This window comes from Musca autumnalis, unplaced genomic scaffold (genome assembly GCF_047663935.1).
Source record: "Musca autumnalis isolate F117 unplaced genomic scaffold, ASM4766393v1 scaffold_2, whole genome shotgun sequence".
Taxonomy (NCBI): Eukaryota; Metazoa; Arthropoda; class Insecta; order Diptera; family Muscidae; genus Musca; species Musca autumnalis.
Genome location: NW_027411755.1, coordinates 192,047,844 through 192,336,201, shown reverse-complemented (window position 1 = coordinate 192,336,201; position 288,358 = coordinate 192,047,844).

The window sequence follows — 288,358 nt, the reverse complement described above, 5'->3', positions numbered from 1 at the left end:
GATAGACATGGAAACCTGAAATTTGGAATTAAGATTATTGATGGAGTGAAGGATTGAGGTAGTTTTGGAAATTCTTACATATGGGTACGAAAAGTAGTAAACGGTAGTAAATTTGGTACAAATTGGATTTGGGTGAACGGATAGAGCTGGAATCCTGAAATTTAGAATTTAATTAAATTTGGAGTGTAGGATTGAGTTAGTCTTGAAAATTCGTACTTATGGGTACGGAAAGTACTAAATGGTACTAAGTTTGGTACATTTTGGATTTGGGTGAACAGATAGAGCTCGAATTCTGAAATTTATAATTAAGATTACTTATGGAGTGTAGAATTGAGGTAGTTTTGGAAATTCGTACTTATGGGTACGGAAAGTACTAATGGTACTAAATTTGGTACAATTTAGATTTGGGTGGACGGATAGAGGGGGAACCCTGAAATATCGAGTTAAGGTTACTGTTGGAGTGTGGGATTGAGGAAGTTTTGAAAATTCGTACTGATGGGTACGAAAAGTAATAAATGGTACTAAATTTGGTACAATTTAGATTTGGGTGGACGGATAGAGGGGGAATCCTGAAATTCGCAATTACTTTTGGAGATAGTTATTGAAATTCGTATTTTCATACGAAAAGTATTAATGGTATTATGAATAGAGCCTGAGTTCCGATATTTGGTATTATAGCCGCTGTTGGTGCGTAGGGTTGAGATATGGATGTGGATATACGTACAATAAGTGTACGAAAACAAGTAAAAAAGTATCAGTCGGCTTTGCCGACAGAGATATACCCTCAGCCTGTGTATATTGAAACAATTTTTTTTCCCAAAAACGCATGTATTTAGGGAGTTTTAAAAATTTTGGGCGTTTGAACTGACAAAAATGTTGATTAGGATTTAATATCAAAAGTTTTGCGGAGGAGATACTAAAAAGAATGGATCTCCAGCCACTACATATGGTACCATAGGGTTTTTTTTAGAACTTCAGGGATGTTTGCTCAAGAAGTATGAACTTGCCCCTGAAACAACTTTTACCATCGCAATTGAGGTAGCAATGCAAGTTGCTTCAACAAAAATCAAAGCGATTCGAAAGCAGGTCTTAAAGTGAACATGTATCCGAAATTTTGAGTGGGAGGTACCGGATGGAGTGGACAAATATAGTCCATATTTGAACCTGATCTATATCTGGTACATATATTAGGATGTGTAAAGTATGGACCAATACGGCCACTCTCTTCAAGAGTTATCGTACGCACAAATTTTCCGAACATTTTTGAACTTTTGTGAGGGAGGTACCTGATGGAGTGGACCAATATGGCTTATCTTCAAACTTAAACTATGTTTGGACAAAATATTACTAAGGCCATATTTTGGACCGAATCGGCAGATCCGTTCGAGAGTTATCTTGGGCTCCAACCACCACACACGGTGTCATAGGGGTTTTTTTTGCAACTTTCAGGCTATTTTCTCGGGAAGTGTGGACTTGCCCCTGATGAAACTTGTACCGTCGTATGGAGGGCAGTGAATACATGTTGCTAAAACAATAATCAAAGCGATTCGAGAGATGGCCCTAAACTGAACATTTCCGAAATTTTGTGTGGGAGGTACCCGAAGGTGTGGACCTATTGAGACCATATTGGAACCTCATATTACTCTGGTAGAAAGTTTACGCTATACAAAGTATGGACCATATCGGTCACTCCCTTCAAGAGTTATCGTGCGCACAAACCTTCCGAACATTTTCGAACTTTTGTGGGGGAAGTACCGGAAGGAGTGGACCGATGTAGGTCATCTTCGAACTTAAACTAAGTTTGGGCAAAATATTACGAAAGCCAAAATTTGAACCGAATCGATTCATCCGTTCGAGAGTTATCGTGCGCTCCAGCCAGCAGGACAGACAGACAGACAGACGGACGGACATGGCTAGATCGACTCAAAATTGTCTGAAACACATTTCGTCCAAACATACTTGGGGTCTAAAACCATGATTTCGATGAGGCACATTTTCATCGTATCAAAGTGTATATGAGGAAAAGTCAAAATTTTTTAGTTTCCATGAAGCCAAGGTTTGCACTATTATAATACGCGAACTATTGTAGTTTGCCAGTAACTATGACTATTGCTGGATTAATTTAGATGTTTTTGTACAAAGCTCAAAAATTTAGCAAAAAAATTTAATTTACGTGGTAGTTACGACCGCGTAAAGGAGAAACCATAGGTAAAAACACGTTGAATCTAAACAGGTTTTTTACATTGCTATTCGATTTCTGATTAAACCATTCAAATGACGGACATCTGTCCAAAGTAAAAGTTGGAGAATATAAAATGAAGATTACACTTCTAATGTATCACTTTCCAAAATTTCCACTGCATCCACCTTTTATGGATGCTGACATTTTGAAGCCGGATTTCAGGTGTTTTTTGTATTTTTTATGTAACTGGGACGCGCATTCGGATATTTCGAAAAACCAATTATAGGACTAAAGAACTCGCGATTTCGCATAATCTGATATGTATATTAAGTATGTAGCCCACACAGAAGCAGAGTAATCTACTGCCAAAGGCCAAAATTTAGTGCGATATTTTTTCTAAAAAACCTATTTTTTGGGTACAGTATTTACAATATCGTTTTGAGTGTGCTGGTACCCCGCGATATTTTAGTTTTTCGACGATCCGGGTCATATGAATCACAGATCGTAAAAATCCATCTACTAGAACGGCGGAAATGGCTACTGCAAAAATTGAAAAATTTGCAAAAAATGTTTTTCAAAATATCGCTGACTAATTCGCGTTTTATGTGGATCGTTTCCATTTCAATGAAGAAAGTGAATCATCACTCGCGTTTGTGCGAAAACAGCGGTTTGAAAAATTTAGTGGCATGGGAGCTGTATCCGATTTATCCAAAAAATACTGAGTGATGCTACATTCACGGTTCTTGATGGATTTTATTGAAATATGTTTAGATCGATGTATTTTTTCACGGTTGATAGTGAAATCGGATGCGCATAAAAAGTGTATGCACTTTGTGCAAAATATAAGCGTAATACAGTTTGTTGCACACTAAACTGCAGACGATGCTACATCTTAGCGGCCAAAGTAAATCCTGGGAAATGTGTACAAATTAAAAGAGAAGAATTCGCTGTATTGGTAAACCGCATGCGCATCAAGTGATTTTGAGGATTTCGCGATTTACACGCATTTCAAAATGAACATTACCCGATACAATTTTATTTCAAGATTATACCCCATTGAAAGGAACCCAACATTTATTTGAAATATATCCATATCTTCCGCTAGATGTTAGCGTGTTTTCGAGAAGTGATTAGAATAAAAAATGTGATTTATTGCGTGGAATTTAACTAAAATAGAAGAAAAACTCCGACCTATTTATCTTACATTTTGTTCAATTAACTCACAAAATAAATTTTAATAAATAACACTGTGCAGCAGCATTTTTTGGGGGTGGAAAATTTCTTTTGAATATGAAAGCACTTGATGAGTATACTAAGAACCCAAAAGGAAAATTTCGCCATAGGTCAAGTTTCTGAGATATCGCGCGATGAAGTTTTTGATTTTTTCCCTATAATACTTGGTAAAATAGCTCCATATCTCTATTTGGCGTTGTTATAGCTTCATTTTGAGGTGACATGTCTTCAGTCAAATCGATTGGCGAATCTTTTTGTAGAACATTTCATTCTTCTAACTCAATGCCTTTCATGTCCTTTTCGTCCTTTATTTCTTGAACCGTAGTGAAAGTACCACAAGATGAGATTTTTCAGCATCCAAATATTCTACAAAAATGTTGTTCAGAAGATTTTAGCTACGGTTCTCTTTGACAGCTAATCGATTCTGTCACATTTTCATTGTCCTTTTTGACATTTAATCGGTTTTGGTTCAGAAATAAACTATGTTTTGTTTTTCTGTATATTCGGCATTGGTTATTTATTGGTATGTAGACATAACAGTTGGTTATTGCTTATGTAGACATCTGGGGTGCTTCTGAAATATTTACCACAAATAGCTCTTGTAATGGTGAACACGTTAATAACAAATTTTCTTGGAGGATAGATCCGGTTATCTCAATTTTTGATCCGGATATTCCGACATTAAAACGGATTTTTGAACCGGTTTTAAGTAACCGATTAAACTTATATGAATACCGTTAAAAAGCTCATAGAGTTGTCAATAAAATTAAATTAATTCGTTTCTGAAAACTTTGTTAGTTGCAGTTCTAGAACAAAAAAACCGATTTCTTAAACCGTTTTTAAGGAAAAATATCAGTACGCGCAAATATGGAGATCAAAGGCTGGGCGGCGAACAATTCTTTTTGGCGATGAAAGTCGATGAAGATAATAATACGAACGCGGAAGGACAGTTACGCCGTAGGTCAAACTTCTGAGTTATACCGAAATGAATTCCTTGACAAACTATACATACTTACATGACAAAAAAACAAGCGAAATTTGATCGCGTCATAACTCAGAAGTTTGACCTACGGCGTAACTGTCCTTCCGCGTTCGTATTATTATCTTCATCGACTTTCATCGCCAAAAAGAATTGTTCGCCGCCCAGCCTTTGATCTCCATATTTGCGCGTACTGATATTTTTCCTTAAAAACGGTTTAAGAAATCGGTTTTTTTGTTCTAGAACTGCAACTAACAAAGTTTTCAGAAACGAATTAATTTAATTTTATTGACAACTCTATAAGCTTTTTAACGGTATTCATATAAGTTTAATCGGTTACTTAAAACCGGTTCAAAAATCCGTTTTAATGTCGGAATATCCGGATCAAAAATTGAGATAACCGGATCTATCCTCCAAGAAAATTTGTTATTAACGTGTTCACCATTACAAGAGCTATTTGTGGTAAATATTTCAGAAGCACCCCAGATGTCTACATAAGCAATAACCAACTGTTATGTCTACATACCAATAAATAACCAATGCCGAATATACAGAAAAACAAAACATAGTTTATTTCTGAACCAAAACCGATTAAATGTCAAAAAGGACAATGAAAATGTGACAGAATCGATTAGCTGTCAAAGAGAACCGTAGCTAAAATCTTCTGAACAACATTTTTGTAGAATATTTGGATGCTGAAAAATCTCATCTTGTGGTACTTTCACTACGGTTCAAGAAATAAAGGACGAAAAGGACATGAAAGGCATTGAGTTAGAAGAATGAAATGTTCTACAAAAAGATTCGCCAATCGATTTGACTGAAGACATGTCACCTCAAAATGAAGCTATAACAACGCCAAATAGAGATATGGAGCTATTTTACCAAGTATTATAGGGAAAAAATCAAAAACTTCATCGCGCGATATCTCAGAAACTTGACCTATGGCGAAATTTTCCTTTTGGGTTCTTAGTATACTCATCAAGTGCTTTCATATTCAAAAGAAATTTTCCACCCCCCAGACTTTGAGTTCCATTTTGTGTCACAGTGTAATTTCTCTTACAAAAATTTTATAAATTTCCTCAATATATTTTTTGTTTTTTTGATATAATATGCAAACCGCTAAACGGATTTGTATAGTTTTGGTTTCATTTGAATCTTCGCGATGTTTAGATTACGTACATATTTTTTATATATTTTTCAGATGCATAAACAGCTTGAATTTTATTAGAACAAGTTGTAAACTACCAATTGTTTTGAATGCTTTCCTAATTTCCGCGAAAATTTACAACTTTTTCACTAAACTTATGGGACCTCAGTAACCATATAGTATGTAGGGAGCCCCTAATTAAGAGAGTTTCCCAATATAATGATTAGAGTCTTTTAAAGATTTTTTTCTTTTTATCAGAATTGAAACCGCCATAACTTTTGCGCGCAACAACCAAAATTAGTATCTCGAACAGATTTAAGAATGGGATTTTTTTTCCCAATGTATGTACCAAAAATCATTCATGTAGCTTAAAAAAAAATTTTTAATTTTTTTTTTATGGAAAACTAAAAAATTTTGTCTTTTCTTCATATACCCTCCTTAGCCTAAAGGCTGAGGGTATAATAAAGTTTGTATGTTTTGCTGTTTTATCAGCTATCTAATAAAAAATAGAAAAAAAATTTGCACAGTGGGCATGGATGCGATTTTCGCGATTTTAAATGTAAAATCATTTTGTAAAAATTATTGACCCCTTCGATTTTCTTACAATTTTTTTGTATTAAACTACGATCAATTCAGTGTGAAATATTTGTTATTTGACAAAAAAAAAAATGAAATAAAAAATAACAAATTAAATTTTTTAACATTTAGTTTGTTGTTTTATTTAGAAATTTATTTTAAACCTCTTAAAAACTTCGTCATTTTTAGCTGTTATTGTACCAGACGGACAATCTATATATAAAAGAGCTTAGTGAGTGAGTGACTGACATATCATCGCCCAGACGAAACCGCTAAATTTGGTACCAGTTGTATATTTTGAGCGAATATATATACAATCTTCATATTTGGTATGGGAATCAAGGTTGGGAAGTGGTGTTGATATAAGGAAATGATTTTGGAAGTTCGAACTTATGTGTACGAGTAGTACTAAATGGTACTAAATTTGGTACAATTTGGATTTGGGCGAACGGATAGAGCCGAAAACCTGAAATTTGGAATTTAGATTACCATTGAAGTGTACGATTGAGATATGGGGGTAGTTTTGGAAATTCGTACTTATGTGTACGAAAAGTACTAAATGGTACCAAATTTGGTACAATTTGGATTTAGATAGACATGGAAACCTGAAATTTGGAATTAAGATTATTGATGGAGTGAAGGATTGAGGTAGTTTTGCAAATTCTTACTTATGGGTACGAAAAGTAGTAAACGGTAGTAAATTTGGTACAAATTGGATTTGGGTGAACGGATAGAGCTGGAATCCTGAAATTTAGAATTTATTTAAATTTGGACTGTAGTCTTGGAAATTCGTACTTATGGGTACGGAAAGTACTAAATGGTACTAAGTTTGGTACATTTTGGATTTAGGTGAAAGGATAGAGCTGGAATTCTGAAATTTATAATTAAGATTACTTATGGAGTGTAGAATTGAGGTAGTTTTGGAAATTCGTACTTATGGGTACGGAAAGTACTAATGGTACTAAATTTGGTACAATTTATATTTGGTTGAACGAATAGAGCTGGAACAATGAAATTTCGAGTTAAAGTTACTGTTGGAGTGTGGGATTGAGGAAGTTTTGAAAATTCGTACTGATTGGTACGAAAAGTAATAAATGGTACTAAATTTGGTACAATTTAGATTTGGGTGGACGGATAGAGGGGGAATCCTGAAATTCGCAATTACTTTTGGAGATAGTTATTGAAATTCGTATTTTCATACGAAAAGTATTAATGGTATTATGAATAGAGGCTGAGTTCCGATATTTGGTATTATAGCCGCTGTTGGTGTGTAGGGTTGAGATATGGATGTGGTTGTGTATATACGTACAATAAGTGTACGAAAATTACTAAATGGCACAGAGATGAGAGGGAGTTTTGGAAATTCGTACTAATGTATACGAAAAATACTAAATCGCGGTTGGTATATAGTTTTGGATAAAAGGAAGTAATTTTTGAAACTTTTAAAAACTATAAGTACTAAATTTGGTACCAGTTTGGTGTTGCATGATGGGATATAGGTGGAATTTCGAATTGTTGTATGAGGGATTGTGTTGGTGTTTAGATACGGATTTTTTTGAAATGCATACAAATTCTAAAATTAGGCTGAGGGCTGGATGATTTATTGAGAAATACGAAATGTACTAAATGGTATTAAATTTGACGTTGTGTGTAGCAATGAAGATGGAATTATACCATTAGTGCGTGGAAAGTACAAAATTGCCTTAAATTTGGTATTGAGCTAAGGAATAGAAGTGAAATTTTGATATATTATTGATTTGTCAGGTTCATTGTTAGAGGTGGTCGTACAATAAGTGTACTAGAAGTATTAACTAATACTAAATATTGAATCACTGGTATTGGGTGAATCAATAAATGAAATTTGTTATGAGGATAACTGTTGAGATTGGATCAGAATGTTTATTTAAATGTATGAAAGGTTTCTACACGTAATACTATTGACATTGCGTGAACAAGTAGAGCTAAAACTGTAATGTACTGAATAATGTACTTTTGTTTTTAGGTTAATACAAATTCGGTTTCTAAATAATGCACTGAAATCAAAAAGTCAAACGTACCTTTTCAACAAAATTGTTTTTATCTTTGTTGTCTATTCTAAACGTAATAGTAAGTTCATTTGAAAAGGTAGATAAATGCGACTAATGTTTTACAAGATGGTTTTTACATCCTGAGAAAAAAGGCCTAAAATAAAATGTCTCAAAAATTAACTGTTATATAAAATAAAATTTTCAAAATACCCATACCGTTCTAATAAAAATGGACTGGAATTTAAAATGTACCCCGCTACTGAAGTGTAGAGTTTTTTTTTTTTTAATTCGAACAAAACGTGTACGAGCAGTACTTAAAAAAATTAAATATCAATTCAAATAGGTATTAGTACATCAAAATTTTCAGTGTTCTCGATATTAAATATTGTTTATTTGTATATTATTCCTTTTCCGCTTGCGAAGTAGCGGGCATTTTGCGGGCATTGATAACACTGTGCGACAACAAAAAAATGACGAGAAAAATCGAGTAGATTATGAAAGTAGAGCTAAAAATATGAGACACGTGTATCGGCGTTTTAAAAGTTCACGTCGGAAAGTAACCAAAATAGGCGGGGCAAGTTCCGCCCATTTTTAATTTTTTCGAAATATTCGAGTTAAAATATCTTTGAATCCTTGCATTTCAGGTATATAGTGTCTTTGGCAACTTTACGGAGGAGTATATGGGCAATATTTTTGATAAAAATTTTAACCCTCATGCGGTTCATCAATGGGGTCTTTTTTGTCCTTTTTTTCAAAAATCGTTCTAAAACTCCTTAAAAATGTGATTGAATCTAATCCAAATATTCTAAAAAATTGTTCGCCATAAAATTTTACTATAGGTCTCAGACTACACCAAATCTGTAACTCTTGTCCAATCGCCAGGAATCTCGAAAAATGAAAAACACGTTTTAGGGTTAAAGTCGGACTTCATCTGAGTTTATTCAAAGTTATCCCACAAAACATAAGTTTAGAGAGATGATGTCAAAGACAAAACTATTCTTCGTCAAATTTCACTATGGGTCACCAAAGGAATAAAATGCCTATTTACAGTTTGTAGGATGAAAATATCAGTATAAATTTTGCTGAAAAAACATGAAAATATTTCCCAATTTTTATACCCTACACCACTATGTGGGGAGGGTATTATAAGTTGGTTTTGGCCAAAAAGTTTGTAACGCATCGAAATAATGGTCGTAGACCCATACTTATATATACCAAAATGAATGTCTCGACGAGCTGAGTCGATCTGGCTATGTGTGTCCGTCCGTCAGTCCGTTCGTCCGTCCGTCTGTCCGTCTGTCCGTCTGTCCATCTAAACCTTGTAATCACGCTACAGGTCGCAATTTTGATCGGATCGTCACCAAATTTTTGGTGTTGATGAGGGTCCCGGAGGGGAAGAAGCCTATTGATTTTGGTGATGGTCGGATAATATTTAGGGGTCGGAAAGGGCAAAAAACTTAGGTGGATAAAAAGACAACGTTTTTTTCCAAAGCGAATATCTCAGCTTCTATATGGGGTATACTAAAAGGAAAACCTGACTATGAAAGTAGAAAATATCACCTTTCTAATGATGTAAAGTTGGTGCTCGTAGATGATCAAACAACGACAATAGTAGCAAATAAAACCCCAATTTTAATTTTTGCGATTTTAATTATATTGACGAATATCACAGCTTTGGTTGCAAATTTTCCAAAAGCAAAGCCTGACTATGAAAGTAGAAAATCCCGTCTTTACAATGATGCAAACTAGGTCGGCGTAGGTAACCAAATAACGGAGATATCGCAATAGTCGGTAATACATCCCATTTTTCTATTTTTTTGAAAATCACGCTGCAGGTCGCAATTTTGATCGGATCGTCACGAAAATTTGAGGGTTAATGGGGGTCTCACAGATGAAGAAGCCTATTGATTTTGGTGATGGTCCGATAATATTTAGGGGTGGGAAAGGGTAAACACTTATTTGGAGAAAAGTCAACATTTTATTTCAAAGCCAATATCTCTGTTTCTTTAAGAGGTATATTAAAAGCAAAACCTGGCCAGGAAAGTAGAAAAAATCACCTTTACAACGATGTAAAGTAGGTTGTCGTAGGTGGTCAAATAGCAGAGATATGGCAATAGTCGATAATGCATCCCATTTTCCGATTTTTTTGTAATCACGCTACAGGTCGCAATTTTGATCGGATCGTCACGAAATTTTGGGGGTTAATTGGAATTCCCAAAGGGAAAGAAGCCTATAGATTTTGATGATGGTCGGATAATATTCAGGGGTCGGAATGGGCAAACACTTATTTAGAGAAAGGTCAACGTTTTATTTCAAAGCCAATATCTCTGTTTCTTTAAGAGGTATATAAAAAGCAAAACCTGGCAAGGAAAGTAGAAAATATCACCTTTCCAGCGATGTAAATTAGGTTGTCGTAGGTGGTCAAATAGCAGAGATATGACAATAGTCGATAATGCATCCCATTTTCCGATTATTTTGTAATCACGCCACAGGTTGCAAGTTTGATCGGATCGTCACGAAATTTTAGGGGTTAATTGGAATTCCCAAAGGGAAAGAAGCCTATAGATTTTGATGATGGTCGGATAATATTCAGGGGTCGGAATGGGCAAACACTTATTTAGAGAAAGGTCAACGTTTTATTTCAAAGCCAATATCTCTGTTTCTTTAAGAGGTATATAAAAAGCAAAACCTGGCAAGGAAAGTAGAAAATATCACCTTTCCAGCGATGTAAATTAGGTTGTCGTAGGTGGTCAAATAGCAGAGATATGACAATAGTCGATAATGCATCCCATTTTCCGATTATTTTGTAATCACGCCACAGGTTGCAAGTTTGATCGGATCGTCACGAAATTTTAGGGGTTAATGGGGGTCTCACAGAGGAAGAAGCCTACTGATTTTAATGATGGTCGGATAATATTTAGGGGTCGGAATGGGCAAAAACTCATTTGGAGACAAATTCAAAGTTTTATTCTTTGTGAATATATTGGCTTTTAGTAGGGGTATTCCAACGGCATAACCTGTCACTTGAAGAAGAAAATATTACCTTTACATTGGCGTAAAGCAGGTTGGCGAAGGTGGTCAAACAAGGGAGATACCACAACAGTCGGTAATTCATCCAATTCTTCCATTTTTTGCAATCAAGCTACAGGTCGTAATTTTGATCGGATGGTCACGAAAGTTTGATGCCAGAGAGAAGGAGGCATATTATTTTTGGTGGTAGTCGGATTATATTCCCTAAAAGAAATGTTTACCAGTGAAAACCTTATGCACAGGGGTAGTGGTGTAGGGTATCACATGGTCGGCCCCGTCCCGGCTATAGCCTTTGCTCACTTGTTTTGATGAAAGTTTGTCCTTCTTTTTTCGAGTTGGTACATGGAAGTAATATGAAACTTGGTTATAGGTGAAAAGTGTCAAAGGATGAAAAATTCTACCCAAAATTTCACTATGAGTTTCATAATAAACCATATATCTATTTATAATATTTCCTTAAAAAATTTGATTACAAATTATATGTATTAATTTTGGGCTGTTAATTTTACATAATTCCATACCGGACCAAAATCTAGCAAAATCATTTACTTTTTGGGAAAGAAATGTTCCAAATGAAATTTCATTATGGGTCTCTGAATAAAAGAAATCTGTAACCATAGCATATAACATTCTTAGCAGCACTTGTTTTTAATATATATGTTTTAGGGCCATATTTCCCAATTTTCATACAGATTGTCGTTGTGATTGGATACTATAAATATCATATTGATGGTTTTTCGTTTTGAATTCATACAGAAGATGTTGTGCGTTCCACATTTTCTGTGCTTTTGAAATATTTGTTGTGCATATAAATATAAAAAACCCACATTGGACCTGCCCAAATTGCATAAATATATAGTCATTCGTAACTGAGTTCGTTATGGCCATTCATGATACAGCTATTCCAACTCGAAAAAAGAAGGACAAATTTTTCATCAAAAAAATTGGGAAATATTTTCATGTTTTTTCAGCAAAATTGATACTGATATTTTCATCCTATAAAATGTAAATAGGCATTTAATTTCTTTGGTGAACCATAGTGAAAGTGTTTTGTGGGACAATTTTGAATAAACTCAGATGAAGTCCGACTTTAACCCTAAAATGTGTTTTTCATTTTTAGAGATTCCTGGCGATTAGACAAGAGTTACAGATTTGGTGAATTCTGAGACCTATAGTAAAATTTTATGGCGAACAATTTTGTAGAATATTTGGATTAGATTCAATCACATTTTTAAGGAGTTTTTGAAAGATTTTTGAAAAAAGGACAAAAAAGACCCCATTGATGAACCGCATGAGGGTTAAAATTTTTAACAAAAATATTGCCCATATACTCCTCCATAAAGTTGCCAAAGACACTATATACCTGAAATGCAAAGATTCAAAGATATCTTAACTCGAATATTTCGAAAAAATTAAAAATGGGCGGAACTTGCCCCGCCTATTTTGGTTACTTTCCGACGTAAATTTTAAAAACGCCGATACACGTGTCTCATATTTTTAGCTCTACTTTCATAATCTACTCGATTTTCCTTGTCATTTTTTGTTGGCGCACAGTGTTATTTATGGACGCAACCAGCTGCAGAAATTTTGAGTCTGGATACAGAGGAACCAGAACCTGATAACTGAAATAATACATGAACGAACATATAAGCGTTGCTACAACAACAAATGACAAATTTAAGCCATTTCAAAACCTTCAAAATACCGTAAATTCGGAGGTAATCTTCTGCGGGGGCTATATGAAAACGTGGACCTATACTGATAATTATCTTCTGGAATGTTTTATACGTCTGTCGAAGACTAAATAACAAATTTAAGTCATTTCGGTGGAATATGGACGTCACAACCTTCAGAATTATAAAGGTCGGGAGATACCGTTCTTTGGGGGCTATATCGAAACCTGGACCTATAGCTACAAATTTCAGGTTGAATGTTTTATACCCCCAACGAAGACTAAATACCAAATTTCAGCAATTTCGGTCGGTTACTGTGGCCGCAACCTTCAAAATACCGAAAATCGGAGGATACCGTTCAATGAGGGCTATATGAAGGAATGGACCTGTATGAGAGGTGTATACGAAATAAATAAATACCAAATTTCAGCCATTTTGGTGGAATATTGAAGCCACAACCTTCAAAATACCGAAAATATGGGTTACCACTTTATGGGGGCTTTATGCAGACGTGGATCTATACCGACAAATTTTAGGTGGAAAGTTTTGAAACCCCAATGTAGACCAAATGTTAAATTTCAGCTATTTCGGTTTGATATTTAGGCCACAAATTACCGAAAATCGGGAGGTACCCTTCTATGGGAGCTTTATGGAAACGTGCACCGATGTAGCCAATTTTCAATACCCAACATCCTATACTAATTTATAAAGCTCTATCTTAAATATTCGGAGCTGTATCTCCGTTGTCCCGTATGGGATGTTTGTGGAACAATTATATCTATATTTCATCATATAAACGGAGGGGCGGACTTGCTTATATAGACTCTGAGTTTAATGCTGATCAAAAATATATGTTTTTTAAAACGTCTTTGACTAATATTTTGATGTGTTACAAATGGAATGACACAATTTAATTATACCCTGCAAATTATGACGGAGGGTATAAAATTGCCCAACAGTGAAAATCTGCTAATGTGCATTTACTTATGTATATAGCTAAATTAGAAGCATAACACATACTACATACAATATAGTACATACAAAACATTATATTGCCTTATCCACAATTCAGTCTCCTTCCCATTCTACTAATTTGTGCGTTACTAAATTTCATCTTTGTTCTACAAACAGTCTACAATCAATCTTGAAAAGCTCTTCAAACGAAAAATTGATCCACAAATCACACAGACAAACAAATAAATTTCAAGTACACTTGAAGGAAAACTTCCACTCCACTTGTCCACCAGAGCAGATACGCCAAGTCATTGCAAATCATTCGAAATCATTGACTGGTTTTTGTGGCAGTCCATTACACAGGCACAAACAACAAATGATTGGATTTTAGTTTCAAAATAAAGTGTAGGGTGAAGTATGGGAATAGAGTAACGGGAAATGATGGAAAGGGACGAGACTTAATAAATGCCGAATTTAATGTATTAAAATTTTTTTGTGTGTCATATAAAGAATGTGCAAATAGCTATAAATTTTTGCAGGAACCTCTCACACCCTTCCCATTCTTTAATGCATCACGAATTCGATTCGATTTGTTGAACAGAATTCATGGAAAATAACTAAACATTTTCATAAGATTTACATGCCTCATTAGTACCAAGTCTGCCTGAATTTCCATTCAATAAACATTGAAGCAGACTTTTGCACAGGATTTGGTGTTACATAAAAATTAATATTTAATAATATTTGACTTTGCCTTACACACACAAAATCAGGGTCTTCTCCCCTCCCCACTTTCACGTCTGAACATTTGCTTAATGTATTTTGTACGCCTCGATAATGATGTCGTTAATAATTTAGACTTACTAAATGTATCACACCTTTCAATGTCCCTAAGCCATTAAAGAAATATGTCTCGTCTCGTATGCAACAGGCAATACCAAATGGTCGTTCAAGCAGCACATTCACACACACACACACACACACATCATATGTATGTGTGATTGGAAACACTTCGGCAATACAAAATCACCAAATTATAGCGATGAACCGACATGGCTTAAAGCGTACAACAATCAATGGTCATAATTAACATTCGGCTATCTTGAATGAAAATAGCCTTGGCACATGACAGGGTAGTGCAGCATGTGTCGAATGTTTACAGTTATTGCATGGTCCATTTGCTGTAGAAGAAATTGTAATAATTGTTATGAGGTTTAAATGTGTAGAAGATTAGAGTATGTAAAAAGCAAATAATTTATATCATACAAAAATATGAGTAGAGCTTTTTGTAATGATCTAAGGATAATAGTTGGCCTACTACAGAATGTTTGTACTATAAGCCGAACTTCCTCTCTGTTTGTTGCTTTGCTATTTGGAATACGTTGTCTTTCCATGTCTTTTTCCACTTGCTTGCTCCATCGAAGTCTTGGCCTGTCAGCTTTGCGTTTATCGTCAGTTGGCCCGTATTTATACAACTTTTTTAGCGGGTTCATCATCGCTCATTCTTATGACATGACCTAGCCAACGCAATCGTTGTATCTCGGTACGTTTAACTATATTGATGTCGTTGTACAGCAGATACTGTTCGTGGTTCATGGGACTTCGATATTCATCGTCAACGCAGATTGGTCCGTAGATCTTTCGAAGAATTTTTCTCTCAAACATACCAAGCACTGCCTTATCTGCTTGCGCAAGTACCCAGGCTTCGGAACCATACATTAGCACCTGTAGTATCGACCTTCTTAAAGGTATCTGTTATTTCTTTTACTGACTGGCCCACGATATTTATATCGTCAGCATAAGCAAGTAACATTGGTGTAAATCGTTCCATTTCATTTAACAGCTGCATCTCGTATAGCTTTTTCCAGCAGTATGTCGAATAAGTCACACGAAAGGCTGTCTCTTTGTCTGAAGCCTCTTTTGGTACTATACTCTTCGGAGAGGTTGTTTTCTAGTTTAACTGAGGACTGTGTATCAGTTAATGTCATTTTCCGAAGCCGAATGAGCTTTGCGGGTATACCAAATTCAGACATAGCTTGAACGTAGAGGGCTGTCGTAAGCTGCTTTATAATCGACAAAAAAGTGGTAGGTGTCAATCTGCAACTCTAGGGTGTTCTCCAGGATTTGCCGCAGGGTAAATATCTGGTCAGTTTGGATTTGCCAGGTCTAAGGCCGCATTGTTATGGCCCATTTATTTCGTTGACCATAGGCTTTAGTCGTTCCCACAATATCCCTGGCACTGTCTTGTAGGCAACCGGGAGAAGACTTATTCCCCATAGGATGCTCAGGTTATAATCGTCGGGCGTTTTTTTTTTTTTTTTGTTTGATAGGAACACGCCACCCTTGGTCATACCATGGTTTCCTTGGTGAAGGTCTCTGGTATCCAAGTATGGATTTTGTGTGGACAATACCTTGCCAGTGCACTATAGATAATTTGGACAGATTTTTAGGCAAAATGTCAATTTTTGCATTTTAATAACGCAAGTTTTCTGTGCAGATTGTTTTCAGATGTGCAATTTGTTTTCAAAAATATTTAAAACTCGCGAAATAATTCGAAGTTAAAATCAAGATTTGGAAGACAAAATAAAAATGTTAAAAAACATTAAAACTCAGAGCAGAATTTAAACGCAATGTGTAAGAGTTTGGTAATAATCAAATACATAGATATGATATTCAGTGGAATGGTGGCGGTGTGTATTTTATGTTTTAAGAAATAATTTTCTTCAAAATGTTTGTTACCGTCATATAGGATACAACCTAGGAATTATTTTTTTTTTACAAAATTATAGTTTTTTATTATAGACTTTTACAATATTGTCCTACTTTTTCTGAAATTCTGCCAACGGGAATATCTTCAGCAAAGGGTTCTGAGTCAACTACATAATTACCAAGACGCGATTTTTTGCGGTTTTTGAGTAATATCACTTTTTTGAAGGTGCCCTCCTTGCAGAAAAAATATTTGTTTTTAATTTTTTGTTTTGTGAAGGAAATATTAAACATCTTATTATACTCGTATGGCCTAGCCAACCCAATCGCTGCATCTCGATACGTTATATTGATGTCGTTGTATAGCAGATACAGCTAGTGGCTCATACGACGTCGATATTCACCGTCAACGCAGATTGGCCCGTAGATCTTTCGAAGAATTTTTCTCTCAAACACACCAAGCACTGCCTTATCTGCTTGCGCAATTACCCAGGCTTCGGAACCATACATTAGCAGGGGTAGTATGTATTGTAAAGCGTTATATTACCCTACACCACACTGTGGTAAGGGGTACTATGTCTTTGTGCATTTGTATGTAACATACAAAAGGATACGAAATAGACCCATAGTTCCTTTTGGGGATATACATATAATCACTTTTTGAGTCGATTTATGCATGTCCGTCCGTCTGTCCATGTATTTTTGTTCGCAACGTACAGGTCGCATTTTATGTCCGATTCAGCTGAACATTAGGGACTACAATTTTTTTAGCCATAGGAAGAACACTATCGCTTTTGGTGAAAATCGGTTCAGATTTGGATATAGCTCCCATATATATTTTCGCCCGATTTCACGTATTTGCTGCACCAAAAACGCTATATACGTCTAATTTTGCTGAAATTTTTAATGTGTGACTAAATTCGGTCCACAAATAAGTGTGCCGAATTATATCGAAATCGGTTCAGATTTGGATATAGCCCCCATATATATTTTCGGCCGATTTCACGTATTTTCTGTACCACACACGCTATATATGTCCGATTTCGATGAAATTTGGAATGTGTGACTGAATTCGGTCTAGAAATAAATGTGCCAAATTATATCGAAATTGGTTAAGATCTGGATATAGCTCCGATTTATATTTTACATATACACAGTCGGCCCCGCCCGACTTTGATCCGTTCCTTACGGGTTTTTGTTTTTTGAAGAGTTGTGGCTTTGTTTTTGAAGTGCTTAGTTAAGCCAAAGTAGCATCTGTTGGGCAATACAATTCTTCTTTTTATTTCACAACTGCATTGCGATTCTGTAACTAATTTTTTGCCCCTGCTGCCTTATTATTCTTCAGCCGATTTATTGCTGTCCCTACCTCATCTTGGCTGGGCGGTATACATTCAATACCATCTTCTGGGATTGGGACTGTGGTATCTTCGTCGTCTTCGCTGCTATTGGATACCAACAGATTTGAAAAATGTTCTTTCCATATCCTGAGCACACTATCTGTATAGGTTACCAAATTATCTTTCTGGTCTCTACAGGATGATGTGCCTGTACCAAAGCCCTCTGTTTGATGTTTTACTCTTTGGTATAATTTTCGGACTCCATTCTGGCTCCTGTACATCTCGATTTGTTCACACTCTCGCTTAACCATTTCTCTCTTTTTCCGACGGAAAAGACGTTTCTCCTCTCGATCTCTTTCCCTCTTTTCTCAGTGCGCCCTCGTGCGCTACGCGTTGCTACTGATTACCCTATATCGCGCATTTTTCTCGGTAGCAGCACGACACTCCTGTAGTGCGATTCTCTAACTCATCTTTTGAGTTACCGACAAATGTCGGTAAAATTAAAGTTCTTATAATTTCGGTAATTAACGATATTATTCGGTAAATTAGCGACCAATAAAAAGTAGTCGAAAAGTTCAACCGATATCAACAGTGTTGTCAACTTTTATTTGAACTTGTCATTCATAACTTTGCGTTTTAATGTTACCGATTTTTGTCGGTAACTCAAAAATTGAGTTAAAGAATCGCACTACTGGTCATACCATGGATTCCTTTTTGGAGGTCTCTGTTATCCAAGTATGGATTTTTCGGTTGTTTGCATGGAGTGGCCAATACTTTGTCGTTGTGCTTATCGGAACAAGGAGTAATTTGATTAAGTAATTGGGCCAGTTGAGCGAAATATGCTGTTGTTATATATTGTGATAGCAGCTTACCGATGTCTAACTTTAGTGTTGTGTCTATTCGTATTTTTATTTGCTACGTTTAACGTACCTTTGCTGCAACAAGGTGGTGGTCCAAGTCAATGTTTGCTCCTCGGAACAATCGTACATACAACACGCTCCATGAATATCTTCCATCTATTACAACGTGATCAATATGATTTCAGGTTCTTTGATCAGGAAAGAGGCATGTGCCCTTATAAATATCGAGATGCTTAAATCTGGTACTGCTAACTACTATGTTGTTGCCGCTTAAAAGTCTCATACCATTGTCAGATATTTCACTGTGGAGACTGAATTTCCCGACAGTTTGGCCAAGGATATTCTCTTTTTCAATTTTAGCGTTAAAATCGCCTAGAATAATTTTAATGCCACGAGCAAGGTAACGATCATAAGTTTCTTTTGATCTCCAACCAAACTCATGCTTTGTGTCATGGCAGCTATAATACAGTGCGACACCTTTTGTTGTTGGTGTGACGCCTTCCCCAATTCATCGTATTTCCTGTGTGACAGTAATGTCGGCCTTTTACTTTTCAAGTAAATCTGCCAGTGCGTAAACTGCACCTTCTCTACGAGGGCAGTTCGGAAACTTCTTAGCCTAGCACAAAAAGCGCGGTATAAACAGAAAAAAGTTAAGTGTTTTGGAAACTTCCATCTCTGTTATGAACACATGTTAAATTTTGTTTCGATCTGGCAACTCCTTCATATAGAAACAGGTGTTCAAAAAAGACGCATCCGCAATTTTTTTTACAATGGAACAATTAGAAATGCGTGCTGTCATTAAATATTTCAATAAAAAAGGTTTATAGGGACAAGAAATTCATAATGATATGGTGAATGTGTTAGGTGAAAGTACTCCTTCATATGCAACAGTAAAAAATTGGATTGCTGAATTTAAACGTGGTCGTACAAGCATAGAAGATGAACCACGTAGTGGACGTCCAAAAACAGCAACAACAACAGAAATTGTAGCCAAAGTGCATGATATGGTATTAAATGATCGACGAATAAAAGTGCGTGAAATTGCTAATATCATGGGCATCTCAAATGATCGAGTCCATTTAATTTTGCATGAAGAACTACAGATGAAAAAGCATTCTGCAAGATGGGTGCCGCATTTGTTAACAGTCGATCAAAAACGCATAAGAATGAACATTTCTCAAGCTTGTTTGGATCGTTTAAGCGAAATACTCCAGAGACAAAAGAACAATCCAAACAATAGACTGAAGCTGGAGGAAGTGCCCCAAAGAAGGCAAAAACAATTCAATCGGCAGGTAAGGTTATGGCAACGGTTTTTTGGGACTTCAAAGGTATTTTATTGATTGACTATCTGCAAAAGGGTAAAACAATAAATTCTACTATAGTACTATTGCAATCTTTTGGATCAATTAAATGTAAACATTGGAGAAAAACGTGTTGGCTTACAACACAAAAAAAAAAAAATAATTTTTCATCAAGACAACGCACCAGCGCACAAGAGTGTTTTAACAATGGCTAAAATCAACGAATTAAAGTACGAGTTGCTTGACCACCCACCTTATTCTCCTGATTTAGCTCCCAGTGGCTTTTACTTGTTCCCAAATCTAAAAAAATCGATGTTGGCAAGCGTTTTATCTCAAATGAAGATGCAATTACAGTTGTAAACCACTATTTTGAAGACCTTGAGGAAAACTATTTTAATCAAGGGTTAGAATTGCTAGAAAAGCGTTGGACTAAGTGTATTGAAGTTTCAGGAGATTATATTGAAAAATAAAAATATTTTTGAAAAACTAACTATTCTCTTTCATTGATAGGCTAAGAAGTTTCCGAACCGCCCTCGTATAAAGAGTACAAACATTCCAGGTGCAAATTCGAAGAGCATAGCCTTTTAAACGTTTGCGGAGGTCAACTTTAGAGGGTTAGTTTTTCTTTTTTTTTTCGTTTTTTCATAGTAGGCTGCTTTTTCTAGGGGAGGGTTACTAACCCGACACCCAAACCCAACTATTTATCGTTCTTATGGGTGAACGCGTGGCACATGTTACTCACTACCTTTAACGGGTGTTAAAGGCAGTTCCGCATGTAACACCACGGGGAGTTAAGTGTCAACTTTATATGAGAGAGGGGCCAAGATAAATCGCGGGTTATGTCATGTTAAAGCAGGTCAGTACCATTTTTTGTTATCTTTCATCCCCTACGTTATCCCCTACGTCATCCTGAACCACATTATGTATTATTAAAATTGTATCTACTGTGTTTTTCAAATTAGTCACGCTTAATCCCATAGTCGTTGTTTTAATATTTTATTAAAGCATATTAAATTTATTAGTGGTAAAAATTGGCGATGTTTATCAAGAGGTAAGGCAGGGAAGACTGTAGGTATCGCCACAGATTTTCATCAGTTCCCTTGTTTCTTGTTTTTCAACAAGAAACTTTTTATACCCAAGTGTCAATTGCTCGCTTAAATAGATACTTATCCAAAGAAACACTCTGATCGAGAATTTCTTTGGCACGACCTAAACTCGAACAACTGCACTTGAAAAGAAAACCAAATCTTTCCTACTGCTATGCGTTTGTTGAGTCTCAACGAAAAACTACCAATAAACCAAACTTTCGACGGTACCCGGTCTCACAACCAGGAGGGTTTTCGTTTTTTATTTGGGTTGATGACTTCTATTTGGTTTTTCAAAATAGTCAGTCGTTGTATAATATTCGTTGTTGTTTTAATATTTTTTAATTCCTAATTGTATCTACTTGCAAGGGTTGCAATTAAAATTGAAGATTTAAATCACAATTCTTCAAACTCAAATGAGCAATTCAGTGCTCATCTCATCCATCAGAACCGGGCCATCTGACCTACCTGTAGACGTTTTGGGAAACTTCAAATTGTGACAGCTCCTTGCTCCTTATCAGGCGCAGAAGTTGAATCATTTATCTCCAAGACAAAACCATCGGACGCTCATGGTCCCAATGGCATGTCTATGGTTATGCTAAAGCATTTCTGCCCAATAGCATGTACTTTTATTTGTGTCGGTCAACCTTCTAGCGCACTTAACCTCATACTACCGTCCAATCCCGCTTTTATCACCTGAAGCCACGGTATTGAAAGTGATAATTTTGACAACTATAACCGAGCACTTATGACTAGCTGACCACAAGCAAGAGTTTGGCACTGAAGTGGGTCGTATTTTGGTAGTCATTCTTTTCGCGCCTACCAGTCATTTCAGTTAGTCACCGTATAATTTAGAGCTGATGGACCTTTATATCAGGAAACATGGGTTATCCACGAAAAATATAATATCGCTGTAAACAGGACCACAAGGAGTTCCTTCTGTAAAATGTTCCAAAGGATCCGTTGAACTTTTGCGAGGTGTACCGCTAGAAGTGGTCTGATATAGTCCATTTTCGAAATCAAACTAAGTTTGGACCAACTATTACGAGACATGAGGTAGCAATTTTTTGTATATTTTACTCACAAACATCACGTTTTGTCCGTTGGGACAATCACCCACTCTGGTAGAAATATTACGATGTGCAAAATATGGAAGAAATCGGTTACTGCCTTCGAGATTTTTCGTGCGCACTATTTAACTGAAAAGTTTTGAACTTTTGTGGATACCTGAAGGAGTGGACAGAAAAAGGCCTTCTTCGAACTTAAACTAACCTTGGACAAAATATAATGAAAGACAAATTTTGGACCAAATCGGGTAATCCGTTCAAGAGTTATCGTGCGCTCCAGCCACTACACATTGTGTAAAGGGGGTTTTTACAGCTTTCGGACCATTTCTCAGGAAGTATGGGCTTGCACCGTCATAATGTGGGCAGCGAATACAAGTTCTTGCAACAAAAATCAAAGCGATTCGAGAGCAGGTCATAAACTGAACTTTTCCGAAATTTTGTGTGGGTGTAAGGAGTGCATCGATAAAGTCCACATTGGAATCTCATATATGTCTATTAGAAATTTCAGTAAAGTATGGGCCAAATCAGTTACACCCTTAAAGAATTATCGTACGCACAAATTTTCCAAGCATATTTTTTAACTTTTGTGGGGGAGATATCTGAAGGAGTGGCCCATCTTCGAACTTAAACTAAGTTTGGACCGAACAGGTATTGCTAAATCGACTCAAAATTGTCTGAAACGAATTTCTTCCAAACATACTGTGGGTCTAAAACCATTATTTCGATGAGGCACATCTTGCCCGTATGAAAGTGTATATACTCTAGTTAGCATAAATGCTGAGGGTATACAAACCATGGCACATAGATATGCTTTGACGTCAGCCTGTGTGAACTGAAACACTTTTATTCCAAAAAACGAATGTATTTACGGGGTTTTCAGCATTTTGGGCTTCAAAATATGGATTTGTATTAAAGTTCAAAAGTGTTGAAGAAAAGGTACCGATGGAAATGAGTCTTATTTTGGAAGTCGTTCTTCTCGATAGATATCTCGTTTTGACCATTATATGAGCAAATATGGGCTACCCTTCAATGGATCCTTGAACAGACTCTTTAAAGCATTTAAACAAAAAAAAGTTGAACATTTGTGTGGGAGGTACTCTAACGAGTGCACGTTGTTCCATGCGGTTCCCTAAAGTTCTATTCGACTAAATTTAAAATTTCACTCAAATTTAGTACCTGAGGAAAAATAAAATAGCTCACTTCGTGTAAGCGCTACGGTAATTTGTTAACACAGTTTTGAAGGTAACTATCCTATTTGCCTAACAAACAAATTATGAACACAACATACGTTATAGTTTTCGTGAAACAGCTATTTCTTCTTCCAGAAATTTGAAAAAATTTCGTATTTTCCAGAACTTTGAAAAATTTGTCGTCTTTAGGAGTACGCCACGCCCATTTTTTATGTTTACTATTGAATCTTATATAGAAATTAACAATCGGTGACAACAAAAAATTGGGATTTTGGCCAGGAAAATCGATTTCTGAACAATTGCCGTAAGCTGGAAATTTTAACAACTTCAACTGTTCATAATATATGCTACCAGTGGAATTGATCAAATTTTGCTTTTGTGGTAATAAATAATGACTTTGGTTGATATCAACAATTAGACCCCGAAACCCTCATTGTTACTCCAGATCACATAAAAATAATAACGAAGGTTAGCCGAACTGTTCGAAATTATATTTTGAAGAATTAATTATACTTCTTCAATTGATTATCCAAAAATTGTAACGTAATTAAGACAAAATTAAGGATGTTGTTGGTGGACTACGTCAAGAACTAAAACTCAAGGGAAGTACATGCCTTTACGTTAAGCCTCCACAATAAATATAATTACCAACAATATGCCCAAAAGAATTAGGTAGGCAAAGACCAATGTACCCAACATTTTCAATTGGTAATTTCGTTTTACCAACCATCCATGCACGAGCTTTCTGGAATACTTTAAATATTCCTAAATATGAGCAGGGCAATAGACCGACGACCGTTTATGCTTCCCTGCCACATTGCTTTTTGTGTTTTTTGTAACATTTTGTTAATTTCTCCTTCAGCTTTCACTCCCTCGAACAAATTCTTTGCGGTAAATAATTTAACGTTAAGTGTTTTTGGTATTTTCAATGATGGCGGCGGCATTGGTCGCTTACTGTAGTCAGGGCTACTAAAATGAAGATAAACTGGGTAATTAGCATGACCCATTGGATTGTACGTTAAAATAATTATGTTAATATTTATTTTAGCAAGGGGCGGTCGTTCGTGTTAAGAAGCAGAATCTTCTTTTTTCGTTGGTATTTGATTTCTGCTTTAATACCAATGCGGTCGAAGGAGGTGAAATAACAGTCGTAAGTAAACACATAAAATCATAATTTATTTCAGTGATTCTCGAAGATAAATGAAAGCAAATACAATTTATTGATATTTACCTCGGGAAGGTACAATAATGTTTAATTAATATTGGAGCAAGAAATGAAATTTGATTACATTGAACAACCCGAATGGTAGGTAATTACATTCGTAATTTGAGGGCAGAGAGTTAGCCGTAAAAATGTGTGTTTATTTAGTTAATTATTCTAGGAAGTCGATTTTCATACGGAATTAATGTGTTTTACGAGGCGTGGGTTTTAGTGGTGGATGAGAAGTTAATAGTTCATATAAAAGAACATACATATGTATGTATGTAAACTACCCAGCAATATTTTAAAGAAGGGGCTCCATGCGATGACTTCCCAGCAAAATGTTGAATGCCAACGATGACATTCAATCATGGGTGCAAGTGATCCGGCATGTCAACTTTTTATATGAGCGTGGACCCCAAAACAATGCTATTTATTTTTGGATCCAAAGCATGTCATTTACACCAATGCTTTGACATGTAATTTTCACCAATTCTATGGCATGCCATTTCCACCAATGCTTTGACATGTCACTTTCACCAACCCTTTGCAATGATATTATCATAACGACAAGAATTTTAACAACGTTGGTTGTAATTTCGAGTCTCCGACAACATCAAGCCTATTATAGGTAATAAATCTTATATATTTAGAAAAAAAAATGTGTATAAATAAAAACACAAAATTCATCTCTATTGGATCGATGGCATGCTGATGAAAAAATCGGATCTGCCACGACATTCCTTTGCTTGGGTTCAAATGCTGATGAAAAGATCGGATCTTTCACGACTTCCTTTGCATGCAAAACAACTCGTGGTGGGGGGTAAAAAAAATCGACCCGGCCGAATTTAACGCCATTCTTACTTGTTGTTTGTGTACTCGGTTCCATCAGTTCATCATTTGTGATGCGTACAATTACATTGTTAAATAGCGATTTTGGATTTACCGAAAACCATTAAACCCAATAGCAATTACTACTACATCTAATCAAAGTTATCGAACACATCCATTAATGCGTTAATCGATTTTCCTCCAATTTAGGCTGGCATAGCAATGCTAATATTGTGGGTAACATAGTTGCTGTATTTACGTTTGTACATACTCGTAGATACTTTGAACACTTGAGTATGGGTATTTTGAACACATATGTATGTACAATGTACAGTCGAAATTCTCTATAACGTAGCAGTTGGGGACCTACGAATTACTTCGTTATAGAGTAAATTCGTTATAGAGAAATCTAGCTAAAATAGGTATACGATACATAAGTGAAAAAGAAACAAACGTGTGTGTATGAATATACCGAAATTGAAGTATTATTTAAAAGGGAAATAAAAAAATGTTTTTAATTCTGCCACTTATCTTTATCAACAAGGTCTTCATAGTGACCAATGGAAGATCAAATATGATCAGGGTGATTGTCTAAAGACACAATAAAAGGGATAATCCATAGTTAAAATGTCGCAATCAATCATTAACATCGTCTTCAATATTATTATCTACCTATTGAGACTATATTTCTGTCATATACATAAATATTATTTTCTAAAATATCATCAGTTCCTATAGTCCTATAGTTTCCTTAGGATGTCTAATATTCGAGTAACTAAGTCATTGAAAAATTTATCGCATTTTGAAATCATTTTGGAACTTCTTTCTTTTTTAATTTTAAAATTTTTTCCAAGTAGCCGTCATTCGTCTGGGTATTTGAGGTTTTTCCCTATGGACAGTTGCAAATCTCGGGCACGGAATGAAAATCGACAATTTTCTCTAAGTAATCAGCATTTAACAAGGGAATTTTCGGAACTTTACAGAAGAAAATTGTTGAAATCACTACAAACAAGTACAAAAGTATCAATGTAATACTTTTTTTCCCAAAAAAACTTATATATTTAGGGTAGTTTTCAAAATTTTGGACAAAAGTATGGATAGGATTAAAGATAAAAAATTTGCGGGGATATCGATAGATAGGGCTTTTTATCACACTAGCCTGCGAAAAACATAATATAGCTATATTCGGTAATATATGTGTGTCAGTGAATGCCAGTTGCTACAACAAAAATCAAAGCGATTCGTGAACAGGTCCTAAGCTGAACTTTTCCGAAAATTTGTGTGGGAGGTACCCGAAAGAATAGACCGATTGAGTCCATATTGGAACCTCATCTAAGTCTGGAAGAAATTTCACGATGTGCAAAGTATGGCCCAAATCGGTTACTTCCTTCAAGAGTTATCGTTCGCACAAATTGTCCGAACATTTCCGAACTTTTGTGGGGGAGGTACCGGAAGGAGTTAACCGATATAACTCATCTTCGAACGTAAACTAAGTTTGGATAAAATATTGCGAAAGCCAAATTTTGGACCAAATCGGTTTATCCGTTCGAGAGTTATCGTGCGCACCAGCCAGCCAGACCGACAGACGGAAGGACATTGCTAAATTGAATCCAAATTGTCTGAAACACATTTCTTTCACTTGGGGTCTAAAACCATTATTTCGATGAGGCACATTTTGCCCGTACGAAAGTGCATATATCACCAATATTTTTGAAAATTTAACATAGCTGAAGCCAAGGTTTACCCTTTTAGAATACGCGACTTGTGATTCTATATTATACAAATTAAATATTTTTAGATAAAATGAAATGTTTTTGGACGTGGCAAAAAATATTGGCCTTAAAAGATAATTTGGGTGGAAGCTGTGGCTATATTTATGTTAAAAAATGGGTAAAAATGGGTTGAAGCCACCATGTCTTTTTTTGTTTTCTCTCGATTTGTGAGTAAACCACACTTCTCTCGATTTTCATGGCAAAGTAAAAGTAGAAGCAAACTAAATAAGGATTATCTCACTAATGTATTACTTTTCAAAATTTGAACTGCTTCTACCATTAAATGATGCTGACATTTTGAAGCCAGATTTACAGTGTTTTTTGAAATTTTCTTCTAATTTTGATTTTTCAAAATAGTCTGGCTTAATCCCTTTTGTTGTTTTAATATTTAAAACAACAAGTTTATTAGTGGAGAAGGTTTGGCATTGTTCGCCAAGGGGTAAGGCAAGGAAGACTAGTTTCGATCCACGCCACTGGATCTCATCAGTTCCCTTTGTTTCTTATTTGTGGATATTCTCCACCGAAGTTATTTTTCAATAACTTCTTCAACAAGAAACTTTTTATACCCAAACATCAATCGTCAGCTCGAAGTATAAACGTTAACAAAGAAAAGCATTCAATGTTTCGTAAACACTTTCGTCGGAGTTGTGTTAGGTTACCAAAGAAAAACTTCTCATTGAATGCTTTTCTTTGTTAACGTTTATACTTCGAGCTGACGATTGATGTTTGGGTATAAAAAGTTTCTTGTTGAAGAAGTTATTGAAAAATAACTTCGGTGGAGAATATCCACAAATAAGAAACAAAGGGAACTGATGAGATCCAGTGGCGTGGATCGAAACTAGTCTTCCTTGCCTTACCCCTTGGCGAACAATGCCAAACCTTCTCCACTAATAAACTTGTTGTTTTAAATATTAAAACAACAAAAGGGATTAAGCCAGACTATTTTGAAAAATCAAAATTGTAACAGCTATCCCAATTAAATAAACGCCACCAATGTTCTATTTTCTTCTAATTTCATTCCGCAAACAGGTTTTTCAAAAATATATATATATATATGATATAGGATAGTAGTACTTGCGATTCTGAGTTATTTGATACGACTTATGTGAATGTAGTCTGCACAGCTTCATAGAAATCTACATCCAAATGCGGAAATTTTGTGCGAACATTTTTGTAAAAAACATATTTTTCGGGCCTAATTTTTACAATTGTCATTCGATTTCCTCGTACTTGATTGTACATTTTAGTTTTTTACGTTCCGGATCTAATAAATCATTTCCCGTAAAAATCCATCTACTAAAACGCGAGTTACAAGAAAGTCCAAAGTAGAAAAATCACCTAAAATTGCTTTTGGAAATATCGCGTATTTATTTCTGCGGTTCGTTTCCACTGCACTAAAACAACTAATACAGCATCTTCGTTTTAGCGGAAACAGAGATTTGAAAACTTCACTGATAAGGGAGCTACATTCATTTTATCCCAAAAAATAGTGCGTGATGCTACATCCACGGTTCTTTATTGATCGCCTTGAAATATGTAGATATATATCGATGTAGATTTTCATGGTGGACATTGAAATCGGATGCGGACAAAAATTGTATTCACTTTGCGCAAATTAGCGATATTTTATAGGTATTTTAATGCTAAGATGCAGCTGATGCTACATCTTAGCCACCAAATTAAATTTCGAAAACTATATTCAAATTAAAAGACACGGTTTTGCTATACATGAAAATCACATGCGGACAAACTGATTTTGATAATTACGCGATTTACAAGTATTTTAAACTGCATATAAATAAAAATGGGTTATTTGACCTCTATTTCCATTTCAGAAGTTTTGACATATATCCCCATCACCCCAATTAGCTTCCCTAATGGGAAAGCTTTAATATGAATGTCAATAATGCAAAATGCGTCTATTTTGTTGGGAGATTTAAGCAAAATGAAGGAAGCATTCCTATAAATTTTTACAATATTTTCTACTACATAATGCATGTGAAAAAATATTTTTTTAAACAAAAAAATATTTTTTTGACCGAAATTTGCGCTTATCCAAACTATAAGACCAATCTGTATGATTGTAGTCTCATTTGATTTGCCGTGAAGTTTGGATTCAAAAAAATTTTTTATGTAATTTTATGACCACTAAATGGGCCTTAATTTTGAAGAATGTACACTTATATTCAATTTTATGTACATTCCGCGAATTCTGTGTAACATTTTGCAGGTATTATGCAATCTACTCGCTGAAGTCACTTCGAGAGAACTTTTTTGTAACAATTGTGCTCATTAAAATAATTAGCTTTTTTATAATATTTTCTTTCTTAGAAAGCGAAATAAAAGCGCCATAACTTTTGTCCGCAACAGCCAAAAATTGGCTCGCCACCAAATTCGTACTGGGAATTTTTTTCTTAACCTACATATCAAAAATCGTTGATGTAGCGCGAAAAAAATTTATCCTTTTTTTTTGAAATGGAATATGAAATAATTGACAATATTCGTGATATACTCGTTAGCATAAATGCTGAGGGTATAAAAACAATATATGTGGTAAGTTTTTGAAATTTGAGAACGGTAGCTTAAGGAGAGATAGGCCTGAACTGCAATAAAGAGTGCGTTAAGGTAAGGTCACATTAGGCAAATATTTGCTCCAGCGACTGGCAGTGTGTGCTTACTGAGAGCAAATGAGCATCAATTTCAATGCATTGTTTACACCCCCTTGGCCTCAGTAAGCGCACACTGCCGTTCTAAATTTTTAAATCGTTACAAGGAAGTACGTTTTGGAGAAGTACGACTGTATGTACATTGCACATATGTATGTGAATACAGAACCACTATTAGCGTATTGTTGAATGATATCATTAGTGCTGCCTATGTGTGTCTTATCAATACACGTATGTATATTACCCCGTTTGTATACCCTCCACCATATTATGCAGGGTATAAATTAAATAAATTTGTCATTCCATTTGTAACACCTCGAAATATTCGTCGGAGATCCTATAAAGTATATATATTCTTGGTCAGCATCAAATTCTAAAACGATTTAACCATTTTCGTATGTACGTCCGTCCGTCTGTTGAAATCAAGATACTGCTCGCAATTTTTAAGATAAAGCTTCATGATTTGCTACAGAGTTTCTATTACTCCTGAGATAGTAGGTATTGAAAATGGACTTTATTGGTTCACGCCTACATTCAGCCCCCATTGAACGGTACCTTCCCATTTTTATTTTTAATTTTTATTAATTTTATTTTTAAGGTTGTGGTCTCAATATCCCACCGAAATGGCTGAAAATTCGTTTTAGTTTTCGTTTGGGGTATAAAACTCTGTACCTGAAATTTGTGGGTATAGGTCCACGCCTTCACATGCCTCCACGGTACCTCCCGATTTTCGGTATTTTAAAGATTGTGGTCTCAATATCTCACCGAAATTGCTGAAATTTGGGGATTAGTCTTCGTTGGCGGTATTCAATTTTCCACCTAATACACTGTGCAACAAGGTTTCTGTGCGGTGGAAAATTCCTTTTGGAGATGAAAGCCCTTGATGAGTATATTAAGAACCCAAAAGGAAATTTTCCCCATAGGTCAAGTTTCTGAGATATCGCGCGATGAATTTTTTGAATTTTCGCCTATTGTGCTTGAGAAAATAGCTTTATATCTCTGTTTGCCGTTATTGTAGCTTCGTTTTGAGATTACATTTCTTCAGTCAAATCGAATGGCGAATCTTTTTGTGGAACATTTCATTCTTCTAACTCAATTCCTTTCATGTCCTTTTCGTCCTTTCTTTCTTGAACCGTAGTAAAAGTACCATAAGATGAGATTTTACAGCACCCAAATATTCCACAAAAATGTTGCTCAGAGAATTTTAGGTACGGTTCTCATTGACAACTAATCGATATTGTCACGTTTTCATTGTCTTTTTTGACATTTACCCTGTTTTTGTTCACAAAAAACCTATGTTTTGTTTTCTGTATATTCGTTATTTGTTATGTATTGGTAGGTAGACATAACCATTGGTTATCGCTTATATTGACATCTGGGATGTATCTGAAATATTTACCATATATAGCTCCCGATATGCTGAACACGTTAATGACAAATTTTCTTGGAAAATAGATCCGGTTATCTAATATTTTGAACCGGATATAGCGATATAAAACCCGGATTTTGTACCGATTTTAAGTAACCGATTAAGCTTATATGTATACCATTAGAAAGCTAATAAAATTGCCAATCAGGGAAAATAAATTTTTTGACAGCATCTTACCTGAGTTCGGTGCTAAAACAAAAAACCCGTATTCTTGAACAGTTTTTAAGGAAAAATATCACTGCGCGTAAATATGGAGATAAAAGCTTGGTGGGTGAAATATTATTTTTGCCGATGAAAGTCGATGAAGTTAATATTATGAACCTGGAAGGACAGTTATGCCATAGGTCAAACTTCTGAGTTATGGCGTGATGCATACATTCTTGATGAACTTTAAGAGAACGACAATAAACCCGTAACATAAATTTAATTTCGCTATAACTCAGAAGCTTGACCTATGGCATAACTGTCCTTCCAGGTTCATAATATTAACTTCATCGACTTTCATCGGCAAAAATAATATTTCACCCACCAAGCTTTTATCTCCATATTTACGCGCAGTGATATTTTTCCTTAAAAACTGTTCAAGAATACGGGTTTTTTGTTTTAGCACCGAACTCAGGTAAGATGCTGTCAAAAAATTTATTTTCCCTGATTGGCAATTTTATTAGCTTTCTAATGGTATACATATAAGCTTAATCGGTTACTTAAAATCGGTACAAAATCCGGGTTTTATATCGCTATATCCGGTTCAAAATATTAGATAACCGGATCTATTTTCCAAGAAAATTTGTCATTAACGTGTTCAGCATATCGGGAGCTATATATGGTAAATATTTCAGATACATCCCAGATGTCAATATAAGCGATAACCAATGGTTATGTCTACCTACCAATACATAACAAATAACGAATATACAGAAAACAAAACATAAGTTTTTTGTGAACAAAAACAGGGTAAATGTCAAAAAAGACAATGAAAACGTGACAATATCGATTAGTTGTCAATGAGAACCGTACCTAAAATTCTCTGAGCAATATTTTTGTGGAATATTTGGATGCTGTAAAATCTCATCTTATGGTACTTTTACTACGGTTCAAGAAAGAAAGGACGAAAACGACATGAAAGGAATTGAGTTAGAAGAATGAAATGTTCCACAAAAAGATTCGCCATTCGATTTGACTGAAGAAATGTAATCCTAAAACGAAGGTACAATAACGGCAAACAGAGATATAAAGCTATTTTCTCAAGCATCATAGGCGAAAATTCAAAAAATGCATCGCGCGATATCTCAGAAACTTGACCTATGGGGAAAATTTCCATTTGGGTTCTTAATATACTCACCAAGGGCTTTCATCTCCAAAAGGAATTTTCCACCGCACAGACCTTGAGTTCCAATTTGTGGCACAGTGATATTTGTCGGTACAGGCCCACGCCTTCATATAGCCCCACTTCATATGAACCCTATAGAAAGATACCTCCAGATTTTCGGTATTTTGATGGTTGTGGCCTCAATATCCCACCAAAATGGCTGACATTTGTTTGGTCTTCGTCGGGGGTCGTAAACTTTAAACCAAAACATATTCCAGAAGAGAATTATCAGTATAGATCCACGTCTTAGTCCTCTTAGTCCTTAGCCCTCTTTTTATCAAAAAACATTCCCTCAGAAATTTTTCAGTATAGGTCCACGTTTTGATGTATCCCCTATAGGTTGCAACCACATTTTCTTACCGAAATTGCTAGAATTTGGTATTTTATCTTCTTTGGGTCTAACCAAACTTTCCCCCGGAAGCTTATTAGTATAGATCCACGTTTACATATAGCCCAAATATAACGGTATATCCCGATTTTAGGTATTTTAATATAGCTGCCAGTAATGAGATATTGCGTATTCAAAGAAATGGGTAGAAATCCTCCACGCCGAAAATGATCAATATAGGTTAATATTTTGGTATGCACGCAGGTACCTCCTGATTTTAGATATTTTCAGTTTGTGCAAGCATCGTCGAAGTGGACTGACTGTAACATGGTGTTTCCGATTCTGAATTGTTGTTTTAAAAAAAGTGATATACTCTAGTTAGCATATTCCACTTCTCATAGGAACAAGTCTTGAGGTGGCGCAGAATTTAGTACTTTCATAAACGAAAGAAAACTAATTGTTATATTTTACTTCAATACAAATCATGGTGGATTTTATTAAAAATGTCGCCGTTCTTACTTGTTTATTTACATATATATGAGGAACAATTGGTATATTCAAAATTAAAATATGACTCAAAATCTTAAATATACAGGTGTAGAAAATAATGCCAAAATTTACAACAGTAATAAAATATTATTGAACAGCCGAATGATGAAAATAACAAAAGTAACTTTCAAATCAAAGTGAAGTTAACGATAACAGTTCTGCTCTATTTCTTTACGTTCCAATGGACTTTTTCTAAAAAATTGTTGTGTTAAAAACTGAACGAAATTGTTTACCTATTTTGACAAAATATAAAACTTGAGACACATAAACATTACGACACACACACACACCTGAGCTAGAACTTCCTCAACGTAAACGTAATACATTGTTCATACTTATTTTAACAATTTGCTATAAAGGTATGCTGCAGCACATAAAAAGGCTAAGAAAGTTTAGAAGTTCTTTTTGTCGTGCTATTACTCAAAACACACGGATATAGGGAGAGACATCCATCTGGTTTGCCTTTTTATCAAAATTCTGGAAAAATAACAGTCAACGGTCATGAAATTAATCTGCAATAAATGAATAAAGATTGTTTTTGGCATTAATGGTGATATCCACTGAAGATATTTTCCTCGATATCTTAGAAAAAATAGTTTTCTTTAATCAAATCGAAATATAAATGTATTCAGTTAATGATGGCATTTGGAAAAGAAAATATTCTGTCAAAAACCGAGAGATTTTCCAGAAATTTATAAGTATTTAATAGATTACCTTAAAGAAATGTAGTCGATACTTATTTTCGAAATTCAAATTTAAAGTATAAAATATATTGGGGTTTCTGAGTGAAATCGGACAATTTTGCAAAAATTGGTTTTTGATTTCCTCTATTTTTTGCAGTGTTGATGCTGCTCCTAAGCAAAACTTTTCAGTATATTCAGTCAGATATCGTGCCTTGGATTAGTCGAACTCTGTAAAAACTATGTGCAAAGAAATACTAAAAAAATTCGTTAATATTGGTCCAATCTGAAAAAATCGTTTTTCCGCCATAATATGGAGGATATGATTAGATTTGTCATTCCGTTTGTAACACATCGAAATATTCATCGGAGGCCCTATAAAGTAAGTATATTCTTGATCAGGGTAAAATTCTAAGTCGATAAAACCATGTCCGTCTGTCCGTTCGTCGGTTGAAATCAAGATACAGCTCGCCATTTTTAAGATAGAGCTTTGTAATTTGGTATAGAAGTTTCTATTACTCCTAGGATATTTGGTATTGCAAACGGTCCACGTTTTGATATAGCCCCCATTGAACTGTACCACGCGATTTTCGGTATTTTTAATGTTTTAGCTTCATTATTAAACCGAAATGACTGAAATGTAGGATTTAGTCTTTGTTGGAGGTATAAAGTTTTTCCCCAGAATTTTGTCGATATAGGTTCACGCCTTCATACAGTTCCCATAGAACTGTTCTTCCCGATTTTCGGTATTTTGAAGTTTTTGGCTTCAATATTACATCGAAATTGTTGAAATTTAGTATTTAGTCTTCATTTGGGGTATACAACTTTCCATATAGCCCCCATAGAACGGTATCTCCCGATTTGCTGTATTTGGAAGGTTGTGGTATCAATATTCCTTTGATTTTCGATATTTTGAAGTTTTTGGCATCAGTAATCCACCGAAAATCTTGAAATTTGGTGTTTAGTCTTCATTTGGGGTTTATATCTTTCCATATGAAATTTGTCGGTATAAGTCAACGCCTTCATATAGCCCCCATAGAATAGTACCTCCCGATTTGCGGTATTTTGAAAGTTGTGGCCTCAATATTCCTCCGTAATGGCTGAAATTTGGTACTTAGTCTTCGTTGGTGGTGTAAAACATTTCCCTAGAATTTTGTTGGTATAGATCGACGACTTCACATAGCGCCCATAAAACGGTACCTCGGGATTTCCGGTATTTTGAAGTTTGTGGCATCAATATTCCACCGAAATTGTTGAAATTTGGTACTTGATCTTCATTTGGGGTATAAAACTTTCCGTATTAAATTTGTCGGTATAGGTTCACGCCTTCATATAGCCCCCATAGAACTATAATCCCGATTCTCGGTATTTTGAAGGTTGTGGCCTCAATATTCCTCCGAAATGGCTGAAATTTGGTATTTAGTCTTCGTTGGGAGTATAAAACTTTATATAGGAAATCTGTCTGTATAGGTCCGTGCCTGCATATACCCCCCATAAACGGTATCTCCATTAGGCCGGGGCGATTTGTATGGAAGGAAAAAAGTGATAGTGTGCGCCTGGAGTTTCCGATTCTTGGGATTGTACTTAGCAAAAAAGTCTACTAGACCATATGTCTACGGTGAAAATCGAGCCCCCGGATTTTGACTTGAAAAATTTTTCAAAGATATTTTGGCCAAACCATATCTCAGAAGCTTGACCTATCCTGAAAATTTCCTTTTGCGTTCTTAGTACACTCACCAAGTGCTTTCATCTCGAAAAAAAATTGTCCACCCACTGACTTTGAGTCAAATTTTGTAGCACAGTGTAATTTATCGATATTTTTCGAAAAATGTGCACATTCTCGGGGCCATAGCTGCCTGAAGAAGCATTCCAATGCTTTTGCTATGTACTAGAGAGTTCTTAATTATTGTCTTGGCTACAATTATTGTCTTTGTGTTGGATCGAAAATCTCAGTGGTTGGGTATATAAAACTTTCTTCCAGAAAATTTTCGGTACTGGTTCACGCCTTAGTATAGTCCCAATTTACGGTGATTTGAAGGTTGTGACCACAATAATCCAACGAAATGGCTGAAATTTTGTATTTAGTCTTCATTGTGATTATTCAACTTCCCCTCTAAATTTGTCGGTAAAGGTCCACACTTTCATATAGCCATAGAACGGTACATCCAATGTTCGATATTTTGAAGGTTGTTGGCTCAATTTTCCAACGAAATGGCTGATATTTGGTATTTAGTCTTATTTGGGGGTACAAAACTTTCCACCTGAAATTTTTAGGTATTGGTTTGTGACCACAACCCTCAAAATACCGAAAATCAGCCACCGAAATGGCTGAAATTTGGAGGTAAAAACCTTTATGATTGAAATTCGTCGGTATAGGTCCACGTTTCGACATAGCCCCCATAGAACGGTGCCTTCCGATTTTCGTAATTCTGAGGGTGTGGCGTCAATATCCCACAGAAATGACTGAAGTTTATTATTATACTCTACACCACTATTTGGTAAGGGGTATTATGTGTTAGTGCATTTGTATGTAACATATAAAAGGAAGTGAGATAGACCTATAGTTCCTTCTAGGGATATACATAGAATCACTTTCTGAGTCGATTTATGCATGTCCGTCCGTCCGTCCGTCCGTTCGCAACATACAGGTCGCATTTGTTGACCGATTTCGCTGAAAATTGGGGAAAACCATTTTTTTTTAGCCGTCGGAAGATCAAGTTCGAACATGGGATATATCGGTCCACGTTTTGGTATAGCCCCCATATAACGGTACACCCCGATTTACCGTATTTTGACGTTTTCAGCTACATTTGCAGACCGATTTGGCTATAATTTGACATTTAGGGTTCTTAAGTGTCAATTAACATATCTAACAAAACTTGTGGACATAGATCCACGTTTTGGTATAGCCCCCATATAACGGTACCCCCCGACTTGCGGTATTTTGATGTTTTTAGCTACATTTTCAGACCGATATAGCTATAATTTGACATTTAGGGTTCTTAAGTGTCAATAAACTTATATAACAAAAGTTGTGGACATAGGTCCACGATTTGATATAGCCCCCATATAACGGTACCCTCCGATTTGCGGTATTTTGACGTTTTTAGCTACATTTTCAGTCCGATGTAGCTATAATTGGACATTTAGGGTTCTTAAATGTCAATAAACTTATATAACAAAAGTTGTGGACATAGGTCCACGTTTCGGTATAGCCCCCATATAACGGTACCCCCGATTTGCGGTGTTTTGACGTTTGTAGCTACATTTTCAGACCGATGTAGCTATAATTTGACATTTAAAGTTCTTAAATGTCAATAAACTTATATGACAAAACTTGTGGACATAGGTCCACGTTTTGGTATAGCCCCCATATAACGGTTCATTTAAGTTCATATTTTCGTATAGCCCAGATACCTCCGAACTAGCTGTTAATGACATTTGAAGTTCTCACGTTATGTACCGATTTTCGATATTTTGAAGATTCTAGCTAAATTTTTAACCAAATTAGGAGTTATTTGACATTAAAGGCTCCCATCAAAAACTGTCAACATAGGCCCATGTTTTATTATAATCCCTATATAACAGTACCTCCCAATTTCTAGCCCACCAAAAATTGTCAACATACATAGTTAGATATAGGCACCATAAAAAGGGCCTCCCGAATGAAGCATAAATGTACATAAACATTATCTGACATTTTAACGTACCCACTTAAAGTTGGGGACAGGAATGAAAAGTAATTATTCCATTTTAGTTCAGAATATTTTATGGTGCAGGGTATGAAAAGTTCGGCCCCGCCGAACTTAATGCTTTTTTACTTGTTTAGCCTTCCATTGGGTTACAAAATATTCCAGAAGAGAATTATCAGTATAGGCCCACGCCTTACTGTATCCCACAAAAAGCGTACCTCTTGATTTTCGGTATTTAGAAGGTTTTACCCACATTATCTTCTAGTCTCCTAAAAACTTTCCGTCAGAAATTTGTCGGTATAGATCGAAGTTTTTATATACCCCCCATAGAAATTTGGAATGTGTGACGGAATTAAGTCTAGTAATAAGTGTAGGGTATCATATATTCGGCCCCTCCCGAATTTGATCTTTTCTTTACTGGTTTATTTTTGACCAATGGCTGCAACCACTGTGCAGTGGTCACAAAAGTGTCTTCCCCAACAGCTGTCAACATAGGTTCATGCTTTGTTATTGTCCCAAATATCACAGTTCATCCCGAGTGTACGTATTCACAACAATTTTCTATGTTTTTGTATGGCTACATTTTGTGTTATCTATATGTTTGGGCATCATTTGATGTCCTCTGGCATATATTGTTCTCAGAGGTTAAAAACTTCTCCATTAAAATAGTGGACACGGGCGCACTTTGTAATATAGCCCTCATGTAACGGTACCGCCCAACTGAATATATTTTCATGTTTGTAGTTTACCGAATTACGTATTTAGCGCTAGTTGTGCTCAAACAACTTCTCCACCTAAAAATTTGATACATTCGTAACAGAAAGATAATGCAGGGAGGGTATACAAATTTCGGCATACAGTTGCCATGTTTCAGAACCTGCAAAAATGTGCTATTTTTATACTCTCAGCCTTTAGGCTGGGTATATACACGTTGATACAACCAAAAATGTGCCTCATCGAAATAACGGTTTTAAACCCCAAGTATATTTGGACAAAATTAGTTTTAAATATTTTGGAGTCGATTTAGCCATGTCCGTCCGTCTGTCTGGCTGGTGCGCACGATAACTCTCGAACGGATCAACCGATTCAAACCAAATTTTGGGTATCGTAATATTATGTCCAAACTTAGTTTAAGTTCGAATATGGGCAATATCGTTCCACTCCTTCGGGTACTTCCCCCTCAAAAGTTCAACATTTTTCTGTAAAATAATGTGACAGATAACTCTTGAAGGGAGCAATTGATTTGGTCCAAACTTTGCCCATCGTATTATTCCTTCTTTGCAGATATATATCCGACTCGAACATGGACAATATAGGTCCACCCGTCCGGGTACCTCCCCCACAAAATTCGGAACAAATGATGTTTAAGAGCACCTCTCGGATTGTGTTGTATTTTTTTCAGTAGGTTCCCTTCACGATGGTGAAATTTTTTCTTGCCCAACTCCAAACTTCTTTAGATATTAGCCTAAAATCTCCATGAAACCCTGACGGCACCAACCAAAATGGAAAATCCGCATGATATTTCTCGCAGGGAGTTTTTGATTGGTACAGACTTTGCACATCGTTTATTTCATCCAGTCATGTATCCGGTTAGAATAATGACTATATCGTTCCCCTCCTTCGGGTACCTCCCACACAAAGTTCGAAAAAATTAAGTTTAAGAGCTCCTCTCGCACCCTTTTGATTCTTCTTTCAGTAGTTTGTACAAGCGGCCCCATTTATAACGGCACATTTTTTTCAGGAGTAAGTCAATACTTCCTGAGATAATGGCCCATATGTCTATTGCGCAAGGTAACTTTAAAAGTTTTTCAAAATTTTTTTCCAAATTGTCTTTTTTGTCAATGGATGAGGGTATATCTTCGTCAGCACAGCTGACTGATTCTTTCTTACTTGGTTTCCTTTATAAATTTGACAAAAATTTCAAAAATAGCAGATTCCTGATTCGTGCAGGTTTGTTCATCTGATGTTGATAACTACTACATTTTTCCGCTTCAAAGTCCGTCATTCCAAAATGACTGGCATTACGATTTGTCTTTAAAACAGTCGAGAAAAAAAAATCAATGACACGGTCAGCTGAGCGGTAATATTTCTCTCAAGGCACAATTTTACGAGTGCCTTGAGAAATGTTACCTTTGGTCTGTTCTGATGGAACTGATTTTGGTGACATTTATTTTTATCCAAATTAACGTCGGTCTTCCGACAACTGGAAAGAATCTGAAGGCTACTCAATGCCCACACTCAAACGCATTCCTAGGTTAATGACATCTTTGATACTTTTTATACCCTCAGATTTAATGCTAATGGGCAAAATGTTCCGCGTCGAAATAATGGCTTTAGAATCCAAGTATGTTTGGACGAAATCCTTTTCAGACAATTTTGAGTCGATTTAGACTTGTCCGTGCGTCTGTCTGTCAACCGATACGCTCCAAAATTTGGCGTTCGTAACATTTTTTTTTAACCTTACTTTATGTTCGAAGTTGGGTTATATCGGTCCACTCCTTCGGGTACCTCCTCCACAAAAGTTCGGAAAATGTGTTCGTACGATAACTCTTGAAGGGAGTAACCGAGTTAATCCATACTTTGCACATCGTGAAATTTCTACCAGACTTAGATGAGGTTATAATACGGATTCGATGGGTCAACTCCTTTGGGTACCTCCCACACAAAATTGAGGATATGTTCACCATAAGTTTAGCTTAGGACCTGCTCTCGAGTCGCTTTGATTTTTGTTGTAACAACTTGGATTCACTGTCCCCCATCTCGGTGCTCTTGAATCAAATTTAAATGGAAGGTGCTTACACTTGGGAAGTTTTTGCGGATAGATGAGAAAAATAAAAAAACAAAAAAAAAATCGCCGGAGCGCTTTTTAAATAAATCGCGATTCAAGTTGACATTTTTAGGGGTTGTTTAGATTTTCACGATTTTGCTTAGAAACTTAAAGTCATTTAAAAATGAGACTGAAAAAAATATTGTTGCTATGAAAATTCTCTACAAGATTGGCCTTCAGTGTATTTTCGTAGGTTTTACCATTTTTGATATATTGAAGTTCAAATTGGGACAATGCACTGACTGTATCAACCCCTTATAAAACAATGTCATGAAGGGTGCGCCTTAACTAACTTTTAATGAAAACCGCTTACACAGGGGAAGTTTTTGTGAATTCTGAAACAGCAATGTTCATAGATGAGAAAAATCCAAAAACAAGAAAAAATCGCTGTAGGGATTTTTAAATAAATCGCTGTCCAAATTCACATTTTTTTAGGGTTTCACGATTTTGCTTGGAGACCGCAAGTCCAATCGAAATGGAGCTAAAGAAAATGTTGTAGCTGTGAAAATTCTCAACAGGATTGACGTTTATGACTTGTTCTCAGGCTGTACCATTTTTGAGATAAAGAAGCTCAGTTTACATTTTGAGGGTTTTTTTGTTAGGGTTTCGCGATTTTGCTTTAATACGGCAAGTCTTATCGGCATGGGACCTGAGAAAATCTTATAGCTGTGAAAATTCTCTACAAGACTGGCTTATGTAATTTTTCTTAGGTTGTACCATTTTTGTAGATATATAAGTTTAAGTTGGGAAATTGAATTGTTTTATAAGGAGACGATACAGAATTGGATTGAATTTGAATTGTACCAATTTCAACTTCTATATCTCAAAAGTTGTAAAACCTACGAAAATATCATTAAGGCCAATCTTGTAGAGAATTTTGATAGCTACAACATGTTCTTTATTCCCATTTTGATATGACTTGCGGTTTCCAAGCAAAATCGCAAAAACCTAAACAACCCCTAAAAATTTCAACATGAATCGCGATTTACATATTTAAAAAGCGCTCCGGCGATTTTTTTTTTTTGTTTTTTGATTTTTCTCATCTATGAACATTGTAGTTTCAGAATCCGCAAAAACTTCCCAGGTGTAAGCAGCTTCCATTTAAATTTGATTCAAAGCACCGTGCCATACGACGGTAAAAGTTTTATCAGGGGCAAGTCCGTACTTCTTGAGAATGTAGTCGAAATAATGGTTTTAGATCCCAAATATGTTTGGACGAAATCCTTTTCAGACAATTTGGAGTTGATTTAGCCGTGTCCGTCCGTCTGTCTGGTTGGCTGGAGCGCAAGATAACTCTCGAACGGATCTGCGGGTTCGGTCCAAAATTTGGCCTTCGTAATATTTTGTCCAAATTTATTTTAACTGCTAAAATGGCAAATATCGGTCCTCCCCTTAGGATACCTCCCCCACAAAAGCTCAACATTAGTGTCTAAGTGCAGTTTAGGGTCTGTTCGAAGATCCTTTGGAAATGTATACCGATGCCGTTCGTTGTGGTCCTGCTTACAGCGATATTATGTTTTCCGTGGACAAGTCCATGCTTCCTGGCATACTGGTCCTAAAGTTATACAATGAACCACTGAAATGACTAGTGGGCGTGATACATATTCAAAAGATATGACTCCCAAAGAAAGATCCACTTCCATAATGGATTATGGTGGTCCATTGCTTTAAGTACTTCCTTCTCAACACTTTTGAACTTTAATCCTGGTCCACATTTTTGTCGGCAAGTTCAAATGCCAAAAAGGGCTACGAAATTCAGAAAAGACCCTAAATACATTCGATCTGTCCGTAGATGAAAGTTTCAATTCACATAGACTGAGGATATAACTCTCGGCAAAGCCGACTGATACTTTTTTACTTTTTATATGTTGTTTTAACGCCTTACAAGTTCCGTAGCATTTCCAGCAAAATTTAATGTTTGAGATAGCTTTATAACTAACCATCTCATTACAAAATTCCATTTCACCCACCAAATGCCGTTTAGAACTTCGGAAAATGGCTACGAAGAAAAAAAACACACAGCTACTCAGCAAAGTAAATTGGCTTGAATTGAAAAAGAGTTAAGTTGAGATGAGTTGTGTGTACTTCTTTTTCTTTTTTTTCGTCCATGCTTGCCGTCTCTTTGTTAAGTTGGTTCTCCCAATGAACTTTTTACTTCTTTCCCTTTTTATGTTGTTGATCATATTTGTCGAAAAGTTTGCTAAAATTAAATAAAAGTTCAAATTTATGATGATGTGTGTGTGTGTGTTTTCTTTTTTTTTCAATTTTTAATCGGAGAAGTTTAGAATATGAATATGATTGGGTTTGTGTGTGTGTATGTGTGAGTGTTCGTTTGTGTTTGTCTATCTGTGCTTAGCAATCAAGCAGGGATGAATATTAAATGTGCAACAAAATAACAAATTGCCTGCTTAAGGGCAGTTAAACTTTTCACCGTTTGCCTGTTCAGAAGTCTTCTCTTTTCAAAGGAAAGCACAATTTCGGAAGTTGCCAATATTTGTTATTTGGTAGAGAAAACAAAATTGCAAAAAGTTTCTTTTTTTTTTTTTGATCTGAAGATTGTAATTGTTTGAATATTGAAATTAGATATTTGTGTGTGTGGGTGATATGTATATTTTTTTGTTAGACATACATACATATTTATTATACATTAGCTTTGGGCGACTTTATTCTACACTGAAGTTTAGAATGTTTTATGCAATACTCAAATGATTGAAATTGTTTTCCAGGGAAATATAAATAATGTTGTCCGCATTTAGATGAATGGTTTTATGCAAATCTCTACACTTTCAGTGATGGAGTTCCAATGAAATGTGTCCTCCGACTCAATGTAATATTTTGGTGCGGTATTTCTCAACTTCTCAAGTTGTATTTTAATTTTGAATAGTGCACTTCGCCATTGCGGGTACCAAGCTCGGTTGAGAAAGAAGTAGGGTTTAGGATATGGATTGGTTATCCTACCACAATACAAAAATAAAGGAAAAGAAAAACGACAAACGCAAACATTTTAAGTACCATTACCTGCGAATCTGCATATGGAATGTAGGAACTCTAAATTCAGGGTGTTGTGTTTGCGCACTGGCTAAAGTACTTTATCAATACATGCCCGTTATTTGTGTCGGCTAACCCTTTAAAAAATAGTAATATTTTTAATTTTAATTGCGAGTGTGTTCTATAAAGTAAACTAAACTTAACGGACGTTTTGTGACGGCAGAGAACCTCATGGACCTATGCATATCTGAACTTGACTTGCCTGTGGAAAAAGACACTCAGGTGCAAATTAATATCGTTCTAGCTCAATTAATGCGGAAGCTAGAGTGAGTGATGATTATTTCAATGCGTTACAAACTAAAAAACAAACTTAATATACCCCATACTATGGTATAAAAATAATTTGCGTAAATGGGTCCTAAAATAAGATTGGGCCAAAAATCTCAATATTCAACAGATCGCCGAAAGTTTTCCTGTTGCTGTTTATCCTTCACAGTGATCAGTCATATTTCTTGAAGTCTGTACACAATTATTGCGATCTTTTGTCGAATGTCAAATCGTAAAGGGCAACACTATGCAACACGAAAATTATTAACCATATTCTGATAGCGCAGCATGACAGAAGACCTAAATAGAGAAGACACGTACCTCGCCGTTTTTTCCTATCTCATTTCGAGGTTATATGCCTCCAAAGTTTTATTTCATTGATGGCAAAAGGGATCATTTTGTTAGGATAATATCTTTCAAACCATTAACAAATTTGATTTACTCTCAGAGACAAGGTTGTAGCTCTTGTCTTAAAGAACAAAAATTGTGAACAAATAAAATCCATCAAACTTCATATGCAAGGTCAAAATCGCTAAGGACAAATTTATTTAAAAATTTTTTCTCTGGTTGTGGTCTTCAGATATAAAACCAAACAAAATTGAAGCAAACAATTCGGTGGCTGATTTTCCACACAAACCTTCAAAATACCGAAAATCGAGATGTACCGTTCTATATGGCGTGGCAATATGAAGGCGTGGACCTATACCTAAAAATTGCATGTGGAACGTTTTGAACCCCCAACGGAGACTAACTACCGAATTTCCGCCATTTCGTTGGAATATTGAGGCCACAATTTTCAAAATATCGAAAATGGGGTTGAATAGTTCTATGGGGCTACATGAAGGCGTGGACCTATACCGACAAATTTAGAGGGAAAATTTAATAACCCAACAAAGACTAAACACCAAATTTCAGCCATTTCGATGGATTATTGTGGTCACAACCAAAATACCAAAAATCGGGAGGTACTGTTCTATAGGGGCTAATTAAGGCGTGAACGGGTACCAAAAATTTTCTGGTTGTAATTTTTAATACCCCCAACGAAGACTAGATACCAAATTTCAGCCATTTCGGAGGGATGTTGAGGCCACAACCCGAAAATCTGGAGGTATTGTTCTATGGAGGCTATATATGGGCGTGGACCTATACCTAAACATTTCATATGGAAAGTTGTATACCCCAACGAGGACTATATACTATAATTCAACAATTTCGGTGGAATATTGATGCCACAATCTTCAAAATACCGGAAATCCGGAGTTACCGTTCTATGGGGGCTATATGCATGGACCTATACTGACAAAGTTTCAGATGGAAAGTTTTATTCTCCCAAAGAAGAGTAAATATTAAATTTCAACAATTTCGGTCGGATATTGATGGAGGCTATATGAAGGCGTAGACCTATACCGACAAATTTCATATGGAAAGTGTTATACCCCCATATTATGATGGAGGGTATAAAAATGATCAATCTGGTGGTACCTTTACATTAGGGCTATATCAAAGTGTGGATCTATGTTGACAAAGTTTTGTGACTGCAGGGAGCCTCAAATGGCAAATTATTGTTAGTTCGGTACGGTTGTAGTTAAAAAGCTCTAAATAATAAAAATACGGAGTAACCGTTATAAGGGGGCTATACCAAAATATGGACCAATGTAAAAAATTTTTGGTGGGGGAGATTTGTCACCACTGAGAACACAAATGTCAAATATCTGGTAGTTTGTTCAAAATGTAGATACAATTCTCAAAATATCGAAAACCGGGAGGTACCGTTATATGGGGTTTATACCAAAACATCGATCTATGTTGACGATTTATAGTGAATAAGCTTCGTGACCACAGAAAAACTCTGATATCATATTGCAGATAGTTCGGTTAAAAATTTTAGCTATAATCCTCGAAATACCGAAAATCGGAATGTACCGTTTTATGAGGGCTATATCAAAACATAGGCCGTTGCTGACGATTTTTGGTGGAGACCACAGACATCGTGAAACTATGTTGATGGTTTTAGTGAAGAAGTTTTGTGATCACTGAGAACCTAAAATGTGAAATTACAAATAGTTCGGTTAAAAATTTAAGCTAAAATCCTCGAAATAACGCAAATCGGGATGTACCATTCTAAGGTGGCTATATCAAATCATGGACCTATGCAGACGATTTTTTGGGTGAAGTTTCGTTACCACAGAGAAATTCAAATATGAAATAACAGATAATTCGGTTAAAGATTTTAGCTAAAACCCTCAAAAGACCGAAAATCGGGAGGTACCTTTATATGGAGGCTATACCAAAACATGGACCTATGTTTGTAATTGTTTGTGGAAAAGTGTTGTGACCACTAAGAACCTCAAATGTTAAATTAACCAAACTAGCTCTAAAATGTTTTGCTAAAATCTTAATTTACCGAAAATCGGTAGGTACCGTTATATGGAGGCTATATCAAAATGTGGACCTTTTGTAACGTGACAATACTATGACGTACATACATAGTACAACAACACAATGCCGGCTACCAGCGGATACACTGCAAACATACTGAACAGCAGCAGCTACTACATTACATCTATCTACCTGTTGGATTATAACGGAGAATTCAATTCCATTGCAATTTCGCTGTAACCATTATGACGCGCACTGCGAATAATTCTCATTCACTCTGTACTCCAGGCCACTAAAGTATTCCAGAATTGCTTGAGAATGGCGAGCTTACTATTGCAGGGGGTTTACTACACGGGTTGGAACAAAGGACTGTTTTAAATCCGCCAACTTACATTTCGGTGCTAAAGCGTTGGGAATACTTTTTGAGGGCTACCCATTAAGTTGTGGTGGCTAATACATACACAGGGCTTTCGAGTCAGCTGTTCCACAGGGCCTTCGTGCCAGCTGTTCCACAGGGCATTCGTGCCAGCTGTTCCACAGGACCTTCGGGTCAGCTGTTCCACAGGACATTCGTGCCAGCTGTTCCACAGGGCCTTCGGGTCAGCTGTTCCACTGGGCTTTCGGGTCAGCAGTTCCACAGGGCCTTCGGGTCAACTGTTCCGTAGTTAGAAACCAGTAGCCCATGGTAGAAATTAGACTAACTAGACGAATACCCGAAGCCGTCGTGTCCGCGGGCATCAGCAACCGAACCCATCGCGTAACCGAGCATCTGCAGCCGAACACCGAATTCAGCGTCTTCCCGATCATCTATAGCCGAACACCGAATTCATCGTCTTCCCGATCATCTGTAGCCGAACACCGAATTCATCGTCTTCCCGATCATCTGCAGCCGAACACCGAACACATCGTCAGCCCGATCATCTGTAGCCGAACACCGCATTCATCGTCTTTCCGATCATCTGCAGCCGTACACCGAATTCATCGTCTTCCCGATCATCTGCAGCCGAACACCGAATTCATTATCTTTCCGATCATCTGTAGCCGTACACCGAATTCATCGTCTTCCCGATCATCTGTAGCCGAACACAGAATTCATCGTCTTCCCTATCATCTACAGCCGAACACCAAATACATCGTCATCCCGATCAGCTACCGCCGAACACCGAATACAAACAACACCGTTTCCCTCGTAGAAGAAGCCGGTAAATCAACACGAGCTCCTCAGCTGCCAAATCAGTCTGCATAATCCTACGCCAACTATTAATCTAAATACATACCCATTGAATAAATTCTTATCGCATTTAAACACAAGTAGATTGTAAATTAGTATTTATTCAATAAATCCCCGATTTAGCACCCAGGAAAGGGAGAATACTAGTCTTCTCATTTCGTAAGGTTTAGTGGGTCCTTATGGAGACCCTGGACGCGACTGAGCTTACCACAGCCGACGAGAAAACCACGTTACACTTTCTTGAAATTTTTTTGTGGAAAAGTTTTGTAACTTCAATGAACCTCAAATGACAAAGACCCTCAAAATATCAAATGTCGGGAGGTACCGAAACATTGATGTATGTTGATAATTTTTTGTGGGGAAGATTTTTCACCACTGGGATCCTCAAATTAAATAACAGTTAGTTGTATTGCAGATACTTCCGTCAAAAAAGGAAGCTAATACCGAAAATCGGGAGGTACCCTTATATGGGGTCTACACCAAAACATGGGTCTATATTATAAATTTTTGGTGGAGATGCTTATGACCTCTGGTAACCTCAAACGTAAAATAACAAGTAGTTCTGTCAAAAAATGTATCTAAAATGTAGCTAAAATCCTCCAAATACCGAAATTGGGAGGTATTTTTATAGGGGGCTATACCGAAACATAGACCTATGTAGACAATTTTTGGTCGATCTTGATCTGCCTATAGAAAAAAAACAATCGGGTGCAAAATTATAGCGATCTACCTAAGTTATTGCGGATTACAACGGACAGATATGGCAATATCGACGCAGAATGTTATCCTCATATATTTTATATGGCCACAAATGTTTATTTCAATACGTTAGAAACAGTAAAACACCCTTAATTAATCTTCCATACTATGGTGGAGAATAAAAAAAAATGGAAAGGAAAATATCTTTGGATGAACTATCGTTAAAGTAATCCTCGATAGTGTAATATCCGATAACAAAATGAGGATGATTGTCTTAGTGGCGGCAAGGATTTTAGCAGCATTAGACATCCCGACATCCTGACATACCGGAAACCTTATTGATAATGTTGTAATAGAAGGAAGTCAGGCGTCGTATATTTTGAAAGTGCCATAATTTCGAGTGGAACTAACGCAATTGTTGAGCACTCTTCGTACCGATATTATTTTAGTAAAATATTGTAAAAGGATTGCCCATTCCATGCAAACAGCCGGAAGAACAGTGGTTGGATACGAAAAACCTCCACCATAAAATACACAATCTGCTACTGCTACTGAAGAGGAAGAATGCGACAGGAAATAAATCGAAATGGAAAAGCGCGAGTGTGAAGAAATGGAGATGCACAGGAGTCAAAATGTAACCTGAAAATTCTACCAACGAATTTCATCAGACTAACAGGTTTAGTACATTCTCGTGTAGAGACGATCATGGGAACCTGGTAACAGATACAGAACGCGTACGTAAGATATGGAAAAACATTGTTCCAAGCTATTGGTAGCAGGCATGCCGTTCCATGGGGGCTATATCAAAACGTAGATGTATACCTAAAACTTTCTGGCGGAAAGTTGTTAGACTCAAAGAAGACCAAATACAAAATTTCCAATATTTTGGTAAAACCTTCAAAATACCGAATATTATCTCTTCTGGAATATTTTATAACCTCATGGAAGTCTAAATAACAAATGTCAGCCTTTCGGTGGGATATTGACGTCACAACCTTCAGAATTACGAAAATCGGTAGGTACCGTTCTATGGGGGCTACATCGAAACGTTTACTTTTACTGACGAATTTCAGTCAGAAGGGCTTATACCTTATACAAAGAATAGATACCAAATGTCAGTCATTTCGATGTGATAATGAGGCTAAATTCTTAAAAATACCAAAGGTCAGGTAGTACCGTTCTATGGGGGCTATTTGATGGTATGGACAAATTTCATATGGAACGTTTAATACCCAAATGAAGATAAATACCAAATTTCAGCCATTTCGGTGGAATATTGAGGGCACAACCTTCAAAATACCGAAAATCGGGTGGTACCGTTCTATAGGGGCTATACTAAGGCGTGGACATATACCGACAAATTTCATATGGAACGTTTAGTACCCCAAATGAAGACCAAATACCAAATTTCTGGCATTTCGGAGTAATATTGAGGACACGACCTTCAAAATACCGGAAATAAGTAGGTACCGTTCTATGGGGGCTTACTAAGACGTTGACCTATACCGACAAGTTTCTGGTGGAAAGTTTTGCACCCCTAACGAAGACTAAATACCACACAAATAACTAAAATTCCGAAAATACCGACAATCAGGAGGTAGGCCTCATATAACGGGCCTATACCAAAACTGGGACTTATATTAACAATTTTTGTGAAGAAGTTCAAAAAATACCGGAAATATAGAGGTACACGTTTTATTTTCACATACAAATCAAAGAACTCAAGTTTATTTGAAAATGCAAACCCAAGTGCTGACTCCCTATCGTCACTCAATATTTCGTGAATCAGCCAATCAGGTTAGATTGGGCGTATTCACGTATTTTCGAAGTACCATAGTTTGTTTAGCTATCGTTAACTTATCCCAATTGATATTGTTAAGAACGAAAACGACAATAAAATAAATAAGAATCTAATGCTCAAGAAATGAAAAAATATTGATGTCCGGATTACCGAGTCTACAATGTAAAAAATTCTAGAGTCCGGATTACCGCGTTGTCCGGATTAACGAGTGTCCGGATTATCGATACTATACTGTACCGTTCTAAGACGTGGACCTATACCGACACGTTTTGGGGGGAAAGTTTTGTACCTCTAACGAAAACTAAATATAAAAAAATATATAGCTAAAATTCCAAAAATACCGAAAATCGGGAGGTACCGTTATATGGGGGTTCCATACCAAAACAGGGACTTATATTAACAATTTGCGTGAGCATTCGAAATCTCAAATGTCAAATTCCAGGTAGTTCGGACAACAAATGAAAGTAAAATTTTCAAAATACCAAACAACGGAAGGTACCGTTATATGGGGTCTATTATAACATTGACCTATGTTGACTATTTGCTGTAGACGAAGTTTGTGACAACTTACTTAGCTGGCCCATAACAGAACTTTTGTTCCATAAGCCGAACTAAGAACAGATCTCCAACTCTCTCTGTTTAGTGCTTCGCTTTATGGAATGCCGCGCCTTGTCATCTCTTCATCCAATTGTTTGCGCCATCTATTCTTTGGCCTGCCAATTCTGCGTGCACCACCATGCGCCCCGAATTTATACGCATTTTAAGCGGGTTCATCATCGCTCATTCTAATGATATGGCCTAGCCAACGCAATCGTTGCATCTCGATACTTTTATCTATACTGATGTCGTTGTATAACAGATACAGCTCGTGGTTCATACGACGTCGATATTCACCTTCAACGCAGATTCTTTGAAAGATCTATGGATCTTTCAAAGAATTTTTCTCTCAAACACACCAAGCACTGCCTTGTCTGCATGCGCAAGTACCCAGGCTTCTGAACCATACATCAGCACGGGTAGTAGCAGTGTTTTATAAAGCGTTGTTCTTGTTTAACGAGATGTGGCTTTATTCCTAAACCGCTTACACAGCCCGAAGTAGCATCTGTTGGCCAACACTATTCTTCTTCGTATTTCACAACTGATGTTATTAGTTGTGTTTTCGTCGGTGCCGAGGTAGTCCTTTACTACCTCAAAATTATAGGAACCAACGTCAACAGTTAGTTGGCCCTGTCTCTATGGACGCATTGCGCGACGACACCATTAACTTTGTCTTCTCGCCGTTTACCGCCAGACCCACTTTAGCAGATTCCCTTTCGACTTTTTCAAAGGATGTCAATGTCATCGGCATAAGCAAGTAACATATGGCTGTTTGTATATATTGTGCCACTTCTTTTCACCTTCGTATCTCGTATAACCTTTTCCAGCAGAATGGTGAAAAGATCACACTGCTTTGTAATCAACGAAAAGGTGGTAGGTGTCGATCTGCATCTCTTGGGTCTTCTCTAGGATTTGCCGCAGGGCAAATATCTGGTCAATGGTGGATTTGCCAGGTCTAAAGCCACATTGATATGGCCCAATTATTTCATTCACCATAGGCTTTAGTCGTTCGCACATTATCCCTGACACTATCTTGTAGGCAATAGGGAGTAGACGTATGCACCTATAGTTAGATCATACAGTCTTATCTCCTTTCTTGTGGACAGGGCACAGGATGCCCAGGTTCCAATCTTCGGGTGCTCGTTCTTCCTGCCATATGGTGTTAACTAGCTGATGAGTACACCTGATCAGCGTGTCGCCTCCGGTTTTGAATAGCTCGGCTGGTAAGCCATCGGCTCCTGCTGCCTTATTATTCTTCAGCCGACTTATTGCTGTCTTTACCTCATCTTGGCTGGGCGGCATATATTCAGTATCATCTTCTGGGATTGGATCTCTGGTATCTTCGCCGTTTTCGCTAATATCGGATACCAACAGTTTGGAGAAATGTTCTTTCCATATCCTGAGCACACTATCTGTATCCGTTACCAAATTACCTTGCTGGTCTCTACAGGAGGATGTGCCTGTACCAAAGCCATCAGTTTGATGCTTGACTATTTGGTAGAATTTTCGGACTTCATTCTGGCTCCTGTACATCTCGTGTTTCCATTTCTCTCTTTTTCCTGCGGAAAAGACGTGTCCCCTGTCTTCTTTTCTTCCGATACCTCTCTCGTGCGCTACGCGTTGCTACTGATTGTAGAGTAGCCCTATATGCCACATTTTTCTCTTCGGTAGCAGCACGACACTCTGGTCATACCATGGATTCCTTGGTGCAGGTCTCTGGTATCCAAGCATGGCTTTTGCGGCTGTTTGCATGGAGTGGGCAATATTTTGCCATTCACTGAAAGAAAAAGCTTCATAATATAAACGAAATCTTACGTTCCATCAATGAAATTTGTCATTGATTTTGAGCCAACGTAGAGCTTCATTGAATAAACGAAAAAAGTTTCATTGAAGTAAAATTAACGAATTTGTCCATTAATGCAATGAAACTTCTTCATTGATGCAATAAAATCTCGTCATTAATGCAATGAAACTTCTTCATTGATGCAATAAAACATCTTCATTAAAGCAATGAAACTTCTTCATTGATGCAATGAAACCTCTTCATCAATGCAATGAAACCTCTTCATTAATGCAATGAAACCTCTTCATTAATGCAATGAAACCTCTTCATTAATACAATGAAACCTCTTCATTAATACAATAAACCTTTTTCATTAATGCAATGAAATACTTTCATTAATATAATGAAATGCTTTCATTAATACATGAACCTTTTTCATTAATGCAATGAAGTACTTTCATTAATACAATGAACCTTTTTCATTAATGCAATGAAGTACTTTCATTAATATAATGAAACATTTTCATTAATACAATGTAATACTTTAATTAATGCAATTAAATATGTTCATTAGTGTAATGAAATACTTTCATTAATGCAATAAAGCCTTACGTTTGTTCAAAATCAATGATACATTTCATTGATGTAACGTTAGATTTCATTTATGTTATGAAGTGATTTCATACTCACGTAATACATAAAAATTAAGTCAACTTTAAATATGTTTAATTCATTTTATTGCAATTAGTTTTGACCATGTATACAATACGTCATTTTTAATTCCTTAGGTATTAACTAAATACATTGATGATACCATTGGTCGTTGTCATCTGTAAGCAAAATTGAAAGAATAAACAATTTGTTACTAAATAACAAGTTTTCTACACAATAACTTACCTTCATATTTTGCCGCTCAGTTATACCCTGTGTGCAAGAGTTTTAGTTTAATATTTCTATTTTCTTTTCACATTAAAGACTTCATACCTACTTTCAGCGAAGTTTATGATCCAATTGGGCGTAGCACCAGTAATTAAAATTGAAAATTAAAAAAATATTTGTAATTTTTTTGTCTTTTGTCGCTGGACACCAAACTTTTGGAATTTTCTCCGTCATTCCACTCTTTTTTAGATTTTCTATTGCTACATCTATTACAAAGAAAAACACAAATAAATAAAAATTCACTTAACTAAACAAATGAATACATAAAACTTAACAGAAATAGTTTACCCAATATTTGCATACTTAATTTTCTTAGTTAAAAACACGAATCGTAAAATGTTTATTCATCCGCACTTGGCGGCGTTATAAAGTCAACTAAAACAATGTTGTTGAAAATTTGCAGATCAACTTAAGCAATCGCTTATTGTTTTGACAGAGAGAAAGAAGGGTTGCTTTGTCTAATATTGTTTTCTGCACACATGCACATTCACACCACATAGCTAGAATTTTTCCATAACAACAAAGAAATAAATAAAAGCAAAACAACTGAGAATAACATTCAAAGAGAATAAGTCTTGACACACGAGTAGAAAAATAAGACAAACCTGTTTTAATGCGCATGAATATGTATGTATATCAAAGCCAATCGCTGATAGTAAAGAATTCTTGAACATTCACGCTCCTAGTGATGCTTCTGCAAATATTAATGCATAAATATGTATGTATGTATGATGTATGTGATTCTATACACACATATGTATGTACGTGGCAGATTTCAAAATGTGTTTGTGGAAAATTTGTGATTGTGGAAAATTTAAAATATTTGTTTAATAAAGAAAAAATAATTATAAGAAAAATAATAGTATATGGGTGATAATATATATAGATAGATAAGATTTAATTATAACAGACCTTTTTTCATTCCGCAAAATAGTATTGGGGACTTCAGAAATGTTTCGTTTCTTTAATGAAACTGTTTCATTTAATTAATGAAACTGTTCCATTTATTCCGTGAAGCTGTTTCATTTATTCAATGAAACTGTATCGTTTATTTAATGAAACTATATCATTAATTTTTGGAGCCAACCAAAAACATCAAATATATCAAATTTTCCACCAATTTCTTAAAAGATGTTTGCGTACTAGTTTTTTAAAGCACATACTATTTAGCTTAGTTTCAATACTCACATATTTTTCTAAATTTAAAGAAATAAAAATGAAATTCGTTTCATTTATTCAATGAAACCAAAAATCATTAAATTTTAGTTAACGTAAATTTTCATAGCATGAACGAAACATTTCATTGTATTAATGTAACATTTCATAGCATCAATGAAAAATAATCAATGAAACCCGTTCATTGATACAACGAAGTATTTTTCTTTCAGTGTTGTGCTCATATGTTATCGGGAAGACGAGCGCTTTCATTAAGCAATTGGGCTAATTGAGTGGAATATGCTGTGGCTATCTGTTGTGTTTGCAGCTTACAGATGTCCATCTTCCGCGTTGTATCTGTTCGTGCTTTATTTGCAACGTTTAGACGTATACGTACCTTTGCTGCAACAATGTAGTGGTCCGAATCTATGTTTGCTCCTCGGAACGATCGTACATCCAACACGCTCGATGAATGTCTTCCATCTATCACAACGTGATCAATTTGATTACTTGTTCTTTGATCTGGAAACAGCCATGTTCCCTTATGAATATCGAGATGCTTAAATCTGGTACTGCTAACTATCATGTTTTTTGCAGCTGCAAAGTCTATCAGCCTCATACCCAGGGTTTCGGAGTCGAGGTATTTTTGGCTCGACTCCGACTCCAGACGAATTTTTTTTACGACTCCGGCTCCGACTCCGACTCCGGGTCGACTCCGAGAGTAAAATCGTATACCACTAAAAATGAATCAAATTTGCACAAATTGCTAACTTTTTCCTACATTTTGGCCTATATTGGCTAATGTGTTACAGTCTGTTTCTGTATGTCGAAACGAAAATGTATGCGAATGAAATACTACCTAACTTCTGTGGGTTTTCAAGTTTGTTTTTGTTTTTAAGCAAAACCAAAAGTAGTAATATTTCAAAAACTAAAGTTTGGGTGTGTTTAATTCGCACACATTTTCGTTTCGACATACAGAAACAGGCCCTTAGTTTTTCCTTACATATTCATTAGAAAGGACATTTGTTCGAATACATTCGAACATATCAATATTGTTTCTGTAGAATCTTACATTGAAAAATAGCAAAGTTAGAACGTTGTTGTCGGTTTTCCACTTTTGCACGAGTATATTCTGGACGGAATTCTTCCGCGTGAAAAACAATTATAGGCAATTCATGACCAAGTTTCAAACTGGATGTAAGCCAACATTTTAGTGTGATTAGCCTCAAAAGGAGACCCCTAGTTGTAAAGCTCAGTAACAGAAATTTTTCCTAATTTTTTCCGAGAAAACTACGTAACTTTTTGGCAGTTTTGTTTTCTGCATCTGAAAGAGAAAAATATTACGAAGTTTTGAGGCCGTGTACGAAACCCTGTTTTTATTAAAGCATTGTGGGGTGCCAACTTTAGCTCGAAAACTAATAAACCAATTGTCATATTTTTTGTGGCCGATTTAGAGAAAAACACAGTTTATGCTGCAACCAAAAGAATATAAATGGTTCCAATCCAACGCTCACACTAAGGCAATATTGTTCCGATCGACTTAAAAATTTGACTACCTATTCTATGATATTATACATTCTACTTTTTTCTGTAATTGATACACATTTTGAACATTGGTGTAGGCAGATGCCAGCACGTAGGGAAAGTTTTCGGGAACTGAAAAATTAGCACACGATGAGATTTCGTACATGAATATATTCTACACAAATGTTGCTAGGAATATTTTATGTAGGGTCGATCTTTCTCAAGAAAACTATGATTATATATTTCATTGAATTTCGTATGTGATTGTGTAGAAAACTCGGATACACATGAACTATATCTGTTCCCGGCGGACAGATCCGGTTATTTTAATGTCTACATCTGAAGCCCTCATCGAGTATATAGAAAGAAAGGTTCCTCACTGAAAACATGTCATCTAAAAATGATGAAACAATGTCTCCAAACTGAGATATAAAGCCATTTTCTCAATGTAGGATGGGGTCAATGAAAAAATTCATTATGTCATAACTCAGAAATTTAAGCTATGGGAAAAGGAATTTTTCCACCCCTAGATCTTGAATTCCATTTTGTGCCACAGGGCATTCAGTAAGATTTCCCATAGAGACCACACTGTCTTTAATAGAAGACAAAGATGACTTCCCATAAAAAGCTGGAAGACCTTTGTGAGAAGAGCAGTAAGACTTCTGACGAAAGAGGTTACAGGTCCAATCTTAATTCGATTGTCATAGAGCATTACTTGTGTTTGCAAAAATGTAAAGAATAAATTGGATCAAAAAATAGGGATGGATAGACTACACTTCAGAGGATAGCAAATATCCTGTAAATCGTTCCTTAACTTGGTATAATATACCGTGTGCATATATGTTTTTTATACATTTCTTTTAAAATAAAAATAATTTTTAAAAAAATGTTCTTGTTCCAAATTTTATGTTACACTTCTATAATGTGGAAAAAATTTTGCCCGGAGTCGGAGTCGAGTTATTTTTTCCGACTCAGACTCCGACTTCAGCAAAATTGCTCGACTCCGACTCGTAGACTCCCACTCCGACTCCGAAACCCTGCTCATACCATTGTCAGATGTTTCACTGTGGAGACTCAAATTCCCGACTGTTGGGCCAAAGATATTCTCCTTTCCAATTTTGGCATTTAAATCGCCTAGTATAATTTTAATGTCATGGGCAGGGCAACGATCATAAGTTTTTTCTAAGCGCTGGTAAAATATATCTTTGGTCTGTTCGGCCATGTCCTTAGTGGGAGCAAGAGCGCAAATAAAGCTGATGTTGAAGAATTTTGCTTTTAATCGAATTGCAGCGAGTCTATCATTCACTGGAGTGAAGCTGGAGACCAATTGTTTTACCGTCAGACCAACTACAAATCCGCAACTGAACTCATGCTTTGTGTCATGGCAGCTATAAAGTCGGGAGGTGCTGTTATGTGGATCGAACTTGATCTGACTATGGAAAAAAGACACTCAGATATAAAAATATATCGTTCTAGCTATATTATTGTTCACGCTACAGTGGTATATCGATTCAGAATTTACCCTGATCAAGGATATATGTATGTATAAACTTTATAGGATGGAAAATTTTTACTTTGATGCCATAGTGGAATGTACAAAAATTATTGCGGATTATCTCATTGTAATTCAATGATTCCGAATAAATGTACTGCCGTAATAATTTAAATTTATTAAGTTTAAACTTGTGTATGTTTCAAAACTTTCCTAAATATTATTTTCAGCAAATGTTCATTAGTATCTAAGTTATTTTGTTAAATTCTTGTGAGTTTGTATTTTTATAAAATAACCAATTTCTTTGAACATTAGTCAAACGTTTGCATTAATGTCCTTCGATTTTGTCCCTCATAATATTTCATCTTCGAACAACTGCTTTGCCTAATGAATCACTCCCCATCTGGTGGTTTCTGTAAGGTCAGTTGCCCAGTTTTTCCTTCATTTGGGATATGCATATCATATAATCGTACATAAATTTCCATTTAGTTTCGAAACAGCAATCAATAATTGACAGACTTGCATTTGTACCCCCAAAACAGCCATGACATATTATTTATATGTCAGAGAACAAAATAAAGAAAGAAGGAATAAAAAAAAAAAATAAATTTAATAACTTTAACGAATATCATCACACATGTGAACAACAACACACATAAATTTCCCTTAAAAGTTGTACAAAACTTTCTTGCTTATGTATTTTTTTAAACAAGATTTCCAAACATAAGGAGTATAAAAACCATATTTTTATTAAAAAAAATAAATTGGCTCGAGGTAGGAATGAAAAAGAAAAATTACTATAATTTTTACTTTTACGAATGCATGCGTCTGACAGAAGAAAAACCAACATGAATACCAAGCAGCAGTCGTCAACCAGCCAGCAGTCAAATATTCAGCACCCAATGAAGATATAAAGCCAACAAATGACAATAAATAAGATAAATCGTACTTTATTAAGATTTATTATAATAAATCACCCTACAAACGAAATTGTTAGCAGAGGGAAGAGAAATGTTAACAGTCAACATACATACATATGTGACCATGTATAAAACACGCATTGGTTCAAAAATGTTAGTACATTGACGAAGGTTTGAATGTACATGGACCAAGATATGAGTAAAAAATTCGCAACTTGGCATCAAATATCCGGTCTGTTACTCGTTATATATTCCATTGAAACTAAGTTTCAAAATCTTGCATCCTGATATTGTTTTTAAATGTAGGTTTAGTGTCATTCGAATAACTTAATTGAGTTATTCTCCAATTTTAAGATTCTTGCCCATAGATGATTTTCGCATGGTGTAAATATTTATTTTATGTTGGCGTTGACTGTATTGAATATTGGTTTGCCTTGGTTTTATGTCGTAAGCAAATTTTCAAATTTATGGATTTTGGTGTGCATTTTTAAGAAAGTTCAAAAAAGAAAATTTACTCTGTCATTTGGTTTGATATGACATTTTCATATGTGGACATTTGTGCACCAAGGTCTTTATTACAAGTATTGATGGTGTTGTTGGTTGTTATTGCAAAATAAAATTTATGATCCTGAAATTCTATTCACATAATAGAACAATCAAGAAAGGCGTAAAGTTCGACCGGACCGAAATTTTTATACCCTCCACCACGAACCGTACAGAAGTAAATAGAAATAATTAGTTTTCTTCCCTTTGTTAAAGTACTAAGCTATATATTGATTATTTTCTGTATGAGAGATTCCAAAGTACCAATTTACATTCAATTCAGAAGTAAAATGTAGCAAAACCCTTTAAAAGAGCTCACATGGAACGTCATCGTGATTTTTCCAAAACATGGCCCAATACAGTTTTCCGAATTGAGCAGTATCCTCTGACCACACACAATATTAAATTGCAGCATGGATCGAAAATTGGACAAAAACCGTAGAAATATTTAAAATTCGTCAGCCTGATTAAAATCAGGACGAGGTCTACGAGAAAAGTTTCTGACTTAGTCGTAGTAGTAGTAATTCTTCTTTATGCATAATTGAATACATTTTAATCAGTGTACATAACTAATTGCTTAATTTAAGAAGTAGTTGAGATTTTGCGACTATGTTGCAAAAACATCTATCGGTTAATATAAAATATAATATCAGTATATTTAATAGAATTGATTTATTATTAGTTGCCGATAATTATATGCGGTTTCTAGAAAGTTGGCTAGTTTTTCCCAGTCTTCTTCTTGCCCGAATGAAACAGATGGCCCGAAGGCCCTGTAGAACTGAAAAACCCGAAGGTCCAGTGCAATTTATTAGCTACCACAATTTAATGGGTAGCTTCCAGAACTCGGTAACACCAAGGTGTACGTTGACGGATTTAGAGCAGTATTTAGTTCCAACCTGTGTAGTTAACTCCCTGCAGTGGCCAGCTTGCCATCAGCAACCAACTCTGAAATATATGAGTAACACGAGGCATGAAGTGAATGCGAATTATTCGCCCTACGCACTGACTACGTTGGTTGCAAAAATACACTGGAGTTAAGTTTGCTAGTGTGTGGCCTGTTATACCATTAGTGTCAGGTAGACACAAAGTATGGTGGAGTGTTGTCAAAATGACTGTAAGGGGTTTCTTGTTAGTAGTTGTTGTGTACGTGATCATATTGTCACGATACAATTTCTTATAAAAATCATGATGTTTTGTTCAATAAAATGATATTTCCGAAAACAACTCCGCCGTTTAAAGGTTTGGAAGTATACATCAGTTTTAGAATAAAATAATCTGATATGAAAACAACCGCTATTTTAATACACTGAGGAAATTTTAGCACATTTTTCAAATTAAACACACCCTTTGGACTTTGAATTTTATATGTGTTCTTATTTCGGTGTCCGCGACTGTTCTCAACAGTTTTATTCTCCAATATAAATGGACTAGGTTATGCTCTCCATACTAGATTTTACGAATTAGTAGTTTTTTTAAACCAGCGTCAGGCACCATACTTTTCTATTGCATACTTTACGGGGCGTCATTGTGTGAGTGCATGCTTTTTCAATGGGTTGAATTGTGTGTGTGGAGAGAGCAACGTTAAATGAGCGCACACGGGGCCTAATTGCCTGACCTGGTTTTAAACTGAACTCGCAAATGTAAAAGCCCCGCTTTTACGGGAAAACACAGTAATGGAAATTGAGGTTTTAGGTTTCGTATGTTGTTTTAACTGCCTTTAACACCCGTTAAAGGTAGTGAGCGCGTTCTCCCATAAGAACGTTAAAAACTTGGGTTTGGGCGTCGGGTTAGTGACCCTCCCCTAGAAAAAAACAGCCTACTATAAAAATACGAAAGAAAAGAAAAACAAACCCCTCTAAAGTTGACGAACCCCGCAAACGTTTTAAGGACCATGATCTGCGAATCTGCACCTGGAATGTTCGCACTCTTTATAGAGAAGGTGCAGTCTTCGCATTGGCAGACGTACTTGAAAAGTACAAGGCCGATTTTACTGCCATACAGGAAATACGTTGGATTGGGAAAGGCGTCACAACAACACCTAAAGGTGACGCACTGTATTATAGTTGCCACGACGTAAAGCATGAGTTTGGTTGCGGATTCGTAGTTAGTCGGAGGCTAAAACATCTGGTATCAAGCTTCACCTCAGTGAATGAAAGACTTGCTGCAACTCGAATAAAAGCTAAATTCTTCAACATCAGCTTTATTTGCACTCATGCCCCACTGAAGACAAGGACGAACAGACCAGAGATATATTTTACGAGCGCTTAGAAGAAATATATGACATTAAAATTATTCTAGGCGATTTTAATGCCAAAATTGGAAAGGAGAATATCTTGGGCCCAACAGACGGGAAATTCAGTCTCCACAGTGAAACATCTGACAATGGTATGAGGCTGATAGACTTTGCAGCTGCAAAAAACATGGTAGTTAGCAGTACTAGATTTAATCATCTCGATATTCATAAGGGCACCTGGCTGTCTCCAGATCAGAAAACAAGAAATCAAATTGATCATGTTGTGATAGATGGAAGACATTCATCGAGCGTGTTGAATGTACGATCGTTCCGAGGCGCAAACATTGATTCGGACCACTACCTTCTTGCAGCAAAGGTACGTACCCGTCTAAACGTTGCAAAAGCACGAACAAACACAACACGAAAGTTAGACATCGGTAAGCTGCAATCACAACAGATAGCCACAGCATATTCCATTCAACTAGCCCAATTGCTTAATCAAAGCACTCCTCATCCCGATAACATATCAGCGCAATGGCAAAGCATTGCCCACTCCATGCAAACAGCCGCAAAATCCATACTTGGATACCAGAGACCTCCACCAAGGATCCATGGAAAAAATCGAGATGTACAGGAGCCAGAATGAAGTCCGAAAATTCTACCAAAAATCAAGCATCAAACTGATGGCTTTGGTACAGGCACATCCTCCTGTAGAGACCAGCAAGGTAATTTGGTAAATGATACAGATAGTGTACTTAGGATATGGAAAGAACATGTTTCAAATCTGCTGGTATCCAATAGCAGCGAAGACGACGAAGATACCACAGTCCCAATCCCAGAAGATGGTATAGAATGTATACCGCCCAGCCAAGATGAGGTAAGGACAGCAATAAATCGGCTGAAAAATAATAAGGCAGCAGTGGCCGATGGCTTACCAGCCGAGCTGTTCAAACCCGTAGGCGACACGCTGATAAGGTGTATTCATCAGCTAGTTAGCACCATCTGGCAGGAAGAACGAGTACCCGACGATTGGAACCTGAGTGTCCTGTGCCCCGTCCACAAAAAGGGAGATAAGACTATATGCTCTAACTATAGGGGCATAAGTCTACTCCCTATTGCCTACAAGATCGTGTCAGGAATATTGTGGGAACGACTAAAGCCTATGGTCAACGAGATAATTGGACCATACCAATGAGGCTTTAGACCGGGCAAGTCCACCATTGACCAGATATTTACCCTGCGACAAATCCTGGAGAAGACCCAAGAGTTGCAGATCGACACCTACCACCTTTTTGTCGATTATAAAGCAGCCTTCGACAGCCCGCTGCGTTCAAAGGTATTCCAAGCCATGTCTGAATTTGGTATCCCCGCAAAGCTCATCCGGCTTTGTAAAATGACTTTAACTGACACGAGGTCCTCAGTTGAAATAGGAAAGAATCTCTCCGAAGATTTTGGTACCAAAAGAGGTTTCAGACAAGTAGACAGCCTTTCGTGTGATCTCTTCAACATCCTGCTGGAAAAGGTTATACGAGAGGCAAACGTCAAAAGAAGTGGCGCAATCTACACCAATAGTCAGATGTTACTTGCTTATGCTGATGATATAGACATCATGGGCCGATCAGTAAAATAAGTAACTGATACCTTTATAAAGGTCGAAGGAGAATCGGCTAACGTGGGTGTGCTCGTAAACGGTGAGAAGACCAAGTTGATGGTGTCGACGCGCAATGCGTCCATTGAGCTCGGACCGACTGTGGATGTTGGTTCCTATAATATTGAGGTAGTAAAAGACTTCGTCTACCTCGGCACCTCCGTAAACACAACAAACGACATCAGTTGTGAAATAAAAAGAAGAATTGTATTGGCCAACAGATGCAACTTTGGTTTAAGTAAGCAGTTTAAAAACAAAGCCACATCTCGTCAAACAAAAATAATGCTCTACAAAACACTGATACTACCCTTGCTGATGTATGGCTCCGAGGCCTGGGTACTTGCGCAAGCAGACATGACAGTGCTTGGTGTGTTTGAGAGAAAAATTCTTCGAAAGATCTACGGACCAATCTGCGTTGACGGTGAATATCGACGTCGTATGAACCACGAGCTGTATCTGCTATACAACGACATCAATATTGTTAAACGTATCGAGATGCAGCGATTGCGTTGGCTAGGCCATATCATAAGAATGAGCGATGATGAACCCGCTAAAAAGGCTTATAAATATTGGCCCGCTTGGCGGTGCACGCAGAATTGGCAGGCCAATGAATAGATGGCGCAAACAAGTGGATGATGAGATGAAAAGGCGCGGTATTCTAGAGGGCGAAGCAACAAATAGAGAGGAATGGAGATCTTTTCTTAGTTCGGCCTATGGAACAAATGTTCTGTAATGGGCCAGCTAAGTAAGTAATTAAGTATGTTGTTTTAAAAAGTACTAGAATTTCCCTCAATGTATTAAAATAACGGTTGTTTTCGTATCAGATTATCTGCCTCCAAATCTGGAGTATATCTCCAAACCTTTGAACGGCAGACTTGTTCGCGGAAAAACCATTTTAATGAACAAAACATCAAGGTTTTTATAAGAAATGTTGACGTTTTTCATAATTATTTTGAAGATGTTCCATCTTAGCAGCATCCGAAGCACTCGATGGTATTCGATGGTATTGTTTGTGTCATATTCTATCTTATTGTGAAGAAATATGATATAACTGCGCGACTCCTATTGATATTCCGAGATGTTTCAAATATCTGTCAATTTATACCCTTTAAAGCTGTTATTTCGGTGTCTGCGGACTATTTTATAGGTTTTCTTTTGTGAAAAATGATTATAAAGCCTTGCCTTATCAACTGAAAGTAAAATTCGACTATTCTATCCAGATGACCAAAACTAAATGCCTAATACTATGCCTAGTACTATGAAATACTATAGGAAAATTGATTAGAAAATCATTTCGCGAAGAGCTAGAAACGTAATTTTGTAATTCTGTGTTTTATACGGAACATCATAGACTTTAAATCCCCTCAAAATTAAAAACGCAGATTCGTTCGTTTTGGGATAAATATGCTAACATTAACAACAATTTAGATGCTCTATTCTACTGACGTGGAGTGTAGGAAGAAAATAATAAATTTTGTCATTCCGTTTGTAACACATCGAAATATTCATCGGAGACCCTATAAAGTTTATAAGTATTCTTGATCAGCAAAAAATTCTAAGTCGATGTAACCATCTCCGTCTGTCCGTCTGTTAAAATCATATACAGCTCGTAATTTTTATGATTGGGCTTTGTAATTTTGTATAGAGGTTTCTATTACTCCTAAAAATGTTTGGTATTGAAAATGGGCTATATCTGTCCACGTTTTGATATAGCCCCATGTACAAACAAATGTTGTACATACTTTTGGGTGAGATTTTGCCCCTGGAAAATCCACTATTTTAAAAACACATGTTGTAAATTATCAGCTCTCCAGCAGGCAAAGGAAGTATTGAACTAATCAGTGATCTCCCAGCAAACCAAATGTCGGATGTCCGACATATCGGAACAATTTCGGAAACAAAATCGTTCAGATTTCGTATCGATTTCTATACGATTTTTCGTAGGGGAATTCGTTCAGATTTCGTTCCGATATGTCGGAAACAAATTTCCCTTCGCACAACAACCACCTTTTGTATATATCTAACAAGCAACATTTTAGTTTGTTGTCGAAAAACAAAATGGTTGGTTATAAAATTCGCACATACATTTTTTAAATATTTTAAATATAAATGCAACATATAATAATTCAAGCTAGTGCTGATAGACTCAACATATTCGTACACAAAGTTTGCATTGTTCTACTATAAGTACAAAATGATAACAACAGTGAAAATCATTACATATCTTTGAAATTATAATCTTCCAATAAAAAACATAACAAAGCAAATTTATCAATAAAAAAAGAGGCATAAGAGAAAAATTTTTTCCTTCAATAATCATACGAAATTATCCCAAAATCGTTAAGAAATCTTTACGAAAGTTCGGAAGTTACCTCAGATTTTCATACGACATTATTCCGAAATCGTTCAGAAATCTGTACGAAAATTCGGAGGAAAAAATTCGAATTCCGAATTTCCCAAGGATTTTCTTCCGATTTCGTAGCGAATTCTGATCGAAATCGATCCGATTTCGGTCCGACATTTCGTTCCGAAATTATGTCAACCACTTCATACAACTTTCGTTAAGATATCGTTACGATTTCGGATCAGATATCGGACGTAACGTCCGAATTTTGTTCCGATTTCGTTACGATATCGGTACGATTGGTTTGCTGGGCTTGTACTCTTGTGCCTACGACTGTGTATTACAATGACCACACACAAACACACACACACATATATCGTTGCAATTAAAGGGTAGAAAAGACCACTTGAATGATGGGACAAGCAGCATTTCAATGTTCTCTATTCATTATTAGAATATATAAGAATTATTGTTGTGTTGCCTTAGGTTAAGTTACATTTTCATAAGTAGTTTGTAAGTGAAATACTTTTAATTAAAAATCAGTGCCTTATGAGCACTCACTAAGATTAGACGTACGCGTCTTTTCTTTTTAACACCAACATAGAACGATACCACCCGATTATCGGTATTTTGCAGGTTTTAGCCTCATTATCGCAACGAAATGGCTGAAATTTGGTACTCAGTCTTTGTTGGGGTTATAAAACTTTCCACCAGAATTTTGTCGTTATAGGTCCACGCCCCCATAGAACGGAACCTACCGATTTCCGGAATATTCAATGTTGTGGCCACAATAATCCCCCATAGAACGTACCTCGCGATTTTCTACGTTTTGTAGGTAGTGGCCTCAATATTCCTCAGAAATTGTTGACATTTGGTATAAGTCTTCGTTGAGGGTATAAAACTTTCCACAGTAACTTGTCGGTACAGGTCCACGCCTTAGTATAGCCCCCATAGAACGGTACCTCTCTATTTCCGGTATTTTGAAGTTTGTGGCCTCAATATTCCACCGAAATGACTGAAATAGGTGCACGCCTTAGTATAGCTACCATAGAACGGTACCTCCCTATTTCCGGTATTTGAAATTTGGTATTTATTCTTCATTTGGGCTATTAAACGTTCCATAGGAAATCTAACGATATAAATCAACGCCTTCATATTGCCCCCATAGTAACCAACTGAAATGGCTGAAAGTTGGTATTTGGTCTTTGTTGGAGGTATACAAATTTCTGCCCATACAACGACACCTCCCGATTTTCTATATTTTGAAATGTGGTATTTAGTATTTGTTGGAGGTAAAAGCCTTTCTGACTCAAATTCGTGGGTATAAGTCCACGTTATTAGTATAGCTCCGCGGGTTCCTATAACCGTCATAGAAGACTACCTCTCGATTGCCGGTATTTTGAAGGTTTTCCCGAATATCGGAAATTTCGTATTTAGTCTTCTTTGAGTCTATATACCTATGATAATTAATAACATAGAAATAGAACGTGTAAGAACATATAAATATCTAGGAGTCCAGATAAATGACCGATGGGATATGTCAAGTGAAATTAAGTGCCGAATCGAAATGGCAAGAAATTCATTTTCCAAATATAAGAAAACGCTAACCAGCCATGACATAAGCCTTTCAACGAAAATACGTTTTGTCAGATGCTACATATGGTCAGTATTATTATACTCTGCAGAAACTTGGACGATAAAATTAGCCGACGAAAAACGACTAAATTCTTTTGAAATGTGGATTTATCGTCGTATTCTAAAAATTCGCTGGACTGACCACGTTTCAAATGAAGAAGTACTACGACGGATGAATGTGGAACGACAAATAACAAGCGATGTAAAAAGCCGAAAAACATCTTATATGGATCATATAATGCGTAATGAAAAATATAAGCTCCTCCAAGCCATTATCCAAACCACAATAGATGGATAAGAAATATTCAAGAATGAACGGGACTGCAAGACGAAAGAAGCCTCCTGAATGCTGCCAAGAATCGAAACCTATCTATAACGGAATTAGAAATATAATTAAATTGTTAACAATGTAAAACATAATTGTATGATCGCTAACACCCGAATACGGGTTGGCAAATAAAGAAGAAGAAGAAGAGTCTATAAACTTTCCGCCAGAAATTTGAGGTATAGATCGACGTTTTGATATAGCCCACATTGAACGGTACCAACCGAATTTCGGTATTTTGATGGTTAGCTAAATTGTTTTACCGAACTTGCTGAAATTTGGTATTTAGTCTTCTTCATAAACGAAAGGAAACTAATTGTTCCATTTTACTTCAATACAACTAGTGGTCGATGGTATAACGCCGTTCTTACTTGTTTCGAATTTCTCCGGAGACTTAAGTCCAACAATTTGTGTTGTACCACACAGAATTTACCTCATACTTTGCTCCTATTTTTCCAACATTTCTTTGCACCAATCGACCGAAGCCTTTTTCTGAGCAATTGTCAATTTGTGGACAAGTGTTCACTAAATATCGAATGTATGAAAGAAATGCCCCAGGATGCCCCTAACTCACGGCGTGTTACATGACGATTTTGCATTATCAGTTCAGGCATGACCACAATGTTTTCTGGCACAATGATCGTTTTTGGGCGACCTCCAAGACCTTCGCCATACACAAATTTAATTTAATCGATGCAATTTTGCCGTGATAACCACGTCGAAAGTTGACAAAAACGATCGGAAATGATCGGAAAATAAAATTGTTCACAAGAAAATTCTATTTTTTGGCAAGTTAATTTTTTTCAAGACGCTTGAACAACGCAACACATGTTCGCACGTCGAACCGTACTGAGTACGTTTGGGCTGAAACATGTCAAATTTTCAAACGGAAATATCAAATGGCACCTGTCAACACGTGGTATTGCTTTGGCTATATACTTATCCACTAGGCTTCATATGTATAGTTTTTTTGCGAGTGAGTTTTCTATCTTCCAGGAACACAAGTAGAAAAATGGGACTAAAATATCTCAAAAATCTCTAATCGGGTGGTTCCGTTCTATGGGGTCTACCTGAAGATGTGAACCTCAGCAGACAAATTGCAAGTGGAAAGTTTTATACCCCCAACGAAGACAAAATGCCAAATTTCAGCCATTTCGGTTGGAAGTTGAGGCCAAAATTAAAAAAAATTCCGAAAATCTGGAGGTATCCTTTTAGGGGGCTATATGAAAAAGTGGACCTATACTGATAATTATTTTGTAGAATATTTTATGCATCGACAAATTTCTGGTGAAAGGTTATATACCCACAACGGAGATCAAATGCCAAATTTCAGCCATTTCGGTTAGATATTGAGGCCACAACCTTCAAAATGAAGAAAATTGGGAGGAACTCTTAAGTGGGGGTTATATGGAGACGTTGACCTATACCGACAAATTTCAGGTGAATAGTTTTATACTCTCATCGACGACAAAATGTCAAATTTCAGCCATTCCGGTTGAATAGTGAGGTTACAACCTTCAAAATACCGAAAATCGAGTGGTACCGCTGTATGGGGGCTAATGAAAAAGTCAACCGATACAAATAATTTTCTTCTGGAATATTTAATACCCCCATCGAAGGCTAAATACAAATACTGTAGCAAAAAATTTCTGGGGGAAATTTATACAAACCTTCTACACAAAAAAATGTTTGACATAGGTACATGTTTAGGTATAGCCCACAAACCTCCCAATTCTCGGTATTCTCTGGGGTTTAGAAATTTTTATACCCTGTGGTATACACTGTGGTAAGGGGTATTATGTCTTTGGGCATTTGTATGTAACATACAAAAGGAATCGAAATAGACCCTTAGTTCATTTTGGGGATATACATATAATCACTTTCTGGGTCGATTTATGCATGCCCTCATATATATTTTCGGCCGATTTGACGTATTTGCTGCACCAAACACGCTACATATGTACGTCCGATTTTGTTGAAATTTGGAAAGTGTGACTGAATTCGGGCTAAAAATAAATGTGTCAAATTATATCGAAATCGGTTCAGATTTGGATATAGCTTCCATATATATTTTCGCCCGATTTCACGTGTTTGCTGCACCAAACACCCTATATCTGTCCAATTTTAATGAAATTTGGAAAGTGTGACGGAATTTTGTCTAGTAATAAGTGTACCATATTAAATAGAAATCAGTTCAAATTTATAAATATATCCTATATCAGTGGTGTAGGGTATCATATAGTCGGCCCGACCGACTATGATCCTCTCCTTAATGGTTTTGACTAAACTAAGCGTAATTTGACATTTAAGTTTCCCTGCAGTCACGAACCTTGTCTACCAAAAATTGTGAACATAAGTCCACATTTTTGTATAGCACCCATATATCGGAACATCAAGATTTTCGATATTTTGAGAATGAAAATTACATTTTGTTACCGAACTACATGAATTTGACTTTCAAGGTTCACAGTAGTCACAAATCTTCTACACCAAAAATTGTTAACATAGGTCCAGGTTAGTTGTAGCCTCCATATTATAGTACCTCCCCATTTTCGAATTTTCAGGTGTTTAAGTACAGTTTTGACTTAACTATGTACTCGTAATTTAACATTTAAGTTTTCCTACAGTCACGAAACTACTCCACCAAAAATTGTCAATATAGGTCCATATTTTTGTGTATAGCCCCCATATAACGGTACCTCCCCACTATCGGCATTTTGAAGATTTTAGCCACATTTTTTGACCAAACTACATGTAATTTAAAATTTGTGATTCCCACAGGTCACAAAACTTGTCCCATGATTTTCTTGATTTTGAGAACTGTAGCTAACATTTCTGGGTACCACCGTGGTGCAATGGCAATAGCAAAATATCGATATTTTGATATTTGATAGTCACGGTGGTCACAAAACTTCTCCATCAAAATTTGTGAACATAGGTCCATGCTTTTGTATAGCCTTCAAATAACAGTACTTCCCGATTTTCGAGTTTTTCGGATGTAAACTATAATTTTTAACCGAACTTTTAGCCGATAGCCTCAGATGCTAGTGCTATTTTTTATATAATTTTATTGTAATTTTTTATTATAATAAATATTTGAAATAAATAAATAAATATATAAATAAATAAATAAATAAATAAATAAATAAATAAATAAATAAATAAATAAATAAATAAATAAATAAATAAATAAATAAATAAATAAATAAATAAATAAATAAATAAATAAATAAATAAATAAATAAATAAATAAATAAATAAATAAATAAATAAATAAATAAATAAATAAATAAATAAATAAATAAATAAATAAATAAATAAATAAATAAATAAATAAATAAATAAATAAATAAATAAATAAATAAATAAATAAATAAATAAATAAATAAATAAATAAATAAATAAATAAATAAATAAATAAATAAATAAATAAATAAATAAATAAATAAATAAATAAATAAATAAATAAATAAATAAATAAATAAATAAATAAATAAATAAATAAATAAATAAATAAATAAATAAATAAATAAATAAATAAATAAATAAATAAATAAATAAATAAATAAATAAATAAATAAATAAATAAATAAATAAATAAATAAATAAATAAATAAATAAATAAATAAATAAATAAATAAATAAATAAATAAATAAATAAATAAATAAATAAATAAATAAATAAATAAATAAATAAATAAATAAATAAATAAATAAATAAATAAATAAATAAATAAATAAATAAATAAATAAATAAATAAATAAATAAATAAATAAATAAATAAATAAATAAATAAATAAATAAATAAATAAATAAATAAATAAATAAATAAATAAATAAATAAATAAATAAATAAATAAATAAATAAATAAATAAATAAATAAATAAATAAATAAATAAATAAATAAATAAATAAATAAATAAATAAATAAATAAATAAATAAATAAATAAATAAATAAATAAATAAATAAATAAATAAATAAATAAATAAATAAATTAATTAATTAATTAATTAATTAATTAACCGAACTATTTGTAATTTAACATTTGAGATTCCCAGTGGTCGCAAAACTTCTACACCAAAAATTGTTATCATAGGTCCATCTTTTTGTGTACCCCGTATATAACAACACCCGGTTTATTGGTGTTCGTGGAATTTTTTCCAGTGGGCACAATTTCTTAAGTTGTCCATTGCAGCCAGGCACTCGGAGTTCTAGTGTACCCAAAACGAACAGAAAAAATCACACAGGGAAGCGTATCGTAATCGGTCAACGTCTGATTTATAAAAATTGTAAAGTCGAAGCTATTCTATATATAACAATTTTAAAGCTCATCACAATTCACCGTATAATAAAAATTGCTCATTGAAACTACCTCTGATAAAATACCTTCTTCATCAGATTCTTTTGATTATGACTTACAATGTGCCAGACAATGTTTATGCCTTACCACCATGCTACATTTTACTTAAGTTCTCATGTTCTCTATCTTCAATCTACATAGCTGAAAAATTGCTGTTCGGTTTGATGCTTGTTTGTTGTGAGCTGCTGACTGACTATGATGTTGATGGCTTTATGTCATTTCATTACATTACATTTTATGTAAATTTTGTGGTTGCTTTTAATAACGAGCGGAAGAATGTGAAGAAGTAAAGAAAGCCAAATAATGAAGACAAGTATGCCAAAAACAACAGAGCTGCAAAATCAACATCAAAGATATGAACAGGAGAAGCGAACATTAACAATAACATGCTGCAGCAGGCAGCAACGGCTCTGTCACAACAATAAGTTGTGCTTAAGTTAAGCTGTTATTGTTGGAACTCGTCTTGATGATGATAAAGTCTTTAAGATTTATATATTGGGGATGGTTGTTAAAGGATTTTTGGGAAATGTTTGGTCAATAAAGACATTCTCAAAATAACGTTCAACAGATTCTCCACAAAAATATTGTGGACGTATGCTTATGTTTACACTCTCAGCCTTTAGGTTAGAAATGGTATATAAACCTTGATACGACCAAAAATGTGTCTCATCGAAATAACGGGTTTAGACAATTTGGAGTCGATTTAGCCATGTCCGTCCGTCTATTTGGCTGGTGTGCACGATAACTCTCGAACGGATCAACCGATTCGAGTATCCTCATATTTTGTACAAACTTAGTTTAAGTTCGAAGATGGACCATATCGGTCCACTCCTTCGGGTACCTCCCTCACAAAAGATCACAATTTGTTTATCAAATGGTGTTAACGATAACTCTGGAAGGGAGCAAGCGATTTGGTCCAAACTTTTTTTTTCAGATATAGGTCAGTTTTGAATATGGACTATATCGGTCCCCCCACCTCAGCTACATCCCACAAAAATTTCGGATAAAGTGGACTTTAAGAGCTCCTCTCGCATCGTTTTGATTCTTTTTTCAGTAGGCTGTTCTAGCGGCCCCATTTACAGCGGCACGATTCTCCTCTCGGATCTTTTTGATTTTTTTCAGTAGGTTCACTTTACGGCTCTCTTTTCGACGGTACAATCTTTTTCTTACGACTCTCACTTGATGCAAATTATATCAAAGTAGCAGTTAGATAAAGGAACTACTCTCTAATATCACAGTGCGCCTGAACTAACTTTAAATGGAAGGTGCTTACACCTAGGAAGTTTTTGAGGATTCTGAAACTACAATGTTCATAGATGAGAAAAATAAAAAAAATAATTAAAAAATGAAGTTTCAGTGATTTATTTATAAATACACTTAAAACTAGAAAATAATTTGTCGCTTACCATCAATAAGTATATTCTTCTTTATGATGGAATCTCTCAAATAAAACGCTTGTATTTAAATTTAAAATGGTGGCAAAATTAAGCGACAATCGTTTTATTTTTGCCTTATTAAGGCGAAGGTCATTTATAATGATATTTAATTAATTCTCTTTCGAGTTGAGCATATTAGACCTATTATATACATTGAAAAATTAGGAGTCTACCGAAGTCCCACACATTCAACCATTACGCTACGTTTCACGGGTGGTTGAGCCGATCTTCAGGCGTATTGAATGTTGTTTTTGTGGCAGACGAAGGCCAGAGGTTTGAGAGATTCCATGGTGAGGAAGAATATATTTTGAAGCAAAATCGTGAAACCCTAAAAAAAGTCCTAAAATGTGAATTTCGATCGCAAATAATTTGAAAAGGGCTCCGGCAATTTTTTTGTTTTTTGTATTTTTCTCTTTTATGAAAATTGTAGTTTCAGAATCCGCAAAAACTTGGTGTAAGCATCTTCCATTTAAAGTTGGTTCAGGCGCACCGTGATATAAAAGTTTTGGTTTGTTTTTCAAGAACTACGTTTACCTTCCACGCTACAAAATTTCACAACAATTATAAATCAGTAAGGAAAGGATCAAAGTCGGGCGGGGCCGATTTTGTGATACCCTACACCATTTTCAATAATTTCGACATAATTTGGGACATTTATTTCTAGACCAAATTCCGTCACATACTCGTATTCCAAATTTCATAAAATTTGGTCAGATATAAGGAGCTTGGTGCATCAAATACCTTAAATCGGTCACAAATCTTAGTATATAACAGATCTTAGTGATAAGTGAGTGAATAGACGGGTACGGAAAGAGCTAGAATAACTGTTGGAGAGTTAAAAATTTGAACTAAAGGGTTTTTGGAAATTCAAACTAGAGTACGAAAAGTACCAAAATTCACTAAATTTGGTACCAATGGTATGTTTTAAAAGGGTATGGTTACAATCTGAAATTTGGTGCGGGAATCAAGGTGGGGAAGTGGGGTAGATATCGACGCCTCCAAATAATAGTATGCTAAGTCTAAAAAGTGAGTTTTGCAGGAGAAGCTCTCAAAGTTTGGATTTTTTTTTGAACTTCCGTACTATGCTAAGTCAATATTTGTTTATAACTTCTGTTCGGATTGACCGATAATTGCCAAAATTAGATAGAATTTAAGTTAAAGGACGTTCGACACCTCCAAATAATAGTTTGCTAATTCTGAAAAACGAGTTTTGCAGGACAAGCTCTAAAAGTTTGGAAATTTCTTTGACCTTCAGTACTATGCTCAGTAAATATTTGTTTATAACTTCTGTTCGGATTGTCCGATCATTACCAAAATTTGACAGAATTTAAGTTAAAGGACGTTAAATATAAAAATGTAAAGAACTTGAAAACATGCTAAGTCGACTTAGCATACTATTGTTTGGAGGCGTCGATATAAGGAAATGATTTTGGAAATCGGTACTTGTGATGATTGTGGCGATTGAATAGATCTGGAAACCTGAAATTTCAAATTATGATTACTGTTGGAGTATAGGATTGAGGTAGTTTTGAAATTCGTTCTTATATGCTCGAAAAGTACTAAATGGTACTAACTTTGGTACATTTTGGGTTTTGCAGAACGGATGGAGCTGGAATCCTGACATTTGGAATTAAGATAACTGTTGGAGTATATGATTGAGATAATTTTGGAAATTCTTACTTATGTGTACGGAAAGAGCTGGAGTGTAGCGTTGGTATATGGGGGTAGGTTAGAAGATATGAACATACGTACCATAAATATATTTTAAAATTTGGTATTGGGATAAGGAGAAGGTTTTGGAAATTCGTACTTATGTGCAGGGACGTAGCCAGGATTTCATTTCGGGGGGGGGGGGGGGGGGGGCCCACCTGACCAAATTTTGAAAGTTCATGTTAGCGAAAATTTCTTATTTAGCAATGATGTAAACCTTATTTTATACTTATATTACTCATCAAATAATTGTCATTACTATTTTTTAATTAAAATTACGTAAGACTTCTTGGCCAATTTCCCTTTTTTTCAGAACTTTCTTGACAATATATCAGAGTTAATATATGTTCAAACTATACCCAGCAAAATAAATTGGAAGTAGTGCAATGTATACTAGTTCTTTCACGGCATGTTTTTATGCAGTTCAAACGGAGACGTGAAAAAGGCACTCCATTCCTCACATTTTAACCGCATTTGGATGCAATCCAAAGAATCACATCCATTTGTCACATTTTAACAACATCTGGAGGCAGTTCAACGGAGTCGTGAAAAAGGCACTCCAATGCCTCACAATTTAACAGCATCCGGATGCAGAGCAAACGGAGTCGTGTAAAAGGCACTCCGTTCACTACATTTTATTAGCAGTTGTTAGAGATCCCTACATGTACATAAATCAGTTTGTACATCTCTACACGCGGCGGAATACATTTCCAAAAAGAGATAGTCGTGTTAACATTTATAAACATTTGTTAATACAAACTAAATAATATTTAATTTGTGAACATTTTCCGGTAACTCACGAGAAGAAAATTTCCCAATGAAGTGCTGTTGGAGTACATGTCGAAATCTTAACTGGTGATGGGAAGACAATATCAAACCCATTTAGCAGATGAAGCAAAAGCACTTAAGCTTGGATTAAATGAAGAGCGGAGGAAACACACATTTTTGCGATTGAAATTTGTGTTAATTTAATAAAGTTATTAATATTTTTGTTTTATGCCGGGCATACACTATGGGCATGCAGGACAGCATTTGTAATAGTATTAGTAAATTTTGAAGTTTTTGTCAATGTATTTGGGAGTAGTTTTGGCAGGATTGAAATCAAAATAGTTTTGATTTTGTAAATGAACCCCTTTCAATCCGATGAATTTTGTTTATTTTCCAAGTAACCCAATGATTACACATGCAAGTAACTTGCAGACAGTTATGTATACATATTATAGTCGAAACTTCAATTTTTTCGAACTGACACTTGCATGTGTAAACGATCGGAACAAAATTGAAGTTACTTTCAAAGCACTTACATTGATTACCGACAAGGAAATTCTAACGGCAGTGAGGTTGTTAGTTGGTGTGGCAGTGAATATGTGTGAGTGTATTGGTATTTTTCGGACTGTCACTTGCATGTGTAAACGGGGGGTAACCAACAAATAATTTTTGAAAACAACAAATATTATTTGTGAGGAAATTAAAAAAATTGGAAAACTTCAACCCAAAATCGAGTTTTGGAGGAAAATTCATCATTTTTGGAATATGGATTGAAGGAATGCCACACACTATTCAATCACACACGTACACAAGGGTTCATTTGGCAGTGCAGTTTGGCAGTATAGTTACGGTGACCAACCGTACTCTATTATAGAGTACAGTACTCTATTTTGGGTGTCCGTCCTCTATTTTTTTAACGTACTCTATTTGTACTCTGTTTTCATTAGACGTACTCTATGTCCTCTTTTTATACCCTACACCTCAATGAAGAAAGGGTATAATAACTTTGTTTTTCCGAAAATGTATGTAACACCGCGAAATATTCGTCGTAGGCCTTTTGGTATAGCAAAATTCATATAGACGAGATAAAGCAATTTTGAGACGTGTGTCAGTCTGTCCATTAACAATTGTAATCAAACTCCAGACCTCAATTATGGATCGATCGTCCCTAAATTTTGTATGGAGGTCGGATTCCCACCAGAACAGAAACGATTATTTTTTGGTAGTAATCGTGAAATATTTAGGGAGTGAAGTGGAACAAAAAACAAATCCGATTTTTAAGAGGCAGTGTAGGTCGCAATGATGGTCTGATTGACGCAAAATTTTAAGTAAGGTTTTGGTTTACGACAAAGACGAAGCTTGCAAATTAACACGATGATCACATAATATTTAGCGGGTGAAATAGACCAAAAGTTTTGTGTGGAAATTGGTGAAAGTTTTAGTATAATGATTACATCTTTATTCCTAGAAGATATGTTCCACCGCTGTAAGTTATATTTAGAAGAGGAACTATTGACCTTTCCATTGTACGTGGTCAGATAACATACAGTTTAATTGTGTGTCGTGTAACCGTGATTACAGTTTTATTTTAATAGTGACAAATTTTTGCACGAAGTAAGAGGTTTGGTCAAGAAAAATGCCAATAATTTTGAAAAAGACTTGGATGGTATTTGTCGTTTGAAATTGACCATATCCAAATTTTGGGGGAATATTCCGAGTTTTTAATAGCAAAAGAATTTAAGTTAGTTGAATATTTTATTAAAGCATTACAAAATACCCGTCCTCTTTTTTAGCCTTTAACTTTTCATCAATCTGTATGTACTCTATTTTCATCCGAAAACATTGGTCACCGTAAGTATAGTGTATGCCCCGCATTACACAAATAATAAATGCATTTTATTTTGTTATTCAAAACACGTGCTCTGAACTGCCTCCTATTCTACCCCAAAGGATCAGTTAAAATGCAATGCCAAAGGGTCAGTTAAAATGCAGTGCCAAAGGTTCAGTTAAAATGCAATGCCAAAGGGTCAGTTAAAATGCGGTGCAATGGAGTGCCTCTTTCCGGGGTCACTCCCTTGTAAAAATCATGAGTGAAAATGCATAATTTGATGCACTTCCAAATCACTTGTACATATCATTTAACTGCCTCTTTGGAGGCAAACCTTTCGCTGGGATAGATATATTAATAATCGCGTATACTTTTGGATGTATCATTTATCAAATAACTCACAACTACAGTGAATGTTATGTAATTCAGTGATACCACTTCGGTAAGACCAAAAGAAAGAGTATAAAATCGGAAAACCTTAGAAATATCTTAATCTTTCCCACGGTGCTTTTGAAACAAATTGAAACGGAAGGTTCTTACACTGGGAAGTTTTTGCAGATTTTGAAACTACAATGTTCATAGATAAGAAAAATCTAAAAACCAGAAAATATCACTGCATGGATTTTTAATAAATCGCGAACAAAGTTCACATTTTTTGGGGTTTTCTTAGGTTTTCACGATCGAAATCGGACTAAAGAAAATGTTGTAGCAGTGAAAATTCTGTACAAGATTGCCTGATTGATCTTTTCATAGGTTTTACCATTTTTGAGATATAGAGGTTCAGGATTCAGCCTGAATACTGCAAATCTTTTCGAAATGGGACTAAAGAAATTCTCTACAAGATTGGCTTTCGTAACTTTTTCGTAGGTTGTACCATTTTTGAGATATATAAGTTTAAGTTGAGAAATTGCAGTAATGACATTGTTTTATAAGGAGGCGGTACAGTCAATCTAGTGTCCTAATTTGAACTTCTATATCTCAATAACGGTAAAAGCTATGAAGATAACATAAAAGTCAATCATGTAGAGAATTTTCATAGCTACAACATTTTCTTTAGCCCCATTTCGATAATACTTGAATCGCGATTTATTTAAAAAGCGCAACGGCAATTTTTTGTTTTTTGATTTTTCTCATCTATGAACATTGTAGTTTCAGAATCCGCAAAAACTTCCGAGGAGTAAGCACCTTTCATTTAAATTTGTTTCAAGAGCACCGTGTTCCTTTGTTTCCTACTTCACAAAAGTTCAAAATCATGGCTTCAATTTTCCACTCAAACTTTATTGAGTGATTTATGGAAGGAAAATGGGATTAGTAGAGAATTGATTTATGCAAAGGGAACGTTCGGATATCATGGCGTTATCCACTAGTATTTTTTATATTTTTATATAAATAAAAGAAAAAAATTCCGAGACACGTGTCTTCTTTTCTTGTCTTTTATCACGCGCCGGTGTCAGAATATGGTCAGTTTTTCAATTTCGGAAAGTCAGGTGTCCAATCGTTGTTACTGTTACTGCCATTGAAGTTATTCCCTAAAGATATTTTGGTGTCCAATCGTAGATCTTATCACAAAGAAATTCTGAAGCTGGTAGTGGTTTTCTTGATAGAGAACCAAATCTGAGCAATAGTGAGTCTATCCATGATGAAATTCTAGTATCCAATCGTGGGTATGTATTGACAAATTCTGTCGCCCAATCGTGCATCTGTCAATAGACTATTTTGGAGTCCAATCGTCGCACTTCTCTTATAGAAATTCTTGTTTCCTATCGTGGATTATCTCATAAATTGATCAGAAAACAAGAAAACTCTTATCTTCAATAATTTTAAAATGAAATTTTGGCTCCCAGATTTATAGCAAAAATCCAAGAACACAATTTTTCCCAATCTACTTTTTTTATACTCTCAGCCTTTAGTCAAAATATGCCTCATCGAAATAATGGTTTTAGGGCCAAAGTGTGTTTGGAAGAAACCTGTTTCAGAAAATTTGGAGTAGACTTAGCTATGTTCGTCCGTCTGAGTGGCTGCCTGAAGAACACGATAATTCTGGAACAGATCAACCGATTCGATCCACTCTTACGATAACCTTCCACAGAGTATTTAAAATTTTTCGGAGAAGTACAATTTAAGACCTCTCTAGATAATTAGTAAATATACCTGTGTAAGCTTAAGACCTCAGTATTTATGGCTTCACTTCCTTTATGCTAATAACTTAGTTATAATTAAAAATATGAAATAAATAAATTATTATGTAAATTATTATACAAATAAATTATAAAGACCTCTTTGGAAACGGTTTGCTTTTTTGCAACAATTGTTCTCGGGACCCCTATTACTACAATAGAAGTTTTTTCAGGGACATGCCCATACTTCCAGAGAAAATGGCCCGAAAGCTGTAAGGAACGCCTATGGCCATCATATGTTGTGGCTGGTGCGCACGACAACTTTCGAACCGGATACTGCGTTGGTCCAAACATTGTTTATAGCAATATTTATGCGAGCCTTATATAAAGTTCGTAGATGGTGATTTTCGGTCTACTCCTTCTGGTTTTTCCACCCCAAAATTCAAGAATTGTAGCTACAGTGGTTTGCGCGATTTATCTTGAACGGAGCAACAGATATGTACCAAACTTTGATTTTAGTAATATATTGTCTAAATTTAGTATTAGCTCGTAAATGGGTACGTCCCAACAAACCTTGAAAATAGTTGTTTAATGCAGTTTAAGGTCGGTATTCTTTGTCTTTGTATATTTTTTCTTGAAAAAACTGAAAATTATACTGTGACGCAGTGAAATGACTTGTGGGCGCAATATCTTTTAAAAGGAATGACTCGAACAAAACATAAAATGTGAAAGAAAAATGCTTTATTGTACAATAGACATTTACTAATTTTTAGGAAGAGACGAGTTTCAAATAATCTTAACGGACGACACTGCGGTGGAATAGAAAATATTTCATAAAAAATGATTGATATAGTTTTATTTGTTGCAAATTTCAAACATAATAAAGAATTTGTAATTGTTATAATGATCAAAATAGTTTATTACAAAAAGGTGTTAGAGACTATATACTAATAGCTCTATTCAAAAGTTTCAAAAACAAAAGATCGCAAGAATGTTTTTTCTAGATGTTGTTTATAAGCTAAAGTATTGGACGTAATATGCTACAAACGTTCAATAAATACAAAAAAAAAACGTATTGTTCTGAACTCAGTTACACTTACAGTCAGCCTAAAATTACAATTAAACGCTTATCAACACCTTAAAACTTAACAACAACTCTGCAGAAAATTGCTCAAAAAGTCTAAAGTTTTCATTATTTTTATACTTTCAAATATGTTGGACAATAAGTATACCAAATGTAGTTAAATAATTCTCTGTAATACTTCCTCCAAATACTTTACATATTTCTTGAAAATGTTAAAACAGTTTAAAAATTTACTCAAAAATTAAAAAAATGTGTAACATAAGCTAATATCCTATGGGAACGAAAATCATTTCGTTTCCTGGCTACGTCGGTGCTTATGTATTCTAAGTTGTACCAAATTTGCTACAATTTGTATTTGGGAAAACGGTGTCGATTTGGATATAATGAGACACATTTATTTCTTTATCAAATTCATTGAAATCGAACATCGGCCGAAAATATATAGGAACTATATCCAAATCAGAACCGATTTCGATAAAATTTGGTACATTTATTTCTATACGTTCCAAATTTCATTGAAATCGGACATCGGCCGAAAATATATATGGGAGTTATATCCAAATCTGAACTGATTTCGATAAAATTTGGTACATTTATTTCTATTCCGAATTCAATACCAAATTCAGTAACGTGTTTTCTACATAGAATACCTGAAATCGGCTGAAAATATCTATGGGAGCTATGTATATCCAAATATGAACCGATTTTCACCAAAACCAACAGCGTTTAACTATGGCTAAAAAATGACATTCCCCAATTTTCAGCTGAATCGGACAATAAACGCGATCTGTACTTTGATCACAAAAATATATGGACAGACGGACGGACGGTGTAGGGTATAAAACGAATTAAAATCGTGATAGAGGAATCCCAAGTTTTTTTAAATGATGCAAATTATGATGCTGGGTTTTAAGGTTTTATTGCTTCCTTTGATTAGAAGTAATGTAATACCTCAAAATATTGATCTCTTTCATTGATGAAATCGGATAAAGTCACCAAAAGCTATTTCTAAATGCGCTTGTTTTCTTTCTTAATACAAATTTATAATTTTTTAAAGAAATGTGTATGTATATGTAGCCGAAATGGTCCATCTTTCCATTACTTTGACAGTCCACGTGTTTTTGTAGACCCAGAGAACGGTGCCTCCCAATTTTCGGTATTTTGAAGATTTTAGCGACATTATCAAACCGAAGTGGATGAAACTTTCCACCAGAAATTTGTCGGACTGGTTCTCGTTTTGATTAGCCCCCATTGAACTGTACCTTCCGATTTTCTGGAAAATGAAGATTGTTGCCTCAATATAAAATCGAAATAGCTGAAATTGGGTATTTAGTAAATATCGGTATTTTGAAGATTTCAGCGTCATTTAAAACTGGATTTTCTGGAAATTGAAGATTGTTGCCTCAATATAAAATCGAAATAGCTGAAATTGGGTATTTAGTAAATTTCGGTATTTTGAAGGTTTCAGCGTCATTTAAAACTGAAAAAAAATTAGATTTAGTGTTCGGTGAGGGTAGAGAACTTTCTAAAAGACAATAATACTGTGCAGCTGCATTTTTGGGGATGGAAAATTTCATTTGGAGATGAAAGCCTAAGAACCGAAAAGGACATTTTCGCCACAGGTCAAGTTTCGGGAAAATAGCTCCATATCTCTGTTTGGCGTTGTTGTAGCATCGTTTTGAGGTGATATGTCTTCAATCAAATCGATTGGCGAATCTGTTTGTAGAACATTTCATTCTTCTAACTCGATGCCTTTCATGTCCTTTTCGTCCTTTATTTCTTGAACCGTAGTGAAAGTACCACAAGATGAGATTTTTCAGCATCCAAATATTCTACAAAAATGTTGCTCAGAAGATTTTAGGTACGGTTCTCTTTGGCAACTAATCGATTTTGTCCCGTTTTCATTGTCATTTTTGACATTTATTCGGACTTGGTTCAGAATTGAACTGTTTTGTTTTTCTGCATATTCGTTATTGTTTATGCATAGGTAGAGATTACCAATGGGTATTGCTTATGTAGACATCTGGGGTGCTTCTGAAATATTTACCACAAATAGCTCTTGTATTGATGAACATGTTAATAACAAATCTTCTTGGAGGATAGATCCGGTTATCTCAGTTTTTGAACCGGATATTCCGACATTAAAACCGATTTTTGAACCGGTTTTAAGTAACCGATTAAACTTATATGTATACCATTAAAAAGCTTATGGAGTTGTCAATCAAATTAAATTAATTCGCTTATGAAAACTTTGCTAGTTGCAGTTCTATAACAAAAAAACCGTTTTCTTAAACCGCTTTTAAAGAAAAATATCAGTACGCGCAAATATGGAGATCAAAGGCTGGGGGGCGATAATGAGAGAAGATAATGTGATGAACCCGGAAGGACAGTTCTGCCTTAGGTCAAACTTCGGAGTTATAGCGAAATGAATTCATTCTAGACAAACTATACATACCTACATGACAAAAAACCTAACGAAATTTGATCGCGCCATAACTCAGAAGTTTGACCTACGGCAGAACTGTCCCTCCTGGTTCATCACATTATCCTCATCGATATTCATCGCCAAAAAGAATTTTTCACCCCCAGCCTTTGATCTCCATATTTGCGCGTACTGATATTTGTCCTTAAAAACGGTTTAAGAAAACGGTTTTTATACCCTCCACCATAGTATGGAGGGTATATTAAGTTTGTTTTTCAGTTTGTAACGCATTGAAATACTCATTTGCGAACCTATAAAGTATATATATTCTTGATCAGGGTAAAATTGTAAGTCGATCTGAGCACGTCCGTCCGTCCGTCCGTCCGTCTGTGGTAATCACTCTAGCATCCACAAAAATGGAGATAGAACGCTGAAATCTTTTGTTTGCAGGCAGGTCAAGTTTGATGATGGGCTATATCGGTCCACGTTTTGGTATAGCCCCCATATAACGGTACCCCCCGATTTACGGTATTTTGCCGTTTTTAGCTACATTTTTATACCGATTTAGCTATAATTTGACATTTAGGGTTCTTAAGTATCAATAAATTTATATAACAAAAGTTGTGGACATAGGTCCACGTTTTGGTATAGCCCCCATATAACGGTACCCCCGATTTACGGTATTTTGACGTTTTAGCTACATTTTCAGACCTATGTTGTTATAATTTGACATTTAGGGTTCTTAAATGTCAATAAACTGATATAACTAATGGGCATAGGTCCATGTTTTCAAATAGCGCCCATATAACGTTACCGCCGGATTTCAGGTATTTTGACGTTTAAATTCACATTTCTAGACCGAATTAGCTATAATTTGCTATTTAGGGTTCTTGGTGACCAAAAAACTTATATTCGAAATAATTATGAACGTAGCACAGAGGGGAAATGTGTGTTAAAAGTTGATCAAAAGCCCTAGAAAGCTCATTTACAGTCGGATTGATGTAAAATTTTGCACAAAGCATATCTTCTGTACAAGGATTAATTCTATAGAAAATAATGAAAATCGGTCCAGATTTGGATGCAGCTTCCATATATATTCGCATCTGATATGAGATAAAAATTCACCAAAATCACTGAAATTTGACACATGCAACCTGAACTAGCCTAAAAAAACATTGGGCCAATTTTCAAACAAATCGGTACAGATGTATAAATAGTCCCATATACATATATTTCATTCCAAATTTTATTTTTTGAAACTTACTTTAATTAAATTTTTCTCAATTCACATGGGAAAAGCCGCGAATGTTTCTGAATAATGCAAACATATTTGATAGGTAGTGGTTTAGTCAGATAAATAAGAGCCCCGGTTATAAGGCGGAACAAAATTTAGTGTGAGTAAACCTTGCAATTCCATAAAAAAATATTTCCTATTTTAGTTAAGAAAAATTAGATTTTTTCGGAATGGCGCAAATATGCGCAATTTTTTATGATTGAATCTGTTATTTGAGACTCAAGCGCACAAAACATTAGAAGAAACTATGGTCGGGAAACGACGGGGAAATAGACTTTTTCACTATTGAAATTGTAGTAATCTTAAAAATTATCATAAAAAAATGTCATAAAGAGAATATGTATCACCATTATTAAAGAGCAAAGATGTAAAATCAATCTGAAAATTTTAAATGCTAATCTTGTTCGGAGACTGTACAAAAACAATAAATCTTGAAAAAATTTTAATTTTCGCGAAAATAATGTCATTTTAATATTTACCTAATTTCTTAGTTTTCGAAAATTTACTTTTTGTTTTCAGTATGGCTGAGTTCAATCGACTGCTGCATTGGATTGGTTAATCTTACAAAGTCGAGAATGGTTATAGCAAATGTAGAAAAGAGTCTGGTTGCCGTTTATCAACGATTTTCATATTTTGAGTTTTGAGCAACTTTAGGCCTATGTTTCCCCTCTGTGCGTAGGTCCATGTTTTGGTATAGCCCCATACAACGGTACCTCCCGATTTTCGGTATTTTGAGAATTTTACCTACAAGTTTTAACCGAAATATCTGTAATTTGAACATTTGACATTTGAATTTCTTAGAGGTCACCACACCTCTCCACCAAAAATTGTCCAATTCAGTAATTTGATGATTTTAGCTACAATACTAAACCGAACTAGCAGTAAATTGACATTTGAAGTTCTTATTGGTCACAACACCTCTCCATCAAAAATTGTCAACATAGCTCCACGTTCGGATATAGCTCCCATATAACGGTACCTCCCAATTTTCAGTAATTTGGCAATTTTAGCTACAATTTTTAACCGAACTAACTGTAATTTGACATTTGAAGGTTGTAGTGGTCACCACACATCTGCATCAAAAATTTTCAACATAGCCCCAATATAACGATACTTCCAGATTTTCGGTACTATGAGGATTTTACTTAAATGTTTAACCGAACGTAGGCCCATGTTTTGGTATAGCCCCAAAACAAACCTCCCGATTTTTCGTACCTTAGTTTTATTTTTTGGACGAACTTTCTGTAATTTGTAATCTAAAAGTCAACAAAAATTGTTCATTTAAGTTCATATTTTCGTATAGCCCACATACCTCCAAACTAGCTGTTAATGGCATTTGATGTTCCCACGTTATGTACCGATTTTCGGTATTTTGAGGATTCTAGCTACAATTTTTAACCGAATTAGGAGTTATTTGACATTAAAGACTCCCATCAACAACTGTCAACATAGGTCCATGGTTTATTATAACCCCTATATAACGGTACCTCCCAATTTCTAGCCCACCAAAAATTGTCAACATACATAGTTAGATATAGGCACCATAAAAAAGGGCCTCCCGAATGAAGCATTTTATGTACATTATCTGACATTTTAACGTATCCACTTAAAGTTGGGGACAGGAATGAAAACTAATTATTCCATTTTAGTTCAGAATATTTTATGGTGGAGGGTATGAAAAGTTCGGCCCGGCCGAACTTAACGCGTTTTTACTTGTTTTGTTCTAGAACTGCAACTAGCAATGTTTTTATAAGCGAATTAATTTAATTTGATTGACAACTCTATAAGATTTTTAATGGTATACATATAAGTTTAATCGGTTACTTAAAACCGGTTCAAAAATCGGTTTTAATGTCGGAATATCCGGTTCAAAAACTGAGATAACCGGATCTATCCTCCAAGAAAATTTGTTATTAACATGTTCATCAACACAAGAGCTATTTGTGGTAAATATTTCAGAAGCACCCCAGATGTCTACATAAGCAATACCCATTGGTAATGTCTACATACCTATGCATAAACAATAACGAATATACAGAAAAACTAAACATAGTTAAATATGCTATAGGGAAAAAATCAAAAATTTCATCGCGCAATATCTCAGAAACTTGACCTATGGCGAAAATTTCCTTTTGGAATCTTGGTATACTAATCAAGGGCTTTCATCTCCAAAAGAAATTTTCCACCCCCCAGACTTTGAGTTCCATTTTGTGTCACAGTGTAATCAGTATAGGTTTATGTTTTCATATAGCCCCATATGAGGCTACGTTTCGATTTCGAAAGGGCTGAAATTTGATATTTAGTGTTCGCTGGGGTTATACATCTTTATACCAGAAAATTGTAGGTGTATGTCCACGTTCTTTTTGTCCACGGTATTTTTAAGGTTGCCACTGTGGTGCAATGGTATGCACAACCGCCTTGCACGTAATGGTCTAGGGTTCGATTCCCAAGCCAGGCAACATCAAATTTTCAACGGTAGCAAAATACGCCTCAGTGATGTTGGCGACATTTCCTGAGTATTTCAGCCATGTAAAATTTCTCTACAAGTGGTGTCTTAGGACGCGCCGTTCGGACTCGGCAATAAACAGTAGGTCCCATATCATTGAGCTAATATGAATCGGGGTGCACTCATTGATATGAGAGAAGTCCCCCTTGTCCCACCTGGGATGTTTGTGGAACAATTATTATTATTATTTTTAAGGTTACAGCGGGTGGAGTGGTATAAAACTTTCCGTCTGAAATTTTGTCGGCATAGCTCGACGTCTTCATATATCACCCATACAACGGTGCCTCCAAAATTTCGCTATGTTGAAGGTTGTGTTCTCAATATCCAATCGAAATGCTAAAATTGGGCATTTAATCTTCGATTGCTTATAAAATATATATTTCAGTATAGGTATAGTATAGGTTTACATTTTCATATAGCCCCCATAGAGGGGTCATTTAAGGTTGCGAGCTCAATATCCCACCGAAATACCTAAAATTTTGCTATTTGGCTTTCGTTGTGGATATACAAGTTTGGTGGGCTATAAAATATTCCAGAAGATAATTCTCAGAATAGGTCTACGTTTTCATATAACGCCCATAGAACGGTAACTCCCGATTTTCGTTGTGGGTTATACAACTTTCCACTAGAAATGTTCATATAGGCCCTATAGAAGGACACCTCCCCATTTTCAGTATTTTGACGATTTTATCAAAATAAAATGGTTGAAATTTAGTCTTTAAAACTTTCGACCTGAAATTTTTTTCATAGGGCGACGTCTTCGTTTAGCACGCTGCAAAGGTACCTTCCGATTTTCTGTATTTTGAATATTTATCCTCAATATTCCGAAATGGTAGTTAGTCATCATTGGCGCTATAAAGTTTTCTGATATAGCCCGACTAAAACGTTACCCCCGATTTTCAGTGTTTGGAAAGTGTTTGCCACATTATTTAACTGAAATATGTCAGAAATTTCTCGGTACAGGCCCACGTTTTGATACAGTTTCCATAGAGCTGTCCTCTCAAATTTCGGTATTTTGATAATTGTCGCCACACTGAATAATGTGGAATAACCGGAATAACCGAAATTTGGTATTTAATTTTCGTTAGGGATACAAAACATCCCTTGCAAAAACACAAACAGTTTAGGTCCACGGTTTGGTATAGTCCACGGAATAGGTTATCACCCGATTTACGATTTATATTTGGAATTCGGTAATTCCAGAAGATAGAAGACTCACACGCAAACAACTAGCCCTATATATTCAAGTATATTCAGAATGGAAGGCTTAATTGAATGGGTTCTGCCCGATTTTATGTATTTCGATGGGTTTTTGTCAAATTTTCGAATCGAGATTGCTATAATTTGGTTTTGTCGAAGGATTGTATGGAAGGAAAAATGCCTTATTGGGCGCTTCGCGCTTCTGATTCCTGAATTGTACAGAGCAAAAAATTAAGTCAGAATCGGGAGGCTCGAATTTCACCGTAGACATATGGTCTAGTGGATTTTTTGCTCCGTTTAGTCCCAGGAATCAGAAACGCGAAAGGTCCAATAAGGTGTTGAAATCACTCCACCCTAATACAAAAGCTCATATCAGAAAATTTTAAATATTTATCCATGTTTTGGAAAGAAGGGTTTTGCTATATTTTCCCTCTGAAGTGGATGTAACTTGTTATTTTGGAATCTCCATGAGTAGAAAACCTCCACACAGAAAATTTTCAGTATAAAGGAGTTACCATCAGTATAAATATTCTGCTTCTCCAGGGAATAAGCCTTAACTTATTGGAAGAGTTTTGCGCTTTCATTAACGAACGGAAACTAATTGTTCCTAGTAATTTCCTTATATAGCTCGTGAAGGAAGGCCGGCCCGGGTTGATTTAACGCCGTTACAAAACAAGTAGTTGCAATAATATTTTTATGTTGAGAAATTAAATTTCAATCCGCAGCACAAAACACGTTTTTTAAACGTTTTTTAAAACGGAATTTCATGAGATGCGACACTCTTTGAATAAATGGTATAAATTAACGATATGTTAAGATCATATCTTGATATGTCCAAAGGTCAGTTAGTCTGCTTAGCTGGTTTATATGATTTTGTTCAACATTTTTACCTTCTAAATATTTCTTCCTAACTTAGACTGGCTACCACAAATGCTTAACAATTTTTGATTAACTCCTGGTTGAGGGCTGTTCGCTGATGCTTTTGGAAGTTTTACCCAAGGTAAATCTAGTGGGCCTGAGTACAATGATGCAATGTATTTAAAAAAATGTATTTAAATCCACATTTCCTGGGATAATGCGCCCAAAACTTAAAAAACCATGCCGACTCGACGAAATTGCTGCCCGATGATAGTCTTGTAATTTTCCCCAAATGTATTTCTGGTGGTTCTTTTTTTCAAGTCAACTCATCCTGACGTAATGGCTTTAACAAAATCTACGATGATCAATAAAAGTGGCTGGTGGGGACAATAACTATCGAAAGGAATGGCTGAAGTTAGAAGAAGCTGAGAGTATAAAAATTATAAAAAATATCAATCCACTGCACCATTTTTTCTAAAACTCATTTTTAACATCCTACCCACGTATGTACATATATATGATCGTACTGTTAACCATAAAAGAGTATAAAACAAGATGAGAAACGCTGTTTGAGAAATTAAAATTAAGTTGCTGTTGTCGTTTTCGTTATTGATGTTGTTGTTGCTGCTGCTATTGCAATTGCCATTTGCTGATGGCAGTGGTGTTGCTACTGCTGCTGCTTTTTTGTTGTTACGGTGGCATTCGTGGTGTTAGTGGTAATGGTGTTGGAATGGAGGCTCGCGGTATAGAGCTTATTTATGTTGCGGTTGCAACACATTTGAACAATGAATGTGGTGAAATGTTGAATGTGTAACATGGTTGGTTACTCGGTTGGTGGCAGTAGTGGTGGTGTTGCTGCTGCTAGTGATGATGATGATGCTTTCGTGCGAGGCAAGACGTTTTTATTTCTGTCTGAAATTTCTTCTTTTTTCGTAATTTAATTTTGTTTGCTTTGTTGCTGCTTTGCATGGCAATTGTGATGTGAAATAAAGAAAAAAAGAAAAAGAATGGAATGGAAACTTAATCTAGCAAATGTGTCATCGACTAATTGTTAGACAGAATACAAAGAACTTTACTCTTTGTTATATTTAAACCGTTAGAAAAATTAATATATTTTATTTTTTTAAATTTTCATATTGTGTCAAGTGCATTGAACTGCATTTTCATATTTTTACATTGAACTCAGAATATTTTTTTATTGCAAGGTACAAATATTTAGATGTTACTAAAGAATACACACAAATTGGCCTTTGTTATTTTTGAAAAAAAAAAAAACGGTGGCATGGTAAGTAAATAAGAATTTCCGAATTTAATTTTATGTGATAATTGAAGTTTGGCGAAAAATATATATTTTTTAATTTTTATCAGAACAAGTAAGAAAGTATCAGTCGGTTTTGTCGTCAGAGAGATTGAAATGCTTATTTGCAAAAAAAAAAAAAAAACATATATTTGGCGTATGAACCGACAAAAAAGGTTCAAAAGTGTTGCTAATAGAATTATTATTATTTTGGGAGTGATTCCTCTTGATAGAGATCGCGCCCAATTGTCATTTCAGTTGGTCAGAATTTAATTTAGTGCTTTTGGACCATTATATCACGAAACATGTACTTGTCTACAAAGTACATAAATAATCAACATAGATAAGTTTTGGTTAGTTCCCATATAACAGTACCTCAAGGTTTTCGGCATTTTGTGGGTTTCTTGAGGTTTCCAGTAGTCACGCAAGTTCTCCACCCAAAAATGTTTAACATAGATCCATGTTTTGGATCCATGTCTTTTCGGCATTTTGAGGGTTTTAACTACATTTGTTGAATGTCCAACTTACTCTTAATTTGACATTTGTTGTTTTCCACCAAAAAATGTCAACATCGTTCCATGTTTGGTTATGGATCCTATATAACTTTATTTCCCGATTTTAGGTATTTTAAGGTTTTAGCTAAAATTCTGTTACTAAATTACTCATAATTTGATCAACACAAATTGTGTACATAACTCATTAAATGGTACCGTCCGATTGAAGACATTACATTTTCTAGCCTAACTTTCTTCTTAAAACTGTGGATCGGAAAGGCGTCTAGTTATTTCATTTTGGTTCATAATATTTTATGGAGGATTTCGTGCGGTTGAACATAGAGTTTTTTACGATTTTTGTGTGTTTATTGTACCTACACCGCACACTGCACCAAAATCCGCAAAAAAATACACATAGGTTGCGAAATGCATTTCATTGTGACAGATACGGCACATACTTATATTTTATTTTAAAACCTTTTTTCAATATTCACTCAATATAAACTCAAAATTTGTTGTTGTATGTGATTTTAAGGTAGGGGATGGAAGTTACAAAGGAACCGTCCTGACCAGCTTTAACATGGCAAAGTCCAAGATTTATCTCGGTCCCTCTTTCATCTCAAGTGGATACTGCCCTGTGCTTGGTGTCACCTGGGGAGTTGCCTTTAACACCCGTTAAAGGTAGTAAGCTGACGTGTGCCGGACGTTCTCCAATAAGAACGTTAAAACTTGGGTTTGTGCGTCGGGTTAGTAACCCTCCCCTAGAAAAAGCAACCTACTACGAAAAAACGAAAGAAAAGAAAAACAAAACCCTCGAAAGTTGACGAACCCCGCAAACGTTTTAAGGACCATGATCTACGACTCTGCACCTGGAATGTTCGCACTCTTTATAGAGAAGTTGCAGTTTACGTATTGGCAGATATACTTGAAAAGTACAAGGCCGACATTACTGCCATACAGGAAATACGATTGATTGGGAAAGGCGTCACAACAACACCTACAGATGACGCACTGTATTATAGCTGCCATGACACAGAGTATGAGTTTGGTTGCGGATTTGTAGTTGGTCGGAGTTTAAAGCATCAGGTCTCCAGCTACACCCCAGTGAATGAAAGATTCGCTGCAATTCGATTTAAAGCAAATTTCTTCAACATCAGCTTTATTTGCGCTCATGCTCCCACTGAAGACAAGGACGAACAGACCAAAGATATATTTTACGAGCGATTAGAAGAAACTTATGACCGTTGCACTGCCCATGACATTCAAATTATTCTAGGCGATTTTAATACCAAAATTGGAAAGAAGAATATCTTTGGCCCAACAGTCGGGAAATTTAGTCAGGCTGGCAGTTAGCAGTACCAGCAATACCACCTGGTTGTCTCCAGATCAATTAACAGGTAATCAAATTGATCATGTTGTGATAGGCATTCAACGGGCGTGTTGGATGTACCATCGTTCCGAGGAGCAAACATAGATTCGGACCACTACCTTGTTGCAGCAAAGGTACGTACCCGTCTAAAAGTTGCAAACAAAGCACGAACAGATACAAAGCGGAAATTGGACATCGGCAAGCTGCAAACACAACAGATAGCCACAGCATATTCCACTCAATTAGCCCAATTGCTTAATGAAAGCACTCCTCGTCCCGATAACATATCAGCACAATGGCAAAATATGGCCCACTCCATGCAAACAGTCGCAAAATCCATACTTGGATACCAGAGACCACCACCAAGGAATCCATATAGGGCTATATAGGGCTACTCTACAATCAGTGGCAACACGTAGCGCACGAGAGCGGCATCGGGAGAAAAGGAGAGAGAAGAAACGTCTTTTGCGCAGGAAAAAAGAGAAATGGAAAGGCGGGGGGTGCGAAAAAGTTGAGATGTACAGGAGCCAGAATGAAGTCCGAAAGTTCTACCAAAGAGTGAAACATCAAACTGATGAAACATCCTCATGAAGAGTCCAGTAAGGTAATTTGGTAACTGATATAGATAGTGTGTTCAGGATATGGAAGCAGCATTTTTCCAAACTGTTGGTATCCAATAGTAGCGAAGTTGAAGAACATACCACAGTTCCAATCCCAGAAGATGATATTGAATGTATACCACCCAGCTAAGATGAAATAAAGACAATAATAAACCGGCTGAAGAATAATAAGCCAGCATGAGCCGATGGATTACCAGCCGAGCTGTTTAAAGCCGGAGGCGACACGCTGATAAAGTGTATTCGTCAGCTAGTTAGCACCATTTGGCAAGAAGAACGAGTACCCGACGATTGGACCCTGAGTATCCTTTGTCCTGTACACAAGAAAGGAGATGCTCTAACTATAGGGGCATAAGTATTCTCCCTATTGCGTACAAGATAGTGTCAGCGAAAATGTGCGAACGAATAAAGGTTATGGTAAATGAAATAATTGGGTCATATCAATGCTTTAGACTTGGCAAATCCACCATTGATCATATCTACCCTGCGGCAAATCTTGGAAAAGACCCCAGAGGTGCAGATCGACACTTACCACCTTTTTGTTGAATACAAAACAGCCTTCGACAGCCCCCTACGTTCAAAGGTATTCCAAGTCATGTCTGAATTTGGTACCCCTGCAAAGCTCATCCAGCTTTGTAGAATGACATTAACTGATACTCGATCGTCAGTTAAAATATAACCTCTCCGAAGAGTTTGGTACCACAAGACTTTTCAGACAAGGTGGTGGCCTCTCGTATGATCTTTTCAACATTTAGCTGAAAAGGTTATACGAGATGCGAAGGTGATAAGAAGTGGCACAATATATATATTTTTTTCCTTTATTTATTCCGCATGGGAACATACATAAAAATTTGATATTTTCAAAGTTTATGTTTTGATTTTGTAATTCTTTTAAAACAGTTCTTCTCCAGGTATTTCTTGGTTGTTGTTGTTGTTGTAACAGTGTTTTTGTTATGTTTATTTGTTCGTTCCTCTGTTCAATCTGGCTCTGGGTCTATCTCCAGTTCCAGAAAAGTGGCTGCTTCGATGGGATGTATCCACAGATCCACTGGAGTTAGATGGGTAGGTTTGGCGGGACAATTAAAAAGGTGTTGTGTGTCGTGCGAGCCCATGCCGCATACTGGGCATATGTCTTGCACGGCGCGATCGATTTCCACCCAATATGAATTTAGGCGACTGCAATATCCCGAGCGTAGTTGAGCCAAAACTACTCTGATTTGTCGTGGCAGCTGACGCTCCTCAGCTGCGATAGTTGGAGGATGTACTCCGAGTACTTTATTCACACTATAATTGCTTAAGGCCTTGGCAACTGCGTCTGTGTGAATGCTATTCAATCCTGCTTGATATGCTTGTTGATCTAGGGGTTCTCTCCTGTATCGTTGGACCTCTCCCTCTAGAGCATGGATATCCTTCCTGATCTGCCTGTATGTGCCGGGCCTACCCACAAGATGATGATTGGGATGGCTCGCACGGTAACATCCAAGCAGGTACTGCAACGAAAGCATCTCATTGTGTTGCTCTACTGGAAGAATCTTTGCCTCCTCGTGCAGATGGTCCACTGAAGATTTGAGGAGGCACCCTGTTGCTGTTCTAAAGGCGGCATTCTGGCAAGTTTGAATCGTTTTCCAATTCGTATCACATAATCTCGGGGACCAGACTGGTGCCGCATAGCTTACCACAGACCGACCTATCGCGTTATATGTGGTCAACAAGGTTTCTTTATCTTCACACCAAGTGCTGCCGGCTAGGAACTTGAGGAACTTTTTCCTACTTTTCAGTTTGTCGCAGATAGCTGTGGCGTGCGCGCACGACGTGAAAGTAGTGTCGAATGTGACCCCTAAAATTTTGGGGCAGTTTGTGGTCGGAATTCTGCTACCTTCGACAACGTTCGACACGACATTCAATTCTCTTCCAAACTGCGCTGTCCATGTCCTCGAATGGAAAAAGGTAGTAAGATCGGTTAAATAATTGTTCAGTCTCTCATAGATGTCATCAGGATAGGTACCCGACGCCAGGATCGTGCAATCATCCGCATACGTTACGATCTCGATGCCGTCTGGAGGGGACGGAATACAGGAGAGGTACAGGTTAAACAGTTCCGGAGATATCACCCCACCTTGGGGTGTTTTACTCTATGGGGCTTGGATTTCTTGTTCCTGAATTCCACATACGAATGGCGATCACACATATAGTTGATTATCCAACGTTTCAGACTTGGCCGAAGGGTTGTCTGCTCAATGTCCTCGAACGGCGTGGAGTGCTTGACAGTATCAAAGGCTTTTGATAAGTCAAGCGCCACCATCACTGTTCTATCTCACGGCCGCTCCTGGTTGAGTCCTCGACAAATATGTGTGGAGATGGCGTGCATCGCTGTTGTCGTGCTGTGCGGAATCCATGCTGATGATCGGCAACTTGATAGCTATTTCTAATGCTGGGGAGGACTAAGGCCTCAAGGGTCTTCGCTACAGGTGACAAAAGCGAAATCGGCCTGTACGATTCACCTTTGCTGGCATCCTTGCCTGGCTTCAGTAGCGGGACCACCCTGCCCATTTTCCAGACTTCGGGAACAATAAGGGTGGCTAGCGACAGGTTGAGAACTTTAGTGAGATACTCCACTCCCGGCTCATCCAGCTGCTTCAGCATTACCATGGAGATTCCATCAGGGCCCAACGCTTTGGATGATTTAGCGTTCCTGATGGCAATGGCAACACCATCTATTGTAAACTGTGGTGGTTCCTCCTCTGCAGGAAGAGATCTGATGCGACGTAACACTCTTCTCTTCGCCTTGTCAATCTCGGGGTGCTCGACCTCACCTATACCGGCTCCAATGTTGCAACTCTTCAGATGATTTAACCACTTGTTCCACTTATGCTCGCCGACCAGCTTGTTAACTTCCAGTGTCAGCTCCCTGACTCTGGGGTCATTGGGGTTGGTTCGGCGAAGCTCTTCGCGCTCATTTGCTAATCCCGTCGCCTCTGCTGGGAAGTTTGGTCTTACTTTGGGTATTCGACCAGCAGGGATATGGCGAGCGGCTGCAGCAGTGATGATGTCTCGGAACGTCATTTCCGCTACCCGAACATCAGAAGGATTGGGCAGTTCTCTGAAGCGGTGATTGGTGAACTCTCTGAAACCCGGCAAATCAGCTTTCTTATGATTGACGAATGTGCGGCGTTCAGAGGTAATGAAATCGGGTGGTCTGCTAATGGATACGATTATGGGGAGATGGTCTGATCCAAGGGAAATTACGGGTTGCCAGGTAACGTCAGACCAGGTGACACGATGGTTATGTCTGGCGAGCTGTGACACTCTCCTCTAATTCTTGTAGGGGCGTCCTCTCTGGTCGTTTCCGAGGGCCGAATGCCACATCTCATGATGCGCATTAAAGTCCCCCAGGACCTGATCTGAGATACAGCTATTTCCCGGCAGGATATATACGTTCAGCAACTCTATCTCGGCAGGACAACACCTGACTGCTACCCCCATACATTCCATGTACGGGTCATTAAAGACAGGCTCAAGCGAGATAGGTCTGTATTGGACAGACTGGTGCAATAGGAAAGCTAATCCCCCACCTCCACGTCTGGTGCGATCTTTTCTTAGCACATTGTAACCATCACAACGTTGTAAGCTACAGTTGTTGTTGAGCTTGGTTTCTTGCACCGCAGCGATGATGTTTTCCGACTCATGAAATCTATTATTTCCTCGATCTTACCTCGGAGTCCATTGCAATTAAGTTGCAAAAAGGATGCATTCTCTGGGATTGGGACAACAACGGCTGGTGTTAAAGGCTGCGTGTGCGGTTGTTGTCGATGGGACTGCGGGGGAGCTTCGTAGTCAGACGACGAGGGAGTTTCGTAATCTGACGACGACTCACTGGGGACTGTGTTCACGCAGCATGCAGTAACATAGTCCCTGTCATAGTCCCTCACATGGACAAGTCCAGAGCAACCCCTTAGATGCACCCACTCCTGACATCTTTTGCATCTCACCTAAGGTTGAATGTGGGTGAAGATATAGATACAGATATATTGGTCCTGGGTTTTCCTCCGTCCTGGCCCGGACCAACAGAATTCGGAGCAGGCATTCCGGGATATGCTGCTCCCAACACAGAAAAACGAAACAAATACAAACATATGTACACTGAGGTGGCAGCCGCTGGCCGGAACGATGATTTTGTGTTGTTCCGGGTCAATCCGGTACGAAAGAACCCGCTGCCGTGGGATTGCATTTTGTGGGTTTCTTGAGGTGCCCAGTAGTCAAGAAAGTTCTCCATCACAAATTTTTAACATAGATCTATGTTTTGGAACAGTACCTCCCTTTTTTCGGTATTTTCAGAGTTTTAGCCACATTTGTTGAATGTTCTACTTACTCTTAACTTGACATTTGTTGTTTTCCACCAAAAATTGTCAACATCTTTCCAAGTTTGGGTATGGTTCCTATATAAATGTATTTCCCGATTTTAGGTATTTTGAGGTTTTAGCTAAAATTATGTAACTAATAGATAACATAGAGTGTTTTACGATTACTACATTCGATTAACGATTTCTTTTGTTTTTTTGTATGTTTATTGCCATACCATAACTTTTTATTGTAGTTTATATTTATACCACCTTTGTGGCGTATAAGTATTAGGTGTATAACAGTTTATTACTGATACGCTACACCGCACATTGCACCAAAATCCACCAAAAAAACTACACATAAGCTTTGTTCCTTTACTTTTATAATGGTAAGAGTGGTAAAAGAGAAAAGTGTCAAACATGTTCAAAATTGCTCTCTCATGAAAATTTTTACCAGAAAAGTAAAGGAACGGAAAAATGGTAGGTCTGGCAGCAATGTCAGAAAAAAACAGAGCAAAATCAATTTTCGACTTTTATTTCACAGTTTTTAATTTAGTGTTGTTTTGTGAAATAATCGTCAAACAAAAGTCGAAAAGTCACTTCTGCAATTTTCTACCTGCAGAAATTTTGCTGGTAGCCTGTGGTAGAAGAGAAAGCCATTTTCGCTCTCTCTCCCCTCTCACTCTCTTAAAAATTGCTTCCAGTTTTGCCACTTTTCGGGGTTAAGGAACGCTTTGCAGGTTAAAAATGGTAACAAATGGTTAAAATGGTAACCTCAGGTAAGTAAAGGAACACAGCTATAGATTGCGAAATGCATTTCATTGCGACAGACACGTCACAGACTTATATTTTATTTTAAAACTATTTTTCAATATTCACTCAATATAAACTCAAAAATTTTTGTTGTCAGTGATTTTAAGGTAATTGTTGCCAAAATACTATGTTGGTATTTTTAATTTAAATAAATTGCAAATAAATTAAAATAATTAAAAAAATTAAGCTCCAGTGTTTTATTTATAAATGCACTAAAATCTATAAAATAATTGTTCACTTAACACCAAGCAATATAATTTTCTCCATGATGGAATCTCTCAAATAAAACGCTTCAGTTTAATTTTGTAACCATTTTTAATTTAAATGCAGGCGTTTTATTCGAGAAATTCCATCACGGGGAAGAGTATAGTATTTGATGCTAATCGAAATTTCTAGATTTTTGTGCGTTTTTGTAAATAAAACATTGTAGCTTAATTATGTAATTATTTTTTATATTTAACTTTTTAGTAAATACAATTTTCGGGAGTACCGTTCTATGTAGGCGCATAAAGATGACCTGTACCAATAACTTTTTGGAGGAAAGTTTTGTAACTCCAATGAAGGCTTAATACCGAATATCAGTCATTTCTGTTCAATAATGTGGCTAAAACTTTCAGAATAACGAAAACGTGGTACCGTTCTATGGGGTTTTTTGAAGTCGTGGACCCATACCAACACATGTCTGGTGGAAAGTTTTAGACCCTCAATGAAAACTAAATACCCAATTTTGCCCATTTCGGTGGGATATGGGAGCTAAGTTGGGTTCTACGGGGCTATATAAAGACGTGTACCTATAATCACGTCTAAATATTAAACTTAAGCATTTTGGGTGTGATAGTAGGGTTCACATCTTCAAAATACCGAAAATTGGAAGGTACCGTTCTATATCAAAATGTGGTTTAATGTAGACCATTTCCAGTACATCCTAGGGGTAACAGAAAGAATGTTCTATACGCCCAACGAAGTCTAAATACAAAATTTCAGCAATTTCGGTCGGAATATTGAGATCAAAACCTCAAAAATATCAAAAATCGGGAGGTACAGCTGTAAGGAGGGGGGTATGTCAAAACGTGGACCGATATAGATAAATTTTAATACCAAACATCCTAGGAGTAATAGATACTTCTAAACAAAATTATAAAGCTCTACCTTTAAAATTGTGTATTGTATCTTGATTTCAACAGACAGGCGGACGGACATGGTTATATCAACTTATATCGGGAGAAAAAGATTTTTTTGGGTTTATTGTTCTTTTATCAGCTATCTACTAAAACAAAAAGAAAATCATTGTACAGTGGGCTCATCGATTTTCTTGATTTTTTTCTTTTAAACTACGATTACTTAGAAAAAAATTTAAGTCTTACGAGCCCTAACCACAATTAATTCGTACACCAGGTATTTTTTCACTATTTAACATGAAACTTAATTAACGTCATATATATGACTAAAGAGAATAGATTTTCATAATTTTTTGTAGGATTGGTTTTTTAGCCACAATAATGTTCTGGTAAATTTTTTTCATCGATTGGAAAATAATTGTGGCCTGTAGATCGATTTTCTGAAAATTCGCCTTTGGCCCCCATACAAGATACTGTGAAAAATAAAGAGCGACCAGAGGGCACGGGTTATCGTTAACCGATCGTCACGAATTTTTGTAGAAATTGTTTCTTAGCCACAATAATGAACTGGTAGGGGTTTTTCGTCGATTGGACCATAATTGCGGCCTTTAGAGAATTTTCGTGAAAATGTACCTTTGGCTCCATACAAATTACTAAGAAACAAAGATCGCTCTGTTGTCACGGGTTAAAGTTAACCGACCGCCGTAAAATTTCATATATAAGGTTTTTGGATCAAATGGAAACAAATTTAGAGGGTAAGAGCTCCAAAATAAAAAAAAATGTTTTTTTTGGTGACCCTAATATACATTCTTGAATAACACATTGTTGAAATTTGCTCTGTGTACGAATTAATTGTGGTTAGTGCTCGTATTTGGTAGTGGGATTATACCATTTTTAATTACTATTTTTTCTATTTTTATAAATTTGTTGAAATTGTTATAACCTCCACCATAAAATATTCTTAACCAAAATGGAATAAGTAGCTTGTGGACAGGGAACCACAATTTTAGGGCAAAAATTTAATAACACTGTGCAACATTTTTAAGGTGATCTTGTGCAAACAATTCGAACTGAGGATTTTTTGAAAGTACAGACCCAAACGACAAGAAACCCTACTTGGGTTTTGTTGTGTCAGATCCAGCTCGGCTTTTATGGCCCCATCTAAACATGGTTGAATATTGAGTTTTTAAAGAAATTCGGGGCTATATCTCTGAAACCAATGCGAATCTTCTTCTGACCTCTGAAGCAAATTTGTAGATAAGGACAAGAACAAAATATTTGGAGAAATAATGAACTCGAAAAACTACATTTATTGCCTCAAATTTCAAAATATATGTAAAAATTCCACAATTTTTATACATTTCGCACCGTATCTCCAAAACCGTTAATTTTTTCTGAATATTTCACAACTCTTCGGAACATGTCATTGTTGTAAAAATGCCTTTATGCCATTGTTTTCAGTACATTTTTCAACGACGATTTAATAAAAATGTCAACAATGTAGTGAAATCCGAAATGCGAGAATAAACTGTTGGTGTGAACTGTGTTTGAAATACGTGTTGTAAAAGATATGATACAAAATACCGCTGAAACAACATGAAGTAAGCATTTTAGAGTTTCAGAATGTTCTAAAGAATTGTTGAGATCTTTATTTGGAAGATTCTTGCGAAAGGTTACTTGGTTCAACTCCCAATAGTTTAGCCGATACTGACCAGAATTTCTGCAAGTATGTAAAATTTTCTATATTTTATAGATTTTGATGCCCTAGATAGAGCTTTGGGTGCCACCGTGGTGCAATGGTATGCACGCCCGCCTTGCACGCAGAAGGTCGGGGGTTTGATTCCTCGGCCAAGCAACATCAAACATTTTTCAACGGTGGCAAAATACCCCTCAGTAATGTTGGCGACATTTCCTGAGTATTTCAGCCTTGAAAAACTTCTCCACAAGTGGTGTCTTAAGACACGCCGTTCGGACTCGGCGATAAACAGTAGGTCCCATATCATTGAGCTAAATATGAATCGGGGTGCACTCATTGATATGAGAGAAGTCTCCCTTGTCCCGTATGGGATGTTGTGGAACAATGTTTTTTTTTGTTAGATAGAGCTTTTCTTATGTGGTTTTTTCAAAAGATACGTTCTACTAGCTTAGGGCTACAATATTGCTAAAGACAGCGAGGCCAAATTCCTATTCGTTTTTGAGATAAAGGCCTGATAAATGCAAAAAAGTGTATATTTAGCCCGGTTTAGATGAGGCCATAAAATTCAAACTTGATTAGACAGGACAAAACCCTACTAGGGTTTTTGTAGTCTAAATATGTACTTTCAAAAAATGCATACTAGAAGTTGTTTGCATTTTCAGTGTTGCATAGTGTAATCCAAATGCCTAAATTATCTAATCTACTTTAAACGAGTAAAAAGTAACAGTCGGCTTTGCTGACAGAGATATGCCCTCAGCCTGTGTGGATTGAAATACTTTTTACCCACAAAAACACTTATGTATTTAGGGGGTTTTAAAAATTGTGGGCGTATGAACCGATAAAAGTATGGGTTGTATTAAAGCTCAAAAATTTGGGGGGAATATCGATAGATAGAACTTTTGTACAATACTAGCCTACCCCCCGGGTAAAAATAAACAAAGGCTTTTCGAACGGACCCTTACCAAACAAAAATGTTGAACATTTGTGTGGTTGGCACCCCAAGGATTGAACCGATAGGGCCCAAATTTGAACATGAACTAAGTATGTACAAAATATTTCGATATCCAAAGTTTGGACCAAATCGGTTGCTCCGTTTGTGAGATATTACGAATATTTTCGAACTTTTGTGGGCGAGGTACTGGATGGAGTAGACCGATATGGCTTATCTTCAAACTTAAACTAAGTTTGCACAAAATATTTCGAAGGCCACATTTTGGACCGTTCCAACCACTACACACGGTGTCATAGGGTTTTTTTTTCACCTTCCAGGGTATTTTCTCAGGAAGTATGGAATGAAATTTGTACCGTCGTATGGTGGCAGTGTATACAAGTTGCTACAACAAAAATCTAAGCGATTCGAGAGCAGGTCCTAATCTGAACTTATCCGATATTTTGTGTGGGAGGTACCCGAAGGAGTGGACCGATTGAGTCCATATTGGAACCTCTTCTAAGTCTGGTAGAAATTACACGATGTGCAAAATATGGACCTAATCGGCTACTCACTTCAAGTTTTATCGTGCGCACAAATTTTCCGAACATTTTCGAACTATTGTGGGGGAGGTACAGGAAGGAATGGACCGATATAACACATCTTCGAACTTAAACTAAGTTTGGACAAAATATTACGAAAGCCAGATTTTGGGCCGAATCGGTTGATCCGTTCAAGAGTTATCGTGCGCTCCATCCAGGCAGACAATGCTAAATCAACTCCAAATTGTCTGAAACACATTTCGTCCACACATTGGGGTCTAAAACCATTATTTCGATGAGACAATTTTTGCCCGTATGAATATATATATAGTCTCGTTAGCATAAATGCTGTGGGTATAAAAATATGTAGTAATTTTATATGTGGGCTGTATCAAAGTATGGACCTACATATGTAGACAATTTTGATGGAAAAGTTTTGTGACTGCTGGTAATATAAAATGTCAAATTACGGGTAGTAACGTCAAACAATATATCTAAAATCCTCAAAATATTGGAAACTGGGAGGTTCTGTTATATGGGGGCTATACGAAAATGTGTATCTATGTTCGCAATTTTTGGTTGGGAAGTTTCGTGACTGTGACTGTGGGACAACCGTGGTGCAATGGTTAGCACGTCCGCCTTGCACTCAGAATGTCTGCGGTTCGAATCCCAGGCCAAGCAACATCAAGTTTACAACGGTGGCAAAATTCCCCCTCAGTAATGCTGGCGACATTTCCTGAGTATTTCAGCCATGAAAAACTTCTCTACAAGTGGTGTCGTAAGACACGCCGTTCGGACTCGGCGATAAAAAGTAGGTCCCATATCATTGAGCCAATATGAATCGGCGTGCACTCATTGATATGAGAGAAGTCTCCCTCCGGGGATGTTGTGGGAACATATGTATGTATATATGTAGTTTCGTGACTGTGGAGAACATCAAATGCCAAATTTATATTAATTTTTAAAAAAAATATTTTATTTTAAAAAAAATATTATTTAAAAAAAATATTGCCAAAACCCTGAAATTACCAAAAACCATGTGTTACTGTTATATACCAAAACATGGACATATATTGTGAGAGAAGTGCTGTGCGTAATAACCGCTTCAAATGTCAAATTACAGCAAATTCGTTCATGAAATAAAGTTAATTCTCAAATATTTAATATGGAAATGGTAAACACAGAACATCGAAATTTAGTACAATTTAATATTTTCCGTACCCCTTACACTCCAACAGTAATCATAACTCCAAATTTCAGAGCCCCAGCTATATCCGTTCACCCAAATTCAAATTGTACCAAATTTAGTACCTTTCGTAAGTACGAATTTCTAAAACTACCCCCATATATCAATTCTATAGTTCAACAGTACTCTTAATTCCAAATTTCAATTTCCAGCTGTATGCGTTCACCCAAGTCGAAATTTAGTAGTATTTAGTATTTTTGTACACATAAGTACGAATTTCCAAAACTATCCCCATATCTCAATTCTACACTCCAACAGTAATCATAATTCCAAATGTCAGTTTTCCAGCTAGTTCATCCAGTTCACCCAAATCCAAATTGTACTAAATGTAGTACCATTTAGTACTTTTCGTACACCTTATTACGAATCTCCCAAACTATTTTATTTTAGAAGCACCATTACCCAACATTTATTTTCATACCAAATTCTAATATTCTAGCTAAATCAGTTAAAAATATACAGTTGGTACTAAATTTGGTAAATTTTAGTACTTTTCGTACACTTAGAAGTCGAATTTCCAAAAACCTTTTGGTACATCCTTTTAACTCTCCATCTGTGACTCTCATTCCAAGTTTCTAGTTCTTACCGTTTGCCTAATACGAAGGGTACCACATTTAGTACCTTTTAGTACTTTTCGTACAAATTTCAAGATTTTAACTTCAGCCGTTTTGACTGGGCGATGGATGATATGTAAGCTAGTCACTCACTCATCTCAAGTCACGGTGCGCCTTAACCAAATTTAAATGGAAGGAGCTTACACATAGTAAGTTTTTGCGGATTCTGAAACTGCAATGTTCACAGAGGAGAAAAATCAAAAAACTAAAAAAAATCGCCGGAGGGCTTTTTAAATAAATCGCGGTCAAAGTTCACAGTTTTAGGTTATTTTTAAGTTTTAACGATTTTGGTTGAAAACCGCAAGTCCTGTGGAAATGGAACTACAGAAAACGTTGTAGCAGTGAAAATTCTGTACAAGATTGATCTTCATGATATTTTCGTAGGTTTTACCGTTTTTGAGATATTGAAGTTCAAATTGGAAAAATATACTGACTGTATCGCCTCCTTATAAAACAGTGCAATGACTATAATTTTTCAACTTAAACTTACATATCTCAAAATTGGTACATCCTAAGAAAAAATTACAAAAGTCAATCTTGTAGGCCTTCGACAACGTACTACATGATAAACTGATAGACATTCTTAACTCAATAAATATAGATAAGAAAGAAATACAATGTATAAAGAGTCTATACTGGCACCAGACTGCTCAAATTGAGGTAAACGGAGAAATGACGGAAAGTATACCTATATCCAAAGGAGTCAGGCAAGGGTGTATACTGTCTCCAATGCTTTTCAATATTTATTCAGAACAAATATTTCACGAATCGATCAATAGATTGCGAAATGGCATCCATATAGGCAGTACGGTTTTAAACAACATTAGATATGATGATGACACAACTCTAATGACACATAACATATCCCAACTTCAGAACCTTGTGGATACACTCTCAACTTGCAGTGAAAAATATGGCTTAAAAATTAATATCCAGAAGACAAAATTTATGATTATAAGCAAAAAACAAGAACACAATAACGCCATATTAAAAATACACAATTCAAACATACAGAGAGTTAAGACTTTTAAATATCTTCGAGCTACAATTACCGAACAATGGGACTCCTCGAAGGAAATAAGATGCCGAATAGAGTTGGCGAGAGATGCATTTCTGAAATACAAGCGAGTTTTTACCAGCCATGACGTCAATCTTGAAACGAAGACTCGATTTGTCAAAGCATATGTGTGGTCAGTCCTACTGTACGCAATGGAGGTGTGGACAGTGAAATCTGCCGATATTAAAAAGTTAGAAGCCTTTGAAATATGGATATATCGGCGAATATTAAAAATTCCTTGGACTGCTCATGTTTCAAATGCTGAAGTATTGAGGAAAATGCATTGCGAAAGAGAACTCATCACAGCCATAAAGAGAAGAAAAACTGCTTATTTGGGACATATTATGAGGAATCAAAAATATAAATTATTACAAAATATAACCCGCATAAAAATTGAAGGAAACCCCATTAGAGGAAGAAAAGATTTAACATGGCTTGATAACATCACGGAATGGACTGGTATTCGAGATGTCACAAATCTATTAAGCATGGCGAGAGACAGAGAGGGATTTGCAGATTTCATAAATAATGTATGAAAACAAATAATGTATATATGATAACTGTAATTAAATTGTATTGGTCGCTAATATTCGGAAAACGAATGTGCAAATAAAGAAAAAGTAGAGAATTTTAACTGCAACAAAGTTTTCCTTAGTCCCATTTTCATAGGACATGCGGTTTTCTATAAGATTTTCTCTGGTCCCATTTCGATAATACTTGCCGTTCCCAAGCAAAACCGTGAAAACCTAACAACAAAATAACCTAAAAATGTGACCTAAACTTCTATAACTCAAAAATGGTAAAACCTAAGAACAAATCATAATGGTCAATCCTCTAGAGAGTTTTTACAGCTACAATATTTTCTTTAGCCCCATTTCGATAGGACTTACCGTTTTCAAGCAAAATCGTGAAAACCTATGAAAACCCTAAAAATGTGTATTTTGACAGCGATTTATTTAAAAAACCTTTCAGCGATTTTTTCCTGTTTTTGGATTTTTGCCATCTATAAACATAGCTGTTTAAAAATCCGCAAAAAAATCCTAGGTATAAGCGTTTTTCATTTAAAGTTAGTTAAGGCTCACGTGCATGATATTGTTTTATAAGGAGACGATACAGTCAGTACATTGTTCCAATTTGAACTTCTATATCTCAAAAACGACAAAACCTACAAAAATATTATATAGGTCAATTTTGTAGAGAATTTTCACTGCTACAACATTTTCTTCAGACCCATTTACATAGAGCTCGGGGTTTCCAAGCTAAATCGTGAAAACCTAAAAAGACCCCTAAAAGTGTGTATTTTGACCGCGATTTATTTAAAAACCCCTCCGTCGATTGTTTTAGTTTTTTTTTTTAATTTTTCTCATCTATAAACACTGCAGTTTCAGAATCTGGAAAAACTTCACAGGTGTAAGCTCCTTCCATTTAAATTTGGTTAAGGCACACCGTGAAGTGCAAAATTACAGGTAGTTTGGTTAAAAATTGTAAATAAAATCCTCAAAATACCGAAAACCGGGAGGTACCTTTATACAGGGGCTATACCAAAAATTGCACCTATGATGACGATTTTTCATGGAGAAATTTCATGACCCTATGATGACGATTTTTCATGGAGAAATTTCGTGACCCCTGAGAATCTTAAATGTCAAACTACAGCTTGTTCGGTTAAATGTTGTAACTAAAATCCTCATAATACCGAAAATCGGGAGGTACCGTTATATGGGGCTATACCTAAACATGGAACTATGTTGACCGTTTTTGGTGGAGTAGTGTTGTGACCCCAAAGAACTGTAACGACACCTATTGGCTCCGTTCGCTGAAGCTAGCTCGCGGTGGCCAGAGTTCGTCACAGAAATTTATTTCTGTCAGTGAGAGGAGTAAGGAAAGATACAATGTTATTTTTAAAGAAGGGTTATCCCGCTTTATTTAGAGAATTGTATTACGTCGCGTTGTAATGTAGTTTCTGAAATCTGGTTCGGTCCTCGACCGATGATATCTCTCGGCTTTAGCGTGGTAGCTCCAGATGTCCTTCCGTCGGTAGACCTACACAGAATCAGGACGGACTTGTATACCAGTGGCGTTGGACAACTCACTGGTCGTCGGGAGGCTTCCCAAACCCGCTCTGCGTGTTATATTCCCGGACAATGATTCCCTGCTCTGTGGCGTTACTGGGATTTCCTGGTGGACAATGTTTTTCTGGTGGCGTGTGACAACTCACCAGACTTCTCGCTCGCGGCTCTGTGGCGTCACGATGATTGTCTGGTGGCTTGTGACAACTCACCGGCTTCCTGCTCCGTGGCGTTACAAGGATTTCCTGGTGGCGTGTAACAACTCACCAGGCTTCCTGCTCAGAATCGGCACGGGTATGGGTTCCAGTGGCGTGGGACAACTCACTGGGCTAGCAACCGGTTACTCAATGTGGTTGGAGGTGGCGTTTCAACTCACTCTTCGATCCTAGTGGCCTAACCCAACTCACTTGGAGGTACTCACTTGTGGTGTCCCGTGTAGCGAAAATGTCCCCAGTCGGTAGTCGTTCGAGTAGAGTCGGAATGCATCACCCGCAGGCGCATTGTTGCTACATGTTTACGCGCATAAACCGAGTTGTTTACTTGCAAGTGCATTCACTAGTAATGAAGGCGCCAATAGAAAACCTATGGACGTGCATTTTGTTGCTAGTTGTTTACTTGCAAGAGCATTCGATTGCAATGCAGTCGCCACTACAACGATCAACTCATTCGAATATCGTTGGACGTTGTTTTTTAAAAATCTACGCAACTTCGAGGGCCATTTGAACAATTTAGAGAAACATGGCGTTTCATTAATTCAATATACATATGTTCACTTATATTATAAAATATTCATTTGAAATTCAATACTTAATCCTAGTACAATATCAATAAAGTACCACCCCGTAGTACCAGTTTGTGTAGGCGGAAACGAGCCAGCGACTTCCGGCGTCACAGAACCTTTAGTGTCAAATTACAGCTCGTTCAGTTAAAAATGTAGGAAAAACTGTCAAAATACCGAAAATCGGAAGGTGCCGTTATATGGGGACTCTACCTAAATATGGAATTATGTTGAAAGTTTTTGGTGGATTAGTGTTGTGGCCCCTAAGAACTTTAAAAGTCAAATTACCTAGGTTGCAATTTATTACTTCAATACTTTACAAACTGAAAAACAAACTTAATATACCCTCCATACTATGGTGGATGGTATAAAAAAGATTTTTTCAAATTGGACCAATAATAAGGAAGTTATGAGTGTTTCTTTGCATTTACTTTTTACATAATTCGAATTTGTTAGTAAAAAAAAATCTGAAAATATACTCAAGTGCTTTGCCCATCATCAACATCACTGCAGCAAAAAACAAAAGAAATCTAAAACCACTTTTCAAAAAGTGTTCGATTTCACTCAGAAGGCCCCATATATACTTTATAGGGTCTCCGACGTTTTTTTCGATGTGTTATAAATGGAATGACAATGGAGGGTATAATAAATATAAAAATTGGCAGTATATGTAGATATATTAAATTAATTTTAATTATTCAAATTGGTCTTTCCAGATAGTTTGACTGCTTATACAAGCCACTACTATACATACAATACAATCAGTACAAATCAAGGTATGTATTTTTATAGAAGCTCTATCAAAAAAATTGGAGACACTAAAATACAAAATCATAATTCAATCCCAGCAAAAATACAAATCCGTTAGCCATTATGTAACCCATTACAAAGAAATGTAAACAAAAACAACTACTTATATAACTTCTTCTAAGTTATGAGTACCGTGGCACAGAACTAAAAATCCGACGGTTGTGTGCTCAACGCTCACAGTCGGCCGGGTACTTTTGGTTAAAAAAAAAAACGGAGAACAGTTAGTGGCGTACATGTAAGCACATGTAAGTGTTTGAACAACCCTTAGTGTTCGTACTCGTGGCATAAACAATTTCGGATAAGTTCACTTTAAGACCTGCTCTCGAATCACTTTGTTTTTTGTTGAAGCAACTTACATTCGCTGCCTCAATTACTACGGTAAAAGTTTCTTCAGGGCAGGTGCCTACTTCTTGAGCCCGAAAGGTGTAAAAACCCCTATGGCTCCATATGTAATAGCCAAGTACCACCTACGCAACACTTTTGAATTTTAATCCTAATCCACAGTTTTGTTGGGAAGTTTAAATATTCCATAGGTCCACAAAATTCTGAAAAAAAACCCTAAATACATTTGATCTCCCCGTAGATTAATGTTACAATTTACATAGGCTGAGGTATATCTTTGTCGGCAAACAAACTCCAATTTTTATATATCATTTTTCGCGAAATTAACATTTTTCAAATCCTTCTTTACTTATCTTAAACCATCAAAAAATGTTCTCAGATAATCCCCTTTCCTGCAATAGTGGTCACCTCAAACCGCTTTAATAACGTACTATGTCTTTACAAGTGGATGTGACCTATCACCTCTACCCATTCCGATAGAATTTTGTTGATGCTAAAATTTGATTTTTTTTAATTGCAGTACATATATTGTTAACTATTTCGATGAAAGAATAAAATATAATCTTAATTGCATTGTTGTCCATAAATCGTTATGAGCTTTCATTAAAAAAAATCACAATGGAGTTCAAGTGAAATATAAACGTTTTACATGTTTGTACTTTAACAAAATAACAACAAAAATACCACCATCACAATTTACAACATACTATATTATTGACAATTTATACATACTCATAAACTGTCAATAAAACATTATTGCTGCTACTTTTGACACATTCATTTATACTGCTCTACCATCCGCCAACCAATCCATTCTCAATTGAATATGTTAATAATTTGATTATGAAGCTCTATGTGCTGTCAACGCTCTATAGTTGGTCGAGTGGGGAAACAAATATGTATGTATATTAATAAATAAATGTAGGCATTTAATAGGATGAGACGCAAAGAAATTAATTTTAACCGTTAAAAAAAACAAGTACAGAGTCGTAAAGTTCGGCCGAGCCGAAATGTTTATACCCACGTCACCACAAAATATTCTTAACAAAATGGAATAATAAGTTTTCTTTTCTGTTTACCATCTTAGGTGCAAAGTTTTTTGACCGCGGATACGCCAAATGCATAAATTATCTTATCTAACCCAATGTAATATAATATATTTTTTTGGTGTGCAAGTTTTGTAACTGCATGTCAAATCATGGATAGCTCCGTCAAACAATGTAGATAAGACGCTCAAAATACCGAAAATCGGGAGGTACCGTTATATGGGGGCTATATCAAAACGTGGACCTATTTTGGCGATTTTTAGGGGAGAAATTTCTTGGCCATGACACTGTGGTCGAACTTGTATTCTTAACAAAATGGAATAATAAGTTTTCTTTTCTGTTTACCATCTTAGGTGCACAGTTTTTTGACCGCGGATACCCCAAATGCATAAATTATCTAATCTAACCCAATGTAATCTAATATATTTTTTTGGTGTGCAAGTTTTGTAACTGCATGTCAAATCATGGATAGCTCCGTCAAAGAATGTAGATAAGACGCTCAAAATACCGAAAATCGGGAGGTACCGTTATATGGGGGCTATATCAAAACGTGGACCTATTTTGGCGATTTTTAGGGGAGAAATTTCTTGGCCATGACACTGTGGTCGAACTTGTATGGGAAGAGCGGCCAAAAATACTTCCTTTGCAGATATCAGTAAAGGTTAGTTTAGCAAGACAAATAAAAAAACAACATAAGTCAAACTTTAGGTATAACCCCCATAGAACGGTACCTCCTGATTTCTGTTATTTTGGGGGTCTTCATCACATCTTTCAATTGGCTAAAATTTGGCTATTGGTATTTTCTAGTGTTAGAAAACCTTCTTGCAAAAAATTGAACTGGGTCTGATAGGAATTTTGAAGGTTTTAGAAAAACAAGTAAAAAAGTATCAGTCGGCTTTGCCGACAGAAATATACCCTCAGCCTGTGTATATTGAAACAACTCTTTCCCAAAATACGTACATATGTTTTTAAAAATTTTGTTGATTAGGATTAAATATCAAAAGTTTTGCTGCGGAGATACTAAGAGGAATGGATCGACATTTACCGTTATGGAAGTGGATCTCCAGCCACAACATGTGGTGCCATGGGGAGGGTTTTTGCACTCTTCGGGCTGTTTGTTCAAGAAGTATGTACTTGCTCCTAAAAAAACTTTCACCATCGTAATTGAGACAGCGAATGCAAGTTGCTTAAACAAAAATCAAAGTGATTCGATATCAGGTCTTAAAGTGAACTTATCCGAAATTTTGTGTGGGAGTTACCGGATGGAGTGTACAAATATCGTACATATTTGAACCTGATCTATATCTGGTAGATGTATTAGGATGTGTAAAGTATAGACCAACTTGGCCACTCCCTTCAAAAGTTACGGTACGAACAATTTTTCCGAACATTTTGGAACTGTTGTGGGGGAGGTACCTGAAAGAGTGGACCGATATGGCTTATCTTCAAACTTAAACTATGTTTGGACAAAATATTACTAAGGCCAAATTTTGGACCGAATCGGCAGTTCCGTTCGAGAGTTATCTTGCGCTTCAACCACCTCACACGGTGTCATAGGGGTTTTTGGTACTTTTCAGGCTATTCTTTCAGGAAGTATGGACTTGCCCCTGATGAAACTTGTATCGTCGTATGGAGGGCAGTGAATACAAGTTGCTAAAACAAAAATCAAAGCGTTTCGAGAGATGGCCCTAAACTGAACTTTTCCGAAATTGTGTGTGGGACGTATCCGAAGGAATGGACCGCTTGATTCCATATTGAAACCTTATCTAAGTCTGGTACACATTTCACGATTGGCAAAGTATGGACCAAATCGGTTACTCCCTTCAAGAGTTATCGTGCGCAGAAATTTTCCGAACATTTTCGAACTTTTGTGGGGGAGGTACCGGAAGGAGTGGACCTATATGGCCCATCTTCGAACTTAAATCAAATCTGGACAAAATATTTTGATACCCAAAATTTGAACGGAATCGGCAGATCTGTTCGAGAGTTATCGTGCGCACCAGCTAGCCAGACAGACGGACGGACGGACATTGCTAGATCTACTCAAAATTGTCTAAAACGGATATCGTACAAACATACTTGGGGTCTAAAACCATTATTTCGATGAGGCACATTTTTGGTCGTATCAAAGTGTAAATATCCTCTTTAGCCTAAAGGCTGAGGGTATAATTATTAATTGGAAATGGCCGAAATTCCACTTAATCATTCCTGGAGATAGGCTACCCCAAGAAAGTTATCGATTAATGTAGGTCCAACCTTTGATGTGGTCCCCATAAATCGGCACCGCCCAATATTCGGTATTTTTAGGGTTCTAGCCGTAATAATCAATCAAAATGGCTGAATTTTCCAAATTTTACATTGAGGACCACATTTTAACGTATCCTGGTTACAACTAAACGGCACAGTGTCTCTTCTATATATTGAAATAGCTGAAATATATCACCTGCACATTTGAAAAAAATGGCAAAAACACCCTGTTCCAAGTTCCAAAGGTGCAGGAAGATGCATCTGATATTTTTAGAATAGTATATTTAGACTACTAATGACCTTTAAAAAAATGTCATTGGGGGAAAGATTGTGAACATAACTAAAACTTTACATGAAATTTAATTATACTGAAGAAATGACATTACAAAAGTCCTTAAGTCAACACACGTATTCAAAATGAATACAAAAAATTAACAAACACAAAACTGCATAAAAATTAAGTTAATGCATTGTTTTTCAATATTCGAATTAAGTTTGGTCAATATAGAGTTCATTTAGTTTGCTATTAATATTTTACATTCACCTAACTTTTGCACTGATTTCACTTCGAAAACCAACCCCTTAAATTGTCTCTTTTTTATGCTATTCCCAAAGAGTACAGTAAGTAGTAATCCATAACAAATTTATTTTAGAGACATTTAACACGTTAGGAGTACACATGAACACATTTGATACCAAAAATGAGACTTTCATTTTTTAATTTTGGCCAATGACAGCAACCACTGGGCATTGGGAACCTGAAATACCAAATTTCAGCTAGTTCGGTCAAACAATGTATCAAAATATGTACCTATTTTGACGATTTTTAGGGGGGAAATTTTTTGGCCATTGGGAACCACGAATGCCAAATTTCAGCTAGTTCCGTCAAACAATGTAACTAAGACCCTCAAAATAACGAACATCGGGAGGTACCGTTATATGGGGGCTATGTCAAAACATGGACCTATTTTGATGATTTTAGTGGAGAAATTTCTTAGTAACTGGGAACCTCAAATGCCAAATCTCAGCCAGTTCGGTCAAAAAATGTGGCTAAAATCTTGAAAATATGGTACCGTTAAATGGGGCTATACCAAAATATAGCCCATTTGAACTTAACCTGCCTGTAGAACAAAGACACTCGGATTCACAAATTGTAGCATTATATCTCAATTATAGCGGGCGCTAGAGTGATTACAACAGACGGACAGACGGATATGGCCGAACAACCTCCTCTGAACCTCCGAACACCCTCCACCGAACATCCGAACAACCTCCTCCGAATTTACTCCTCTCAACTTGTCATTTCCACCTTCAACAGAACCCCATAACCAAATTACAGCGAAATTGGGCCGAAAATGTAGATAAAAACTTTAAAATATCTGAAATCGTTTGGACCTATGACCAGAACTTTTGAAGGGGAAGTTTCTGTGCCATTGCGAACTCCAAATGCCAATTTACAACCAATTCGGGCTAAAAATGAAGATGAAATCCTAATAATACCTGAAATCGGGTGTTACCGTTATATGGGGGCTATAGAAAACAATGGACCCATATTCGTTTTGATTTCATATTTATGTATTATCATCCGAATCTGAGAAGTGTGCAAAGTTTTAGTTCGATTGGTCAACCGCAACTGTGTTAAAAATTAGTTACTAGATTTGAACTAAACAGACAGGCAACAAAGCAAGTTTAATAAAACACTTTAATAAAAAATAGGTAAGAAAACTTTTTAAGTTAAACGGTTTTATGTTAAACATACATTGCAATGTTTAAGATAAATGTACTAAAAACCAAAAAATAATAAAATAGATACAGTCGTGGGAATTATAAACATATGCATAGACTAGACTAAAATAAAACCGTGGGGCACGTCAATTGTCTACAATCGTTGATTAAAATGTTTGTTTTGTAATGTTACACTATAATTAGGCAGTTGTTCAACCGACAACGATGGACGTGTGATAAGTAGGGCTAGAATGTGGAAACAAGCTAGCAAGCACGATTATAAGCGAGTTTTAGGGTTTCATAGTGGTGAGCGAGTAGTACTTTGTCGATTAAAAACAAACTACGAGCAGTGAAACGATTCCTCGCCAGCCAGCAGTGTGAATGTCCAACGATAAACTAGTTGAAACGTCTCTTTTATTTACATGGAGTGTATAACTATTGGAATTTCCATGAGCAAGAAAATAGTAAGTAATTTCCTCACCGTCTGCGGGCCAACTGCCTAACGACGAATTAAACGATTCTTCTATCGTACATTAAGTCGATAATTTGTAGACAATTGACGTGCCCCACGGTTTTTTTAGTCTAGTCTATGCATATGTTTATAATTCCCACGACTGTATCTATTTTATTATTTTTTGGTTTTTAGTACATTTATCTTAAACATTGCAATGTATGTTTAACATAAAACCGTTTAACTTGAAAAGTTTTTTTACCTATTTTTATTTTCTAGTTTTTAGTTTTTATTTCGCATTCTGTTTAATTCGTTTAGTGCTTCATTATTGCAAGGTTTCTTGCCCGTTAGTTTATTGCAGTCCAACTCCTCTATACGTAGTCCCTGCAAAGATCTTACTCTACTAAGAGCCACGTAGGCTTGACCTTCTTCAAACAGTTTCGCACCTAAGTATACGACTGCGTGATCCACAGAGCTGCCCTGCATTTTATTTATTGTAGAAGCCCATGATAGTATTAAAGGCAACACACATCTGTGTGTATCGCTCCCGTTGTTTTGTTAACCTGGCTTCATATTCTTCAGGCGTTTCTGACGCTATCATCTGTGTGTATCGCTCACGTTGCTTTGTTAACCTGGCTTCATATTCTTCAGGCGTTTCTGACGCCGTCATTTGTGTATATCGCTGACGTTGCTGTTTTAACCTGGCCTCATATTGCTCAGGTGTTTTTGACGCTAATTGTTCCCGTCGTTTCTATAATCGACTACTTCTATCACATGCACTTTCTTTAGCTCGTTTTGCTTTATACTTTTCTTTCGCTTTTTGAAGCCTTCGTTTACGTTGTGTTGCAGTTTCTGTTTTATATTTGTGTTTGTATTTTTTATATTTTTTTTTACCATTTTGTTCCCACGAGTAATGGACATTTAAACGGTCGACCCCCCAGAGGTCCAATAAAGGGGCAAGGCTATGTACAACAAGATGCGCCTGAGTCTTGAGGGGAAAACGCTAACGACATATCATTTTTATCCACCCTAATGCCATACAGTTCTCTGCGCGTTTTAACCTTTCACCTTAACTTGGGTGGTGTACCGCTAACGACGTATCATGTTTAGCCACCCTAACGCCACACAGTCCTCACACGATAAAAAATCTTGACTTGGGTGGTGGATTCAGGCTGGATTAATCAGATACCTAAATTACAGATTCAATTTCTAAATTTAAATCTTAATTATACGCCATTTAGTGGCTGCGCCCATCTTAAATATTGAGTTTGTATAGTGCACTGTATTCTTCTTGTCAAGCCCTTTTATTTGATACCCATATTGGTGGGATTGATAAAAAATTGTTATCAGCCATTTGGTAGCGGTGGCCATCTTATATTTCAGTTTTGCATAGTAAATTGTATTCTACTTGTTGAGACCTTTCATTTGATACCCATGTTGATGGGATTGATAAAACCTAAGTTATCCGCCATTTTGTAGAGGCCGCCATCTTGGATTTTAATTTTATATAGTACATTGTATTCTACTGGTTGAGCACTTTCATTTGATACCCATATTGATGGGATTGATAAAACCTACGTTATCCGCCATTTTGTAGCGGCCGCCATCTTGGATTTCAATTTTTTATAGTATATTGTATTCTGCTTGTTGAGCCCTTTCATTTGATACCCATATTGATGGGATTGATAAAACCTACTTTATCCGCCATTTTGTAGCGACCGCCATCTTGGATTTCAATTTTTTATAGTGTATTGTATTCTGCTTGTTGAGCCCTTTCATTTGATACCCATATTGATAGGATTGATAAAACCTACGTTATCCGCCATTTTGTAGCAGCGGCCATCTTGAATTTATAATGATAATGAATAAACATAATTGTATTGTCGCCAAAATCTAAAGTGTATACAAAATTTCAGATTAATCGGTTGACAGGAAGCGGGTGAAATTTGAATTACAAAATTTGACCCAAGAATAAATAATAAATAAAATAAACACATATTTGTGTTACAAAAAACAAATTTTGGTTTGGAAAAACAAACAGGGTGAGCTAAATAAAACCATTTAAAAACGAAACAAATGTAACCGATTTGATCCATACTTTGCACATTGTAATATTTCTACGAGACATAATTTCGGAAAAGTGCAGTTTAGGACAACCTCTCGAACCATTTTTAATTTTTCTTGGAACATGTGTCGCATAACGCTCCTTTACGATGAGTCAAATTTTTCGAGGGGCAAGTCCATACTTCTTGAGAAAATGACCCGAAAGCTGTAAAAGACTTCTACGGCCAGCATGAGTACTGGCTGGTGCGCATAACTACTCTGTAACCGAGTACTGCGCTGGTCCACGCTTTTCATATCGTAATATTTTTTTTCGAATATTAGATGAAATTCGAAGGTGGTGCTTATAGGTACACAAAAGTTCGAAAATATTCACTAAAATGGTACGGGCGATATCTCATAAATGGAGCAACCGATTTGGTCCAAACTTTGTTTTGCTAGTTTATGTTCAAAAGTGGGTCCTATTGGTCCACCCTTTAACATTTTGTGCGGTTAAGGTCTGTTGGAGTATCCTTTGATTTTTTTACCAAAGGTATTCCCAGTGACCCTGTTTACAGCGATATTATTTTTTTGGTAGGCAAGTACATGTTTCTTGATAAAATGGTCTAAAGGCTCTAAATTATTCATACTTTGTATATCGTAATATTTTTTTTTCGAATATTAGATGAAATTCGAAGGTGGTGCTTATAGGTACACAAAAGTACGAAAATATTCTCTAAAATGGTACGCGCGATTTCTCATAAATGGAGCAATCGATTTGGTCCAAACTTTGTTTTGTTAGTTTATGTTCAAAAGTGGGTTCTATCGGTCCACTCCTTCAACATTTTTTGTGGCTAAGGAATTTTTTTACCGAAGGTATTCCCAGTGGCCCTGCTTACAGCGATATTATTTTTTTCGAATGCAACTACATGTTTCCTGATTTAATGGTCTAAAAGCTCTAAATTATTCATTCTTTAGTTACCTCCCCCGCAAAACTTTTGAGCTTTAATCCAAGTCCATATTTGTGTCGGAAAGTTCATACGCCAAAAATTCTGAAAACTCTCTAAATACATAAGTTTTTTGGGAAAATATTTTTTCAATTCACGCAGGCTGAGGTTATATCTATCTCTGTCGGCAAACCGACTGATACTTTTTTACTTGTTTGGTAAAAAAGATATACATATACATATATTAAAATTTCTTGACCGATTTTAAAAAATAAAACAAATTACTAATTGTTTGAATCCCACTACCAAATAACACGTACAATTTTTATTATTATTAAGAGTAGTTCCATATAAAAAATGTCAAGAAAATGAACAAGTAGGAAAAGCCTTGAGTTCGGTAGGGCCGAACTTTGTATACCCTCCACCACAAATTTCAGCCATTTCGGTGGATTAATGTGGCCTTACTTACTTACTTAGCTGGCCCATTACAGAACATTTGTTCTATAGGCCGAACTAAGAGGAGATCTCCATTCCTCTCTATTTGTTGCTTTGCACTCTGGAATTCCGCGCCTTTTCATCTCATCATCTACTTGTTTGCGCCATCTATTCTTTGGCCTGCCAATTCTGCGTGCACCAGGTGGCATGTATTCATACGCCTTTTTAGCGGGTTCATCATCGCTCATTCTTATGATATGGCCTAGCCAACGCAATCACTGCATCTCGATACGTTTAACTATATTGTTGTCGTTGTATAGCAGATACAGCTCGTGGTTCATGCGACGTCGATATTCACGTCAACGCAGATTGGTCCGTAGATCTTTCAAAGAATTTTTCTCTCAAACACACCAAGCACTGCCATGTCTGCTTGCGCAAGTACCCAGGCTTCGGAGCCATACATCAGCACGGGTAGTATCAGTGTTTTGTAGAGCGTTATTTTTGTTTGACGAGATGTGGCTTTGTTTTTAAACTGCTTACTTAAACCAAAGTAGCATCTGTTGGCCAATACAATTCTTCTTTTTATTTCACAACTGATGTCGTTTGTTGTGTTTACGGAGGTGCCGAGGTAGACGAAGTCTTTTACTACTTCAATATTATAGGAACCAACATCCACAGTCGGTCCGAGCTCAATGGATGCATTGCGAGTCGACACCATCAACTTGGTCTTCTCACCGTTTACCGCCAGACCCACTTTAGCAGATTCTCCTTCGACCTTTATAAAGGTATCAGTTACTTCTTTTACTGATCGGCCCATGATGTCTATATCATCAGCATAAGCAAGTAAAATGTGACTATTGGTGTAGATTGTGCCACTTCTTTTGACGTTTGCCTCTCGTATAACCTTTTCTAGCAGGATGTTGAAGAGGTCACACGAAAGGCTGTCTCCTTGTCTGAAACCTCTTTTGGTACCAAACTCTTCGGAGAGGTTCTTTCCTATTTTAACTGAGGACCTCGTGTCAGTTAAAGTCATTTTACAAAGCCGGATGAGCTTTGCGGGGATACCAAATTCAGACATTGCTTGGAATACCTTTGAACGCAGTGGGCTGTCGAAGGCTGCTTTATAATCGACAAAAAGGTGGTATGTGTCGATCTGCATCTCTTGGGTCTTCTCCAGGATTTGCCGCAGGGTAAATATCTGGTCAATGGTGGACTTGCCAGGTCTAAAGCCGCATTGGTATGGTCCAATTATCTCGTTGACCATAGGCTTTAGTCGTTCGCACAATATCCCTGACACGACCTTGTAGGCAATAGGGAGTAGACTTATGCCCCTATAGTTAGAGCATACAGTCTTATCTCCCTTCTTGTGGACGGGGTACAGAATACTCAGGTTCCAATCGTCGGGTACTCGTTCTTCCTGCCAGATGGTGCTAACTAGCTGAAGAATACACCTTATCAGCGTGTCGCCTCCGGTTTTGAACAGCTCGGCTGGTAAGCCATCGGCCCCTGCTGCCTTATTATTTTTCAGCCGATTTATTGCTGTCTTTACCTCATCTTGGCTGGGCGGTATACATTCAATACCATCTTCTGGGATTGGGACTGTGGTATCTTCGTCGTCTTCGCTGCTGTTGGATACCAACAGATTTGAAAAATGTTCTTTCCATATCCTGAGTACACTATCTGTATCAGTTACCAAATTACCTTGCTAGTCTCTACAGGAGGATGTGCCTGTACCAAAGCGATCAGTTCGATGCTTGACTCTTTGGTAGAATTTTCGGACTTCATTCTGGCTCCTGTACATCTCGATTTTTTCACATTCCCGCTTTTCCATCTCTCTCTTTTTGCTGCGAAAAAGACGTTTCTCCTCTCTCCTTTTCTCCCTGTATCTCTCTCGGTGGCAGCACGACACTCCTCATCATACCATGGATTCCTTGGTGGAGGTCTCTGGTATCCAAGTATGGATTTTGCGGCTGTTTGCATGGAGTGGGCAATGCTTTGCCATTGCGCTGATATGTTATCGGGATGAGGAGTGCTTTGATTAAGCAATTGGGTCAGTTGAGTGGAATATGCTGTGGCTATCTGTTGTGATTGCAGCTTACCGATGTCTAACTTTCTTGTTGTGTCTGTTCGTACTTTGTTTGCTACGTTTAAGCGGGTGCGTATCTTTGCTGCAACAAGGTAGTGGTCCGAATCAATGTTTGCGCCTCGGAACGATCGTACATCCAACACGCTGGATGAATTTCTTCCATCTATCACAACATGATCAATTTGGTTTCTTGTTTTCTGATCTGGAGACAGCCAGTTGCCCTTATGAATATCGAGATGATTAAATCTGGTACTGCTAACTACCATGTTTCTTGCAGCTGCAAAGTCTATCAGGCTCATACCATTGTCAGATGTTTCACTGTGGAGACTGAATTTCCCGACTGTTGGGCCAAAGATATTCTCCTTTCCAATTTAGGCATTAAAATCGCCTAGAATGATTTTAATGTCATGGGCAGGGCAACCGGCATATGTTTCTTCTAAGCGCTCGTAAAATATATTTTTGGTCTGTTCGTCCTTTTCTTCAGTGGGAGCATGAGCGCAAATAAAGCTGATGTTGAAGAATTTAGCTTTTATTCGAATTGCAGCAAGTCTTTCATTCAATGGGGTGAAGCTGGATACCAGATGTTTTAGTCTCCGACTAACTACGAATCCACAACCAAACTCATGCTTTACGTAATGGCAGCTATAATACAGTGCGTCACCTTTAGGTGTTGTTGTGACGCCTTTCCCAATCCATCGTATTTCCTGTATGGCAGTAATATCGGTCTTGTACTTTTCAAGTACGTCTGCCAATGCGAAGACTGCACCTTCTCTATAAAGAGTGCGAACATTCCAGGTGCAGATTCGCAGATCATGGTCCTTAAAACGTTTGCGGGGTTCGTCAACTTTAGAGGGGTTTGTTTTTCTTTTCATTCGTTTTTTCATAGTAGGCTGTTTTTTCTATGGGAGGGTTACTAACCCGACGCCCAAACCCAAGTTTTTAACGTTCTTATGGGTGAACGCGCGGCACATGTTAGCTCACTACCTTTAACGGGTGTTAAAGGCAGTTCCCCAGGTGACACCACGGGGAGGTCAGTGTCCACTCGGGATGAAAGAGGGACCAAGATAAATCCTGGGCTTTGCCATGTTATAACCGGTCAGGACCGTTGCTTGATGGCGTGGACCTATTCCTTTAAATTTCTTGGGGAAAGTGTTATACCCCCAACGAAGACTAAATACCAAATTTCAGCCATCTCGGTGTGATAATGAGGCCAAAGCCTTCAAAATACCGAAAATCGGGAGATATCGTCGTATGGGGGCTATATAAACATTTTACGGTAGAAATTTTTTTTGCCTCTGGAAACACAAACTACAAAGTTACAACCGATTCGGTTGTCAAATGGGACTAATACATTCAAAATATATTAAAATGACGCGTACTTTATATGGGGCGTTATATGGGGGCTATACCCAAAATACCAAATTACAACCAATTTGGTGGTAAAATGGGATAAATGTCTTAAAATTCCTTAAAACGAAGACGCGTCACGCATCATTTTGTATGGGGGCTATACGAAAGCGTGGACCTACATAGCCCGCTTTCAATTCCAAAAGTCCTACGTACATATGTATAATAGATTTTCCAAAAATTTCATCCACCTACGTCAATCCGTTCGGACGCTAGGGTGATTTGCACAGACGGACAGACATGGCTATATCGATGTAGAATTGCACACTGATCAAGAATATATGATTATTTCGAGTAGTTACACCATCCTATGGTGGAGGGTATACAAAATACAATCATTCATAAAAATGTATTTTAAATCGGGAAAATTGGATCCAAGACCACCATGCATTTGTTTTCTATTTTTTATTAGATAGCTAATAAAAGCCTCAAATAAAAACAAAATCTGTTTGGACCAATATTAAAAAAGTTATGAGCATTTCCCTGCATATAGTTTGTACAGAAGTCGACTTTTTCAAGGCGCGATATCTCTGCAACCGTTAGTCCAAAAAATCTGAAAATTTATTGAAATGTTTTGCTGAAGAGCATCATCAACACACCTAAAAATAAAGGAAATCAAACACCACTTTGTAAAAAGGTGTCCGCTTTCACTCAGAACTCCCCATATGTATGTACGTGTTAACACGAAGTTAATAGGCATTATTTACCCAACAATTACGTCGAACCCAAGTAAACAATGTTAATGTATTTGGAAGATTGATGGCATTGACGGTATTAAATGTAGACCTTAAGATCGGGTAAGGGCGATGTTAGAATAGTATGGTACGGTTAAGTCACAACGAGACCAGAGCAATACCGACATCTGCAGCATATCATTAAAGCCTTAATGTGGAAGATGCGGAGGTGACAAACCGAGCACATCAATTTTGGTCCTGAGGTTGTCACCATTTCAGATCAAGGATGCTGGTTCCGGTCGAAGGACCCACCGCAGTGGTATTAACTTTACAAATTTCCTTCCTGGCGATGATGTAATCTTCTTTGGTCATCGTCTGCGAATCTCTTCCTATTTTAAATCCCCTCAACCGATTTTAATGATTTCAGTTTCCATTGTTTTTGTTTGATATCCGGTTCTGTTATTTGTTGCGCTTTTCTGCATTTTTTCTCATTATATCCTAAACTACAATGTGGAAAGGGTATTATAAGTTCGTTTTTCCGAAAATTCATATAACACCGCGAAATATTCATCGTAGACCCCCAATGTGGTATCTCGATGACATAAAGCGATTCTGAGATGTGTGTCCGTTCGTCCATTAATAATTTAATCAAACTACAGGCCGCAATTATGGACCAATCGTCACAAAATTTTGCATGGAGGATGGGTTCGGACTAGAGTAGACCCCTATTGTTATTGGTGGTGATCGAAAAGTATTTAGCGGGTGAAATGGAACATAAATGAAAATTTTACCCGATCTTGTAGCGGCTCTGTAGGCCGCAATTATAGTCCAGTCGGCGCGAAATTTTTGGTAATGGTTGAGTTTATGACAAAGAAGGAGGTTGCAATTTCACATGATGATTAGGTAATATTTAGCTGGTTCAATAAAACAAAACTTTTGTGTGGAAATTGGTCAAATTTTCAATGGAAGACACATTCCGCCAACGTGAGTTATATTTAGAAGATAAACCTTTGACCTTTCCATTGATGTCAATTATGTTGATGTAAGTGATCAGATAACAGAGTTAAGGCCTAGGTACATAAGAAACATCGCCTGCGTGCAAGAAAAGTATCAATCGGCTTTGCCGACAGTATATGTATCTCTGCCTGTGTGGATTGAAACACTTTTTCCAAAAAAAAAAGTATGTATTTAGGGGGTGTTAAAATATTTGGCGTATGAACCGAAATAAAATTTTTATCCAAGCTGGCTATATTAATGTACATTCTGTTATGCAAGTATTTTGATGGTTTTTGTCTCATCTTTGAATTTTCGTTTAAGCCGCCAGTAAGTCGGTTCTGAATCACAGTTTTTATCGATTTCCGACGTTCCAATAACCAAAATGTGCGTGTAAGACCGAAACACATTGACGGCAAGCTATATTTAAGAAAAGCTGTCATTCCAAACTGACAATGTAAACCCATCTTTATCTTACTGTATTACTGCAAACTCGATAAGCATAGGAAAAACTATCATCTTGTGAAAAGTGATTTTTATAGCGGTATTTAAGTGAGATAGGTTAGTTTTATTTGTTATTTGTGGGTTGTATATATTATGTAGTCAGTCTCATCTAAAAAATCGCACTAAAAGGTAACCAAGCCTAGTATTAGAACATGTTGACGATTTTTGATGATTTTCCAAATTTTATTGACGATTTGCGGATTTCGTTTCAAAAACTGTCGGCAACGCTGATTGGGAGTCACTTCTTTTCGATAGATTTGGCGCCCACTTGTCATTTCAGTTGGTCTCCATATAATTTAAAGCTTTTCGACCATTATATAAGGAAACATGTACTTGACTAAAAAAAAAAAATAATAATAATAATATCGCTGTAAGCAGGGTCGCTAGGAGTACCTACGCTAAACATTTTCAAAGGATCCTCGAACAGACCATTAACCGCACACAAATGTTCAAAAATTGTGTGGGTGGTACCCCAAAGAGTAGACCGATAGGGCCTACTTTTGAACATAAACTAAGTTTGGAAAAAATATTTCGAAATCCATAGTTTGGATCAAATCGGTAGTTCCGTTTATGAGATATCGCGCGCACCATTTTAGCGAATATTTTCGAAATTTTGTGGGGCGGGTACCGGAGAGTTGTCGTGCGCACCAGCCACTACACATGCTGGCCATAGGGGGTCTTTACACCTTTCAGGTCAGTTTTTCAAGAAGTATAGACTAGTCACTCAAAAACCTTGTACCATAGTAAAAGAACCATTGAGCGCAATATGTTGCCTACAAGAAAATCAAAGCAAGTCGAGAGGAGGTCCTAAATTGCACTTTTCTGAAATTTTGTATGTGAGGTACCACAAGGCGTTGGCATATAGTCCGTATTATATATGGTTCTATGTTTAGTAGGAACATTATGATGTGCAAAGTATGGAAAAAATCGGTTACTGCCTTCGAGAGCTATCATTCGCACAAGTTTTGAACTTTTGTGGGGGAGGTACCCAAAGTAGTGGACCGATATGGTCCATATTAGAACCTGTTTTAATTTTGCGCAAATTATTACGACTGCCAAATTTTGGACCGAATCGGTTTATCCGTTTGAGAGTTATAGTGCGCTCATCCACTACACATGGTGCCATAGCGGGCTTTCAGGCTATTTTCTCAGGAAATATGGACTTGCCCCTGATGAAACTTGTACCGTCGTATCAAGGGCAGAGAATACAAGTTGCTACAATAAAGGTAAGGTCACATTAGGCAAATATTTGCTCAAAGGTGACAAATATTTGTTTGCCACAATTTGACCAGCAAATATTTTTCAAAGGCAAACAAGAAAACAGCTGATTTTGGGAAAACAAAACTATTTGGAAGCAAACAAAAATTTAACCAAATTTCTTTTAATGTGAACACCGTTCAGCAAATATTTTCCTCCTTTTTTGACAAACATTTATTTGGTCTTACAATTTGTTTGTAAGAGCAAACAAGAGCAAACATCTGATGAAACACATTGTTGTCACATATTAAAAAGGGACATTATGACCATAAAATGAAAAAATTTCTTGTAAATATATAATACAAAGTCAATAATTAGTGAATAAAGAAATAAATTAATGGGAGGTGAGGGATTTATATATGTATACGTATACATATGTATATGGCGAAAACCAAAAATGTTTTACATTCGATGAATCCGAGTTTCACCCATTCAGAATTCGCGAACTGTTAACATATTCTATATAGTATGATTGAAAATCTATAAAATGAAGTGTTTTAGGAGGAATCCCATAAGGTCGACCATTAAAATTAATTTACATGGAAACTGTGTTGGCATCAATGTAGAAAAATAGCTTAAAATGGGTTGAAGCCAACAAGGTTTTTATGCTCCCTTCTGATTTCTGGCTTAACCTTACATTTTATAGACATATGCCCAAAGAAAGACTCAAAGAATACTTCATGGGCAATATGATACTAGTGTATCATTTTTCGATATATCCACTGCATCATCCTAAAATTGATGCTGACAATTCGAAGCCGGAATTTCGGGGTTTTTTTAATTTTTTTAATAATTCGGACGCGCAACAAGGTAATATTCGAAACTCATAATAGGATTATAGAACTCGTGATTTTACGTCGTTTAATGCATATCTTTCTTCAAAAAACCTATTTTTTGCGTTTAAAATTTGAACCGCGATTTTCTTTAACATTTCGTACATAAATGGAATCCTTTAAACGCGATTTTACCTAAAACATAACGTGGAGGCACATCCGCGGTTCGTGAAGAATCTGTTTGAAATAGGTGTATATAGACATATTTTTAATGGGTGCTACTGAAACCGGAAGCGCATCAAAAATGGTGGGTTTTAGCAAAACGCAAAATCTCAGAAATTATTAGACGTATGGGCATACATTACAATAGTAATTGTGACGTAATTATTGGTAGTGGTTATAATTGTACTGCTACGCGGATTTAGTTTTGTTATTTATACATCCAATACTGTCTTGAAAACAAAATCCGACGTTTTAATCCCGATTATCTGCCAAGTTTAATAAATTAGTACAAAAAATCCTTCTTTCTTTTAAAAATATTACCGTGGCAAACTGTAAATAGCTGCGGTAATCAATTTTTTAGAAAAATTTTGAAGACGCCAAACAAAGTATCGCAATTGAATTTGACACTGTTTTTCATTTGGTTATTATTGTTATACATGGATTTTTATTTTTACGCCCAATATTATCTTCACAAACTTCACCAACTAATTTTACAAAAAGCGCTATTTTTTTATAAAAAATTTAATTTTCATAAGTCAATACAAAAAAACTTCGTTTTCTATGTTTAAAAACATTATCTTAACCTTTGTATTATTTTCATTAATAGAAAACGTTTTCATGGTAAACTGTATTCACCCTTTTGGTTGAAATACTACGTTGACAACATTTAAATACAAATATCTATGAATTCATAATAAACAAAATTGAAAGCTGTTTATAAAAATAATTTTCCAAGGCACAATGTCAATGTGCCATATTTCACATACATTAGCTACAATACACAAATGAACTCATTCCGACAAGGCACACATTGCCAAACAGGTGGTCTTTGATTTGCCTTCTCCACAACAAACAATAAACACAACGCCATTTTCATTATTTCTCTCTTTTTCTCTCTCTATTTTTCTCGGCCAAATAATTTTATATTTGGTGGCAGTTTGCTCAAACAAATTCTAGGTGAAAATATCTTTTCAAATGTGAACACACGACAAACATGTTTGCCCATTTCGTTATTTGTCATTGTTTGAACAAACAAAATGTGTCAAATATTTGCCTGTTATGTGAACACAAATAAAATTTTGTATGAAATTCACATTTGTTTGCGCAAATATGGGAAAACGAATTTGTACCAAATATTTGCCTAATGTGACCTTTCCTTAAGAATCAAAGCGATTCGAGAGCAGGTCCGAAACTCAATTTTCCGAAAATTTGTGTGGGAGGTACCCGACGGAGCGGACCGATTGAGTCCATATTGGACTCTTAGTCTTGCAGAAATTTCAGGATGTGCAATGTATGGACCAAATCGGTTGCTCCCTTCAAGATTATCGTGCGCACAAATTTTCCAAACATTTTCGAACTTTTGTGGGGGAGATTCCCGAAGGAGTGGAACGATATAACCCATCTTCGAACTAAAACTAAGTTAGGACAAAATATTACGAAAGACAAATTTTGGACCGCATCGGTTGACCGCGCGCTCCAGCCAGCCAGACAGACGGACATGGCTAAATCAACTCCAAATTATCTGGAACGGATTTCGTCCAAACATACTTGGGGTCTAAAACCATTATTTCGATGAGGCACATTTTACCCGTATGAAAGTGTATATCACCAATATTTTTGAAAATTTAAGATAGCTGAAGCCAAGGTTTACCCTTTTAGAACACGCGACTTGTGATTGTATATTATACAAAATTTAATATTTTTGGATAAAATGAAATGTTTGGCCTTAAAATATAATTTGCGTGGAAGCTGTGGCTATATTTATGTTAAAAAATGGGTACAAATGGGTTGAAGCCACCATGTCTTTTTTGTTTTCTCTCGATTTGTGAGTAAACCACACTTCTCTCGATTTTCCTGTCAAAGTAAAAGCAGAAGCAAACTAAATAAGGACCATATCACTAATATATTACATTTCAAAATTTGAACTGCTTCTACCATTAAATGATTCTGACATTTTGAAGCCAGATTTACGGTGTTTTTTGAAATTTTCTTCTAATTTCATTCCGCAAACAGGTTTTTCAAAAAATCATGTATAGGATTGTAGTACTTGCGATTCTGAGTTATTTGATACGTATATTGTGAATGTAGTCTGCACAGCTTCATAGAAACCTGCATGCTAATGCGGAAATTTTGTGCGAACATTTTTCTAAAAATCATATTTTTCGGGTCTAATATTTGCAATTGTCTCTAGAATACCTCGTACTGCATTGCACATTTTGGTTTTTTACGGTCCGGATCCAAGAAATCATTACTCGCGAAAATCCATCTAGTAAAGGGCGAGTTACATGCAGAGAAAAAATATTTTTCGCTTTTGTTGGAACAAAAATATCTGTTTTGGTTCCAAAAATGTATTTGTTTTGTTCAAACATTGTAATCCAAATCCAAAAATACCATCATTTGTTCCAAACATAGAAAACAAAAACAACTTTCGTATTTCTGCAATATTGTAAAAATCGTTAACAATACCGATTGTAGGAACTATCATAATCTAATTTTGTTTACAAAAAGGATTGTCAACCCAGAAAACCAGCCCAGAAATTTTTGGTTTGAGTGTATATACTTCTCATATACACTTTTCACATAACTTGGATATAAATGTCGCGTATAATATTGCAATCATTGATGAACACAATACATGGTTTGCTGCATTGGCTGACAACAAAGACAAACAAAAAGCCACAAGCACCCACCACAACATAAGGAATAATTAAACACCATAACAAACTCCGGTTTAACACCAAACCTCAAAGCACAATGAAGATAGAAAATGAAACAAAACAGAAACAAATAAAAACAAGAGTCTCATTGTTGGTATACATACACACAAAAACAAAGATAAAGGCATCATGTCATACAAACAAAACTCACCATAATTGTTTTTTCAACACGGCATCGAATAGCGAGAGAAGAGAAAAAATTGTCGAAGAAAAGAGAGAACTATTGTCCAGTTGACAAAAACTATTTTTGGATTTAACAAAACCCAATTGTTGGAATCACAATACTACATTTGGAATTTAACAATATCTTTACAATACATATTTTGCTCTTCGAATATTGTTGGATCAATCATATTTTTTTCTCTGCGTGTACGAGAAATTCCAAAGTAGAAAAATCACCTAAAATTGTTTTTGAAAATATCGCGTATTTTATCGCGTTTTCTGCGGATCGTTTCCACTGCAATGAAAAAACTAGTGCAGCATCTTCGTTTTAGCGAAAACATAGATTTGAAAACTTCACTGATAAGGTAGCTGCATTCATTTTATCCCAAAAAATAGTGTGTGATGCTACATCCACGGTTCTTGATTGATCTCCTTCAAATAGATATTTATCGATGTAGATGTTCATGGTGGACACTGAAATCGGATGCGGACAAAAATTGTATGCACTTTGCGCAAATTAGCGATATTTTATAGGTTTTTTAATGGTAAGATGCAGCCGATGCTACATCATAGAGTCCAAATTATATTTCGAAAAATATATACAACTTAATAGATATGGTCTTGCTGTAAATGAAAATCACATGCGGACAAAATGATTTTGCTAATTACGCGATTTACACTTATTTTAAAAAACGTATAAATTGAAATGGGTTATTTGACCTCTCATTCCATTTCAGAAGCTTTGAGATATATCCACATCAACCCACTTACCTTTCCTAATGGGAAAGCTTTAATATGAATGTCAATAAAGCAAAATCCGTCTATTTTATTGGGAGATTTAAGCAAAATGAAGGAAGTATTCCTATAGATTTTTACAATATTTTCTAATATGAAAAAAAAATTTTCAAAAAAAAAAAAATTTTTTTGACCAAAATATGTGCTTATTTTGGCTGTAATATCGAAACTATAGGACCAATCTGTATTATTGTATGTAGTCTCATTTGATTCGCCATGAAGTTTTGATCCACAAACAAAATTTATGTAATTTTATTACCACTAAATGGGTCTAAATTTTGAAAAAAGTTGACTTATATCCAATAATTTATCAATTTTATGTACATTCCGCGAATTTTGTGTAACATTTTGCAGGTATTATGCAATCTACTCGCTGAAGTCACTTCGACAAAACTTTTTTGTAAAAATTGAGCTCATTAAAGTAATTAGCGTTTTTATAATATTTTCTTTCTTAAAACGTAAAAAAGGGGCATTACTTTTGTCCGCAACAACTAAAAATTGGCACACGACCAGATTCGTACTGGGAAGTTTTTTCTTTACCTACATATCGAAAATCGTTGATGTAGCGCGAAAAAAAAATTATCCTTTTTTCTGAAATGGAATATGAAATAATTGACAATATTCGTGATATACCCTCGTTAGCATAAATGCAGAGGGTATAAAAAGAAAAGGGACAACCTAGTTCGCCTTCTTTATTCTTTTATCAGAAGCAAGCAATGGAAGTAGGCGAGGCTTCCTATGTACCTAGGCCGTTACAGCCTAGAATATACAAGGATTCCACAGATTTAATTGTGTGTAGTGTTACCATAATCACGCTAGAAGTTGCAGGTATCGTTTAATGCTAACCAAATTTTGCACTAGGAAAAAGTTTTGGTCAAGGAAAATTCCAATATTTTTGGATAATGATCGGGTATATTTAGCGGGCGAAATTGACCAAAATTTGTGTGGGAAAAATATCCAAAATTTAAATTCAGGGTTATATTCCTACAAATTACGGAAACACAACTTGAAAACCAAATGTTTACCTCCCATTTGATGTTAATTATATCAATGTACTGCTGGTTTCAAAACTACTATCTAACATATAAGTGGGTTGCTTTATCGTTTTTTGCTTGTAAAGAACTAAGTTTACCAATTTGAAAATTTTTGCCTTTTTAAGCGAAGATCATTTTTTAAGATTAATTTTTTAATTTTTTTAATCGAGCTTTATGATCTATTATGCAAGTGAAAAAGGAAAGCCGACGATTCGAACCCACACACCCACCACTATGTGACATGCATGTTTCGTCTTCGGTAAAGACTCTTCAGACATATCGGATCGAACTTTTCTTCTTTCAAATGCATTTTTGTTTTGTATTTTACAACAACAATGAGGATTTTGCCATTTAGTTGTGCTTTCATGACAAACGCTTAGCGCTGCCATTGAAAGTTATGAGTTTGGCTCTGAACGCTAACACGCCGTGACAACACTTTTTTCCTGTGTTTTTCAAGGACGTGGGTTCAAACCCCAGCCTGGCTCAGCTGATTTTATTTATTTGAAAATGTTTGCCTTTTTAGGCGAAGATCATTTTTGTTGTTGTAAAATACAAAACAAAAATGCATTTGAAAGAAGAAAAGTTCGAGGACATCGAAGCCGCTCCACATCCGATATGTCTGAAGAGTCTTTACCGAAGACGAAACATGCATGTCACATAGTGGTGGGTGTGTGGGTTCGAATCGTCGGCTTTCCTTTTTCACTTGCATAATAGATCATAAAGCTCGATTAAAAAAATTTAAAAATAAGTTTACCAAGTTTACAATGTCGGAATCATGATAGAAGAGTTTTCAAATCATGTTAGATAAATTCTAAGTTTTTTAAGTTAATGCAAATTACAATGCCATACGGGTTCTTGATATTTTTGTGCTAAGTTTGGTAAGAAGTAATGCAATACCTGGAAATATTGGTAATTTATTCATTGGTCGATAAAAATCGTCCAAAAGCTATTTCTAAATGTCTTTTGATATTCTTTGCTGTTTAACAAAAAGAGGTCCGGCTGTCTATTATAAAATAAGGAAAATTACACCTAAATTTTCCGGTAATGACGGTGTATGTATGTTCATGCTATATTTCTGAGATGTTATCAGGTATATCAACATATATATGCATTACCGGACGTCAAAAAAAATTGCCCAATCATACTAAATAGTTTCCGTGGGTAGTGGGGTAGAGTATCACATGGTCTGCCCCTTCCGGCTATAGCCCGCTCTTACTTGTTTTGATGCATTTTAGCCTGAATTAATCGATCTAGAATTTCTTTTTGAATGCCTCTTTCTGGTTTGGCATGATTTTGCCACGCTTGATTGTTTCTTGGTATTCCGTGCAAAACTGGTGCTGCCCAAGGGTAGTGACGTATCACATGGTGGGCCCCGTCCGACTATAGCCCTCTCTTACTTGTTTTGATACATTTTAGCCTGAATTAATCGATCTAGAATTTCTTTTTGAATGTCTCTTTCTGGTTTGGCATGATTTTGTCATGCTTGATTGTTTCTTGGTATATATGCCAGTCTGTGGTTTCCCGTGAGAAGCATTTTTATTCCCCGTTTCAACCTACATTGATTTTCTTCAATATCCCAATTTATGAACTATCACTCTAATATCAGTTTACTACAATATATTACACAGATACAGATATTATATTACACTGTACACGAAGAGTGAATGTGCGTTGAGAATCTGATCGATATTTATAAAATTGTCACTTAAAAATATCCAACAAAATGCATCAGATATTTATGAGTTTCGGAATCATATAACTGTCATCAGATATTAACATATATCAAAATCCTGTTACAAGCTTGCCGCCACGGGTATGATGGTGGTAACTGTATGCGGCTGGCAGCATTTATGAATGCTGTTGTGGCTTCGTTATGTTGCCATGTTGGGTTTTTTCTTCTTTCCATAGGAAGTGTCTACTTTTATTAGTCACTGTCATTGTGTAATGGCAAATGGTTACATAGTTGATACTTTATTGGTTGTTATGTCGCTGAAGCGCAAAAGGATGAAGCGTTAATGCATATAGAGACTGAGTAGTTGACATATCAAATGGTATTTGGTGAATAATTTACATATTATTGTAATTTTTTTCCTTTTTGTTATTTATGTTGGTTAACGAAGTGGGGGAATTTTGGAATATGCAGCGGAGGAAAAAATATCTTAGAAGGATAATACATGCCATTTACAAGCAACTCTGTACTTTATTGTTTAAGATAACTTTTCCCAAACACCCGGTAGCGACCAATTTGGATTAGATTTCTTCTATAGTCAATTGCTAAGTCAGTCAGTAAGTCCATTGAAAATCAATTGTTCTACAAATCCTGAAACAGCTAACGTGATGTAAGGTTTAGCATGACAGTCTTACCAATCGAGGTCCATAAATATGACACCTGTCAAGCATAGTACTTATTTTTCTGTCGGGTTTAAATAATTCAGAGCTGTTAACTATCCCTACAAGTATTCTCGTAACTTGATCAACGCCCTGTTCGAACTTGCTGATAAGAAGAACATTGCACATTTTTGTATGAAAGCTAAAAATTCCAAACTTATTATAACCAAATTTCATAATAATCCCATGAAAAAGTTTCTACAAAAAGTCCTCTTATCGTAATAACAATAACATTATTCTGCCAATAGTTGCTTTGTTTTCAATAAAATTTCCAAATTTCTTCAAAGTAGAAGAACTTTGTTAAATGGAAGGAGAAATTTAATTTTTTTTATTTGTTTTATTACCAATCATAAAATGTTTCCTTTCCGTTCACAAAGTGACGAACTTAAAAACAAATGTTATTAGTCCACATCATTTGTTTGAGTGACTTAATTTGGAATTATCAAATAGGTACTGTGGTACATTTGGATGAATTATGTTTACATTAAATACCAAAGTGTTTCAGAGCAGTGAAGTCTCATTAGAGATATCATGGCTGCTGGGATTTTTGGGCATATTATTCCGAGCTTTTATAAGGTATATGTAAGGTGACCAACCGTCATGGGAATACGGACATACGTAATCCAATGAAATCAGGCATAAATTAAAGAAAATGTTGTCTTGGTATAAATGAAATAGCTGATTTTGCTTTTGATTTTAAAACTTTAGAAGGAAGGTAAGTTTTTAATAGCATTATGAATTTTTTACAAGAAATCTACCAAACATTTTTATATGATTTTTTTTTTTCATCTGAAAGGTCACACCTTGATCTACATTCGGAAATCTCATAGTTTTCCTACTGTAGCTCAAAAACGAATAAACCTCTCAACTTATATTTATGTGGGATAATTAAGAACCTAATAATTTTGTTTTTAACCGAAACGGAATTGAAAAATATCCATTGAATAATGGTGAACTGGCAAAGTAATAATTTCGATCTTTACGGAAATTAAAAAACTCAAAAATAAAAACGTCTCTCGCTGAAGGATTCCGCTAGCTGACCCGATTCCGCTTTGCTGGCCCGTCGTTGGGGATTTCCGTGTAAACCTTAATTGACGATAAATCGATAATTTGGTATAACCCTTATGCAACGGTATCTTCAGATGTAAAATAGAAAATTCCTTTAATTTTACCCTCCACAATAAGATGGAGGAACTTTATGATTCCGTTTGTAACAAATCGGCATGTTCGTCGGAGAACCTATAAAGTATATATTCGTGATCAACATAAAAAATAAGTCTATTTTACGATGTACGACTGTTAAAATCAAGATACAGCTCGGGATATTAAACATAAAGCTTTTCAATATGGTACAGAGGTTTCTATTTATTACTCGTAGGATGTTCGGAATTGAAAATCGATTATATCTGTTCACATTTTTATATAGTCCCCATAGAACTGTACCGCCCGATTTTCGGTCTTTTCAAGGTTTTAGCCACATTTTCGTGCCGAAAGGGCCATAATTTGGTATTTAGTCTGCATTGGAGGAATTTCTGCAAAAAGTTATAGGCATAGATACCCGTTCTGATACAGTTACCCTAGAACGGTACCTCCCGAGTTTCGATATTTTCAAGGCTTTAGTATCATTATCCCACCAAAATGGCTACAATTTGGAATTTAGTCTTTAGTTTGGGTATAAAAGATAAAATATTCGGTACAGGTCCAGGTTTTGTAAATAGACTTCATAGAACGGTACCCCTCGATAGCAAACAATTTTTAAACAATATGGTCAAAACTATCATGGATTTGACGTTTTCTTAAAAAAAAATTGTGGGGAAGGACCACCGGTCACTACTCTTAGCCGTATAAAAATAGCTTACGACCTATTCTCAGACCTAAACACTCCACATACAAAATTCCATCGAATTCGGCCCAGTTTTGAAAGTTCGTACTTATGGTTACGAAAAGTACTAAATGGTACTAAATTTGGTACAATTTAGTTTTGGATGGACGGATAGGGTTGAATCGTGAAATTTGGAATTACTGTTGGAGATAGATATTGAAATTCGTACTTTCATACGAAAAATATTAATGGTATTATGAATAGAGATGGAATTCGGAAATTTGGTATTATACACCCTCTTGATGTGTAGGGTTGAGATATGGATGTGGTTGTGGATATATGTACGTACAATAAGAGTACGAAAATTACAAAATGGCACAGAATTGGGTTCAAATTTTTATTGTGTAAATTAGTAGAGCTAAAATTGTGAAATTCCGTATTATGTATACGTACTTATGTATACGAAAAAAATACTAAATTGCGGTTGGGAATTAGTTTTGAATAAAACGCAGTAGTTTTTTTAACTTATACATATTATAAGTACTGAATTTGGTACCAGTTTGGCGTTGCTTGAAGGGATAAAGGTGGAATTTCGAATTGTTGTATGAGGGATGGTGTTGGTGTTTACATACGAATTTTTTGAAATGCATACAAATTCTGAAATTAGGCTGAGGGCTGGCTGACTTATTGAGATATACGAAATGTACTAAATGGTATTAAAATTGACGTTGGTGTAGCAACGAAGCTGGGATTATATAATTTGTGTGTGAAAACTACAAAATTGCAATAAATTTGGTATTGGGCTAAGGAAAAGAAGTGGAATTCTGGTATATTATTTATTTGTCAGGTTCATTGTTAGAAGTGGTAGTACGATAAATGTACTAGAAGTATTAAGTAATTCTAAATATTAAAGGACTGGTATTGAGTGAATCGATAAATGAAATTTGTTGTGAGGATTACTGTTGAGATTGGATCAGAATGTATATTAAAATCAACCTTTAAATGTATGATAGTTTTTTACATGTAATGCCATTGGCATTTGGTAAACAAGTAGAGCTAAAACTGTAGCATATCAGCTAAGGTTCTGGATTCTAAAAATTTTACTGAATAATGTACTACTGTTTCTATGTTAACACGAATTCGGCTTCTAAATAATGCAACAATTGTTCCACTAACATCCCAGACGGGACAAGGGAGACTTCTCTCATATCAATGAGTGCACCCCGATTCATATTAGCTCAATGATATGGGACCTACTGTTTATCGCCGAGTCCGAACGGCGTGCCTTACGACACCACTTGTAGAGAAGTTTTACATGGCTGAAATACTCAGGAAATGTCGCCAACATTACTGTGGGGTATTTTGCCACCGTCGAAAATTTGATGTTGCCTGACCGGGGAATCGATCGGTTTTCCACATTTTGATATCACAAATTCGAAAACTCGGTTAGAAAATGTGGATAAATTTTTCAAAATATCCATACCGTTCTAATAAAACGTGGACTGAAATTTAAAATGTAGGCCGCTGTTGAAGTGTGGAGGTCTTTTTTTTTTGAGATTCGAACAAAACCTGTACGAACGGTACTTGAAAGAAATTAAATATCAATTCAAATAGTTATTAGTACATAAACATTTTCAGCGTTCACCATATTAAATATTGTTTTTTTGAATATTATTCCTTTTCCGCATACGAAGTAGCGGGCATTTTGCTAGTATATATATATATATAGATTAATTCCACAAAATCATATGAAGATAGGACCATCGCACAGTGGTCCCAGCCCGCGACAAAAATACGAAAATCGATGTCTACAAATTATGATTTTAACTATTCAAATCTATCGTAGACACATCCAATTTTATTATTCCTGCTTTCCTTTTACAACTTCTAACGGTACTTGCTAACGCAGAGCCACAGAAGTGAGCATTTCCATTTGAAGAAATTGAGACATTGAAATTTCCATTAATATAGTGACAAGTTACAAGTGATATCACAAAAAAGTAATGTGTAAAATTGCTACAGTAAGAAATGGAAGTTAATGTTAATGGCATTGTTATTGTTTTTAATTGATAATATCATAAAGTTGTATCTTTATTTTGTAGTAAAATTGATCTCTTTTGAAATGTATTTTTCTGAGTTTTTTATTTAATATTGTGAAAAGAAGTAGACTTTTAGTACATTGGGTCCTCGCGGATCCTCACGTTATTTGTATTTAAATGTTCGTGGAAGTGTCCAGAATTAGAAAAAAAAATTATCTCGTCTGCCGAAAGTTGCCGAGCGGTATCCAGTTTTCATTATACTGAGTATACTCGGAGTTTTGTGAATGTTTACTATAGGGTTTTTGGGTGTTTTCAAGCAATCGGTGTTGTTGTTTTGTGTTTTGTTTCGATCTTAATTTATAAAAAATTATGTTTTTAGGATTATAGTATGAATGTGTGTGTGTTTTCACATTGGTATGTTTTTGAAATATGGCGTTCAAAAAACGTTGTCAATGCCAGCATGGGCGGACGGTATTCGAAGAAACTATCGTATACACTATCTCTGCAAAAAAATTTCAAAAATCTGGATACAGAACAAGAGAACAAAAAAATTGATATACATCATGCAAATTGTCTTGCTATTAAAGACACAATTATTTTCGAGAGATACATGCCACTTCAAGAATTATCTGCCGTTGAAAGTAAATACGCGGAAGGCATTCGGTAGATTTAAGCTCCACACAGAAAACTAAACAGCCTAGAATGGTTAAGAAGGACCATCTGTGTGGTCTTGTTTAATTATTATATGTCGTGGTACAATTTTAGTCAATCTGGGAACTCTCTTAATCGAGATATCCTGTAGCTAGTATTTATTGTAATAGATGCCAACCCATCCTCGCGAACTAAAAGTCTCAAAAAACATCTTAATTTCCAGATATTCCCAATGTTTACATCTAATATAATCTGGTACGCCCTTGGTCCATATGTTAAACCTCCTAGTAAGAATATTCTTGTCAAGAATAAAATACATAAAATGTCATGATTTTTGCAAACGTTTTTGTAAAAATATTTAGGCCAAATACTTAAATATGCCAAATATCGGGAGTTAACATGATATAGGACTATACCAAAATGTGGACATATATTGATGAATCTTGGCAAGAATGTTTGATACAGATTATAAACAGATTATGGCCAAAATCGTGAAATTATAAAAAAACGGGAGGTACGTCTTATGGGTGATATACCAAAACATGGACATCTATCGGCCATGGACCTACGCAAGATCTTTAGTACCACACAACACACAATTTCGTATTACTGCGAATTAACTTTGAAAATATAGAAAAAATCTTGAAATTAATAAAAAACTGGAAGTACCGTTATGGGAGGTCTAGACCTAAAAGTAGACCAATCTTGAAGATTTTTGGGGAAAATTATCTTCTAGTCACTACGAGTTTACTGTAAAATTTTTAGATCGATATCTTGATTAGAAATATTTTTGTCGCTCTCTCCCATACAAGCTAAACCACAGTGCATCGGTGTGTACCGCTTTAAAAAATGCGTTTTAAGCTTTTTTTTCATAGGTAAGTAGTGAATTAAGTTGGTACTGGGACCTTTTAGATGGTAACAACTAACTATTCTACCTATACTTTAAAAGGAGCAACTAAAAATTTCGATTTTTATACCCTCAGCATTTATGCTAGCGAGGGTATATATACTTTCATACGGGCAAAATGTGCCTCATCGAAATAATGGAATGGATTCGGTTCAAATTTTCGCTTTCGTAATATTTTGTCCAAACTTAGTTTAAGTTCGAAGATGAGCTATATCGGTCCACTCCTTCCGATACCTCCCCCACAAAAGTTCGAAAATGTTCGGAAAATTTGTACGCACGATAACTCTTGAAGGGTGTAACCGATTTGGTCCATACTTTGCCCATCGTGGAGCGTGTACCAGACTTAGATCAGGTTTTAATATGGACTCAATCTGTCCACTCCGTCGGGTACCTCCCACACAAAATTTTGGAAAAGTTCAGTTTAGGAACATCTCTCGAATCGCTTTGATTTTTGCTTTAGCAACTTGTATTCACTGCCCTCCATACGACGGTATAAGTTTCATCAGGGGCAAGTCCATACTTCCTGAGAAAATAGCCTGAAAGTTGCAAAAAACCCCTATGACACCGTGTGAGGAGGTTGGAGGGCAAAATAACTCTCGAACAGGTCTGCCGATTCAGTCCAAAGTTTGGCCCTAGTAATATTTTGTCCAAACATAGTTTAAGTTCGAAGATAAGCCATATCGGTCCACTCCTTCAGGTACCTCCCCCACAAAAGTTCAAAAATGTTCGGAAAAATTGTGCGTACGATAACTCTTGAAGAGAGTGGCCGAAGTGGTCCATACTTTACACATCCTAATATATCTACCAGATATAGATCAGGTTCAAATATGGACTATATTTGCCCACTCCATCCGGTACCTTCCACACAAAATTTCGGATACATGTTCACTTTAAGACCAGCTTTCGAATCACTTTCATTTTTGTTGAAGCAACTTGCATTCGCTGCCTCAGTTGCGATGGTAAAAGCTTTTTTAGGGGCAAGTCCATACATCTTGAGCAAACATTCCTGAAGTTGTAAAAAACCCCTATGGTACCATATGTAGTGGCTGGAGATCCATTTTTTTAGTATCTCATCCGCAAAACTTTTGATCTTTAATCCTAATCAACATTTTTGTCAGTTCAAAAGCCCAACATTTTTAAAACTCCCTAAATACATGCGTTTTTTTGTGAAAAAATTGTTTCAATATACACAGGCTGAGGGTATATCTCTGTCGGCAAAGCCGACTGATACTTTTTTACTTGTTCTATTATATTTTGCAAGATAAAAGTTGAGATCAAAGGTCAACAACAATAAAACTAAGTCAAATAATGATTTTTCAAAAATAACAAAACTCAAAGCACAACAAAATTCTCTTCCTCTTTTCGGCCTGCAATTTTTCATCAGTGTGCATATGTACTTTAATTTCATCCAAAAATATTGGCCACCATATCTCGACGAGATAAAGCGATTTTGATGTGTGACCTTCAGTCCATTAAAAATTGAAATCAAACTCAAGGCCGCAATAACGGACCAACCGTCACGAAATTTTGTATTGAGGTCGTGATCGTGAAATATTTAGGGGTTGAAATGGACAAAAACACAATTTGTATACGGTTTTGAAGCGGCTCTGTAGGTAATGATAATCTGATTTACGACAATGAAGAAGGTTGCAATTTAACATATTTATCAGATAATATTTAGCTGTTTCAATGGACCAAAACTTTTGTGTGAAAATTGCTAAAATTTTTAGTACGAGGACTGCACGAAAACTATCTGGCGCCCTTTGAATTTTTTGGAAAGTTTGACAGTTTTTAGCCTTGACGTACTCAGGACAGTTTGTCATACGACCATGTGATGTGTTTTTTGCAGTGAACTGAAAAAATCACTTTGCAAAAAAAAAATTGAATTTACTTGTGAACATTTTCGTCCAAGAATTTTTCACAATTTTCAACTTGGATAATCACGGCAAGAGTGCATCGATCAAATTAAATCTTTGTATTTCGATAAAGGACCATCGAATAGGACTATGAAAAACTGGTTTAATGAATTCAACCGTGGCCGTCAATCCCCAAAAAAGCAGATAGTAAGGGTCGCCCAAAATCGACCGTTGTGCCAGAAAAAATATGCCGTGCCTGAACAGATAATGCGACATCGCCATGTTATATACTGTGAAATAGAGGCTTCCTTGGGTATTTCTTCCACCAACTAACATTTGATATTGCCTAAACACCTGGCCTCAAAAATGGATTTTTCTCATTAGATTCCGCAAAATTTGACAATCTCTCAAAAAAGGCTCTTGTATATTGGTTCAAAAAAAAAAAAAAAAAAAAAAATTGTGCATAACATCGATCGAGGTGCTCCAACCAACGTTTATAAGATCCCCACAGACAAATCTAGGATCTATGCTTAGGAGCCCGAAACAAAACACCAATCGGCCGTGGGGGTCTTTGAAAGCGAGTCAAATCCAAGGAAAGTTGTTCATGTAAGAAGCACTTCGAATCAAAAGGTCGGATGTTTCTTCAGCAAAACTGACCGTATGGCGAAATATATGACGCCTTGAGAAATGAATACAGGACGGTTAATTTTGAGTGGTACACTACAATTTGTTTCCCTGAAGTCTCCTGAGAAATTCGAAAAAGGAACAAGAGAGGACAAATCATTCTGCATCATTACAATGCACACTTTTTAAAAATTAAAAAATACAAATCGCTTCAAAACATTCCATATTTTTCGAGACTCAACTTATTTTTTCCATTTTTCGCGCTTCTTAATGAAAAAAAGCCTCACAAACATGTCTAATTTTGAAAAAAAATTGTATTTATAAATGAGAAAAAAATGGTTATATTCTAAGCGAATTTATGAAACAAAGCACTATTATTAACGGCTTAATTTTAATTGAATCATTGCCTTAGCTTAATTTCTCTAGTTATGAAAGTTCCTGTAAATTGTAATGGTTGCCATATATTTTGGTTATAATATCGGTTAAAATGAAAATATTTAATATAGATGTATTGACTACTTTAATGTTTAAGTTACTTTCCAAAAATTCGCAAGAATGGCCACTAGTACTAAATTGAAGCCTAGCGCCTGTAGATTTCAAAACTGTATAGACTTATTGCGGAAATTTACGGTTTTGGTAGTTATGACCAAAAGTTTAACTCTCTTTTTTTTTTGCTGAATTTATATTTTCTAGAATATTTTAAAGTAATTTTATTATCCTTTCTTACATTTAGTTTCAATATAATATTCTTTGTACTATAAGCGATTTCTATGGTCATGGTAACTTAGAGCTGTAATGAAAACTCGCGAAAGAAAACAGATTTGGGCGTATTCACTTTAACAAATAACTTATTTTATTTTTGGACTGAGAACCAAAAATACATTATTAAAAGTAATTCTGCAGACAAATGTGGTTAAATCTTTTAAAGTACCAAGAAAATAATGTTAACCCTATATGGAGGCCGTGGTCAAAAGTGGACCGATATGACATTTCATTATGAGATGGTGTTCTGAAGTCTGAGTTCATTATAAGAAGATATTCGTTTATAATATTTGGTTAACATCTGCCTAAATAAATCGATATAAAAATCATATAGGGAGTATATCCCGTAGGTTATATTTAGAAGAGGAGCTCTTGACGTTTTCATTGGTACCAATTTTGCTGATGTACGTGGTTAGATAACATAGTTACATACTAGTATATACAGGTATCCCACAGTTTTAAAGGTGTTTAGTGTTGCCATAATCACGCTAGAGGTCACAGTTATATTTTACGAACGTCAGAGTTTTGGTCAATGAAAATGCAGAACAACAGTTTCCCAAAACAAGTTATACGAACATTAATTGATGAATGCAAACATAAAATTAGAAACGTTAACAAATTAACAATGACAAACAAAACCACCAACAATGAGGAACAAAAAATGTTCTACGGTGTAAAAGACATTCCAGGCCTGTTTGACAGTCATCAGCTGAGAAAAATAATAAACGAAAATAAAGTCAACTTTGCATACAAACCAAACACAACATTACAGACAATATTCACCAACATGAAAGCGCCTATCGACAAACAACAACAAAACAATGTTGTGTATCAAATTGAATGTAATGGAAACACAGATGAATGCTGTAATAAAATATACATAGGGACAACAAAAAGAGCGCTAAACACAAGAATGGGAGAACACAAAGTGGACATTGAAAAACAAAAAGCAACAACTGCTCTAGCTCAACACGCATTAAGCACAGGCCACACTCCAAACTTTGACAAAGTCAAAATTTTAGACAAAGAGAGGAATGAGAAAAAGAGACTACTTATTGAGAGCTTGAGAATACAACAAAATATAAAGAGAACAATGAATCTGAAAGAAGACACCGATAATATTAGTTCAAGTTATGGAGTTGCAATAACTTAAACAAGTGCAATAAACGGATGTGATATTAGTTTTAAGTTGTGTTATGTTTTTTATGTTTTAATTTTAATATACATTTAATGTAACACTTCTTAATTCAAATATTGTAAGTTATTAACTTGTTTAAAACAATTTTGTGTTTTTGTATTGATAAAAATTGTAATATTTTATTTAAATAGACGAATTCCCCTGAGGACGTCGCCAAAAAAGTGACGAAACGTTGGGAAGAAAGCAATAAAATAATTTGTTTTATTTGCTAAAATACAAGAAGGTCAATAAGCTGAACAATAACAGTAAGAATCAAAACGAAAATGCTAATAATTTTTAAAAGTTATCGGATAATATTAAGCGGGTGAAATCGACAAATACCAAAACATAATTTTTGGTCCAAATTATATAAATATAAGATCGTATGCTCTATTTTTAGGGGCATAAGTCCATACCACCATTGGGCAAATCCACCATTGATCGGATATTTGCCATGCGACAAATTTTAAAGAAGACCAAGAGATGAGATCGACTTCTATCTCTTTTCGTCGATTTTAGAACGTCCTGGGTGCCACCGTGGTGCAATGGTATGCACACCCGCCTTGCACGCAGAATGTCGTGGGTTCCTCGGCTAGGTAACATCAAATTTTCACCGGTGTGAAAATACCCCTCAGTAATGTTGGCGTCATTTACTGAGTATTTCAGCCATGTAAAATATCTACAAGTGGTATCTTAAAACACTCCGTTCGGACTCTGCGATAAACTGTAGGTCCCATATCATTGAGCTAATATGAATGTGGGGTGCACTCATTGATATGAAAGAAGTCTCCCTATAATTATTATTATATGAATCGATAGCCTCTTAGGTTCACAGGTGTACGAGGCCATGTACAAATTTTATATCCCCGCAAAGCTCATTCAGCTTTGTAAGGATTTTGACTGATAACCAGTCTTCAATTAAAATAGGATAGATCCTCTCCAAACAGTTCAGTACCAAAGAAATAAGAACGGCGTTAATTTCGGCCAGGCCGAACTTGTTTACCCTCTACCACGAGTTGTATTGAAGTAAAATGGAACAATAAGTTTTATTTCGTTTCTGAAGAAGACTAAATACCAAATTTCAGCAAGTTCGGTTAAACAATGTGGGTAACCTTCAAAATATTGAAATTCGGGAGGTACCGTTCCATGTGGGCTATATCAAAACGTCGATCGACGAATTTCAGTCAGAAAGGCTTTTACCTAACCTTCGAAATACCGAAAATCGGGAGGTACATTCTATGGGGGCTATATGAAAGCATGGACCTATACCGAAAAATTTCATATGGAACGTTATATACACCAAATGAAGATCAAATACCAAATTTCAGCCATTTCAGTGGAATATTGGGACCATAATCTTCAAAATACCGGATATAGGGAGATATCGTTCTATGGGGTCTACAGCGAAACGTTATATGTCCACGTTTCGATGTCGACAAATTTCTTGAGGAAAGTTTTATACTCCCAAAGAAGATATAGTACCAAATAGCAGCCACTTCTTCCAATCAGTGGTCACATTAACCACTGTACCAATCAAATCAAATTATGCATTTTCCATAATTTTGTGGTTGTTTATATTATTTTATGGACAGATGGCATAAACAAAGTATTAAATAACTTGCTCCGTACATATTTGTTGGCTCCGTTTTAATGTTTTTGTCGGTGGGTGACATCTAATAAAGTTTAATGACATTCTTATGATTTTATTTTGTTGTCATACGCATAAAGAAGAGATGTGTATATGCGGCTGGGCAAAAACAAGTAAGTCGCTGACTTGCTACTTCATTTAATATCCTTCAAGATACACAAGCCGTTTTCAAGTCGACAACGTTGGCGTCGACGACCAAGAGACAGCGAGCGAAAATGAAGTTGAGAACAAGAATGACTGTTAGAAAATTTGTTAAAATGCAAATGTGACAACAACTCTTTGGTGGCATAAATTTTCACGCACTTTTTACTGTACGACAATAATTAAGTTTAATGAGAAAACTTTGTACAGCAGCCACTCACTTGACTCTTTAGTCAATTTTTTTTCTTCGAGTAAAAGGCACGCCATGGAAGATGTTAAACTGAAATGATAACACTCTAGCATTTTAAGTTAAGTTTTATAATGGAGTGTATAAATATCCAACACCCATCTGTATCACTGCAGATGGTAGCAGGAGCAGGGCCATCACCAGTAGCAGTCAGCAACTTATCGCTATAGTCACTCTTTTAGAACTAGATATGTTGGTATCTTCGTCCCATTTCTCGTTAAAAAATATATTCCGATATAAACGAATGACAAAGTGAATAAAGTTGCTGTCGTACTTTAGCTGGCAAACTATCGATATTCGGACTAAATTATGTTTTAAATACTTCGTTACAAATTACTCACCTTTTTACTACCGTTCTATGGGGGCTATATGAAGATGAGGACATATACAGACAGTTTTCAGGCGGAATGTTTTAAACCCCCGACGAAGACTAAAACCAAATTTCAGTCATTTCGGTGTGATTTTGAGGACACAACCGTCAAAATACCGAAAATCGGAAGGTTCTGTTCTATGGAGGCTATATGAAAACGTGGACCTATACCGACAACTTTCTATTGGAAATTTATGTAGACTCAACGAAGACCAAATGCCAAATTTCAGCAATTTCGGCGTGATATTGAGGCCACATCTTCTTTTTCTTCTTCATTTGCTTATTCGATTTTCGAATATTAGCGATCATACAATTACATAGTTTCTATTTTCATTAAATTTTATTTATGATTTGACTAAAGAGTTCTCCATTTCGTGATGTGTTAATAATGTGGTCTACGTTATGATATCCGGTCCATTGCTGGATGTTCTTGAGCCAGGTTGTTTCTTTTCTACCTCTGGAATTTCTACCTTCTATATTTGCTAGGAGAATTAATTGAAGTTGTTTATATTTGGGATTCCTCATAATGTGTCCTTGGTATGCACTCTTTTGCTTTTGAATATGCGTTGTAAGTTCTCGAGTGCGGTTCATTCCTCTGAGAACCTCTTCGTTCGATATGTGAGCTGTCCAGGGTATTTTTAGTATTTTTCTGTAAACCCATATCTCAAATGCCTCGAGTCTTTTAATGTCTACAGCTTTAATGGTCCAAATTTCAACTGCATATAGCAATACTAACCAAATATAATTTTTAATGAATATTGTCTTCGTTTCAATGTTTATGTTATGGCTTGTTAACACTTTTTTATATTTGGAAAACGCGTCCTTTGCCATATCTATTGTGCATTTAATTTCTTTGCTGTTGTCCCATTCCTCATTAATTAGAACGCCTAAGTATTTAAAACATTTTACTTTTTCAATAGGCGATTTATGTATTTTTAAAGATGTGTCCGTGTGCAAATTCTTTCTACTAATTACCATGAACTTAGTCTTTTGGATATTAATTTTTAACCCACACTTTTCGCTATATTCAGTGAGTCTGTTCATAAGACTTTGTAGTCCCGACATAGTATCAGCCAGAATAGTGGTGTCGTCGGCGTATCGGATGTTGTTCATATATTTATTTCTGATTTTTATACCTTCTTGAATATTTAAAAACGCTTCTTGAAATATTTTTTCAGAGTACATATATATTAAACTAGATGAACCCGGTGCGCTTTGCTGCCCCGACTACGATAAAATATAATGGAATGCCAGAATTATTTTAACGTTTTTAATATTTTAACGAATTAATATAGGAGGTATGAAGGCTATATATACCTATTCAGGGTAGTTATGGAGCTACTATGGTGTTTTTGTATGTTTCAGGATGTAACACTCCTTCGAAAGCCCTTCCGCCTATAAGTATTCCTAATGATTTAGATATATCATAATAAAACAAAAATCTTAAGAAGTCTCTCAAAGACATGATACTTAATAGTTGTAGCCTTGGTCAATTCCTTCCCGACTATAAGTACTTCTGTAAATAATGATGACTTTTACTGACTGCTAAGTCTTCAAAATTTCATTGAAATTGAACATACGTAACAAAAATATGAAATCGACCGAAAATATTTATGAGTAGCTATATTCCTATATGGACCACTCTCGATGTAATTTGTCAAATTTATTTTTAGACCAAATCCCGTCGCACTTTCACATTTTGTGAATAAAATACAGAAAATCAGCCGAAAATATATATGCTATATTCTAATCTGAACCGATTTCGGTATAATTTGTCCCATTTATTTCTAGAACGAATTACGTCACGCTTTCCAAATTTCAGTGAAATTGGACATATGTAGTGTGTCCAAATCTGAACCGGTCACGATATAATTTGGCACATTTATTTCTGGAACAAATTCCGTCAGACCCTCCAAATTTCAGCGAACATATTGAACATATACAGCGTGTTTGGTGCATTAAATGTGGAAAATCGGCCGAAAATATATATTGGAGCTATATCCAAATCTGAACCGTTTTCGATATAATTCGGGACATTTATGCCTAGACCAAATTCCGTTACACATTCCAAATTTCAGCGAAATTGGACATATATAGCGTGTTTGGTGCATCAAATGCGGAAAATCGGCCGAAAATATATATGGAAGCTATATCCAAATCTGAACCGATTTCGATATAATTCAGCACATTTATGTTTAGACCAAATTTCGTTACACATTTCAAATTTCAGCGAAATTGGACACATATAGCGTGCTTGGTGCATAAAATACGGGAAATCGGCCGAAAATATATGTGTATGGAAGCTATATCCAAATCTGAACCAATCTCAATATAATCTGGCACATTTATTTCTAGAACAAATTCCGTAAGAAATTCAAAATTTCAGCGAATTTGGACATATATAGCGTGTTTGGTGCATAAAATAAGGAAGTCGGCCGAAAATATATGTGTATGGGAGCTATATCCATATCTGAACCGATTTTGATATAATTTAGCACGTTTATTTCCAGACCAAGTTCCGTCATACATTCCAAATTTCATCGAAATTGGACATAAATAGCATGTTTGGTACATAAAATAAGGAAATCGGCCGAAAATATATGTATGTGGGAGCTATATCCAAGTCTGAACCGATTTGAATATAATTTGTTAATTTAATTCTACATCAAATTCCGTCACGCATACAAAATTTGGAGATTGTATCTGTAACAGTTCTAAAGATATTTGCATACAAAATCTAAATTTTTTGGAGGTACCTCCGGTTTTGATGCTATATCTCCAGATCAACGCGAAATTTCAAAAAAATGATATAGCCTATTTTCATTCCAGGCCATGTAGCCATGTACCCTAAACATTTCAGTAAGATCTGTTCAGCGGTTTTCGCGTCTATGAGGCACAAACAAACAGACAAACAAATTTCAATTTTATATATATAGATAGTAGTGGAGATAAGGCACATCCTTGTCGAACTCCTTTGGATATCATTATTTCTTCTGTTGTATCTCCGTTGACATCAATTTGGGCAGTTTGATGCCAGTATAAACTTTTTAGGCATCTTATTTCTTTGTCTTCTATTCCAACAGACTTGATTATTTCGATCAGCTTATCGTATTGTACCGATGAAGCATATGAATACGTCCTTCTGAACTTCCCGACATTTTTGTATAAGAACTTGGATACAAAACAAAGCTTATCGTGTGCCTTTTCCTTCCTTAAATCCGAATTGTGTATCTCCCATTGATTTCTCGCATTGTTCATATATCCTATTATGAATTATTTTAAGGAATATATTTAATGTATGACTCATAAGTAGACATCGGATTTTTGCATGTTTTTTATTTCTCATCCGATTGGACTCAAATTTTGGATCTAGGCGTTTTAAGGGTCAATTTTTTGATATTTGGGGTCATATCAAAAACATGCAAAAAATATGCAAAATATATGCAAAAAATATGCAAAAAATATGCCAAAAAATATGCAAAATATGCAAAAAATATGCAAAATATGCAAAAAATATGCAAAAAATATGCAAAATATGCAAAAAATATGCAAAATATGCGAAAAATATGCAGAATATGCAAAAAATATGCAAAATATGCAAACAGATTTTGACCCAAAATCGTCATAAAAGTCGTGAAATTGACATTTAAAGTTGGAGAAACCATCAAAAAATACATAACAGTGTCAAAACTAAGACTGTTGACCGTATAACGTCGATTTTTTTATGTTATTGAGACCGACGGTGTGGTGTAGGGTTTAAAAGAATTGTATTGTAATACAATTTTTTATTATTAAACTATGCAAAAATATAAAATTTGATAAAATATCAAACGTTCTATGAAAATTCAATATTTTCTTTGTTATAATTTGTAGCGTTTGGCTGGTTATTGTGCAAAGGGAACAAATCGATGTCGGATTTTTTAAGGCGGCAAAAGTGTTTAGTTCGGTCAGATTTTAAGACTGCCAAAGTTTGAGCACAATTGGAATATGTTAACATCTGCCACTGGGGCCTCGACATTATGCAAATCTCGATTTTTTGGCTATTTAGCGATTTCGGCAACCCATTTTTCTGGAATGGTTAAAGCTTTTTGTCCATATTAAGCATTAAATTAAAGGCCATTCTATTCTTAACATTTCTTGCTGAACAACAAAATATAAGTATATATAATAAATCTAATACTAAATAGGTATTACAGAATTCGAGATAATAAAGCCAATGTCCCGAAAAACGTGACTAGGTACGCCTTTGTGAGAAAATGGAGACTATTAAAAAACATTTTCTTCATTTTTATAAATTTTTGGAATGAAAACAAATGTCTTTTACATTTTGTTCTAAATTAAATTTATTCGTAGTCAGACATTATGTGGTTTTGGAGCTATCTGGGTACAGCTGACTACTTGAAGAACGCTCTGCTATGTAGTTCGCAACTTTCAAGTTGCTTACCATCCTTTGCGCCTTCTGGAAATTCGGAGTTAATGTTTAATCTTTTGAACAACAAGAATTATGCCAGACCTTTTTCTAGGATTTTCGGCAGTTGCTCTTTTGGAAGTTTAGATCGAATATTTCTGAAGAAATTTTAATCTTTGCTTTTTAAGATTTTTGTCGCCTTTTGGCTCTTTACGGCGTTATGCACCGTTGGATCATACAATGCCAGGTCAGCAAGTTCAGGTCTAAGATACCACAGATTATTAATTATGTTGTTACTTCCTTTTTCGAAAATTTGTGTGTCAATGTTATCATATTTCAATACATTCTCAATGAGGTCTAGGTCTTGTTTTGATGCTAAACGTATCGTAGAATCTGAAGAACCATCTGTCTCGAAAACAATTAAGCGTGGCTTCAAGAAAAACGTAACTATGCAATTGCCATTGGTGCTGGACCCCTGTAAGGTTTATAGGAACGTTACTAGTATCATTATGACTACAGTAGAAGCTATCGGATAAGATCTCTAGAAGCTTTATCCGTGAACAGCGGTGAATAAACCGTGAAAAATAAACGCAACAGCTTCAAGGAACGAAGTTATTTGTGTGCACTGGCATGGAAAACTATTACCAAATATTCTCAAAACAGGGAAGAAAAAACGGGTTGCTGCTCTGGTATCACATGGGGGTAAAGAACAACTCCTAGGTGTTCCTGAAACTTATAGTAGCTCATGGGAGAAACAAGAACTAGCAGTGTACAAATGCCTAGAAAAATGGGGTCTCAACAGCTCGAGCAGATATTAGGTCGAGAGCTTCTGTACCACCGCACAAACTCGTTAGAAAATTATTGAGAGGGATTTTTTGACTGCAAGTTTGGAAGCACATCCGGACATCAACCAAACATATTCAAGCGATTTCTATAAGAATAGTCTGCGATTGACAAATCCAAGTACGAAGTAGGCGAGAGTGTTTTAGAACTACTGCCCAACCCACTTCCCAAGAACAAGAGGCCGTAGAAGCACCTTGCGTTTAAATCGTTCGAGACTGGACGCCCCCAGAATGTTTTTTCTATTTTATTTATTTATTTGGTATCCCACACGACAACAACTGAGTGTTATAAGTGAGAGTTTGGGTTATTGATTTTACATAACGTATAATGAACAAGATAATGTTTGTATAGATATAATATAGGATATATTGGGTAAACATTATCAATAGGTTAAAAAGAAGTAGAGACAATAGATTGAGTTTAACCCTCCGTCATGCACATGTATCTGGCCAGATATTTTACAAATTCAACTGCGATTTAAATATATTTCTGATTTAGCTAGGGGTTTGAGTCTCCAGGTACCCTCTACAAATATTGTAAGGTATCGTTTTATGAAAAAACACTTAAAAAAAAACAACAACAATCTAAATTTATGTAGATTTTTTCATCTATACATCGTATACGTAGCGCATGTATCTGACCAGATACACACACATTTTGCTCCAATCCGGTATACCTACAACATTCGAAATCAGATTATACATGTTTTAGTTGCTTACCTGAAGCTTTGTGAGACTTTTTTAATTAAGAATTAATTAAAACTTACTTTATAACTACTAAATTTAATTGAAATGAACTTTATACCAATTCTTGTTATTTTTTTGACATTACGAGTAAACACAAAAATACAATTTTTCTTGTTTTATTTCTCATATTTTTTACACGGGTTGTGCTTGTACTAAGATCAAAAAAGTGAAAATATATATATAAAGCAAAGATAGAAAATTACCACATGATTTCAAAATTTAGACACCTCGGTAAATGACATGTAGAAATTACCAAACGCGTAGGTAAAGATAACTAATAGGTAGCTACCTACCCGTTTACCCAGGCGTTGATGAGTCTCTACAAAAGGCGAAACATATCACATAATGGTGGTTGTGGGGGTTCGAATCTTCGGTTTTCCTTTTTCACTTGCAAACATCATCGGTCAATAAGCTCGACTCCAACGAGAAATGAATTAAAATAGATCTTCGCCCTAATAGGCAGCATTTTCAAATAAAGTAAAATATATTCGTTTTCATTCGCAAAAATTTGATAATATAGGAAGAAAAAAGTTGTTTTTTTAATAGACACCATTTTTGCCCTAAGGCCTTTTTCGGGACATTGGGTTTATTATCTCGAATTCAGTAACACTTACGTACTTTGTTGTTCAGCAAGAAATGTTAAGAACAGAATAGCTTTTAATTAAATGCATAATACGGGCAAGTTGCTTTAACCGTTCCACAGATATGGTCCGTGGAAGTCGCCAAATAGCAAAAAAAAAAAAGATTTTCATAACTTCGAGACCCAGTACCACGTTTGAACATATTCGAAATGTGCTCAAACTTTGGCAATTTTAAAATCTAACAATACTAAAAGGTATAGGCGGCTCCCCGGCTAAAAAATCCGAGATCGATTTGGTCCTTTGAGTTAAAACCAGCCCTATGCTACAAATTAAATTAAGATGCTACAAAAAAGAAAATATTAAATTTTACATAAAACGTTTGATATTTTATCAAATTTTATATTTCTACAGAGTTTAATAATAAAAAATGGTATTACGATACCAAATTTTTATACCCTACACCACACTGTCGTAAAACGTCTCAATAACATAATAATCTGCTGAAAAAAATCGACGTTATACGGTCAACAGAGTCTTAGTTTTGACACTGTTATGTATTTTTTTATGGTTTTTCCAACTTTAAATGACAATTTTACGACTTTTATGACGATTTTCGGTCAAAATCTGTTTGCATATTTTGCATATTTTTTGCATATTCTGCATATTTTTTGCATATTTTGCATATTTTTTGCATATTTTGCATATTTTTTGCATATTTTGCATATTTTGCATATTTTTTGCATATTTTGCATATTTTTGCATATTTTGTGCATATGCAAAATATGCAAATATGCAAAATAAATACGAAATATGACCCTGCCATTGAATTTAGATTTCTTTGAAACGAATTTTGGTCCAGTCAGAATCTTCGTATCTTTAATATTAAAAAATGTGCAAATATGCAAAATCCGATGTCTACTCATAAGGCTTATGAGTCTATAGTCACTGCATCGTTTGGCATGGCTCTTCTTCGGTATTGCTATAAACGTGGACTTCAGCCAGTCTTGTGGAAATTGTCCTGTGTCATATATATGATTGAAAAGTTTGGTAAATAGTTGTTGATTGTTTCCATCAATGAGTTTTAATCTTTCTGAACGTATCTCGTCAGGCGCAGTTGCTTTTTTGTCCCTCAAAGATTTAATGGCGCATTCTACTTCAGAATCCATTATACTCGTTCCAGACAATATTTGCGTGGATTGATTTTCGTAGCATGATCTTTTATCATCTGTAAAGAGCTTTTGTATATAGTCTTTCCAAATTATTTTTTTTTCGCTAATTTCAGTCACTATTTCATTCTCATTCATAGTATAGCAGAAGTTGTTTTACGATATACACCAGCAGCTTCCTTTAATTTCTTGTGTAGGTTGTAATCATCGTGTAGGTTTCTCAATATGTATATTTCTTCGCACTGATTATTCAAATAAGCGGTTTTGCAGCTCGTATGGCTGTTTGAATTTCTCTGTTGAGCTCCCAATACAGTTCGTAATTTGAATTTTTGTGTTTTCGGCGTTCATCGATAAGGTGTAGAATTTCATCCGTCCAATCCTTATTCTTTGTTTTGGGTAGTTTCCCAGATCATGTTGAGATATGGTGTTTATGGTAGTTTTAAATCTTTCCCATATATTTTCAACCTCATCAGCATTAATTGTGTTCAATCAATTAGGTTATGCGTTATATTACATTTAATGAGGGGATTTGCAAGTTTTCCAATATAAAGTTTTTTACGATGTGTTTTTTGGATTTAGATATAATCTTTGTGCACATATTTGCCTTAAGAAGATTATGATCAGAAGGAACATCTGCTCCTGGGTATGTCGAGGCCTTCGTTATAGACGTAAAGTGGCGCGTATCTATATTATTATATATCCTGTTCTATCTTGTGGCGATTTCCATGTCGTCTGGAGGGTAAGCAGAAATATGTGTTTGCTACTTTCGTTCGGTGTTCTTGGCAGAATTCTATTAGTCTGTCACATCTTTCATTTCTATTTCCCAATCCATAATGTCCACTTGTTCCTGGGACAGCGATGCTTCCTACCTTCGCGTTTAAGTCTCCCTGAACAATCGTTATTTCATGTGGTTTTGTCAGATTAAGGAGTTCACCAATTTTATTATAAAAGAGTTCTACTTCTTCGTTGGTTTTGTCAGCTGTAGGAGCATATACTTGCAAAATATTTATATTAAGTGGATTGACCATTATTTTTATCATCACGATCCTGTCAGATTTTAAAATAACAGTTGTGATACATTTGGCAATATGGGCTTTTACAATTATTGCAACTCCGTTTCTATGGCTTCTGTTAAGGTTTCCCGAGTAATACATTTTAAAATTTTGGGATAGAAATTCACCTGCTTCTGGCCACTATGTTTCACATACGCTGAGTATATCAATGTTATGTCTTTCCATTTCATTAAGTGTGTTGGCTAGTTTGTCAGGCTCGAATAAACTGCGAACATTCCATGTTCCAATTTTTAGTTTTTGTTTTGTTTTACCTCCGGGGATTCTTAGCACCCTCGAGTTACCGAAGATTGAGGGCCGTATGTTTTGTGTTGTATTCATAATTGCATGATTCTCAAGGGATGGTACATCAGTGGTTTCCCGTTGCCTTCTGATGGGTATATAGTTTTCCTTCTAGAATTCAGCCGCTCCTCTGGAGTACAGACGCTGTTTGTAGTCGTCCAATGTGGAAACAGACACTACGTTGCAATCGGTTTCCTTTAAGCCATTCCCAAGTGAGTGGCGATCAGAGACTTTCCGTACCGAAGTACACATCTGAGAAGATCCCCATTCCCCATTGAGGCCACAACTTTCAAAATAGAGAAAATTAGGAGGTACTGCTCTATGTGGGCTATATGAAGCACGACTTATACCGACTAAGTTCAGGTGGAAAATTGTATACTTCCAACGAAGACTAACTACCAAATTTTAGTCATTTCGGTGGCATTTGGTCTAGAAATAAGTTCCCAAATTATATTGAAATCGGTCGAGATTTGGGTATATCTCCCATATATATTTTGCTTATTCACAGTTGTTGTTGTTGTTGTAATATTATTTATTATTGTGGTTTGTGTGTTCAATCTTCTGCTCAATCTGGCTCTGGGTCTATCTCCATTTCCAGGATAGTTTCTGCATCAATGGGATGTAACCACACATCCACTGGAGTTAGATGAGTAGCTTTGGCAGGGCAGTTGAAAAGGTGCATGCGGGCCCCTGTCGCATGCTGGGCAGACATTTTGCGAAGATATTTGCCCTAATCTTCTATGTACGGGTCATTGTAGACAGGCTCAAGCGAGATAGGTCTGTATTGAACAGACTGGTGCAAAAGGAAAGCTAATCCACCACCTCCACTTCTGGTACGATCCTTCCTTAGCACGTTGTAACCATCCCAACGCTTTAAGCTGCACTTGTTGTTGAGCTTGGTTCTTTGCACCTTGATAATCTTCCGACTCTTGAAGTCCACTATTTCCTCATAGTTCCTGTCGTAGTCCTTCACGTGGACATTCTATTGACATCTATTGCATCTCACCGAAGGCTGGATATGGGTGAAGATGCGGATGTGACAAACCGAACACACATATATTAGTCCTGGGTTTTCCTCCATACCGGCAAGGACAACAATAATCTGGAGCAGGCATTCCGGGTATGCTGCTGCCGATACAGAAAAACGAAACTAATACAAACATATGTACACTGGGGCTATAACCAAGAAAATACCATGCAATTACCATGTGCCGAATTTTGTCCTAATAACGAAAACGCGTGTTTTAGTTCGATTGGGTAAAAAAGTTTCCGCACCGACTGCGATTACTAAAGCAAATGACCAAATATTCTCTTTTCCGATAGTTAAAATAAATATAAACATATAAATATAAACATTCAGTATTAATAAAAGTGCATTAAATGCTCTGAAATATAGCAATTTGAGAACAAATTGGTCCAGAATGGTATGATATTGATTTTAAATTAGATTAAAACTATTAATAAGTTATGAAGAAAAGTGTATATGTCATTACAATAAATAAAATTAAATAATACGTTACTGAACTTCAATGCATTTGGTGCTGAAACTTTTTTCACGGTAGAGAAAAAGTGACACCGTATTTCATAGTAGTTTTTCATGCTCTACACGGTGTTTTTGTGGTGTTTTTTTTTTAATTTTAAAAAATTGTAAAAAAGTTAAAACCCTAATGTACACTGAAGTGACAGCTGCTGGCCGGAACATTGACGTTGTGTGGTTCCGGGTCAATCCGGTACGAGAGAACCCCATGCGGTGGTGTAGTGATCCCTTTCTTACTAGTTTTCGTCTGGGTCTGATCTATCTTCCTATTTTATTTATATTATTGGCCTACTGCAGAATACCCATGAATGATTGCCACATAACAACAACCTAACATTAATAAAAAATTTACATATTTTTATGTAAACAAATTAATAAAACATTGAAATTTTAAATATAACTTGAGATTTGTATTCTTAAACCCAGACCATGTTTGTTTGATGTCGTTCATCTCAAACATCCCTACCCCCCACTCTAATACAAATGAATGGGGTGGGTGGTGGTAACATTATTGTTGCTGCGGCACTACTGTAGACTAATAGTAATAAAAAGTAGAACAAGATAGACAAAGTGGTGATGGTGGCGGTGGCGTTGCAGCTGCTTCTGTCAGATAATATGTAAATGTTTAATAAATATTTATTAAAAGGTCTTTGGGTATGAACCTTCAATTTAATGCCACGTTCGTCTTAAACATAACGCCACGCAACCAAGGCATTTCATCGTCTTCGTTGTCGTTCACATCGTTGTGGAACAGATAAATTAAAGTCTTGAGTTCACAGGTGCGTGTGATAACAAAAAGTTTATTCACAAAATTGCCTGTTAAATATTCATAAGCCACAATTTAAGTTAGCTTTCTAAGCCTATTTAATTGAAATTATTCAAATGATTTTGCTCAATGTTTTTTATTTTTGTTCTCCTTAGCAAACATAGATTTTCTGAAGGATGTGAGCGAGAGGGAGTGTGTATGTGAGAGAGAGAATGTGTGTGTCGTGAATGGACTAGAACAGGGCTGAGCAAAATGGTGAGAGAGGGAAATTTAAGGGAGAATTAATATTTAATTTTTCTTGATGTTTCATTACTTATTTCAACATTTTTTAAACATTAATGCTGTCTAAAACCGTCCACAATGCAAATTATTAAAAAATATAAATAAAACATGTAAGCAAAGGCTATAGTCGGACGGGGCCGACCATGTGATACCCTACACCACAACTTCTAGGAATTAGCTATGTGCAACCACTTTGCACGTTGAATGTAAGGGTATGATTTCCACGCCTGGCTACATCAAATTTTCAATGGTGGCATAATACCCCTATGTAATGCTGCCGATATTTCCTGAGTATTTCAGCCATGAAAAAGTTCTCTAAAGTGGCAACTTAGGACATGCCTTTCGGATTTTTTGTATAGTTTGTATTAACCTAAAGGCTGAGGGTATAAAATAGGAATAAAGATATGGACCAAAAATAAAATTTGTATATTTTTCATACAAAAGTAATGGTCCATTTCACCCGCTAAATAATATGGGATCATCATCCACAATTGTAGGCATCTTCTTCGACCTAAACTCTTAGTTCGTGCAAAATTTCGTGACTAATGAGCTATAATTGTGACCTCTAGTGTGCTTATGATTACACTTCAAGCAAAAAACTGGATATATTAGGCTGTAACTGTGTTATCTGACCGCGTAAATCAATATAATTGGCATCAATGGAAAGGTCAAGAGTTGGTGTTCCGAATATTATTTACGTGGGCGGAATATGTCTTCCAGGAATAAATATATAACCGGTATATAAAAAATTTTCACAATTTTCACACAAAAGTTATGGTCCATTTAATCCTATAAACATCATCCGATCACCATCTCAAATTGCAAGCATCTTCTTAGTCATATACTGTTTCCTTCTTCGAATTTTCGAGGCTATTACTGCGACCTACAGAGCAGCTACAAAATCGGATAAAAATTATGTTTTTGGTCCATTTCACCCGCTAAATATTTCACGATCATCACCAATTAAAATAGCGATCTATTTTGATGTGAAACCGACCTCCGTACCAAATTTCGTGACGATCGGTCCATAACTGCGGCCTGGAGTTTGATTACAATTTATAATGGACAGGCGGACAAACGGACGGATACACATCTTAAAATCTCTTTATCACGCCGAAATGTGAAGATTGGTATACCACATTGGGGGTCTCCGACGAATATTTCGCGGTGTTACATGAATTTTTCCAAAACAAACTTATAATTATAATTACTTAATGGTACTCAATTTGTTTTTGGGTGTAGGGACAGTGCTGGAATTTTTATTTTTTGGAGTTAGGGTGTGTATTGGTGTGCAACGTTGATCTCGCTGTTAATGTGTAAGGGTGAGATACGGCTGATCTTTTTGAAAACCGAACTTAAGGGTACTAAGATAAAAATAAATATTGATTAAAATTGGTATTAGTGCGACCAAATTTTCAGTGTTTATCATTTGCATATTATATATTGTTTATTTGTTTTTTTATATCCTTTCCGCATACGAAGTAGCGGGCATTTCGCTAGTATATATATATAACGAAATCCAATTGGACAATTAATACGCCTGGTGTCCGCGTAATTCGCAATAATGCACAAACTGGGAATTTCTCTGTCATGATAGAGACAATTATAGCATGAGAGAAAAATGTGATTCTCTACAGAAAACCCACTTTATGTTAGGCAGTAGCCCCGTTATATACCAAGCTAAATATTGCAATTTGTATCAGTGGAAAGGTCATTCGTTTTTTTCATATGTTATGTAGGCTACTTTGGCGGTATATGCCCTCCACAAATTAAAATATGGACCAAATATAAAATCTTTAAATTTTTCATACAAAAGTAATGGTCCATTTCACCCGCTAAATAATATCAGATCATCATCCAAACTTGTAGGCATCTTCTTCGACCTAAAGTCTTACCTCGTGCAAAATTTCGTTCCTATTGAGTTATAATTGCGACCTCTAGCGTGTTTATTATTACACTACAAACAAATAATTGGACATATAAGGCTGTATTTCTGTTGTCTTATCATGTACACCAACACAATTGGCATCAATGGACAGGTCAAAGGATAATTTTCCAAGTATAGCTTACTTATCCGGAATATGTCTTCCAAAAATAAAGATATAAGCTGTATATTAAAAGTTTTCACAATTTTCACACAAAAGTTGTGGCCCATTTAACCCTCTAAGTATTATCTGATCATCATCTTAAATTGCAAGCTTCTTTTTCGTCATATACCCTTACCGTGTTTAAAATTTCGAGTTGATCGGACTATTATTGCTACCTACAAAGCCGCTACAAAATTAGATAAAAATTTTGTTTTTGGTCCATTTCACCCGCTACATATTCAACGATCATCACCAATAAAAATATGGATCTATTCTGGTCTGAACCCGACCTCCATACAAAATTTCGTGATAATCGGTCCATAATTGCGGCCTGGAGTTTGATTACAATTTACACATCTCAAAATCGCCTTATCTCATGGAGATATGAAGATTGGTCTCCGACGAATATTTCGCGGTGTTACATGAATTAATACCAAAACAAACTTATAATACCCTTCCCACATAGTGGTGTAGGGTATAAATATAAAAATTAATAGATCGAAGTTTTGTAAAGTTTATTTCATAGTGCTACTTCACCCGCTGAATACCATCGGATATATCTACAGTGGATTTAACATGGGACTTCTCTTTTCAATGAGTGGAGGCATATTATATTTTGGCTAAATGTTTTGTGATCTCATTTTTATAGCCAAATCCAAACGGCGTCCTTTCATCTCAACTGCTATATTTTTGCAAAATTCAATGACTATTAAACCGTAATTCCAACCGTTTGCATCCTTGTTATTGCATTGTTCTTTATCTTACACTACATTTAGGGGTTATTGTCAGTTATTTAGAACAAAAATGTCTTTTTTAATCCATTTTTACCGTTTTTATACCTTTAACCTTTGCCCAAACTTAGTTTAAGTTCGAAGATAGGCCATATCGGTCCACTCCACAAAAGTTCAAAACTTTGCATATGGTAATATTAACTCAAGGCATAAATCAGGTTCCAATATGCCTTATATCGACCCACTTCTTCGGATACCTCCCACACAAAATTAGGAAAAAGTATAGTTTAACAGCGGGTCTCGAACTATCATGATTTTTGTTGCAACAGGTTTTTCTTGCGGACCCTTTACGACAGTGAAATTATTCGGGGTAAGTCCATTCTTCCTGAGATAATGGCCCAAATGCTTCAGAAAACTCTGCCTAAAGCTACTAAGCTGACAAGTGTGTAAAAAAACCCCTCAAAGGGAGGAACGGATTCGGTGCAAACTTTGCAAATCGTCTTATTTCTTACAGACTTGTATAAGGTCCGAATATGGACTACATTGGACCACTCCTTCGGAAACATCCCACACAAATTTAGGAAAAAGTGCAGTTTAAGGACTCGTCTCGGATCGTTTTGAAATTTTTTGTAACATGTAACCCTTACAGCCCTAGTACATTGACAATACATTTTATTAGGGGCAAGTCTATACAGAGAAATTGATCGAAAAGCTACAAAACTCTCTAAAGACGTCGAAAGTATTTTGTTAACTTCTATTCTTTAGGTACGTGGCTGAGGGTATGTCTGCGAAACTCCAAATTTCCACATACACATACATATTTTATACCGATAGAAATAACTAATAATGAATAGAAATTCAAATAATTTGCATGCAAACAAATTTATAAATATCCAAATTATTCAGATTCAATTACACACCAAGTGAGATAGTATAAGTCAGCTCCGCTAACTGTTATATACCCTCAGTATATGACCAAAAAAGAAACAAACACATTAATTATCCCGTATAAAAAAATATATATTTTGTAGGTATCGTAATGTAAGGCTATACCAAATCAATTGTAGTAAGCTAACTTCTGATTTCTGAAAAAATTTGAGAATTATTGTTTTGGAAAGTATGGACTTACTCCGGAAAAATTTTACCTTTGCAATAGGTATCGTGAAAAGAACCTTCTTCAAAAAGTTCAAATAGACCCAAGACTGATCCCCAAGTTGCACTTTTCCCAAATTTTGTGTAGGGATTTCTTGCTTGTTTTCAGGTTTTCTTGGAACTTTTCGGCCATAATCTCTGGAGGTATGGACTTGTCATTGCAATTGTAGCATCGTAAAGGGGCCGCTGAAAAAATCAAAACGATTCGATAGGACTCTTAAATTTCACTTTTTCAAATTTTGTGTGGGAGGTATTCGAAGGTGTGGACCGATATAATCTTACCCGATTTATATCTGGAAGGAATAATAATATATGGAAAGTTTGGACCGAATCGATTTCGCACTTCGACCGTTATGGTTCACACAATTTTTCAGAAAATTGTGAACTTTTTTGGGGGAGATGCCCGAAGGAGTGAACCGATATAGTCCATATTCGAAATTAAACTAAGTTTGGGCAAAAAATTACGAAGTGCAAAATTTGGTTCGAATCGGTAGATCTGATCGAGAGTTATCTGCGCACCAGCCAGCTAGGGCTAAATCGACTCCAAATTGTTTGAAACGAATTTCGTCCAAACATATTTGGGGTCTAAAACCATTTTTTCGATTGGGCACATCTTTGGTCGTATTTTGTATATTATGTATTAACCTAAATGCAGAGGGTATAAAATAGGTGGCGAAGTGACACCATGCTGCAATATGTGTATAAAAATTCAATTGGACAACTGAACTGAAAATTTCTTTGTTATAATTGAGACACTTTTTAGTATGAGAGGAAATTGTGGTTCTCTACACAAAACCCATTATATATTAGGCAGTATGCACGTTATCTAGGGGAAATATAAGTATTTATTTTTCCATATGTAGGCTACTTTGCCGGTATATGCCATCCAGGAATAAAAATATGGACCAAAAATAAAATTTGTATATTTTTCATACAAAAGTAACGGTCCATTTCAACCGCTACATAATATCGGATCATCATCAAAAATTGTAGGCATCTTCTTCGACCTAAACCCTTAGTTCGTAAAATTTCGTGACTATTGAGTTATAATTCGACCTCTACTGTACTTATGATTACACTTCAAGCAAAAAACTGAATAAATTAGGCTGTAACTCTGTTATCTGACCGCATGTGTTTTCCAGGAATAAAGATATAACCGGTATACTAACAATTTTCACACAAAAGTTATGGTCCATTTAACCCTCTAAGCATCATCCGATCACCATCTCAAATTGCAAGTATCTTCTTTGTCGTATACTGTTACCTTGTTCGATTTTTCGAGGCCATCGAGCTATTATTGCGACCAACAGAGCAGCTACAAAATCGGATAAAAAAAATTATGTTTTTGGTCCATTTCACCCGCTAAATACTTCACGATCATCACAAATAACAATAGGTGTCTATTCTTGTCTAAACCCGACCTCCATGCAAAATTTCGTGACGATCGGTCCATAATTGCGGCCTGGAGTTTGATTACATTTTATAACGGACAGACGGACACACATCCGAAAATCGATTTATTTCGCCGAGATATGAAGATTGGTATACCACGTGGGGGGTCTCCGACGAATATTTCGCGGTGTTACATGAATTTTTTTCAAAACAAAATTATAATACACTTTCCACATAGTGGTGTATTGTATAAATATATTTGGGTATATTTTGAGTAATATTTTATTTAACAATAAGTTTTTTTATATTTTTTGTTGCTATAATATGCAATTTATATACCTAATCTCTATAAATTCGGCATCATACTTTCCTTCGCATTGCCTAGTTTCTGTACATATTTTTAATTTTTTTACAGGTTTGTACGGATTTTGGATTTAATTCAAGATTTTTTTATTATTTGTTGAATTTTCGAGAAAATAAAAATTAATTTAGTAAATATTTAAACATCTACGAATAGATACGGATGCTGTTAGCGATTTATACATACATTTTGTCATAAAAATAAATACGACATTTTTAAATATTTTTCCTTTAAATGAGAATAAAAACCGCTATAACTTTGGCTCACATCGGCCAATTTTGTAAAAGCGATCAGGTTAAAATTTGTCCTTCTGTTGTAATCGCTCTAGTGTCCACAATAATTGAGCTAGAACGCTATATTTTTGCACCAGTGCGTCTTTTCAAGTTCGACGATGACTCCCGGCAAAATTTGAAGGAAGGGGTTCCATGCGATGACGTGATTTCATGGCATCTTTGGCATTGGTTCAAACGAAGTCGTTAAAGATCCGATCTTTTCATTACCATTTGAACCCATGCAAAGGAAGCCGTGAAAGATCCGGTCGATCTAAGCAACTAATATTGAATCGGATCACTACCTTGTTTTAGCCACGGTGTACACTTGATTAAATGAAAAAAAATGGGACGAAATCTTTGTGCTTAGCTCGTTGATGCTGCATTGTCATCCTCCCAAGGACTATTTCTACTGCTATTGTATGAAGTCGTGCTGACTGAGCTGATAAGCGTATACAGGTTAATGTTCTGCCAATAAATATACACATGAATGCAAGTGCGCCATGCAATGCCTCAAAACCATCTGCTGCATACTTCCCAAACCACATATAGAGGTAACAATCAATGCTGATTACTGCAATCTCCCAATGATCATTGATCAGGCTTCAGAATTCAAATTTACAAATAGCACAGACTGGAATTTTGCATCACAATTGACGGGATACGAAACCAATGTGTACACCGGGAGGCCCTAAAATAAATGGTTGTTTTTTCCTGAAGAAGAAAACATATTGATATCAATAGAGTCACCTGAGGACTGGAGGCGAAGATACGGGCCATAAAGAATGTTTGTATTTTAATTCTACAGTATCGTCCATCATATGCAATAGGATTTTTTGTCGACAGACATGCGTCACTTCCAGCATTAAAATCAAACACTGTCACATCAAAGCTCGCGAAAGTATGTAAATAAAAACTTGCTAAATTAGGGATTCTGACCAGATTAACATGGTATAGTTCTGTAGACACAAACATATCAAATAAAGCTAAGTATGTTGATCATTTGTCTCTAACAACTGACAACCAAGTCACCATCCCTTTGACATTTCGAGCATCGAAAAGAAACACAAACGTAAATCGCTTTATGATGGATGTGACTTTTTAAGTCCTTAACCAACAACCATTCAAACAGCCAAAGACAAAGTCACTGCCACAGTTGTTTTCTTTCGACCAAAGCCACTCTTAGCATTTTATCAATGGAACTTATTTGTAGCTGGGGTACACACAATTGCTTGATGTCATTGGTTGTTAGAAAACAAAACGAAAATAATACAAAAAGATCTTCCTTTTATTCGAATGCGGTTGTGGTGTGAGTGGCGTGCATGTGCTTCGCTTTTTAAAGATGTGTCATTTGCTTGTTTGAACTTTTCCTGCTTTGTTCTTGATGCTGTTTTTCTTATTGTTTTGCGTTTTTATGCCATTTTACTGAGAGAGTTTATTCAATTTTCCATTCTAACACACTTCATTCGCTGCGCATTATATTTCCACAGAATACCACAAAGACGGGAAAAAATATACGTATTTAAAAAAGTATTTTGTGTTTTGCAAATTTTCCAATGAATTTACAGTGTAGCGGAACTAAGAAAATATCGAATTTTTTAAATTTACAAAATATGGGGGCATAGAATTTGATGGTTTTTGTGGAACCGCAAATATGTTCGTTCGTATATTTTATTCAGTTAACTGGTTCTGGTGCATCTGCATCTATATTTAAAAATTCTGCATTTCGTTTTTAAAAATAGTCAGGCTTAATCCCATAGTCGTTGTTTTAATATTTTATTAAAACACCTTTAATTTATTAGTGGGAAAAAAATTGGCGATGTTTACCAAGGGGTAAGGCAGGGAATACTTTAGTTTCAGATCTCGCCACAGATCTTCATCAGTTCCCTTATTTCTTGTTTTTCAACAAGAAACTTTTTATACCCAAGTGTCAATTGCTAGCTCAAATAGATACGTGCGCAAAGAAACACTCTGATCGAGAATTTCTTTGGCACTACCTAAACTCTAGCAACTTCACTTGCAAACAAATCCAAATTTTTCCCACTGCTATGCGTTCGTCGATTCTCGACGAAAAAGCACATAACTAGTTTGTTGGTATTGCATACTACAGCAATAAACAACATTTTGACGGTGCCCGGTCTCACAATTAGGAGGGTTGGCGTTTTTTGTTTGGGGTGACGACTTCTATTTTGTTTTTCAAAATAGTCAGGCTTAATCCCATAGTCGTTGTTTTAATATTTTATTATTTCTGTATTCACATTATGATGATCTCTCTTCACGTGCCTTGTTGGGGGAAATCTGTCCACTATGGATATTCTCCATAGCGCACCACTAACATTGGCAAACAACACTGGCTTCGCATAGCAGAACCCACAGACAAACCAAAGTGAACCAAAGTGAAGTGAAAGCATAAGCGGAACAAGTGGTTAAATCATCTGAAAAGTTGCAACATTAGAGCAGGCATAAATGAATTGTGGGCAACGATTAAGTCACTCTCGAACCCTGGAAAGGAGGCAAATAGGACCTCAGTCACGGTTGGCGACTGACCCGAAGAGATGTTATATATATGATAGTGATTTCAATCAACAGTTTCACGAGCACCCCGGGAGTGACATCAGATATCTTCCTGCTGAAGTTGAACCATCACAGTTTACAATGAATGATGTTACGAATGCCATCAGGAACGTTTAATCATCCAAAGCGTTGGTTCATGCTGGAATCTCCATGGCTGGATGAGCCGGAATCGGGGTATGTCACTAAGGTCTGGAAATTGTGCAGGGTGGTCCCGCTACTGAAGCTAGACAAGGATGCCATCTAATGTCAATCGTTCAGGATGATTTAGCTTTTGTCGCCCGTAGCAAAGACCCTTGAGGCCTTAGTCCTCCCCAGCGTCGGAAATAGCTTGCCGATCATCAGCATTGATTCCGTAAGCAGCACAGCACGACAACAGCGCTGCACGCCATCTCCACACATATTTGTCAAGGACCCAACCAGGACTCAAGCCGCGTGATGGAAGTGTGATGTTGGCGCTTGACTTATCAAAAGACCTTGATATTGTCAAGCACTCCACGCTTGTTTGAGGACATTGAGCAGACAACCCTCCGGCCCAGTCTGAACCGTTGGATAATGAAGTATATGTGTGGTCGCCAGTCGGACATGGAATTCACGAACAAGAAGTCCAAACCTCGCAGAGTGAAACAGGAGTTCCCCTTTTCTGTATTCCGTCGCCTCCAGATGGTATTGAGATCGTAACGAATGCGGATGTTTGTACGATCCTTGACGTCAAGTACCTTCCTTGATGACATTTGTGAAAGTGTGAACTCCTATTTGACCGATCTTAAAACCTTTTCCCACGCGAGGAATATGCAGATATATGCCACTAAATCTACGGGAACTCTGTTCACAACATGGTCGGCGCAGGTGAAAAAAGTGTTGGGTGACGTGGTCGATGGTAGCAGATTTTCGACCATAAACTACCCCAAAATTCTAGCCGCGCATGCCGCAGCTACATATCTGCGACAAACTGAAATGTAGGAAAAAGGTTCTCAAGCCCCTAGCCGGCAGAACTTGGGGTGTATATAAAGAAACGTTGTTGGTCACATATAGCGCGATAGGTCGGTCTGTGGTAAGTTATGCGCCGCAAGTTTGGTCCACGAATCTGGGTGACATGCGTTGGGGAAAAATTTAAACTTGCCAGAATGCCGCAATGAGAATAGAAGAAGCTTTCCTCCAGTGGACCCTAGATATGGAGGCAAATATGCTTGCAGCATAGCGACACAATCACATGCTTTCATTGCAGTTACCATGAGAGCCATACCAATCACTATATGGTGGATAGGCCCCGCCCATTCAGCGGAGAATCGTCATGGTGTAGAAGAGAAGGTCGAGCGTTACAAGAGAGAACCTCCAAATTAACAAGCATATCAAGCGGGTTTGAACAGCATTTATATGGACGCAGTTGTAGATGCCATATGCAGCTATAGTTTGAATGCGGTTCTCGGAACACATCCCCCATTTATCCCAGTTGAGGAGCGGCAGCTTCAACGAAAAACCAGATTAGTTTTGGCTGAACTTCGCTCGGGAAAGTTCAGCCGTATAAACGCCTATCGGGCGAGGATTGACCGCGTTGTGCAAAATACCTGCACTGCACAGGCCCGCAGAATACGCATCACCTTTTCGACTACCCGCCAAACTTAACTATAGATTGAGAACACTTGTTAAATACTCAACACCGGGTTCATCCCATTGTTTAAGCATAACAATTGAGATTCCGTGTGGGCCCAACGCTTTGAATGATTTCGCGTTTCGGATAACGTCTGCAACATCATCGATATTAACTTGTGGTGGTACCTCCTCGGCTGGTTCGGCTCTTATGCAGCCCAGCACAATCCTCTTCGCCCCAACACTCTCGGTGAGCTCTATAAACTTTCGGTTAAAATAAAACGCGCACTTCTTCGGATCAGTTAAAATTTACATCCAAGCCCACTGTGCAAAATGTTTTTCTTTTTTTATTAAGGGGTGACCCCCACATGTAAAAAAATGTACTGGTCTATTTTCGGGACAAAATTGGTCGATCGGAACAAAATTGACTGAGTTATGAGTGTTGGAAGGGAAAAATTCATTGTGATTTGTATGTAGCGTGTTTTTCTCGAAATCACATTTTGAAAACGGTGCCAACTCTAGCTCAAAAACTAATAAATCGATTGTCATATAATTTTGTAGGCTTATCAAGGATATCAAAAATTAGTCCTTCATCGATTGATTTTTTTTAAATTTTTTTTCCGTTTTATGACCAATTAAGTATATAATTAAAAAAAATTAAGTAACAGTGTTTTATTTACAAATGCACTTAAAAGTAGAAAATACTTTTTCATGATGGAATCTCTCAAATAAAACGCTTGCCGTTCAATATTGTCACACTTTTTAATTCAAATGCAAGCGTTTTATTTGAGAGATTCCATCATGAAAAATTATTTTCTACTTTTAAGTGCATTTGTAAATAAAACACTGTTACTTAATTTTTTTAATTATAAAATTATTTTCTAGTTTTTAGTGTATTTAAAAATAGAACACTGAAAATTATTAATTTTATAATTATTTTTAATTTTTTTTGTAAATACATTTTTAAGATTTTCAATTTTATTTGTATATACTTGAGATTATAAAGGATATTTAATGATGGGCTTACATTTATTAATTGAATGTATAATGTTAGTAAATATTTATTTAGGTTGGTAGTTTCTGATCCTGCTGATTTTAGTTAACGCTTCGTTATTGCTAGCTTCTTTCTTGTTAGTTTCGAGCAATCCAGTTCTTCTATTCTTAATCCATCCAGCGATCTTACACGACTCAATGCCACATATGCTTGCGCTTCTTCGAAAAGCTTGGATCCTAGATACACCACTGCGTAGTCCACAGTTGACCCTTGTAATGTATGAACAGTTGAGGCCCATGATAGTATCAAAGGAAGCATTCTTCTTAGCAGAAAATTGTATTGTTTTTGGCTGAATGACATGTGTACCAATTCTATAAAAGTCAACCCTTACTGACGGTATATCTGTTTCGTACATTTGTTCTCTGCGGTAGTGAATATTAGAAAATGCTGTGTCTGGTCTGCACGACAGCTCTCGAACCGAATACTGCGTTGGTCCACACTTTGCATATCGTAATATTCTTTCGAATATTAGAAAATGCTTATCGGTTTACTTCTTCCGGTACCTACCCCAAAAAGTTCGGCAAGTTTCGCTAAAATGGTACACGCGATATTTCCTAAACGGAGCAGTCGATTTGGTCCAAACTTTAGATCTCGAAATGTTGTGTCCAAATTTAGATTGTGTTTAAAAGTGGGCTCTATCAGTCTACATCTTGGGGTACCACCCACACAAATGTTAAAAATTTTTGTTTAAGTATGTTATGACGATCATTTGGACAATTTACCGAAGGTAACCCTAGGGTCCCGATTTACATGTTTCCTGATATAATGGTCCAAAGGTGTAAAGTATATCGTGACCAACTGTAATGACTGGTGGGTGCGATATCTATCGAGAGGAATGACTTTTAAAATAAGATCCACTTCCAAAATGGACTATATCGGTCCATTCCTTTAGGTACATCCCCTCATTTAATCCAGATCCATATTTTTGTCGGAAACTTCAAGCACAAACTAAATACTTACTTAGCTGGCCCATTACAGAATATTTGTTCCATAGACCGAACTCTGTTTTTCGCTTGACTTTTTGGAATACCGCGCCTTTTCATTTCTTCATCCACTTGTATGCTCCATCGAAGCTTAGGCCTGCCGATTCTGCGTGCACCGCCATGTGGCATGTATTCATACGCCTTTTTAGCGGGTTCATCATCGCTCATTCTTATGATATGGCCTAGCCAACGCAATCGTTGCATCTCCATAGGTTTAACTATATTCATGTCTTTGTATAGCTGATATAGCTCGTGGTTCATACGACGTCGATATTCACTGTCAACGCAAATCGGCCCATAGATCTTTCGAAGAATTTTCCTCTCAAACACACCAAGCACTGCCTTATCCGCTTGCGCAAGTACCCATGCTTCGGAGCCATACATTAGCACGGGTAGTATCAGCGTTTTGTAGAGCGTTATTTTTGTTTGACGAGATGTGGCTTTGTTTTTAAACTGCTTACTTAAACCAAAGTAGCATCTGTTGGCCAATACAATTCTTCTTCTTATTTCACAACTGATGTTGTTTGTTGTGTTTACGGATGTGCCGAGGTAGACGAAGTCTTTTACTACTACAATATTATAGGAACCAACATCCACAGTCGGTCCGAGCTCAATGGACGCATTCTTCTCACCGTTTACCGCCAGACCCAGTTTATCTGATTCCCTTCGACCTTTGTAAAGGTATCGGTAACTTGTTTTTCTGATCGGCCCATGATGTCTATATCATCAGCATAAGCAAGTAACATGTGACTATTGGTGTAGATTGTGCCACTTCCTTTGGTAGGTGTAGATCCTCATCTCTTGGGTCTTCTCCAGGATTTGCCGCAGGGTAAATATCTGGTCAATGGTGGACTTGCCAGGTCTAAAGCCGCATTGGTATGGTCCAATTATCTCGTTGATCATAGGCTTTAGTCGTTCGCACAATATCCCTGACACGATCTTGTAGGCAATAGGGAGTAGACTTATGCCCCTATAGTTAGAGCATACAGTCTTATCTCCCTTCTTGTGGACGGGGCACAGGATACTCAGGTTTCAATCGTCGGGTACTCGTTCTTCCTGCCAGATGGTGCTAACTAGCTGATCAATACACCTTATCAGCGTGTCGCCTCCGGTTTTGAACAGCTCGGATGGTAAGCAATCAGCCCCTGCTGCCTTATTATTCTTCAGCCGATTTATTGCTGTCCTTACCTCATCTTGGCTGGGCGGTATACATTCAATACCATCTTCTGGGATTGGGACTGTGGTCTCTTCGTCGTCTTCGCTGTTATTGGATACCAACAGATTTGAAAAATGTTCTTTCCATATCCTGAGTACACTATCTGTATCAGTTACCAAATTACCTTGCTGGTCTCTACAGGAGGATGTGCCTGTACCAAAGCCATCAGTTTGATGCTTGACTCTTTGGTAGAATTTTCGGACTTCATTCTGGCTCCTGTACATCGCGATTTTTTCACACTCCCGCTTTTCCATCTCTCTCTTTTTCCTGCGGAAAAGACGTTTCTCCTCTCTCCTTTTCTCCCTGTATCTCTCTCGTGCGCTACGCGTTGCTACGTATTGTAAAGTAGCCCTATATGCGGCATTTTTCTCTTCGGTGGCAGCACGACACTCCTGATCATACCATGGATTCCTTGGTGGAGGTCTCTTGTATCCAAGTATGGATTTTGCGGCTGCATGGAGTGAGCAATGCTTTGCCATTGCGCTGATATGTTATCGGGATGAGGAGTGCTTTGATTAAGCAATTGGGTAAGTTGAGTGGAATATGCTGTGGCTATCTGTTGTGATTGCAGCTTACCGATGTCTAACTTTTGTGTTGTGTCTGTTCGTACTTTGTTTGCTACGTTTAAGCGGGTGCGTACCTTTGCTGAAACAAGGTAGTGGTCCGAATCAATGTTTGCGCCTCGGAACGAGCGTACATCCAGCACTTTCGATGAATGTCTTCCATCTATCACAAAATGATCAATTTGATTTCTTGTTTTCTGATCTGGAGACAGCCAGGTGCCCTTATGAATATCGATATGATTAAATCTGGTACTGCTAACTACCATGTTTTTTGCAGCTGCAAAGTCTATCAGCCTCATACCATTGTCAGATGTTTCACTGTGGAGACTGAATTTCCCGACTGTTGGGCCAAAGATATTCTCCTTTCCAATTTTTGCATTAAAATCGCCTAGAATGATTTTAATGTCATGGGCAGGGCAACGGTCATATGTTTCTTCTAAGCGCTCGTAAAATACATCTTTGGTCTGTTCGTCCTTTTCTTCAGTGGGAGCATAAGCGCAAATAAAGCTGATGTTGAAGAATTTAGCTTTTATTCGAATAGCAGCAAGTCTTTCATTCACTGGGGTGAAGCTTTTTACCAGATGTTTTAGCCTCCGACTAACTACGAATCCGCAACCAAACTCATGCTTTACGTCATGGCAGCTAGAATACAGTGCGTCACCTTTAGGTGTTGTTGTGACGCCTTTCCCAATCCATCGTATTTCCTGTATGGCAGTAATATCGGCCTTGTACTTTGTGTTTCAATTCACACTGGTTGAGGGTATATCTCTGTCGGCAGAACAGACTGATACTTTATTACTTATTTTGAGGGATAATAGATAAACTTCTACATTTTTCGACTTAACTACCCTTTATTTGACATTTGAGTTTCCCTGTAGTCATGAATCTTATCCACCAATAATTGTCGACATAGGTCCATGTTTTGATATAGCCACCATACAACGGCACCTGCCGATTTTCGGAATGTTGAGGATTTTACCTACATTTTTTACTGAAGTGCTCGTAATCTGGCATTGGAGCTTCTCTGCAGGCAGGAAACTCCTCACCACAATTTTTGACATTGGCATTTTTCGGTATTTTGTAAATAACAATTATTCTTCTCACACGAATTGTCAAATTTTGTAGATCGATTTACTCGCCTTAGCGCAAATGTAGAGCTCTGATTTTTAAAGGAGGAACTCTTATCTATATATGGAACGCGGCTACGAATAATTAGGTCTGTATATCATCTGGGGGCTGAGCTATGGAAGCCTAAATTATTACGAATATAGACGAACGAAAAATAAATAGTTATAAAAACACCTTTTTTTACCAAACTACCTGCAATTTAACACTTGATGTTCCCAGTAGTCACAAAGAACGGTATTTTGAAGATTTATTAATTTAACATTTGAGGTTCCTAGAGGTAACAAAACATGTCCATCAAAAACTATCAACATTGATCCATGTTTTGGTATTGCCCACATATAACGGTACATCGTGGTTTTAGTGTTTTGTCCAAACCATCTGTAATTCAATATTTGAAGTCCGAAGTGTTTACAAAACTTCTCCACCAAAAATTGTCAACATTGGTCCATGTTTTGGTATATACCTTAGATAACGGTAGCCCCGATCTTCGGTATTTTGATGATTTATTAACTTAACATTTTAGATTTCTAGCAGTCACAAAACATTTCCACTGTCAACATTGATTCATGTTTCGGTATTGCCCGTGATTTTGGTGTTTTGACCGAACCATCTGTAATTCAACATTTGAAGTCCAAAGTGGTCACAAAAATTATCCACCAAAAATTTTCAACATATGTCCGTGTTTTGGTGTAGCCCACATACAACGGTACCTCCAGGTTAAAGTTGTTTTTGAGAGTTTAGCTAAATTTGTTGACCCGAACTATCTGTAATTTGACATTTGTAGTTCCCAGTGTTCACAAACTTCTCCGCCCAAAATTGTTAACATGGATTTACACTGTAATATATCCCCGATATAAAGGTGCCACCAGATTTAAGTCATTTTCTGACCTAGCTTAGGATGTCCGTTGTCACAAAATAATTATTCCATTTTAGTTCAGAACATTTTATGTTGGAGCCTATAAGACAAACATCCCTTTCAGAACACTGTGATTTTGGCATGTCTCAAAATAAAAAATAAAAACAAAATATAAACCCGCTACTCACAGAACTCGCTTCAACAAAAACACCACAGTCAATGCAAGACGACAAGTCACACTTTATGGCAGAGGGATTTAAATATTGAGCATGGTGCGACTACTCTGCTGTTCTTTTCAAGCATCCCCCAGAAAAGCTCGGTAAAAGTCATTGAAAGTAGCAGAAAAAACACAACAAAGTCCTTACTGGATTACAAGGCAGGAACAGCAACAGTTGTTAGTGTTACCGACAAGGTTATATGCATTGGTGGAGCTGTTGATGGTGAATGGTTCTTCTTACTCTTGTTTTTGTTACTTTCAAGTTGTACAGCATATTCCCGATTCAGTTTGCCATTGCTGGGAGTGTGACTGTTGTTGTTTTCATTTAATCTGCATGAAACGTTAATGGTTTTAACTTGAATTAAAAAGAAAGCCATTGAATGAGAATAAAAAGAGGAATACACACGAATACAAACGTTACTGAAGAAAAACTACAGTCACGAGTTGACAAACAAAACTAAACAATTCACAGGAAAGGGGGGAGGGGGTGAAATTAAGTGAAACACCAAAACAAAACAAACACCCTGCCACAGTTAAAACAGGGCGACATTAACAGTTATAACAGAAACAACTGTAAGAAAAGAACTACCACAAAGTCTCTAAGAACGATGATGCAAAGGGTCACAGTAACAACCGAGAGTTCAACTTTGATTATGGCTTTTCATAGTCGACAAAGAAGTTGTCGTTATTTTTCTTCAATTCTAAACACTAAGGACTTACTGTGACAAAACATGATGAGGCTGCTGCAACCCATGTACGAATGTATGTTCGACACAGCATTAAAACAAATGCTGAATCTGCTTTTGTTACTACAACTTCTAGTACAGGCATAAACGACAGACAAACAAATGAACCAAACGTCGCACAAAAATCAAATCGTAAAACATTGGCATGTACAACCAATGAAAGAATAAGCATAAAATTCAATGTGTAATTGATTTAAAAGCTTTGCTTTGACATAAACTAAGCTCTGGCTGATAACCACGGCAATGGGAAGGGAGAACCCACAATCTGCAATGAAGGAGTAAAGCCAACCAATTCATTTCAACAAATGACAATTCTCTGCTTTAATGAAATTCACATTATCCTCCTTTAAGGACTACCAGTGAATTTTATAAAATGCTATGATGTCGATAAGGAGTGGTTGAAAGATGTGTTTGTTAAAAACTCAATTTATTCCTGTTACATTCTAAAAATGTTTTGTATTAATTAACTGAATAAAATTCATTTACTTTAGAATTTTTGATGGAAAACACAAATATCACAAAGCCAATTGTCATGTGTTCATAAGCCTAATAAACAAAGGGCACTAGATTCAAATAACATTTAGAGGATATCTATATATATAAAAGAGCTTAGTGAGTGAGTGAGTGACTGAGTGACTGACATATCATCGCCCAGACGAAACCGCTGAAGCTAGAAAGCTGAAATTTTGACTGTGGGTTGCTGTCGGTGTGTAGGGGTGAGATAAGGCTGGGTTTTTGGAAATTCGACCTAGAAGGGTACGAAAAGTACTAAAAGGTACTAAATATGGTACCCTTTGTATTAGGCAAACGGGAAGAGCTAGAATTCTGAAATTTGGAATGAGAGTAACTGATGGAGAGTTAGAAAGAAGTACCAAAGGGTTTTTGGAAATTCGACCTATAAGTGTACGAAAAGTTACTAAATTTGGTACCAATTGTATATTTTGAGCGGATATAGCTACAATCTTCATATTTGGTATGGGAATCAAAGTTGGGAAGTGGTGCTGATATAAGGAAATGATTTTGGAAGATCGTACTTATGTGTACGAGTAGTACTAAATGGTACTAAATTTGGTACAAATAGGATTTGGGCGAACAGATAGAGCTGAAAACCTGAAATTTGGAATTTAGATTACCATTGAAGTGTACGATTGAGATATGGGGGTAGTTTTGGAAATTCGTACTTATGTGTACGTAAAGTACTAAATGGTACCAAATTTGGTACAATTTGGATTTAGATAGACATGGAAACCTGAAATTTGGAATTAAGATTACTGATGGAGGGAAGGACTTAGGTAGCTTTGGAAATTCTTACTTATGGGTACGAAAAGTAGTAAACGGTACTTAATTTGGTACAAATTGGATTTGGGTGAACGGATAAAGCTGGAATCCTGAAATTTGGAATTTAATTAAATTTGGAGTGTTGGATTGACTTAGTCTTGGAAATTCGTACTTATGGGTACGGAAAGTACTAAATGGTACTAAATTTGGTACAATTTGGATTTGGGTGAACGGATAGAGCTGGAATCCTGAAATTTGGAATTTAATTACTTTTGGAGTGTAGGATTGAGTTAGACTTGGAAATTCGTACTTATGGGTACGGAAAGTACTAAATTTGGTACAATTACATTTAGTTGAACGGATAGAGTTAGAATCCTGAAATTTGGACTTTAATTACTTTTGGAGTGTAGGATTGAGTTAGTCTTGGAAATTCGTACTTATGGGTACGGAAAGTACTAAATTTGGTACAATTTAAATTAAGTTGAACGGATAGAGTTGGAATCCTGAAATTTGGACTTTAATTACTTTTGGAGTGTAGGATTGAGTTAGTCTTGGAAATTCGTACTTATGGGTACGGAAAGTACTAAATTTGGTACAATTACATTTAGTTGAACGGATCGAGTTAGAATCCTGAAATTTGGAATAAGGATTACTGATGGAGTGTAGGATAAAGGTAGTTTTGGAAATTCATACTTATGGGTACGGAAAGTACTAAATGTACTAAATTTGGTACAATTTATATTTGGGTGAACGGATAGAGTTGGAATCCTGAAATTTGGAATTAAGATTACTGACGGAAAGTACTAAATTTGGTACAATTACATTTAGTTGAACGGATAGAGTTAGAATCCTGAAATTTGGAATAAGGATTACAGATGGAGTGTAGGATAGAGGTAGTTTTGGAAATTTATACTTATGGGTACGGAAAGTACTAAATGTACTAAATTTGGTACAATTTATATTTGGGTGAGCGGATAGAGTTGGAATCCTGAAATTTCGTAGTAGTTCTGGAAATTAATACATATGGGTATGGAAAGTACTAAATTTGGTACAATTTATATTTGGGTGATCGGATAGAGTTGGAATCCTGAATTTTCGTATTAAGGTTACTGTTGGAGTGTAAGATTGAGGAAGTTTTTTGAAATTCGAACTTATGGGTACGAAAAGTACTAAATTTTGTACAATTTGGATTTGGGGGAACGAATAGAGCTGGGATCCTGAAATTTGGAATTAAGATTACTGTTGAACTGTAGGATTGACGAAGTCTTGGAAATTCGTACTTATGGGTACGCAAAGTACTAAATGGTACTAAATATGGTACAATTTAAATTTCGGTGGACGGATAGAGCTGGAATCCTGAAATTTGGAATTATGATTACTTATGGAGTGTAGGATTGATGTAGTTTCGGAAATTCGTAGTTTTGGGTACGGAAAGTACTAAATGGTACTAAGTTTGGTACATTTTGGATTTGGGTGTACAGATAGAGCTGGAATCCTGAAATTTATAATTAAGATTGCTTATGGAGTGTAGCATTGACGTAGCTTTGGAAATTCGTACTTATGGGTACGAAAATTAATAAATGGTACTAAATTTGGTAAAAGTTAGATTTGGGTGGACGGATCCTGAAATTCGCAATTACTGGTGGAGATAGTTATTGAAATTCGTACTTTCATACGAAAAGTATTAATGGTATTATGAATAGAAGTGGAATTCGGAAATTTGGTATTATAGCCGCTGTTGGTGTGTAGGGTTGAGATATATACGTACAATAAGTGTACGAAAATTACTAAATGGCACAGAATTTGGTCCAAATTGTTATTGTGTAAAGGGGTAGAGTTGAAATTGTGAAATTCGGTATTAGTATAGCAGTTGACGTTTAGAGTGGAGATAGAGGAACTTTTGGAAATTCGTACTAATGTATATGAAAAATACTAAATCGCGGTTTGGATATAGTTTTGGATAAAAGGAAGTAATTTTTGAAACTTATACATACTATAAGTTCTAAATTTGGTACCAGTTTGGTGTTGTTGTATGAGGGATTGTGTTGGTGTTTAGATAGATACGGATTTTTTGAAATGCATACAAATTCTAAAATTAGGCTGAGGGCTGGATGATTTATTGCGAAATACGAAATGTACTAAATGCTATTAAATTTGACGTTGGGTGTAGCAATGAAGACGGAATTATATCATTAGTGCGTGAAAAGTACAAAATTGCAATAAATTTGGTATAGGAGTGAAATTCTGATATAATATTGATTTGTCAGGTTCATTGTTAGAGGTGGTCGTACAATAAGTGTACTAGAAGTATTACATAATACTAAATATTGAAGCAATGGTACTGGGTGAATCGATAAATGAAATTTGTTTTGAGGATAACTGTTGAGATTGGATCAGAATGTTTATTTAAATCCGCCTTCAAATGTATGAAAGGTTTCTACATGTAATACCATTGACATTGGGTGAACAAGCAGAGCTAAAACTGTAACATTTGAGCTAAAGTCCTGGATTTTAAAAATTGTACTGAATAATGTACTATTGTTTCTAGGTTAACACGAATTTGGTTTCTAAATAATGTACTGAAATCAAAAAGTCAAACGTACCTTTTCAACAAAATTGTTTTTATCTTTGTTGTCTATTCTAAACGTTATTGTAAGTTCATTTGAAAAGGTAGATATATGCGGCTAATGTTTTACAAGAAGGTTTTTACATCCTGAGAAAAAAGGCCTAAAATAAAATGTCTCAAAAACTAACTGTTATATAGGGTAACATCTTCTGAATAATGGTTTTCTACATTTTGATATCACAAATTCCAAAATTCGGTTGGAAAATGTGGGTAAAATTTTCAAAATACCCATACCGTTCTAATAAAATATGGACTGAAATTTAAAATGTAGGCCGCTGTTGAAGTGTAGAGGTTTTTATTGAAATTCGAACAAAACGTATACGAGCAGTACTTGAAAGAAATTAAACATGAAATCAAATAGGTATTAGTACATCAAAATTGTCAGTGTTCTTCATATTAAATATTTTTTATTTGTATATTATTCCTTTTCCGTTACGAAGTAGCGGGCATTTTGCTAGTCTATGGAATAAAGAAGTTAAATTATAATTGTTCCACAAACATCCCATAAGGGACAAGGGAGACTTCTCTCATATCAATGAGTGCACCCCGATTCATATTAGCTCAATGATATGGGACCTACAGTTTATCGCCGAGTCCGAACGGCGTGTCTAAGACACCACTTTTGTAGAGAAGTTTTACATGGCTGAAATACTCAGGAAATGTGGCCAACATTACTGAGGGGTATTTTGCCACCGTTGAAAAGTGATGATGTTGCCTGGACGGGGAATCGAACCCATGACCCTATGTGTGCAAGGCGGGTGTGCATACCATTGCACCACGGTGGCACCCAAAAAGTTAAATTAAACATGACAAATTTCTAACATTAACCAACCACGTCCCTATCATGGCGTAGGCGCCCCACCCCTTACATATTTATTAATACTAATATATTGACATTTGCAATTGCTTTTTCATGTGACTAATTGGGATTTATATTCTTCAGTAGTTGTCTTCTAACGGTATAAAATGTGTTTTTGATATCACAAAAGGTAAAGAAGATATCACAAAAAATACCGACCATAATTATTTTTCCCAATACTCTGAAAACACAAAACCACGTGCGTCCGCTATCATGCCGATGACACAAATGCCAACTTTTGGGAGATGATAGATCTTCATTAAACTCACAATTTTGCCTTTAACGGGTTTTTTCTAGCACTTATGTTTTGCGAGAAAATAGGCGCTGGCGGAGCAGCCCCAGTGGCGAAGGCACCCCATATTACCATATACACTTTCATACGGGCAAAATGTGCCTCATCGAAATAATGGTTTTAGACCCCAAGTATGTTTGGACGAAATGTGTTTCAGACAATTTGGAGTCGATTGAGGAATGTCCGTCCATCTGTCTGGCTGGCTGGAGCGCACGATAACTCTCGAACGGATAAACAGATTCGATCCAAAACTTGGATTTCGTAATATTTTGTCCAAACTTAGTTTAAGTTCGAAGGTGCTTTGCCCATCGTCAAATGTGTACCAGGCTTAGATAATGTTTCAATATAGACTCAATCGGCCCACTCCTTCGGGAACCTCTCACACAAAATTTCGGAAAAGTTCAGTTTAGAGCCATCTCACGAATCGCTCTGATTTTAGTTTTAGCAACTTGTATTCACTGCCCTCCATACGACGGTACAAGTTTCATTAGGGGCAAGTTCAAGATAACCAAACCAAAATTTGGCCTTAGTAATACCTCCCCCACAAAAGTTCAAAAATATTCGGAAAATTTGTTCATACGGTAACTCTTGAAGATAGTAGCCGAATTGGTTCAAAAATCTTCGGAAAATTTGTTCATACGGTAACTCTTGAAGAGAGTGGCCGAATTGGTCCATACATAATATATCTACTAGATATAGATCAGGTTCAAATATGGACTATATTTGTCCACTCAATCCGGTACCTCCCACACAAGATTTCGGATAAGTTCACTTTAAGGCCTGCTATCGAATCACTTTGTTGAAGCAACTTGCATTCGCTGCCTCAATTACGATGGTAAATTTTTTTTAGGGGCAAGTCCATACTTCTTCAGCAAACATCCCGATGGGTGTAAAAACCCCCTATGGCACCATATGTAGTGGCTGGAAATCCACTTAATGGTCAATATAAATCCATTCCTTTTAGTATCTCCTCCGCAAAACTGTTGATCTCTAATCCTAATGAACATTTTTGTCGGTTCAAATTCCCAAAAATTTTAAAACCCCCTAAAAAAATTGTTTCAATATATACGGGCTGAGGGTATATCCCGACTGATACTTTTTTACTTGTTTTAAGAAAAGTTTCCAAAGACATAATATATCTAAAGTGCAAGAATTCCAAGTAATCTTAACTAAAATATTTCCAAATCTCTAGAAATGGTAGAAGCTTGCACTCCTATTTTAGTTTCTTGGTGTTTTGACAAAATTGATTCCGATATGTCCAGGGTAAGTAATGCAAATAGAGATTTCATTTCTTTGGTGACTTATAGTTAAATTTAGCGGAAAACATTTTTGTATTTGACGTTATTCTTCTAGAATAATGTTTTGTACGACAATTTTGCCAAAACACACATGAAGTACGACCTTAACCCTAAAATGTGTTTTTAATTTTGTATCTGTCTGGAGTTTAGGTAAGATATAGAGTTTTGGTGTATTCTAGGACCTATAGTAAAAATTTATGGTGAAGAAATTTGTAGAATATCTTGATTTGATACGATCACATTTCATAGGAGAGGGGACCAAACAGACCTCTTTAATGAGCGCCGGAGGGTAAAGCAATATGAAAAAGGAAACCACCGACCCAAAATACATAAGAACCTAAGGTTAGATCAAAATGCATTAATTTTTAGAGTTTTGCCCAGGTTTTTCGTAAAATTTTACACTGTACAAAGATGGGATTTTCCACTTTCCATATCCATAGATTTGCTTTTGAAATGTACGCAACGAAGGCTGTGATATTCGTCATTACAAATAAAAGCTTTGTTCCTTTATTTTGTTAATGGTAAAAGTGGTAAAAGAGAAAAGTGCCAAAATTGCTCACTCATGAACATTTTTACCATAAAAGTAAAGGAACGGAAAAATGGTAGCAATGTCAAAAAGAAACATAAACAAGTAAAAAAGTATCAGTCGGCTTTGCCGACCGAGATATACCCTCAGCCTGTGCAAATTGAAACACTTTTTTCACAAAAAACTTATGTATTTAAGGAGGGTTTCAAAATTTTGGTCGTATGAACCGACAAAAATGTTGATTAGGATTAAAGTTCAAAAATTTTGCGGAAAAGGTACTTAAAGGAATGGACCGACATAGACCATGGGAGTGCCATAGGGAGTTTTTACACCCTTCGGGCTGTTTTCTCAAGAAGTATGGACTTGCCCCTGAAACAACTTTTACCATTGTAATTGAGGCAGCGAATGTAAGTTGCTTCAACAAAAAGTGATTCAATACCAGGTCTTAAAGTGAACTTATCCAAAATTTTGTGTGGGAGGTACGGGATGGAGTGGACAAATATAGTCCATATTCGAACCTGATCTATGGTAGATATTATGAGAATGTGTAAAGTATGGACCAAATCGGTCACTCCCATCAAGATTTATCGTGCGCACAAATTTTCCGAATATTTTTGAACATTTGTGGGGTAGGTACCTGAAGGAGTGGACCGATATGGCATATCTACGAACTTAAAGTAAGTTTGGAAACAATATTACGAAGGCCAAATTTTGGCCGGAATCAGCATTTCCGTTCGAGAATTATCTTGCGCTTCCACCCATAAACATGGTGTCATAGGGTTTATTTTTCAACTTCCAGGCTATTTTTTCAGGAAGTATGGGCTTGCCCCTGAGGAAACTTGTACCTTCGTATAGGGGACAGTGAATACAAGATGTTACAACAAAAACCAAGGCGATTCGAGAGCAGGTCATAAACTGAACTTTTCCGAAATTTTGTGTGGGAGGTACTCGAAGGAGTTTACCGATTGAGTCCATATTGGAACCTCATCTAAGTCTGGTAGAAATTTCATAATGTGCGAAGTATAGACCAAATCGGTTACTCCCTTCAAGAGTTATCGTACGCACAAATTTTCCGAACATTTTCGAACTTTTGTGGGGGAGGTACCGGAAGGAGTGGACCGATACAATCCATCCTTGAACTTTAACTAAGTTTGGACAAAATATTACGAAAGCCAAATTTTGGACCGAATCGGCAGATCCGTTCGAGAGTTATCTTACGCTGCAACCACTACACACGGCGCCATAGGGTTTTTTGTAACTTTCAGGCTATTTTCTCAGGAAGTATGGACTTGCCCCTAATGGAACTTACAGCGTCGTATAGAGGACAGCGAATACAACTTGCGTAAACAAAAATCAAAGCGATTCGAGACCAGGTCCTAAACTGAACTTTTCCGAAATTTTGTGTGGGTGGTACCCGAAGGAGTGGACCGACTGAGTCCATATTGGAACCTCATCTAAGTTTGGTAGAAATTACACGATGTGCAAAGTATGGACCAAATCGTTTATTCTCTACAAGAGTTATCGTGCGCACAAGTTTTGCGACAATTTTTGAACATTTGTGGGGGAGGTACCTGAAGGAGTGGACCTATATGGCCCATCTTCGAACTTAAATCGAATCTGGACAAAATAATTCGATACCCAAAACTTGAACCGAATCGATTGATCCGTTCGAGAGTTATCATGCGCACCAGCCAGCCAGACCGACAGACAGACAGACAGACCGACAGACAGGCAGATGGACGGACATTGCTAGATCTACTCAAAATTGTCTGAAACGGATATCGTACAAACATACTTGGGGTCTAAAACCATTATTTCGATGAGGCACATTTTTGGTCGTATCAAAGTGTAAATACCCTCTTTAGCCTAAAGGCTGAGGGTATAAAAATCAATTTTCGTCTTTTATTTCACAGTTTTTAATTTAGTTTTGTCAGCGTTTGACTTTCTCTTCTGTTTTTCGTCCATTTTTTCTTCATTGTGAAATAATCGTCAAACAAAAGTCGAAAAGTCAGTTCAACAATTTTTTACCTGCAGAAATTTGCCGGGTAGCCTGTGGTAGAAGAGAAAGGCAAATCCAACTTTTAATACCCAAAAGAAGAAGAATTGTATTGGCCAACAGATGCTACTTTGGCTTATGTAATCAGTTTTATAACAAAGCCACATATCGTCAAACAAAACTAAAAAATTACAAAGCACTGATACTACCCGTGCTAATTATTATTCCGAAGAATGGGTACTTGCACAAGCAGATAAGGCAGTGCTTGGTGTGTTCGAGAGAAAAATTCTTTGAAAAAGCTACGGGCTAATCTGCAATGAAGGTGAATATCGACGTCGTATGAACCACGAGCTGTATCTGCTTATTAGGGTACCCCTAGCCACATAAAATGCAACAATCTGGCAACACGATAGCAATGTTGCATGTATCAGTAGTTGTTAAGTTATTACATTTCTTCTACACATTGTCAGTACACAGTCAACAGTTAAAACAAACAAGTGGAAAAATAGATGGAAAGACCCGGTATTGAAATTGAAATATTTTCTTCTTATAGGACAAATGTTCCGTAATAGGCCAACTATGTAAGTAAGTACGAACACAAACACATTATTGTGGAGGTGACGGTCTATTGTCGAAGATTCGTCGGAGTCAATCCGGGGCATATTTATCACTGATTTATTTATTATTGGTATTTCCATCTGCCATATCAGATGGACGCCCCAGATCTCGACAAACCCGATTAGTTTTAGCTTAAATTCGTCACCCATTGGGTGGTTCAGGTTCGTACACACGCCAACGTTTCAACTGCTAACTAAGTAACACCAGAAACTTCGAGGTTTCAAATAGATAGAACTATGAACATAAGGTGTAGTTATCTTATTTTGTATCTCTCTGTCTTGCCTCAGCACCAGCAACACGATTTCCATTATTCTAGTTTTGCCGGGAATGAGCATTTTTCACTCAAGTTTTCCGGGAAATGAAAAAGACCAGGAATTCCCAAACACTAATCTTAATATACCATATGCCGGAATATGAGTTACCTTTTTATTTACATTGAAAGGGTCATGGTACCGTATGTGGCTTATGACAATTGAGTTACTTATACGCCTTGTGTGTTTTTTTTTTATTCCCATTTATTTTGTTGAATATGGATGTAGTTGTCCACTCAAAAGTTACTCTTATAAAGTTAAAAAAGTGTGGAATTGCCATTTGCTTTGACAGCCTTTCCTTTCAACAGTTATATGTTTCCGCTTGTTTTTTGCTGTATTTTTTTTTTTGCAAACTAACGGTATAACGGCATGTTTAGTAACCAAAGTATGGTTACGGCAATTCATGTAGTCGTTGTTATTTTTCTCTGTGTTTCATACAAATTGTAATAATGGAAAGTGTGAAGTCCTTTTTGCACTCCACTTGTACGCTATTTTCTGCCAGTTACAATCGGAGTCCTTCTTTTTCAGGCTTTTCCATTTTTCTTTTAAAAAACACATGGTCCTGCTATGGCAGTGGCTGTTTGGTTATTGTTGTTGTTTTTCCTGGTGTACTTAGCTGCCACTTGTCAAACTACACAGGAGTCCTGTAAGGACATAGACTTTGTTCTACCATAACTAACTGCAGCGCGACTAAAGGGAAAAGCAAGTTAAAAATAAGTGTACAACTGTCTAAGCCCTTTTAAGAGCAACAACAGAAGCGGCTGCGGCAGTAGCAGTTGTTGCCATACCGCCATCACCGTAACCATCATCATCACAATCAACGCCATCACAATCATTGACAGTCAAAGTAATCATGTTAGGGTCTGTCATTCAACACAAAAGTCACTAACACAAGTAACATAAGAAATGAAATAAAAAAGCAAAAAAAAAAGAAAATCTGTTTCCAACAAAAGCCCATGAATGCATTGCCAAGGAAAAATTGAAAAGCACAAATGAAGCATTACATTTCAATGGGAAAACATCATGGCTTCCGACACAGTTGTTATTCGTCGAACATGAAATGGGAAAGAGGATGAATGGTGTTCAGAAGAATAACGAAAACATTGTTTGAGTGAAATATGATTCTCATCATTAATAAATAACATTTATTGAATTTACTCTAAACAGATTTGACATCAATTCGAGAATTTAAATCTCAAAAAGTAAAAAATAAATAACTGAAAAAATCGTTAAGTTCGGCCGAGCCGAAACTTTTATAGCCTCCAACATAAAATACTCTGAACTAAAATCTAATTATTGCATTTTCTCTCTCCCTCTACTGCTCACATTTTTCGGTGGAGATACTTTATGACCACGAATACCCCAGACATCTAAGTTAACTAAGGAAATATACCTAAATATGTCTTCAAAAGGGCGGTATGTTGAACATTTTTGTTGGAGACGTTTTGTGACCATTGGGATCCGCAAAATGTTAAACCACAAATAGTTTGGTCAACATATGTAGCTAAACTCCTCGAAATTCCAAGAATCCGGAGGTACCGTTACATGGGGAATATAATAGAATGTGCATCTATGTTGGCAATTTTTGGTGGAGGAGTTTTGCGATCACTGTGAACCTCAAATGTCAAATTCCAGATGGTTTGGTCAACAAATTTAGCTTAGCTCTTCAAAACACCTAAAATCGAATGTCAAATTGCGGGTAGTTCAGTCAACAAATATAGAAAATATCCACAAAATACCTTAAATCGGGACATACGTTGAAAAGTTTTATTGGAAATTTTGTTTGACCATTGGAAACCTCATATGTCAACTTACAGGTAGTTCTGCCAATAAACGTAGTTAAAGTCTTCAAACTACGTAAAATCGGGAAATAACCTTGTGTGGACCCAATACCAAAACAATTTTAGGTGGATAAGCTTTGGGACCTTAAGAAACTCAAATGTCAAACTGCGGATAGTTTGGTCAACAGGTGTAGCTAAAATTCTCCGCTGTGTACCTATACATGGATGCCATACCAAATCATGGACCTACATTGGCAATTTTCTGTAGATATGTTTTTTGACCACTGGGAATCTTAAATGTCAAATTACAGGCAGTTCAGTTGAAAAATGTAGATAAAGGCCTCAAAATTCCGAAGATCTGGAGGTACTGTTATATGCGGGCAATGACAAAATATGTACATATCTTTAACATTATTGATAGAGAAGTATCGAGCCTGAAGAGAATCTCAAATGTCTAACTGCGCATAGTTTAGTCAAAAAAAGGTAAAATAACGAAAACCGGGAAGTACCTTTAAATGGGGGCTATACCAAAACATGGACCTATATTGACAACTCTAACTCATTTTTTGACTTACCGACGAAAATCGATAAAATTTAAATGCTTATAAATTCGGTAATTTACGATGTGTCGGTAAGTTAGCGACGAATAAAAAGTAGTCGTAAAGTTCTACCGATAACAAAAGTGCTGTCAACTTTTATTTTAACTTTTCATTTGAAATTTTGCATTTTAAATCTACCGATTTTTGTCGGTAACTCGACAACCGACATCCGATTTTATGCCTCATCGAAATAACGATTTTATTTGCGTGTATGAACTATGTCTTTAGAAAGCACTTGGAATACACTTAAGCGGGTATATGCACTAACGAGGGTATATGAGTAAAGGACAAAAAATTTAGTTTCCATGAAGTTAAGGTTTGCACTATTATAATACGCGAACTATTGTAGATTACCAGTAACTATAACTACTACTGGATCAAATTAGTGTTTTTGAACAAAGCTAAAAAATTAGCAAACAAATTTAATTTGCGTGGAAGTTATAATCGCGTAAATGAATAAACATAGGCAAAAACACGTTGAAGATAGTGAGGTTTTTTACGTTGATATTCGATTGCTGATTAAACCATTCAAATGACGCACATCTGTCCAAAGTAAGAGTAGAAGAACATAAAATGAAGATTGCACTTCTAATGGATCACTTTTCAAAATTTCCACTGCATCCACCTTTTATTTTGAAGCCGGATTTGAGGTGTTTTTTGTATTTTTTTATTTAACTTGGACGCGCACTCGGGTATTTCAAAAATTCAATCATAGGATTAAAATACTCGCGATGGACTATGTAGCCCACACAGCATCACAGTAATCTACTGCCAAAGCCCAAAATTTAGGGCGATATTTTTTCTAAAAAAAAAAAAAAACAAATTTTTGGGTACAGTATTTACAGTATCATTTTGATTATGCTGGTACCCCGCGATATTTTAGTTTTTTTCAGCGGTCCAGATCATATAAAGCATTGATAGTGAAAATCCATCTACTAGAACGGCGGAAACGGCTACTGCAAAAATTGAAAAATTTGCGAAAAGTGTTTTTGAAAATATGGCGGACTAATTCGCGTTTTCTGTGGATCGTTTCCATTTCAATGAAGAAATCAATCGCGTTTTTGCGAAAACAGCGGTTTAAAAAATTTAGTGGCATTTAGTGGTATTCAATTTATCCAAAAAATACTGTGCGATGCTACATTCACGGTTGTTGATGGATTTTATTGAAATAGGTTTAGATCCATGTAGATTTTCACGGTTGATAGTGAAATCGGATGCGCGTAAAAAGTGTATGCACTTTGTGCAAAGTATAAGCATTTTTTGCACACTAAACTGTAGACGATGCCATCGCAGCCGCCAAAGTAAAACTTAGTAAATGTATACAAACGAAAAGAAAATATTTCGTTTTATCGAAAACCGCATGCGCATCAAGTGATTTTGAGGATTTCGCGATTTCCTTCAAAATTATTCACTATTTAAAAGAACCCAACATTTATTTGAAAGCCCTCCATATCTTCCGCAAGATGTTAGTGTGTATTCGGGAAGTGGTTACTACAATAAAGTGAGTTTTTGGGTGAATTTTGTTTTGGCCAACAGATGCTACTTTGGCTTAAGTAAGCACTTTAAAAACAAAGCCACAACTCGTCAAAAAAATAACGCTTTACAAAACACTGATACTACCCGTGCTGATGTATGGTTCCGAAGACTGGGTACTTGCGCAAGCAGATAATGCAGTGCTTTGCGTGTTTGAGAGAAAAATTCTTCGAAAGATCTACGGACCGATCTGCGTTAACGGTGAATATCGACGTCGTATGAACCACGAGCTGTATCTGCTATACAACGACATCAATATAGTTAAACGTATCGAAATGCAACGATTGCGTTGGCTAGGCCATATCATAAGAATGAGCGATGATAGAGCCGCTAAAAAGGCGTATAAATTCGAGCCACATAGCGGTTCACGCAGAATTGGAAGGCCAAATAATATATGGCGCAAACAAGTGGATGAAGCACTAAACAGAGAGAATTGGCGATCTTTCCTTAGTTCGGTCTATGGAAGAAATGTTCTGTAATGGGCCAGCTAAGTAAGTAAGTAAGTTCCAAAAACATGGACCTATATTGACAATTCTCTGTGGAGAGGTGTTGTGAGCGCTATGAACCTCCAATGGCAAAAATACAAAATTCGGTCTAAAAATGTAGCTATGGTTAATGGTTAATATCCTCAAAATATCGGAAACCGGGAGGAACCGTAATAGCGGGGCTATACCAAAACTTGTTAAATCCTCAAAATACCGAAAATCGGCAGGTACCGTTATATGGGTGCCGTACCACAAGTTTGACCTATGTCGACAATTTTTTTGGCCACAGCAAACCTCAAATGTTAAATTACAGGTAGTTTGGTCAAAAAATTTAGCTAAAAACATCTAAATACCGAAAATCGGTGGGAATCGTTATATGGGGGCCAAAACGTAGACCAATAATGATGACTCGTGGAGATGTTTTTTTGACCACAGGGAATCTCAAATGTTAAGTTACAGGTAGTTCGGTTAAAAACTTTAGCTAAAATCCTCAAAATACCGAAAAACGGGAGATACCCAACTATGGGGGCTATACCAAAACGTGTTGACAATTTTTCGTGGAGATGTTTCATGACAATAGGGAGCCTTAAATGTTAAACTACAGGTAGTTTGGTTAAAAATTTAGCTAAAATTCTCAAAATACCAAAAATCGAAATGTGCCGTTATATGGGGACTATTCTAAAAAGGGGACCTATGTTGGCAATATCTGGTGGAGATCCTTCGTGACCACAGGGAACCTTAAATGTTAAATTACAAATAGTTCGGTCAATAAATTTATGGTTTGGTTTATGAGGGCTATACCAAAATGTGGGCAGACATAGCCCATCTTAGAACTTGACCTGCCTATGGAAAACACAATCGGGTGCAACAATTTTGAGCTCTATCTCAAATATTGTGGACGCTAGAGAGATTACAACAGACGGACAGACGGACATAGCTATATTGAGTCAGAATTTTATCCTGATCAATAAATGTATATTTCAATGCGTTACAAACGGAAAAACAACCTTTATATACCCTCCATACAATGATGGAGAGTATAAAACTTATGGGTCAGGCGTTTAAAACAATGTTTGTAATTTTGTGGGCTGCCCTAATATATAATTATGAAAATACCTTGATTTCGATAGTGCTGCATTTTTTTTTTGTTTCAGTTCAGTTGTCCGAAAACCATAGTATCTTTCTAAAACTGTTTATCGTGAGGAGCTTATGAACAGGGGTAGTGATATAGGGTATCGGCCCGCCCAGACTATAGCCTTTGCTCAATATTTTTTATACCCTAAGGTCCCAGTTCGGAAAAGTGCAATTCAAGACATGGTTTGATTTTTTTCACAACTTGTATTCGCTGCGCTTTTAACGATAACATAACTACTTTCGGGGGCAAGTCCATGTTCCTGAGAAAATGTAGCGTGTACCATTTAAGTGACATTTTTTAATTTCTGGCGGGAGGAGGTACAGTAAGATGTGAACCGATATTGTCCTTCTTCGAACTTAAACTAAGTATGGATAAAATATTATTAAACCCAAATTTTGGACCGAATCTGTTGATCATTTCGAGAATTTCAGTGCACTGCAACCACTACACATGGTGCCATAGGGGTTGATTACAGCTTTTGGGCTATTTTGTCAGGAAGTATAGACTTGCTCCTAATACATTTGTACCGTCATAATGGGGATAGTGAATACAAGTTGTTACAACAAAAATCAAAGATTTTCGGTCTTAAACTGAACGTATCCGAAATTTTTGTCTGGTGGAAATTTCACCATGTGCAAAATATGGAACATTTCGGTTTCTCCCTTCCAGAGTTATCGTGCGCACAATTTTTCCGAAAATTTTTTAACTGTTGTGGAGGAAGTGGACCGATATGGCTCATCATCGAACTTAAACTAAGTTTGAACAAAATATTACGAACGCTAAACTTTGGACTAAATAGGTTAATCTGTTCATGAGTTATCGATGGAATATGGACTTTATCGGACCATTATTCATATACCTGCCACACAAAATTTCCTTTTACGACCGTACAGCTCTTTCGGGTCAAGTACCCAATTCGTGATACAATGGATCGAAAGCTGTAAAAACCCCGAACAATACCAATTAAAATGATTTGTGTATTCGATTTGACCAAAACTTTACACATGATAAAATTTCTTCAAAATGTACGTCAATATCGGACAACATCTTCATATACCTTCCTCACAATATTCAACCTTCCGCTTAAGTGTATTTTCAGTGCTGTCTAAAGACAGACAGACGAACATCGACTCCAAATTTTCTGAAACGGATTTCTTCCAAGCATACTGAGGCCACATTTTGCCCGTGTGAAAGTGTATATGAGGAAAAGCCAAAACATTATAGTTTTTCATCGAAAAAAAAATTCAAAAATTTTTTTTTACTCTACATGAAAGATTTTTGGTACATGGATTGCGAAAATATTCCCATTCTCAAATCTGTTCGATATACTAATTTCGGTTATTGCGCGCAAAAGTTATGGCGGTTTCAATTCTGATAACATGAAAACAAAAAACATTACAAAACACTACTCATTATATTGAGAAGTACTGTTAATTAATGACTTCCAACATACTATATGATTACTGAGGTCCCATAACTTTAGTAAAAAATTTGTAAATGTTCGCGGAAAATAAGAAAGAATTACAAAAAATTTGTAGTTTGCAACTTATTTAAACAAAATTTAAGCTGTTTATGCATCCTAAAAATAATTAAAAAATATGTACGTAATCTAAACATCGCGAGATTCAAATGAAACCAAAACTTTACAAATCTGTTTAGCGGTTCGCATATTATAGCAAAAACAAAAATATATTGAGCAAATTTAAAAAACGTTCGTAAGAAAAAAAATATTTTTACAGTGTTTAACTGTGTTTTATTTAACTCGCATTTCAACTCTGGTAACTCATTTTCTACACAGTTGCAGTTGACCAATCGAGCTGAAACTTTGCACACTTTTCAGATTTGGATGACAATACATGAATATGAGCCTAATTTTTTCTACAGTCCCCATATAGCGGTACCAACCGATTTCAGGTATTTTCAGGATTTTATCTTCATTTTTGCCCGAATTAGCTGTCATTTGGCATTTCCAATGATACAGACCCAGCAAAATAAATTGGAAGTAGTGCAATGTAGACTAGTTCTTTCACGGCATGTTTTTATGCAGTTCAAACGGAGTCGTGAAAAAGGCACTCCATTCCTCACATTTTAACCGCATTTGGATGCAATCCAAAGAATCACATCCATTTGTAACATTTTAACAACATCCGGAGGCAGTTCAACGGAGTCGTGAAAAAGGCACTCCAATTCCTCACAATTTAACAGCATCCGGATGCAATGCAGACGGAGTCGTGAAAAAGGCACTCCGTTCACTACATTTTATTAGCAGTTGTTAGAGATCCCTACATGTACATAAATCAGTTTGTACATCTCTACAGGCAGCGGAATACATTTCCAAAAAGAGATAATCGTGTTAACATTTAATACAAACTAAATAATATTTAATTTGTGAACATTTTTCCGGTAACTCACGAGAAGAAAATTTACCAATGGAGTGCTGTTGGAGTACATGTCGAAATCTTAACTGGTGATGGGAAGACAATATCAAACCCATTTAGCTGATGAAGCAAAATCACTTAAGCTTGGATTAAATGAAGAGCGGAGGAAACATACAGTGGCGGCCATATAATTAAGAACGACATCGTATTAAAAAGTATTTGACTTGCTACGTTCCAAATATTTGAATATTTATATGGAACAAAATTTGTAAATAAAGTACAGTGTAAGCACTTTTAAATAAAACCAAAACATGTTTTAATTCTCCCTCGTTTATACGAAAGAAACCACGATTTATGAAAATAGTCATAAATCGACCTGGCCACATAATTAGGAACGATATAAGTAAAGGTTACTTTAAGGTAATTTTCATACACAATATGTAAATATATCGTTATGTATTTTAGAAATCGGTTACTTTGATTCATATTTAGTATCAAATGTCCTTCAATGGTACATATTATTGAGTCTAAGTTTGATAATTAGGGCATACCTAACGTTTTCCAAAATTTGCCCATAATTTGACGAATTTATTTTATTTTTGGGATCTAAAGCCACAGTTTTGGCTTCCTCTCATTCCCTTGATGACGCTCTATACGATACCCTGTGATTGTCGTTCCATAGTCGGCGCTTATTTACCCTTAAATTTGATTTTACTCCACTTCTTTGAGTCCTTTACGAGGTAATTGTCTGGGAAATAGTTTCGTATGAGCCATTTCCACCTTATAAATCGGTAGGATTGTTGTCTGCAGGTAGTAGACAGGAAATAAAAAAATAATTTCGTTTTGTACAAAAAATTGGGCTAACGGTACACCGAACAAAAATGAAAGGGTTAATATTTTGAAAGCCTTCATTGCACAATTTCTTTGTGGGTGTGGTAGACATGGTTATGTAAGACTTTTTAATCAATGAAGCTCATATTAATATCAAAACCAGTCAAATCAATATTTTTTATGGATGAAAATACAATTTTTGTATAAACTAATGTCTGATGTACATACACAAAATTATTGTGGAATTCGAGCATTCAAAACATTATCTTAATAAATGTTATATTCGGTGTGTAATTCTTCCAATTTTTGTACAGACGTTATATTATTGTTTCGTCTCCTGCCTACTACCTGCAGACAAAAATCCTACCGCTTTATAAGGTGGAAATGGCTCTTACGAAACTATTTCCCAGACAGTTCCCTCGTAAAGGACTCAAACAAGTTGGATAAAAGCCAATTTAAGGGTAAATAAGCGACTATTATGGAACGACAATCACAAGGTATCGTTCAGAGCATCATCGAAGGAATGAGAGGAAGCCAAAACTGTGGCTTTTGATCCCAAAAATAAAATAAATTCGTCAAATTATGGGCAAATTTTTGAAAACCTTAGGTATGCCCTAATTATCAAACGTAGACTCAATAATATGTACCATTGATGGACATTTGATGCTAAAAATGAATCAAAGTAACCGATTTCTAAAATACATAACGATAAATTCACATATTGTGTATGAAAATTACCTTAAAGTAACCTTTACTTATATCGTTCCTAATTATGTGGCCAGGTCGATTTATGACTATTTTAATAAATCGTGGTTTCTTTCGTATAAACGAGGGAGAATTAAAAGATGTTTTGGCTTTATTTGAAAGTGCTTACCGTGTACTTTATTTACAAATTTTGTTCCATATAAATATTCAAATATTTCGAACGTAGCAAGTCAAATACTTTTTAATACGATGTCGTTCTTAATTATATGGCCGCCACTGTACATGTTTGCGATTGAATTCAATAGAGAATTTTCATAATTTGTGTTAATTTAATAAAGATATTAATATTTTTGTTTTACACAAATAATAAATGCATTTTATTTTGTTATTCAAAACACGTGCTCTGGACTGCCTCCTATTCTACCCCAAAGGGTCAGTTAAAATGCAATGCCAAAGGGTCAGTTAAAATGCAGTGCCAAAGGTTCAGTTAAAATCCAATGCCAAAGGGTCAGTTAAAATGCGGTGCAATGGAGTGCCTCTTTCCGGGGTCACTCCCTTGTAAAAATCATGAGTGAAAATGCATAATTTGATGCACTTCCAAATCACTTGTACATATCATTTAACTGCCTCTTTGGAGGCAAACTTTTCGGTGGGGACATTTCCCCACCAAAAATTGTGAACATAGGTCCAGGTTTTGTTATAGCACCCTTATAGCGGTGCCACCCGATTTCATGTATTATGAGGAGTACCTCCTCCACAATAGTTAAATAATTTTCGGAAAAATTGTGCGCACGATAATGGTCCATATTTTGCACATGTTGAAATTTCTACCAGACAAAAATTTCGGATACATTCAGTTTAACACCGAAAAGCTTTGATTTTTGTTGTAAAAACTTGTATTCACTATCCCCATTATGACGGTACAAATGTTTTAGGAGCAAGTCTATACTTCCTGACAAAATAGCCCAAAAGCTGTAATCAACCAATATGGCACCATGTGTTGTGGTTGCAGTGCACTGAAATTCTCGAAATGATCAACAGATTCGGTCCAAAATTTGGGTTTAATAATATTTTATCTATACTTAGTTTAAGTTCGAAGAAGGACAATATCGATTCACATCTTCCTGTACCTCCTCCCGCCAGAAATTAAAAAATGTCACTTAAATGGTACACGCTACATTTTCTCAGGAACATGGACTTGCCCCCGAAAGTAGTTATGTCATCGTTAAAAGCGCAGCGAATACAAGTTGTGAAAAAATCAAACCATGTCTTGAACTGCACTTTTTCGAATTTTGTATGGGAGCTTAGGGTATAAAAAATATTGAGCAAAGGCCGATACCCTACATCACAATCCGTCTTCATAAGCTCCTCACGATAAACTGTTTTTAGAAAGATACTATGGTTATCGGACAACTGAACTGAAACAAAAAAAAAAAAAGAAAAAAAAAATTCAGCGCTATCGAAATCAAGGTATTTTTATAAATATACATTAGGGCGGCCTACAAAATTACAAACATTGTTTTAAACGCCTAACCCATAAGTTTTATACTCTCCACCATTGTATGGAGAGTATATATAAAGTTTGATTTTCCGTTTGTAACGTATTGAAATATACATTTATTGATCAGGATGAAATTCTGAGTCGATATAGCCATGTCCGTCTGTTGTAATCACTCTAGCGTCCACAATATTTGAGATACAGCTCAAAATTGTTGCATCCGAGTGTGTTTTTCCATAGGCAGGCCAAGTTCTAAGATGGGCTATGTCTGCCCACATTTTGGTATAGCCCTCATAAACCGGTACCTTCCGATTTTCGCTATTTTGAGGATTTTAGCTACATTGTTTTAACGAACTATTTGTAATTTAACATTTAAGGTTCCCTGTGGTCACGGAAGATCTCAACCAAAAACTGTCGACATTGGTCCACGTTTTAGTATAGTCCCCATATAGCGGTATCTCTCGATTTTTGGTATTTTGAGAATTCAAGCTACATTTTGTAATCAGAATACATGTAGTTTAACATTTAAGGCTCCCTATTGTCACGAAACATCTCCACGAAAAATTGTCAACATAGGTCCACGTTTTGGTATAGCCCACATATTACGGTATCTCCCGCTTTTCGGTGTTTTAAGGATTTTAGCTATATTTTGTAACCGAACTACCTGTAACTTAACATTTGAGGTTCACTGTGGTCACAAAACATCACTACCAAAAATCGTGAACATTGCAGTACGTTTTGGTATAGCTCCCATATAACGGTCCCCACTGATTTTCGGAATTAAGAGGATTTTACCTACATTTTTACCAAACTACCTGTAATTTTACATTTGAGGTTCACTGTGGCCACAAAACATCTCCACCAAAAATTATCGACATAGGTCCAACTTATGGTACAGCCCCCATATAACGGTACGTCCCGATTTTCGGTATTATGAGGATTTAACATGTTTTGGTATAGCCCCCTATTACGATTCCTCCCGGTTTCCGATATTTTGAGGATATTGTCTTTTGCTATTGGAGGTTCATAGCGGTCACAGCACCTCTCCACTGAGAATTGTCAATTCCCGATATCGAAAATTTTGGGACTTCTTGAAATTATATCCATGAACAGTTGTACCAACAGTTCGAAAACTATAAAACGTGGGAACAAGCGCCAACGGGGAAATGAAATGTGTCTCCAGTAGCTACCGAAGTATATTCAGTCCATATCTGAAATCAAATTCCGATATCGAAAATTTTGGCACTACTTGAAATTATATCCGTGAAGAGTTGGATCCACAGTTCGAAAACTATAAAACCTGGGAGCAAGCGCCAACGGGGGAATGAAATGTGCCTCCAGTAGCTACCGAGGTATATTCAGTACATATCTGAAATCAATTTCCGATATCGAAAATGTTGGGACTTCTTGAAATTATATCCATGAAGAGTTGGACCCACAATTCGAAAACTATAAAACCTGGGAACAAGCGCCAACTGGGGAATGAAATATGCCTCCAGTAGCTACCGAAATATATAAAGTCCATGCCTGAAATCAATTTCCGATATCGAAAATTTTGGGACTTCTTGAAATTATAGCCATGAAGAGTTGGACCCACAGTTCGAAAACTATAAAACCTGGGAACAAGCGCCAATGGGGGAATGAAATGTGCCTCAAGTAGCTACCGAAATATATAAAGTCCATGCCTGAAATCAATTTCCGATATCGAAAATGTTGGGACTTCTTGAAATTATATCCATGAAGAGTTGGACCCACAGTTCGAAAACTATAAAACCTGGGAACAAGCGCCAATTCTCTCTGTTTAGTGCTTCGCTTTTTGGAATACCGCGCCTTGTCAGCTCTTCATCCAATTTTTGTTTGACGAGTTGTGGCTTTGTTTTTAAGATGCTTACTTAAGCCAAAGTAGCATCTGATGGCCAAAACAGTTCTTCTTTTTAAAAGATCACACTAAAGGCTGTCTCCTTGCCTGAAACCACTTTTGGTACAAAACTCTTCGGAGATGTTCTTTCCTATTTTAACTGAAGATCTTGTGTCAGTTAGAGTCATTTTACAAAGCCGAATGAGCTTTGCGGGGATACCACATTCAGACATTGCTTGGAATACTTTTGAACGTAGCGGACTGCTTTATAATCGACAAGAGGTGGTAGGTGTCAATCTGCAGGGTAAATATCTGGTCAATGTTGGACTTTTCAGGTCTAAAGCCGCATTGGTATGGTCCAATTATTTCGTTGACCATTGGCTTTAGTCGTTAGCACAATAGGCGATAGGGAGAAGACTTATGGCTCTATAGTTGGAGCATAAAGTCTTATCTCTTTTCTTATGGACGGGACACAGCATACTCAGGTTCCAATTGTCGGGTAAGCGTTCTTACTGCCAGATGGAGCTAACTAGCTGATGCATACACCTTATCAGCGTGTCGGCTCCGGTTTTAAACAGTTCGGCTGGTAGGTAGGTTTTGAACACCTGGTTAGCCATCGGCTCCTGCTGCCTTATTATTCTTCAGCCGGTTTATTGCTGTCTTTACCTCATCTTGGCCGTGTGGTATACATTCAATACCATCTTCTGGGATTGGATCTGTGGCACGGCACTCCTGGTCATAACATGGATTCCTTGGTGGAGGTCTCTGGTATCCAAGTACTGAGTTTGCGGCTGTTTGCTTGGAGTGCGCAATGTTTTGCCATTGTTTTGATATGTTATCGGGACGAGGAGTGATTTGATGAAGCAGTTGGGCCACTTGCTGTGGCTATCTGTTGTGATTGTAGCTTACCGTTGTCCAACTTCCATGTTGTGTCTGTTCGAACTTTGTTTGCTACGTTTAATCTGGTACTCACATTTTCTGCATCAAGGTAGCGGTCCGCGTCTATGTTTGCGCACATCCAACACGCTTGATGCATGTCTTCCATCTATCACAACGTGATCAATTTGATTTCTTGTTCTTTGATCTGGCGACAGCCATGTGCCATTATGAATATCGAGATGCTTAAATCTGGTACTGCAGCTGCAAAGTCTATCAGCCTCATACCATTGTCAGATGTTTCACTTGGAGACTGAATTTCCCGACTGTTGTTCCAAAGATATTCCCCTTTCCAATTTTGGCATTAAAATCGCCTAGTATAATTTTAATGTCATGGGCAGGGCAACGGTCATAAGTTTCTTCTAAGCGCTCGTAAAATATATCTTTGGTATGTTCGTCCTTGTCTTCAGTGGGACCATGAGCAAAAATAAAGCTGATGTTGAAGAATTTTGCTTTTAATAGAATTGCAGCGAGTCTTTCATTCACTGGGGTGAAGCTGGAGACCAGATGTTTTAACTTCTGACCAACTACAAATCCGCAACCAAACTCATCCTTTGTGTCTTGGCAGCTATAATACAGTGTATCACCTTTAGGTGTTGTTGTGACGCCATTCCCGTTCCATCGTATTTCCTGTATGGTAGTAATGTCGGCATTGTACTTTTCAAGTACATCTGCCAATGCGTAAACTGCACCTTTCCTATAAAGAGTGCGAACATTCCAGCTGCAGATTCGCAGATCATGGTCCTTAAAACGTTTGCAGGGTTCGTAAACTTTAGAGGGGTTTGTTTTTCTTTTCTTTCGTTTTTTTTCATAGTAGGCTGTTTTTTCTAGGGGAGGGTTACAAACCCGACCCCCAAACCCAAGTTTTTAACGTTCTGAACGCGCGGCACATGTTAGTTCACTACCTTTAACGGGTGTTAAAGGCAGCTCCCCAGGTGACACCACGGGGAGGTCAGTGTCCACTTGGAATGAAAGAGGGACAAAGATAAATCCTGGGCTTTGCCATGTTAAAGCCGGTCAGGACCGTTCCTTGGTATCTTCCAGCCCCTACGTCACCCATTTTTTTGGTATAGCTCCCATATAAATTATAAATGTGATATTCTCGTATTTCATTGACAGATTTTGCTTTTGGAATACTCCTACAAGCAGCGGAGATATTCGCATTGGAATAAAACCTTGACCTTTTCTCCAGATAAGTTTTTTGTCCATTCCTATTCCTGAATAATATCAGACCAGCACCAAAATATTAAAGGTATCTTTTCCTCCGGGACCCCATTAACTCCCAAAATTTCCTCTAGCGTGATTACAGTTTTAAATGGACAGACGGACACACAAAGCCAGATCGACTCAGACTCCTCGAGACATTCATTTTAGTATGTATAAGTATGGATCTACGACTATTATACGTTTTTGGCCAAAACCAACATAAAACACCCTCCCCACATAGTGGTGTAGGGTATATAAACATATGGCCACGACATCAAAATTATTCTAGCCGATTTTAATGCCAACATTGGAAAGGTCCAATATATCCAATACATCTTTGGCTCTGCTTCTAAGATGGATAGTAGCTTTAAATTTATTTAAGTTTTTGCGATATTATCTTAGCAAACTAAACGGTAGTGTAAATCCTTAGGCTTTCCCTTTACGACAGTGTGAAATGTAATTCCTCGTTTCTTTTACTCGCATAATATTATAAATTCAATTTAGTCAATTTGCCTTCAAGTCATGAACATTTTATGTGATGACTTTATTTTGTTATTAGATTTATGATGATATTCGGATGATATCAACTTGCAATTTACTTTTAAGTAAGCGAAACAATGGTAAAAAAGGGGGCAAACCCAGCCACCCATCCTTCAAACCCCATCTACTTATTCCTCAACAGAAATATGCGTAAACAATGTTATACGTTTTTCTTGTTTACGACGAAGTTTGATATCTTTTTGACACTGACAACGACAACAACAGCAACATAAATTTTAAGATGTTGTAAATTGGCCCCCATAGAAATGCTAATGTCCTTCTGGCATAAAACCTCAAAACTACAACACCTTCATTACCAATTCAAACGACAAACGGACAAAAGAATTTAATATTTTTATCATAAGCAATTTCAACTACGTCTTCCTCATCATCGTCACAAACACATCCAAACATCCGACCAACCCAGCACAGTAGCAGAAGTAGCAGTAACAGCATTCAACCATGCTGAACATTGTTTCAAAACCTACAAAGATCATAATCTTTTGAAATACTTGTAGCAAAATTTATTTCTAAGACTGGTCAACCGGTTAACTAAGCTGTGGGTATTGCTGTTGTTGTTACTTTTGTACGAAAGACTTAAATCTAATGGTCTTGAAATGACAGACAAACAAGCATTCCTTTGTAACATCTAAAATCATTGTTGTTGTTGTTCTACATCTTTGGATGTTCTTTTCTGTTTTATGTCAACAATTTAAATATTCCAAAATGTTGTGTTGAATATTTCCTCTGTCCTGTAACTGTTTTCAACATTTTTGTCATAATTTTTAATTAACTTATAAATTGTGTTGGCACCAACCAACACAGAAACATCAAAAATAACAGCCACAACGACAACAACATTACTCAAATTGCAAAATAAAACCACACCACAAAGGAGGAACAGGTCAAAGTAATAAATTTCTATGCAGCAGCCTGCGGCAAAAATTTATCTTTGAAAAAACGTCTTAAGCAACATTTATTACATGAACAGGACCAATGAAATGGGGTTAATACCACATCAGAAATGACAAACAACCCTTAAAAGTTCTGTCTTTGCGAGACATGGGTAAAATCTCTTTTTGTATAATTTCCTCGTTGCAATATCTTGGTTTTGAAGGAGGAACATACGAATATTAAAAATTGTAAATTTTTTGATAATATCTACTTAAGAGCAGGCTTTGGACAAACGGTTTTTTAAATTCCTTGGATCTTATCTAAGTAGTTATTTACCTTCCTCCATAAGGTGGCGGCTCATTTCATCCACTAATATAAGAGATAGTAAATTAATATATTTTTCAGCAGAGCACAAATATTCAAAATTCAATTTTCTTGGAAAAAAAACCAAATTTTTGTCATCACCAATTTAAAATTTATATGTAGAATTCGCTGGTGGGTGACGTAGGGGATGGAAGATACCAAGCAACGGTCCTGACCGGTTTTAACATGGCAAAGCCCAGGATTTATCTTGGTCCCTCTTTCATCTCAAGTGGACACTGACCTCCCCGTGGTGTCACCTGGGGAACTGCCTTTAACACCCGTTAAAGGTAGTGAGCTAACATGTGCCGCGCGTTCACCCATAAGAACGTTAAAAACTTGGGTTTGGGCGTCGGGTTAGTAACCCTCCCCTAGAAAAAACAGCCTACTATGAAAAAACGAAAGAAAAGAAAAACAAACCCCTCTAAAGTTGACGAACCCCGCAAACGTTTTAAGGACCATGATCTGCGAATCTGCACCTGGAATGTTCGCACTCTTTATAGAGAAGGTACAGTCTTCGCATTGGCAGACGTACTTGAAAAGTACAAGACCGATATTACTGCCATACAGGAAATACGATGGATTGGGGAAGGCGTCACAACAACACCTAAAGGTGACGCACTGTATTATAGCTGCCATGACGTAAAGCATGAGTTTGGTTGTGGATTCGTAGTTAGTCGGAGACTAAAACCTCTGGTATCCAGCTTCACTCCAGTGAATGAAAGACTTGCTGCAATTCGAATAAAAGCTAAATTCTTCAACATCAGCTTTATTTGCGCTCATGCTCCCACTGAAGAAAAGGACGAACAGACCAAAGATATATTTTACGAGCGCTTAGAAGAAACATATGACCGTTGCCCTGCCCATGACATTAAAATCATTCTAGGCGATTTTAATGCCAAAATTGGAAAGGAGAATATCTTTGGCCCAACAGTCGGGAAATTCAGTCTCCACAGTGAAACATCTGACAATGGTATGAGGCTGATAGACTTTGCAGCTGCAAAAAACATGGTAGTTAGCAGTACCAGATTTAATCATCTCGATATTCATAAGGGCACCTGGTTGTCTCCAGATCAGAAAACAAGAAACCAAATTGATCATGTTGTCATAGATGGAAGACATTCATCGAGCGTGTTGGATGTACGATCGTTCCGAGGCGCAAACATTGATTCGGACCACTATCTTCTTGCAGCAAAGGTACGTACCCGTCTAAACGTTGCAAATAAAGCACGAACAGACACAACGCGGAAGATGGACATCGATAGGCTGCAAACACAACAGATAGCCACAGCATATTCCACTCAACTAGCCCAATTGCTTAACGCGAGCACTCCTTGTCCCGATAACATAACAACACAATGGCAAAATATTGCCCACTCCATGCAAACAGCCGCAAAATCCATACTTGGATTCCAGAGACCTCCACAAAGGAATTCATGATATGACCAGGAGTGCCGTGCTGCTACCGAAGATAAAAATGCGGCATATAGAGCTACTTTACAATCAGTAGCAACGCATATCGCACGAGAGAGATATCGGGAGAAAAGGAGAGAAGAGAAACGTCTTTTCCGCAAGAAAAAGAGAGAGATGGAAAAGCGGGAGTGTGAAAAAGTCGAGATGTACAGGAGCCAGAATGAAGTCCGAAAATTCTACCAAAGAGTCAAGCATCAAACTGATGGCTTTGGTACAGGCACATCCTCCTGTAGAGACCAGCAAGGTAATTTGGTAACTGATACAGATAGTGTACTCAGGATATGGAAAGAACATTTTTCAAATCTGTTGGTATCCAATAGCAGCGAAGACGACGAAGATACCACAGTCCCAATCCCAGAAGATGGTATTGAATGTATACCGCCCAGCCAAGATGAGGTAAAGACAGCAATAAATGGGCTGAAGAATAATAAGGCAGCAGGGACCGATGGCTTACCAGCCGAGCTGTTCAAAACCGGAGGCGACACGCTGATAAGGTGTATTCATCAGCTAGTTAGCACCATCTGGCAGGAAGAACGAGTACCCGACGATTGGAACCTGAGTATCCTGTGCCCCGTCCACAAGAAGGGAGATAAGACTGTATGCTCTAACTATAGGGGCATAAGTCTACTCTCTATTTCCTACAAGATCGTGTCAGGGATATTGTGCGAACGACTAAAGCCTATGGTCAACGAGATAATTGGACCATACCAATGCGGCATTAGACCTGGCAAGTCCACCATTGACCAGATATTTACCCAGCGGCAAATCCTGGAGAAGACCCAAGAGATGCAGATCGACACCTACCACCTTTTTGTCGATTATAAAGCAGCCTTCGACAGCCCGCTGCGTTCAAAGGTATTCCAAGCCATGTCTGAATTTGGTATTCCCGCAAAGCTCATCCGGCTTTGTTAAATGACTTTAACTGACACGAGGTCCTCAGTTAAAATAGGAAAGAACCTCTCCGAAGAGTTTGGTACCAAAAGAGGTTTCAGACAAGGAGACAGCCTTTCGTGTGACCTCTTCAACATCCTGCTAGAAAAGGTTATACAAGAGGCAAACGTCAAAAGAAGTGGCACAATCTACACCAATAGTCACATGTTACTTGCTTATGCTGATGATATAGACATCATGGGGCGATCAGTAAAAGAAGTAACTGATACCTTTATAAGGGTGCCACCGTGGTGCAATGGTATGCACGCCCGCCTTGCACGCAGAAGGTCGGGGGTTTGATTCCTCGGCCAAGCAACATCAAACATTTTTCAACGGTGGCAAAATACCCCTCAGTAATTTTGGCGACATTTCCTGAGTATTTCAGCCTTGAAAAACTTCTCCACAAGTGGTGCCTTAAGACACGCCGTTCGGACTCGGCGATAAACAGTAGGTCCCATATCATTGAGCTAAATATGAATCGGGGTGCACTCATTGATATGAGAGAAGTCTCCCTTGTCCCGTATGGGATGTTGTGGAACAATGTTTTTTTGTTGATACCTTTATAAAGGTCGAAGGAGAATCTGCTAAAGTGGGTCTGGCGGTAAACGGTGAGAAGACCAAGTTGATGGTGTCGACGCGCAATGCGTCCATTGTGCTCGGACCGACTGTGGAAGTTGGGTCCTATAATATTGAGGTAGTAAAAGACTTCGTCTACCTCGGCACCTCCGTAAACACAACAAACGACATCAGTTGTGAAATAAAAAGAAGAATTGTATTGGCCAACAGATGCTACTTTGGTTTAAGTAAGCAGTTTAAAAACAAAGCCACATCTCGTCAAACAAAAATAACGCTCTACAAAACACTGATACTACCCGTGCTGATGCATGGCTCCGAAGCCTGGGTACTTGCGCAAGCAGACATGGCAATGCTTGGTGTGTTTGAGAGAAAAATTCTTCGAAAGATCTACGGACCAATCTGCGTTGACGGTGAATATTGACGTCGCATGAACCACGAGCTGTATCTGCTATACAACGACATCAATATACATAGTTAAACGTATAATAAGAATGAGCGATGATGAACCCGCTAAAAAGCGTATGAATAAATGCCACATGGCGGTGCACGCAGAATTGGCAGGCCAAGGAATAGATGGCGCACACAAGTGGATGATGAGATGAAAAGGCGCGGTATTCCAGAGTGCAAAGCAACAAATAGAGAGGAATGGAGATCTCTTCTTAGTTCGGCCTATAGAACAAATGTTCTGTAATGGGCCAGCTAAGAAGAAGAAGAAGAATTCGCTGGTTGACGTAGGTTCTGGTCGCTTTTGAACAAGTACAGGACTTATATTTGTCCTTTTTTCACGTTAAGTGGACAATGACACTGCCTTACTGCAGGGACGCGCTTGTTTGCAAAGACAGTATAGTGAGGGCGCCCACTGAGTTGTTTTTGCTTTTGCTTCTCTCTCTCACAAACAGTGGAAATACATGAGAACAAACAATAAACATCATGTGATTGTTGTTTTCTTCACTAATACGCTGCCGTACTGCCTTTACCACCTGTTAAAGTAAAAGAGATAACATGGAGCTAAACTCTTCAAAACAGCTAGTTCAGCTCGGAAGGTACCGTTATATGAGGTCTATACAATCTGCCCTGAAGAAGTTTCAAATTTCAAATTACTGCCAAGTCGGTCAACAAAGGCCTAAAATCGGGTGGTACCATTAAAGGGGGCTATTGGACATTTAATTTGTAGGTACGTTTTTTTATCTCTTGGCACCCTAATGCCAAATTATAGCTACTTCGGTTAGAAAATGTAGCTGAAAACTTTCAAATACTTGAAATCGAGCGTTACAAATATATGTGGGCTTTTTCAAACTTCAACCTATGCTCAAAATTTTTGCTGGCAGAGATATACCCTCAGCCTGTGTTAACTAAAACTTTCATCTATAGAAAATATCGAATATTGGTAGTGGATTTTATTTTGGGAGTCATTTCTTCCTACAGGTATTGTGCCCAGCAGACATTTCAGTTGGTCACCGTATAACTTAGAGATATTGGACCTCTATGTAAGGAAGCATGGACTTTCCCACGAAAACCATAATATCGCTTAAAAAGGACCACAAGGATTGGCATCCTATCCTTAACTGAGGGTATATAAACCCCCTGTTTATGTATGTCGACGGAAAGGTTTCTTGCGCTGCCGAAGTGGAAAAAATTCATTTTCTGTTCATGTAAACACTTTCGAAACGAAAATCTATGCGACCGACAAGCCATACGAAATAACACGTAAACGTACACTTTTCCATGAAAATATCGGTTTATGCATTTCGAAAGGAATGTCTATTCTAGAAAGAGAAAATCAAAATCACTCACTTGCTTTGTAGCTGTCGAGAAGAATGTAAACTCGCGAATAATGCCGAACATCTTAAAACAAATTTATGCAACAAATTCTTGATACAAAGTAAAAATTTTATAGACACGTTTTAAAGAAATTTTGAAGAAATCAATAAAACTTGTTGTGTATTTATTTCAGCTATAGTCCATATTTTGTTGCTTCAAAATTTGAAGAAACAAAATGTTTAACAGTGGATAATGAAATTGATTACTACGAGCGGAGGCAGAGAATACTATAGTTTCGGAAGCAGCCAAACTTCCTCATCAGTTCTCTTAACCGCTGACTCGGTGTCGATAAACAGGTCAATAAGAGTGACCAGAAAATTAAACAGAACGAGAAATTTTCTGTATCCTCCTAAATCTGTTGACCGCACAATTGAGTCAGAATAATCCTGTTTATCGACACCGAGTCAGCGGTTAAGAGAACTGATGAGGAAGTTTGGCTGCTTCCGAAACTATAGTATTCTCTGCCTCCGCTCGTAGTAATCAATTTCATTATCCACTGTTAAACATTTTGTTTCTTCAAATTTTGAAGCAACAAAATATGGACTATAGCTGAAATAAATACACAACAAGTATTATTTTGCAGTCCAACAATACAAAGCCAACAACAATAACAGGCAATCAGCACGGCCTTACTTGTTGACTACGCATAAAGCAAAAACAACATTTTGTTGTGATCTCTGCTTACTGCAAACAACACTACTTATGCTTGTCTTCTTTGCGATGCAAAGACAGCATAAAAAACAGTAGTGGGTATATGATTTTGATTATTCTGACTCAATTGTGCGGTCAACAGATTTAGGAGGATACAGAAAATTTCTCGTTCTGTTTAATTTTCTGGTCACTCTTATTGACCGAGTCAGCGGTTAAGAGAACTGATGAGGAAGTTTGGCTGCTTCCGAAACTATAGTATTCTCTGCCTCCGCTCGTAGTAATCAATTTCATTATCCACTGTTAAACATTTTGTTTCTTCAAATTTTGAAGCAACAAAATATGGACTATAGCTGAAATAAATACACAACAAGTATTATTTTGCAGTCCAACAATACAAAGCCAACAACGAAATCAATAAAATAAAATAATTCAAAATACCGAAAACACATTTTCCAATGTTTGCATGTATGTGTGGATTTTGTTTTTATTTCTCATTTGGCTCTCATTTATGGAACATAGTTGGACAAATGTAAATTCAAACAAGTAAAAACGGCGTTAAGTTCGGCCGGGCCGAACTTGTTATACCCTCCACCACGAGTTGTATTGAAGTAAAATGGTATAATTTGTTTCCTTTCGTGTATGAAGAAGACTTAATACTAAATTTCAGCAATTTCGGTAAAACAATGTGAAACACCATTCTATAAGGGCTATTTCAAAACGTCGATCTATACCGACAAATTTCTGACGGAAAGTTTTTAGGCTCAAAGAAGAATAAATATCAAATTTCCTATATTTAGGTAAGAGAATGTGGCTAAAACTTAAAAATACCGAAAATCAAGAAGTACGCTTCTATGGCGATATAGGAAGACGTGGACCTATACTGACAATACTCTTCTGGAATATTTTATAACTCTTGGAAGACGAAATAACGAATTTCAGCCATTTCGGTTGGATATTGATGTCACAATCTTCAGTATTACGAAAATCGGGAGGTACCGTTCTATGGGGGCTATATCGAAACGTGGACCTATACCGACGAATTTTAGTCAGAAATGGGGCAATATGAAAGCGTGGACCTGTACAGACATATTTCGGGCGAACAGTTTTATATCATATAGAAAACTAAATACCAAATTTCAGCCATTTTGGTGGAATATTGAAGACACAACCTTAAAAATACGAAAAATCGGGAGGTACCTTTATATGGGGGCTATATGAAGGCGTGAACCAATACCGACAAATTTAAAGGGGAAGTTTGAGTACCCCCATCGAAGTCTAAATACCAAATTTCAGCCATTTTGGTGGAATATTGAAGACACAACCTTCAAAATACGAAAAATCGGGAGGTACCGTTTTATGGGGGCTATATGAAGGTGTGGACCGATACCGACAAAATTCTGGGGGAAAGTTTTATATCCCTAAAGAAGACTACGTACAAAATGTCAGCCATTTTGGTAGGATATAGAAGCTAAAACCTTCAAAATACCGAAAATCGGGAGGTACCGTTCTATGGGGGCTATATGAAGGTGTGGACCGATACCAAAAAAATTCTGGGGGAAAGTTTTATACCCCTGAAGAAGACTACGTACCAAATTTCAGCCATTTTTGGTAGGATAATGAAGCTAAAACCTTAAAAATACCGAAAATCGGGAGGTACCGTTCTATGGGGGCTATATGAAGGCATGGACCGATACCGACAAAGTTCTGAGGGACAGTTTTATACCACCAATGTAGACTAAGTACCAAATTTCAGCCATTTTGATCGGATAATGAAGCTAAAACCTTAAAAATACCGAAAATCGGGAGGTACCGTTCTATGGGGGCTATATGAAGGTGTGGACCGATACCAACAAAATTCTGGGGGAACGTTTTATACACCTAAAGAAGACTATGTTTCAAATTTCAGCCATTTTGGTAGGATAATGAAGCTAAAACCTTAAAAATACCGAAAATCGGGAGGTACCGTTCTATGGGGGCTATATCAAAACGTGGACCGATATATCCCATTTTCAATACCAACCATCCTGCAAGTAATAAAAACTTCTGTACCAAATTTTGACTCTCTATCTTTTAAATTGCGAGCTGTATCTTGATTTCAACAGACAGACAGACGGACGGACTGACGGACGGACGGACGGACATGGTCAAATCGACATAGAATTTTATGCTGATCAATAATATATATACTTTATAGGGTCTCCGAAGAATATTTCGATGTGTTACAAACGGAATGACAAATTTAATTATACCCTCCATATGGTGGAGGGTATAATTAGTAGTATTTCGCATAGGATGCGTAACGGCAGTCGCACGATAGTTTGCGAAATACATGAACGCATTTTTAGACGGAAGTGAATGACTGCTTTCCTTTCGTACTAAGTTTGGACAAAATATTACGAAGGCCAAATTTTGGACCGAATTGGCTGATCCATTCTAGAGTTATCATGCGCTCCACCCACTACACATGGTGCAATAGGGATTTTACAGCTTTCGGGAAGTATGGATTTATCCCTGAAAAAAATTTGTACCGTCGTAATTGGGGGCAGCGAATACAAGTTGTTGCAACAAAAACAAGTAAGAGAGGGTTATAGTCGGACAGGGCCGAACATGTGATACCCTACTCCAGACAAGACAAAAAATGCAAAAACAAGTAAAAAAGCTTTAAGTTCGGCCGGGCCGAACTTTTTATACCCTCCACCATAACATATTCTGCACCAAATAAGGTAAAAAATCCATATAAAAATGTCTTCAATCACTCGGCACCTTTATATGGGGCTAGATCAAAGTGTGAACCTATGTTGAAAATTTTTGGTGGAGATGTTTTGTGATCACTAGGAACTTCAACTGTCTAATTACAAGTAGTTCGGTCAACAAATATACCTAAAATCCTCAAAATACCAAAATAGGGAAGAACTGGTTCAATGGACACCGGTAATTTTTTTGACAAAACTGCGTATACTTAATTTCACACGTTGTTTTTTATGATTTTACTCATTCGTCTTTGAACGGAGACAGTGATCCGTATCGTTCAATTGAACGATATTGCCCAACTCTACAAATTACAACTATTTGGGTAAAAAATGTAGCTATGTAGGTACCTTTACATGGTGACGTTACCAAAATATGGACCTATGTTGACAGTTTTTGGTGGATATATTTTATGACCACTGGCAACCACAAACGCCAAATTACAGCTGATTCGGTTAAAATTTGTAGTTAATACCCTCAAAATAATGAAAAGCGGGAGGTACCGTTATATGGGGGATATACCTAAACATGGACCTATATTTACAGTTTTTGTTGGAAATATTTTATGACCACTAGGAACTTTAAATGTCAAATTAAGCTAATTCCGTTAAAAATTGAAGCTAGAAACCTCAAAATACCGAAAATCGGGAGGTACCGTTATATGGAGGGTATACCTAAAAATGTACCTATGTTTAAAGTTTTTGGTGGAAAAATATTGTGACCCCTAAGAATCTTAAATGTCAAATTACAGCTAGTTCGGTTAACAGTTGTAGCTAAAACCCTCAAAATTCCGAAAATCGAGAGGTACCGTTATATGTGGGCTAAACCTAAGCATGGACCAATGTTTACAGTTTTTGCTGGAGTAGTGTAATGACCCCTAAGAACTTTAAATGTCAAGTTACAGCTAATTAGGTTAAAAATTGTAGGTAAAACCCTAAATATACCGAAAATCGGGAGGTACTGTTATATGGGGACTATACCAAAAAATGGTCCGATATAGCCCGTCTTCGTACTTGGCCTGCCTATTTTGCCAGTATGAAAGTGTATCTAGGGTATATACACTTTCATACTGGCACCTTGTGCCGCATATATATGCTGAGGATATAAAAAAAACAATCAACAAATAAATTTTCAGTTTTGTAAAATTTGCAAGAGACCATAAGCCGTTAAGTCGAAGAGAAACCATAACGTTTCCAAAAATTGAACCAATGTCAGTAAATTCTTTTAATAATTATCGAAATTAAAAAAAAAAAAAAAAAAAAAAACAAGTAAAAAAAGTGTCAGTCGGCTTCGCCGACAGAGATATACCCTCAGCCAATGTGAATTGATACTTTCATCTACTGACAGATGGAATGTATTTAGCGTCTCTTCTTTGTGGCCCTTTTTCAACATTTGAATTTGCCGACAAAAATGTGGATTAGGAATTAACACAAATGTTGTGGGGGGGGGTACCCTTAGGGAGGAGCGACATGGGCCAATTTGACAAAATATTAGGAGATCCAAAGTTTGGACCAAATTGGTTGCATCATTCAAGTGATATCGTTCTAACATTTTAGTGAAATTTTTTAAATATTGGGGAGAAGTACCAGAAGTTGGGGACCGGTATTGCCCCATGAAACTAAGTTTGGATAAAATATGACGAAGACCAAATGTTGCACCAAATCGGTAGAAAAGTTCGAGAGCCACATATGGTGACATAGGGCTTTTTACACCTTTTGGGATGTTTTCCCACGAAATATGGACCTGCTCCTGAAAAAACTTTTACCATCGTAATGGAGGTAGCGAATGCAAATCGCATCAACAAAAATCAAAGTGATTCGAGAGCTGGTCTTAAAATGAACTTATCCGAAATTTTGTGTGGGAGGTACCCAAAGGAGTGCACAAATGTAGTCCATATTCGAACCTGATCTATATCTGGTAGATATATTAGGATGTGCAGAGTATGGATTACATCAGTCACTCACTTCAAGAGTTATCGTGCGCATATTTTTTCCGAAGATTTTTGAATTTTTGTGAGGGAGGTACCTGAAGGAGTGGACCGAGATGGTTTATCTTCGATCTTAAACTATGTTTGGACAAAATATTACGAATGCCAAATTTTGGACCGAATTGGCAGATCCGTTCGAGATTTATCTTGCGCTCCAACCACAACACACGGTGTCATAGGGGTTTTTTGCACCTTTCAGGCTTTTTTCTCAGGAAGTATGGACTTGCCCCTTATGAAACGTGTACCGTCGTATGTGGGACAGCGAATACAAGTTGCTACAACAAAAATCAAAGCGATTCGAGAGCAGGTCCTAAACTGAACTTTTCCGAAATTTTGTGTGGGAGGTACCCGAAGGAGTGGACCGATTGAGTCCATATTTAAACTTCATCTAAGTCAGGTAGAACTTTCACGATGTACAAAGTGTGGGCCAAATCGATTACTCCCTTCAAGAGTTATCGTGCGCACAAATTTTTCGAACATTTCCGAACTTTTGTGGGGGAGGTACCGGAAGGAGTGGACCGATATAACCCATCTTCGAACTTCTAAAGTTTGGGCAAAATATTACGAAAGCCAAATTTTGAACCGAATCGGTTGCTCCGCTCGAGAGTTATCGTGCGCTCCAGCCAGCCAGACAGACCGACGGACATGGCTAAATCAACTCCAAATTGTCTGAAACACATTTCGTCCAAACATACATTTTGCCCGTATGAAAGTGTATATACCCTCGTTAGCATAAATGCTGAGGGTATAATAACAATAATCGAATAACACTTAAACTGAAATAGAACAAACAAGTAAAAAAGTATTAAGTTCGGCCGGGCCGAACTTTTCATACCCTCCACCATAAAATATTCATTCCTGTCCCCAACTTTAAGTGAGTACGTTAAAATGTCAGATAATGTACCTAAAATGCTTCACTCGGGAGGCCCTTTTTTATGGTGCCTATATCTAACTGTTGAAAATTTTTGGGTGGGCTAGAAATTGGGAGGCACTGTTATATAGGGGTTATAATAAAACATGGGCTTATGTGGACAGCTTTTGATGGAAGCCTTTAATGTCAAATAGCTCCTAATTCGGTTAAAATATTTAGCTAGAGTCCTCAAAATATCGAAAATCGGTACATAACGTGGGAACTTCAAATGTCATTAACTGCTAGTTCGGAGGTATCTGGGCTATACGAAAATATGAACTTAAATGAACATTTTTTGTTGCAGAATTTTTGTTAACTTTTAAATTTCAAATTACAGAAAGTTCGTCCAAAAAATAAAGCTAAGATACGGAAAATCGGGAGGTTTGTTTTGGGGCTATACAAAAACATGGACCTACGTTCGGTTAAACATTTTAAGTAAAATCCTCAAAGTACCGAAAATAGGGAAGTATCGTTATATTGTGGCTATGTTGAAAATTGTTGATGCAGATGTGTGGTGACCACTACAACCTTCAAATGTCAAATTACAATTAGTTCTGTTAAAAATTGTAGCTAAAATTGCCAAATTACTGAAAATTGGGAGGTACCGTTACATGGGAGCTATATCCGAACATGGACCTATGTTGACAATTGATAGCTAAATCGGTCTGAAAATGTAGATAAAAACGTCAAAATGCCGTAAAGCGGGGGTACCGTTATATGGGGGCTATACCAAAACGTGGACCTATGTCCACAAGTTTTGTCACATAAGTTTATTGACATTTAAGAACTTCAAATCTCAAATTATAGCTAAATCAGACTGAAAATGTAGCTAAACCCGTCAAAATACCGTAAATCGGGGGGTACCGTTATATGGGGGCTATACCAATACGTGGACCTATGTCCACAACTTTTGTTATATAAGTTTATTGACTTTTAAGAACCCCAAATGTCAAATTATAGCTACATCGGTCTGAAAATGTAGCTAAAAACGTCAAAATACCGCAAATCGGGGGGTACCGTTGTATGGGGGCTATACCAAAACGTGGACCTATGTCCACAGCTTCTAATTTATAAGTTTATTTACACTTAAGAACCCTAAATGTCAAATTATAGCTACATCGGTCTGATAATGTAGCTAAAAACGTCAAAATACCGTATATCGGGGGGTACCGTTATATGGGGGCTATACCAAAACGTGGACCTATGTCCACAACTTTTGTTATAAAAGTTTATTGATACTTAAGTACCCTAAATTTCAAATTATAGCTAAATCGGTCTAAAAATGTAGCTAAAAACTTCAAAATACCGCAAATGGGGGGTACCGTTATATGGGGACTATACCAAAAGGTGGGCCTATGTCCACAAGTTTTGTTATATATGTTTGTTGACACTTAAGAACCCTAAATGTCAAATTATAGCCAAATCGGTCTGAAAATGTAGCTAAAAACGTCAAAATATCGTAAATCGGGGGGTACCGTTATATGGGGGCTATACCAAAACGTGTTCTGATATAGCCCATCATCGAACTTGACCTGCCTGCAAACAAAAGACGCATTTTCCCAGCACGGACGGATGTGCTCAGATCGACTTAGAATTTTACCCTGATCAAGAATATATATACTTTATAGGGTCGCAAATTAGTATTTCAATGCGTTACAAACGGAAAAACAAACTTAATATACCCTCCATACTATGGTGGAGGGTATAAAAATTTGAGCTTTTGCTAGGGATGCACCCATGGTACAATAATATTAATAATTTTACCATGGGTTGCACCCGAAGAAGAGAAATTTGTGCAGTTTTGTAAGGAAGGTGCCTGAAGGGATGAATCGAAGAATATCATCGTTTTGTTCGGACTTCGCCACAGATGCTCATATCTTCCCTTGTTTGTCTGTTTGCGTATATGCACCTATGAAGTAATCTGCGATTTCTTGTTGCGTCAGTTTGTACTGTATTCCCTATGTTGAACCTTGAGCAACCGCTTGATACAAGTCACTATATGCATCTGAAATCGATCGTGCCTCGAACACACTCGCTGAATGTCTTCTATATATTACAACATGATCGTGTTTGTTCCTTGATTTTAGGTCTGGTAACAACCATCTCAATCATCAAACATATATTTGACATTGCAGGCAGGATATAGGGAATTGTATGGAAAAAAGTCATTGTAATCAGAACCTCTTTCCTTACGTTTCAAGAAATTTGAACTCGCCGACACGTATGTTAAATTATTTAAAGGCATTTGTAATACTAATGTTTCCTTTCATTTTCTTAAAATGAATATCCAACAATTATTTAGTTTATTTCCCTTAGAAGATACAAATGCTTGGCCTAATTTTTAACAAAATATAAAATAACATTATAGCATAAAGTTGCGAGTCATTCGCAACCAGCTTTTTGCATAAAGTTTTTAAATGTTATAATAAAACCGTAACATAAAACTACTCTACATTTTAATTACCGTATGTATGATAAGACAATTAGGTTTTTTCTTCGTCTTACAAACTCTAGACCATAGAAAAAGTGAAGCTCAAAGCCACAAAGGTTTGTCCTGTCTGTTGGTGTGGTGAAAAAAAGAGGAGACATTTTTTAATGTTTGCGACTACTTTGTCGGCTATTGTTTGACATAATATGTACGACGTACTTTGGCATTGCTTGCATACTTTTATGTCTGTGACTTAAGGCTTTGAAGTGTTCGCATCATGCCAAGAAATCCTTTGTGCGCACATCTGCACATACTTCATCATTATATTTAATTTTTGTTTTTAAGCCAAATACCCACCCTGTTCTCATATGAAAATAACAATTTTCTAAATTCAATTCAAATTATTCGGTCTACAGCAAAATGTTGCGGCTTTTTCTCGAAAGTTAAGCTCTCAAGCCAAATTTGACCGCATTCTAGAAAAAAATTAAATTTCCCAAAAACAACAACAAAGTTCTATAGCTTCTCTTCATTTTTCTGGGTAAAAGAAACGAACAAAAATGTTTAGTGACCATCACAGATAATAATCTCTTTCTAGAGAGTGTTTCAACGGTGTGGTTTTATAAGTCCTTTGGCTTCAAAGTATTTTGATATGCCATGAAAATTATTTCGTATAATAGAGCATAGTGAGCAGACATAATGAACACTGAGAGAAATAGTTTTTGAAAGGATATGGAAGTGGATTTTTAACTAATTTTCACGGCATATAAGCGTGGATTTTTAACTAATTTTCCAAGGCATATAAGCGTGGATTTTTAACTAATTTTTCAAGGCATATAAGCGTGGATTTTTAACTAATTTTTCAAGGCATATAAGCGTGGATTTTTAACTAATTTTTCAAGGCATATAAGCGTGGATTTTTAACTAATTTTTCAAGGCATATAAGCGTGGATTTTTAACTAATTTTTCAAGGCATATAAGCGTGGATTTTTAACTAATTTTTCAAGGCATATAAGCGTGGATTTTTAACTAATTTTTCAAGGCATATAAGCGTGGATTTTTAACTAATTTTTCAAGGCATATAAGCGTGGATTTTTAACTAATTTTTCAAGGCATATAAGCGTGGATTTTTAACTAATTTTTCAAGGCATATAAGCGTGGATTTTTAACTAATTTTTCAAGGCATATAAGCGTGGATTTTTAACTAATTTTTCAAGGCATATAAGCGTGGATTTTTAACTAATTTTTCAAGGCATATAAGCGTGGATTTTTAACTAATTTTTCAAGGCATATAAGCGTGGATTTTTAACTAATTTTTCAAGGCATATAAGCGTGGATTTTTAACTAATTTTTCAAGGCATATAAGCGTGGATTTTTAACTAATTTTTCAAGGCATATAAGCGTGGATTTTTAACTAATTTTTCAAGGCATATAAGCGTGGATTTTTAACTAATTTTTCAAGGCATATAAGCGTGGATTTTTAACTAATTTTTCAAGGCATATAAACGTGGATTTTTAACTAATTTTTCAAAGCATATAAGCGTGGATTGTTAACTAATTTTTCAAGGCATATAAGCGTGGATTTTTAACTAATTTTTCAAGGCATATAAGCGTGGATTTTTAACTAATTTTTCAAGGCATATAAGCGTGGATTTTGAACTAATTTTTCAAGGCATATAAGCGTGGATTTTTAACTAATTTTTCAAGGCATATAAACGTGGATTTTAAACTAATTTTTCAAGGCATACAAACGTGGATTTTTAACTAATTTTTCAAGGCATATAAGCGTGGATTTTTAACTAATTTTTCAAGGCATATAAGCGTGGATTTTTAACTAATTTTTCAAGGCATATAAGCGTGGATTTTTAACTAATTTTTCAAGGCATATAAGCGTGGATTTTTAACTAATTTTTCAAGGCATATAAGCGTGGATTTTTAACTAATTTTTCAAGGCATATAAGCGTGGATTTTTAACTAATTTTTCAAGGCATATAAGCGTGGATTTTTAACTAATTTTTCAAGGCATATAAGCGTGGATTTTTAACTAATTTTTCAAGGCATATAAGCGTGGATTTATAACTAATTTTTCAAGGCATATAAGCGTGGATTTTTAACTAATTTTTCAAGGCATATAAGCGTGGATTTTTAACTAATTTTTCAAGGCATATAAGCGTGGATTTTTAACTAATTTTTCAAGGCATATAAGCGTGGATTTTTAACTAATTTTTCAAGGCATATAAGCGTGGATTTTTAACTAATTTTTCAAGGCATATAAGCGTGGATTTTTAACTAATTTTTCAAGGCATATAAGCGTGGATTTTTAACTAATTTTTCAAGGCATATAAGCGTGGATTTTTAACTAATTTTTCAAGGCATATAAGCGTGGATTTTTAACTAATTTTTCAAGGCATATAAGCGTGGATTTTTAACTAATTTTTCAAGGCATATAAGCGTGGATTTTTTAATAATTTTTCAAGGCATATAAGCGTGGATTTTTAACTAATTTTTCAAGGCATATAAGCGTTGATTTTTAACTAATTTTTCAAGGCATATAAGCGTGGATTTTTAACTAATTTTTCAAGGCATATAAGCGTGGATTTTTAACTAATTTTTCAAGGCATATAAGCGTGGATTTTTAACTAATTTTTCAAGGCATATAAGCGTGGATTTTTAACTAATTTTTCAAGGCATATAAGCGTGGATTTTTAACTAATTTTTCAAGGCATATAAGCGTGGATTTTTAACTAATTTTTCAAGGCATATAAGCGTGGATTTTTAACTAATTTTTCAAGGCATATAAGCGTGGATTTTTAACTAATTTTTCAAGGCATATAAGCGTGGATTTATAACTAATTTTTCAAGGCATATAAGCGTGGATTTTTAACTAATTTTTCAAGGCATATAAGCGTGGATTTTTAACTAATTTTTCAAGGCATATAAGCGTGGATTTTTAACTAATTTTTCAAGGCATATAAGCGTGGATTTTTAACTAATTTTTCAAGGCATATAAGCGTGGATTTTTAACTAATTTTTCAAGGCATATAAGCGTGGATTTTTAACTAATTTTTCAAGCGTGGATTTTTAAGCGTGGATTTTTAACTAATTTTTCAAGCGTGGATTTTTAAGCGTGGATTTTTAACTAATTTTTCAAGGTATACAAACGTGGATTTTTAACTATTTTTTCAAGGTATACAAACGTGGATTTTTAACTAATTTTTCAAGGCACATAAGCGTGGATTTTTAACTAATTTTTCAAGGCATATAAGCGTGGATTTATAACTAATTTTTCAAGGCATATAAGCGTGGATTTTTAACTATTTTTTCAAGGCATATAAGCGTGGATTTTTAACTAATTTTTCAAGGCATATAAGCGTGGATTTTTAACTAATTTTTCAAGGCATATAAGCGTGGATTTTTAACTAATTTTTCAAGGCATATAAGCGTGGATTTTTAACTAATTTTTCAAGGCATATAAGCGTGGATTTTTAACTAATTTTTCAAGGCATATAAGCGTGGATTTTTAACTAATTTTTCAAGGCATATAAGCGTGGATTTTTAACTAATTTTTCAAGCGTGGATTTTTAAGCGTGGATTTTTAACTAATTTTTCAAGCGTGGATTTTTAACTAATTTTTCAAGCGTGGATTTTTAAGCGTGGATTTTTAACTAATTTTTCAAGGTATACAAACGTGGATTTTTAACTATTTTTTCAAGGTATACAAACGTGGATTTTTAACTAATTTTTCAAGGCACATAAGCGTGGATTTTTAACTAATTTTTCAAGGCACATAAGCGTGGATTTTTAACTAATTTTTCAAGGCACATAAACGTGGATTTTTAACTAATTTTTCAAGGTATACAAACGTGGATTTTTAACTAATTTTTCAAGGCACATAAACGTGGATTTTTAACTAATTTTTCAAGGCATACAAACGTGGATTTTTAACTAATTTTTCAAGGCATATAAACGTGGATTTTTAACTAATTTTTCAAAGCATATAAGCGTGGATTGTTAACTAATTTTTCAAGGCATATAAGCGTGGATTTTTAACTAATTTTTCAAGGCATATAAGCGTGGATTTTTAACTAATTTTTCAAGGCATATAAGCGTGGATTTTTAACTAATTTTTCAAGGCATATAAACGTGGATTTTAAACTAATTTTTCAAGGCATACAAACGTGGATTTTTAACTAATTTTTCAAGGCATATAAGCGTGGATTTTTAACTAATTTTTCAAGGCATATAAGCGTGGATTTTTAACTAATTTTTCAAGGCATATAAGCGTGGATTTTTAACTAATTTTTCAAGGCATATAAGCGTGGATTTTTAACTAATTTTTCAAGGCATATAAGCGTGGATTTTTAACTAATTTTTCAAGGCATATAAGCGTGGATTTTTAACTAATTTTTCAAGGCATATAAGCGTGGATTTTTAACTAATTTTTCAAGGCATATAAGCGTGGATTTTTAACTAATTTTTCAAGGCATATAAGCGTGGATTTATAACTAATTTTTCAAGGCATATAAGCGTGGATTTATAACTAATTTTTCAAGGCATATAAGCGTGGATTTTTAACTAATTTTTCAAGGCATATAAGCGTGGATTTTTAACTAATTTTTCAAGGCATATAAGCGTGGATTTTTAACTAATTTTTCAAGGCATATAAGCGTTGATTTTTAACTAATTTTTCAAGGCATATAAGCGTTGATTTTTAGCTAATTTTTCAAGGCATATAAGCGTGGATTTTTAACTAATTTTTCAAGGCATATAAGCGTGGATTTTTAACTAATTTTTCAAGGCATATAAGCGTGGATTTTTAACTAATTTTTCAAGGCATATAAGCGTGGATTTTTAACTAATTTTTCAAGGCATATAAGCGTGGATTTTTAACTAATTTTTCAAGGCATATAAGCGTGGATTTATAACTAATTTTTCAAGGCATATAAGCGTGGATTTTTAACTAATTTTTCAAGGCATATAAGCGTGGATTTTTAACTAATTTTTCAAGGCATATAAGCGTGGATTTTTAACTAATTTTTCAAGGCATATAAGCGTGGATTTTTAACTAATTTTTCAAGGCATATAAGCGTGGATTTTTAACTAATTTTTCAAGGCATATAAGCGTGGATTTTTAACTAATTTTTCAAGGCATATAAGCGTGGATTTTTAACTAATTTTTCAAGGCATATAAGCGTGGATTTTTAACTAATTTTTCAAGGCATATAAGCGTGGATTTATAACTAATTTTTCAAGGCATATAAGCGTGGATTTTTAACTAATTTTTCAAGGCATATAAGCGTGGATTTATAACTAATTTTTCAAGGCATATAAGCGTGGATTTTTAACTAATTTTTCAAGGCATATAAGCGTGGATTTTTAACTAATTTTTCAAGGCATATAAGCGTGGATTTTTAACTAATTTTTCAAGGCATATAAGCGTGGATTTTTAACTAATTTTTCAAGGCATATAAGCGTGGATTTTTAACTAATTTTTCAAGGCATATAAGCGTGGATTTTTAACTAATTTTTCAAGGCATATAAGCGTGGATTTTTAACTAATTTTTCAAGGCATATAAGCGTGGATTTTTAACTAATTTTTCAAGGCATATAAGCGTGGATTTTTAACTAATTTTTCAAGGCATATAAGCGTTGATTTTTAACTAATTTTTCAAGGCATATAAGCGTGGATTTTTAGCTAATTTTTCAAGGCATATAAGCGTGGATTTTTAACTAATTTTTCAAGGCATATAAGCGTGGATTTTTAACTAATTTTTCAAGGCATATAAGCGTGGATTTTTAACTAATTTTTCAAGGCATATAAGCGTGGATTTTTAACTAATTTTTCAAGGCATATAAGCGTGGATTTTTAACTAATTTTTCAAGGCATATAAGCGTGGATTTATAACTAATTTTTCAAGGCATATAAGCGTGGATTTTTAACTAATTTTTCAAGGCATATAAGCGTGGATTTTTAACTAATTTTTCAAGGCATATAAGCGTGGATTTTTAACTAATTTTTCAAGGCATATAAGCGTGGATTTTTAACTAATTTTTCAAGGCATATAAGCGTGGATTTTTAACTAATTTTTCAAGGCATATAAGCGTGGATTTTTAACTAATTTTTCAAGGCATATAAGCGTGGATTTTTAACTAATTTTTCAAGGCATATAAGCGTGGATTTTTAACTAATTTTTCAAGGCATATAAGCGTGGATTTTTAACTAATTTTTCAAGGCATATAAGCGTGGATTTTTAACTAATTTTTCAAGGCATATAAGCGTGGATTTTTAACTAATTTTTCAAGGCATATAAGCGTGGATTTTTAACTAATTTTTCAAGGCATATAAGCGTGGATTTTTAACTAATTTTTCAAGGCATATAAGCGTGGATTTTTAACTAATTTTTCAAGGCATATAAGCGTGGATTTTAACTAATTTTTCAAGGCATATAAGCGTGGATTTTTAACTAATTTTTCAAGGCATATAAGCGTGGATTTTAACTAATTTTTCAAGGCATATAAGCGTGGATTTTTAACTAATTTTTCAAGGCATATAAGCGTGGATTTTTAACTAATTTTTCAAGGCATATAAGCGTGGATTTTTAACTAATTTTTCAAGGCATATAAGCGTGGATTTTTAACTAATTTTTCAAGGCATATAAGCGTGGATTTTTAACTAATTTTTCAAGGCATATAAGCGTGGATTTTTAACTAATTTTTCAAGGCATATAAGCGTGGATTTTTAACTAATTTTTCAAGGCATATAAGCGTGGATTTTTAACTAATTTTTCAAGGCATATAAGCGTGGATTTTTAACTAATTTTTCAAGGCATATAAGCGTGGATTTTTAACTAATTTTTCAAGGCATATAAGCGTGGATTTTTAACTAATTTTTCAAGGCATATAAGCGTGGATTTTTAACTAATTTTTCAAGGCATATAAGCGTGGATTTTTAACTAATTTTTCAAGGCATATAAGCGTGGATTTTTAACTAATTTTTCAAGGCATATAAGCGTGGATTTTTAACTAATTTTTCAAGGCATATAAGCGTGGATTTTTAACTAATTTTTCAAGGCATATAAGCGTGGATTTTTAACTAATTTTTCAAGGCATATAAGCGTGGATTTTTAACTAATTTTTCAAGGCATATAAGCGTGGATTTTTAACTAATTTTTCAAGGCATATAAGCGTGGATTTTTAACTAATTTTTCAAGGCATATAAGCGTGGATTTTTAACTAATTTTTCAAGGCATATAAGCGTGGATTTTTAACTAATTTTTCAAGGCATATAAGCGTGGATTTTTAACTAATTTTTCAAGGCATATAAGCGTGGATTTTTAACTAATTTTTCAAGGCATATAAGCGTGGATTTTTAACTAATTTTTCAAGGCATATAAGCGTGGATTTATAACTAATTTTACAAGGCATATAAGCGTGGATTTTTAACTAATTTTTCAAGGCATATAAGCGTGGATTTTTAACTAATTTTTCAAGGCATATAAGCGTGGATTTTTAACTAATTTTTCAAGGCATATAAGCGTGGATTTTTAACTAATTTTTCAAGGCATATAAGCGTGGATTTTTAACTAATTTTTCAAGGCATATAAGCGTGGATTTTTAACTAATTTTTCAAGGCATATAAGCGTGGATTTTTAACTAATTTTTCAAGGCATATAAGCGTGGATTTTTAACTAATTTTTCAAGGCATATAAGCGTGGATTTTTAACTAATTTTTCAAGGCATATAAGCGTGGATTTTTAACTAATTTTTCAAGGCATATAAGCGTGGATTTTTAACTAATTTTTCAAGGCATATAAGCGTGGATTTTTAACTAATTTTTCAAGGCATATAAGCGTGGATTTTTAACTAATTTTTCAAGGCATATAAGCGTGGATTTTTAACTAATTTTTCAAGGCATATAAGCGTGGATTTTTAACTAATTTTTCAAGGCATATAAGCGTGGATTTTTAACTAATTTTTCAAGGCATATAAGCGTGGATTTTTAACTAATTTTTCAAGGCATATAAGCGTGGATTTTTAACTAATTTTTCAAGGCATATAAGCGTGGATTTTTAACTAATTTTTCAAGGCATATAAGCGTGGATTTTTAACTAATTTTTCAAGGCATATAAGCGTGGATTTTTAACTAATTTTTCAAGGCATATAAGCGTGGATTTTTAACTAATTTTTCAAGGCATATAAGCGTGGATTTTTAACTAATTTTTCAAGGCATATAAGCGTGGATTTTTAACTAATTTTTCAAGGCATATAAGCGTGGATTTTTAACTAATTTTTCAAGGCATATAAGCGTGGATTTTTAACTAATTTTTCAAGGCATATAAGCGTGGATTTTTAACTAATTTTTCAAGGCATATAAGCGTGGATTTTTAACTAATTTTTCAAGGCATATAAGCGTGGATTTTTAACTAATTTTTTCAAGGCATATAAGCGTGGATTTTTAACTAATTTTTCAAGGCATATAAGCGTGGATTTTTAACTAATTTTTTAAGGCATATAAGCGTGGATTTTTAACTAATTTTTCAAGGCATATAAGCGTGGATTTTTAACTAATTTTTCAAGGCATATAAGCGTGGATTTTTAACTAATTTTTCAAGGCATATAAGCGTGGATTTTTAACTAATTTTTCAAGGCATATAAGCGTGGATTTTTAACTAATTTTTCAAGGCATATAAGCGTGGATTTTTAACTAATTTTTCAAGGCATATAAGCGTGGATTTTTAACTAATTTTTCAAGGCATATAAGCGTGGATTTTTAACTAATTTTTCAAGGCATATAAGCGTGGATTTTTAACTAATTTTTCAAGGCATATAAGCGTGGATTTTTAACTAATTTTTCAAGGCATATAAGCGTGGATTTTTAACTAATTTTTCAAGGCATATAAGCGTGGATTTTTAACTAATTTTTCAAGGCATATAAGCGTGGATTTTTAACTAATTTTTCAAGGCATATAAGCGTGGATTTTTAACTAATTTTTCAAGGCATATAAGCGTGGATTTTTAACTAATTTTTCAAGGCATATAAGCGTGGATTTTTAACTAATTTTTCAAGGCATATAAGCGTGGATTTTTAACTAATTTTTCAAGGCATATAAGCGTGGATTTTTAACTAATTTTTCAAGGCATATAAGCGTGGATTTTTAACTAATTTTTCAAGGCATATAAGCGTGGATTTTTAACTAATTTTTCAAGGCATATAAGCGTGGATTTTTAACTAATTTTTCAAGGCATATAAGCGTGGATTTTTAACTAATTTTTCAAGGCATATAAGCGTGGATTTTTAACTAATTTTTCAAGGCATATAAGCGTGGATTTTTAACTAATTTTTCAAGGCATATAAGCGTGGATTTTTAACTAATTTTTCAAGGCATATAAGCGTGGATTTTTAACTAATTTTTCAAGGCATATAAGCGTGGATTTTTAACTAATTTTTCAAGGCATATAAGCGTGGATTTTTAACTAATTTTTCAAGGCATATAAGCGTGGATTTTTAACTAATTTTTCAAGGCATATAAGCGTGGATTTTTAACTAATTTTTCAAGGCATATAAGCGTGGATTTTTAACTAATTTTTCAAGGCATATAAGCGTGGATTTTTAACTAATTTTTCAAGGCATATAAGCGTGGATTTTTAACTAATTTTTCAAGGCATATAAGCGTGGATTTTTAACTAATTTTTCAAGGCATATAAGCGTGGATTTTTAACTAATTTTTCAAGGCATATAAGCGTGGATTTTTAACTAATTTTTCAAGGCATATAAGCGTGGATTTTTAACTAATTTTTCAAGGCATATAAGCGTGGATTTTTAACTAATTTTTCATGGCATATAAGCGTGGATTTTTAACTAATTTTTCAAGGCATATAAGCGTGGATTTTTAACTAATTTTTCAAGGCATATAAGCGTGGATTTTTAACTAATTTTTCAAGGCATATAAGCGTGGATTTTTAACTAATTTTTCAAGGCATATAAGCGTGGATTTTTAACTAATTTTCAAGGCATATAAGCGTGGATTTTTAACTAATTTTTCAAGGCATATAAGCGTGGATTTTAACTAATTTTTCAAGGCATATAAGCGTGGATTTTTAACTAATTTTTCAAGGCATATAAGCGTGGATTTTTAACTAATTTTTCAAGGCATATAAGCGTGGATTTTTAACTAATTTTTCAAGGCATATAAGCGTGGATTTTTAACTAATTTTTCAAGGCATATAAGCGTGGATTTTTAACTAATTTTTCAAGGCATATAAGCGTGGATTTTTAACTAATTTTTCAAGGCATATAAGCGTGGATTTTTAACTAATTTTTCAAGGCATATAAGCGTGGATTTTTAACTAATTTTTCAAGGCATATAAGCGTGGATTTTTAACTAATTTTTCAAGGCATATAAGCGTGGATTTTTAACTAATTTTTCAAGGCATATAAGCGTGGATTTTTAACTAATTTTTCAAGGCATATAAGCGTGGATTTTTAACTAATTTTTCAAGGCATATAAGCGTGGATTTTTAACTAATTTTTCAAGGCATATAAGCGTGGATTTTTAACTAATTTTTCAAGGCATATAAGCGTGGATTTTTAACTAATTTTTCAAGGCATATAAGCGTGGATTTTTAACTAATTTTTCAAGGCATATAAGCGTGGATTTTTAACTAATTTTTCAAGGCATATAAGCGTGGATTTTTAACTAATTTTTCAAGGCATATAAGCGTGGATTTTTAACTAATTTTTCAAGGCATATAAGCGTGGATTTTTAACTAATTTTTCAAGGCATATAAGCGTGGATTTTTAACTAATTTTTCAAGGCATATAAGCGTGGATTTTTAACTAATTTTTCAAGGCATATAAGCGTGGATTTTTAACTAATTTTTCAAGGCATATAAGCGTGGATTTTTAACTAATTTTTCAAGGCATATAAGCGTGGATTTTTAACTAATTTTTCAAGGCATATAAGCGTGGATTTTTAACTAATTTTTCAAGGCATATAAGCGTGGATTTTTAACTAATTTTTCAAGGCATATAAGCGTGGATTTTTAACTAATTTTTCAAGGCATATAAGCGTGGATTTTTAACTAATTTTTCAAGGCATATAAGCGTGGATTTTTAACTAATTTTTCAAGGCATATAAGCGTGGATTTTTAACTAATTTTTCAAGGCATATAAGCGTGGATTTTTAACTAATTTTTCAAGGCATATAAGCGTGGATTTTTAACTAATTTTTCAAGGCATATAAGCGTGGATTTTTAACTAATTTTTCAAGGCATATAAGCGTGGATTTTTAACTAATTTTTCAAGGCATATAAGCGTGGATTTTTAACTAATTTTTCAAGGCATATAAGCGTGGATTTTTAACTAATTTTTCAAGGCATATAAGCGTGGATTTTTAACTAATTTTTCAAGGCATATAAGCGTGGATTTTTAACTAATTTTTCAAGGCATATAAGCGTGGATTTTTAACTAATTTTTCAAGGCATATAAGCGTGGATTTTTAACTAATTTTTCAAGGCATATAAGCGTGGATTTTTAACTAATTTTTCAAGGCATATAAGCGTGGATTTTTAACTAATTTTTCATGGCATATAAGCGTGGATTTTTAACTAATTTTTCAAGGCATATAAGCGTGGATTTTTAACTAATTTTCAAGGCATATAAGCGTGGATTTTTAACTAATTTTTCAAGGCATATAAGCGTGGATTTTAACTAATTTTTCAAGGCATATAAGCGTGGATTTTTAACTAATTTTTCAAGGCATATAAGCGTGGATTTTTAACTAATTTTTCAAGGCATATAAGCGTGGATTTTTAACTAATTTTTCATGGCATATAAGCGTGGATTTTTAACTAATTTTTCAAGGCATATAAGCGTGGATTTTTAACTAATTTTTCAAGGCATATAAGCGTGGATTTTTAACTAATTTTTCAAGGCATATAAGCGTGGATTTTTAACTAATTTTTCAAGGCATATAAGCGTGGATTTTTAACTAATTTTTCAAGGCATATAAGCGTGGATTTTTAACTAATTTTTCATGGCATATAAGCGTGGATTTTTAACTAATTTTTCAAGGCATATAAGCGTGGATTTTTAACTAATTTTTCAAGGCATATAAGCGTGGATTTTTAACTAATTTTTCAAGGCATATAAGCGTGGATTTTTAACTAATTTTTCAAGGCATATAAGCGTGGATTTTTAACTAATTTTTTCAAGGCATATAAGCGTGGATTTTTAACTAATTTTTCAAGGCATATAAGCGTGGATTTTTAACTAATTTTTCAAGGCATATAAGCGTGGATTTTTAACTAATTTTTCAAGGCATATAAGCGTGGATTTTTAACAAATTTTTCAAGGCATATAAGCGTGGATTTTTAACTAATTTTTCAAGGCATATAAGCGTGGATTTTTAACTAATTTTTCAAGGCATATAAGCGTGGATTTTTAACAAATTTTTCAAGGCATATAAGCGTGGATTTTTAACTAATTTTTCAAGGCATATAAGCGTGGATTTTTAACTAATTTTTCAAGGCATATAAGCGTGGATTTTTAACTAATTTTTCAAGACATATAAGCGTGGATTTTTAACTAATTTTTCAAGACATATAAGCGTGGATTTTTAACTAATTTTTCAAGGCATATAAGCGTGGATTTTTAACTAATTTTTCAAGGCATATAAGCGTGGATTTTTAACTAATTTTTCAAGGCATATAAGCGTGGATTTTTAACTAATTTTTCAAGGCATATAAGCGTGGATTTTTAACTAATTTTTCAAGGCATATAAGCGTGGATTTTTAACTAATTTTTCAAGGCATATAAGCGTGGATTTTTAACTAATTTTTCAAGGCATATAAGCGTGGATTTTTAACTAATTTTTCAAGGCATATAAGCGTGGATTTTTAACTAATTTTTCAAGGCATATAAGCGTGGATTTTTAACTAATTTTTCAAGGCATATAAGCGTGGATTTTTAACTAATTTTTCAAGGCATATAAGCGTGGATTTTTAACTAATTTTTCAAGGCATATAAGCGTGGATTTTTAACTAATTTTTCAAGGCATATAAGCGTGGATTTTTAACTAATTTTTCAAGGCATATAAGCGTGGATTTTTAACTAATTTTTCAAGGCATATAAGCGTGGATTTTTAACTAATTTTTCAAGGCATATAAGCGTGGATTTTTAACTAATTTTTCAAGGCATATAAGCGTGGATTTTTAACTAATTTTTCAAGGCATATAAGCGTGGATTTTTAACTAATTTTTCAAGGCATATAAGCGTGGATTTTTAACTAATTTTTCAAGGCATATAAGCGTGGATTTTTAACTAATTTTTCAAGGCATATAAGCGTGGATTTTTAACTAATTTTTCAAGGCATATAAGCGTGGATTTTTAACTAATTTTTCAAGGCATATAAGCGTGGATTTTTAACTAATTTTTCAAGGCATATAAGCGTGGATTTTTAACTAATTTTTCAAGGCATATAAGCGTGGATTTTTAACTAATTTTTCAAGGCATATAAGCGTGGATTTTTAACTAATTTTTCAAGGCATATAAGCGTGGATTTTTAACTAATTTTTCAAGGCATATAAGCGTGGATTTTTAACTAATTTTTCAAGGCATATAAGCGTGGATTTTTAACTAATTTTTCAAGGCATATAAGCGTGGATTTTTAACTAATTTTTCAAGGCATATAAGCGTGGATTTTTAACTAATTTTTCAAGGCATATAAGCGTGGATTTTTAACTAATTTTCCAAGGCATATAAGCGTGGATTTTTAACTAATTTTCCAAGGCATATAAGCGTGGATTTTTAACTAATTTTTCAAGGCATATAAGCGTGGATTTTTAACTAATTTTTCAAGGCATATAAGCGTGGATTTTTAACTAATTTTTCAAGGCATATAAGCGTGGATTTTTAACTAATTTTTCAAGGCATATAAGCGTGGATTTTTAACTAATTTTTCAAGGCATATAAGCGTGGATTTTTAACTAATTTTTCAAGGCATATAAGCGTGGATTTTTAACTAATTTTTCAAGGCATATAAGCGTGGATTTTTAACTAATTTTTCAAGGCATATAAGCGTGGATTTTTAACTAATTTTTCAAGGCATATAAGCGTGGATTTTTAACTAATTTTTCAAGGCATATAAGCGTGGATGTTTAACTAATTTTTCAAGGCATATAAGCGTGGATTTTTAACTAATTTTTCATGGCATATAAGCGTGGGATTTTTAACTAATTTTTCAAGGCATATAAGCGTGGATTTTTAACTAATTTTTCATGGCATATAAGCGTGGATTTTTAACTAATTTTTCAAGGCATATAAGCGTGGATTTTTAACTAATTTTTCATGGCATATAAGCGTGGATTTTTAACTAATTTTTCATGGCATATAAGCGTGGATTTTTAACTAATTTTTTAAGGCATATAAGCGTGGATTTTTAGCTCATTTTTCAAGGCATATAAGCGTGGATTTTTAACTCATTTTTCAAGGCATACAAGCGTGGATTTTTAACTCATTTTTCAAGGCATATAAGCGTGGATTTTTAACTAATTTTTCAAGGCATATAAGCGTGGATTTTTAACTAATTTTTCAAGGCATATAAGCGTGGATTTTTAACTAATTTTTCAAGGCATATAAGCGTGGATTTTTAACTAATTTTTCAAGGCATATAAGCATGGATTTTTAACTAATTTTTCAAGGCATATAAGCGTGGATTTTTAACTAATTTTTCAAGGCATATAAGCATGGATTTTTAACTAATTTTTCAAGGCATATAAGCGTGGATTTTTAACTAATTTTTCAAGGCATATAAGCATGGATTTTTAACTAATTTTTCAAGGCATATAAGCGTGGATTTTTAACTAATTTTTCAAGGCATATAAGCATGGATTTTTAACTAATTTTTCAATTTTTGAAGGCATATAAGCGTGGATTTTTAACTAATTTTTCAAGGCATATAAGCGTGGATTTTTAACTCATTTTTCAAGGCATATAAGCGTGGATTTTTAACTCATTTTTCAAGGCATATAAGCGTGGATTTTTAACTCATTTTTCAAGGCATATAAGCGTGGATTTTTAACTCATTTTTCAAGGCATATAAGCGTGGATTTTTAACTAATTTTTCAAGGCATATAAGCGTGGATTTTTATCTAATTTTTCAAGGCATATAAGCGTGGATTTTTAACTAATTTTTCAAGGCATATAAGCGTGGATTTTTAACTAATTTTTCAAGGCATATAAGCATGGATTTTTAACTAATTTTTCAATTTTTGAAGGCATATAAGCGTGGATTTTTAACTAATTTTTCAAGGCATATAAGCGTGGATTTTTAACTCATTTTTCAAGGCATATAAGCGTGGATTTTTAACTCATTTTTCAAGGCATATAAGCGTGGATTTTTAACTCATTTTTCAAGGCATATAAGCGTGGATTTTTAACTCATTTTTCAAGGCATATAAGCGTGGATTTTTAACTAATTTTTCAAGGCATATAAGCGTGGATTTTTATCTAATTTTTCAAGGCATATAAGCGTGGATTTTTAACTAATTTTTCAAGGCATATAAGCGTGGATTTTTAACTAATTTTTCAAGGCATATAAGCGTGGATTTTTAACTAATTTTTCAAGGCATATAAGCGTGGATTTTTATCTAATTTTTCAAGGCATATAAGCGTGGATTTTTAACTAATTTTTCAAGGCATATAAGCGTTGATTTTTAACTCATTTTTCAAGGCATATAAGCGTGGATTTTTAACTCATTTTTCAGGGCATATAAGCGTGGATTTTTAACTAATTTTTCAAGGCATATAAGCGCGGATTTTTAACTAATTTTTCAAGGCATATAAGCGTAGATTTTTAACTAATTTTTCAAGGCATATAAGCGTGGATTTTTAACTCATTTTTCAAGGCATATAAGCGTGGATTTTTAACTCATTTTTCAAGGCATATAAGCATGGATTTTTAACTAATTTTTCAATTTTTGAAGGCATATAAGCGTGGATTTTTAACTCATTTTTCAAGGCATATAAGCATGGATTTTTAACTAATTTTTCAAGGCATATAAGCGTGGATTTTTAACTAATTTTTCAAGGCATATAAGCGTGGATTTTTAACTAATTTTTCAAGGCATATATATAATTTGTGCTGCTGTTGTGTTGTATATTTTACGAAATTCAGGCTGGTTTTGAACATCTGAGAAATTGCTTGCCATCGTAGAGAAGAGTATCACCTTTCAAAATCTTTGATACTGGCGACAAGAGGGAGATTGACATCTGATGGCGTCCTTAGCTGGCTTCAATAACGGGACCACCCAGCCAACTTTCCCGACCTCTAATATAACACTGATGGCTAACGATAAATTGAGACAACTTGTTAAATGCTCAAACCCAGCTTCACATTGGGAGGTATTTTATACGGCGTAGTAGTAGACCCCTCTTCGGTCTATCAATCTCGTGGTGCTCTAGAAACAGTCAGTTAAAATTACATGCTTAACTCTTCGTATCTGTCACTGTCACACCGTTGAATCTAACAGCCGTTCTATCTTTCTTCTTTCCCGGATTCGAGAGTGATTTAATCGTACAATTTTCTTAATCATCTATAAATGTTACATTGCTTCAAGTGGTCTAGCCATTATTTCCGCCTATTCTCGCCTACTGGGCTATTGATCTTAGGAATAGGATCCCTAACTCTTGGGTCTTCAAGGTTCGTATGACGAAGTTCATCACGCTAATTTGCTAGTCCCGTCACCTTTGCCGGGAAATTTGGTTTGATTTCGGGTATTCGATCAGCATGTATGTAGCGAGCAGCTGCAGCAATGTTTCTCAAAATCCTCTAACCTCCCCAAAATCTGTGGGAATGGACATCCCTCTGAATCGGTGATTGATAAATTATTTAAACCCTTGCCAATTCGATAAATGCACAGCTATTTATCGGCGGTATGTACAGTAGTAGTAGTTCCACACTTTGATGCTGCTCCCATATATTCTATATGTGGTTTATTAGATCCAAGCTCAAGCGGTATAGGTTTGTACTGGACCCACTGGTTTAAAATGAAGGCAAGTGCCCCTCATCCTTCTCTTCCTGTACGATCGTTGTAACCATCGCATCGTTGCAAGCTACAGGTGACGGTGAGCTTTAATCCCTAGATCGCGGCGACCATGATGTTCCTCCATAATACTCATAAGATCTACGATTTCACAGACTTGGTTGCGGAGACATTTGCAATTTATTCACTTGTGGTGTAAGATGCTGCATTTGCTGTTGTTGGGGAGAGAGCGGGGGGTCTCAAATCCCGTCGACGACATTGGGGACATGCTGGGAGATAATCTGGCACAACAAATATCAACATAACTCCTATGGCAGTTGTCATGGAGGCAACTAAGACCCGAAAGTACACCCACTCCCTACATCAATTACATTTCAACCATATTGATATATGGTGGATGCGAATCTGGTAAACGGAACAGATCCATGGCCCGAGGTTCTTCTCTATCCCGGCACGGACTAAAAGAGCTCAATGCATTCAGTCTGGGATATATTGCCGCTTCCATTGTGGAAAAATATACTATTACATAATTGTTGAGGTGGCGACGCTGGACGAAGATTCCTCCGTGTCCAATCCGGTGGCGCAGTGGTGTTGATAATCCTCAATTTCGAAGCTTACATCAGGGTTTGGTCAATTTCCGCTTGAGAAGAAAGGCCGACCAAGATAAGTCCTGAACTTATATAAGCCATTGAAGGCCGTTCCTTGGTATCATCGATCCCCTACGCCCTCCCATATGGTAGATATTAACATGACGATATACTAAAACTATCTTTTTAAAAGTGTTTCATGTGAAAATGTTGACCTGCATTTTCTTGTTTTTGTATTTGCTCCGTGTACAGTTATTGCAACACTTTTAAGTACAAACAATTAATTTTATGCAAATACTAATACTCGGAAAAACACCAAGAAACAAAACTAACAACAACAAATTATACGAAGCCAGTAAAGCTTCATTTAAATAAAACATAACAATGATGCAGAATAAATTTCAAATAAAAACTGAAAAGTCATCTTAACCAACAACAATAACAATAGCAACACAAATCACTATCCCCCCATCACCCCCGACCATCATTGCCAGCCAGCCCAGTCAGTCAAACCAACGATTGCTTCATTTAGTTAAAAACAAAACTGCTTAACACTTCTCGGTTACAATATTCCATTAGAATCTCGAGACCGAATGACAAGAACGAAACAAAACATCATAAAAATTAACATTTTGCCATTTTGAGGTTTTTCTTGTGTCGAAATGAAGCAATAAACTTTTCGAATAGTGTTGTCCGGCATTTAGATGGGCAAAAGTAAACGGACCAAATAAACAAATATTCAAACCAGTCATGATGTGGCTTAACCAAAACTATATAGAAATAGCAAAAGGCCAGAAAGCATAAAATTTCCTATTGTAAGGAGATATATTTTGTCAGCAATTTTAAGATGGCTTTTTATTGGTGTGTGGGTGAGTGAGTGTGTTTGTGTAGAGAAAGGGATGAGTTGGTTTGCTTTGGTTTCTGTGAAAATGACATAAAATAAAATTTTGTTTTAAGGACCTTTTGGTCATGTGAAGATAATGTAACTAAAGTGACCATAAGCCCAGTTATGTTACGCAAATATACAAACATGTATAAAGGTGGGGGTAGGGTAATAAGAGGAAACATCCTTAAACAGTGTTAAAAAAAAACATTTCAGAGAAAGCTCAATCAATGTTAGATCTGAGTCTTTCGGTGAAAATGTTTGATAGGAATTAGATTCATGAGTTTAAACGGGAAGTTGAAAGGATGCTGGGTGTCCTGAAGGCTTTAATATTTGCAGAGACAAATATTAATCTGTTGTTGTTGTGCATATGATATGTTAGTATGCCTCATTATACCCTCAGCATTTATGCTAAGGAGGGTATAAACACTTTTATACGCGCAAAATGTGTCTCATCGAAATAATGGTTTTAGACCCCAAATATGTCCGCCCGTCTGTCTGTCTGGCTGGAGCGCACGATCACTCTCTCACAGAATAACCGATTCGACTCCAATTTTGGCTTTCGTAATATTGTGTCCAAACATAGTTTAAGTTCGAAGATGGGCCGATATGGTCCCTCACCCAAAAAAGTTTAAATTTTTTGCAAAAATTATGCGCACGATTACTCACGAAGGGATTAACCGATTTGGTCCATACTTTGCACATCGTAATAGTTATACCAGACATAGATCAAGTTCGTATATGGACTATACCTCATCAGAATAGGTTTGAAAATGTTTCTCTTTATATGTTAAGATGTCTTCAGCTGTGTTTGGATTGCAAGTCCATACTATACAGGTTTTGAGAGTCGTATGCTATGCCAACATTCGCATGCAAAATCATAACGGTGTTGCATATTTACGAAAAAAAGCGCTAAATTTTTTGGCTCATCTGGCTAATTTTTTGACTAATCAAATAAAATTTAAATAAGTAAAAAAGCGTTAATTTCGGTCGGGCCGAACTTTTCATACCCTCCACCATAAAATATTCTGAACTAAAATGAAATAATTAGTTTTCAGTCCTGTCCCTAACTTTAAGTGGGTACGTTAAAATGTCAGATAATGTACATACATAAAATGTTTCATTCAGTAGGCCCTTTTTATGGTGCCTATATCTAACTATGTATGTTGACAATTTTTGGTGGGCTAGAAATTGGGAGGTACCGTTATAAAGGGGTTATAATAAAACATGGACCTATGTTGACAGTTTTTGATGGGAGCCTTTAATGTCAAATAACTCCTAATTCGGTTAAAAATTGTAGCTAGAATCCTCAAAATCACTAAAATCGGTACATAAGTTAAGAACTTCAAATGCCATTAACAGCTAGTTCGGAGGTATGTGGGCTATACGAAAATATGAACTTAAATGAACAATTTTTGTTGGCTTTTAAATTTAAAATTACAGAAAGTTCGTCAAAAAACTAAAGCTAAAGTACGGAAAATCGGGAGGTTTGTTTTGGGGCTATACCAAAACATGGACCTACGTTCGGTTAAACATTTTAAGTAAAATCCTCAAAGTACCGATTATAGGGAAGTACCGTTATATTGGGGCTATGTTGAAAATTGTGGTGACCACTACAACCTTCAAAAGTCAAATTACAGTTAGTTCGGTTAAAAATTTTAGCTAAAATTGCCAATTACTGAAAACTGGGAGGTACCGTTATATGAGAGCTATATTGAACATGGACCTATGTTGACAATTTTGTATGGAGAGGTGTTGTGACCACTAAGAACTTCAAATGTCAAATTACTGCTAGTTCGGTTAATATTGTAGTTAAAATCATCAAATTACTGAGAATCGAGAGGTACCGTTATATGGGAGCTTTATCAATACATCGACCTTTCTTGACAATTTTTGGTGGAGAGGTGTGGTGACCACTAAGAGTTTCAAATGTCAAATGTTCAAATTACAGATAATTCGGTTAAAACTTGTAGGTAAAATTCTCAAAATACCGAAAATCCGTTATATGGGAATACCGAAATCCGTTATACCGAGGAACCGTTATATGGGGCTATACCAAAACATAGACCTACGTCCACAAATTTTGTTAATTTAGTTTATTGACACTTAAGAACCCTGCATGTCAAATTATTGCTAAATCGGTCTGAAAATGTAGCTAAAAACGTCAAAATACCGTAAATCGGGGGGTACCGTTATATGGGGGCTATACCAAACGTGGGGCTAGCTCCATATTTGTGTGGATGCTAGAGTGATTACCACAGACGGACGGACGGACGTGCACAGATCGACTTAGAATTTTATCCTGATCAAGAATATATATACTTTATAGGGTCGCAAATGAGTATTTCAATGCGTTACAAACGGAAAAGCAAACTTAATATACCCTCCATACTATGGTGGAGGGTATTAAAATGTACTACCTATTTTCTACGCTATTTGTCGTCGAAGAGGTATTGTTTCAGACCAATTTTCGAGCATTGATGATACTCGTGGTCACCTGTGGTGGAGTTCTGAGTGTGATAATGCTTTAATTTATACTGCCGGGATAGTTATATAATGAAAATTGAGCCAAAATACCAAAATATTTTCAATGAAACTAAAAGTCTGGGGTGGAAAATTACATTTGGAGGTGAAAACCCTTGATTAGTGTATAAAGAATCCAAAAAGAAATCCCGTGATGAATTTTTGGATTTTCCCCTAAAATCCTTGCGAAAATAGCTTCATATCTCTCTTTGGCGTTATTGTAGGTTCGTTTTGAGATTACATATCCTCAGTCAAATCGATTAGCGAATCTTTTTGTAGAACATTTCATTCTTCTAACTAAATTCGTTTCAAATCCTTTTCGTCCTTTATTTCTTGAACCACAAGATGAGATTTTTCAAAAACCTCCTAGCGAAAAGTTTGCCTCCAAAGAGGCAGTTAAATGATATGTACAAGTGATTTGGAAGTGCATCAAATTATGCATTTTCACTCATGATTTTTACAAGGGAGTGACCCCGGAAAGAGGCACTCCATTGCACCGCATTTTAACTGACCCTTTGGCATTGCATTTTAACTGAACCCTTGGCACTGCATTTTAACTGACCCTTTGGCATTGCATTTTAACTGACCCTTTGGGGTAGAATAGGAGGCAGTCCAGAGCACGTGTTTTGAACAACAAAATAAAATGCATTTATTATTTGTGTAAAACAAAAATATTAATAACTTTATTAAATTAACACAAATTATGAAAATTCTCTATTGAATTTAATCGCAAACATGTGTGTTTCCTCCGCCCTTCATTTAATCCAAGCTTAGATATCGAACCCACTAGTCATTTCAGTGGGTCATCGTATAACTTTTGGACCAGTGTGCCAGGAAGCATGAACTCCACGGAAAACATAATATCGCTGTAAACAGGATCTTCGAACAGACCCTAAACTGCACTTAAACAAAAATGTTGAACTTTTGCGGGGGAGGTATCTTAAGGAGAGGACCAATATGGGCCATTTTAGAAGTTAAACTAAATTTGGACAAAATATTAGAAGATCCAAAGTTTGGACTAAATTGCATTCACTGACGCCAGTGTACCCTAAAATAGTACAAGCGATATCTCATGAACGGATCAACCGAATTGGTCCAAACTTGGATCTCAAAATACTGTGTCAAAAATTAGTTTGTGCCCTAACGGTCAACCCACACAAATGTTCAACATTTTTGTTTATTATGTTCGAGGGTCCTTTGGAAATTTTTACCGAAGGTACTCGTAGTGTCCCTGTTTACAACGATAATATGTTTAACTTGGAGAAGTCCATGTTTCCTGATATAATGGTCCAAAGGTTTAATTATAGAGCCATAGGCGTGGATATATCCATAGAGCCATAAGCGTGGATATTTTAAACAATATTTTTCGGCCATCCATAGAGCCATAGGCGTGGAGATATGGATATTCTCGTATATTGTGACCAACTGAAATTACTGGTGGACGCGATATCTATCGAGAGGAATGACTCCCAAAAGGAGACCCACCTCCAATATGGACTATGTTGGTCCATTCCTTTGTGTACTTCCCCCGCAAAACTTTTCAGCTTTAATCCCATATTTCCCATATTCGACCCAAAAGTCGAATTCTGTAAAAACTATGTGCAAAGAAATGTTCATTACTCATATTAGTCCAAATTGGAAAAATCTTTTTTATACCCTCCACCATAGTATGGAGGGTATATTAAGTTTGTTTTTCCGTTTGTAACGCATTGAAATACTCATTTGCGACCCTATAAAGTATATATCAGGAATATTGTCAATTATTTCATATTCCATTTCAGAAAAAAAGGATAAATTTTTTTCGCGCTACATCAACGATTTTTGATATGTAGGTTAAGAAAAAAATTCCGAGTACGAATCTGGTCGCGAGCCAATTTTTGGTTGTTGCGGACAAAAGTTATGGCGCTTTTATTTCGCTTTTTAAGAAAGAAAATATTATAAAAACGTTAATTATTTTAATGAGCACAATTGTTACAAAAAAGTTCTCTCGAAGTTACTTCAGCGAGTAGATTGCATAATACCTGCAAAATGTTACACAGAATTCGCGGAATGTACAAAAAATTGATAAATTATTGAATATAAGTCTACTTTTTTCAAAATTAAGGCCCATTTAGTGGTCATAAAATTACAAAAAAATTGTTGTGGATCCAAACTTCACGGCAAATCAAATGAGACTACAATCATACAGATTGGTGTTATAGTTTGGATGTTACAGCCAAAATAAGCACATATTTCGGTCAAAAAAATAATTTTTTGTTTAAAAAAATATTTTTCACATGCATTATGTAGTAGAAAATATTGTAAAAATTTATAGGAATACTTCCTTTATTTTGCTTAAATCTCCCAACAAAATAGACGGATTTTGCTTTATTGACATTCATATTAAAGCTTTCCCATTAGGGAAGCTAATTGGGTTGATGGGGATATATGTCAAAGCTTCTGAAATGGAAATAGAGGTCAAATAACCCATTTTTATTTATACGCATTTTTAAATACGTGTAAATCGCGTAATTATCAAAATCAGTTTGTCCGAATGTGATTTTCATGTACAGTAATACCGTATCTTTTAATTTGAATATAGTTTTCGAAATTTAGTTTGGTGGCTAAGATGTAGCATCGGCTGCATCTTAGTGCCTAAAAACCTATATAACGTCGCTAACTTGCGCGGAGTGCGTATGCTTTTTGTCCGCATCCGATTTCAGTGTCCACCATAAAAATCTACATCGATATATATCTATTTCAAGGCGGTCAACGAAGAACCGTGGATGTAGCATCACACACTATTTTTTTGGATAAAATGAATGTAGCTCCATTATCAGTGAAGTTTTCAAATCTCTGTTTCCGCTAAAACAAAGATGCTGTATTAGTTGTTTCATTGCAGTGGAAACGAACCGCAGAAAACGCGATAAAATACGCGATATTTCCAAAAACAATTTTAGGTGATTTTTCTACTTTGGATTTTCTTGTAACTCGCGTTTTAGTGGATGGATTTTCACGGAGAATGATTTATTAGATCCGGAACGTAAAAAACTAAAATGTGCAATCAAGTACGAGGAAATCGAGTGACAATTGTAAAAATTAGGCCCGAATAATATGATTTTTAGAAAAATATTCACACAAAATTTCGTCATTTCGATACATATTTCTGTGAAGCTGTGGAGGCTACATTCACAATATACGTATCTAAAAGCTCAGAATCGCAAGTACTATAATCCTATTAAAACCTTTTTGAAAAATCTGTTTGCGGAACGCGACTAGAAGAAAATGTCAAGAAACACTGTAAATTTGGCTTCAAAATGTCAGCGTCATTTATTGGTAGACGCTGATAAATTTTGAAAAGTTATACATTAGCGAGATTATCCTTATTTAGTTGGCTTCTACTTTTACTTTGACAGGAAAATCGTGAGAAGTGTGGTTTACACACAAATCGAGAGAAAACAAAAAAAGACACGTTGGCTTCAACCCATTTTTACCCATTTTCTAACATAAATATAGCCACAGCTTCCACCCAAATTAACTTTTGAGGCCAATATTTTTTGCCACGTCCAAACACATTTCATTTTATCCATAAATATTTAATTTGTATAATACACAATCACAAATCGCGTGTTCTAAAAGGGTAAACCTTGGCTTCAGCTATGTTAAATTTTCAAAAATATTGGTGATATATTTTTGATCAGGATAAAATTCTAGTTCCGTCCGTCCGTCTGTGGTAATCACTCTAGCATCCACAAAAATGGAGATAGGACGCTGAAATGCGTCTTTTGTTTGCAGGCAGGTCAAGTTCGATGATGGGCTATATCGATCCACGTTTTGGTATAGCCCCCATATAACGGTACCCCCCCATTTGCGGTATTTTGACGTTTTTAGCTACATTTTTAGACCGATTTAGCTATAATTTGACATTTAGGGTTCTTAAGTATCAATAAACTTATATAACAAAAGCTGTGGACATAGGTCCACGTTTTGGTATAGCCCCCATATAACGGTACCCCCCGATTTGCGGTATTTTGACGTTTTTAGCTAAATTTTCAGAGCGATGTAGCTATAATTTGACATTTGGGGTTCTTAAATGTCAATAAACTTATATAACAAGAGTTGTGGTCATAGGTCCACGTTTTGGTATAGCCTCCATATAAGGGTCCCCCCCGATTTACGGTATTTTGACGGTTTTAGCTACATTTTCAGACCGATTTAGCTATAATTTGACATTTGGGGTTCTTAAGTATCAATAAACTTTATATAACAAAAGTTGTGGACATAAGTCCACGTTTTGGTATATCCCCCATATAACGGTACCCCCCGATTTACGGTATTTTGACGTTTTTAGCTACATTTTCAGACCGATGTAGCTATAATTTGACATTTGAAGTTCTTAAATGTCAATAAACTTATGTGACAAATCTTGTGGACATAGGTCTACGTTTTGATATAGCCCCCATATAACGGTAGCCCCCGATTTACGGTATTTTGACGTTTTTAGCTACATTTTCAGACCGATGTAGCTATAATTTGACATTAAGGGTTCTTAAATGTCAATAAACTTATAAAACAAGAAATGTGGACATAGGTCCACGTTTTGGTATAGCCCCCATATAACGGTACCCCCCGATTTACGGTATTTTGACGGTTTTAGCTACATTTTCAGACCGATTTAGCTATAATTTGACATTTGGGGTTCTTAAGTATCAATAAACTTATATAACAAAAGTTGTGGACATAAGTCCACGTTTTGGTATATCCCCCATATAACCGTACCCCCCGATTTACGGTATTTTGACGTTTTTAGCTACATTTTCAGGCCGATTTAGCTATAATTTGACATTTGGGGTTCATAAGTATCAATAAACTTATATAACAAAAGTTGTGGACATAAGTCCACGTTTTGGTATATCCCCCATATAACGGTACCCCCCGATTTACGGTATTTTGACGTTTTTAGCTACATTTTCAGACCAATGAAGCTATAATTTGACATTTGAAGTTCCTAAATGTCAATAAACTTATGTGACAAATCTTGTGGACAGAGGTCTACGTTTTGGTATAGCCCCCATATAACGGTACCCCCCGATTTACGGTATTTTGACGTTTTTAGCTATATTTTCAGACCGATTTAGCTATAATTTGACATTTGGGGTTCCTAAATGTCAATAAACTTATATAATAAGAGTTGTGGACATAGGTCCACGTTTTGGTATAGCCCCCGTACAACGGTACCCCCCGATTTACGGTATATTGCCGTTTTTAGCTACATTTTCAGACCGATTTAGCTAAAATTTGACATTTAGGGTTCTTTAGTGTCAATAAACTTATATAACAAAATTTTTGGACATAGGTCCACGTTTTGGTATAGCCCCCATATAACGGTACCCCCCGATTTACGGTATTTTGACATTTTTAGCTACATTTTCAGACCGATTTAGCTATAATTTGACATTTGGGGTTCTTTAGTGTCAATAAACTTATATAACAAAATTTTTGGACATAGGTCCACGTTTTGGTATAGCCCCCATATAACGGTACCCCCCGATTTACGGTATTTTGACGTTTTTAGCTACATTTTCAGACCGATTTAGCTATAATTTGACATTTGGGGTTCATAAGTATCAATAAACTTATATAACAAAAGTTGTGGACATAAGTCCACGTTTTGGTATATCCCCAATATAACGGTACCCCCCGATTTACGGTATTTTGACGTTTTTAGCTACATTTTCAGACCGATGAAGCTATAATTTGACATTTGAAGTTCTTAAATGTCGATAAACTTATTTAACAAAAGTTGTGGACATAGGTCTACGTTTTGGTATAGCCCCCATATAACGGTACCCCCCGATTTACGGTATTTTGACGTTTTTAGCTACATTTTCAGACCGATATAGCTATAATTTGACATTTAGGGTTCTTAAGTGTAACTAAACTTATATAACAAAAGTTGTGGACCTAGGTCCTCGTTCTGGTATAGCCCCCATATAACGGTACCCCCGATATACGGCATTTTGCCGTTTTTATCTACATTTCAGACCGATTTACCTATCAATTGACATTTAGGGTTCTTAAATGTCAATAAACTTATATAACTAGTGGGCATAGGTACATGTTTTGGAATAGCTCCCATATAACGTTACCGCCCGATTTCAGGTATTTTGAGAATTTTTCCAACAAGTTTTAACCGAATTATATGTAATTTTAACATTTGACATTTGAAATTCTTAGTGGTAACCAAAAATTGTCAAGAAAGCCCCCATATAACGGTACCTCCTGATTTTCAGTAATTTGATGCTTTTAGCTACAATATTAAACCGAACTAGCAGTAATTTGACATTTGAAGTTCTTAGTGGTCACTACACCTCTCCATCAAAAATTGTCAACATAGGTCCATGTTCGGATATAGCTCCCATGTAACGGTACCTCCCAATTTTCAGTAATTTGGCAATTTTGGCTACAATTTTTAACAGAACTAACTGTAGTTTGACATTTGAAGGTTGTAGTGGTCACCACACATCTGCATCAACATTTTTTAACATAGCCCCAATATAACGATACTTCCCGAGTTTCGGTACTTTGAGGATATTACTTAAAATGTTTAACCGAACGTAGGTCCATGTTTTTGTATAGCCCCAAAACAAACCTCCCGATTTTCCGTACCTTAGCTTTATTTTTTGGACGAACTTTCTGTAATTTGAAATTTAAAAGTCAACAAAAATTCTGCAACAAAAATTGTTCATTTAAGTTCATATTTTCGTATAGCCCAGATACCTCCGAACTAGCTGTTAATGACATTTGAAGTTCCCACGTTATGTACCGATTTTCGATATTTTGAGGATTCCAGCTAAATTTTTTAACCGAATTAGGAATTATGTGACATTAAAGGCTCCCATCAAAAACTGTCAACATAGGCCCATGTTTTATTATATCCCCTATATAACAGTACCTCCCAATTTCTATAATAACACATTTTTTACCGTGAAAAAAATCTTGACAAATTAAAAAAAAAAACAAATAGAATCACAATCCACATAAAATAAAATCTTTCAATATGAAAGACATACCACAATCTACGATGGAAAAAATCTATCGATTGTAATAAGATGTAATATTGAAAAATTGGCTTCTACAAAGGAACGGGGACAAATGACTTGTCTTTGGACTAAAGCTTGAATTTAAAATTCACAAAAGCAAATTTTCAACATTGTACGTATAAATAGGGGCTTCAAATGACAAAAATTGTCTAGCAACAACAACATCTAATATTCCTGGTGATGTTAACCTAAGCAGTTAACACAACGATCGTCGCATATCGGTTGATGTGTGTAAGACTTCGCTAGACATCAATTTTTCAATATAATCTCCTTAGGTCATACAGCCGATTAATAATAAAATTAAGAAAGGTAGTGATTATTCGAATCCCACTACCAAAAAGGAATTAAAATTATTGTAGTTAATCGTAGTTTAATACAAAAATATTTCAAGAAAATCGAATCATTGATAAAAATTGATTTTAAATTTTAAATCGGAAAATTTGCATCCAATACCGCTGTGCAATAAAATTTCAATACATAAAATACATTGATAATAGTTGATTTTAAATTTTAATTCGCGAAAATTGCATCCAAGACCACTGTGCATTTTTTTTCTATTTTTTATTGATAGCTGATAAAAACAAAAAATACATTGAGAAATTTTTCTATGAAGTTTTAAAGAATATATTTTAAAGAAAAAAAGCTGAAAATATACTGAAAAGCATCAACACACCACAATGGAAATCAAAACCCACTTTTTGAAAAAGTGTCCGATTTCAATCTAAAATCCCCATTTATAATCAGTGTGTTAGTAATACATACTACATGTATGTACATTAGGGATATAACTTTTTGAACTTTTTTGCAAATATCATAAATACCACCACATAGCCGTGTAGAGCATGAAAAACTATTATGAAATACGGTGTCAATTTTTCTCTACCGCGAAAAAAGTTTCCGCACCAAATGCATTGAAGTTCTGTAATGCATTTTCTAATTTTATCTGTCATAACAACATATTTGCTTTTCACTAAAATTTTTATTTTTTTGTAATCTAATTTAAAATCATTATCAAAGCATTCTGGACCAATTTGTTCTCAAATCGTGCCATTTTGGACCATATTAGGATTTTTTGACACTATTGCAATTTTTGGTTTTTCTTTATAAACTCGTGAATTTTATGTTTATATTTGTTTAACCTATAGGACAAGAGAATATGGGGTCATTTGCAACGAATTCGCGAAAGTTACAGGCGGTTTTTGTTGACTTTGCCTGTGAGAATTGTATTTTTTTCTATAAATATTTATTCAAACAAAGCAATTTTAAAATTATAAGTAGAAAAAGCATCAAAAGGGTTTTAGTAATCAATGTTGGTGCGGAGATATTTTTCACCGAATGGATCTTAGGAACGCGTTTTCATTATTAGGACAAAATTCCCCACATGATATTCGTGTTGTATTTTTGTAGAAAACAAATACGATTCTCACAAGCAAAGTCAACAAAAACAGCCTGTAACTTTCGCGAATTCGTTGCAAATGACCCCATATTCTCTTGTCCGATAGGTTAAACAAATATAAACATAAAATTCACGAGTTTATAAAGAAAAACCAAAAATTGCAATAGTGTCAAAAAATCCTAATATGGTCCAAAATGGCGCGATTTGAGAACAAATTGGTCCAGAACGCTTCGATAATGATTTTAAATTAGATTACAAAAAAATAAAAATTGTAGTGAAAAGCAAATATGTTGTTATGACAGATAAAATTAGAAAATGCATTACAGAACTTCAATGCATTTGGTGCGGAAACTTTTTTCGCGGTAGAGAAAAATTGACACCGTATTTCATAAGAGTTTTTCATGGTCTACACGGCTATGTGGTGGTATTTTTTTGGTTATAGCCCTAATGTACATATATTAAAAAATTAGACATAAACGTATTTTTTTTTTTTTTTGTAGAAGTGCAACCACATACCATCAAAACTTTTAGATGAATGAAGCTGTAAGATTGAGAAACACTTGCATTGCCTTGAAGAACCATTGTGTGTATCGATTGCTCACATGAATGAACAGGATATAGTTGTTTGTTTATTTGTTGGTAGCTTTTGCGTGTTTAGTTGAAATGCAAACTATTTTAGAACTTCAATTGGAGTTAAAGCCCATAGACATTAGGTGGGGATCACATGCATTCTTTTCCGTGTCAGTACTTTACATAATAGGCATCGTACGAATGATATTGATGAATAGGATTCAGTTGCATTTCTGTTTTTAATCAATTATGTTAAGGTTAAGTAATGTAAAAAAGCTTAAAGTCCCGAATTCATCGGTGCCTGTCGGCAAAATATCAATCCGTATATAGTGGCTTCCTTAATAGTGCTTTAATTAAATAGTTTGAACAAATTTGTTACGTTAATAGCTTTTAAACTTAATGCATTTTCTTAAAGTTAGATTGTCGCTGATGAGTTATTTCTTTCTGAATAAAATTGACCGATGTCTTTGATCGACAGCTGTGTTATATGAAAAGCTTTATTTAGTTATATCATTCAAATTTTGCATTATTCCCCAACACTTGTCTGACGTTAAACACAATTGTCCTTTCTTAATATGCATTTATTCCTTAACTTGTTTTATTGCAATTGGTAACACCATGAGAATGATATGTCACTTAAATCCATGTTGGTTTGTTCGTTTGGCATCATGCAGATGAACGGATAAAGCAGGAATATGAACCCTTGTTCATTGAAGTATTTACTGTAGGGCCTTTTCAAGAAGCGCTTCTAAAATAAGGAAAATAAATTTGTCTATGCCCTACAATAGGGGAGACATCAATAGAGTCGTACAAGGTAATATCTAGTAGGATCCACAAGGGCAATACCAAGGGACATATTCACGAAGAACGTTTTAAATTCTTAACACCCCGGCAGAATAAGATGCTACAGCAATTGGCAGACTTCAGCCGAAGAGCTACATACCGAGCTGTCTCAAAACTTGTGCGCACGATAACTCTTGTAGGGAATAACCGATTTGGTTCATACTTTGCACATCGTGTAATTTCTACCAAACTTAGATAAGGTTCCAATATGGACTCAATCGGTCCACTCCTTCGGGTACCTCCCACACAAAATTTCGGAAAAGTTCAGTTTAGGACCTGTTCTCAACTCGCTTTGATTTTTGTTTACGCAAGTTGTATTAGTTGTCCTCTATACGACGCTGTAAGTTCCATTAGGGGCAAGTTCATACTTCCTGTGAAAATAGCCTGAAAGTTACAAAAAACCCTATGACACCGTGTGTAGTAGTTGGAGCGCAAGATAACTCTCGAACGGATCTGTCGATTCGGTCCAAAATTTGGCTTTCGTAATATTTTGTCCAAACGTAGTTCAAGTTCAAAGATGGATTATATCGGTCCACTCGTTTCGATACCTCCCCCACAAAAGTTCGAAAATGTTCGGAAAATTTGTGCTTACGATAACTCTTGAAGGGAGTAAACGATTTGGTCCATACTTTGCACATTATGAAATTCCTACCAGACTTAGATGGGGTTCCATTCTGGACTCAATTGGTAAACTCCTTCGAGTACCTCCCACACAAAATTTGGGAAAAGTTCAGTTTTGGACCTGCTCTCGAATCGCCTTGGTTTTTGTTTTAACATCTTGTATTCACTGTCCCCTATACGAAGGTACAAGCTTCCTCAGGGGCAAGTCCATAATTCCTGAAAAAATAGCTGAAAGTTGAAAAACAAACCCTATGACACCATGTTTATGGGTGGAAGCGCAAGATAATTCTCGAACGGAAATGTCTATTCCGGCCAAAATTTGGCCTTCGTAATATTGTTTCCAAACTTACTTTAAGTTCGTAGATAAGCCATATCGATCCACTCCTTCAGGTACCTACCCCACAAAAGTTCAAAAGTATTCGTAAAAATTGTGCGCACGATAACTCCGATGACCAAGTGACCGATTTGGTCCATACTTTACACATTCTCATAATATCTACCAGATATAGATCAGTTTCGAATATGGACTATATTTGTCCACTGCATCCCGTACATCCCACACAAAATTTTGGATAAGTTCACTTTAAGACCTGCTATTGAATTACTTTGATTTTTGTTGAAGCAACTTACATTCGCTGCTTCAATTACGATGGTAAAAGTTGTTTCAGGGCAAGTCCATACAACTTGAGAAAACAGCCCGAAGGCAGTAAAAACCACCTATGGCACCCCCATGGCATTTTTGAACTTTAATACTAATCAACATTTTTGTCGGTTCATATGACCAAAAAAGTGTTTCAATTTGCACGGGCTGAGGGTATATCTCTGTCGGCAAAGCCGACTGATACTTTTTTACTTGTTTTTTAAAATTTTCGACGTAGATATCAAGAGTACATCGACGAAATTAAATACTTATTTATATGTCGATAATGGAGCATCCTATAGCACCATGAAAAACTAATTGAATCAATACAATGGCCGTTGTGCCAGAAAAAATAATCCATGTTATATCCCAGCAAAATTTGAAGGAGGGGTTCCATGCGTTGACGTGATTTCATGGCATCTTTTGCATTGGATCAAACGAAGTCGTAAAAGATCCGATCTTTTCATTAGCATTTAATTTTGTGTTTTTATTTATACACATTTTTTTTGTAATTTTTTGAATCATGCTTTATTAACCACATTCTGACTCCGCAGAGAGATAGAATACAAAAAACGAGAAGACACGTGACCTGCCGTTTTTCCCTTTGAGGCTTTGATGTAAAAAGGATCATATAGTCAGGGCTTTATCTTCCAAACCGTTAGGAAATTTGAATTTATCCCAGAGGAAATGTGTCTCTTGACTTAAAGAACAAAAATTGTAAACATATATAACCCATCAAACTTCATCTGCAAGGTCAAAATCGTCATGGTAAAATTTCTTTTGAAATGTTGTCTGAAGTTGAAAATATCCAATTTTATACTTTCTTCTCCGACTCTGGTCCAAAGATACGCAAACCCCCAAAAATTAAGGATACAACCACAAAATTGTACCTAAGATTTCAATAAACAACTTTTTAGAACATATGAAGATTCTAGGAATGATTCTTAGGACTGAAAGTCACGAACAATTAAATTATTTTTAACATTCCCCCTGCTCAGGTTTGGAAATCACAAACTGTTAAAAACTCAAGGAAATTTGAAAGGTTTGTTATTTACGGACGTGAACAGGAAAGAATGATCTAAATTAATCGAATTTTGAGCTTGAAGAATCATTCCTAGAATCTTCATTTGTTCTAGAAACTTGTTTGTTGAAATCTAAGGTACATTTTTGTAGTTGACTGTATCCTTAATTTTTGGGCGGTTGCGTATCTTTGGACCAGAGTCGGAGAAAAAAGTATAAAAATTGGATATTTTCAAAAGATTTTTGCTATTTTTATACCCTCAGCCTTTAGGCTATGAAGGGTATATACACTTTCATACGGGCAAAATGTGCCTCATCGAAATAATGGTTTTAGACCCCAAGTATGTTTGGACGAAATGTGTTTCAGACAATTTGGAGTCGATTGAGCAATGTCCGTCCGTCTGTCTGTCTGTCTGTCTGGCTGGCTGGAGCGCACGATAACTCTCGAAGGGATGAATCGATTCGGTTCAAATTTTGGCTTTCGTAATATTTTGCCCAAACTTAGTTTAAGTTCGAAGATGAGCTATATCGGTCCACTCCTTCCGGTACCTCCCCCACAAAAGTTCGAAAATTTTCGGAAAATTTGTACGCACGATAACTCTTGAAGGGTGTAACCGATTTGGTCCATACTTTGCCCATCGTGGAGCGTGTACCAGACTTAGATCAGGTTTTAATATGGACTCAATCGGTCCACTCCGTCGGGTACCTCCCACACAAAATTTCGGAAAAGTTCAGTTCAGGGCCATCTCTCGAATCGCTTTGATTTTTGTTTCAGCAACTTGTATTCACTGCCCTCCATACGACGGTACAAGTTTAATCAGGGGCAAGTCCATACTACCTGAGAAAATAGCATGAAAGTTGCAAAAAACCCCTATGACACCGTGTGAGGAGGTTGGAGGGCAAAAAAACTCTCGAACAGGACTGCCGATTCGGTCCAAAGTTTGGCCTTAGTAATATTTTGTCCAAACATAGTTTAAGTTCGATGATAAGCCATATCGGTCCACTCCTTCAGGTACCTCCCTCACAAAAGTTCAAAAATGTTCGGAAAAATTGTGCGCACGATAACTCTTGAAGAGAGTGGCCGAATTGGTCCATACTTTACACATCCTAATATATGTACCAGATATAGATCAGGTTCAAATATGGACTATATTTGTCCACTCCATCCGGTAACTCCCACTCAAAATTTCGGATACATGTTCACTTTAAGACCTGCTTTCGAATCGCTTTGATTTTTGTTGAAGCAACTTGCATTGCTACCTCAATTGCGATGGTAAAAGTTGTTTCAGGGGCAAGTTCATACTTCTTGAGCAAACATCCCTGAAGTTCTAAAAAACCCCTATGGTACCATATGTAGTGGCTGGAGATCCATTCTTTTTAGTATCTCCTCCGCAAAACTTTTGATATTAAATCCTAATCAACATTTTTGTCAGTTCAAACGCCCAAAATTCTTAAAACTCCCTAAATATATGCGTTTTTTGGAAAAAAAAAATGTTTCAATATACACAGGCTGAGGGTAAATCTCTGTCGGCAAAGCCGACTGATACTTTTTTACTTGTTACCATTAAGAACCGTTCATAGACATTTCGTATGCTCTAGAAAGTTGTTTATTGATGCCTTAGCTTGATTGTTTTCTTGAATTTTGAACGCTTTAGTATCTATGGAGCAGAAGCCGAGAAGAGAGGATAAAAATCGAAATTGTTTTGCTATTTTGACCATTAAGATCCGTTTCTACAGAGTTCGTATATTCTAGAAAGATGTTTACTGAGATCTGAGGTACATTTTTGTGCTTGGTTGTTTGCTTCTAAATTGATCGGTTTGATAGCTGAATATCAAAACTTGAGAAAAAAATGTAAAAGAAATTTTACTATGGCGTTTTGACCTTGCAGATTAAGTTTGATGGATTATATGTTTTCAAAATTTTTTTTCTAAGACAAGAGCTACAACTTTGCCTCTGGGATGAATTCAAATTTCCTAACGGTTTGGAAGATATAGTCCCGACTAAACGACCCTTTTTACATCAAAGCCTCAAACCTTTGGAGGCCTTTAACCGCGAAAGTTGATGAGATATGAAAAAACGGCGAGACGCGTGTCTTTTCGTTTTATGTGTTCTATCACCCTGTGGAGTCAGAATATGGTTAATAAAACATGACTCAAAAAATTACACACAGTGTATTTGAAGTTTGTTGTTGTAACTACATATTAAAGTTTGTTAGTAGATTTGATGCTGAGCAGATCTTTTGTGTCATGAAACCTTGCTCTATAGAAATTTAAACGGCAGTACCATCCCCAGCGTATTGAGCCAAAAGTACTCTGCTTTGTCCTGACAGCTGACGCTCCTCAGCTGAGATAAATGGTCGACATTCTCCGAGGACCGCATACAGACGATAGATAGTTGTTTATTAAATCTGCGACTGCATTTATGTGAATACTTCTTAAACCTGCTTGATAGGCTTGTTGATCCTGGTTCTGCTCCCAGCGACCATGACATTCAACTCTATTGTTCTCACAAAGTGGCCGTAGATTTATTGGCTGATATTTGTATATTCCTCGCGTGGAAAAGGGTGGTAAGATCAGACCAAAAAGAGTTCAGCCATTCACAAATTTCATCAGGAAGGCACCTGATACCGAGATTGTACAATCATCCGCATACGTTATAGGTTAGACAGTTCCTGCAATATCACCTTGGACAACTCCAAGTTTCACTCTACGGGTCTCGGACATCTTTATCCTAAATTCTACGCACGACAGGCGTTCAAACATATAATTTATTATCCAACGTTTCAAATTTGGCCGGAGCGTAGTCTGCTCGATGAACTCAAACAGCGTGGAGTGCTTGACAATCTCAAAGGGTTACTACCACTACTATCACGGTTCTATCGCACGGCTTACTTTGATTGAGTCCTCGACTAATATGAGTAGAGATGGCGTGTAGCGCAGTTGTTGTGCTGCTTGCGGAACCCCATGTTATTGATCGGCAACTAGACAGTTATTTCTGATGCTGGGGTCTTTGTTACAGGCGACTAAAGCGAAATTGGTCTGCACGATTTACCTTTGCTGGCATACTTTCTAGGCTTCAGTAGCTGGTTTATTTTCCAGACTTCGGGAACGATGTGTGTGCCAAGCGACAGGTTGAGATACTTGACATTCGGCCGTCCAGCTGTGGCAGTTTAAGCACCACCGCTGCTCGCAACATAGTTTAATTCCTCCACAACTGATTGATTGATTCATGTTACAAAAGTTTTTTCAGTTCCCATCACCAGTACGGACTAACTATCAAATTTCAGTCATTTCAGTGGGATGTTGAGGACACAACCTTCAAATTACCAAAAAATCGGCAGGTAACACTAAATACCACTAACACTAAATACCAAATTTCTGCCGTTCTGTAGATATTGAGATATTGAGGACAAATACAGAAAATTGATAGATACCGTTCTATAGGGTCTATATGAAAACGTGGACCCATACTGAAAAACTTCAGGTGTAAAGTTTTGAACCCCCAATGAAGACTTAATACCAAATTTCAGCCATTTCACTTTTATAATGAGGCTAAAATCTTTAAAATACCGAAAATCGAGAGGTACCGTTCTATGGGGGCTACATCAAAACGTGGACCGATATAGCCCATTTTCAAACATCCTAGGGGCAATAGAAACTTCCATACTAAATTATAAAGCTCTATCTAAAAATTGCAAGCTGTATGTTGATTTCAACAGACGGACGGAAGGCTTTGGTTATACCGACGAATATTTCGATGTGTTACAAACGGAATGACACATTTTATTATACCCTCCATATTATGGTTTAGGGTATAAAAAGAAGAGGATAAAAAATGGCAATATCATAAATAATTCAATAAAAAATCGAGCGACGATTTGACAATCAATAAATAAATTACTGATCGATTTAAAACAAATTTAAAAATCCAAAACATGTCAATAAACATGTCATATTCCAAAAAGGCCTTATCCTTTCGGCAATTTTTTCTTCCAAGTGTTAATTTCTACAAGTGTGAATTTCTACCCGAAGGTCTGCCTCGTACTGAAACGGTGATGGCAGAGTTAAATTTCGTTGGCAAGCCGACGGATACTATTTTACTTGTTCAATGCAAATAAATTTAAAAACAAGTAAAAAAATCATCAGTCTTCTTTGCCGGCAGAGGTATACCCTCAGGATATGAGAATTAAAACTTTCATCTACGGACAGATCGAATGTATTTAGGGTCTTTTCAGAATTTTGTGGCCCTTTTTGGACATTTGAACTTGCCGACAAAAATGTGGATTAGGATTATGACTTAGTTTGGAGAAAATATTACGAATGTACATACGTACGCTCCAGCCAGACAGACGGACAGACATGGCAAAATCGAATCCAACTTGTCTGAAACGGATTTCGTCCAAACATACCATTATTTCGATGAGGTACACTTTGCCCATACGAAAGTGTACAAACCCTCGTTAGCATAAATGCTGAGGGTATAAAAACCTTCATTCCGCCTATGTTTAAATCCTTTACGGTATAAAAGTTATGGTGTGTGTGGTCTATTTGATTTTGTTCAATATTTTGGAAAGACACACTAAACATAAGTTGTGGCTTTCTGTACTAGTCTTTATGCTGATGCATTTGTTGTTTTTTTGTCTTGCGTATTAACTTCGTCATTCTATCTAGCGTTCACATATACATTTCAAGAACGAGAAAAAACACTCAATCACATATCCTTAGAGATGTTTTTTTTTTTTTTTTTTTTTTTTTGGAAGGAAAATAAAAATGCATTCATACGAAATAATGCTGTTGGCATTATTGTAAGAATTTCCGGTAGGTAAACTCATGAAATGTACTCCACTGAACTCTTTCCCAGCACAAAAACTCCAATTCTAACAAACTCTGCATAGGGACGCATGCATGTGTTAGTATAAACATTTTGTGAAATGATATCTCGATAAATGCAATTGTATAGCTTTAACTTTATCAAAAATGTTACAGTGGAGTTTAAGTAAAACGAACTCATTTCTAGGGTTGATTCTATTACAATAATAAGGCTACCACAGAAACTGTTTTCCACAACAAATAATTCTTAAAATTTTCTATTCATTAAAACCATGTTCACCTGTCTAGGATTTTGTGTTGTGTTGCACCACAACTAAACTGTTTGAAAAATCTCCCAATTCGAAAAACTTAAAGCATAAATCTTGCATAGGACTTGAAAAGTTGCAATACCCTTTTGTGGTATTAGATTTTGCAGTCCAATTGCATTGGACTAGAGCATCATGCCCCAAAACTTTAAATGTAGGAAAAAACTGTAAGTTTCGTTGCGGGTTCAAAAATAAATACTAGTGTCCTGATATCAATGATGATGATATCCAGCAAAACTAAACAAACTTAGTTAAATGAAAAAAAAGAGAAGAAAACCACACACACACAACTAAAAATAAGTGTTTGAATTTTTGGCTAAGCAAATAGAATATCATAAATCTGATGTAGTCAACGTATTGGGTATGAAGAAACTCGAATTTTCTAAATATGTTTGAAATAAACCGGTTGATTATTCGGGTTTTGTAGGTGTAACAACTAGAATATAAACAAGTAAAAAAGTCATTAAGTTCGGCCTGGCCAAACTTTTTATACACTCCACCATAAAATAGTCTTAATTGAAATGGAATAATTAGATTCCTTTCACAATTTTAGGTGGACAAATTCCTAAATTATATAATCTAATCTTAAATATGTATTCAGGCAGGTGAAAGTTACCACCTACGGGTCTATATCAAAGTATGGACCTATCTTTTTACAACTGCAGGAGACCGCAAAAGTCAAATTACGGGTACTCCAGTCAAACAATGTAGCTAAGACCCTGAAAATGCCGAAAATCGAGATGTACCGTTATATGGGAGCTATACCAAAACATGGACTTATGTTGACAATTTTTAGTGAAGAAATTTCGTGACCATTGAAAATTTCGAATGTCAAACTACAGTTAGTTCAATTTTTGGTGGAGAAGTTTCGTGACTACAGAGAAACTGAAATGTTAAACTCCAGCTGGTTAGGTAAAGCTTGTAGCTTAAAACCTCAAAATTCCGCAAATCAGGAGGTTACGCTATATGGGGGCTATACCAAAACATGTAAAGTGTGTTTTTTTAAGCTAGATAGAACTTTAAATTGTAAAAAGTAACACAAAAAATTAAATTTTGATGAAACTTTTTTTATTTGTTTCAGTATACTCTGACAAATCATCATGAATAGACTTACGCTTGAACAACGCTACGAAATTATCCAAATTTACTTTGAGAATCAGTCGTCGATTCGCTTTAGAGCAGTTGGCAAATGACCCGTTGTTTTATCGCAAAATTGTGTTCAGCGATGAGGCGCATTTTCGCCTTAACGGGTTTGTTAATAAGCAAAATTGCTGCATATGGAGTGAGACCAATCCACAAAAGACACCACAGACTCGATTACATCCAATAAAATGGACCGTATGGTGCGGTTTTCACGCTGGTGGCATCATCGGACCATATTTCTTCAAAAATGAGGCCGGAGCTCGCGTTACGGTCAATGGAGATCGTTACCGCACTATGATCAATGATTTTTTTTTTTGAAAATATGGATGACATTGATCCGGAGGAAATGTGGTTTCAACAGGATGGCGCTACGTGCCATACGGCGAACGCAACCATCGGCTTATTGAAATCAAAATTTGGCGATAAGTTGATTTCGAGAAGTGGACCTGTCAATTGGCCTCCTAGGTCGTGCGATTTGATACCTCTCGATTATTTCCTGTGGGGCTACGTGAAGTCACTGGTTTATGCTGATAAACCAGCAACAATTGATGCCTTGGAGGCCAGCATCGTTAGTGTTATTCGTGACATACGGCCAGCAGTGCTCGAAAAAGTGGCCAAAAATTGAACGTCCAGAATGCACTTCGTCAAGAACAGCCGCGGTGCCCATATGCCCGAAATCATTTTCAAATGTTAATGTCACGTATTGATCTTTCGAATAAAACAAATTTTTGATTACAATTTAATTTTTTGTGTTATTTTTTACAATTTCAAGTTCTATCGGGCTTAAAAAAAACACCCATTACCTACGATGTTGACGATTTTTAGTGAAGAAGTTTTGTGACAACAGAGAACCTCAAATGTCAATTTACAGGCAGTTCGGTTAACAATTTTAGCTAAAATCTCCAAAATACCGAAAATCGAGTGGTAAACTTAAATGGGGGCTCTACCAAAACATGGACCTATATTGACGAATTTGGTGGAGTAGTTTTGTGACCATTGAGAACGTTAAATATGAAATTATCTCCAGTTTTGTGGATCACTCTAGCATCCATAAAACAGGAGATAATTTGATATTACCATTACCACAGACGGACGGACGTATATTTGTATTTGCTCCACAGAATCTAAAAATGTTGCACTATATATAAATCACAAACATTTTCATGTCAAAACTATGAAAAATTGCGTGAGGTTTCTTAATTTCACAGAAATCATCATTTATTAGAATTAGTGATTCCATTTCTTCAAAAAACAGTCAACAATGGCGTTCATTGCTACGTTTAACTTCGACTTTTGGAAAATGCTGCTAAATGAAATTTCCGAAGTGGTTTTAAAAAATCTGGAATATCTCCGAAGACCACGGGTTTCCGCTGCTGTTTTGTGGCTTTGCGAACAGAGAAGGATCAAATCATTCATATTATGTATATCTTAACACGGGTATATATGAGACTCCTTTTTGAAATGACCACGGAAAATAAAAACATATATATTCAAAATTCAAATATGCACTTCTTTCCGATGAAAATTGCACTATACCAATATGATTTTTTTTGCATTTTTTTAAAGAGTGAAATATCATATTTTTTCGCAAAATTTAAAGATTTAAATTTATCTGCGCTACCTATATTTTTTTTAAATAAATCGACAATCTATTTAATAGAAAAACAAGTAAAAAAGTGTCAGATCGAATGTATTTAAGGTCTCTTCAGAATTTTGTGGCCCTTTTTGGACATTTGAACTTGCCGACAAAAATGTGGATTAGGAATTAACTGCACTAAGACACAAATGTTGAACTTTTGTCGGGCAGGTACCCTTAGGGAGGACCGATATGGGCCATTTAAGAAGTTAAACTAAAATATTAGGAGATCCAAAAGATGGACCAAATTGGTTGCCCCATTCAAGTGATATCGTCCTAGCATTTTAGTGACATTTTTTAAACATTGGGGAGAAGTACAGAAAATTGTGGACCGGTATGGCCCATGAAACTAAGTTTGGATAAAACATGACGAAGACCAAATGTTGGACCAAATCGGTTGAACAGTTCGAGAGTTATCGCGCTCTCCGACCGCCAGATACGGTGACATAGGGTTTTTTTTTACAACTTTCGGGCTGTTTTCCCAAGAAATATGGACTTGCCCCTGAAAAAACTTTTACCGTCGTAATGGTGGTAGCGAATGCAAATCGCTTCAACAAAAATCAAAGTGATTCGAGAGCAGGTCTTAAAGTGAACTTATCCAAAATTTTGTGTGAGATGTACCAGAAGAAGTAGACAAATATAGTCCATATTCGAACGTGATCTATATCTGGTAGATATATTAGGATGTGCAAAGTATGGATTTCATCGGTCAGTCCCTTCAAGGGTTATCGTGCGCAAAATTTTTCCAAAAATTTTTGAAGTTTTGTGGGGGAGGTACCTGAAGGAGTGGAGCGATATAGCCCATCTTCGAATTTAAACTATGTTTTGGTAAAATATTACGAAGGACAAATTTTGGATCGAATCGACAGATCCGTCGGAGGATTATCTTGCGCTCCAACCACTACACACGGTGTTAGAGGGTTTTTTTGTATTTTTCAGGCTATTTTCTCAGGAAGTATGGACTTGCCCCTAGTGAAACTTACAGTGTCGTATAGATGACAGCAAATACAACTTGCGTAAACAAAAATCAAAGCAATTCGAGACCAGGTCCTAAACTGAACTTATCTGAAATTTTGTGTGGGAGGTACCCGAAGCAGTGGGCCGATTAAGTCCATATTGGAACTTCATCTAAGTCTGGTAGAAATTTCACGATGTGCAAAGTATGGACCAAATCGGTTACTTCCTTCAAGAGTTATCGTGCCCACACATTTTCCGAACATTTTGGAACTTTTGTGTTGGAGGTACCTGAAGGAGTGGACCTATATGGCCCATCTTCGAACTTAAATCAAATCTGGACAAAATATTTCGATACCCAAAATTTGAACCGAATCGATTTGTACGTTCGAGAGTTATCGTGCGCACCAGCCAGACAGACGGACATTGCTAGATCTACTCAAAACTATCTGAAACGGATATCGTACAAACATACTTGGGGTCTAAAACCATTATTTCGATGAGGCACATTTTTGGTCGTATAAGAGTGTAAATACCTTCTTTAGCCTAAAGGCTGAGGGTATAACAAGTAAGAACGGTGTTAAGTACGGCGAGGCCGAACTTCTTATACCCTCCACCACTAGTTGTATTCAAGTAAAATGGAACAATTAGTTTCATTTCGTTTATGAAGAAGACTAAATACCAAATTTCAGCAAGTTCGACAAAACAATGTGGCTAACCTGCTATGAGGGATATAGGAACCCGCGGATCTATACTGATAATTCTCTTCTGGAATATTTGATAACCCCATGAAAGACAAAATAACAAATGTCATTCCTTTGGTGGGATATTGACGTCACCACCTTCAAAATTACGAAAATTGGGAGGTACTGTTCTATGGGGGCTATATGAAAGCATTAGCCTATCCAGACAAATGTCATATGGACCGTTAAATATTCCAAACGAAGACCAAATACCAAATTTCAGCAATTTTTGTAGCATATTGAGGCCACAACTTTAAAAATACCGGGAATAAGGCGTGGACCTGTACCGACAAATTTCTGGGAGAACGTTTTATTCCCCCAACGAAGACTAAGTATCAAAGTTCAGCCATTTCGGTGTGATAACGAGACTAAAACCGTCAAAATACCGAAAAATGGGTGGTACCGTTCTATGGGGGCTATACTAAGGTGTGAACATATATCGAAAAATTTCATATGGAACGTTTAATACCCTAAATTAAAACTACATACCAAATTTCACGCATTTCGGTGGATTATTGAGTCCATAACCTTAAAAATGCCGGAAATAGGGAGGTACTGTTCTTTGGGGGCTATATGAAGGGGTGGACCTATACCGACAAATTTGGGGGGAAAGTTTAACACCCCCGACGAGGACAAAGTGCCATATTTCAGGCATTTCGGTGGATTATTGTGGCCACAACCTTCAAAATAGGGAAAATCGGGAAAGTTTTATACCCCGGACGAAGACTATGTACCATTTCAGTAATATAATGAGGCTAAAACCTTCAATATACCGACAATTGGGTGGTACCGTTCTTTGGGGGCTATATCAAAACGTTGACCGATGTAGCCCATTTGCAATACCAAATATCCTAGGAGTAATATAAACTTCTATACCAAATTACAAACTCTATCCTAAAAACTGCGAGCAGTATCTTCATTTGAACAGACGGCCGGGCGGACATGGCTATATTGACTTAGAATTTTACCCTGATCAAGCATATATATATATACTTTATAGGGTCTCCTATGAATTACAATTTTAATTATACCCTCCATGGAGGTACCTTCCGATTTCAGGTATTCTGAAGATTTTACCAACATTTTTAGTTCGAATTGATTGTAATTTGCTATTTGGAGTTCTTAGTGGTCAAAAAACGTCTCCAAATAGTATCGTGGACAGGAAAGGAAACAAATTATTCCATTTGATGTCAGAATATTTCACGGTAGGGTATATAGTAAAGTTCGTTGCGACCGAACTTTACATTTTGCTTGTTTTTCATATTTTATGTGTATAAAAAATACACTCATAAATAGATCCCAAAATAAAAATGTCTAAATCTTTAAAGAAAAAACCAAAACAAACTATTAAAACACAAAACAAAGAAGAAACTGAGAATATAGTAACACGGTATATTCACTGAAACGATCAGGGGCATCGTCAGTATTTTAAATGTCACACACGGAAATGCAAATATATGCAGTTGGAACCAAATTTTTTGTAAGCCTGACACTATTTCGAACATTTCTCAGCAAACTTAGAGAGTGGCGAAGGAAAAAATCCACAAAAAAGTATTATAAAAAAATGTGATTTCCGGCACATTTTATGCGAATAATGTGTACAAATTTTTATTTAAAAGTAATTAGAAAACCTTGTACTAAAACTTCCATATTGAACAAAGAATTTTATCTTTTCAATTTTGGTTTACCTACCTTGAAGAAGTCACAACCTTACTGACGTTTTTAAAGTTTTTAAGAGATCATACGTAAATGTAAACTTCTTCTGTTTTCTTTTGTTAAATACCGTTATAAATTACAACAAGTAAAAAAAGCGCTAAGTTCGGCCGGGCCGAACTTTTCATACCCTCCACCTTAAACTATTCTGAACTAAATTGGAATAATTAGTTTTCATTCCTGTCCGCAACTTTAAGTGGGTACGTTAAAATGTCAGATAACGTGCATAAACTGCTGCATTCGGGAGGTCCTTTTGTATGGTGCCTATATCTAACTATGTATGTTGACAATTTTTGGTGGGCTAGAAATTGGGAGGTACCGTTATATAGGGGTTGTAGTAAAACATGGACCTATGTTGACAGTTTTTGATGGGAGCCTTTAATGTCAAATAACTCCTAATTCGGTTAAAAATTGTAGCTAGAATCCTCAAAATACCGAAAATCGGTACAAAACTGGGAACTTCAAATGCCATTAACAGCTAGTTCAGAGGTATGTGGGCTATACCAAAATATGAACTTAAATGAACAATTTTTGTTGAAGAATTTTTGTTAGTTTTTAAACATCAAATTACAGAAAGTTCGTCAAAAAAATAAAGCTAAGGTACGGAAAATCGATAGGTTTCTTTTGGGGCTATACCAAAACATGGATCTACGTTCGGTTAAACATTTTAAGTAAAATCCTCAAAGTACCGAAAATCGGGAAGTTTCGTTATATTGGGGCTATGTTGAAAATTGTTGATGCAGATGTGTTGTGACCACTACAACCTTCAAATGTCAAATTACAGTTAGTTCGGTTAAAAATTTTAGCTAAAATTTCCAAATTTTTAAAAATTGGGAGGTTCAGTTATATGGGAGCTATATCCGAACATGGACCTATGTTGACAATTTTTGATGGAGAGGTGTTGTGACAACTAAAAACTTCAAATGTCAAATGTTCAAATTGCAGATAATTCGGTTAAAACTTGTAGGTAAAATTCTCAAAATACTGAAAATCGGGAGGTACCGTTATATATACCAAAACATGGACCTATGTTCATAATTTTTTTCGAATATAAGTTTTTGGTCCCTAAGAACCCTAAATATCAAATTATAGCTAATTTGGTTTAGAAATGTGACTTAAAACGTCAAAATACCTGAAACCTGGTAACGTTATGTGAGGGCTATTCCACAACATGGACCTATGTTCACTAGTTATTTAAATTTATTGACATGTAAGAACCTTAAATGTCAAATTATAGCTAAACCGATCTGAAAACGGCAAAATACCGTAAATCCGGGGGTACCGTTTTATGGAGGCTATACCAAAACGTGGGCCGATATAGCCCATCATCGAACTTGACCTGCCTGCAAACAAAATACGCATTTTCGCAAAAATTGAGGGTTCTATCTCCATTTTTGTGGATGCTAGAGTGATTAACACAGACGGACGGACGGACTGACTGACGGACATGCACAGATCGACTCAGAATTTTACCCTGATCAAGAATATATACTTTATAGGCTCGCAAATGAGTATTTCAATGCGTTACAAACAGAAAAACGAACTTAATATTCCCTCCATACTATGTTGGAGGGTATAAATTGTGTTCTCACAAAATTTCCACATTTGGATGCAGGTTTCTGTGAAACTGTGTAGGCTACATTTACGACACATATATCAAATATATATCAAGCTATACAATCCAGCACATAATTTTTTTGAAAACTACTTGCGGAAAGAATTTAAAAGAGAATTTCAAAAAAAAAAAAAACACCTAAAATCTGGCTTCAACATTTCAGCATCATTTTATGGTAGACGCAGATCAAATTTTTAAATTTATACATTGATGAGATGATCTTTATTTAGTTGGCTTCTACTATTACTTTGACAGGAAAATCGTAAAAAGTGTGTGCCAAGTCTAAAAACATCCTTAGCTCAACTTGTTTGCACAAGATTACCTTAATGGTAAGACGAATCGAATACAAATTCGTTCGAACTACTATCAAACATCCGTTTTTTTTTTTGAAAAATATTTGAGTTGTTTTAATTTTCAATCAAACAAACATTTCCTACAACAACAGAATTTTGGTAGTAATCCGAACGAATTCGAATACGAATCGTCATAGAGAAACAAGCCATAAAAATGTTGCACAGTGTTATAAAACGGTTAACTTAAGCTTCAGGTACGTTAAATTTCAACAACTAAAAAAGTACCAATCGACTTTCAGCCTTTGTAAATTGAAACTTTCATCTATTGACAATATCAAATGTAATACCTGCTATACATTTCCAAAGGATCTTCTAACAGACCCTAAACTGCACTTAAACAAAAATGTTGAACTCTTGTGGAAGAAGACCGTTAAGGACCATTTCAGAAGTAAAACTTCCAAAGTTTGGACGGTTGCCCCTTTCAACGTTATATCGCATAGGTTTTTAGTGATTTTTTTTTAACTTTTGGGAGGAGGTACCGGAAATTGCGCAGCGATAGTGCCCATCTTCGAAATTTCAACAAAGCTTGAAAAAATAGTACGAAAGCCGAAATTTGGACCGAAACGGCTAATCCTCTCGAGACTTACCGTGCGCTTCATTCAGCCACTTTTCGTGGTTCCATAGGGGTTTTTATAGCTTTGGGGCTTTTCTTTAGGAAGTGTGGATTTGCGCCCTAAAAAACTTGTACCGTCGTAATGGCGGCAGCGAACGTAACTTATTACAACAAAGATTAAAGTGATTCGAGAGAAGGCCTTAAACTGCATTTTTTCGAAATTTTGTGTGGGATGTGCCCCTAGGAGTTGACATATATAGTCCATATTCTAACCTGATTTATATCTGGTAGATATATTATGATGTGTAAAGTACGGACCATATGGGATACTCTCTTCCAGAATTATCTTGCGTACAAGTTTTGCGAACATTTTTGAACTTTTGTGGGGGGGATACCGGACCGATATGACTTATTTTCGAACCAAAACTAGGATTGGACAAAATATTACGAAGGCCAAATTCTGATCCGAATCGACAGATCCATTCGAGAGTTGTCTTGCGCATCAAAAATTACACACGGTGGCAAAGGGATTTTTTGCAACTTTCAGGCTATTTTCTCAGGAAGTATAGACTTGCCCATGATAAAACATGTACCGTCGTAAGCGGGACGGTGAATACAAGTTCTTACAACAAAAATCAAAACGATTTGAGAGCAGGCCCTAAACTGAACTATTCCGAAATTTTGTGTGTGAGGTACATGAATGAGTGGATCGGTTGAGTCCATATTGGAACCTCATTTAGGTCTGCTACCAAATCGATTATTCCCTTTGAGGGTTATCGTGCGCACAAATTTTCCGAACATGTTCGAACTTTTGTGGGGGAAGTACCGAAGGAGTGGACCTATGTAACCAATATTGGAACTTAAACTAAGCCAAATTTTGGACCGAATTGGTTGATACATTCGAGAGTTATCGTGCGCTTCAGCCAGCCAGGCAGACAGATGGGCGGACATGACTAAATCAACTCCAAATTGTCTGAAACGGATTTCGTCCAAATATACTTGGGGTTTATTTTTTCGATGAGGCACATTTTGCCCGTATATATATATACCCTCGTTAGCATAAATGCAGAGGGTATAAAAATATAGCCCATATAACCTACGTATCCTCTTACCGGAAGACCCAATTCCCATCATTGCGTTCATCAAATATTTGTGGCTCGTCAGATATGCGTTTGTCAGCATTTCCCAGGCTCATGTCAGTTTACACAGCCAGTTTAGAAATTTGATGTTTGTGGGCATTTACCGGACTATTCTCGTTTAAATCATTCGAATCTGAAAATCGTATACAGTTCTATATTACACATCTCTGTTAAGAATTCAATATTTTGTTAGTACTTTTTTGGCTTCGCCATTTGCTAAGTGACTTGTTTTTTTCTATTGTGTTCTTCATGTTGTTGTCGTTGTATATCTCTGCATTTCACCATTTGCTGTAGTTAAACTTTAAATTGAATTATTGCATTTATTTAGGAGAATTTCTCATCGCATTTTGCTGCAGCAACTTTTTAGTTAAACTCATATGGATTTGTTTTTGTTGTTGTTGGTATTTTAGGAGAACGATAAAAAAAACTGCTGCCAGCATTTGTTGTGCTCTATACTTTCTTTGCGGTGCTGATTTGTTGGATATTTCACAAACAATTTTCGTTGTTTTGCCTTCAATCTTGCCCAGTGGTGCGTCGTTTCAGTCTGTGTGTGTATTTTTTTAAACTTATCTCTTCCCTGTTAAGTTTTGTTGAATTGAATTATTCAATCGTATTTTCATTTTATATAAACCGACATAATGCAATTCGCTACGAAAAAGCAAAGTGAACAGAGCAACACAGATACTAAACTGTGAACTGTTGGGGACGGACATTAACTCACTCAGTGACTCTCTCTCATTCAGTCACCATCACCATTGGCATGGTATGGATATGCGAAACAGGGCAACCAATAAAATAACAACAACAAAACACACAACACAGTACGTAAAAATAATTCTATTTTCTTTGATTTGTGAAATGTTGTTGTTGCTACTGTTTGTGGTAGTGATGTTATTTGTTGTATTTATTTGGAAAATGTGCCACATGTAAATAGGAAATGAAATGTTAAAAAATTGTTTCAATGCTGTATGTAAATTTGATTTGAGGGTAGTATCTGACAGATGTTATTTTGCGATACAGGATTTGGTATTTGGTTGTTTTGTGATTTCCATTAAAATCATTTTTTTATAAAAATGTAAATTCGTAGTGTTAGATTTTTGTTTAAAATATATTTAATGTTTAAAATCATACTTCATTATTCTTTTGTGAAAAGTGACAGCATTGTACCATTGTGAATGATAAAACTCAATTGAAATAATATGATACAGTTAGTGAACTAAATTATTGAAAACCCAAAATTATTACAAAATTTGAAATAAAACAGCCTTTTTATACCATCCACCATAATTAATATAATAATAAACAAATTTTTCATTTCGTTTGTAACACATTGAAATATTCATTAGAGACCCTATGAAGTATATAAGTTATGATTATTCAAAGGAGTGTTTTATTTTATTTGTTGGTTATTTGTAAAAAACATAAACGGCTTGGTTATATTTATTGGTTGATTATATTGTTGATAACTAGCAGCATCGGCTTAGTTACTAATAAATATTATAAAGGCGAGTTGGTTTGTTTCATACAAAGCGTTGCGCTGTTGCGTCTTTTATTAAAGTCAAATCCGAACTAAAAACTCAATAAGGAAACTTACTTATTGCTAAACTTATTTCTATTTCCCATTGACCGCATGACCTTGGTGCCGCATCTGCATTTGCTGCAGACATCGTACGATAACTGAAACTCGATACTCCAAAAAAAAATGCTGACAATGCGTCTTAACATTTTATATTCCAAGATCATCTCGTTGTTGGGTGATTGATAAGTTAAATATATCGACACCTCCAAATAATAGTATGCTAAGTCTAAAAAGTGAGTTTTGCAGGAGAAGCTCTTAAAGTGTGGACATTTTTTTGAACTTCAGTACTATGCTAAGTCAGTATTTGTTCATAACTTCTGTTCGGATTGACCGATCATTACCAAAATTTGACAGAATTTAAGTTAAAAGACGTTCGACACCTCCAAATAATAGTTTGCTAATTCTGAACAGTGAGTTTTGCAGGACAAGCTCTAAAAGTTTGGAAATTTCTTGGACCTTCAGTACTATGCTAAGTAAATATTTGTTTATAACTTCTGTTCGGATTGTCCGATTATTACCAAAATTTGACAGAATTTAAGTTAAATGACGTTAAATATAAAAATGTAAAGAACTTGAAAACATGCTAAGTCGACTTAGCATACTATTGTTTGGAGGCGTCGATATATTCTTGATCAGGGTAAAATTCTAAGTCGATATAACCGTCCGTCCGTCTGTTGAAATCAAGATACAGCTCGCAATTTTTAAGATAGAGTTTAGTAATTTGGTGTAGAAGTTTCTATTACTCCTAGGATGTTTGGTATTGCAAATGGGCTATATCGGTCCACGTTTTGATATAGCCCCCATTGAACGGTACCACCCATCGGTATTTTGAAGGTTATGGCCTCAATATTCCACTGAAATGCCTGACGTTTGGAGTACAAAACTCTCCATATGAAGCTTAGAACCATAGAACGGTATCTCCAGATATTCGGTATTTTGAAGGTTGTGGCCTAAATATTCATCCTAAATGGCTGAAATTTGGTATTTAGTCTTCGTTGGTGGTATAAAACTTTGCCCCAGAAATGTGTCGGTACAGGTCCACCCACTAATATAGCCCCGATTGAACGGTACCTCCCGGTTTTCGGTATTTTGAAGATTGTGGCCTCAATATTCCTTCGAAATAGCTGAAATGGGGTATTTAGACTTCGTTGGCGGTATTAAACTTTCCTCCTTCATATAGCCCCCATAGAACGGTACCACCATATTTTCGGTATTTTAAAGGTTATGGCCTCAGTATTCCTCCGAAATGAGTGAAATTTGGTATTTAGTCTTCTTTGGGTATCCAAAACTTTCCGCTTGAAATTTGTAGGTACAGGTCCACGCCTTCATATTGACCCCATAGAAGTATACCTCTCGATTTTCTGTATTTTGAAGGTAGTGGCTTCAATATTCCACAGAAATATCTGAAATTTGGTATTTGGTCTTCATCTGAGGTATTCAGCTTTTCCCTCTAAATTTGTCGGTATAGTCCACACCTTCATATAGCCCCCATAGAACGGTACATCCCAATTTTCGGTATTTTTTTCGGTAAATTTTTTTTTTTTCGGTAAAATTTGGTATTTAGTCTTGGTTGGGGGTTCAAAACTTTCCACCAGAAATTTGTAGGTATAGTTTTACTCCTTTATGTTGCCCCCATAGAACTGTGCCTCCCGATTTTCCGTATTTTAAAGGTTGTTTCTTCAATATTCCGGGTGCCACCGTGGTGCAATGGTATGCACGCCCGCCTTGCACGCAGAAGGCCGGGGGTTCGATTCCCCGGCCAGGCAACATCAAACATTTTTCGACGGTGGCAAAATACCCCTCAGTAATGTTGGCGACATTTCCTGAGTATTTCAGCCTTGAAAAACTTCTCCACAAGTGGTGGCTTAAGACACACCGTTCGGACTCGGCGATAAACAGTAGGTCCCATATCATTGAGCTAAATATGAATCGGGGTGCACTCATTGATATGAGAGAAGTCTCCCTTGTCCCGTATGGGACGTTGTGGAACAATGTTGTTTCTTCAATATTCCACCGAAATGGCTGAAATTTGGTATTTAGTCTCCGTTGGTCGTATAAAAATGCTACAAAAAAAATCGTTAAAGAGAAAATTAGTTTAAAGGAGATCTGTTATTTATCATAAGTTGGCAATTGTACCAATGATATGACAGAGGATGCATAGGATAGGAGAAGTTGAAAATTTTTGGTGAAGTGTTGTGACCCCTTAGAACCTCAAATGTCGATTTAGCTAAAATTGTAGATAAATTGTAGCGAAAATCGGATGGTCCCGTTAAATGGAAGCTATGGCTCTAGCTTATTTTTTTTTGGACGCTATAGTGATTACAACAGACAGACATGATTATATGGACTTAGAATTTTTTCCTAATCAAGAATATATGGTAACATTGAGCGGCTTCGCCACTGGGGAGCCCATGCATTCGGTGAGTTTTTTGAAAACTACAAGTGCTAGAAAAAATCGTTAAAGGAAAATTGCATGTTAAACGAAGATCTATCATTGCCCAAAAATAGGCATTTGTGTCAATGATATGATTGCGGATGCACACGGTTTTTGTGTTTTTAGTGATAGGTTAAATGTCTACATAGATGACCTAGAGAAGTATTTTCATCTGGAAATATTCAGTACATAGACGGCTGAAATTGATCTCCCCATATAATATTGGTCAATGATTTTGACAACTCCCCCAAAATATTGCGGTTAAATTTCGATAGCATGTTTAAGTCATCCGTGCATGCCACAGATCAAAAGCAAGAAAAAGGTCCTCAAGTCCCTGGCCGGCAGAACAAGGAAACCTTGTTAACCCCTTAAAAAGCAATAGGGCGATCTGTTGTAAGCTATGCGGCGTCAGGGTGGTATGGAAATGTTACCGGTACGCAGTAGAAGAATTTTCAAACGTGCCAAATAGCATATCACTCCTCCTTGGGGAACTCCCTGCTTCACTCTACGGGGTTTGGACTTCCTTCTCTGAATTCCACGTATGACTGGCGACCACACAAATAGTTGATGACGCAGCGTTTCAGACAAGGCCATAGGGTAGTATTCTGGATATCCTCGCACATATATCGCATAACATTTTATTATACAAATCGGAACAAAGTTTGAATGGTCCAGCTGCTTCCTGTGATCTGTTGCCTCAAAAACCTGTCATTGGGACCCTACTGCATTGATGGAAATTTAATTCACACTGAAGGTATATCTCTGTGAGCAAAGTCTATTGATGCTTCTGGGTTTTGCCATATTAAAACTGGCCAGAACAGTAGATTTGTTCTTTTGGAAGACAGAGAATACTATTCATGTACTGATCAATGTAAAAACAAGTAAAAACGGCGTTAAGTTCGGCCGGGCAGAACTTGTTATACCCTCCACCACAAGTTGTATTGAAGTAAAATGGAATAATTAGTTTCATTTCGTGTATGAATAAGAATTAATAGTAAATTTCAGCAATTTCGGTAGAACAATGTGAGGCACCGTTCTATGGACGATATTTCAAAACGTCGATCTATACCGACAAATTTCTTACGGAAAGTTTTTAGGCTCAAAGAAGACTAAATACCAAATTTCCTATATTTCGGTAAGAGAATGTGGCTAAAACTTAAAAAATACCGAAACTCAAGAGGTACGCTTCTATGGGGATATTGGAAGACGTGGATATAATAACTGATAATACTCTTCTGGAATATTTTATAACTCTTGGAAGACTAAATAACGAATTTCAGTCATTTCAGTGTTATATTGACGTCACAATCCTCAGTATTACGAAAACCGGGAGGTACTGTTCTAAGGGGGCTATATCGAAACGTGGACCTATACCGACGAATTTTAGTCGGAAATGGGGCAAAATGAAAGCGTGGAACTATACAGACAAATTTTTGGCGAACAGTTTTATATCACATTGAAGACTAAATACCAAATTTCAGCCATTTTGGTGGAATATTGAAGCCACAACCTCCAAATACGGTAGATCGGGAGGTACCTTTCTATGGGGGCTATATGAAAGCGTGGACCTATACCGACAAATTTAAAGGGGAAGTTTGAGTACCCCCAACGAAGTCTAAATACCAAATTTCAGCCATTTCGGTGGAATATTGAGGCCACAACGTTAAAAATACCGAAAATCGGGAGGTACCGTTCTATGGGGGCTATATGAAGGCATGGACCGATACCGACAAAATTAAAGGGGAAGTTTGAGTACCCCCAATGAAGTCGAAATACCAAATTTCAGCCATTTCGGAGGAATATTTAGGCCACAACGTTAAAAATACCGAAAATCGGGAGGTACCGTTCTATGGGGGCTATATGAAGGCATGGGCCGATACCGACAAAGTTCTGGGGGAAAGTTTTATACCACCAACGTAGACTAAGTACCAAAATTCAGCCATTTTGGTAGGAAAATGAAGCTAAAACCTTAAAAATACCGAAAATAGGGAGATACCGTTCTATGGGGGCTATATCAAAACGTGGACCGATATATCCCATTTTCAATACCAACCATCCTGCAAGTAATAAAAACTTCTGTACCAAATATTGACTCTCTATCTTTAAAATTGCAAGCTGTATCTTGATTTCAACAGACGGACGGACATGGTTAAATCGACATAGAATTTTATGCTGATCAATAATATATATACTTTATAGGGTCTCCGACGAATATTTCGATGTGTTACAAACGGAATGACAAATTTATTTATAATTATAAAAATCAATTAAATTATGTGAACCCCGGCATCTTCCTTCTTAGCGACAAGGCGATCGACGATATGAGCAGTTTCAAATACTTCGGAAGCCAAATAACACCAGATGGGATGCTCTTCTTTGAAAATACGGTATACTCTGCGATTCCACTGAGTTGTCGCTGCATTTGACTTTTTCCCTCACGTACATTGTGCGTGAAAAAAAAAAACAAACAAAAAACATCATTTGGTTTTTGCTTTTTCACTCATATATTCACACATGGTTTTGTATTGGTTGTATTTCTATGGTCGCCGCTGTTTCACAAGAACTGAGGAAGGCTAATAAATCTTGGAATAAAATAAAAATTTTAGCCTTAAATCGAAATAATTGGAATAATTTTGTTGTGGCCCTATATTCCACCAACTAACTTGGATATTAACAATAATAATATTAGGATACAATTCCCCATGTTTCCACATATGATTGAGTTTGACCATTGGTGCTGCTCAGAATGCAAAATCAGGCTGATCTTAAATACAGTTCAGCGTTCTTGTGGTCGCCTGCAGTGGGTTTTCCTCATCAGATAAGTGTACGTCACACTTTTTGATGGGTCATAACTTGTTGGCACGATCACAACCGAAAGGAATGACTCCTAAAATTATAGCGAGTTTCAAAGTGGGCAATGTCGGTTAATTCTTGCAGTTATTTTTCCGTAAAGGTTTAACATTTAAAGGACATCTCTGGGATAGTGTTGAAATTTGGATAGACGGTGTCGATGTCATCATAATTAACCATTGTCGATATGAGATATGGTCCCCAAATGTCCCAATATTTTCATCTACGCCATCATAAATCTCTCACAATTCTGAGTTTAAATGAAATTATAAATAACAGCAGACACTCAATTTAATATCGTGTTAAAATAAAGAGAAAACCTCAATAAAATCTACATTTTATATCAGACATTAAATTTTCGTCTCTACCAAATATGCCTAATTTCCTTCTTTAATGAGCATTGTGCATGTTTTCGTTTTCAAAAATATGTCAAAACATTGAAACATCCACTGGTTCACAGACCTGAAGCAAGTTTTACTATTCTCATTAAACTATGCTGATTAATAACAGTAACTTAGGATAACAACTCATTTGGTTATGTGTGTTCGGTAGCATAATTATAGTACACGCATGCAAAGAATAACAAAAATCTACACATTCATGGCATACATCATATTGAAAGGAATTGCAACTAGATTCCATAAGATGATCAGTTAATGAGAAGCCAATAACAGAGATTCCAAAGATATCCATTCCATACAACGACAGCAACAAAAACAACTGTGAATAGTTATAATGAGGCTTCGTAATCTGTTCCTAGTTCAATGAGTTAGTTCCAAAACTTATAAATAAAGTCATAAAATCTAACATGTGATATAACGTATACGCAGTTTATTCTTACAAATTATGGGGGCAATTGGAACTGGGCAGTGAACTAGATAGTTCATTCGGCACAACTCTAGTTATAACTACAAAAATGTTGGAGAAAGTATGCATACACATACATTTGTATTTATGTACGAACGTAAAGTTTAACCCTAATATCAGTTAAGGTGCTCATGTGGGACTAAGACTTGGCTCATGTGCAGTTGATAAGCAAACCGGCAAAATTCAATCGGGACTATCCCAAACAAGGACGAAATGTACAAAACTGCGGTTTAAGTTCTAAATTTTGTCATAAGTCGGGTATACAAGCGACCTCCCGATTCTTGTTAAATTTTTACCACACTTAGGTTTCATTGTCCTGAACACAAAAATATGTCTATGGAAATCCAAACTCTGGACGTAGGCCTTTAAATCCCGTAGCTGTAGCAAATATTAGATCCCCACGGCTTTTGCACGTATCCGACATTTGCACTTTTACATAACAGAAAATTTAAATCATCAGCGAAAGGTCGGCTTTTTCGCGAAATATTATTATCTATATTAACCCTTTCGGTGCTTCTTTTTTGTTTTTGATCTGAAAAATATATTTTTCCAATTTTATATATACTTAAGCCCACTATATGAATAATCAAAACTAATTTTTTTTTACATTTTGTTTGGAAAAGTGGTTTTTGAACATTTCGGTAAAACCTTCAGAATACCGAAAGTCAACAGATACGCTTCTACGGGGGATATAAGAACCCGCGGACCTATACTGATAATTCTCTTCTGGAATATTTTATAATCCCATGGAAGACTAAATAAAAATTGCAGTCTTTCGGAGGGATATTGACGTCACAACCTTCAGAATTACGAAAATCGGGAGGCACCGTTCTATGGGAGCCATATGAAGGCGTGTACCTATAGCGACAAATTTCTGGGAGAAAGTTTTATACCCCCAACGAAGACTAAATACCAAATGAGGCTACAACCTTCAAAATACCGAAAATCGGGAGGTGCCGTTCTATGGGGCCTACATTAAGGAGTGGACCTATATTGGCAAATTTCTGGGGGAAGTTTTATACCCTCCACGAAGACTAAGTGCTAACTTTCACCTATTTCGGAGTTAAATTAGGCTAAAACCTTCTAAATACCGAAAATTGGGTGGTAATGTTCCATGGGTGGTACCGTTCTATTGGGGATATATCAAAACGTTGACCGATATAGCCCATTTGGCGGACGGACCGGCGGACATGGTTATATTGACTTATACTCTTACCCTGATCAAGAATATATATACTTTATGGGTTCTCCGATGAATATTTCGATGTGTTACAAACTGAATGACAAATTTAATTATAGCCTCCCTATTATGGTATAGGGTATAAAAACGTGACTTGTGATCCCGATTTATTTAAAAATTATTATATGTTATTGTCCTTAAAACAAAAAATATATTTTTTAATCTGGGGACGTCCACACTTCCCGAGATCTGGGCCTTGAGAAATAGCTGGTCCCATTTTAGGTAACGGAAGATGTGCACCGATATTGCCAATTTTCGAACATAAACTAAGTTACGAAGCTCAACTTTTGGACTGAATTGGCAAATAGTGCGCTCCAGTCACTACCGTATGGTTTTTACAGATTTGGGTACAGTTTCTCAGAAAGTATGGACTCCCCCCTGAAAACAATTGCAACCTCGAGATGGGGACAGAGAGAGATCAGATATAGATTCTTGTTCTATAAAAATTTTAAATGAAAAATATTTATTTACTATTTGTATGTAAGTCTAGCTGAAACTCATATTTGTTGTTTTCAAATTTAAAAACAAGAAGTTTAAAGTGGGATGTAGTTAAATTTTCAAATTTAACTAGTAAGAAAGGCGTTAAGTTCGGCAGGGCCGAACTTGTTATACCCTCCACCACAAGTTGTATTTAACTAAATAATTTGTTTCCTTTCGTGTATGAAGAAGACTTAATACTAAATTTCAGCAATTTCGGTAAAACAATGTGAGGCACCATTCTATGGGGGCTATTTCAAAACGTCGATCTATACCGACAAATTTCTGACGGGAAGCTTTTAGGCTCAAAGAAGACTAAATACCAAATTTCCTATATTTCGGTAAGAGAATGTGGCTAAAATTAAAAAAAATACCGAAAATCAAAAAGTACTGATAATATTCTTCTGGAATATTTTATAACTCTTGGAAGACGAAATAACGAATTTCTGCCCTTTCGGTTGGATATAGACGTCGCAATCTTCAGTATTACGAAAATCGGGAGGTTATATCGAAACGTGGACCTATACCGACGAATTTTAGTCAGAAATGGGGCAATATGAAAGCGTGGACCTATACAGACATATTTCTGGCGAACAGTTTTATATCACATTGAAGACTAAATACCAAATTTCAGGCATTTTGGTGGAATATTGAAGACACAACCTTCAAAATACGAAAAATCGGGAGGTACCTTCCCATGGGGTCTATATGAAGGCGTGAACCTATACCGACAAATTTAAAGGGGAAGTTTGAGTACCCCCAACGAAGTCTAAATACCAAATTTCAGCCATTTCGGTGGAATATTGAGGCCACAACATTCAAAATACCGAAAATCGGGAGGTACCGTTCTATGGGGGCTATATGAAGGCATGGACCGATACCGACAAAGTTCTGGGGGAAAGTTTTATACCACCAACGTAGACTTAGTACCAAATTTCAGCCATTTCGGTGTGATAATGAAGCGAAACCCTTCAAAATACCGAAAATCGGGAGGTACCGTTCTATGGGGGCTATATGAAGGTGTGGACCGATACCGACAAAATTCTAGGAGAAAATTTTGTACCCCTAAAGAAGACTACGTACCAAACTTAAGCCATTTTGGTAGGATAATGAAGCTAAAACCTTCAAAATACCGAAAATCGGGAGGTACCGTTCTATGGGGGCTATATGAAGGAGTAGACCGACACCGAAAAAATTCTGGGGGAAAGTTGTATACCCCTATATGAAGGTGTGGACCGATACCGACAAAATTCTAGGAGAAAATTTTGTACCCCTAAAGAAGACTACGTACCAAATTTCAGCCATTTTGGTAGGATAATGAAGCTAAAACCTTAAAAAATACCAAAAATCGGGAGTACCGTTCTATGGGTGCTATATGAAGATGTGGACCGATACCGACAAAATTCTGGGGGACAGCTTTATACCCCTAAAGAAGACTACGTACCAAATTTCTGCCATTTTGGTAGGATAATGAAGCTAAAACCTTAAAAATACCGAAAATCGGTAGGTACCGTTCTATGGGGGCTATATGAAGGTGTGGACCGATACCGACAAAATTCTGGGGGAAAGTTTAATACCCCTAAAGAAGACTACGTACCAAATTTCAGCCATTTTGGTAGGATAATGAAGCTAAAACCTTAAAAAATACCAAAAATCGGGAGTACCGTTCTATGGGTGCTATATGAAGATGTGGACCGATACCGACAAAATTCTGGGGGACAGCTTTATACCCCTAAAGAAGACTACGTACCAAATTTCTGCCATTTTGGTAGGATAATGAAGCTAAAACCTTAAAAATACCGAAAATCGGTAGGTACCGTTCTATGGGGGCTATATGAAGGTGTGGACCGATACCGACAAAATTCTGGGGGAAAGTTTAATACCCCTAAAGAAGACTACGTACCAAATTTCAGCCATTTTGGTAGGATAATGAAGCTAAAACCTTAAAAAATACCAAAAATCGGGAGTACCGTTCTATGGGTGCTATATGAAGATGTGGACCGATACCGACAAAATTCTGGGGGACAGCTTTATACCCCTAAAGAAGACTACGTACCAAATTTCTGCCATTTTGGTAGGATAATGAAGCTAAAACCTTGAAAATACCGAAAATCGGTAGGTACCGTTCTATGGGGGCTATATCAAAACGTGGACCGATATATCCCATTTTCAATACCAACCATCCTGCAAGTAATCAAAACTTCTGTACCAAATTTTGACTCTCTATCTTTAAAATTGTGAGCTGTATCTTGATTTCAACAGACAGACGGACGGACAGACGGACATGGTCAAGTCGACAAAGAATCCGACGAATATTTCGATGTGTTACAAACGGAATGACAAATTTAATTATACCCTCCATATGGTGGGTACTTAAAATTGATTACTATAGGGGATGGCAAAAAAGACTTGTTTCTCATAAAATTGGGGAACTTCCCATAAAATTGGGGAAGGGTTCTTTGTTTCAATACAAAAGAACTGAAGAGTCCAAGTGGCGTTGGACGTAACCAGTCTTCTCTGCCATCCCCTAAAGTAATCAATTTTAACTACATCCCACTTTAAACGTGTTGTTTTTAAATTTGAAAACAACAAATATGAGATTAAGCTTGACTTACATTCAAATATTACGTAAAACACAAATCACAACAAAACTGCCAAAGTGAATCTGAAAAATAATTATTTTATATTTTTTTTCATTTCACAGTTTTTTCCTTTATAAAAGGTTTTATTTCACATTTTCATAGAAAAAGAATTGAGCTCCTGTTGTGCGATTCTCTAACTCATTTTTTGAGTTAACGACAAATTTCGGTAACATTAAAACCTAAAATTATGAATGAAAGGTTCAAATAAAAGTTGACAAAACTATTGCAATAACTCACCGAATAATATCGTTAATATCCGAAATTGTAAACATATTAATGTCGGTAACTCAAAAAATTAGTAAGAGAATCGCACTACTGATCTATGTCTTCCAAAAGTATTACAAATATTCCATACCTTAAAGTATGGACCAAATCGGTTACTGCCTTCGAGAGTTATCGTAAACATAGTTGGCGTTTGGCCGAACATTTGTCTTATAAGCGAACAAAGAAAAGATTTCCATACCTCTCTGTTTGTTGATGTGCTTTTTGGAATACCGCGTTTTTCGATCTCGTCTTCCACTTTTTTGTTCTGTCGAAGGCTTGGCCTGCCAGCACTGCGTGTACCGCCATGTGCCCTGTATTTATACATGGTCTAGCCAACGCAATCGTTGAATCTCGATACGTTTAACTATACTGAGGTCGTTGTATTGCAGATACAGCTCTTGGTTCATACAACGTCGATATTCACCGTCAACACAAATTGGTCCGTAGTGCTTTCCAAGAATTTTTCTCTCAAACACACCAAGCACTGTCTTATCTCCTTGCGGAAGTACCCGGGCCTCGGTACCACACTTTAGCAGGGGTATTACAGTGTTTTGTAAAGCGATATTTTTGTTTGACGAGATGTGGCTTTGTTTTTAACTGCTTACTTAAGCCAAAGTAGCATCAGTTGGCCAATACAATTCTACTTCTCATTTCACAACTGATGTTGTTTTTTGTGTTTATGACGGTGCCGAAGTAGACGAACTCTTAATTATAGGAACCAACTTCCACTGTTGGTCCGAGTTCTATGGACGCATTGCACGTTGACAACATCAACTTGGTCTACTGGCTGTTTACCGCCAGACGCACTTTAGCTGATTCTCTTTCGACCTTCTTAAAGGTATCAAAAGGTTCTTTTACTGATCGGCCCATGATGTCTATATCGTCAGCATAAGCAAGTAGCATGTGGCTATTGGGGTAAATTGTGTCGTTTCTTCTAACATCTTCATCTTGTATAACCTTTTTTTAGTAGAATGTTGAATAAGTCACACGAAATGCTGTCTCCTTGTCTGAAACCTCTTTCTTGGTACTAAACTCTTCGGAGAGGTTCTTTCCTATCTTAACTGAGAACCGAGTATCACTTAATGTCGTTTTACAAATCCGAATTTGGTTTTTTGGGATACAAAATTCAGACATGACTTGGAATACCTTTGAACGTAGGAGGCAGCCAAAGGCTGCTTTATAATCGACAAAAAGTGATAATTGTCTACCTGCATCTTTTGAGCCTTCTCCAGGATTTGCCGTAGGGTAAATAGCAGGTCTAAAGCCGCAGTGGGATGACCCACTTATTTTCCTGACCATAGGCTTTAGTCGTTCGCACAATATCTTATAGATATATAGGGGGCAGACTTATGCCCCTGTAGTAAGAACACACAGTCTTATCTCCATTTTTGTGGACAAGACACAGGATGCTCTTGTTACAATCGTCGGGCACACGTTCTTCCTGCCAAATGGTGCTAACTAGCTGATGCATACACCTTATCAGCGTGTCGTTTCCGGATTTGAACACCTCGGCTGGTAAGCCATCGGCTCCTGCTACCTTATTATTCTTCAGCCGATTTATTGCTGCCTTTACCTCATCTTGGCTGGGCGGTATACATTCAATACCATCTTCTGGGATTGCATCTTCTAAGCGCTAGTAAAATAAATATTTGGTCTGTTGGTAATTGTCTTCGGTTGGGGCATGAGCGCAGATAAAGCTAATATTGAAGAATTTTGCTGTTATCCGTATTGTAGCAGGTCTTTTATTCACTGGAAAGAGAGAGAGAGAGAGAGAGAGGTAATTACTTTTAACGGGAGTTAAAAGAAGCTCCCTAGGAGACACCACGAGGAGGTCAGTGTCCACTTGGTATGAAAGAGGGACCAAGATAAATCCTGGGCTTTGCCGTGTTAAAAGCGGTCAGGACCGTTGCTTAGTATTTTTTATCCCCTACGTCACCTTTGTACAAAATATTACGAATGCCAATATTTTGGACCGACTGGATCTAGTGCCGTATAGCTTTTTACAGTTTTCAGACCATTGTCTCAGGAAGTATTGACTTGCCCCTGAAAAAAAACTTGGGTCGTAATTTATTGCAAAAAATTAAAGCGGTTTGAAAGCAGGTCTTAAGCTGACTCATCCGGAATTTTGTGTGGGAGTTACCCAAAGGACTGGACGGATATAGTCCAGTGGGCCGATATGTCTCTCAGAAATATTACAACGGCCCAAATCGATTGCTGCCTTCGAGAGTTATCGTGCACATTTTAGCGAACAATTTGAAACTTTTCTGAAGGAATTTCCCGAAGGAAAGCGCCGATATGACCCATCTTCGAACTTAAACTTAGTTTCGAAAGTTATCGTGCACTGCAGCCACTACACATGATGCCGCAGAGCTTTTTACAGCTTTCGGGCCTGAAAAACTTGTAACTTATCGAAATGGGTCAGCAGAGTGCACCTGAACTAACTTTAAATGAAAGGAGCTTACACCTGAAAAGTTTCTGCGGATTTTGAAACTACAATGTTCATAGATGAGAAAACTCAAAAAAACAGAAAAAAATCGCAGAATGGGTTTTAAACAAATCGAGGTCAAATTTCATATTTTACTGATTCATTTAAGTTTTTAGGATTTTGCTTGAAAACCGCAAGCCCTTTCGAAATAGGACTAAAGAGAATTTAGTAGTAGGGGAAATTCTCTAAAGGATTTTCTTTAGTCTCATTTCGCTAGGGCTTGTGGTTTCCAAACAAAGGCTTGAAAACCTAAACAAAGATAAAAATATGACTTTTGACCGCGATTTATTTAAAAATCTCTCCGGCTATTTTTTGTTGTTTTTTTATTTTTTTTTATCTATGAACATTGTGGTTTCAGAATCAGCAAAAACCTTTCAGGAAGCACTCTAAATTTAATGACAGTTAAGGCGCGCCGTAACATTGTTTTATAAGGGGCGATATAGTCAGTGCATTGTCCCAATTTGAATTTCTAGATCTCAAAAATGGTACAGTCTAGGAAAAATTCATAATAGAGAATTTTGTAGAGAATTTGTACAGCTACAACATTTTTTCTAATCCCATTGCGATAGGACTTGCGGTTTCTAAGCAAAAGCCTGAAGAGCTAAAAATGTGACCTTTGACCGCGATTAATTTAAAAATCCACCTGTTGATATTTTTTTTTGTATGAACATTGTAGTTCCAGATTCCGCAAAAACTTCCAGATGTAAGACCCTTTTATTAAAAGTAAGTTAAGGCGCACTGTGCCAGTGAATACAAGTTGTTGCAAAAAAATCTAACCGATTTGATAGCATGGCTTAAACTGTACTGTTCCAAAATTTTGTGTGGGATCATTTACATAAATGATGATGAATGGGTTAACAGATTAAGTATAATAATGCGATGAAGACTCTCACATACACATACTCTTTCGTAAACAGTGTAAAGGATAATGTATCAACTTAGTATTTACTCGTATCATTTACTGTTATACAAAGACAACATTACGTCGAAGTACCCAGACTAAAAACTAGTATGGAAGCAGCTGCATACCATTGTTGGTGAATGGTGGAAACATTTACATGTCAGACGGTAATGACATTGTAATGACGTTCTTGCGAGTCATAGAGTGAACGCATGCTGTGAAGTTAGAAAGTGGAATTGTGCATCCAGAAATTCCGCAAACATACAGTGGGTAAGATTTTTTAGCAACATCAATATATAACATAAACTAAAGAAATAATAGCCACTGAGCTTGACCACTTCAGATCATATTCAATTTCAAATTTCCCAAATCTTTGGGAAAAATTCTCCAGAATTTCTAATTAAGTTAACATTTAAGCTCGACTCCAACGAGAAATTAATTAAAATTTGTTCAAATTTTTGCACTGTTCCTACATTCTCTAGTCAAAAATGTCATAATTACGAAGCATGGGATTGAATAACATAAACATGAAGAAAGAATGCCAACGAATGAAAACATTGCAGATAACAAACAATGCACGCGCACCGTCATCGTACAAAAATAACAGCTTTAATATCAGCATTTTTGGTGTTTTGAATCTCATCGCCATTGTTCTCTGTCTGTTCACTGACTGGCCAACAAGTTGATTGACAAACCGACACACTATGATATATTCACATTGCTATTTTAAAACATAACCATAAACTAAAATTTTTTCACTGAAATGATTTTCATAGTTTGGCATGTTAAGTGATTGGGAGAATGACACAAATGAGTGAATTAATGAAATCGTTAAATCACTTTTTCAAAGAAACCAATAACACTGTACAACACAAAATAATTACAAGATAATTACGCCAGATTATGAAAAAAGAAGACACGTGGCGTTTAGGTACGATTTAGAGTTTTGGTGTATTCGGGGACCTATAGTAAAGTTTTATGACAAATAAATTTTGGTTCAATAGATCAAATTTTAAAGGAGTTTTTAAACGTTTTTGAAAAAAGGGACCAAAAAGACCCGTTAATTGACTAACATGAGGGTTAATTTCTTTCATAAAAAGATACCCCTCACTGTTGTCAGTAATATTGCCAAAAATACTTTATACCTAAAATGCAAGAATTTCAAGGAATCTGATGTCGAATATTTCAAAACCTGTAGAAATGGGCGGAACTTGCCACGCCTATTTTGGACACTTCCCGACGTAAACTTTCAAAACGGCGATACACGTGTCTTCTTTTTTTCTGCCCACTTTCATAATAAGTGCGGGTTTTCTTATAATTAAAAAAAAAAAAAAAAAAACAAGTAAAAAGTCGTTAAGTTCGACCGGGCCGAACTTTTTATACCCTCCACCATAAAATAGTCTTACACTGTGAACACAAATGTTGGGGCAGACATAATTCCTTTTGGAGATGAAAGCCCTTGGTGTGTGTATATTAAAAACCCCGAAGGACAGATGCGCCGTGAGTCGAACTTCCGCGTTATGGCGTGATTAAGTTTTTGTTTGTTGTTTTTGTAGAGCACGTAAGCAACAGTGAACAAAGATACAACGCTAATTCCTGATGGCTCACAGGGTCTCTAACAAAAATTTCATCACGCCATAACGCGGAAGTTCGACTCACGGCGGATCTGTCCTTCGGGGTTCATAATATACTCACAAAGGCTTTTCTTCCACAAGAGGAATTTTCCGTGCCCCAGACTTTAACCTCCATTTTGTTTAACCTCTAATCTAAAAAATGTGTTCAGCTAGGTGAAAGGTACCACCTACGGGGCTATATCAAAGAGTGAACCTATCTTTAAAATTTTGGGCGGAACAGTTTTATAGCTGCAGGGAACTTCAAGAGTCAAATTGAGGGTAGTTTCATCAAAACAATGTAGACACTCAAAAATGGACCCATGTTGACGAATTTTAGTGAAGAAATTTCGTGACCACTGAAAATTCCCGAAAATCGGGAGGTACATTGACGATTATTGAATAGACAAAGTAGCTAAAATTCTCAAAATACCGATCACTACAGCTAGTTCGGTTAAAAATTTTAGCTAAAATTCTCAAAATACCGAACATCGGGAGATACCGTTATATGGCTATACCAAAACATGGACCTATGTTGACGATATTTCGTTGGAGATGTTTTATGACCACTGAGAACTTCAAATGTCAAATTACAGCTATTTCCGTTAAAAATTGTAGCTAAAATTCTCAAAATACCGAAAATTGGGAGGTACCGTTATATGGGGGCTATACCAAAACATGGACCTATGTTGACGATGTTTGGTGGAGATGTTTCATGCCCACTGAGAACCTAAAATGGCAAATTACAGCTGGTTCGGTTAAAAATTGTAACCAAAATGCTCAAAATACCGAAAATCGGGAGGTACGGTTATAAGGGGGCTATACCAAAACATGGACCTATGTTGACGATGTTTGGTGGAGATATTTAATGACCACTGAGAACCTCAAATGACAAATTACAGCTAGTTCGGTTAAAAATTTTAGCTAAAATTCTCAAAATACCGAAAATCGGGAGGTACCGATATATGGGGGTTATACCAAAACATGGACCTATGTTGACAATGTTTCGTGGAGATATTTAATGACCACTGAGAACCTCAAATGTCAAATTGCAGATAGTTCGGTTAAAAATTGTGGCTAAAATTCTCAAAATACCGAAAATCAGGAGGTACCGTTATATGGGGGCTATACCAAAACATGAACCTATGTTGACGATGTTTGGTGGAGATATTTAATGACCACTGAGAACCTCAAATGTCAAATTGCAGATAGTTCGGTTATAAATTGTGGCTAAAATTCTCAAAATACCGAAAATTGGGAGGTACTGTTATATGGGGACTATACCAAAACATGAACCTATGCCCATATTCTTTGGTATAAAATTTTGTTGATCACTAGGAACCCTAAGTTCCAAATTATAGCTAATTCGGTTTGCAAATGTGGCGAAGAACGTCAAAATACCTCAAATCCGCAGGTACCGTTATATGGGGGCTATACCAAAGAGTGGACCGATATAGCCCATCTTCGAACTTGACCTGCCTATGGAAAAAAGACCTTCGGGGAGCAAAATTTCAGCACTCTATCTCAATTATTGCGGACGCTAGAGTGATTACAACAGACGGACAGACGGACGGACAGACGGACATGGCTAGATCGTCTTAGAATTTTATCCTGATCAAGAATATATATACTTTATAGGGTCGCAAATGATTAGTTCGATGTGTTACAAACGGAATGACAAACTTAATATACCCTCCATACTATGGTGGAGGGTATAAAAACAATTTTGTTGTACTGTGTGCGTATGATGAATAAATTGAATTTATCATACGGCTTGTAGGTAAGAATACTGTAGTGTACAATGGGTGTTATCGGTAAGCTGCAAATACAACATATTCCACTCAGCTAGCCCAATTGCTTAATCAAAGCACTTCTCGTCTCGATAACATATCAGCACAAACAGCCGCAAAATCCATTCTGGGATACTAGAGGCCTCCCCAAAGGAATCAATGGTATGACCAGGAGTGTCGTGCAGCAACCGAAGAGAAAAGTAACATTAAGTAACAGCTTGAAGCGAACGAGAGAGGTATCGGGAGAAAAGGAGTGAAGAATAACGTCTTTTCCGTAGGAAACAGAGAGAAGTAGAAGTACAAGTCGAGCTGTTTAAGACTGGAGATGAAACGCTGATAAGGTGTATGCATGAGCTAGTTAGCACCATCTGACAGGAAGAGCGCGTGCCCGAAGATTGGAACCTAAGCATCCTGTGTCCCGTCCACAAGAAGGAAGATAAGAATGTGTTATCCAATAAGAGTGACATATGTACGTCTGCTCCCTATTTACGGTGCGCTTGAACCAACTTTAAATGAAAGACGCTTACACCTGGGAAGTTTTTGCGGATTCTGAAACTACAATGTTCATAGATTAGAAAAAAAAATCACGTTTTTGGGGTTTTAGGTTTTCACGATTTTGCTTGGAAAGCGCAACTTTTCAATTGGAGTAAGACAAAATGTTGTTTCTGTGAAAATTCTCAACAAGATTGGATTTTATGATATTTGTAGGTCTTACTATTTTTGAGATATAGAAGTTAAAATTTGGACAATGCATCATCTCCTTATAAAACAAAGTCATTCACGGTGCGCCCTTATTAGCTTTAGATGATAACCGCTAAGACCTGGGAAGTTTTTGCGGATTCTGAAACAGCAATGTTCAGAGATAAGGAAAATTCAAAAACAAGAAATAATCGCTGAAGGGATTTTTAAATAAATCGTGGATTTCAGGATTTTGCTTCGAAACCTCAAAGCCCTATGGAAATTATACTACAGAAAATGTTGTAGCAGTGAAAATTCTCTACAATATTTTATTTAGTCGCATTTTGATAGGAGTCTCCAAGCAAAATCATAAAAACCTGAAAAACCCCAAAAACTTGGTTTTTGACCTAGATTTATTTAAAAACCTTGTTTTTGGATTTTCCTCATCTCTGCAGATTGCTATTTCGGAATCTGCAAAAATTTCCCAGGTGTAAGCCGGTTTCATTTAAAAATAATTAAGGCGCACCGTAAAAGGAGGCGATACGCCATTTCACTGTGCCAATGTGAACTTCTATATCTCAAAAACGGTAAAACTTACGATAATATCATAAAGTTCAATCTTGAAGGGTCACAGCTACCATATTTTCCCTAATCCCTCTTCGATTAGACTTGCGGTTTCCAAGAAAAACCGTGGAAACCTAAAAAACCCTAAAAATGTCAACTTTGATCGCGATTTATTAAAAAAAACGTTCCTTTTGTTGTTTTTTTTTTATATTTCTCATCTATGCACATTGTTGCTTCAGAACCCGCAAAAACTTCCCAGGTGTAAGCATATTGTGTGAAAACTAAAGCCAATGGTGAATGAAATAATTGGGCCATATCAATGCGATTTTAGACCTGGCAAATCCACCATTGAGCAGATAGACACCTACCACATTTTTGTCGATTGTAAAGCAGCCTTCGGTATCCCCGCAAAGTTCGTAACGAAGAGTAAACACCAAATACCGAAGAGTAAACACCAAATTTCAGTCATTTCGAGGGAATAATGTGGCAACCGAAAATCAGGTGTTACACTTCTATTGCGGACTCTGTGAAAACGTGGGTTTATACTGACAAATTTCAGATGGAAAGTTGCTTACCCCCAACGAATAATAAATATCAAATATCAGCGATTTCTGAGGGACATTGAGGCCACAACTTTCAAACTACCGAAAGCCAAGAGTGCCGTTCGATGGACCCATAACCCATTTCAATATCAAACTTCCTAGGAGTAATAGAAACTTCTATACGATATTATGAAGCTCTATCTTAAATATTGCGAGCTGTGTCTGAATTTCAACATACAAACGTTCAGATGGACGGAAGGACAGACGGAGATGGTTATATAGTCTTAGAATGTTATGCTGATCAAGAATACATTTATATACTTTATATGGTATCTGTCGAATGTGTGAAAACTAAAGCCAATGGTGAATGAAATAATTAGGCCATATCAATCCGATTTTAAACCTGGCAAATCCACCTTCGGTATCCCCGCAAAGTTCATTCGGCTTTATATGATGAAATTAACTGATACTCGGCCCTCAATTAAGTAGGAAAGACCCTCTCCGAAGATTTTACTACCAAAAGAGGTTTCAGACAAGGAGACGGTCTGACGTGTGATCTCTTTTACAAGATGTGAAAGCCAAAAGAAGTGCAACAATATACAAACATCCACATAGACATAATGGGTCGATCGCTAAAATATGTAACTGATACCTTTGAAAAGGTCGAAAGAGAATCTGCTAAATTCGGTCTGGCAGTGCACGGTGATACAACCAAGTTGATGGTAATTACGCGTAATACGTCCACAGATCTCGCACCAACTGTGAATATTGGTAGGTACAATTTTGAGGTTGTAAAAGAATTCGTCTACTTCGGCACCGTCGTCATAAGCACAGTTAGGAAATAAAAAGAAGAATAGTGTTGGCCAACAGATGCTACTCTGGCTTAAGTAAACAGTTAAAAAAACAAGGCCACTTCTCGTCAAACAAAACTAACGCTCTACAAAACACTAATGCTACCTGTGCTAAGATATTAGTCCAAAACAAGGGTACTTGCGCAAGCAGATAAGGTAGTGTTTGGTGTGTTCGAGGAAAATGTAGCAACAACAAATAAAAAAGTATCAGTTGGCTTTGCCGACATCGAACTACCCTTAGCCTATGTGAATTGCAACTTTCATCTACGAACAGGTGGATAGTATTTAGGGTCTTTTCAGAATTTTGTGGCCCTTTTGGACATACACATACATACATACTTGAAGGAATGTACCGACATAATCCATTATGGAAGTGGATCTTATTTTGGGTGTCAATTTTTTTTTTTTTTTTGATAGATATCGCGCCCTCTAGTCACTTCAGTGGGTCATCGTATAACTTGTCTATTTATTGACCGGTAATGGTCATCTTCGAACTAACAGTAAGTTTGGACAAAATACGACGAAGGCCAAATTTTGGACCAAATCGGTTCGATCAGTCTTTCGGGCTGTTTTGTGATTAAGTATGGACTTGCCCCTGTAAAAATTTTACCATCTTAATTTAGGCAGCGAATGTAAGTTGCTTCAACAAAAATCAAAGTTATTCAATATTAGATCTTAAACTGAACTTATCCGAAATTTTGTGTGGGAGGTATTGAAAAATATAGTTCATATTCGAATCTGATTTATATCTGGTAGACATGTTAGGATGTTTAAAGTATGGACAATATCGTAATCGTTTGTGTAAAGTATGGACAATACTTTTGTGGGGAAGTTACCTGAGGGGTTGGACCCATATGGCTCACCTATACTAAGTCCGGACAAAATAATACGATGGCCAAATTTTAGATCGAATCGGCAGATCCCTTCGAGAGTTATCTTGCGGTTCAACCACCAAACATGGGGTGCCATAAGGGGTTTTTTGCACCTTTCAGGCTATTTTATCAGGAAGTATGGGGGTCAGTACAACTTGTTACAAAAGAAATTAAAGCGATTCGAGAGCAGGTCATAAACTGAACTTTTCCGAAATTTTGTGTGGGTTGTACTCGAATTAGAAGACCGATTGAGTACATATTGGAACTTCATTTAAGTCTGGTAGAAAATTCGCGATGTGCAAAGTATGGACCAAAACGGTTACTCCTTTCAAGAGTTATCGTGCGCACAAATTTTCCGAACATTTTCGAACTTTTGTGGAAGAGGTACAGGAAGTAGTGGACCGATATAATCCATCTTCGAACTTAAACTAAGTTTAGACAAAATATTACTACAGCCAAATTTTGGGCCAAATCGGTTGATCCGTTCGAGAGGTATCGTGCGCTCCAGCCAGCCAGACACACGGTCATGGCTAAATCAATTAGCATAAATGCTGAGGGTATAAAAATCTCAGTCATTTCGATTGAATAATGCGGCTAAAACTTTAAAAATGCCGAAATCTGGGGGTGCCGATCTATGGGGGCTGTACCCAAACGCAGACCTGTACCCAAAAATTTCTGAAGGACAGGTTTATATCTGTACCGAAGAGTAAACACCAAATTTCAGTCATTTCGAGGGAATAATGTGGCAACCGAAAATCAGGTGTTACACTTCTATTGGGGACTCTGTGAAAACGTGGGTTTATACTGACAAATTTCAGATGGAAAGTTGCTTACCCCCAACGAATAATAAATATCAAATATCAGCGATTTTGGAGGGACATTGAGGCCACAACTTTCAAAATACCGAAAGCCGAGAGTGCCGTTCGATGGACCCATAACCCATTTCAATATCAAACTTCCTAGGAGTAATAGAAACTTCTATACGATATTATGAAGCTCTATCTTAAACATTGCGAGCTGTGTCTGAATTTCAACATACAAACGTTCAGATGGACGGAAGGACAGACGGAGATGGTTATATAGTCTTAGAATGTTATGCTGATCAAGAATACATGTATATACTTTATAGGGTATCTGTCGCATGACATATATAATTATAACCTCTATCTTGAGTTGTGCGTTGGGTTAGTCATCCACACCTATAAAAATGTCATAATATGAAAACAAAACAAAAAGAGGATCAAGTAAAAACGCTTTAAGCCAGGTTGAACTTTTTATACCCTCCACCATAAAATGTTCTGAACTAAAGCGGAATAATTATTTTCTTTCCTGTTCACAATTTTAGGCGGAGATATTTTTCGACCACTGATACCTAAATAAGGTAAAAAAAACATAAGTAATGTATTCAATCGGTCGGGAACCTTATATGGGGCTAAATAAAAGTGTGGACCTATGTTTTTGGTGGAGAAGTTTTGTGACCACTGGGAACCAAAAACGTGAAATTACAGGTAATTCGGTTTAAAATGTAGCTAAAATCCCCAAAATACTGAAAATCGGGAGGTACCGTTATATGCGCTATGCCAAAAAGTGGTCCGATATAGCCCATCTTCGAACTTGACCTGCCTATAGAAAAAGGCATGCGGTTGAAAAATTAAGCGCTTTAGCTCAATTATTGCGAACGCTAGAGTGATTACAACAGACGGACATGGCTAGATCGTCTTAGAATTTTATCATGATCAAGAATATTATATGCTCGCAAATGTTTAGTTCGATGTATTACAAACAGAAAAACAAACTTAATATACCCTCCATACTATGGTGGAGGGTATAAAAACCAACTGAAATGATTAACGAGCATGATAAATAATGAATTGAGTACCCAGTTTGTCTGATTCCTTTTACATCTAAATGTTTTTGCAAACGGAACTCATAGGAACACTTCGTTGGACACCTCCTTCACTAAAGGTAAACATTTTAACTTAGGTATAGTTAAAGGTATGTTCATGAATTGTACATGAAGAATTTCCTAATGGCCTAAAAGTTTTAAGATATCCTACGGTGATCAACTAAACGGCTTGAGAGCACTATAACTATAGTAAGGTGGGACTAAGAGTGGCTCAACTTTGCACATCGTAATATTTCTCTAAAACTTAAATCAAATTCAGATAAATTCTTCGAGATCTACCTAATAAACGATTAATTTTTTTGCTGAATCGACATTTTAAAACTGCTTAAAGATTATTATGAATTTTTTTTCTCTAAATTGAAGCTGTGTATATTTCGATTTCTGGTGTGGGATGCAATTCCTGGAACCCAATAAATTTATACAGCTAGATGTATAGTTAAAGCTCCTGATTGCCATTTTCTAGGCTAGGTATCGAACCCAGGTATTAACGAGCAAGAATGCCAACCATTTCATCACAGTAGCTTCCACGTATTTCAATTGAAATTTTCAAACTTTAACATGAGCTTTTGTTTTGTTTTTTTACTTAATTTTTCGTTAGAAACGAGCTTAATGACCAATGATGTTTGTTTTCATTTTCTTTTATTCCCCTTCCCACCATAGTCACAAGATTTTCATTTCAGGGGTAAATACATATGTATGTAAAATGTATTATTGTTGTTTTTACGCTATGCAGGTGTAATTTTAAAAGACAGTACAGTTTTTTTTAAATGTTCATGTATATACCCTCCACCATAATATGAAGGGTGTATTAAGTTTGCTTTTCCGTTTCTAACGCATTGAAACAATAATGCGCCACCCTATAAAGTACATATATTCTTCATAATGATAAAATTCTGAGTCATTTAGCCATTTTTTGCACCCATGTATGTTTTTGCCGCAGGCAGGTCAAGTTCGAAGATGGGCTATATCGACCCATGTTTTCCTAAAGCCCTATATAACGGTACCTCCCGATTTTCGTTGCTGTGATGATTTTAGCTACAATTTGTAACCGAACTAGCTGTAATTTGACACTTGAGGTTCCTTGGGGTCACAATACTTCTTCAGCAAAAATTGTCTCCCTCATATAACAGTAGTTACAACACTTCTTTGCCAAAACTTGTCAACATTGGCCCATGTTTAGGTACAGTTCTGTGTGTACTGCCATGTAGCCCCTATTTATACGCCTTTTCAGCGGTGTCATCGTCGCCCATTCTTATGATATGGCCTAGCCAACGCAATCGTTGCATCTCGATACGTTTATCTATACTGATGTCGTTGTACAGCTAGAGCAGATAAGGCAAGTACACAGGCTTCGGAACCATACATTACCACAGATAGTATCAGTGTTTTGTAAAGCGTTGATTTTATTTGACAAGATGTGGCCTTGTTTTTAACTGCCTACTTAAGCCAAAGTAGCATTTGTTGGCCAACACAATTCTTCTCTTTATTTCACAACTGATGTTGTTTGTTATGTTTATGACGGTGCCGAGGTAGACGAAGTCTTTTAATACTTCAAAATTATATGAACAAACTTCCACTCTTGGTCCTAACTCTAGCTAGCATTGCACGTCGACACTATCACCTTTGTCTTTTCGCCGTTTACCGCCAGACCCACTTTTTCTGATTCTCCTTCGACCTTCTTAAAGGTATCAGGTACTTCCTTTACTAATCGCCCCATGATGTCAATGTCATCAGCATTAGCCAGTAACACTTTGTATAACCTTCTCCAGTAGGATGTAGAACAGGTCACACGAATGGCTGCCTCCTTGTCTGAAACCTCTTTTGGGACTGAATTG